This window comes from Pseudorca crassidens, chromosome 13 (assembly GCF_039906515.1).
Source record: "Pseudorca crassidens isolate mPseCra1 chromosome 13, mPseCra1.hap1, whole genome shotgun sequence".
Lineage (NCBI taxonomy): Eukaryota > Metazoa > Chordata > Mammalia > Artiodactyla > Delphinidae > Pseudorca > Pseudorca crassidens.
Window position 1 is genome coordinate 1,276,587 of NC_090308.1, and position 243,793 is coordinate 1,520,379.

General features: G+C 49.3%; 1 protein-coding gene and 5 long non-coding RNA genes across 10 annotated transcripts; 3 read left to right on the plus strand and 3 right to left on the minus strand.

The window, feature by feature from the left end:
* The first annotated feature begins 35,617 nt into the window (after window positions 1-35,617).
* Window positions 35,618-45,105, plus strand: LOC137204327 (uncharacterized). 2 transcript variants are annotated; one of them, XR_010933531.1, is made up of 5 exons: window positions 35,618-35,715; window positions 35,883-36,229; window positions 36,604-36,686; window positions 37,477-37,629; window positions 44,111-44,347. It is a non-coding gene; the product is annotated as an uncharacterized lncRNA (long non-coding RNA). The 2 variants fall into 2 exon arrangements; XR_010933530.1 differs by lacking the exon at window positions 35,618-35,715 and adding an exon at window positions 44,526-45,105 and having other exon boundaries at window positions 35,796-36,229; window positions 44,111-44,331.
* A 10,789-nt stretch (window positions 45,106-55,894) lies between these two features.
* LOC137204328 (uncharacterized) lies at window positions 55,895-61,373 on the minus strand. Of its 3 annotated transcripts, XR_010933534.1 has the most exons (4): window positions 59,691-60,464; window positions 58,632-58,825; window positions 56,878-56,986; window positions 55,895-56,490 (listed from the first exon to the last, which is right to left on the minus strand). It is a non-coding gene; the product is annotated as an uncharacterized lncRNA (long non-coding RNA). The 3 variants fall into 3 exon arrangements; XR_010933533.1 differs by lacking the exon at window positions 59,691-60,464 and adding an exon at window positions 60,484-61,373 and having other exon boundaries at window positions 56,878-58,825; XR_010933532.1 differs by having other exon boundaries at window positions 56,878-58,825.
* Window positions 61,374-61,961: 588 nt separating this feature from the next.
* On the plus strand, window positions 61,962-67,022 carry LOC137204329 (uncharacterized). The gene is made up of 3 exons (XR_010933535.1): window positions 61,962-62,732; window positions 62,929-64,713; window positions 65,565-67,022. It is a non-coding gene; the product is annotated as an uncharacterized lncRNA (long non-coding RNA).
* A 6,840-nt stretch (window positions 67,023-73,862) lies between these two features.
* LOC137204331 (uncharacterized) lies at window positions 73,863-99,780 on the plus strand. The gene is made up of 2 exons (XR_010933536.1): window positions 73,863-76,002; window positions 93,199-99,780. It is a non-coding gene; the product is annotated as an uncharacterized lncRNA (long non-coding RNA).
* On the minus strand, window positions 86,572-241,928 carry SMOC2 (SPARC related modular calcium binding 2). Of its 2 annotated transcripts, none has more exons than XM_067701518.1 (13): window positions 241,612-241,928; window positions 196,277-196,448; window positions 185,904-186,010; window positions 184,834-184,933; window positions 170,253-170,300; window positions 167,314-167,397; window positions 166,004-166,078; window positions 137,115-137,301; window positions 130,297-130,379; window positions 98,927-99,026; window positions 96,866-97,140; window positions 90,524-90,561; window positions 86,572-88,115 (listed from the first exon to the last, which is right to left on the minus strand). In XM_067701518.1, the coding sequence occupies exons 1-13, from the start codon at window positions 241,693-241,695 to the stop codon at window positions 88,098-88,100; spliced, it is 1,371 nt and encodes a 456-aa protein (XP_067557619.1). In that variant the 5' UTR covers window positions 241,696-241,928; the 3' UTR covers window positions 86,572-88,097. The 2 variants fall into 2 exon arrangements, with proteins under 2 accessions (XP_067557619.1, XP_067557620.1); XM_067701519.1 differs by having other exon boundaries at window positions 167,314-167,364; window positions 241,612-241,926.
* On the minus strand, window positions 111,389-130,287 carry LOC137204332 (uncharacterized). Its single transcript, XR_010933537.1, has 2 exons — window positions 130,172-130,287; window positions 111,389-112,537 (listed from the first exon to the last, which is right to left on the minus strand). It is a non-coding gene; the product is annotated as an uncharacterized lncRNA (long non-coding RNA).
* Window positions 241,929-243,793: the final 1,865 nt, after the last annotated feature.

The following is a 243,793-nucleotide window of genomic DNA, read 5'->3' on the forward strand; positions in this document are numbered from 1 at the left end:
GGATTTGGAGCTGAAACCCAGGTGTATCACTCATACCAGTTGGCCTCCCTTTCTCATATTATTAACAGAAAGTAAATGATTTCAATCTCAGCTTGTTCATAATTTCATAACTTGCTGACTCCTGGATGTAGATAAAGAATAAATACTGTTTTTCTTCTTTAAAAATGCATGACAAAAAAATAAAGAGTTTTCTATTTCGATACACACATGAATCAACATCACTAGGAATTGGCACAGTTCATAAAACGTGCTTCACTGTTTTTCTCTTCTCCAAGGAGAATTGGTATATAAACTGAAAACCTATCTTAAAATGTATCTACAAATAAAGCTGAAGTGGAAAATTGAGTCATTTGGTCAATTATCTATTCCAAAACAACTGCTGTGTCAGGGAAAGGAGAAGTATAGCTGGTGTTTGCAAAAGTATCTCAATGGGTCACGGAACAAGGGGACTCCCACCTTTCTGCCCGATCCCCCCACCCCTGGATGAATGGATTTAATTCTTCTCCGAAAAGTCTGGCTTCACCCAGCAGGACGTGATGACCTTGGGGGAGCAGAAATCGAGCCATTTGCGGCCCCTCCGAAGTCGGTGGTGCTGTCCCAGGGCCTGGGCTCTTGGCAGGTGGTGTTCATTTTCTGGGCTTCCTGCCTCGTTTCTTAGTCTCTTAGTCTCCGCTCACACTAATATCTTGGATGACTTTCCTCGTCCGTATAGCCTCCTTGTAGCCGTTACTCATATTCATCCCAGATATGACTCAACACACCCAGGTGTGGGTCCCCTTCTGATAAACCCATCACGATGTATTTCTCCCCTGTAACTTCTGTTTCCCGTGCCCCACCACCTCTCAGCTACCCAGTGAACTATCCTTTCTCGAAGCAAGAATTATTGAAGCACGAGCTGCTTGTACAAGCAGTTCATGCAGCTCAATAACAAAAAAAAACAAACAACCCAATCCTAAAATGGGCAGAAGACCTAAATAGATACTTCTCCAAAGAAGATGTACAGCTTGCCAACAAACACATGAACGGATGCTCAACATCACTAATCATTACAGAAATGCAAATCAAAACTACAATGAGGTTATCACCTCACACCAGTCAGAATGGCCATCATCAAAAACTCTACAAACAATAAATGCTGGAGAGGGTGTGGAGAGAAGGGAACACTCTTGCGCTGTTGGTGGGAACGTAAATTGATACAGTCAATATGGAGAATGGTATGGAGGTTCTTAAAAAACTACAGATAGAACTACCATACGACCCAGCAATCCCACTACTGGGCATATACCCTGAGAAAACCATAACTCAAAAAGAGTCATGTACCAAAATGTTCATTGCAGCTCTATTTACAATAGTCAGGACATGGAAGCAACCTAAGTGTCCACCAACAGATGAGTGGATAAAGAAGATGTGGCACATATATACAATGGAATATTACTCAGCCATAAAAAGAAATGAAATTGAATTATTTGTAGTGAGGTGGATGGACCTAGAGTCTGTCATACAGAGTGAAGTAAGTCAGAAAGAGAAAAACAAATACTGTATGCTAACACATATATATGGAATCAAAGGGGGAAAAAATGTCATGAAGAACCTAGGGGTAAGACAGGAATAAAGATACAGACCTACTAGAGAACGGACTTGAGGACATGGGGAGGGGGAAGGGTAAGCTGGGACAAAGTGAGAGAGTGGCATGGACATATATACACTACCAAACGTAAGGTAGATAGCTAGTGGGAAGCAGCCGCATAGCACAGGGAGATCAGCTCGATGCTTTGTGACCACCTAGAGGGGTGGGATAGGGAGGGTGGGAGGGAGGGAGACGCAAGAGGGAGGAGATATGGGGACATATGTATATGTATAACTGATTCACTTTGTTATAAAGCAGAAACTAACACACCATTGTAAAGCAATTATACTCCAATATAGATGTTAAAAAGAAAAAAAAAAATTATTGAAGCAGCATAACAAGGAAACTGTCAAGTCTTGACATTTGCATTTCAAAAGCTGGATCTGCAAAGTAGGCCTCAGAAGAAGAAGAAAAGTCAGAGCAGTTTCGTTTGCGCCTCTTGACTTGCTACAGTTCCCAGAGAATATGGGAGAAAAGGAGGGAAACCCAGAGTAAGTAAGAGAACTAAATGCTGACATGCATCCCTAAGAAGGGCCCTGGGACCCCAGGCCCAGCCTCTCCTGGTGCCATTTCTGATCAAAGAACCAGAGTCCCGGGTGGATGGAAGAGTCTGGAGACAGAACCCCTGAGCTCCCACCGCTGATTCACAGTCACCAAGAGGGACAAAGGTGATGTCCGCGGGGACGCGGTGTGACCAGAGCCTCAGAGTCGGTGGTGACCCCGCGCAGAGAGCTTCTGTGAGCTGAGAGCAGGCAGACACACAACGGCTGAGCGGGAGCAGGGCCAGCCCCGCGGTGATGCTCCTGGCCAGGCGGGCCTCTCCGCAGCCTGGCACCCTGTGGGCAGGTGCATCCCGTGCAGATCATGGGCAACCGGCCATAAACTCAGACCTCGTTTCTACCGCCCTGAAACGTGTGTTCGAAATGAATTAAATTACAAAGGTTAATAAAATTAGGTTTCTTTTGTAACAAATCTGTGGCCTGAGTGTCCTAACCACCAGACTATTCCTGCCAGGAAGGTCATACTCTCGTGAGCAGACCCCAAACGTCGCCAAATCCGCTCACCCTGAACCCCTGTGAGGGCTGTTGACTGCCACCCATTCCCCATTTGTGATAGAATCTGGTCTGGTTTTCAACGTTGGATGTTGATCTGTCCAAACCACAATGTGCTAATTAAACTGAAGGTATTTCAGGTTTACAGCTCCAGTCCCTGCCCTCCCCCAGACCCAGAAGGGAAATAAGAGTTGGGATTGACACGTGTGCCAATGATTCTGCAAAGTGCGGCCTAGAGAAGCCGAGTCAGGTCTCCTCTTCTGTGTGCCAGCTGCAGCCCAGCACCGGGGGTGCACGAGGGGGAACAGATGGCCAAGCCCTGAGTGGCGATGCCTCGGTGGGTTCGATCAGCTTTGGCCACCACGTTAGTAGGAAAAGTGAGTCGTCCCATTCAGGTAATACGTGGTCTTAACCCAACATACCCTCTTCAAGAGGACTCTTAAACAGCAGAATTAACTCCGCAGATGACCCAGAGATGGCTCCGGACGACATTCTTATCAGAGCCGTTTCCCATAAAGCGGTCAGCGGTGCTGCGGGTAGGACCAGCCCCACCTGTGCCCAGCCCTCCGGCCGCCTGTGCAGCAGTAGCAGAGGTGGGGTGCCGTCCCTCAGCACAGCCTGGCCTTCAGACGCTGGCCCTGTGTTCAACAGTCAGTATATACTTTTTAGAAAGAGTTCCAGCCTCTCGTTATTGACATACTTAAGATTGTTTGATTCCTAACCACAGCCCAAATATTTTCTTTTAAAATCTCTGTAAGTATCAAGACCTAGTCCACAGAAAGCGCAGTGTGTTCTGCCTGCAAACAGTTGCACTGAAAAATACCTGCCTTGTTTTTGATAAAAACACTTAAATCATTTCTTGAGGTCCAGCCGTCGGCGCATTTAGGTAGAAGATGCTTTCTGAAGAAGCAGTCCTTGTTAAATGGGTTTTTTAGAAAAATATGGTGCCTTTGCTAGGTATTTAGAAATTCCTCCTGCGGTGAAGTTATACGAGCCCTTCCAAAAACCATCTCGGGTGAAAATGATTAATTATCCCTAATAGACTCTTTTAGGGCCATGTTTATTCTGCCATGTGCAACACAGCAGGAGCCCAGAAATCGCTTCCAAATCCCCGAGCTTCTTCCAAGAAAATGGACGAGAAACGTTGGCCGGCACCCAGGTTGGTCCTCTGCAAGTCACTCCTAGCAATCTGTTTGCTCCAGGAGCCCAGAGAATTCGCAGTCCCGACGTCCACACAGCTCTGCATCTGTCCCTCTCTCGCTTCTGCCACTGCGCACGTGTCTGACAGAGAAATCAAATTCCGATGGGAACCCGAGGGCCGTTCAGGGGGCAAGCAGGCGCTGCAGGGCCAGGGTACCTGGGATCAGAGATTGGCGGTACCCGGCCCACCGCAGGTGTCCTGCCAGCCAGGAGACACAGATGGGCTCTGTTTGGTGACCTCTGGCCAGGGCTGGCCGTGTGGGTTTGCACAGACTTTGGCTTGGCAGTCTCTATCACCGGTCCCTAAATCCTCCAGCTCAGCCCCAGCTCTTACATTTTGCTCTTGGCTTGGGGGATACTCTCTTTCTCTGGGTAATTTAAGACCCTGGGGGTGTATGTGGTGTTATTTCTCTCGTTTTGTCACCACATGCAATTTTCTGGGAGAGGCTCATAAACTAAGATGACAGCAAATCCACATAGAAACTTTAATTCTTTAATTTTCCTTTCTGGAGATCCTGTCATTTATTTCACTTTGTTCTAGAACCACAGGCCTGTGTAAGATAGAACTCGGGGTGGAAGGACGCTCTGAGACAGACAAGGCTTCCAGGTGAAACCTAAGCCATTAAAGGCAGAAATTTCTAGAAGTCTCTCATTGTGTCAATAATCCGTAAGAACAAGGAAAAGAGAAGCTTTTCTTGGTACAATGTTTTATCTTAAGAAGGAGAAACAGAAATGTTAAGGAAAACAGAAAAGTAAAAAGAGTTCTTACTGCATGAAAAACAAAAAGTCCTAGCTGCTGCTGAGTTGGTACCAAAAATTCTACCAAATTTTCCTAACTGCACTGTGTTTTATCAATTTTCCAAGTTAACAGATGAAGACTTTCATGTTGATCGTAACAAAGACTGGATGTTTGCTGGAGGAACGGGAGGCTTGCTGGGTGACTCTGGGGTGCTGATGTGAAGTCCCATCACTCGGAAGCCTCTCGTGCAGGAGGAGGTCAGGGCTCCCACCAGGGCTGTCTCTCGGGTCATCAGTGATCCCCTGCTTGGTGGGAGGTCTTAATCCTACCTTCCTGGGTCAACCATCTCGGTTCCTCCTGCGATGATCTGAAAATAGTATTTACTGTCATTCCAAAGTTTCTAGGAGAGCCGCACAAAGCAGACCCTTGAAATGACATTCAGAATAAGAATCAGTTTAAGCAGGATGCCTGGTTCACACTTCTCAGTGTCCCACATGTGATTCCAAAGTACAGCTGAGGTTAAGAACTGCAAGTCCCAGGCCTAATGACTCCAGAGTTACTGGGGGAGAGCAGAAACATGTACACGCACGTGTTTGGCATCAGAAACCATGATTCAGACCCACGTTGTTACTGGTCATGTGGCTCCTGGCAAATCACTAAACAGTCTGACACTGGAAATTAAGTAAAGAGAGAAGAACGAGATTTTCTTCACTGATTCACTGTGAATAGCAAAAAGGTCACAGGTATAAAACGGCTTCCACTGTGTGTGACAAATGTTAGAGGCTGCGGCCTGTGTGGCATCATGGACTGTCCCCGGCTCTAAACCCGCCTCTGCGGCTGCCCTGTCTTCACTCCTGACCCTGGCCTCCTAGTTGAAACTCTCCTGTGATCCAGGCTGGCGTGAATAATGTTTTAAAAGATATTTCTCTAAATCATGATTCTGATTAAATGTCTACCCTTTCAGAAAGATTTATATAACATTGTAAGTTAGTGAGTCTTCCACCTGTCCATTTACTTGTGCAATTAGTATTTACCGAATGTATACATTAGCCGGACAGTGATGTCACAGTAAAGAATAAAACGGAAATAGACAATGAGTGAGTCAACGAACGTGTAAGTAAAACAGTAACACATTGATGAATGTGTAGTTGAAAAATTAAACCCAGGCCTGAGAGAAAGGGTGTGAGAAGAGTCTGCCGTGGAGAAGAGGGGAGGGGAGGTCCTCGGGGAGAAGGAAGACGTCCTCCCCGAAGCTGAGGCTTGGAATTCACCCCACAACACAGTGGCTTGAAGCAACATTTATGATCTCACAGCTGCTGGGGGCCGGGAGTCTCCACGTGGCTGTGCTGAGGCCTCTGGGTCGGGGTTTCTCACAAAGCTCTCATCAAAGCGGAGCCTGGGTCTGAGGTCCCCATGGCATCTGTGGGTGGGACGGGGTCGGCTCCGACCCCAAGCTCGCCCATGTGATCGCCTGAGGATCCTGCTTTGCCAGGACCATTGCCCGGAACCTGCCATCAGTTCCTGGCCTGTGGGTCTCTCTCAGGACAATTCCCTAAAGCAGCTGTTTTTATCAGAGGGAGCCAGTCAGCAAAGCTACAGAGAACCAGGATGGAAGTCCTGTGACTTATGGCTCTGTCACCTTCACACTCTGTCCATAAAAAGAAATGAAATTGAGTTATTTGTAGTGAGGTGGATGGACCTATAGTCTGTCATACAGAGTGAAGTAAGTCAGAAAGAGAAAAACAAATACCGTATGCTAACACATATATATGGAATCAAAAAAAAAAGGGTTCTGATGAACCTAGGGTCAAGACAGGAATAAAGACACAGACCTACTAGAGAACGGACTTGAGGACATGGGGAGGGGGAAGGGTAAGCTGGGACAAAGTGAGAGAGTGGCATGGACATATACCCACTACCAAACGTAAGGTAGATAGCTAGTGGGAAGCAGCCGCATAGCACAGGGAGATCAGCTCGGTGCTTTGTGACCGCCTGGAGGGGTGGGATAGGGAGGGTGGGAGGGAGGGAGACGCAAGAGGGAGGAGATATGGGAACATATGTATATGTATAACTGATTCACTTTGTTATAAAGCAGAAACTAACATACCATTGTAAAGCAATTATACTCCAATAAACATGTTTAAAAAAAAAGAAAGCAAAAGAAATCAATAAAATAAAATTTATTTTAAAATTTAAAAAAAAGCAGGGCTCCAGTTTCAACCCACACTCACATGGGCATGAGGCCAGGGGGCGGGGGGATGATTTAACAGGCAAGGAGGCTGAGTGGGGTAGGATGTCAGGGCAGGGAAGGACGGCAAGTCAGCTCTGACAGTTTCAGAGGGAAACCCTTGCTGCTGGTCATTTGATGATGATGGATACGGAAATGGAGACTAGGAGAGAATGTCTGACCCTGGAGAAGAGATCATCAACTGAAACCTTCTTTTCCCCTGACAATCCTACTTTTTTTTTTTTTTTTTGTAGTACGTGAGCCTCTCACCGCTGTGGCCTCTCCCGCCACAGAGCACAGGCTCCGGACGCGCAGGCTCAGCGGCCATGGCTCACGGGCCCAGCCGTTCCGCGGCATGTGGGATCTTCCCGGACCAGGGCACGAACCCATGTCCCCTGCATCGGCAGGCGGACTCTCAACCACTGCGCCACCAGGGAAGCCCTCTACTTTTTTTTTTTTTTTTCTATTTGTTTTGGAGAACTGTGTTTTGACCCATTAATTCACTACTCCTAAAAACACCTGCTCTAAAGCTGTAACCCAAGATGCGTTAAATAGAGTTGATATTTGTTTAGCACTTCATAAACCCTTCATCATTTCATAACTGTTTATTAACTTTGCAGTTTTAGAGTTTACAGACTCATATACGTAAAAGAGCTGTGTGGGTTTTTGTGTGTGTGTGTGCTTTTTTCAGAACCATTAATAGCTAGCAGACACTCTGTTCAAACTCCACTTTTGAAATTCCCTTTCGTGTACAATTCTATAACCTTCAACAAGTGAATAGAAGTGCGTCACCACCGCTGTAGTCAGGATACGAAACAGAAACTTCACACTTTAAGAGTGGCTTTAGTCACAGATCCACTGAACTGTTGAAAACAACTATATAAACAGCTCTTATAATAACTATAAAGCACAGCTGTTATAAAAGCTTCCACATGAAACGCATAATACTATGTATGAGATAAAACAAGGAAACAGAACTTAAGTAATGGATGCATGTTGTAATGACTAAGGTCAGATAATCTACAGCATTACTACTTCTGAAGGCACACTTCTTGCTCTAAAATAATTTAGCAAGCCCTAATTCTAAAGATGTGGGATATTTCAAGTGAACAGCATTGAGCGGTTGATAATGACCCAAGCTCACACACATCCTGATAGCTCTTCACTGTATTCCCTCTGTTACTGTAAATGGAAGAGGTCTTTCTGAACTTGGTCGAGAGAAAGTGCCTGGAGCTCCCTTGGGTGAGTCTGAGGAAGGATGCTGTGGGCAGACGCAGAGCGATTCACCAGGAGGCAAGACGCTGTGTGGCCCCGGAGCCGCGGACACAGCGGCCGAGCTCAGGACAGGAGAGCGCGCGGGTCTGGCGCTCACTCTCCTGGTGCAACGTGCCGAGTGTGCTCTGGAGTCGTGGGATGCTGGCTCTGCAGCAAATATGGACAGACTCAGAGGCCTGACAACATGCAGAAGGCGCCTTCCTGAGCAGCGGACGGCCTGGGGCAGGTTGAGCCCCCTCCCCAGGGACAGGATTCAGAGGAGAGCGAAGGGCAGAGGGCCAGTGAGGGGCCACCGTCCTGGGCATTTCATCCCAGGCCAGGCCTGTCTCTCGATCTGTGCTTGGTGCTGGGAGGCCCCATTGCTTCCCTCCTTGCTTTCATGTTGACGGAAACGTTCCATGAGGGAATTCACATTTTATATGCCCTCAGTTGAACATCCCCCGCCTCGGAGCCTCTCAAACATCAGGACGGATGTACACCCACTTATAATGTCCACCAAGAACTGGAGAATTGCTTAGTATGAGAAGGGAAATTTTAAATTTACTTAACATTTAAATTTACTTAAAAATAAATAAAAATGAAGACACAACATAACAAAGCTTATGAGACTCAGGAAAAGCAGTGCACCTGAGGAAATTCATAGCCACTATTAAAAAAGAAGAAAGATCTCAAACCAATAACCTAAACTTCCACCATAAGACACTGGACAAAATAGAGCAAACTAAACCTAAACTAAACATAAAACATGCAGAAACAGGAAATAATGATCAGGGTGGAAATAAATGAAATAGAGAATAGGAAAACAATAGAGAAAAATCAATAAAACTAAAAGTTTGTGCTTTAAAAAAATTAATAAAATTGACAAACCTGTAGCTAGACTAAGAAAAAGAAAAAAGAGAAAGTCTTGAATTGCTAAAATCATGAATGAATGAGGCAATCTAGCAACCCTACAAAATAAAAGGAAAACAAGGGGGTACTATGAACATGTGACACAAACAAATCAGATAACTTAGATGAAATAACCAAGTATCTAAAGAGATACAAACTGCAGAGACTTACTCAAGAAGAAACACAAAGTCTGAATAATCCTAACACAGAGATTAAATCAGTAATAAGAATTTTTTAAAAACTACCCAGAAAGAATAGCTCAGGCTCAGATGGCCTCACCACTGACCTCTACTGAACATTTAAAGAAGAATTAACACAAACTCTTCACAAACTCTTCCAGAAAATAAGAGAGGAGGGAGTACTTCTTGGGTTCTTCTTAAGGCCAATATTACCCTGAAATCAAAACCAGACAAAGACATCACAACAAAAGAAAACTACTGGCCAGTATCCTTTATGAATATGAATGCAAAAACGCACACACAAAAAGTACTAAAAAATTGAATTCAGCAATATGTAAGAATTATATACCATGACCAAGTGGCATCAGTTACGGGAATACAAGGTTAGTTCAACATCTGAAAGTTAATTGATGTAATGCATCATATCAATAGAATAAAAAACAAAAACCACATGATCATGGCAATAGATGCAGAAAAAGCATTTGACAAAAATCCAACACTCTTTCATGACTTAAACAAATAAAAACCACTCAAAATGCAGGGGATAGTATGAAACAACCTCAGCCTCATTAAGGGCATCCATGAAAGCCCCACAGGTAACAACATACTTAGTGGTGGAAGTCTGGATGCTTTCACCCCAAGACCAGGAACATGACAGGTATGTCTGATGCACCACTTCTGTTTTGTGCTAGAGGTTCCAGCCAGAACAATTAAACAAAGTTTAGTGGTTGTTTAGTCCTGCAGAAACATGTAAGGGAGCGGAAAAGGAAGATGATAGCTGTAGAACCCGTGGTTTCCTTCTGTAATGAAAAGAAAGTTCTAAAACTGACTGGAATGGTCACACAACTCTTTGAATGTAGTGAAAAACATTGAACTGTATACTTTAATTGGATGAATTGTATGACATGTGAGTTATATCTCAATAAACTATTTAAAAGTTCGTATGAATCCTCACAGATTTCAACAGCCCGACTAAAGCGAATTCATGTGGTGCTATTCCCATAAAAGATGTGGATCAGAGCACTGATGTGAACAGGTGGTGGGAGGCACCCTCTACAATTAACCTCCATCACGGCATGGTTCTCTCTCCCCGTCTCATTGCCCTTGCTCCTTCATCTGCACTTCCTGGGGCCACATCTCACATAAATTACTGTACCCAAGTATTGTCTTGCCATTGTGCCTTGCACATAGTAGGTGTTTATCAATATTTGTTGGACAGAGGGATGGAGCAGGACAGCATTTCTGATGTTCTTACAGCCTCAGGGGCTCTAGCAGGAAGCACCTTGGAACCAGCCATATTTAGCCTCAACCTAATACTGCACCATGTGACGATTCATGTATTTTTTTGTTTCTATTCTGCTATGACCAGCTGACTCTGATTTCAAACTTGCTTCTGATTAGTTCTTGTGTCTGTTGACTGACAAAAAAATGCACAACATAAGTTGAGAGTTATGTTTTATTTGGCAGACTTTCTCAGAACTTCAAGCCCAGAAGACAGCTCTGAGGGACGGCTGAGAAGAGGCAACGGGGGGGCCAGGATATAGAGGACATTTTGTAACAAAGACCAGGTAGTCAGAACATCAAAGGATTACTGTTAATTAGAGAAAACCAAACATCTCAAGTTACGGAATGTAGCGCTTTTCTATGTATGGGAAGATGCAAGAGTTTGGGCTCATTGAAATCGTTCCTTTGATATGCACCTCAGCTACCTGGGGCAAATATCCTGTGTTTTCTCATCCTGAGTTCCCCCAGGGCCGACTGTCAGGTGCTATAACGTGACGGCTTGATGGCTGCGACATCCTTAGTTTACTGATACGGCAGGTGACATTTTAGTTCTCAGGTCTATCCCCAAACGGTTTCTGCTTACTGTCTTCTGTGTATGTCTCCCCTGTACTGCTGACTCTTGATAGGTTCTTTCACTCAAAAGTCCTGAAAAAGAAGGATGGGTGAACCTCCCCACTGTGCAGATTGAGCACCGCTGTGTGTAGAGTTCTGTCATCAAGACATTGCATGGGCCACTGGTCAAACCCGACCCCAGGCAAAGCAGCTGTGGTCAGGTGAGGGGTCAGGGGAGAGGTATGTGGATATATTGATCAGGATCGCCTAGAGAAGTGTTTTAGTCCCAGTAGCTGTTCTGAGGCAGGATCTTGCCTGCACTTGGCAGAAATCCTGATAATACATCTAGGATGGAAACGGGTTAGATGTGGGGTAGATCACACACACTACTGGGAAACACCGCAGTCTCGCTAAGTCTCACGTACTCCATCTACCAGCACAGTAAAATCTATTGGTCTGGATGAAGCGCCTTTGGAGGTTCTAAATGCATTCAATTAACTTGTGTTTCTTTTCCTTCCTGCCCTTCTGGAGCCCATCAGTGAGTGAACTAGAAGCAGAGAATGTCAAGGGCTCAGCCTCTTGCCATTCACATCTTATCTAGAGACAGAAACTACTAGAAGTCTTATAAAATATCCTCCAGATTTCTAATTTTCTGCATTTTCACAGGAGACTTGGATAACAGCCGATATTTAGAATGCATATATGGCCAAATACCTGTTAATATTCATCCCAGACTTGACATGAAGAGGATGTACAAGCGAGCATAATATCTGAGGTCAAATATCAGTGCTTTCAACATAGCCAGATGTTCATATAAACCATGTCTTCAGGGTATTATTTAGATTTGGTTTATAATAATACATCCTCTAATTTATATATGATTAATCATATTAATTTGTTAAGAACTATTTTGATGTGTCATGTTGTATTTCTTTCACTTTCACACTTGTTCTAACAAAAGAACTGAATTCTAAAGTCAGTGGCCAACTGTTATGATTTATGCTTACAGAAGAAACTTCAAGAAGTAGATTCGAAGAAAATATCATATGAACATTTTCTCAGGTCTTTTCTCTAAACGTGAGTGTTGAATATCAGTTTGCTTTCTTCCTCTGGGAGTAGGATCCAAGCATCTTTCAAAATAAAATGCCACCCTGGGACATGCCGCTCCCAACCTTCTCACAGTGTCACAGCTGCATCACGTGCGAAGCAGCATCGTGAAGAAGACCAGTGCTTCACAAACTTTAATGTGTGATGAGTTTTGAAGCTCAGAGTCTCATGACGTAGTCTGGAGCGGGTGCGCAGATTCTGTATCTAACAAGCTCCCAGGAGCCACTGGTCCCCCGTCGTACTTCGAGTACAAGATTCTAGAGGGCAAGTTGTGTTCTGGTCTGCAGTTGGTCCTGATTCTGCAGAAGGACACCCGCTGGCGCTGTCGGCCCAAGTTCTGCCATCTTCAGGGAAAACGATTTTAGGGCTTTATCTCACGGAGAAAAACACACCTATATGTAGCAAAGCTTGTTTGGATTATAGACACCATACTCACCGTTGGCCAGACAACTGGAACATTCCAGATCGTCCAGTCATTAGGGCTTTGTGCCCCTAGAAAACTCCAACCATTCCCATAAGGACTGGTTCTCACAGTGATTCTCTACAAGCCATGGTGACAGTGATCGGTTCCTGAGGGGTGGGGAAGGAAGCCATCCCACACACAGGGAAGCATCTGGCCAGTAAGAACGAATAAAAATCAGTTATTGGAAAAACAGAGAGCTGAGAGCAAGCTTTCTGCTCATCACGTGAACTGTGGTGTGCCTCGCCTTCCTGCTCTCCTGGTGGCATCTCTCCACTTCAGCCGTCAAAACCAGCGAAGGCTCTGGCTTGTGTTCTGGGAGCAACGCTGTGAAGGCAGGCTCATGCCTTTGCTACCCGATGCGAGAGTAGCTGGCTTTAAAGAACTATTACAGTTCTGCAGAGTCTCATGCCTATCTGACTAGACCCAGCTGTTCACGTATGGAAGTACATACAGCACATTCTCAGAACCCCTGTTAGCCACTTGTCTGCCAGATAATCCCACTAAAAGTGGAATTTTCTGGAGGCACACAGCTGGTAATATTAGGACCGTGATCTAGATCCTTTTTGAAATGGGTGAAAGTATACATACACTCATAAGTTCGGGGGTAACTAGCTTTCACCATAAAATGCTTTTACTCTACCTATATTTTAAAGGTTTCATCCCTTTAAAAAACTCAACAGGTACCAGTAATTTAGGGCAGAATCTGTCCATTTTGACCACAGGATTATCTTCGTCTTCTTATTTTACATAAAAGTGTAAGAGTCTAATGGGAAAGCAGAGCACACACACACACGAGCTGGGCTTTTACCACATAAATAAAAGTCATTATAATTATAAAAACGTGGTCAATGTACTTAATCCATCTGTTGAAGAACTTGTATTATTTTGCTCTCACTGGGCAGTCAGCTCCTTTTCCTCAGAAATCACCAAAATGCAGCTCAAGGCTGGCGTTCCGCTAACACTAATCACTGAAGGAAAGAATTGCATAGTTAAGAGTTCTGTTTACTCCAATAATTCATAGATGCCTGAAATTACATAAATGTGCAGCCTCATCTCGTCAGGCCTCTGACAAGAAAGAGCAGGCTTACAGGCCAGCTACACCGGGGCGAAGACGGCGGAGAAGGAAAGCTCCTCGGTGACTTTCCGCCACGCAGTGTTGATCTGCCCCTTATTCTCTTACAGATCAGGTCCTACATTCGCTCAGTTTTTTCTTATAGGTACTGACTTTGCATTCTTCAAATAACTTGTCAGCTCCCACGGATGTCTGATAAGTTCTAGCAGAGAGGGGTGTTCGTATCTCAGCTCGGTGAACCTGGGCCCAATCGCATCTTATTACGTCTCCCAGCCCTTCAAACGTTTTGTACTCAGACCCTGGCGGAGCATCTTCTCCCCTGACGAGTGAGCCCCTGTGTGTTCTACAGAAAACGCAATCCATGTGCTTCCCACACATTTACACTGGGCTCATCAAATTGTTTTCTTCGGGCTCTTTGACATCTAAGAAGTCACTTCGGCCTTTCTTCTTAGCCCTCTGGTCCCCACCAACAGCAGTAGCAAAAGGCTCTGAGTCTGATTTTCATCTCAGAAACCACATATGGTCTTAAGGAGCTTCAAATCCAAAAGGGGAAAAGAAACCTCTCCTCTTAATATTGGAAATTCTTGTACCCAGTTTTAGGAAAGGGTGTGGAAACCATGTGAAAAAAAATGCTGTATATTCAAGTATTTGGTTTGATCAAGTGCTCCTTTACATTGGATGGTTTATTCAGACTAAATATCAAACGGTATTAAGTAATTTTTTAAAGTGAAAACACAAAATATCAAAAGTTTTCAGAAACAAAATGAACATGAGGAATATCTTGGTGGATATCAAGAGAGATGAAATTATAAAAACATACCCAAAAGAAAGTGGTCAACTCTGAGTCATGTAAACAGAGCGAGTTCCGTTGCATCCTCTCCAGTTCAACCCTGGCCAGGGCTTTGTGTCCACCCATGGGTGTTAGGTGTGAAGCGCCGTCCAAACCTACAGCGAAAGTATTGACATTTATCTAAGGCCAAGGCAAGCACTTGACAAATTCAGCCAAGTTCAACCTCATTTCTGTGCTGGGCATTTGGGTAGTTTAATTGTCAAGTTCAAGATGTTTTAGCTGTTTCCAGCATCCTTCTGGAAATGGAACACTGAGCTGGGTGATGGACACAGAGACGGCAGGATCCCTGAGGGAGCCGACCCCCCATTCCCCAGGCCCCTGTGTGAGCATCATGGGAGGACATGGGCCCTGAATCCCCTTCTCCTCCCAGGAACACTCCAGGCACCGCGCATCAACAGAGGGATACTTCCAAATAAGCTTTTCGGTGTGATCTCAGCTCCACGAGGACCAGGCGTGGCCTCCCCAGGCCAGAGGACTCATTCGGACTGTTGGCCCCCTGAGCTTTTAACTTTTAAATGTCCTAGGAAAATGCATAACAGGTTCACAAAACCACATTTCACTTTTTTCCTGAATAACCATCTTGTCGCATGAAGGGATTTAAATTTAACTCATTGAAGAACTGTGGAGGCAAGAAGACAGATTATTTTTTTCTTTCATTGCTAATTATTCCCCTAAAATATGTGTCTATAGCTGCTACATTTCTTCTGAGTTTTGATGGTCAAGAGAAATGACCTTTGTCTTGGAAAATGTTTTCTTATTAGTGAATCACACTAAGTCATGCTCCATCCTGTGAAACACTTCAAAATGCAGCCTGGAATAAATATTCCGACATCCCGGCGTTCCAGAGACGGGAGCCTTTCAAAAGGGATGCTAGCTGTATTCAGTTTAAACTCTGCATTTAAAAAGAGTCAGGTTTTGCACTTGTTGTTAAGAGCTTTTATAATTTGTCCCAAACGTGCCATGTGTGTAAACTGTGTTTCTAGTGCAGTCAGAGTCGTTGAGATCTGGACCGTGTCCTCCAAGACTGAAGGGCAGGAGTGGTTGCCGGCCATTCCCCTGCCAGAAAGCACCTCCACCAGAAGTGTGTCCCCGCAGGCGGGACTGGCCCAGAGGGACCTTCCCCAGAGGCCCTCCCTCCCCAGCAGTCCCCAGCCTGTCCCGCCACCATCCGGATGCCCTGGCATCCCGGGCCACCTGCACCAGGCTGCTGGCCGTTGGATCACAGTGTCCCTGCACTTGCCACAAAGCCTCCTGCGTTTCCTCTGCAATGAGTCAGTGGCAAACCTGGTCTTGAGAATAACCTGTGGCCCTTGCTGAGGTGGCCTACGTGCTCCGGGATACTTCTTCTAGGAGCATTGACAGCTCAACAGAGGAATTCTATCATTTATTTTGTTCTGATTATGAAATAGATACATATTTATCACACAAATTAGTCCATTAAGTTTGAGGAGAAAATTTCCTTCCATCTCAGCCCCTGTGATCCGTCTTAGTGCCATGTGTGTATTACACATGCATTTATATAAAATGTGCGTCTACATTTTACATGCATACAGCTCTGCCTTCTTTCTGCAGCTTGAAGGATACTATAGCTGAAGGAGCTCCCAGCCAGGGTCCTGGGTTGTCAGCTTGTCACTCCCCATCACCCCGTCTGCCGTTGGCCTTGACACGGAGGCTGGAATCAAGAAGGAGAACACGGTGGGAAGTGAGGCCTGGGACTGTCCTTCCCACACCAAGCCCTCTAAGTACCCAGGATGAAGGGATCAGAGGGAAGGAAAAGTCCCCCTACCCATAGAGGCTGAGGGACAGAGAAGCAGCAGGCTGCCTCCTTCAAGCTAGAGAGAATCCTCATTAGACCTGGGGCACTGTGCTAGGCGGAAGGCCAGGATTCATTCATATGTTTTCTATTCTCTTGGGACACTATATATATATATATATATATATATATATATATATATATATTTATACCAAGGAGGGAAATTGTTGAGTCATATGGTAAATCTATGCTTAATTTCTGAGCAACTGTCCAACTGTCTTAAATAGAGACTGCATCAGCAACGTATGAGCTCCAATTTCTCCACATCCTTGCCAACCCTCGTTATTTTTCTTCTTCTTTAATTATAGCCATCCTAGTGGTGTAAGTAATATCTTACAGTGATTTTGATTTGCATTTAATGACTAATGATGTTGAGTTTCTTTTCATGAGCTTATTGGCCATTTGTGTATGTTTTTTGAAGCAATATCTATTCAAGTCCTTTGAACTATTTTCATTGGATCTCTTTATTTTTATTGTTGACTTGAAAGAGTTTTTCTCATATATTCTGGATACTAGACCCTCATCAGATAGGTGAATAGCAAATATTTTCTCCCACTGTGTGGGTTATCTTTTCATTTTCTTGATATTGTCCTTTGAAGCACAACATTTTTAATTTTGATGGGGTCCAATTTATTTCTTTGTTGCTTGTGCTTTTGATATCATATCTGAGAAACTGTTGCCTAATCCAAGATTTTAAAAATACATCTCCAAGTTTTCTTCCAAGAGTTTTATAATTTTAGCTCTTACATTTAGGTCTTTGATCAATTTTGAGTTAACTTTATATATGGTGTGAAAAGTGGCCCAACTTCATTCATTTGCACATGGATATTCAATTACCTCAGCACATTTGTTGAAAAGACTATTTTCCGCCAATGAACAGTCTTGACATTGATGTTGAAAATCAATTTGCCTTAGATATATGGGTTTATTTCTGGACTCTTGACTCTATTCTATTGATCTATATGTCTAAGTTCATGCAGGTACCACACTGTCTTGATTATTTTAGCTTTATAATAAGTTTTGGAATTGGGAAGTGTGAGTACTCTGAGTTAGTTCTTTTTTAATATTGTTTTGGCTATTCTGGGTCTCTTTAATTTCCACATTAAATTTATAATTGACTTGTACACTTCTGTAAAAAAAAAAAGGCAGTTGGAATTTTGATATGTATTGCATTGAATCTATAGATCAGTTTGGGGATTGTTATCTTCTTAAAAAGATTAAGCCTTCCAATCCATGAACATGGGATGTCTTTTCATTTAAGTTTTAAACTTTTCTTTCAAAAATGTTTTGTAGAATTCAATATACAAGTCTTGCACTCCTTTGGTTAAATATGTTCCTAAGTCTTTTATTCTTTTTAATGCTATTTTAAATATAACTGTTCTCTTAATTTCACAATTCTGGTTTATCATTTCTAGTATATACAAATACAACCAACATATATATTTCTCTTGTATCCTGTCACTTTGCTGAACTTATTAGCTCTCATAGTGTGTGTGTGTGTGTGTGTGTGTGTGTGTAGGGTTTTCCATATACAAACTGATGTCACCTGCAAGTAGAGACAGGTTTACATCTTCCCTTCCAATCTGGATGCTTTTTTACTCTGCCTAATTGTCCTGGCAACAACCTCAAGTATAATGTTTAATAGAGGTGACAAGTGTAGACAGCTTTGTTTTGTTTCTAATCTTAGGAAGAAAACATCCAGTTTTTCACCATTAACTATGATGTAAGCTGTGGGTGTTTCATAGATGCTCTTTATCAGGTTGAGGAAGTTTGTTTTATTCCTAGTTATGTGAGTTCTTTTATCATGAAAATGTGTAGCGTTTTGTTAAATACGTTTTCTGCATGCATTGAGGTAATTATGTAGTTTTATTTCTTTATTCTATTAATATAATGTGTAATACTGATACATTTTTAGATGTCAAGCTTGCATTCCTGGGATGAATCCCAGTTGGTCATGGTGTTTAATTCTTTCTTGAGTATTGCTGGATTTGGTTTGCTAGTATTTTATTGAGGATTTCATATTCATAATTGTTATTGGTCTGTAGATTTCTTTTCTTGTTATATCTTTGCCTCATTTGGGATCTAGGTAATACTGGGCTCATAGAATGAGACCTCTTCTATTTTTTGGAAGAATTTATAAAAGATTTCTGTTTATTCTTCTAAAACATTTTGTAGACCTCACCATTAGAGCCATTTGGCTGTAATGAGATCTAATCTCTAATTTGGATTTTCTTTGTGGGAAATTTTCTGATTATAAAATTAATCTCTTACTTTTTAAAAATCTATTCAGATTTTCTATTTCTTCTTGAGTGACTTATGGTAGTTTGTGTCTGCTCTAATCTTTATTATTTCCTTCTTGAAGCTTGCTTTGTGTTTTTCTAGTTTCTTAAGGTAGGTGTTAGGTTATTTATTTGGGATCTTTCTGCTTTGTAACAAAATTTGTTTAGCTTCTTGCATGTGTTAATGTTTTTAATCAAATTAATCAAGTTTAACTTATCAAATTAATGTTTGTCATCAAATTTGGGAGATTTTCAGCTATCATTTCTTCAAATATTGTTACTGGTGAGAAATTTGTTTCATCCTTGTCTCACTCCCCTGTACATATTCTTTCTCTGCTACTAAGACTTTCTCTTTTTAACTGGTCTTGAGAAATTTGATTATGATGTACCTCAGTGTAGTTTTCTTCATATTTTTTGTGCTTGGGATTTGTTGAACGTCTTTGATCTGTGGGTGTATAATTTCCATTAAATTTGGAAAATTTTCAGACGTTATTTACTTAAATACTTTTTCTGCCCCCAAGCCATCTTCTTTTTTGATGACTCCAATTACATTTCTGTTAGTGTGCTTGCAGATGTCTCACAGTTCCCTTATGATCTTTCCATTTTTATTTATTATTCTTTTTTCTCTGTGTGTGTGTTTATTTTTTGGAGGGGAAAAGCAGTTTCTAACTCTTCAAGCTTACTAAATCTTTTACATTTCAATGTCTAATCTGCCATTAATCTGATCTAGTGTATTTTTCACTTCAGACATTGTATTTACCAATTCTTAAAATTTGACTTTTGTCTTTTTTATATCTTTTATGCTTCTTATTAGATTCTTGAATATTTGAATTTTATTACAGTAATTGTTTCAATGTCCTTCTCTGATAATTCTACCATCTGTGCCCATTACTGGTTAGATTTAATTGATTAATAATTTCATTCATCATAAATCTTGTCTTTCTGTTTCTTTGCAGGCTTGGTAATCTTTGACTTGATATCAAACATTGTGTTTTTTACCTTATCGGGAGTTAGATTCTTTTTAATTCTTGTAAATATTCTTGAGCTTTGTTCTGGGTTGCAGTTAATTTACTTGCAAGCAGTTTGAGCCTTTCTACTCTCACTTTTATGATTCATTAGGTGAGTCTGAGGCAGTGTTTATTCTAAGAATAATTATTACCCACTATTAAAACAAGACTTCCCTGACTACTTTAACAACTGTCTCATGAATTATGAGTTTTTCCAGTGTGGCTGGTGGGAATAGGCACAATTTCTAGCCATGTGTGTCTTTCAACCAACTGTTTCCTCCAATCCCTTTGGATGGTTCACTCTTAACCTTGTGCGTATGTACTAACTAGTCCTCTGAGGAATGCTCAAGCGGGGCCTCTGCAGATCTCTGGATTCTCTCTGCATATGTTGACTGTGTGTCTCCAGCACTGAGTCTTGTGCACTCTGGTTGCCTTGGTCTCACCAAACTGTCAACCTTTTCTCCTCAACTCAGGGGTCTTTCAGGTTTTGCCTGTTTTTTTGTTCCTGTGACACAACTTAGAAACTCTCCCACGACAGAATTGCCTTGTTTTCAAAACATTGCCCGTTGTTTTGAAAATCATTTTTTATGTAGTTTGTCTGTCTGAATTTTTAATGGCTGTTTCAGGCAAAAGGGTAAATCCTGACCCTGTTACTCAACTCTGGCTGAAATCAGTCTAGTGATACCAATCTTAAAAAAAAATATTTCAGGAAGTAGAGTAGGAGAGAATACTTCTCAACTTGTTTTATGAGGTTATCATTATCCTGATATCAAAACTAGGTGAAGATAATACAGAGAAAGAGAGAGAGGAAACTACAGACTAATTGTATTCAGGAACATAAATGTGAAAAATTTTAACAAAATATCAGACAGTTAAATCCCATAGTATCTAAAATAGATAATACATCATGACCAAGTAGAGTTCATCCCAGTGAAATGCATACAAATATACACACTTGTGTAATCATCACCAAGATCAATGTATACATTTCTATTAAACCAGACGTTTCCTTGTGCCCACTTCCGGTCAAGTACACCTCCAATGTAAACAAGTTTTATGATTTCTGTACAGATGAGTTTGCTCTTGAGCTGCTCAAGTCTGCTCTTGAGCTTCATATTAGCTCAGTAGTTACTCTTTTATGTCTGGATTCTTTTAATTAAACATATGATTATCTCAATAGATTCATAGAATGCATTTGACAAAATTCAATCTATTCATGACAAAAATCTCTCAATGAAATAAAAATCGTCAATGAGAAACCTACAATCTAACATTCTTTATTATGATTATTGTTAAAGAATAACTTTTATACAGTAATATTTACTCTGTGTATCATTCTGTGTTTTGGCAAATGATTATTGTCATCCTGCCACTATCAGAATCAAAACATCTAACAACTCCAGCACCAACGATTTATTATTAAATTATAAGTTCAATAATATAAATGTGTTGCTTATAAAAATCTCAGCACACACAAACTTGAAATACAGGAAAACAATGCCAATATTATATATAAAATCAACAGGAAACCTACAACTCTTATTACGTATATTTTGTAATGGATACACTACACCATTGTATGTAATGATGAGATACTGAGTGTCTTCCTCTTAGGATCTGGGAGACAAGGATATCCTTTCTCATCATTTTTATTCAACATTATTCTGAAAACTCTTCCTATTGAAATAAGGCAGTGAAAAAAGTTAAAAGCACAAAAATTAAAAAAGAAGCAGAAAAACTTTTATTTGAAGAAGATAACACTTTACGTAGAAAATGCTAAGAATAAAATACTTAATAAAATAATAAAATACCAAGAAATCAGCAAAACAGTTACTAGAATGAAACAACTTCTAAGGGGCACAATACAATTATATTTTTAATATATTAACAGTGAAACTTTTGAAATATAAAATGAAATTAATCCCATTTACAGAGAATTTTTAAACATTGTTGAAAGAAATTAGAAGAGAACTAAATAAATGGACAGACATACCACATTCATGGATTTTCAGACTCAATATTTTTAAGATCTCAACTGTCTACAAATTGATCCATAGATTTAACACAATCCCTGGAAAATTCTAATAGACTTTTTCAGAAATTGATAAGTTGATTCTCAATCTTATTTAGCAATTCAAAGGACATAAAATTGCCAGAGCAAACTTCAAAAAGAACAAAGTGGGGAGAGTCACACTATGTGATTTCATGACTTACTACAAAGGTGCTATATTTGAGACAATGACCGTTAAAGTAGCTCGAAGGAGAAGGGGATCCATTCAACAAATTGTGTTTCACCATCTGGATGAACATGGAAAAAATTAAGCACAATGCCATCTTTAGATCCCTACAAACATGAATTCAAGATGAGTCATAAAAGCTGAAACTAAAGTTTCCAGAAGAAAAGAGAGAAATATATTTTTATCCCTCAAAGTAGTGAAGGTTCCTTAGAGCAAACTCAAAAAGCACTACACATAAAAGTAAAAGTTGGTAGACTGGACTTCATTGAAACAAAAAACTCCTGTGCATTAAATGGCATAATTAAGAAAATGAAAAAGCAAATCAAAGACTGGGAGAAAATATTTGCAAGGCATGTATCTGACAAATGTTTCATATTTAGAACATATATTGAGCTTCCAAAATAAATAATAAAAAGACCAAGAACCTTAATAAAAATGGGCAAAGGACTTGGACACTTCTCAAAGGAAGATGCAAAATTTGCCAATAAACACTTGAAAAGGGGTTCAACATCACTCATCATCAGAGAAAAACCAATTAAAATTACCATGAGATACCATTCTACTAACCTCAGTACGGCTAAAATTTAAGTCTGGCAATACCAAATGCTGACAAGGTTGTGGGGCAACTGGAATTCTTACGCACTGCTGATGGATGTCTACAATGGTTGTACCACTTTGGAAAACTGGCAGAAATTTCACTCTTATCTTTTTTACCCAAATGAAATAAAAACATCCATCCACAAATAAAACTTACACAAAATGGGGTTCATAATAGCCCCAAACTAGAAATAGCCCTAACATCCATGAAATAGATAAGCAGGTTGTGGTATATTACACAATGAAACATGACTCAGCAATAAAAAGAATGAACTGATTCCCATAACTTCTTGTTTGAATCTCTAAAATATTATATTGAGTGGAAAAAGGCAGACACAGAAGAGTTCATACTGGACACTTCCATTTGTATGAAGTTCAAGAGCAAGGAGACCTAATCTACAATGACAGCAGTCTGGATTGTGGATGACCATGGAGGATGGAGATGGACTTAAATTTAGGAATAAGGAATTTTCTGGGGTGATTGACAGGTTCTATATGTTGATTGGAGTAATGATTACACTGGTGTATTTGTTTGTCAAGTCCTCACTTCCCTGTATGCAAGTTTTATCTCAAAAGATAAGCTGAAGAATACAACTAAAATTGACAGAACATTACTATTTAAATTGAAGAAACACTCCTATAGTGATCTGAAGTAGAAAATGTAATGGAAAAACACCACACAAAGAAATATGACCTAGTAGAAAAAGAAGGAAAACGTTCAAGATTTTTCAGAACAACTTGGGAAACTTATTTTGTAGGAAAAAATCATACTGTGGTGATTCATGACTTCATTTTTAGAAATTTAGATGTTACTGCCACGTTGAACATTACAGGAAGAATAACATCTTAATGGAGACAAAACGTCCACTGTATGCAGCTGACCCCACGGAATGGCCACAAACCATTGGGGTGGTTTGACCTTGGATGGTGTAGTTGACATGAAGTGCCCGTCAGGGTTTATGAACAAACCCACAGGTATGAGGCTCTCCACTTCCTCAGTTCTGTAATTTGATTGTCCTATTCAATTGTATCAGCCTCTTTCCACACTCCAAAAAGGAGTTTATTGTGTCTGTCTGCTGATATTCAAACCCCACTGGTTCCTGAGTCTTTTCTACACAAACAAGGGGCCCGTCAGCCACGGTCCCACCACTAAATGGGATAACTTAATCTGACACATTTATTGCTAAGTTGTGCCCTCATTGCAAGGCATTTTCTTAACACTGATTCCCACCCAGCATCATGTCGGCTCAGTCCCGTTGGAGTCTGGAACCTAACGTTAAGCCTTCACCCAAATGATGCGGACTTTACTTGCTGCCCGCCTGTCTAGACAGGTAGACAACTGAGTTCTGCTCCTTCTGTTCCCCAGTGATGGACCTCCATCCTACGGTGAATGGGTTTCAGCCTCAGCCTCAGGCCCCTGACCTGAACTATTACCTGAACCCTCCCACTCAGATCATCTTTGATGCCATGTCCTGATGTGTCTGGGCCTTGACTCTCTCCCTGTGGATGGTATTCACAGCTACTCTTTTCCTCCCTTCTAACTCTTTCCATGCTTGGGCTACAACGAGTTGAAATTTCCACTTCTGGTTTCTTCCCAGGTGTGGTTTTCCCCCTTCCGCATAAAACTGGGAAACTAAAGTCCATGACCTTATTAGGCCTGAGGCTGCCTGAACCATAAATGTGCCACCCACATCCCAGTAGGTGACTCAAAGGAGCCGTAGGAGAGGGGGAAGCAGAGTCTGGTTTTTCCATCCACTGTCAAAAACATCCTCAGGTTCACATCTATACCATCAACCCCAAAAGGTCCTGAATACGGGAAAAGGTGGGTGCGACCAACCTTCCTCCATCTCACTGTCTGCCTTTTGTGATTCTTTCCAAGTCTGACTAGAATTTTCTTGAAGACAAGAGATGAGGGAGAACCAGACTACTTTGCAAATCTTCATGACAGAAGATGTTGGAGAATTCCTTAAACCTTTAAGATGCTGTGGTGGTTAATTGAGATTTTGTTTATCTACTTTTAAACACAATCCCATCTGTAGACATCATGCTGTGATCAATGGCACAATATTTATTTCCCTCATAAAGGGAGATTTATTAAGACATCTATTCCTGGATAACTTGAAAAGTCCAGCTAGGGACTTCCCTGGTGGTCCAGTGGTAAAGGATCTGCCTATAATGCAAGGGACACGGGTTCGATCCCTGGTCAGGGAACTAAGATGCCACAGGGCAACTAAGCTCGCACACCACAACTACTGAGCTCCTGCACCTCAACTAAAGCCTGTGTGCCTCAAACTACAGAGCCCACACACTCTAGAACCCGCGCTCCACAACTGCAAAGCCCACGCGCCCTGGAGCCTCACGCCACAGTGAAGAGCCTGCATGCCGCAACTAAGACCCGACACAGCCAAAAATAAGTTAAATGAATAAATAAAAAATAAATCTTAAAAAAATGTCCAGGGCTTCCCTGGTGGCGCAGTGGTTGAGAGTCCGCCTGCCAATGCAGGGGGCGCAGGTTTACGCCCCGGTCCGGGAAGATCCCACGTGCCATGGAGCGGCTGGGCCCGTGAGCCATGGCCGCTGAGTCTGTGCGTCCAGAGCCTGTGCTCTGCAATGGGAGAGGCCACGACAGTGAGAGGCCCGCAAAAAAAAAGACACTGCACATCATGGCTGCATGAATGGACTCAAGGAACCAGAGCAATGACCATGATGTAAATACCCAGCCCGTGTAACTATCTTGATATTTTCAGTTACATAAGACCAAGCAGCTCAGAAGGAGAAGTAGGCCTCCAAGACACAGCAGACAAGACATCACCACCACTTTCACTGCAATTCTCTCTTGTGCTTGGCTTTCCCTCTGCAGCTCTGCTAAGCCTCATGGCTTGGAGTCCAGCCCAACCCCAGAGATATCTACACCACAGCGCTCAGCCCTGGATCAGCTCACCCACCCAGGTGTCCAGACTTCCTACTGGGATCAGCCCGGCAAGCAACTGATGCGCAGACACGACGGATCCAGAAAGAAGACCGAGATGGTAACCTGACATCCTTTACACCAACCTGACAGTGAAGAGAGAACTAGATTACCAAGGAAAGAAAGGAACACAGTCACAATCTTGGCCACGTACAGGATTGACGGATAAGAACCCAGTCCTCTGCCGTGCTGTCCAACGTGGTGGTCATGCACCACATGTGTATTTCACTTAAGTAAAATTAAATACAATTTAAAATTCAGCTTCTCAGGTATACTGGGCACATTTCAGATGCTCAGTATGTCAGCTGTGGAGCATCTCTACCGTCCCAAAAGGGCTGCCGTACAATCCTGCCTCAGGGCTTCACAGAAGCCAGAGGCAACCGTTTCTGGCACATGTGGCTAACGTCCTAATCAAGAAGGATAAACTCAGGATTTCTGGAGGGTTTCCTAGTTCCTGCAACAGGAGACGTTTTGAGAACGCTTCCTCCCTTTTCTGGTTGACCCTACGTACAATAAACAAGCCCTTGGTGAACGCTCCACGCGGGGATGGCCACAGAACATCACGTGTAGCCAGTGCAGTATTCCCAAGAGCTACAACCTCAGGTTTGTTTTTTAAAAAGGAACTTTATTTTCTTTTAAATCTGAGGGTGCTTTTCAACTGAGTCACAGAATCTCTTGTGGCAGAAAATCTAACCTACTCACTTCCAAGTAAAAACTACCAAGTCATTGAACCCTGAGTCATTTCCAGTTTGAACTTAGCTGATTCAGAGACTGGCTCCTGTTTTTCCTCCCAGGGTGTGGTCTGTATGTTCCAAAGGGGCTTGTATATCTTCTGTGTGCCTTCAGTGGGGAGAAATGTCCGGTTTGCTACCATCCTGGAGCCACTGAGAGGAATTCTCACTCTGGTTTTGGTCATCTGTCTCCATTTCTGCCAAAGCTGTGAACTGTCCTGGGGATTCTCCGTTGTCTCCCTCTGAGGGCCACTGCAGTAGGACCATCTCAGCTCTTCTGCCTAGACCCTGGTGTGGTCACTTCTTTGCTGTGGTCACCACACCAAGGGGGCAGAGGCGTCTCTTCTAAGGCTTGCTTCCCGCTGCCCTGTGCTAGACGGTTTCCACCCCCCCCGCCGCCTCTCTAAGGCAGGGCTCCTCTATCTAGAGTGCCATGGGGCTGGAGGTTAGACAGGGCAGGCAGGGCCACCGCTCAGGGACTCACCTGTCCCGAGCCCTCTTCCTGCCCCCAGGCCCCTCCTTCCCACTCTGGGAAGACACCTGTCCAGTGTGTGATAGCAGGATAACCTGGCTTTGCAACCTGTACAACCTACGCTCTGTGCTGAGCTTTATTCCTGGATTCACTGATGGAGTCTCAGAATGTAAAGCTCTTGCAAATTCAAGCCTGGGACTTCAGAGTCATTGCCCTACCACAGTTTTCAGAAGCTTATGTTGGAGCTCAAAGGGAAGAATTTGAATTCACAGCAGCCAAGACGTGGAAACAACCTAAATGCCCATCAACAGATGAATGGATAAAGAAGATGTGTTACATATGTGTGATGGAATATTATTCAGCCATAAAAAAGAATGAAATAATGCCATTTGCAGCAACAGGGACGGACCTGGAGATAATCACACTAAGTGAAGTAATTCAGACAGAGAAAGACAAATATCATATGATATTGCTTGTATGTGGAATCTAAAATATGACATAAATGAACCTATCTATGAAACAGAAATAGACACGCAGACATAGAGATCAGACTTGCTGAGGGGGAAGGTGGGTGGGGGAGGGATGGATTAGGAGTTTGGGTCAGCAGATGCAAGCTATTACATATATAGATGGATAAACAACAAGGTCCTACTGTACAGCACAGGGAACTCTATTCCGTAACCTGTGATAAACCATAATGGAAAAGAATATATATATATATATATATATATATATGTATATGTATAAAACTGAATCGCCTTGCTGCACAGCAGAAATTAACAACATTGTAAATCAACTACACTTCAAAAAACAAAGTAATAATTCGACTCAATTTTATAGTTGAGTTATACTGTGCCCTCAGTGGATGCTTCCTGAGACCCTCAGTGAAGCCCAGGGACCCACTGAGAGAAAAGGCAATGGACGGAGAAGAGAATTCTAGGGAGTGAGTCACAGCTGGAATGTGAGCTTCATCAGCCTTCGCGCTGCTCCCTCTTGGGCACAGATGCCAGCTTTTGTTATCGATCTCTTTGGAAGCAGATTTGTACGATAATTCTTTGCCCTGTGGCCTATGGAATGACCTGCACAGTTTGTAATTCTCCTGGATTGAGGGGTCTCTGATGGCTCCTCTGTCCTGGCCTGGAAACTCTCCTAACAGCTGGGTGATCGACTCTGCTTTTCTTTGGGTAGTTCTGCAATTTAGGCTAGAAAAGAAATTTCAGATGAGATTCAAGATATAAGGTAATTATGGGTTGAAGAGATTTAACAAGGTGAATTATTATTAACACCTTAATATGGGTTTCAAATCATACATAACAGCATTATGTTGTACTCTACACATTCTCCTCAACTTCACCAGTCGTTTTCTCTACTGAAAGTCTAGTTTAGCAACTTTAAAAATGCTGACAGATCAATTTGAGTGCAAGAACTGAAAATATATAGATTCGTATATATCCATGTCTACAAAAATAGAAATATTCTGATTTCTTTCACGATGAACTGCTACCAAAGTCATAATCAATGCCTATCAAATGTCAACCTTGTTTTTGCTATATATCTTTCCAACTTGACTTTATTCAATATAAACAAGGATTCTTGCTCAGATGACTTCTCAGAAATTTCAGACTCGGTAGAAACGACAACATGACTAAAATATTAGAAATGTATTTGCACAGAGTGAGAAAACTCTTTTTGAGTAAAGACTGTCACTTGTTCCTTGTGTGAGCAGCATAGAGAAGTGAATTATTGTACACATTTTGGTTCTGGGCTGTGGGAAAAGAGGAAAAAAAAGTAAAGTGAGCCTTCTTTAATAACTAACTGGCATAAATTTCACAGTTTCCAAAAGCAATATAACTGATGCATAAATATTTTCAAAATAGGGCTTTCTGTGTTTGTTTCCAGCAGTGTAATGCAAAACATTGGGCAAGGACCATACCATCCTCTCCTACACAGCCGAGTGAAATTAAGACACCGTTAAGGCAGACTTACTAGTCACTCTTGCTTTCCTCAAAATAAACATGAAATTCTTAGTTTTATCTCCTCATTTCAGTGGTAAAATCACTAAGTCCTTGTTCAGATGCTCTCCTTTACAAGAATTAAAAAGGAAAAATATGATAAAAAACATTTAAAGATTCTTGAGTATACCCATTTCCTATTTTTATTATTAAAATACCACTAAAAGCAGCAAAAGTGGATGTAAAATGATCAAATGCTCTTACCATCTCCAAAGCTATGAACACATGCTTTTTCAAGTTGATGTAATTAGGACATATATTAACTGTATTTTGATGACAGAGATAGTTTTCTTTCTCTTCTCAGCCTGTATTTAGTGGATCATAAATTACCTGTTCTTTCTTCTTTGGATGAGAGTAAACCATTGTTATAACTTGCTTCATTTCTTTTGGATTTACATATGTTAGAGGTCAAACCATGACCTTCTAAAACATGACCTAAGGTGCTAAGGGGGCCTGTGGAGATTTTAAATGGACTCCAGTATAAATGAAGATACAATTAAATTCCATTTTACCCACGTGTCAACAAATAAAGGCTCTCATCTATGTTCTCTTTAAATTTCTATGCACGTTTCACCTTTATAGTACTTTCCTCTTTTGTGCTAAGTTTTAGGAATTTGGAAACTGGCATTTCAAAAAGACATAAAGAAAATGTGTTAGTAAAATGCCTTCAGTCAACAAGGGGAACCTCATTTCATATAGTCGGTAGCTCTATTCTACACACCTAGCAGATTCGTTCTGATTTCAGGTACATAACGGACCATGCGGCTAAATCACTGGGAATTTCACCATCACTATTTGTGATACATGAAGAAACAATGTCCTCTAGGACATGTAGGGCCATTCGTACAAGAGCAGAAGATTGCATTTGGGACCACACAAATCCTAAGTATTATAGACACATTTTTCAGGCTGAACTAGTTAACAATGAACTAATGTTAAGCCTTGATTTCATCCCAGGATGTTAATAAGTTTCAATTGAGAAATGCCGTGATTCTCACGTAAGTTAGAGAATGAAGCAGTTGGTGCCATGATCATTTTTAAATAAGCTTCCAAGTCCCCCTGGCTTTCAGAAGTATACAGGCAATTTCTTCAGCCATCCCGATTATATTTCATCATTCACCTTACAATGTTTTCGTTTGTTGGTCATCGCCACAGATGATGAACCAGAGGGGATAAAAAAAGAAGCAACCGAGTCGTTTATTTGCCTCAAAATCAAACCAAATATTTGCTTGAGGTTCCAAATATTTAGATAATTTGCCCACTAATTTTTATTTTACTTCATGTTTTGCACATCCTTTTCCAGAGCCAAAATGCCCTTTCTTCCACTTTATTTGTTGATTTAAATGTCTTATGCAAAAGTAAACAGTAACAGATGATTTTCTTTTTAATGAGAACACTTTGGTTCATATGTGTTTAGTGAAAAACTTTATTTTTCTCACTTTTCAAATATTTTCCTGTATGTTTAATTTTCAGCATCCCAAGTAGGTTGCATCTAGGCACGGTTTTCTTTGAGTTTATTCTGTTTGTAGTTCACTGAATTTTTGAATATATAAATTTTTGTCTTGAACCATATTTGGGAAGGTTTTAGCCATTATTCCTTCAAATAATTTTTCTCCAAGCATCACTCTTTCTGTCCCCACTCTGGCACTCCAGTGTTGTGAGTGTGAGACTTTTGATATTATTCCACAGCTTCCTAAAGCTGTGTTAATTTTTTCAATTGTTTTCTTCCTTTGTGTCATTCAGATTGAATGATTTCTATTGATCGATATTTAAGTTCTCTGACTTTTCAATCTACCATCTACATTCCACTAGCAAGCCCATCCAGGGATTTTTCAATTTTATTATATTGCATTTCTTCGTTCTAAAATTTCCATTTTGTTTTTTTTCATAGTTTCTCATTCTCTCCTGAGAACTTCACTTTTATTCATTTCAAGAGTGTTTACCTTGATCTCAAAGGGCATAGTTATGGTAGCTGACCTGAAGACCTGAATTGACCTGAATTGAAGATGAAGACCTGAAGTCTTTGTCTGACAATTCCAACATATGTGTCACATTGAGATGGGCATCTGTTGATTGTCTTTTCCTTTGAGTATTGGCCTTAATTTTCTGGTTTATTGTATGCCAAATGTTCTTGGATTGTATCCTGGACATTTTAAAATATTATGTTATGAAATTCTGGCTCCCATTAAAATCTTCTGGAAAATACTAAATTTTGCTGTCGTTGTCATCACTTTTAACAAGCAATCAACTCAGTTATGTTGGAAGTGTCTTACCTTTATGGGCAGTATCCCAGTTTCACTATCATGCCACCTTGCTACCCGGGACATGGGCTGTGGTTTACGTCATGGTTTGATGCCCAAAGTCTGGTGCTTTGTTAAGATGCTTTGGGTCTTCTCTGCACATGTTCAGTCTAGAGATGAGCCTAGGATTTGTGTCACTTCACACACAGAATTGGAGGGCTCCCTTCCCTGAGATCCTTCCCAGTTCCCAGGGCCGCACTGTGTTTTCCCTCGGGGTTGGAGGTGCCTGTGAAGGACCACTTGGTGTGCCAGAGGCAAGAGAAGGAAAAATAAATAATGAGTATTTTTCATACTCTTAAACTACTAGGTCCTTTTTATCAAGTTTATTTCCTTTGGCCAGAAAGACAAGTTTTCTCTTAAGTTTTTAGGTTCTCACGGAGCCCTGGGACTTCAACTACCAAAAGAACAGGGTCAGGAGAGAGAAGAGATAACCAAAAAAAGAAAAAAAAAGAAAAGGGATTTTTCTCCCACACTCTTAGTCTTGCAGGAGATCCTCTTCCTGGTCCTCAGACGGATAGATGGAGTTTGTCTAAAAATGCACTGTTTATGTCAGCTGGGCAGTTCCTAGCCTGGGCAGCCTTCAGGTCAAAGCCAGGAGCTAAAAGAGGAAACTCAGCCAGCAGGAGGCTTCTTAAACTATGACTTCCCTCCTTAATGCAGCAGCTCTGGCTAAGTTCAGAGTCCTTGGTTTTAGCTGGTGTTTTTATGGTAATTGGTAGGAGAGGTTACTCCCTGGACAGCCGCAGGGGCAAAGTTTTCTCACATTTCAAACCTCTCATATAAAGACTGGGTAGTGATTATGAACTACAGTTAGGCTATGGGGTGCGGGGGGAGAGAGACACACAGAAAGAGAGGAGGGGAAGGGAGGAAAGAAGAAGAAGGAGAAGAAGGAGAGGGAGAGGGAGAAGAAGAAGTGGAGGAGGAAAGGGAGAAGCAAGGGAAGGAGAGAAAGAAAGGAAGGGAGAGGGAAGGAGAGAGGAAGGAAGGAAGGAAGGAAGGGAGGGAGGAAGGAAGGGAGGGAGGAAGGAAGGAAGGCAGGAAGGGAGGAAAGAAGGGAGGGAGGAAGGGAGGGAGGAAGGAAGGGAGAGAGGGAGGAAGGAAGGGAGGAAGGGAGGGAGGGAGGAAGGGAGGAAGGAAGGAAGGGATGGAGGAAGGAAGGAAGGGATGGAGGAAGGAAGGAAGGGAGGGAGGGAGGAAGGAAGGGAGGAAGGAAGGAAGGAAGGGAGGGAGAGAGGAAGGAAGGAAGGGAGGGAGGGAGGAAGGGAGGAAGGGAGGAAGGAAGGGAGGAAGGAAGGAAGGGAGGAAGGAAGGAAGAGAGGGAGGAAGGAAGGGAGGAAGGGAGGGAGGGAGGAAGGGAGGAAGGAAGGAAGGGATGGAGGAAGGAAGGAAGGGATGGAGGAAGGAAGGAAGGGAGGGAGGGAGGAAGGAAGGGAGGAAGGGAGGGAGGGAGGAAGGGAGGAAGGAAGGAAGGGATGGAGGAAGGAAGGAAGGGATGGAGGAAGGAAGGAAGGGAGGGAGGGAGGAAGGAAGGGAGGAAGGGAGGGAGGGAGGAAGAGAACACAGCATGTGCAGCTCTGGGGTAGAAGGACATGTACCCTGTCTATTCCTCTGGGCATAGGAAAGCAGGCACAGAGTCCTGTCACCCTGAAGGAAGAAGTAAAACCAAGCAAAACTGGAGTTTCTTCTTCTCGTATAAAAATAATGGGGAAAAAAACCATCAGTGTGTATGAGACACCTTCTCGGACGCTCAGTCTGTGCTGTCCTGAACCCGGAGCCTGGCCGTGGATTTGCCAGTTCCCACCAGAGGCCTGGGGCACCACGTGTCCCCTCAGAAGGTCTGTTTGCTCCTTGGTAGGACGATGATGATAAAACAACCCTCCTACTGACAGCCTGGTTGTGAGAATCGATCAAGATGCTCTTTGCCCCGCAACATGGGGTACAGAGAAGTGAGATCAGGAGTCGTGGGAATGCGCCCCGCGCAGTGGAGGGCGTGTAAATAGATGGAATGCCTCATCGCAAAGTCACGGATGGCTTCGTGAAGAAGCCTTTGCCTGCGCAGGCTGGGGGACAAAGTTTCCTCCTGCTACAATTATTAAGGTGCCTCACAGCAACATTTCCAAGGACTGAGCCTCCAGCAGAGTCCTCAGCTGGTGCCAGGAAGGGTTATTTCCTGTCTTCCTTCCATTTACAGTTAAAAGGGAGCTAATTGGAGAATGCCTACAAAACTGCAAGATGAGAGGGTGTAGCTTGCATTCCAAAAACGTGGATTCTTCACGCTCCTCACAGAGCCACTGCAGTGCTTTGCTGAAGGGATTTTCATTGCGAGTCTAAGCACCGGGAGAGACAGAGAAATGCCAAGCTCAGGCGCCAAATGAAGATCAGAGCAGGCAGTTCTTAAACTCCTTTCTGGGAAGATAAGGTTACCCAACACAAAACTGATAGTAACAACAGCTGCCTGCCCCCGCGGGAGTGTGCTGAATCCGGGCCCTTCACCTCCTTTGCGTTTGCTGTTTCTTCTGTGTGTCCAGTGGGCCCAATGTGTAGCTCTCCTGGCACCTTGGAGCTGGGAGGTGATGAGCCACAGACAGTCAAGTAGTAAAACGCTTTACTTCACTTGTCACCGTGGGACGCCACACAGATGTGCCTTTGCTGCTTTTGACATTACACCATGACTTGTTTTCACAGAAGATCTGCCTTTTTGAAAAACTAGAGTTAATGATATTTACAAGACCTCCCCCCCCCATGTTCTTTGCATAGTGAAACAAAACATCTGCCCTATGTTGATTTGGTTACTGGAAAAAATACTGCTTTGTTTTATTTTTATTTCATTTTATTTGCTGGTGAATTTTAAATGTTACTGTTCCCAGAAGATTAAAAGTGTTTGCATAATTAAATAGAAAACTTAGAGACACTATACCGCCCAAGTGAAACAGTATGCTTAATTCTGATATCAGGAAGCATATACCATCCTTCCTTTTCGATGGACTATTGACATTTATGATTAAATAATTTGTTTATTATTATACCGATTATCATTCTGTGGGTCTGCTTAAGACTGATACGTGTCTTAATTAAATAAATATCCATTCCATTTAATTAAAATTCAAACTCAAAGCAGCTATTCTACCTCATTTAAAGAGTATCTATGAAGCTTGAATTCAATTCCCAGATGTAGATAACAGTACCTATGTTTTTATGAAGCAATCACTCAAAAATCTGAGGAAAGAAGCAGATCATTTGATTTAGGGTTGAATAAAAAGCCAGAGAAAAGTATAAGAGGCTTCAAAACTATGGGGAGATGAGAAAATTGCGCTTCTCTTCAGATCATATAAAAATGAAAAGCTTCTAACAAACTTTGTAAACATTTGTCGTAACGAAACAATACCAACAAGAATTTTTCTTTTATCAAAATGTAAAACGATTGCATTTTATAATAGGAGAGAAAGATTAAACAGATCACTACTTAAAATTATAAATTCTATTTTGATTCCTAACACAGGAGGAACACCTCTTGGTCTGTCTCACAGCTGGTTTGGGGAAGAGCAGATATTATGGAATCATGTAGTGAACAGCTCCACGATATTCGTTATGAGGGCCGTGCTCTGTGGCACATGGGCCACCCTGATAGACAAGAGCGAAGGAGGAGGGAAATGACATTTTCTGAAGACCTACCAAGTGCTGATCACGCAGACATACCTTTCTTCAATTGATTTTCAAACCAAATCTGCGAGGCAAAATAAAACCCAGAGACACGCGTGTCACATAGTAACGTACCTTAGTTCATACTGGGTACTAAACGGTGGAGCCAGGATTTACAATCAATATCGCAAGTTCAAATTCAGTGACTTGAACAAATAGGTGCTATTTTAATTGGTCTGTGACAAAATGAAGGCAAGAAATGCTAAATCTATTCAATGTAAAAGGTTACCATTAATGTTTAGAATCCATTCCTTTTGCTTTTGCCTTAAAAAAATGAGACAAAGATGATGATAGTAGATTGTAGTAAAAATTTCTTTATAAAGTTCACTTGGCAAATACATAGAAACGTGGACTCGTATGTTGCCAATTTCAAATTTATTCGAAAATTCTGAGTCTGTGAAATCCCTGTATTCTAACAGTATAACCTATTTCAAACTAAGGTCTGTCTCAGTCGGCAATATATCATCTTAGTTAGCAAAATGCAAATGTTATAATTATTATTTCCACTGCGTTCTGTGAACGAAAAAAAATGACTAGACATACATGCTTTTATACTATGATTCGGACATTTAAAAACGCAGCCCCATTCCTACATTCCTGGAACGATCTTCAAACTCTCCAGAGGAAGAGCTCCAAATCACTGCACTGGCTTTGAATCACGACCATGTTTTCCAGAAAAGTATTTTTAGCATCCTCCAAAAGATAATCACAACTTTCTTGGTAGAACCAACTTCTCCACTTACAAGAACGCCACGTAACCACTAAAATTCCTAATCAGAAGATCAAACTCTTAAATCCATTTACCCATTTCTGACGGGATTATGGATTCATTAAAAAATCCTTACAATGACCTAGTTTTTTCTAAAAGGCAATTTTGATGAGTCCCTGAATCGGCATGTTATTGGATTTGTAATCTTGGCTTTTCCCCTATTTCCTTAAAGTATGAAGAAACTGCAGAGTCTCTCTTCACAGTGACAAAGCCCCATTTTACAGGGTCACCTGCAGCAGGACAGACTCCTGACCTGGCCTGGGCGCTGGTGCCATGGCCCCGAGATGGGCCGTGCATGTGGCACCCAGACGCACGGGTAAGGCCAGTCTGGGTCCCATGATTCCCTGGCTCCACGCAGACTTTGCATTAGTCATGTTGTTACTTTTTAAATCCATAGAAAAACTAATAAAGGCACTGAGAAAATTTTGGGACTCTGAATGAAAGGGACGTTTTAGAATGACTCACAGTATATTTTAACTTCAGATGGAGTCTGTAAGGGCTGATCGCTGATCGCAAGCCTGCTGCCTGTGAGAACTGCACAGCTGACAAAGCGACCCCTGGCAGGCGGGCTGTGATTTCTGAGGGCCGGGGTGGCATCTGGGGAGCCTGCTCACTCTGGAGGTTGTTTCTGTGACCGCTAGGCTGGACTTCGATCTTTGCAACTTGCCGAAAGTTGTATCTCCCACGTATCTCGAGGCCTTCGAGTTTTCAAAGGATGCACTCATAGAACTTTCTGGTGTAAAAATGGAGAAATAAATTTAATTTTTTTTTTCCAAAACTTGCTCGTCTTCATTCAGCGACATCAGTTTGCTTTTGGTCTCCCGTGGAATGTAGGTTGAACTGGAAAATATTTGTGGTTAAGACAAATATGATTTTATTGGCGTAATAAACAAGCAGTCCTTCAGGAATGCTTTGGAACCATAAATGTTTAAACTGTTCTTCACTTGGCTTTTACCTACTTGAAGTTTTATCTTCCTCCTCACCCCCCTCCTCACGCCCATTATGCTGGAAGCCCTAGACTCCTTTCCATATGGTACAATTTCTCTATTCTTTGCAATAGGCGTTTGCTCGTTTAGATTAGACAGCTGGATGGCGAGCTGGATGTATATGTTATCTTAAAGAACATACTAGCGGAATGATTTTCCTGTGTAGGGTGTCTTTCCGTTGCAGTGCAAAATGTGCAGTATCTTTCCTCTTCTCACAGATGGAGTGGACTCCCAGCATCCCTTCGTGGACGAGAGCCGTGTTCAGGTGCACGCAGATCTGGATGGTGTTTTGGTGGAGAAGGTGGGTCTGTAAGGGGTTCTGAGTGTGTGTGGACATTCCTGTGTGAGGAGAAAGCGAGAATGCATTGCCCTTGGGGGTTGGGGTGTGAGGTGAGAAGGGGAGAATGAAGCCAAGGAAAGGAGGAATTTGCATCGTTCTTGATACAACTACTTCCTGCCCCTGCTTGAAACTGACGATGATATTCGTAACCTGCAGGAGGTTGGACAGGAAGATTTATTAATTGGGTACAAAGCAGGAGGACGGCCCAGCTTCACACCGGGGTTTGATAGACAGTGTGGCTGGAGAGAGAACGTGGGTGCCCAAGGCCCCGGGCCACCGCAGCCTGTGAAACTGGTGGTCGGAGCCAATTTCCCTCTGGTTCTGAGGGGCTGAAAGGGTGCGGTGAAGCTGTGGTTGTTGACCGACAGGACAGCAGTAGCCGGTGGCTCCCACGAGGCCGGATCTTCCCGTCAAGGTGGTCCTCTCATCAGAGGCTGCAGTCCTTCCTGCATTTGTGCCGCTCTAGGGCCAGCCCCTCCAGGGGAGCCGGTGGTCCCTCAGGGTCCGGGAGGCGCTTTGCTTTTCTCCCTAAGCTGACTCCCCGCGTTGACGGTAGAAGCTGCTGGGGATCAGTGAACTAACACATCAAGGCTCTGACATGTTGTGGATTGAATTATGCTCCCAAAAGCCATGTTCAGGTTCTAACCCCCAGGACCTGCGACGGTGGCCTTACCTGGAAGTAGGGTCTTTGCAGATGCAAGATGAAGTCGTTGGGGCGAGCAATCAACTGGTACAACTGGTGTCTTCGTAGGAAGAGGAGATTAGGACACAGACAGGCACAGAGGGACGACAGCTGTGTGAAGACCAGGCAGACACTGGAGTGAAGGGGCCCCTGGCCGAGGGATGCCTGGGGCCACCAGAAGCTGGAAGAGGCAGGAAGTAGCTTTCCCTGGAGCCTTCGGAGGTAACGTGACACCTTAATTTCACGTCTCTCACCTCCTGAACTGCGAAGGAACAAACTTCTGTTGCTCTAAACCACCCAGTTTATGGTATTTTGTTATGGCAGCCCCAGGAAGCTAACACAGGATATAAACATTATGTAGAGGATTGTAAGGAACAGAAGTGCTCTGTTTTCCTCTTCACTAACCCGCAGAACACAATTTCCACGCTCCATACAGAGTCATTGTACTCATCCTGAAAAATTTTCAAATAGTGAAGTAATTGGTAGTTTGCTATACATATATTCACTTTTTTTTTTTTTTTTTTTTTTTTGCGGTACGCGGGCCTCTCACTGCTGTGGCCTCTCCCGTTGCGGAGCACAGGCTCCGGACGCGCAGGCTCAGCGGCCATGGCTCACGGGCCCAGCCGCTCCGCGGCATGTGGGATCTTCCTGGACTGGGGCACAAACCCGTGTCCCCTGCATCGGCAGGCGGACCCTCAACCACTGCGCCACCAGGGAAGCCCCATATATTAACTTTTTATTCTAAATGTGCATTAAAAAGTATGTGGATTTTTCCCCACTTGATTGAATAAAATATATTGTTCTAAGAGCATTCCAGATGGCTAAAAGAAATTCTTCTTATCACTCTTTATGATGCGTCATGTAATGGTCAACCAAGGGATTTTTTTTTTAAAACAAATTGCTAGAAATGTTTATTGAACTAGTAGAGGTTGGGGTTCTTTTGGTCCACACGTGGAGTACTTTTTGATAGGATTGGCAATTTAAGCCACCCTCCACCCTCCACCCTCCACCCCTGCCCCAGTGAAGTCAGTGAAACTGAGGATTTCTTGACTGACAGCCTCTGGGCTCCAGTGTACATGTGAGTTAAACGATTAGGAAGTTGTTTTCCCCTTAGTGTTAACACTAAAGCCTAAATCAGTGTTTCTCGCTGATGAACGTGTATTTGAGGCTATGCAAGGCATATTTCTCTTTTGAGTACATGTATCTGATGGAGATTTCTAGAATACCATGTTGTGGGGTGGATCAGCAGTGGCTGAGTTAGGATGATGTCTGGTTTCCAGTTCCAGCAGTGATCAGCGGGAAAAGGTTAACTTCTCCGCCTCTTCTTGAAATCAGTAAAATACTAACCATGAAATCTCTCCTCTTTCTCATCTCAAGACATCTCTGTACAATATATATAGCGAGTTCCCATCTCCATTAAACTCCTAAAACCCTTGGAAATGATAGAGGAGTCCTGGGATCCCACCACAGAGACAGATGAGAATTGAGCTGTCACTCAAGCTCAGCAAAGGTTGGACCAGTGCGGGCTCTGGGCCAGGCGCCCTGAGACCCACACGCGGACAAAGCTCAGCGAAGGTCCAGCCTGAGCCGCGGGCGGGTGAGCGATGGACGGAGCTGGCTCTGAGCCCAGCAGGCCCGGTGAGGACCAGTGGCCAAGGGGAAGTGGTGAGCGCAGGATTTCTTGGCAATGGAGTGTGACCGAAATGCTCCTCCAGCTGGAGCCCCGGGTGGGGCGGGCGCTGTCCTCCTGCACCTGCAGCACGGCCACACAGCGAGCTTGGTCGGAGCCGCTGACTCACGGCCTCCCAGATGGGAAACTCCTCGGGGCCGTGAAGACATGTGGCTTCTGTCTCCCGAGCGGCCTGTGCTGAGGTTTCTATCTGAAGAGAGGTGTCTCTGCCCCAACAGAGAGTCTGGGTCTCCCTCCATCTCCTCCCGCCAGATTCTCTTCTCTTTCCGTTTCCTACCAACATGGTGGCACGCGATGGCCTTTTGCTTCTAAGAATTGGGGAATGTGTCTTCTTTTTTTATACCCTTTGAGATAACTGTAAAATTATCTTGTCAGACCTAAGCAATTCCAGAGGTTATTTCAAAATATTCTACCGTATTTTATCTCATGTTTTCCTAAGACTGACGAGAGACAAAAGTAGCTACGCTCATCCAAACACCCCGGGAAGCAGTTCATTTCCTGCTGAGTTTCTAGGCACCGAGTTTGCGTTCTGTGAGTGTTTGAAGCACTCCTCCCCCTTTTTCTCCCCGCTTTTCAACACATCTTTCTGATAACTGCCTGCTGTGTCACAACGGACAGAGTCAAGACCCAGTGTCACAAAAGCTGTAGTCGTAAAGGATGGCCCAGGGCAGAGCTCCACAGGGGCTCCTGATTTTTCAGGCAGAGATTCTCAAAGGATAAGGCGCCTAAACGTATCTGAAGGTTTTTAACATGCCTGGCGGTCCGAGGCAGGAGGAAAGAACTCGCGGGTCCGGCCCCAGGTGGCCTCTCAGAGCGGCAGCCAGACCAGACTGGCTGCCCCGTCACCTCGGGGCCGACGCGCCCCGCTGACTCGGAACAGACGGCGCGGTGACCACAGGTCATCCGTAGTTACAGCTTTCAGGAGTAGACAGGCCTCAGTACAAGCACCTGGGTGCTGGAGGCTCAGCACGGTGTGATCCTTTCTGGAAATGCAGGAGGACAGGAACTGCTACCTCTCTCCACCCCTCCTATAGTCAGTCGTCACTCACCACTCTTTACACACGCCTGGAGGAAAGAAATGTCCTCGTGGTTGGAGAGAGAGACAAGTAGAGATAAAGGGCAAAGGAAATCACAGGAGCTGGAATTAGCGTCGCTTCTGTAAACTGATAAACATCACTGCACAACGGTGTTTCAGCCTGTTGGCTCAATGGCCGCTTCTGGCAGAGCCTCATCGTGTCCCGAAGAACTACCCGTGCATCCCCTTCCCTCCCCGCCTGGACGGGCGTGAGGACGTGCTGACCAGGCTCCCCCCTGGGTCCCTTCCAGGTGGAGCCAGGGCCTCGGAGCGCCAGCACCCTCCTTCCTGGGGAAATCCAGTGCAGGGCCCTTCCTGGCGCAGCAGCTGCAGTACCCCCAGCCCTCCTCAGGGGGCGGCCCTGACCGCCCACCGCCCTTCCCCATAGGCGGCCACACACCCTCCTCCCCAACCTCTTCTATTTAATACAAGCTCATCCCATAGCCCCAGCTCCGGGTCAGCCCCTCGGAAGCCTCTGAGCACACGCAGGGTGCATGGGCTCCTGGACCCCATTTCAGGGGCCCGGCACACCTATTCTTGTGTGAAGTGAGAAAATACACTTTCTCAGCACGCCCTGTAACTCTCTTCTCCACGTGATCTTCCCTAGAGATACCGCTCCCACCCCAGGCCTTCACTCCTCCGAGAGGCGGGAGTGACCATCCGTCAGGGACAAACCTCGTGACCTTCGCAAGGTCACCCAGCCTCACCAAGGCCAGGGTCTCCCTTGGTGAGCCGGGAAGGGGCCGGGCCATCCACTCAAGATGAGACCAGGCGCCAGACTCTCTCTGATGTTTATTTTTTAACAAGTTGCAGTGACCCCATTTGATGGGATAATTCTGTTTAAATGACAGATACTTGCTACTTGCAGTGTTGATTTAAAGGGAGAAGAGCCGGGAATCTGCTCTCCACGAAGCATCCGTGTGGTGCCCCCACTTCTCAGTTCAGAGCCGTTCCCTCCGGGAATGGGTCCCCCAGGGCCCCCCCCCGCCCACCCAGCCTCTCCCAGGACCCCAGGTGCACTGGACCTCAACGCTCACTCACAAGCTACAGCCGGCCTTCACGGACTGTAAGTGAAAGAAGAAATATTAAGGGAGAGGAGAGAAAAGGGCTGACCACAAGGGATGTGTTTGCTTTTTCCCATTTAAATCACGTCGGGTTGAGAAAGGGCAATTATGGAAAACAGCAGGGAAAGGAGCTTTTCTTGTAGCTGTTCCCATGATTCTCTGAATCCCCTACAGGAAGCGGTGGTCCCCATGGAGGCACAGAAGCTGCTAAAATCCCGGGTGGTCTGAGCCCGGCCTCGTGGCCCCCAGCATTCTGAGAACGACTGCATGTGTGGCTGGTACCAGCACAATTTGGGGTTTCTGTAGTGTGGTTTAATTCACAAAAGAAAATTCCTTTAATCAGGCAACAGGAATGCTGTCCTGCACTGGGTGCCCCCGGGACCCACTCCGATGAGCCTGGCCGTGTCTGGGAGGGGGCCTGGGACCCCTGCCCAGGGCCGGACTGCGCGGGCAGGGAGGCTGCTGTGGCCACCATCCTGTCATGCCTTTGTAGCAGGCCCGCCACCTAGGGTGCGCACGAGCTTCCTGCGGGAAGCGCACCTGTATGGGGTCTCCCGGCAGGCAAAGGGGCCAGTCCCCTTCACGTGGGACTTCAGGTGGCACCTCAGCATCCCCGCTCAAGGTGCCGGGATGCAAGGGGAGGTCTGCCCCGGGCCAGCACAGTGTGGGGCTCCAGCCCTAACCCCCGGGGTGCCCAGTGACGGCAGACCCCAGGCCACAGGAGCAGCGGTCACTGTCAGGTGTCCCCCGAGAACTTTATCAGGTCGCTGGTGCCAGTTTTAGACACGCCCAGGTGGAGGAAGGTTCCCCTGGCATCTGGGCTCTGACACTACGATTATCGGCATTTCAGCTGGCCGGCTCTGAAATGGGACATCTGATTAATTTAGTCGCAGGTGATGGTGTCAGGTAGGTGCTGCGCCCTTGCGTGTTCTCAGAGGGGCCGACCTCATGCCCTCCAGAGGGAAGGCTGCCCGCACGGTCCTGGAAAGTAACTCCAGTCTGCAGGAGGCGGGCAACGCATGGCTCCTGACGATTCTCTGTCGCTCTGACGGAGGAAATGACTTCTCCAAAACCCCTGATTGGCAGGATAGAGGCAACGACCTACTTTTCCGGTAGGAAGATAATGGTGACAACAGTACAACAGCAAAAAGGAGGAAAAGTGGTTTCAGAACCGGAATCACAGAGTTCATCTGAATGCAACGTCGGTGAGCAGTGGGAAGCGGCGTGGCGGGGAGAGCATCTGGTCGCTTTGCGTCCTTCAGGCAATGCCTCCTCTTCACAGTCCCATCTGACTGAGGGCTCGAAGGCTTGTGGACGGCTGACTTCTGGCCCCGCGGTTCACGGGAGGCGTTCCCCGGTTGTCAACGCCACAGCGATGTTGTTTAACCTCTCAAAGACGGGTTTAGGTAAAGACATTCGGAATCTGCACTGTTTTGCTTAAGAAGCTGAATTTGTAATAGAAAAGGAAACAACCCAGCTTTTTAGACTCATTCTTTTTTGGACCTACGTTGGTGATTACAGTAAGTGGCAGGAGGATGGGCAGATGCACGGACAGCACACACGAGCCTGGGCGTTCAGTGTTCCAGTCCCAGACGTGCACCTGCCCTGCAGGGGGTTGCTTTGTGCTCTCGATGGGCTCCCTGGTCGGAATACTTTGGGCCAAAACAAGCATCCCGTGGACGAGGCACGTGGTCCTTTGGTTCCCACTCCCTGTGGCCCCAGAGCTCGCTGTGCCGAGCGTCCTCCCACAAGAGCGTGAGTCCGTGCGCCATCGCTGCTGTCAGTGCCCTTTGCCTGCCCAACAGGGGGCTTGGGACCGGCGGGTGTTTTGTTTTCAGCTTGTCTCTCAGTCGTGGACCCTTGGAAATCGATTGCATACCCAGCAGGGTCTGGGATGGGTATTCGTGAAAGGAGGGTTTTCAAAGGTGTGCTGGTGGCGGGCAAGGCTGCTTGCGTGCCCATGGGAGATGAGCCAGCAGCTGCAGACACCCCGGAGGGGTAAGGCTGAGAGGGCAGATCGGGCCACAACCAGGACCTGTCCCCCGCCCTCGGGTCTCGGCGCCCGACAGCCAGGCTGGCATGGGGAGGGCCCGGGGCACCCTGTGCCGCCCTCGGAGAGCTCAGCTGGTGCAGAGCCAGCTGGGGGGCAGCCCCGTCTCTAAACACACCCACGTTCTGAGGTTCCGGGGGTGAGGGCTCTGGCGGGATGGGACACACAGCCCACGGAGCAGGCGCTGTTCCACGGCCCAGGTGAGGCCTCTGCGCTCAGGGTGTTCAGGTGGAGTCCATGGCTGACGCAGCTTGAGTAACGAACACTGTGGTGTCAGTGTTGCTGCAGGACCTACTGCTTCTAGAAGCTATGGGCTGAGTGTGTTTGCCCGTGTGCACAGAGCCAGCTCCGACCCCAGTGCATCCAGCCTCGGTGTCTGCGTTTCGTTCTCTAAAGCAGGCAGCTGCCTCGTAGGCTGCTCCGGGGGAGGGATTTCGCTGCTCCAGCCAAGGAAGGGTGGATGGACGAGCGAATGGGGCCCTTTGACGTCCGGGCCTCTGCAGCGGAGGGAGCCGTCCGCGAGGGGCGGAGACCCTCCCCGGCGGCCCAGCCTCGTCTGGGGGCGCGCGGCGGCTCCTGCGGGGCCTGAAGTCACCTGTGCTCGTGCTGCCGGGGTGCCCTGACGACCCCCTGCACGACTGCAGACGCCCACAGACGTGTGAGGCCGCGACGGACCCGGGGCTGGGCCGGAACGCGCGCGCGCGCCCGTCCGTCTCAGGGCCGCGGGGTGGGGGGCTGGGAGGACCCCCCAAGGGCCCCGCAAACACCCGCCGGGGGGCTGCCAGCGATAACAGCGGCAACAGCAGCAATAACAATAATTGCAGGTGGAGAGGTGCTTCCCCCTCCTTGAGAAAAAGTTGAAGAGGAAAGGAAGTACCCGGTAAGCCACTTCTTCCGGGACCTCCCACCCAACCTGGAGTACTCGTGCCGCAAACCGAGTGTGGGCTTGGTGGTCTAACTGGCGGCCGGAACAGCAGGAGGAGGGTCCTCGGGTTGAGTTCTGGGCCCGGACTGGACGCGGGAGCCTCCGGGGAGGCTGCGCGAGGTGGAGAGGGGGAGGGGGAGGGGAGGGGGGAGGGAGGGGAGGGGAGGGGGGAGGGAGGGGAGGGGAGGGGAGGGGGAGGGAGGGGAGGGGGAGGGGAGGGGGAGGGGGCCTTACCCCTGCTGCAGGGACCCAGAGTCGCAGCCCGAGGGCACCTGCTCTGGACCTTTCCTTCCGTCCTTCTCCCCCCGCACAAGGTTCACCTGCCGAACTCCCGCTCTCGGAGGGGCAGCCATGCAGCCGTGAGCCCGGTGAGCCCGTGGCCCTGAGACAGCTGACCTGTCCGCACCTGGAATCCCGTGTCAGTCCAGCTGCAGGGCATGGGCCTCCGGGTCGGGGTCCACCCCAGATCACGGAAGGACCCCAGCAGGGCGGCAGTGGCTGAGGACTGTGGACCGTGGAGCCGGTGGCCCCAGCAGGTGGACCTGTCAGCGTGAGCGGCTCAGCGACGGGGACAGGCGGGCGCTCCATCGCCCTTCTCAGCAGAAAGAGTAAAGTCACCACAGGCCTCGACCTCCGATTGGGGCGCAGACAGGCCAGTCTCCCGGTCCCTGAGGTGGGACAGGAGGACTCGGAACATAATGGCAGGGAGATAAACACACCTGCCCTCCCGGCCCGCCCCGCCCCTGCGGGATCCACGGCAAGATGGACGGACGCTGGGTCTGTGGGTCTGATGTTTGTTTCACTGGGAGCCGAGAATCCTTCCTTCTCCGTCTTTGCCATGCTTGTCACTGAGCAGAACTGGAATTTATCAGAATAAAGAACCGTGTGATTCTAGCCGAGGTAGCTGCCCTTGGTAACTACAGGAAGACGTTTCCATCTCGCTGGGTCACTCCTTTCTCAGCTGACAGCCCGGAGGTCTCCACAGCGTCCTGCACGTGCTGGGGACGCTTCCCTCCTGTGAGCCTAGGTGTGTGCGCTCCTGCCGGACACGCTCTGGGGGGGACACACCCTGGGGACGCTCCGGTGCCCTCTCTCCCCCCGTGTAACCCTGGAGGGCCAGCGTCGAGCCTCTCCTGTCTGTGTCGAAGGGGTCTGAGGACTGTTTTGGAAACATGACTGAATGCATTTTCCCCTGAAGCTTCTGAGTGACGTTCATGCCCAGAGAAGGACCAGGCCTCGCAGCTCACCTGCTGCCTCAGAGCCTCCACAGTCCCAGGCAGGTCCTGGGGGTAGCAGGCCGTGCTAAGTGTCAGAGAGGATAAATGCCCCTCCCTCCAGGGACTGGGATCCAGGAAGTGGCAGGGCTTTGCTGCACTAGGGTTTGGGGTGGTAAGCAAGGACCACGAACCGGGGGCCCGAGGCCGAGGTGTCCGACCCTGTAGTTTCCGCCCTCACCTCCTCCGCTTTGGGTGCTCCAGCAGCCCCGGTGCCCGCAGGGGACGCCTGACCCCAGTCTCTGCCTGTCTTCACGTGGCTTCTCCCTGGGCCTGCGTCCACATCTCCCTGGTTTACAAGGACACCAGTCGTTTTGGGTTAGGGCCGCTCTAACAACATCGCCTGCGCTTGATTCTCTCTGCAAAGGCCCCATTTCCAAACAAGGCCGGTTCCCAGGCTCCGAGGTTCCCACCTCAGCACACCTTTCTGGGGGATGCCCAGAAGATGCCCCGATGGTCCTGCGTTCCAGCCACGATCCTAGCGAGCCTCCCGAGTCCTGCCCACGGCTCTCCCAGAGACGCCTGAACTTAAATTAAAAACAAGGAAAAATAGCACAGAAGAAAGCAGCTTTTTTTCTATAACGTTTTACCTCTAATAAACTACAAAATTGTGCAAAGTAGCTGAAATGTTCACTTTAGCAGCAATTTGTGTGAGACGTTGCCATGAGTCCAAACTCTTGTGCAAGAACCTCATATTTGTGACCTTTGACCCCGTAACACTTTTAGGATTTCAAGAAAATAACCATCGAGTCAGGCAGGGGCACACAGGGCTTTGCCACAGCATTCCTTGTAGTATTAAAAAATTAGGAACTTACAAGTTCAGCAGAGGAATGGGCCGCATTATTATGGGGTAACCACACTTTGGACTACATTGCTCACAATGTAATAGTGAAAAACAGAGTCTCAAAGTGTATATACAGAATTATCTCCAGTGTGTAAATATATGCACGTAAAGCCTGAAAGAAAAACATCAAGATGCTAACAGGAGTTCTCTCTGGGTGGCAGAAATACAAGTCATCTAAATTCCTTCTGTATACTCTCCTGTATTTTCTACAGTAAATAGAAATTACATTTACATAGAACAAAAAGGCAGGAACATTATTTCAAAATAAATACGGGTTATTTTCTGACAGCCACAAAACAATGGGGAACCAGTTAGAACAATTTTGGCTTTTGAGGGCTTTTCATGACACGCATGTTCTGTGACTGCCCAGGGACTGCTGGGCTCCGAACCCACGCAACTTGAGAAAAATCAGTGGAGAAAAGGACTCTGGGGCCATCTTGAAACACTTATCTGTTACGTTTCAAACGTTGCTTGAGCGATGTGAGCCTTGGGGATGTGAGTGACAATGATGCCTCCTACGGAAGATGTGACAATGCCGGGCAAGGGTCCCTCTCCCCTTCTCCGTGCGTTTCAGGAACCCACATCCCAAGGCCAGCATTGCAGCCCAGCCTGCGGGTGTTACGATGTGTGAGAGTTTATCCCATGCACACGGAGAAGGCAGAGCAATGTGGGAGTGTGGACCCTGTGCAGAGGTCCGGATGAGCAGCCTGGGGTCGTGTGAGGTGCGTGAGAAGCAGGTGTGGACAGACCGAGGGGGTGCACGCTCCCTCTGTCCACACTGGCTCTCCTCTCCCTGTGACCCTGTCCGACTCCAGGGTAACACACCTGCTTCACGCGAAGCCAGAACTTCCCCGTGAGCTCAGAGCCTGACGTCCGTCTCGGAGCACCCGGGGGGATCATCAGTCCGCAAGGGACCCCATTTACCTCTCCAGCCTTGACATCTGTGGGGTTTGGTCATTTTCCCTTTGAAGGGCTCTCCCCTCTGAACCTTTCCCTCCTATTAAAACCCTTTGTAACAGGAAAATTTTGCTATTCCTGCTTTTATGAGCTTGTCACCCCTTTACCTCTGCAGGTATGAGATGTCTTCTCCTGTAAAAGTGAACGGTGAACAGTTTGGGGGTTTCTTAGAGACATTGTTCAATCTGTCCAAAGGGTCCAATGGTCATAACACACCTGTCAGTAGAGCACCAGGTCACTCCTTGCAGCACCTGTGGGCCTCGTAGACCCAGGACGCTGAGACCAGAGCCGGCTGAGTCTGGGGGAGCTGGAGGGGGTGAAAAGGGAAGCTTTTGTCAGTGGATCGAGATCTACACGGTGGCGAAACCCTCACCACCTCACTCCATAAAGAAGAAAAATTCAAACTCTGATCCCTTTCATGGTGGCCACTTACCGCTATAGAAAAGGATTATAGATACAAATAGACAAACTATTTTTTAAATGTGAACCAATAAATCTCAGTTATTTCGAATTTTGGACTTGTTCTTAGGCTTCAGTAAGAGAAAGGTGGTTTTCTGAGATTTGAGGACTGAGAGTTGTGTGTCTAGGGCCAGGGGCCAGGGGCTTTTTCTTCAGGAGAAACCTGTCTTTGGTCTTTTTCTACCAAAATGTATTCTCCGTTCACATTTTTTTTTTTTTTAGCTTGGCCCGTTATTATTTAGAAGCATTCTCAATCACCTCTACACCAATAGGGTTAAAAAATCAAAACCTCAAAGTGAAAACTAGGGTCCTCAGTTTTAAAAATAGAATTTTATGTGCCTTCATTTTCAACATTTGATTTAAAATCGTGATCTCATACAAGGGAGTTACAAAGTCTGAAACCACAGCCAGCTAGCGCTTGGCTTCTCCAGGCTCTGCTCGTGGGCACAGCTCTCTGCAGGTCTGCAGCAGCTGGCGTCGGGGACGCCGTCCCGGGGCCCCTCCGAGCGGTCCCGCCTTTGCGGCCTCCTCGTCCTCATCGCCAGCATCACCAGCACCATCATCGTAGCGCACGTCGACTGGCTGCCCAACAAGGGCCACCACTTATTAACTAAGCCCTGCAAAGTTCTGTACAAACACTGAAGCTTAAGTAACGTGCTGAGGTTCTGTGGCTACTAAGTCCTGGACTGTCCCTCTCTGTAACCTAGAGCTGAACCGCTCCACGTCCGGCCATCTTGCAGAACGTTGCCCACAGTTGGAGGTGGAAGCCTCCTCTTTCCTTGCTGCCCAACTGTGTTTTGTGAGCACAGGGACGTATCCAAGGAAGCAAACCCCTCCTTGTGGTGGTGATTTTGTGTAGACACACAGTCACTTGGCAAGGCTGCAGTTATAGAGACGGTCTAGCGCCGGCTTGAACGTTAAACTGAGCAGTAGTTGCAAACCTTGCTTTTCCAAATCCTGGGGCCTCCCTGGGGCCACGACGGAGCTGGGGTGTTCGGGTTGGGGGGCATCCAGACCCACTCCCGTCTTCCGGTATTGCAGTCCAAGGGTGATACGTGTCTTCACTCCGGGCTTTCTCACTAAACTGAGTCTGGAGAAGGGATAGCATGGCTAGGATGTTTGAAAAACACTGGGACTGATGGTTTTTAAGGTTGTTTTTTAATTTGGAGATTTGATAATTTTGTAGTTCGTTTCTTAGATATTCAACGGCAAGAATGTATCATTTTGCCAACCACAAATATTTATGCCAGTTTTTAGTTGGCTAAGTGGCTATGAAGGGTCAGCCATGGGCACGGCTCTGACCTACGAGACCCGGCGAGAGGGCTCAGCGGCAGAGTGGACATACCTGGCAGGTGACCTCATGGGTGACCAGGTGAGGACAGGCTGAGGCTTTAGTCATCTGGAGTAAACCTAGAGGGTAGAAATAAACATTTCCCTCTAGAGAAACTGTGCAGAGAGAAAATGTAAAGCTTTGATAGCCTTTGAAATAAAAAGGTATATTTTGCGATGAAATGAGAATAAGAAGTGCAAATTTCAGAGGGAGACTAGAAACCGGTAGGAAACCACGACTCTGTGGACTCGGGCTCTTTGCTGCTCCTGGGATGGGAGACGGTTTTCCTCCAGCAGCTTGGTCGGTGAGCTGAGAGCTTTCCTCTTCCTGCTTCAGAGGGCAAGCTATTCACTAAGTGTTCCTTGGCCCTGCGGTCTCTTTCACCCGAATCTCTCCCCTCCCTGGGGACGTTGTACCGTCCCCACCTGTATGTGAACCTCCCTCTACTGACGTGACAGCTTCTACAACGAGCAGGGGTCTGTGTTCCTCGCCTCCCTGAATGCGCCCGGTGGATGCTACGAGCTGAGCTTGACAACAACTGAACATAAATGAGGAAGGAGGTCTGTCCTCCCTACCAGGAGCTGACTGGAAAGCCTTCCGGATGTCAAGTCCCCCGAGGGCCCTGAGGCCGTCTGTGACAGCTGGCTCTGGGGGTGGGTTTCCTCCCGAGGTCACAACCGTGTCTGTCTGCGTGCGTGTCCCGCAGTAACATGGCGTTTTGCTCTCAAACTCTTACCTGGAAAGACAGATGCGTACAGCAGGAGTCCAGGCGTCCACTAGGACAGATCGGAATCCCACTCTGCCTTGACCATGATCAGGTCACCTTGTCTCTGCGACTCACTGGCCCCAGGTGTGCTGCCCCGCCTCCTGCCCCCAGCCCCGCTGAGGCTGCCAGGAGCGCAGCTGCCCACGCGGGGAAGAAGCTGCCAGGAGATATTGCACATTAAACTCCCCGTCCCTTCGTAGTTCAGATTCCTCAGGATACTTCTAACAACATCACACAGCTCCACGAAGCCTTGCTGTTTGCAAACACTGGAAGGGCATTTGGAATGGAGATATTTATCTATACTGAAATTTCAGAACATATTTATCCAAAATCTGGTGTCTTCAAGATCTCATTTCCGCGAGAAGATGAAAGCACTGGACCTCGCCCACCACTCTCCCCCAGCACACTGTGTCCCCACGTGGTGCTCCCTCACGGAGAGGCGGACGGGGACCGCAGGCCTGAGGCATCTAGGGGACCGAGCAGGTGGGAAGGGTGTGGACCTCTGACCGATGTCCTGGGGGGGGACCATTTCCTCCTCCCAGAAAACCACCACTGTCCGGTTGCTAAAGCCAGAACCTTCCAGAGTTTCATCTTCACTAGAGGCCCCGAGGCCCGGGTCCCTTTCTGGGTCAGTGCCTCCTCTCTCACCCCTGCTTCTACCTCGGCCAGTCCTCCTGCAGACAAGGCACTGCCTGCAAACCTGTCCCTCTGCTTAAGCACTGCTCACCACCCCTCGCTGACAGAGACCTCGAGGTCCCCCCGAGGCACCACCTTGGGGCTCCATCCCCTCCCTCACTGCTTGTCAGCCACGCTGGGCTGCTCGCTGCTTCCCAAGGGAGCCAGGCTTGCCCTGCCCCAGGGCCTTTGCATGAGCGGTCCCTGTGCCTGGCGCATGTCTCCCCAGGAGCTGCAGGAAGTTGGATGTCGCCGCCTGGGGCGGGGATGCCGCCCTGGGCTTGTATAAAATAGCACCCTGCCCCCCACTTCCCTGACCGCTCCCCGTGGTTCTTACCAGCACTGCTGTATTTTGTGTGCCTTGGCTGATTGTCCTTTATTACTAGCATTTAAGGTCCCGAGGGGAGGGGAGACGAGCTCTACCCGCCCCCCCGCCCGCCCCCCCCAACACAGGGCAGGCATGGCAAGTGCAGGCGCGGAATTAGGCAACTCAGCAACTCAGCAGAATGCTGACGCTCTCATTTTGGTTTCCTGTGGAGCAGAAGCATTTCTTCCCACTGCATATTAACTTACAGAAGAGGGGCAGGGAGAGAGAAGTTCCTAGAACTTAAAGGCACTTGATACTTTTATTATCAATAACGAGTCTAAAGTTTTCACTGTAAAAGTAAAATGTTTAAAAATGAAAGAATCCGTGTTGCAGACGGAGGGACGGCCCGTGGTAGAGGCACAAGACGGGCAGGAGGTGCAGACACTGGTGTCCGAGCCTCACAGTCTTTGAGGAAAGGGGTGATTTATTTTTTTAATGTCAAACGATCCCACGGATCTTGGTCAAAGCTGTAATTCAACATCTGACCTTTGGAGGGTCTGAAATATTCAGAAGGACACTGTTTTTCTGTACCAGCCTCTTCTCCAAGTTTATTTTTATTTCAAAATTTTAAATTATTAAAAACAATTTAATTGCTAGATTTAATGTCTCATCTAAGCAAGTTTACTAAATTGGAGACTAACCTCTTCCAGCCCCCCAACCGGTTAGTTTTAAAGCACATTTGGCGCCTCTGGAGAGACATGAATTTTTCCTAGACAAGGTTTTTATGGCTTCATTTTGTAACATTTAACTACACGCTTGATGAAGAAACCACAAAACCTCATGAACCTACACGCAGTAATGTCAGATGAAATCGCTGGTTTTGCTCTGGGCTTCAGTACTGCCAGATGACTTCAGTCAAAACCATGCAAATTAAGACAAAAACTAACCCGGGGACCAAATGAAGGGTTTGGAGACCCCACCAGCCGGTGGGTCATCTGAGTGCGGCCCGGGACCCCAGGGTGACACGGCTGCTGCTGGCACTGCCCTCTCTAGAGAGGGGCCCATCCCCAGGCTGCCCTGTGGCCCATCAGGGTGGCAGGCCGTGCTGTGAGATTAACGAAAATCATGGTTTCATAAATATTCCGAGAAGCAGGAAAACCCAGCAGGCATCATTCCCAGGCCCAGCCAGAGTCTCCCACCCGACACGGCCCCTCCGAGACTCGCCCAGATCCCCGGGGGGTGAGGGACGCCAGCCCCACCAGCTACAGCGGAGAAGATGCCTCGACATTGTTCTCAGATACTCGGTGGACACTTTCCAAATGCCGCAGCTTCCTTGGAAAGGTCACCTTTGATTATTAAAGCTTAGTTTACCCATTCTTGTGAGGAAATGGAACTTGGATCAAAATCTGGTCTCCAAACATTTCAGCCAGACGGATTTCTGTGCGCAAAACCTCAGACACCCAGCTCGGGGGCTGTTATTAAAGCAGTAGCCCTGAAAGGACTCCTGTCCCAGAGCAAGAAGGCTGAATGCAGACACGTATCGCCTGATTGAACAGAGCGTGGAAGGTCCAGGCAGGGACGCGGTCTGGCTATGGGAGGAGGGGCTCCCACCTGTGTGCTGGGGCTCTGGCCTCGATGCCCCTCGCGCCCCTCCCCCAGCTCCCCTCCCACCTCCGTCCCCGCCGAAGCCCCAGGAAGATTTCCCGAAACCTCACTTTCTTGCAAGATTCAAACTTCTCCATGAGAATCATCGTCTGTCAGCTTTGCTCTCTCTCCCTGAGCTCAAAACCAAGCTCCTTAATGCCTGGACCTTTCCCAGGGCTCCCCAAAGCCCCCCCCCCCCCCCCCCCGCTGGCTGTCCTGGCTTCCCATCTGTGATCTGGGGGTCCAGGAAGCACATCCTTCTCACATCCAGGAAGGCGGCAGGAGGGAGAGGCCGGGGGAGGGAAGGGCGAGGGGAGTGAGACAACTGATCTGAACGTGGCTGGACAGGGGAGTCATGCGGTGTGTCCTCCTTTGCATACGGGTGGTCGGCTGTTTGTCTCTCAGATTTGGGGGGCTTGGGGGGCACCGTAAACCCTCCGCCTGTGCTGGGACCTGGGCCTTCAACACACGAACAATCAGGACACAACTGTCAGCCCAAATGCAAAGTCTATGGCCAGCTGAGCCCCGGCTGGAGAAGAAGGCAGGTTGTGGGCGACTCACTTAGGGGGGACAGGGAAACCGGGACTCAGAGGGACCCCAGAAGGCACCACAGGGGGAAAGCCCTCCTGGAGGTCGGGCCAGATGATGGTGGGCAGAGGTCGGAGGGTGAAGGTGGGGCGATGGCTTATCCTCCCAGTGAGTCAACCTGCCCGCTGACAGACGGTGGAGGCCTGAGTGCTAGCCAGAGCGCAGGGCTCCCATCCCCACCTGGAGGCCTCGTCCCCTCAGGTCATCAGTGTCGGTTTCCATCGCATCTTCTCAGCCCTGCCGGAGCACCCGGCCGGTGTTCAGCCATCCTGACAGTTCCTTGCAGAGCCATGGTGGCCGTGTCCTGAGCACACACAGCATCACACGGGGTGAGGACCTTCTACTGTCCTTTCGGAAGCCCTGGGATCTGCATTCAGTGATGGGAAAGCTGTCGGGTATCACACACACACATGCATGCACACGCACACGCACACACGCACGCACACACACGCACACATGCGCGCGCACACAGACCCAGTGCTCAGCAGGGCAGCCCCGACGCCGCCCACTTCTGCATCTCTCCGCAGTGCTGCGCGACCCCTTCCTCAACCTCTGTTTTCCAGGAAAATACCTGGTCCCAATAGCATTCGCCGCGGGCCCACCAGCCCCTCCACGTTCACCTCCTGTCTCAGTCCGTTCACCGCCAGAGCAGGATACCACACACTGGGGGGCTTGTCTGCAGCAGACACTGGTTTCTCACAGTCCTGCAGGCTGGACGGGAGATTCAGGGTCTGGTGAGGAAGTGGGAGCCCACCTCCTGGTTCACAGACCCACATCTTCCCGCCATGTCCTCGGGTGCTGGAAGGGGCCAGGGGCTGTGTGGGGTCCCCTTGAAAGGACACTGATCTCATTCTCGGGGGGCTTTACCCTCTTGACCTCATCACCTCCCGCATTAACCGTCACCTTGGGGTTAGGGCTTCAGCACACAGGTTGTGGGGAGGGGCACAGACACTGAAACCACAGCACCTCCTTCCCTTATTCTGCCACCTACATGTTCCCCCTAAGATTTCAGCCTGGAGCTGAGTCATTACAGTGACTCATTGCTCTTGTCAGTGCCAACCTTTTTCTCCACACTTTACATCGTCACAACATTTCAGCTTTTCTCCGTGGAGCCACGATTTGCTTTCTGATTTTGAACTGATTGTGCTGTGTTTTCTTGAAATAGCAGTTGTATTTATTTATGACACGAAATGATAAGCCTAGACTTTCAAAATAATGACGTCAAACCCGTCCTAATAAGTGTCAAAAAAGAAAATGCAGAGAACAAAACACACAGTAATTTCATTTCATAATTGCCAAAGTGCTGCGGAGGTTCTGGTCTGAAAGTAATGTAACAGTCAGCCTCCCTGACCTGTGTTTATCATAAACACCGGTTTTTAGAGCTCCTCTCATGGCCCTCGATTGACCAGCATGGCTTCTTTCCCATAACAGAAATATCAAATCATAAACATAATTCCAGAGAGACATGTGGTAGATAAAAAAAAAGGTCGTAGCAAGTGAAAGTAGGGGATGATTTAATGAACTGATATTATGATGAATTTTTAAATGATGGGTATAGTTAAGGAAGTGTTCTTGCTAAATTTATAACTAGATTATGTTAATATTCTAGACATTGTCAATAAAAATTGAAAAAATATTGAATGTGTACTTTAATTTTTTTCCAATTCAGATTTTACTTTTTTATGTTGAAGTATAGTTGACCTACAATATTATATAAGTTACAGGTGTACAATATAGTGATTCACAATTTTTCAAGGTTATGCTCCATTTATAGTTACCATAAAATATTGGCTGTATTCCCTGTGTTGTACAATATATCTTTGTAGCTTATTTTACACATAATAGTTTGTACCTCTTAATCCCCAACCCTTCTATTGACCCTGCTCCCTTGCCTCTCCCCACTGGTGACCATTAGTTTGCTCTCTATATGCAAGAGACTGTTTCTTTTTTGTTATATTCACTAGTTTGTTGTATTTTTTAGATTCCACATGTAAGTGATATCATACAGTATTTGTCTTTCTCTCTGACTTATTTCACTTAGCATAATACCCTCCATGTGCATCCACGTTGTTGCAAATGGCATTATTTCACTCTTTTTTATGGCTGAGTAATATTCCATTATATATATATATATATATATATATATATATATATATATATATATATATATATATATACATATACACACCACATCTTTATCCTTTCATCTGTTGATGGACACTTAGATTGCTTCCATATCTTGGCTATTGTGAATAGTGCTGCTATGAACATTGGGACGCATGTATCTTTTTGAATTAGTGTTTTTGTTTCTTTCAGGTATGTATCCAAGAGTGGAATTCTTGGATCATATGGTAGTTCCATTTTTAGTTTTTTGAGAGACCTCCGTACTGTTCTCCACAGTGGCTGCACCAATTCACATTCCCACCAACAGTGCATGAGTGTTCCCTTTTCTCCACATCCAGGCTGACATTTGTTATTTATTGTCTTTTTGATAATAGTCATACTCACAGGTGTGAGGTGACATCTCGGTGTGATTTTGATCTGCATTTCTCTGATGCCTAGTCACGTGGAGAATCTTTTCACGTGCCTCTTGGCCATTTGTATGGCTTCTTTGGAAAAATGTCTATTCAGGTCTTCTGTCCATTTTTTATTTTTTATTTTTTTGATGTTGAGTTGTATGTGCTGTTTATCCATTTTGGATATTAACCCCTTATTTGTCATATCATTTGCAAATATTTTCTACATACACTCCAATTTTTATAAATCGATATTTTAAACTACAACCATAATAACTAACATTGATTGATACACTTAAACTGTGTCAGATATTCTTCTGAGTTTTACGAACGATTCAGTCTTTATTAAAATTTTAATATTACATTCTTAATTTTTAGTTGTATTTATTAACAATTTAATCTTTACATAAGCTTATGAAGCAGGCTCTGTTATGTGAAATGAACTCAGCTTCACTGGAGATATAAATTTGCTAGTGAGTTTTTTTTGGCTGAATCACTATTGTATCCTTGTACTCCATACCTAACAGCAAATAGTCTCCAATTCCCACTTTTTCCTCACAGTGCCCCGAGACCCTTCCAGCATTTAGTTACTGAGTCACAATGTGACAAACAAAAAGGAAATTTCCAGAAAAGCTCATAGCATAAAATGTGTTTATTTTAATTATTTCCTTAATTTTGTTAAAATTATGATGCCACTGTAGTCATTTTACTACTGAGAAGTACCCTCCCCCAAATTCATTCCCGACAGAGAAGCTATACATATACTTTATTATCCAGCAAGCTTCATTGTGAAAGGAACCTTGTCCTGGAAACAGGCAGGGCCTTTGAAACCAGTCTCATGTTTCTGTGCCTCGGTTCCTTTTGATCTCCTCCCATCATATTTTGCAATGACTTGAGGGTGAGCTTAGAAACAAATTTCCTGCAACAAAGGATGGTGTTTAAATGTCTTCTTGCACCTGTCTGCCTTACTTCTAGTTAAGTCATCTTCTTGGGATCAAGATGGGATCCTGTCCAGAAAGATTCTGAAGCAGCAGCTTCCTGTAGGCACGTGTGCTCAGACACACAGGCCAGCGGGGAAATCTCACTTCTACCCCAGAGGACAAATATATTTTTGTTTCTAAAATGGTTGCCTTGGAGGGTAAGAAAGGGTTAAAATCTGCATCCTACTTCCAGGAATTCAAGGTGGAGGAGGTTTTATTTCATCTGAGTAAAGACAAATGAGAAGGCTCTAAACACAATCTTGCAAGTCCATGACCCTCTGAGGGACTCTCGCATTCCACGGTAATCTCGCATCTCCCCCACTCACCTGTTTGAAGATAATGGATAAGCTTGTGAGATCATTGAAACCACTTATATCACGACTAAGGAGCACGGACTCTTCCCATGGAAACTTTAACGAACACCTTTGCGACAATCTGTACATATATAAAAACAATGTTATCCATCTCAATTCTGCAATTTTGGATCTTTCTTTAAATGACAAATCCAGAATTCCCTTTATATTTATAACGTTCTGTATGCAAATGAAACTGGAGAAAACTTGCAAGTTACCAAGATCTAATGAAAGCCCTTAATGAAATTACCACTTCATGTCTCAGAAAGTAAACAGCAGCTTCTAATATAAACTCTGTTCATCATAAGCCATCAGAAAATTCTTGCCCACAGCAAGCAGCGAAACATAGGAATGTAAGTTCAAACAGACGCATAAATCACTCTAGACATATTCGCTTTCACTGTGTCTGCAAAGAGTTATTCCAGATTTGGGCTTGAAGGTCCCAGGATGCAAGGACAGACTTGGCAGGAGAAGGGCCCTCTTGAAGGAAAAGCTGCCCGAGCTGTTCCCATCAAGGGTAATTGGGGGCCCTGACATCCAGGGGACTGAGGTGGGGTGTGCACAGGACTGGGGCCCCCATCCTGGCCTGGAGAGATGATTCCAGACCCTGAACATTTGTGACAAGCCGGCTCTGTGCCATGATCTGAAGAACGTGGATCCTTGGACCTGCTGGTGCTCATGAAGGAACACTCTTTGCCTCATGGAAGTGCCCAGAACATGCCGACAGGGAACATTCCTGAACTATCGTCCTGGGTGTCTTCGTTCTCAACACACTGGTCAGGATGGAAGGAGGGTACAGGCCATTCAACGGGTCTGAGAACATATTTTGGGAGGAATTAGACCACGAGTTTGATAGATTTCTCCCCGTAGGACACACCCCTCCACGTCTCCAGGAGCATCCTGCTGGGTCACCTTGGCTGAGGTCTCAAGACTGACCTTGACCTTTGCATCCAAAGCAACTGAGAATTTACAAAACAACAAGACTGCGCTTTAGCTCTTAACTCAACTCAACTCATTGTTTACTGCTAGGGTCAGTCTTTGCCGAGGCTCTAGGACAGATTAGATGAGTGAATATCCTCCACACAAAAATCAGAGGCATAGAGAGCGTTTTATGAAATCCCAAGTACCCACGAGCCCCGGAACACTGACCGTTCCTCAAGCAGGGAAGCGTCCGCAGAACAATCGCCCAAAATACAAACCCCGGCTCATTCCCCAGCCCCTGTGCTATAGGCTCGCGCCCTCCTGTCCTGTCATCCTCCCAACAGCTCTGTGATGTTCACACTTTATGGATCCGGAAGTCCAGGTCTAGAAATGCTGAGAAACCGTCCCAGGGCCCCTGGGGGGCGATAAAAGCCAAGCGTCAACCCCAAGCTGGTCCTTCTAAGGGTTCTTGGCACAGAACTAGCTGCCTGCTCTGGTGACTGTCTTCAATGGGCCGTGAGAATCCCCGCGACCATCTGGTGATGCTATTTTTTGTTTGCTTGTTAATCTGTACCTTTTCAAAACTAACCACGGTCAGAATAAATCAGTCCTTTTCTTAGCGGCATCATGCTGGAGCAGCCCGATTATGCTTAAAATGTCCAGTTTGCAATGAGGGGAAGGTCCTCCAGGGGCAAAGGAGTGCAAAGGAGAAGTGGCTTTGAGGTCCGGTCCCTTGCATTTGGTTATTGGGACCATTTACCTGCCTTGGGGAATGATATAAATTTACATTTCTTATAGATTCTTACAGTTTTCTCATCGGCAAAACACAGACAATCATATTCATTTCTGCCCCCTCTTCAGAGGCCTCGAGGCCCTTCCCCTTGCTGGGGCTCCGGTTGCCGTCCTTAGCTGCCCTCAGGGATTCCTGCAGCAGGAGAGAATCTGTCATCCTTGCTTTTTTCTCTGTTCTTGCCCCGGGTGATGGCTATTGGCAGAGGTTCTGAAATGGAGTTGAGTGGGGAGACAGGAGGTCATAATGCTGGGGTGCAGGTAGGCAGTTTGGACAAAACGTGTTAATTTGGACCAAGAAATCCCAGAGGACAATGGACTGAGTAGGGTCTGGAGTCCAGATTATTGAGAACTGGCGCTGGCTATACTTTTCCTCCAGAACACACAAGAACAAAGTGTTTCCTCTTTCTTGGCCAACCTCATCTCTGCCCCCCAGGGTCACCACCCAGCCTGACGTCCACCTGGCTTTCCCTCCAGTGGCCATGTGGTCCCCAGGTTACCCCTCCCTCTAAACAGAAAATAGTACATGTTTGTCGTGGGTCTCGGAGACCACTAGGCAAAGTGCTCTGCGTGCCGAGTGCTGCGTGGGGGTGGGGGGATGGGGGAGGGGCAGGTGCCTTAACAGAGGAGCCCATCAGGGGGTCTGGAAGAGGTCCCTGAAGGGCCTTCGGCAAAAGAATGCCTGACTGAGGGAATACTTGACTCCAGTTTCCTTCCTTCTAAATATCACTGCTGGGCTCACGGGGATCATGTATGTGGGGCCACAGGGCAGCTTCGTGGGCTCTTGCGCTGAGACCTAAGAAGAGCCATGGCCCAGCACAGAGGCTCCCTAACGCCGCTCTCTGGACGTGCGTCCTTCCTGCCGCCTCCCCAGCACCCGGGGCCCAGCTCCTGACACCACGGACCGCGGGGTCTCCAGAGGGCCTGGTCAGAGGGTGCCAGGTGGTCCCTCACACAGCAGAGCGTCCCGGCCCGAGAGGGGGGCCCAGGCACGCCCACGCCCACATGCTACTGACCCCAGCCCACACCTGCACGGACAGCTGGGCGGGGGAGAAACCAGGCAGGGATGCCCTTACCTGCAAACGTGCCGAGTGATGGCTCTAAAAATTCAGTGAGAGTGAGGAAGACCTGGAGTGCCCGGTCCCTGACCAGCTCAGACCAGCCAACCAGGAGAAGTTCAGAAATGTGGGACTCAGCTGAAGCCGTGTTGGTGGCTTGGTGCCGACCACGGTGGGACTATTTACAGACTTCAGTAGATGCTGAAAGCTTTTGTGTGGTGTACGGGCGTGAGGGTGCCGACCGGCCCCCCACTGCTCCTGGCCCAGGTCACGGCTGCCAGGTCATGGCCGCCTGGCCAGTCACCTGGCCCCAGGTCACTGCCGTTGCGCACCGTCGCGGAAGGTCCCCGTGCCCACCCTGGGCTCCGGCACCTTCGAGGCTCAGAGGGGGTGTTGAGATACCGGTTTGCAGACTGAAGGCTACTGCCTCGTGCTTCATCACCCAAGTACTTTAGAAATAAAAAGGTATCCCAAATTACTCTACCCTAGAGCCAAACGTCCATGTTCACTGTGGACGGAGGCGCGGGGAGTGAGCCTGCTGGTGGGTCCAGCCCCAGCACACGCGCTCAGCAGGGTGGGTCCTGGTAGGTGGGCTGAGTCACCCCTGGGGTGTTGCTGCTTCACCACACACCTTGCCGGTACCCCCCTCGGGAGCGAAAACGTCCACCGTGGCTGGCGCCGGGCTCCACAGCTGCCTCTGCAGCCAAGGCCGTGTTAGCAGATGCAGCACAGCAGAGGTTTGAGATGCACCTGCTCACCCGTCTGTCCTCCTCCTGTCCGGATGGGGACACGACCTGTGGGGCCCGCTCACCTGCCGGGGCCGGGAGCCCACGCTCTGCTCGTCCTGTCGGGGGAAGCCCTCCTTCATCCCACAGCCCGACAGCCCGATGGGGAGCACGTCCCGCCAGCTGCCCCACGAGCCTGGGCGGTCATTCCCGTGGTCCAGTGTCACCGAGTCGTGGTTGTATTTCTAGGGGCCGTGGGCGGCTTACACTGTGGGACTTTGCACAGCCTTCAGTGCTGATTAAAGCCCACCCAGTGCTTTGACCATTTTTAAAGATGATGCTGACTTTTTAAAAATAGCTGCATAAATTGGGTTATCTCATGCTTATTCCCACGATGCCTTGGCTTCCCATACTGGAGCCATCCTAAAAATAATCGCTTCACTTCCCATCTGCTTCTCTCCTCCCTGCATCACAATTTGTCTCTTTCTTACTCTTTTTGCTCTTATTCTGTTAACTTTAGTTGAATTATTTTTGCTTCTTTTTTTACCTTTCCCCCAGGGTAGCCTGCTTCTCGGTCCCCCGCCTACATCCCAGGAGCACCCACGCACCACCACCTCCGTGTCTGGACTCTGTGAAGGCCGCAGGCTCCCTCTGCACTGAGCCTTTGTCTGCTTGGCCTGGGAGCCAGCATCTGTTCCTTCTGATTTCTATTCTCAGGAAGAAAACCCTACATAAATCTCATCCCGTACCCGAACCCGCCTCTTCAGTGAGAAAAATAACACTCGCACTAAAGTGCTGTTTGCAGCAAATACCAATCACACCGGGGAACCTGTAGGAGGCCTGGAAGGGCCGAGGGTCTCATCCGATCACTCAGTCCACAGTCACTTCAGATCAGAGCCAAAGGGATGAGAGATTCAATCCACAGTCACTTCAGATCAGAGCCAAAAGGATGAGAGATTAAGTGCCGTATGGAAGTTGCTCCTACCTCGTAAATGAGAGCACAGCTCTGCCATCTGTGCAGCCCCATTACAGAGGCGCAAAGGTAGACGCCAGCGTCCGACATGAAGCACGACTCCAGGTGAAGGTCACTCCCAGGCCAAGCAGACAAAGAAGCCCTTGGGAAGGGGTGACAAGCTCAGGCCTCCTTTGGTGACTTCAGATGCACAGCAAGCCGGTTTTGTATGTGAGAGCAGAGAATAAAAACCCAAAAAGGGGAAGTAACTGACCAGTGTGAGAACTAGTTTTCCACCAGACTCTTCATCGAAAGCCCGTAGGTTCTCAAATAATTGGGTGAGTTTTAATTTCTTTCTCTAAAAAAAATTTAGGTAGAATTCTCTCAGCTGGTTGTCAGTGGTACAGGCTGAGTAATGTTTATTTGTGGGGGTGGATGATGAATAGTTTAATCAACACAAAATATATTCAAGAAGAAGAAAAGTACTTGCAAAAATCAGAGACTGCAAAGCCACGTGGAGTTGGCATTGCACCCACATGGGTGATCAATGCCACATGCGCTTTCCCACATCACAGGGGTGCATTACACACCGTCAGACTTAGAGAGGTCAGGGGGTCTTCTAGCATGTTGCAGAGTCTTAAATATTCACTACTGTCTCTCAATGCTTCAAAACTTGAACATTTTCAAATATTTTTACAGGTTGAAATACTAAGCTTGTTCACTTGGCACCTACAACAATATAAAAATAGATGAGAATTTCTAGTCAGTAACCTGACCAATTCTGGTGAAGACCTGCAACGATTCTCAATCGACAGATCCCTTGATTTTCCAAGGCAGGCCCTCCACCTTCACTCCCCAGACTCTCATTCTCTAAAAGCAAATAAAGAAGCAAACCTCAGCCTCAGAAGCTTTGACGCTGGAACAAGTCACTCAGCCTAGATTTTCACGAGGTCTCTGCTGCCCCCAGGCTCAGGAGCTGCCAGCTCTTCCCCGCGTGCAAAGAATGTTGTGGGATCCAAGTAGCAATGCTCAGTCTGCTAAGAAATATTACAGTTTTACCGCGTCTGGAAACAGATGGCGAAAAGTGGTGGATTCCGCTGGACGCGGCGGGGCTGACGGGCTGCAGGGAGCCGGCCCCTTGGACCGAGGCAGCGTGTTCGTTGGCTAAACAGCAGCAGAGAACTCGTGCTTCAGTGTCCAGAGCAGAGACTTTCAGGTCACATTCAAAACGCAGGTCCCTCCGTGAAGTGAGGCACCAACCTCTGCGTTTGTGTGTCGCAGAAGTTCGTGGAGTTTGTCTCATTTACTCATCCGATGAGAGCCGCCCTTGGTGAGGGGCTATAAGCTGGGTAATCGCATCAGGTAACAGGATTCATTGAAAAGGTAGACTAGTTATGTTGTCGAGGTTTATTAAGTCCTAAAAATATTTTTTCAGCAATCTCTTTTATCTTTTGAAACTTCTTAAATGGAATTGTATCTTAAAAAAAAAAGAAGTTGAGAATCCATAAACAAAGTATTTTACCCATAAGCAAAGCATATTGTTTTCAGAAAGATGATCTGTGTTTTGATTTCTCATCAGCAGGTCATGTTAGTCAGCTGTGAACAATCTGAGGAAACTCATACCAAGATCAAGAAATAACTATGCTCAACGTTAAAGAAACAAATTTACAAGAAGGACTGAAAGCTCGTGTAAATATGTCTGCTCAGCTCACAAACTCACATCTTTGGAATTCGAAGGAAAGGAAGGAACTTTTGTTTGCCAGGGAGAAAACGAAGGGAAAAAAGTAGTTTTTAAGTTCCAAAATGAAATGAAACATGTTTTGATTGAGGAGTTTAGAACCTATCAATTCGTAGAGCATAGAAAATCTAAGAAAATGTACTAACATAAAGATGGAGAAAGGATGTGCGAAACCTTAAGAGATGGCTTGAAAGTTTTGGATTCCTGGTTCTATTAAGAGCCATACTTGAAATCAGATCAATGAGTGACTGATTCCCTTTGCCTTTTATTACTATTATTATTATTTTGTTAGGGTATAGTTGCTCTACAATGTTGTGTCAGTTTCCACGGCGCAGTGAAGTAGATCCGCTATATGGATTCATATATCCCCTCTTTTTTGGATTTCCTTCCCATTTGGGTCACCACAAATGGTCTATTTCCAGACCATCTCATGACTAAACTCAACAAGGTTCATTAGAATCCGCAGGGAGGAGGCCCCACCTGTCCCCAACCTGAGGACAGGGGACCACGTGAAGCATGGGGAGGACGGGTCATCGCTGCTCGCGAAGCAGGCGACCAGCCAGCCAGCCACCCGTCCCCTGCGCTTGTCAGCCGGGGGAGAAGCTGCTTCCCCTTGAGCCGCTGGCCTCCTCCTCTGAGACGCTGCGTGGACTCTTTGCTGCTTTGCCGGCCACACTATCCCTGCCGTCCCGGGACCTCGACAGTTGCGGTGGACAAGGTGCCCGGAGGAACCTGCCTTCCCCCTCCCCTCTCCTGGCTCCCCAATCCCACCTCCTTGTCTCACCGGCCCTGTCTGCCTTCCCTCTGCCTTTTGCTCAAAACACACTTTTCTGTCGTGTTCCTCTGGGTCCAGCATCCTCTGAAGGATGCTGCCCATAGCAGGAATGGAAAAACTAACAGTGTGCCCACAAAGGCACCCTGGGAAAACAAAAGTATTCCCACCCTCCTTCTAGATACACGTATAGAGGGAATACACACACACACACGCAAAATGAGGGTTTTGGAACCAAAACATGAGGTAGGCATTCTCATTCAGCCACACGGAAGTTGAAATAAAATCATAACTAACTTGTAAATGTAAAACGTACCCAGTGTGAGTGTAGATTTGAGCTACACTGAACGCACTTTCCTGGCCCACGCCTGTCAGGGAGGGACCCCTCTCACCAGGAGGACTGCTCGGCTCAGAGCGAGATGCCCGCGACCCGTCTCCACCGCTGCCGGGCATCGACCCTGACTCTGATCACTCCCGGACCAAGGCCTGGACGTGACATCGTCTCTCGCTCTACAGCAGGACCGTATCATGGTTTTCATGGATTCGGAGCCTGTATATTTGATTTCTCCACTTTTAAGTGTGTCTTGAAGACCAGCTGAATTGATCTGAAGCCCTTAAAATGCTGTTAAAACCGATCTGGACCCTCTGTCGGTGGTGGCCTGAGCTGGAGCACTTCATCAGTTATGTACCTGACTGATTAGTAACCTGACTGATTACCGGGAATACACATTTGAAAAAGACACAGGCCCTGCCTTCAAGGAATTTGTCTTCTGGGGGAGACAGATCTCTATCTGGACCACAAAGAGAACCGAAGTGCTCTCACCCAGACCTGCAGAGCAGACAGCAACACCGAGGTGGGTACAATTCATTGTTTTATAGCACATTGGAGGATAGATTTATAGTTCCCATTAAAAACTGAAAATAAATGGCATTTTAATTTCTCATTTTATATGAATTTTAAAAATACTAAACATTTTTTAAATCGCAATGAAAGGAACGAGCAAAATATTCTGCCGTAGCTCCTAATAAAACCCTCTCCTTGAAAACCAAGGAGCACAGTGAGGGCAAGGTCCCCAGGGTCTCCGAAAGCCAAGAGCAGAACAAAAAGATGCATTTATTCGAGCTCAGCGCCTGCTGCATGTCCAGGGAGGCCACCTGCAGCAGAGCCCCCAGAGCCTCATACACAGATGCTGAGTGTACGTCAAGTGCTTTCACATTCTTGGGAAATTGTCAAGGGCTGATTGAGCTGCGAGTCCCCATACTTCTAACCCAAGAGAAACACTGAGCCTGTATTCACCTCCCGTGTGCAAACGCACAGCCGTGGCAAATCACACCTACCGAGGGTGTGGGAGTTCTTTTCCCGAATTAAAAGAAAAGAGGGGACCAAAACTTATCGTGAACTGGCCACCTATTGAATATTTAGTGCCCTTTGCTATTTTTATAAAGTAACTGCCTTTGTGAATACTCCCTTTGAATAGAAAAGAAACATAGCTTTCTTTACCATCTTGTTTGCTTCGCATCAGTCCGTCTGCTGGGCAACTGTGTGGCTTAACTGTGTCATCTTCCTCTGGGGGAGGCGCAGAGACTCTGGGCAGTTTGCTCTGGCTGCCTCCGGAGAAGCGCGGGGGACCTTCCAGGGTAGCCCCAGTCACCAGCGCAAGGTCTGGGTCCCCTCCTGGGTATTCTGACCCCACGTCTCCTTCAGGTCAGGGCTCCGATTCCCTGGATGGAGAAGCATGACCAGTGAGGCTGCCAGATATCACTGGAAACAGGTTTGAGGATGCGATAACCTCTCCGCAAAAGGTCCTTATTCTGGAAGCGTTGTTCCCTTGATCCTGCATTGATCCTGGAATTCGGAGTCTGAGCCGCTGCTGGCTCCCTGTGTGGCTACAGGAACCGTTTTCTGATGGAAGGGATTCTATCTGTTACACTGCAGCCTCCGTGTGATGCCACCCGCAGGGTCATCACTGGGTCATGTTCTCTAGAGAAGAGTCCGGTGCCATCAGTAACACACGGATAAGTGATGCTGGGCGGGGGTTGGAGAGTGTCTTTGGAAAATTGAGGCTAGGAAGTGCTCTGTGTGAACTAGAGGAAAAGACACTCTGGTTCCCAGCTGACTACTATGAATAGACGTTGCTCTAGGAGCATCCGTATTCCTCATCTTCTTTCAGTACAATAGTTCTGACTGCGGCGTTGTGATTTGCGAAAATGCCCACTTTACTGCAAGATATTGGCTTAAGGAGGAGAAATCTCTTGCTCAAAATCACACGAATGGCAAGTGACAGGTCTCAGGTTTCCACGTGGATGGTGACGTTAAAAATAAACGTGAACGTTTTTATCTGAAAATTGTAACGCTGAACTTACCAACTAAATCATTTTAGGTCTCTTCATTCTGCCGCTATCATGTATCTGGCGAGTATCTACCTGGATCAACAAGGCGAGCTGACTCCTTTGGGAGACACAGATTTCCTCTGAAGAAGCAGGGTATATTTTAGGGAATGTCGTCAGGAAGAAAAGTTATTTAGATGGGGGCCCCTAAGAAGGTCCTGTGGACAGTGAATTCCTACAAGATGCGCAAATCCAGTCTGCTGGCTTAGGGCCCTTTTAGCCATATTGACCCAGACTGGCACCCGAAAGAAAGGATTGGACAGTTAGGCCTCCTACCCATAGTCTGAGAGGTCAGTGTGCAGACAACAGTGTATGAAGTCTTCTGAGTACGTTGAACTAACGCTACTTGGTGTAACATACCCAGCGGTGGCTCTTCCCCCTTTCCTCATTAGTGTTGAAGTGTTTTACAGCCCACCCTATAATTCTATGAATTTACATAGAGCACAGAAGTCTTAAGCAAAACAAAGGAAAGAAAATGCATACAAAGATCTTTGGAGCGAAAGACTAAGTGAGTTAGTAGCGTTAATGGTTAATGCGTCTATTGAATCGCTCATTCTTTTGAACTAAGCTTTCTTGAAACAATGAGAAAGGAAATATCTTTACTGAGACAGGTGGCAATGCATGAAAGACAGACAGGAAATGCTTCCTCATTGTGAAGCCAACCTCACGCTCCTGCTTGCACCTCCAGTAGGTTTCAGTATTATTTTAATTAATGAAAACATGTAATATTAATAGTTATTATTTTTTGGTGCTGATGGTTGACAGTTATTCCATATTTCCCTCACTTTATGGAAGAGTTAATGGAAGAACATTTCTAAAACCAGAGGACAAAAGGGGTTAATGTTACTGTAAAATTACTTTATAGATATGTGTGTGTGTGTATATATGTACACATACACACACATTATATGTACATTACATATATTATATACATATACCATTATCCCCTTCTGAGTGCAAAGATGTTCATTCTTCTAAAAATGTAAAAAAAAAAAAAATCCCCTTTCTTCCCCTCAAGTCCACTTTTGTGCTCCAGAAAATTTTCTATTAAAAAGCACAAAGACTCCCCTGCATTTTCCCTCTGGTGAAGTGATCGGTTCCATCCTGGGAGAGGAAGGCATCACGCTCTGTGCCCAGGAGACAGCAGGTTACGGGGCTGCTATTTTTGTAGATGTGACTTTCAGAGAACCTACCTAGACGTGTTTCCAATACTCAGGAACTCTAGATGACACAGAAAAATATACTGAACACGGTCTCACTCACGACCGACATTCATATCCCCCCATGGACTGGCCGAGTTCTCCGCCCCCCATGGGCTGTGGGACCGGGAGCTACAGGGACTCAGGGGTCCAGCAAGGCGATGATCTGAAACAGGGGCTCAGGAAGGAGGCTCCACCTGAAGGCTGAGAGAAGCAGCACCTGGGGAGGGAAGCAAAGGGTCTCCAGAGACAGCAGACACGGCTCAGCAACCAGAAGGCAGCACAGACCCAAGGAGGCTGACACGGCAACATCCCGCAGGGATGACGGTCCTCCGACCACGATACAAGCCTGTGGACAAAGGAGGGGAGGGAGGGAGGGAGGGAGGGAGGGACTCCGGAGAGGTGAGACGCGACAGAATCTCAAAATGCAGACCCCCAATAACACCATGAAGGTCAACTTGAAAAAAAACTAACTATTCACTAGGAAGTTTATAAACAAAATTTTTTGTAACCAATCTGAAAAGGATTTAAAACTATGTATGTTTAAGATCTTCAAAGAGGCCTGGTAGGAAGTGCGTAGCCTAGAACACACACGAGGTCCCCAGACGAGGGGACACATTAGTGTCTGAGTGTCTGTCCCTCACTTGAAGAAGTAAATGTTGGCAGGAGGCTGGGGAGCCATGTTTGCACCAGAAGGATGCGTCCAGCCTAGAATTTTATACCCACCTAAAGGTCCACGTATCCCCATGTCATAAGGACACCCGTCACACTTCATTTTAACCTGATTACCTCTGTTAAACACTTATGTCCAAATTATACAATATTTGAAAATAATAAAAAGAAAATATTTCCACTTTCTGAGGTATTGGGGTTAGGATTTCAGCATCTCATTTTGGGGAGGACACAGTTCAACCCATCGCACCCTCTTTGTCTGCTTCTTGATTTTGCTTATATTCTACTTAACATTATTATTGCTGTATCACAGTCTCGTTATAGTTTTCCTTCCTCTTAGTTTCAAATTATTTTGTGTTTCTTTATCTTATTAATGTCCCATGTCCCTCATGAACCACCTAAAGCTGCATTTTCCATTCAAATTTTATAAAGACGTAATTCAATTTTTCAAAACGCTTCTCTGCGTCGTAGAGGTAAGACAGCTCCATTTATATTTGTTGGGGTTACTGGTGCAATTAGAGAAATCTTATTTTACATTTTACACTTGCCTCCTTTCTCCTCCTTCTGGCCCGTGCCGGGATGGAGGGTTCCTTTCTCCAGACACTACTGACAAAGTACCACGTCTCCCTCTTTGCCTTGGTTGCTAGAAAGACCACGTTTATAGCTGTTTTCCCACCAAGATGGTCCACTCTGTGTGTGTTTGGTTCAACAACTTCGTCTGAAGCTTTAATTTTATTTCTTTTAAAAGTATATTCTGTTTGCACTGATATTCTAATGTATCCATTTTTTCCTCATATAATAGATGTATTTTGTAAGCTGTGAAACAGTTTTATATTGGACTGCCTTTACTGAGGAAAAAAATGAGCCTTTGACAGAAGGAAAAGTACCCCATAAATATTTATTAAATCTAAATTAGCCACACTAATTTGTCAGGGAATGATAAAAGAGCCTGCCACGTTATTTTTCATTCTTTAGCTATCAGCACCTTTAATCACTAACTCTGAGACTCTGAATATAACTTTTCTAACTGGAAATCTGAAAAGTCGTGTAAAGGTAGCACAAATCAGATTTTCATGGTTCATTTTGGCCCGAGTTAAGTAACACTGAGTCATGAATAACTTGTAAGAACTCTCTAAACACGGCTCTATTTGCATGGCCTAAACGGCGTTGAGAAAATGCAGTAACTATTTTCCTCCCTAAATGTCTTCGTTATGTTTTAAATATTCTGGATTTACTAAGTCCTTGAACACATTTGGTTAATCAGTATCTCTCTGCCCCTTAATCTTTAAATGAAAGTGGGGTTTAAAGGAAATTATGACTCATATGTTTCTAATTCCTTTAGTCTTACTGAAACTTATCTAAACGTTGCTTTGTAATACTTATCTGATGTTCAAGAGTTTTTGAACTTTTAACTGTTTTCCCAAAGTCAAGATCTTATGTTTGTAAAAACAATTAGCTCGAAACCCTACATATTTCAAATCTGAACTCATAAGGTTTGAAATGACTTTTATACATGAGCAAGTGTTATTCTCGACAAATGGCTGGGGATTAAATCATTGAATTCCATTTTCCCTGTGGCAGTAGGTAAGGACCAAGGAGATTTGTGGGAGCAGAAGGGATGGCAGCTTTGTGCTGAGACTTTGGGACAGCATTTGAGGAGACACGACTGTGAAACTGGCACCCCTCCACCCGGCCTCTCCGGGCCCTGGATTGGTGGCCGGTGGGGTCCAGGCGGTGCTGGGCCTGGGAGCGGCCCGGACTGGTGTTTGGACTGGATCTCTGCAGGGTGACGGCCCTTCCAAATGTCTTCGTGCTGGGTTTGGAGGAGAGATGCTGTTTTTCTGGAAGTGAGAGGTCAGGGTCGACAAAGACTTGCGGAGAATTATGAAGACTGAGGGTGTTTCCTCCCCTTACAGGAGACGGCATGTTACTAGTTTCTTCCCAAATGTGAAGAAGGAAAGCAAGCTCAGGGGCTGGAAGTACTTCAAAGGCTTTTTCTCTTCAGTTGCCCTTAAACTAGAATTCCTCAGGGATACCTGGGTTTAGAAGCAGAAAATTAATGTAATAAATAATGTAGATAAAGGTGACCCGCATGGAGAGAGGAGCTTTTTCTCTTCCTCTTTATCTCTTTCACACAAAAGAATCTTTTACTTCAAATAAAGAATCTGGCCAGGTTATCTCTCCGATCCCCGCAGGGGGTCTTGCTAGCACTGTGTCTGTCTCCACGGCAAACTGTCCTTAATGATACCTCCTTCCAGGTGGGCTGCCGAGGAGCTCCGTCCACAAAGGTGGAGACGGCGGATGGAGACCCAGCCTCCCAGGCTGCTGTGTCTGTGTCACCCTGGACACCCAGAGGCAGAGGGTGTCAGGAAAGACGACTTGGGTTTGAGTCCTAGATCCCACGATGTGTAACTCTGTGACCTTGGGCAAACAAATCAAACTTACAAGCCCTGCCTCTCCTCGTTTGAAATATGCAAATAATAATACTTACCTGGTCTGTTTCAGGATTGACTTTGATGAGTATTTGCAAAAGGAAGTCATAGACTCAAGGGCTCCGCCAGTGCCAAGGGATGCGTCGTTTTTGTCATCCGTGTGCACCACTCCCACGGCCCTGCCCCCGCCCACCTGCCCGCCCACATAATCCCATTGGTCTGGATGGGGGTAGAGGTCATCTCTGCGGCTCCAAAGGGTGCTTTGCGTCAGAGCTGCCATGAGGGCACGTGGTACCACGTCTGTAGGTGGAGCGTCCACTCATCCATTGATCCAGTTAAACTCATTGATTTTTGAAAATGTACTGGTCAGAGGCAGCGTTGAGTCTTCCCCACCAGAATCTGACTGGGGTGCTTAGAAGCGGAAGTACTAGTGCAGCTGTAGACAAAGGCCCTGTGTATGGGGCCCCGAGCGCCACTGTCGCTGAGCCAGCTGCTACTCCCCTTCCTGCACAGCACACTCTTTCCTGGACCCCAAGGACAGGGACAGCTGGACGCCCCTCCCCCAGCAGAGTCACGAGCGCAAACGCCGCACAGGACATGCTCTGTGCTTCCTTAAGACACAACCTGTAAGGTGATCACGAGAGACCAGATCGGGGAGGTCAACCAGAAGTTTCAATCAAGATAGTGTCACAGAGGCTTCCCTGGTGGCGCAGTGGTTGGGAGTCCGCCTGCCGATGCAGGGGACGCGTGTTCGTGCGCCGGTCCGGGAGGATCCCACATGCCGCGGAGCGGCTGGGCCCGTGAGCCATGGCTGCTGAGCCTGCGCGTCCGGAGCCTGTGCTCCGCAACGGGAGAGGCCACAACAGTGAGAGGCCCACGTACCAAAAAAAAAAAAAAAAGATAGTGTCACAGCCCAGCCAATTCTCAGAGGAGTAATACAGAATGTGACGCAGCACTACACTTCGATGTTTCAGATACGACTGAATTTCCAAGGCATAATTAGAATTCTCTGAATGAACAAGCATGGCCAGCCAGCTTCACACCTGGACCTGGGGGGGAAGGAACAACCAGCACTTCTCTTCACGGAGTAGAGGACCCACTGCCTGCTGGACCGAGTTCATAAGTGTTTACTTCAGTTCCCCCCAAACCCCTCCCCAGCCATAAACTCTGGGCAGCCTTCAGTGCTTTTAAAGAAGATCTGAAGACGCAGCAGCATCGAAAATGGGAACATCCTGAGCAGTTTGAGTGAAAGTCTCACTGTGGAGGAAGGCTTGGGACCGCACACACGGGGTTAGGAGCCTGACCGGCATTAATGCAGCGGGTGGGCCAGCCCTGGGGCGAGGTCACCTTGTGGAAGACGTGTGGCGCCCACAGCTAAACAGTCACCAAAACCACGGCAGCCGGAGTCGAGAAGCTTCCAGCTGTGAGGCTCACACGTCAGTCCCAGAAGCAATCGTGAATGACGGCGCACTTTAGGGTCACTACGTGTTTTCTTTTTTCCTTAAGTTTCTACGTTCAGCTGGAAATAAATCCCTCAAGCAGTGTTCCTCACATGCTGGTGCCTCACCCACAGAGGGGTTGCGTGTGACTGTGCAAAACGCTGGAAGTACCTTTGGGTTAAAAGTCATTTCCCTCTACAGTGGCCTTAAAGGGGGTTTGGAGAAGAAAAGGGCGAAAGAGAGAGAGTTTGGACTTGTTTCCCTGGAGGCTGCATCTCCTTCCCGTTGTGCTCCCACGCCATCCGGAGACCACCGCTCCCTGTGAAGATGGGCCGTCGGAGCCCAGAGACGGCAGGGGGATGATGGGTCGACGAGCCCAGAGTTGTCCCTGAGCTGCGAGTGTCGCTCGTGTTGGCCGGGAGCCGCCAGCTCCCCGCTTCAAGGCAGAGGAAGCCGCAGGTGCCACCTGGGCCCCAAATGGCCCACCTTGGATTTCTTCAGTGACCCGGGGGTCTGAGGGGTGTGTGGGCTGCGAGTCTGAACGCGGGGACCGGGTCCAGGTGCCCAGACCCACAGGGCACAGCCAATCAATCATAAACTCACCCTCGAGATGCAGTAAGTGTGCACCACACCCTGCCAGGGTTCCCTTACAGCCGCCTCCTGGTGGAAGAGCCCAGGACAGTGGTGCAAGTGTGGAATGCCTGAGAACCATCTTCCTCTCTGGGCGCGGGGCGCCTGGGCTTCCATGAGGGATCGCAGACTACGAGCGCGCAGCTCGGGCAGGGCACGCACCCTGGCTGGACGGACACAAAGCCACCGTTTTCCCTGGCTCTCAGCTCCGTGGCCCCATTGCCATTCCTGGTCACGTCAGTGCAGTGGGTGCCTTTAGCTGGGAGAAGCCGAATGAGCGTGCTTTTTGGCAAAGCCAGTCCCTCTGTTTCCTGATGGAGCTCAATGTGGTGAGGGCTCAGTGCCTGGTCAATGGGTAAAAGGGTGTGAGGTGGATTTCATGTGTCAGGTTGGCCAGGCCATGTTACCCAATTTTGGGTCAAACAGGAGCCGAGATGTCGATGTGAAGGTATTTTTAGATGAGACTAACATTTAAGCCAGTTGACTTTGATAAAGCAGACGACCCTATAAGGTGGGTGGGCCGCATCCAAGCAGTTGAAGACACTAAGAGAAAAGACGGACGTTCCCTAAAGCGGAAGGAATTCTGCCAGCAGACGGCCTTCAGACGCTCAGTTCTTCCCCGAGTCTCCAGCTACTCACACACACACACACACACACTAGGTCTGTTTCTCTGGAGAACGGTGACTGATACAATGAGTAAGAAATCAGTTAAAATCTCCACCGAGGGGAAGATGGCTCCGGCCTGACCAGCCACAGGCCCGCTCGCTGGCGTCGATCGTGACCTGTACACAGCAGAGACTTGAGGTACATTTGTTGACTGAACGAGAGGACAAAGTGCAGATCCCGCAGCCTTCATCTGTGGTCCTCGAAGCAGACCAAGGAGGAAGGATGTGGGGCAGGTAATCAACTTGAGGAGGCAGCATTTAGTTCCAAGGACCCTCTGAGGGATCTTGTAAAATGTTCCTCAAAATCACTCCGCTTTGAGTCGTGGAAGGTGGGCGTTGATCCAGCCACCTCTGCCCTTCCCGGCTCCGGGGTTACCCCACCGCAGCCTTGGTCTGCCTCTCGAGGGGCCGGGCATTATCGTGGACCGTGAGGCCGGCCTGTGGCAGAGAAGCAGGAGGCCCCTCACTGGTGGGAAGCCGGGAGCTTGAAGGGTCCCAGCCCTGCTCGGACGAGCTCAGCTGTGGGCCAGGGGGACACGGGACACGATCAACAGCGGCTGCTTCACTGACCCCCGCGAGCCCGGTGTCCACGGCAACTCCCTGCTTTGAAATGTGGAAGAACATGACACAAAAGTGTAGAAATATAGAGGAGTGCCAACCTTCCTACACTCATGAAGACCTTCGAAAGTTATTCCATCACTTCATTTCTGAGCACAGTTTTCTGATTGAATACGTAATTTAGCTCTACGTAACCGTACATAGCATTTAACCTCATACATCCTAAGCCTGGCTCAGGTACATGACAGGTCCAGACAGTCTTTATGGGTAAACAGCACAACAACAGACGAAAGGGCAAAATTACCTAATAGGCCCTTTCCATCACCAATTCCTTTCATCTCTTTAAAAGAAACGGATCGCCACCTCGACTCTTGCCATCTGATGGGAATTCCGTATCCCAAGCGTGTGGAGTCTGTACGAGAAACCAGTTAAAAAGTGAAACCTTTTAGCTTTGTTTGCCGTCAGCCTAGCTAACGTGTCTGGCTCCAAGCTTTTTGCAAGACTTGTCATGCCTTCCACGTAAATGTTTCAATAAAATGTCAAGGCAACAGAGAGGCCATTATTATTATTTCACCTCTGGATCTATAGCAGGGCATGAGAGCATTTGAACATGAAAATAGACCTAAGAAAAATATACATTAACGCTCATGTGATAATTTGAGCCGTATGCTGCGTGTTTTACGTATACGATTGATGCTAACCCAAGGCAAAGTTCCGTTTAAAACAGTCACAGCTGTCAATGGGCCCTCATTTCACATTTGCATGTTTTAAAGGATTCCAGGGCAGTGAAATATGGAACTCATTGTCTTGTAACCATTTTCTCTTGTGATCCCAGAATGCTCTTAGCGTTTGAAATAACCCACAAGAGTGAGTGTGCCTTGGGATGACTCACCCTGGCCTTCAGGCTTGCATTCAACGGGCTGTTTTCGTTGGGGTATTTCTGAGTCACAATGGAATTACATGAATTGTATCTGGGGAAGCCTCCCGGGACCACGAGAAAGTCAGAGCCCGAGACCGATTATTATCTCCAGAGCGGAGAGGAGGGAAGACCGTTACGAATCTGCGATGAGCTGATACCCTTGATGGGTCGCCCCGTTTAACCAGAGACAGACGGCGTCGCTCGAGTCAGCTCAGGATGGGGGGCACCATCCACGCGGGATGCTGGGGGCCTCGCAGATCCTGAGGGCCTTGCGGGTCCTGGGACGGCTGAGGGCTTCTGGCCTCGCGTGGCCTCGGAGGTGCAGGGACCCAGAGGGCCGTGCCCCCGGGCACAGGACCCAGGCATAGAGGGGACCCGGACACGCACGTCCCCAGGGACACACGGCTCCTGGATTGACCAGAGATACGTGCCTCTCTGATCGTCTCCTTGGAAACCGGGCCACACTCAGCTGGGAAAAGTCGTGCCTGTCTTTGCTTCTGTGCCCAGAATTCTGCCAGCTGACCTCTGATGTGGCTTCCCAGCCCGGCACAGTGATGACACAAGAAACACCCATGTTCCTCAGCTGAAATGAAATAATACACAGAGGGAGGGAACCGGAGTTTCATTAGGAAATGCTTTTGTGTTTTGCTAGGAAATATGAATAATTCACAATGGTTGAAAGACGAATGAGAGACTAGGAACTGCAGGGGCAACAGTTGGGGTCAGATGTGTGTGAAGGAAACTGAGCAAGAAGGCCGTGGCGGTCGTGGCTGAGCAGTGAGTCCTTTCCTGCAGAACGGTTTTCTGATGCAAACACAGACCTCTGTCATCCTGAATTGTCCTGTTGCAGTGACAGGACAGGCACCTGGGCGCGAGGGGGGACGGGATGGTGGGCAGGCCACCTCCCGCCCTCGTACTCAGCTCGGGCCAGGACTCACGGGACTGTTGTCCTGCACGCGGTGCTGGCTGCGGTGTGGCCTTGTCTACAGCGGACGCGGGCAGGGCCTAGGGGCCTCAGGGTGAGCGAGACAGAAAAACCGAGACAGGTCCAGGCCAAGGAAAGAAAGGAGACAGTGCCTCCCCTCCCAGGAGGGCCCAGGCCGGGGTCTCCAGAAAAAGACGCCACTCTGGGGTCCGCTTGAACAAGCAGGGTCCTAGGAGATTTCCAAGGAGAACACGGCCTCTGCACCTGTGGGAAGCCGGGAAACCAGGGGAGGCAAGAGAGACTCGCGCACCCAGAGGTGAGACCCTGCAGGAGAGCAGATGCTCGGCCGGCATCTCTCACCTGTTTCTGCCTCGGTTTCCCCTACTGCTCGATTCCACGGCGTCCGAAGGCTTCTTGCATCTCTCGCTTCTTCTGGGCCGTCCCCTCCTCTCTTCCTCTGCAGTCTGAGCCCGCTCCTTCCTTCTTCCTTCCTTGGTTTATTTTCTATTTGGGAAACTAAGATTTTCCCAGGACCACAGGCCATTTGCACTGCCGGGGGGGTGGACGCTGCTCCACCTTTTCCCGAGTTGGTCGAACCCCGTCTGGTCTCCTGGGAATGGCCCTGCAGTTCAGGTGACCACATTGGAGGTAGTGGCCTGGGGCAGCTGAGTCCTGATTAGCAGGGCACATCCCCAGCTCCGGGTAAGCCCTCCCTGTGTGAGTTTGTGGACGCCACAGTCCCTGAGTTCATTGGTCCCCTGAGGCCTCAAAGGCTTTGCACTGCAAGTTTATTGTGAGCATTTGGACAATGTATAATCTAAGAGTGAAAAATGGTGAGCCAGCTGCAGGTGTAATTCACAGTAGCCGTTTTTAATGGAGTAGTTAGTCGGTGCCTGTTGTTTCACTAAATGCTGTATATATATCACATCCCACTGAATCACCCAGAACCCCCCTGATCTTGGCTCAGTTTCCAGATGCAGAAACTGAAGCTCAGACTCAGAACAGTGTGATTCCAGAAAAGGACGGAGCCTCTCAGGCTTCAGTGTCTGAGCTTTGGTGTTGACTCTGAAGGAAGGCAGGGATTCGAATGGGCAGAGGAAAGAAGATTAGGGAAAAATTATCAACACAGGTAACATCTTGCTCTTGCAGTTCCCAAGACTCTCAGGTATCGGGCATCTCAAGCACGGTAGGGTGTTGGTAATACGGCCGTTCAATTCCAACAAGGCTCCAGTAGAAAGGACCTCTAATGGGATGTCTTCGACAAAAATGAGTTATGCAGGAACTTCTGCTTTTAAGAAATAATTATTTTTTTTAACTACGACAGACCAAAGACTTCTGGGAACCACCAAAAAAAGTTAAATAAACACTTGGCTATTTCCATCATCATCAATAGGTTTACAAAACAAATAAATAAAATTACTCTATCAGCCAAACATTCAAAAGATCTATTGTTATAGGAAATGGAATTTAAAAATATATTATGGAATTAGGTTTTGCTTAAACCCTTAGTATATAAAACTTACAAAGAGAAATTCACATCTGCTGTGGTTCAGATCCCCTCATCCTGCTGGAATCTGCTGTTGACTTTTTGCAAATATACGTTGGTGTCTCCTTTAGCTTTTCATATTGAACTTTACCTATCCTGCACGTGTACATCATGGGAGCTGGGAGCTGGCCTTCAATGTAAATGGTTTGTCCCTGTGGAGGGCAAGAGTCAAGGTAGGTTAGTTGAGGAGGGTCTTGAATCCTTAGGGCTGTGTGACAGGCAGTGGGCGGGGTTCAATGCAGGCGCCGGTTCTGGTCACACACTCGACCTCGCGTAGTTTGCCGTCCATCCTTCTCCTGTCTGCTCCCCCTCCAGGATTCCCCACTGGCCCTCTCATCCATCATTGTCACTCTGTGCAAACCCCGCTCACCTGCCTGCTTCAGTTTATATCTGCTTCTTCTGCAACATTTCACCCAAGGGTTTCACCTGCCCCCCCACAAGTTTACTTACGTCTCTCATTGCTTGGTGAGTTGACATACAAACAGTCCATTTAGAGAATCTGTCATGGATTGAATGTTCGTGCCCACCCCACCCCCCCAGTTTCCTATGTTGAAGCCCTAACCCCCAGTGTGAGAGTATCGGGAGGTCTCAGCTAACTGCAGGTAGTGTCAGACCTGAACTGAACTGTAGGACACCCAGGCGGGTCCAGAGTACTGAAGCCTTTGTTAGTGTTGGTAAAACAGCACATGCTTGGTGTCAGAAGTGTTGTGAGTAGTAACAGCACAGAACCAGATATGTATTTTCTATTTGTTTTGTATTTTCCCATATCATCTATGATAATACAAGGATGCACGAAAAAGAACAGGCCAGAGAGGAGAAGAGGAACAGTCAAGGGCTAAAACCGGGGTGTAGGTGATCAGACTGCCCCAGACAGCTGCAGAAATAGAGACCCCTGTGCGTAAGTTGTGGGGCGATGGGGGCGGGTATGGATTTTCTTTGTAAGGACAGAGATGCTCATCTCAGGATAAGAGAACCGAGTGGACAAGGAAATAGTGTTGTGTGATAAGGACGATTTTTCACAGTAATGTTTGGGCTGCACAGGCACTATGCTCACCCACTCAACCAGCCAAGCAAGTGAACAGGTCCCAGACACCCCAAAACATTCACCCAGTGCCCACCACATGCCAGCCTCTGCGTCTGGAGCTGGAAACTCATGAGCGAGACGGGGGGAAGCTCTGCCCTCCTGGACTTCTGGACGGGCGTCGGAAGAGGACAAAAGGAATAAACAAATGAGTTGGCACATGTACGCCCCGTCCGGAAGAGGGTGCACCTCCAGGGCCCACGATGCTGGAAATGGGAGGGTCACTGGATCAAGGGGTTAAAAATGTCTGCTCCTGGAGGAGATGGCCGTTCACAACACCTGATGCCTCTGAAGGACCGAGGTGACTCCGGGGGGACGATGTCAATGGCAGGAGAAGTGGCCACAGGGAAGTCCCCGCCCAGAGTCGGTGTGACAGCTGGACCGGAGTGGCTTCACCCAGGATGGGAGTCTCTGCATGGAGTGTTTGGGTTTGGAATCGAAGCCACGGGACCTGCTGGCAGAGTGTGTGAGGGCTTGTTTCTCAGGCCTGGCCTCAGGAGGTTTGGACTGTGCTCAGGGCTGGAGGAAATGAAGCTCACAGAAAAAGGCAGGCCAGTCCCGGGCCACACAAACACAGCCGACACTGAGAAAATGGTGTTTCCTGGGTTCCATTCTGATTCTGCCATGGAGGCCCAGGGAGAGAGAAAGGGACACCCATGGGGGCTGGGAGGGCAGAAAGCACTCCGGCCACCAGCTGGGGCCTCAGGCCAGAGAGACTCGCCAGACACACCGCCCTCCTCAGCCCGTCCCCCTGTCCTGCCGGAGCGTGACTGACAGCAGCCCCGCCTCTGAGTCGAGAGGTCTGTTCACAAGGACTTGCCCAGGAGAGGATCAAGAGAGGCTTTTTTCAGCTGGGAGACCTGAGAGCAGAATGAGAAGAGGGCCCACCATGAGAGGAGGAAGCCAGGTGACAGGTGTGGAGGGAGGGACGGCCCCCGAGCAGGCGAGGGCGCCACCCACCGGGGGAGGAGGGGGCCAGCCCACCCCACAGAGCGGGGAGAAGGACATCAACCCGGAGATCTGAGCGATGGAGGACAGGAAGTCTCCCAGCCACAGCCTTGAAGGGAGGAAGTGCCCTGCCCGAGGCGCACAGGAAGCGCTGGGGGGCGGGGAAGGAGCGGGGAAGGTGGACCCAGAAAAAGGTGTAAAATCATCCTGGAGGAGATGCGACGCAGAGTTGAGTCGGAACAGTCCAGTGTCATCAGAGGACGATGCTACGCGGAGTGATTTTCTGACTCTTCCCCGGCCATGCCTCGCCGCCTGGGTATCAGGGCGCAGGTACAGCACATCTGGGTTTGCTCGGCACTGGGGCTCTGCCTGGCTGGTTCACAGAGGATGCTGCAAAGGGTGAGGACATTTGCAAAGGGGCAGTTCTAAGGACAAGCCAGAGACTCTGCCCTGAGCAGAGAGGAAAGCTAAGGTCCAAATGGGGACACGCCGAATGAGTCCGGACAGGCTGGGCAGGATCTTCACATGGGATTGGAAGGGTTCCCTCGATTTGGAAGGAGCAGAAGCTGTGGGAGTGGGCACGTGGATTTAGGGATGTGGAAGCAAGCCGTCTGTAGGCACAGCAGGTCTATGGAAGAGGACGAGCAGAGACGTTCGTGGCAGAAAATACCCAACGAGAACCCAGGCGTGGAGGGAACTGGCTGCAGGGAAGACGGTGGGCCCGAGGCTAAAACGGTCAAGGAAGGCACGGGGTGACCAGGAAGAGGCTGTCCACTGGGGGATGCGGAGGGGGGACCAGATGGTAGAATCCTCAGGGCTTCCTTGCTAAGGGGGTTGAGTGGAAGGCTGTGGACATGTCGTGGAGAACAACACTGGCCTTCCATGGGAGAGGGTCGTCTGTAACACCGTGGGACAGACATTAATGTTCTCCTTCTCCAGGGAGGACACGGAAATTCAGAGAGGCTAGAAATTCTGCCCAAGATCACAAACTACTAGAGCAAATGCAGGTTAAACAGCCCCCTCCCAGGCCAGCGGTCCGCCTGCAGGAAGGGGTCAGACTTCCACGGCCTTCTTTTAGAGAAGGGCAGTATTCACTCAGTAGCCCTTGACACACATGAACAGAGCCTTCCGTGCCATCTCGCGATACTAGAAATGCTTCAAAGAAGAAAATGTTACGACTGATGAGAGAAAGGCAGAGGCTGGGGCACACCCAGTCCTGGGGCGCTCACAGGAGCCCTGGGAGCAGCCCTGGGATCCGGAGGCCGTATGACTGGGATCCACCTCGCTCTCAGCATGTGTGGATCTGTCTCAGAAGAGAAAGTGTCCAAACCGAACACATTTTAATTGATTTAAAACGCATCTAATTTATAATCAAATAAGGGCCCTTTGGGCCCGCTGCCCTAGGATAGCCATCTATGGGGCGTTTCAGCACCCTAGAGGTAACCAGCTGGGATTGGTGGAAGGTCTCCTTTCCAAGTTTTATTTACGTGAACGATTTTCTTTTTAATAGTCAACGTGCGTTTCATCAACAAGATGGAATACAGCCTCCAAGCCTCACTCTGCAAAGGGGAAACTCTGGAAAATCTGTATGTTTAGCATTTAACAAAAAGATAAGTTGTTGTACATGTTTTTCAGGCATGAAATACTAAATAACATGAAAAATAGCGAGCCCACTGCAAATGTATTAAATAGCATTTTGTGCCTCAGGAAGAATATGAAAAACAGAAAAATCAAAAGAAAACAATTGCTGTTAACTAAGAGAAGGTAAGTGAAGATAACGGAAACAAACTTACTGAGAAGAAAATATTCATTTAATCATGAAGCAGGTCTTGATTTGATGTGAACTGCGACCTGCTGTTAACTAAGAGAAGATAAGTGAAGATAACGGAAACAAACATACTGAGAAGAGAATATTCATTTAATCATGAAGCAGGTCTTGATTTGATGTGAACTGCGACCTACAGACAATTCTTTGCTGAATCTGAGGTTTTCAAAACAGTGGGCATCGTGACCTGATTTAATGACGTAACTGATGTTGTTACAAACATGATCTGTGGTATCTAGAACTATATTCTTCAGTTGGCACATGGATTTTCAAACTTAAAGGGAGAAATAACAGACGGATGTATTCATCTCAAAATTTGCAGGTAAAGGAATTCTCGACAGCCCTGAGGGAGCTACAGTGAATTACAACTCAGCTCTCCCAGTACAAAAACAGCACGCTTTGGAATGAATGTTTCGGGTATGGGGGAAAGAGTGAAATTGTTCACATTTGGGTGACAAAGTAGTCAAACTGACTGACCAACGTGGAGAACCGTCTCCGAGATCAGCCTTTATGCCACAACCTGCGGAACCTGTGACAGAGATGGCTGGTCTGAGTTACGGAAGCTGGAGTTACAGCGACAAGCACTTCTCGCTGTGCTGGGGGTCCGCCGATCTCCGAAAAGCTTCACCACCAAAGTTGCCAACTACCTTCTGCTATTATTTTCCTTTCTCTTTCCTTTCTCTGTCTTGATAGAAGTAACGAATGAAAGGATATAACTCATTTCTCAAGATTTCTTTGGATACTCGTATCTTCCAGGCAAATATATTAGGAAAAGTAAAAAGTAACAGTAACTAAAGCTAGACAGAAAGGGATAAAATGGAAGACAGAATCTTACTATAAAATCTATTTATTATTTTAAATGTTCATGGCATAATGGGACCATTTTCATCCATCCAAAAAGTAGTTATTGAGCCTTTCATGTGATTACCACGTGCTGTGGGGAATAGAAATGTCTGAGTCAGAGGCTCTGCTTCAGGGACCTGACAACATACAAGTGCACATTTAGGGAGGATTCTATGACCAGGGTGCAGTGTTTCTGGTTTGTTGCAAACTGGGAAATGGTAAGTGCTGCGCAACCACCAGAAAGAGCAGCCTTTCGTTACAGGTTTGAACATCAGAATTGATAGGTTCTGCGTTTATTTTATTCCTCTCTCCCAAGCCAGGGGAGGACTTGAATTTAAGGTTCAGAGAGTATAGAGTCAGTGTCAGAAAGTCTAGAAGTTGTCTGCAGAAACCTCTTAGGACCACCAACCAAACCAACATCCTAAACTTATTTCAAAACACATTTAAATTATTTACTTTATCTTACTTCTAGAAATATGTTTATTTTATTATAACAGGGCTCAGTTAATAAAATTGCTTACCAAATTAGAAAGACCATTTTCTTGGATGAAAAAGCAAAGAGTTTGACATAGTCTGAGTAATAAAACTTAGCTTCTCTGTTCTGATTCTCAGAGCATCATGAATATGTAAATTTAAACTGAAACATTCAAAGTGGTTCCCCCAGGCACACTTACAAGATCTTAGGAAGCGATAAAAAGGCACCTCTCCTCTGAACTACAGCAGCCATAGAAGACTGGAAAGGCAACACGTAGGCAGGCTGGTCAGGAGTATGAAAATCCATCTTTTATTAACAAAGAAGCCATCTATTGACTGAGCATAATTTCAGCTTTAACTGAAAGAAACCAAATGTTTGTTCTAAAGGTAAAATATTAATAACAAGGTGTATGAAACCTTTCCGCTATGAAACACACGTGGATTGAGTTAACCGGCCAGCTTTATCAGAAAAGAGCAAGCGTTCAGATGCCCAGGGAAACTAGGCAGAAAGAAGACATTTATTTCACATAAAATGTAGAAGACGGAGTAAACGCCACGTGTCCTGAATGCACTGTTAAGTGGCAGAGAGTGGGCGTGTCTCATGGCAATGCCCCCTCCTGCTTCTTGGGCGGCCAGCCCTCTGTCTCACCCTGTCCTGGGCAGCAAGTGTACAGTTAAAGCTCTGAAGCTGGAGATGCAAAGAAGAGGTGTCGGTGGCCAAGGAAATTCAGCAAACACCTGCTAAATGCGGCTCAGGACAAATGAAACATGACATGTGCCACATGCCGCTGGCCTCTTGTCTTGGCCCGAGGCCCTCCACCACGTCCGGTCCCTGATGAAGACACTTGCCCCTCCAGCCAGTGCCCGGGACAAGGCCTCGCTCTAAAGACGGCAGAACAAACCCAAGGGGCCTGGGAGGCCAAGGCCCGGGATGCTGGCTGCCTCCACCCTGAGCTGACTGATTCCTGTCTGTCTGCTTCCTGAGTGAGAAAAATGGCTCTTTTGCCACTGTGACGTGGCTTCCTAATTTCTATTTCTCATAACTGAAGTCAATTCCCCAGGATAGAGGAGTCTGAATAAACTTCCATCCCTGCCATGTGTAGCGTCTCCTCCTTTACGGAAAGGCCGGCAGGCTTCATCCTGAGCTGCAGGCTTCAGGGTTTGGGATTCAAGCTTTCCCGTCCTTTGACTCTTTGAAGAGGAAGATTCAGAACCATGTGATACAGAGCTGTTCTGACACACATGTGACTCCACAATGCCACTGTGGAGTGCCTGTCTATACAGCGGGCTGCGTGCCTGACCTATGCTGGTTGCACAGCCCTGAGAGGGAGGGCTGGAAACCTCTTTCTATGGGTGGGCGGCCCAGTTCCCTCCGCTTCCCCGCATGACCCCTGCTTCCTCTCCGTCCGAGACGGCGTGCCGATGTGCACCCCTTCCTTCCATCTGCACCACCACGCGTGGAGCTCTGCTGCCCCAGGTTCAGGATGTGCTTGACTGCAGGTGGGCACGATCTCCAACACTCAATAGCGTCTACGTCCACGAGTTACCAGGGCCTCCGGGTGGGCGGTGTGTGCCTCCCTGCCCACGACCTGCTCGGAGCCCCGTGATGGTCCACAGACGTGAGCAGACAGGTTCCAAGCTGAAGCTTGAAATGCGCTCATGCAGTTGGGCGCCTCACCCTGTGCTTTAGCCACGACGACAGAGATACGCCCCAAAGGCCCGCTCGTCCAGGGCCAGGTGTGAGGCATGGGGACACGCCCAGCCAAGCCCAGACAACCCAGCCAACACACACAGGGTGACAAGAATAAACAGGGTGGTTTTAGGCAATGGAGCTTTGGGGCGGCTTGTTCACCGCTTTATAGTAAATGAAGAATGAAGCTCTTTAGAATGAAGAAATATCAAAAGTGTCTAAGTATCTAATGAGTCAAAAATCTTTACAAAGTTTGGCCCATGTAGTAGTATATGGTATTAGGGAGAAAATCATCACCACCATCACCACCACCACTCACCATCACCACCACCATCATCACCATCACCATCATTATCACCATCATCACCACCACTCACCATCACCACCACCACCATCACCATCACCATCATCACCATCACCATCATTATCACCATCATCACCATCACCACCATCACCACCACCACTCACCATCACCATCACCATCATTATCATCACCATCATCACCACCATCACCATCATTATCACCATCACCATCATCACCATCATCACAATCACCATCATCACCATCATCACCACCACCACCATCACCACCATCACCATCACCATCATTATCATCACCATCATCACCACCATCACCATCATTATCACCATCACCATCATCACCATCATCACAATCACCATCATCACCACCATCACCACCATCACCATCATTATCACCATCATCACCATCATCACAATCACCATCATCACAATCATCACCATCTTCACACTCATCATCACCACAACCATCACCATCACCATCACGACCATCATCACCATCATCATCACCATCACCACCACCACCATCATCACCATCACCACCATCACCATCATTATCACCATCATCACCATCATCACCGTCATCACCATCATCACCACCATCACCGTCATCACCATCATCACGACCATCATCATCATCACCATCATCATCCCCATCACCACCACCACCATCATCAGCATCGTCATCATTGTCATCGTCATGATTACCGCCATTTCAACTACCACCATCACCATCACCACAGACCGCTGAGCTGAGCGCTGTCTACATTCTTACTCTCTCTGCAGTAGCTCTGTTGTTTACATGATTCGGTGTCCACTTGGCAGTTTATGACTATGTCGGTCATTTCTGCACGTTGATTACAAAAATTGACACCTTTCATCTCGACAACTTAAAAAAGTTCTGGGTGTGACGTTCACGGGCACGATTTACGAGTTGGTCGGTGCACTTCTAAGTAATCTCCCACTTGGAGATTTCTGACAAGGATGCAGGAGAGCATTTTTAAACATGAGAAGGAGGCAAGGGGAGGTTTGTGGGGAGGCAACTATCCCTGAAAACAGCTACACCAGGAACGTAAGGGAAACAATTTCTGTTTCGGCTTTGAAATCTTAACACTTCGCCGTAAGAGCCACCTGCTCCGGCCCCGGCGCGCCGGCCGCTGCCTCCACGGGCTCCGTGCCCTCTCCCGTCTGCTCCAGAAGCAGTCCAACCTCCGCCCCGTCGGGAGCGCTCTCTCTTAATTCCTTTCCAGCAACATCTTGACTGCACAATTGAAATGCTAAGGTTTTACAAAGATCACACTTTTCTGAGTAGAGAAAAAAATAGTGTGGGGCACAGGGAGATTTACCAGGAAGGAATAGAGAGTCCTGGAGGAAACGAGACCAGCTAAGAAGCTGCTGCTGTGACCACACCATGACCGACCATAGTTAATGCTGCTGTTTGGTGTATTTGAAAACTACTAAGAAAGTAGATCCTAAAAGTTCCTATCACCAGGGAAAAAAAACGACTTTTTTTTTGTATCTATGTGAAGTGCTGGCTGTTATCTAAACTTATTGTGACAACCGTTTCACAGTATGTGGAAGTCAAAGCGTCATGCCGTGCACCTTACCCTGACACAGTGGCGTATGTCAATTACAGCTCAACAAAACTGAGAGAAGCAGCAGCTGCTGCAATGGTTCAGGGGAGATATAATGAGAGTCTAACCAAGGGCGGACACTGGGTCTGGAGACTGGGGCTGGGGACCAAGACGTGGCCTGACGGGGTCTCTGGCGGTGCGACTTGTGAACCGCATCAGCTTCAACCACAATAAGAACCTTTTCTGTCTCTTCCTTGGTCCACACAGCTTCCGGCAGGACGGGAAGTCCTCCCAGCCTTTGGTACCTAGTGAGTAGACGGCTGCTCCCATCACGAGGGCAAACGCTTGCACCCTCTGTGCCAGGCCCTCACCCTTTACACACATGGATACACGTAACCTTCACCCAGGGGTGCATGCCACTGTCGTCCCTGTTGATAGAGCAGAAGACTGAAGCCCCCAAAGGCTAAGTAACTTGTCCCAAGTCCCATGGCCAGAGGGGCAGAACCAGGGTTCCTTTCACTCCAGCCCAGGGCCCCTGCCTTGCTTCCCAATGGTAAACACCCTCAGAATGAAGCCAGAGGCCAAGTACGGTTTTGATAGCATATTTTATTTTAATCTAAGAAAAAGGATTAAATTCAAAGTTCAGAAATATAAAAGAGCATCCAATAAATTTAGGATCCTAACTGTTTCTTACACAATGGTGATACACACTGGAGCTGGGTTTGTGTTTCCAAAGTTTCCGTTTTGACTTTCGCACGGTTTAAATGAGACGCCTCTTGAAACGTCTTCATGCAAATTCAAGATCGTTTGACATGTGTTGGGGGGTCTGGGGCCGCGAAGATTTTTTTCCCAAACCAAAAGCTAGAGCCGAGACAGCGTCACAGCGTGTCACCCCAGCTCCGGGCCTGTCCCCTAAATGCTTCATGGAGCCCACGGGCACCTTTGCGGAAGCCGGGGTCCAGCTCTGAGACGGGGAGCCGGCTGCCCCGAGGGCCCGCCCTGATGCTCACAGGGGGGCATTCAGCTCCTCACGCGCCCCTCTCAAGTCCCATTTGGATGAATTTCCCATCGGCAAACCCTTGAGCCCTTGAGGCCTCCAGGAAAGAAGGGAAGGTGGGGGACCCACAAGCCTTTGTCTCCGGCTGCCGAGGTCAAGACCCAGGCACTGCTTCGCCTGGCTGTGCCTTCTTTAAGGGGACTCTTCATAATTTGTTCAGGGGACAGTTTTACCTTCCGGGGGGCCCCTGGGTGGGCCACGGTCGGATGGGTAGGGGCCAGGTGTAAGAGAAAAAGCAGGCTGACACACGTGTTTAGCCGGCTTGGTCAGGTCATGACGAAATTTACTTTTCTGAACGATGGACCCCTTCACGCTGCCTCAGAAAGGCAGAAAGAATTCTCTAGCATTTGCTGCATGAATGCTCTGAGCCCAAGGCAGAACTCAAACAGAAGCTTGCAATGGAAAAAGCAGGCACATCCAAAAGGGCTTGCAAAACGTTCTTTTCTACCAGGGCACTACCTGTAAAGAGGGCTTCAGTGGTTGGGTAACTCATTGCGTGAGCGAGAACTCTGGAGGGAAAACCAACAAGCTAACACGAGATCCCAAGAAACAAGAAGACCCGTGCGCTCGTTAACTGCATGACGGAGACAGCCGTTGATTACAAACTTCCACGGCGCCATGAAGCTTCCAACATGGACTCAGCGATGCTGCCAGGGCAGTCGATTTCCAACGACGCCAACCTGGCGAGGCTGTTAGTAACGGCCCTGGTGAGGAGATACGGGCCTGGAGCCAGAGCGCCTTAGGCCAAGGCTGCTGCCAGGTTAACATGCGTAGGAGAAAGAAACTAAGCTTAAATCCACTCAAAATACATCTCCACCAACTACAGATTTTGAAGGTCAAAGAAGGACACATACATTGTATGTGATTACTTTTCCGAAGCCAGCCTTTCCATTTTCACAGATTAAAGCCATCTGTTTAAATATCTCATTTCTACAAAGTGAATTTACAGTTAAAGTACAAAGTGCAATATACTATGTTTGTTTGGGGTTTTTTAATTGCTTTTTGGTGAGGGAGTCGGCCACGTGTCTAGGACCCGCCGTGGATGTGTCAGTCGTTTATCCTTGCTTCCTTGGCTGAAAAAAAGACAGAAAAGAGATGTATTTAGACATTTGCATCACTCATCTCTGAAGACGAAGACTTGCCTTTTAGGAATAAAATAAACCCAGCTGGTAACAACAAGGGAAAAAAAGCAATATTTTTAAATAGATGTGAAAGGAAGAGTGCTTTATTTGGGGTGTAAGAATTTTAAAAAATAATAAAAACATTGTGGACACTTCTCAACTTCTAGCACTTTCCTCCCACTCAATGATCAGAAATATCAGGAAAAATATGTCCGTTGAGAAAGCATTTATTTCAAGGATTGTAAGTGTGTTCAATATATTAAACATTGTGCAGAATCTCCAATCACCATGGATTGATCATATAAAAATACTTTTAATACTAATTTATGCTTCAAATTTGATAAAGGCATGTGTTTTTTTTAACAGTTTTCTTTTCATCCTTTCCATTCACTATTTGACCTCTCTAAGAAATATAACTTGAAAAGTTTTGTCTACTAAATCACTGGAATTCTGCACTGTGCCAATTAAAAATAATATAGAATGAGAAGGAGAAGCAAAGTACAATCTTCCAGGTTTATTTCTCCACGTAGACCCATTCCGACCAGTACAAGTTGGTCTATTTAAAATAATTACACTTGAACGTTCAGGAGGCTTCTGTGTTGGCTTTTATTCCCCAGATAAACATATGAACAGGGGACGAGAAGAGGGACTATATCTCCTGCATTAAGTGAATAAGAAGTTTTGTTTTAATTAGCTGAGGATAAAGATAAGCCATCAATGTATTTTACCAGCAACGAAAGCTGGTCAGACTTGCTAGGGGAGGGGTGGCACTAACGTTTTAAGCTACGTCAGCAGTCGCTGATAGCACTGCTCTGATCACTGCTGAGCCGTGATGGAACCTGGAGAAGATACCAAGAAAGACAGCTCACTTTTCGATTAAATCTAAGCTTCATGCATCCTACTTGCTGCCCTTCATTTCATAGTTCTTGGGTTTGGTTATTCATATAGTGAAAGATTTTGGTGGTTGGGACTCTGATTCTTCAAAGAAATCTGTATGGTCTTCAATCACTTTATCATGTGCCGGCCACTGCAGGACATCATCCCAGGATCACAGATTGCAGTGATAAACACCATCAAAAGAGCTGGGGAAACCGCTCTGGATTCCTTTTCTGGGAAAAAGCTGAGTGAGTCTTGTGTTTGGAACAGAGTTTATTTCAGGCTGAGGCAGCACCCATGTGGCCGTCATTGGCGTTATCTTAGGAAAACAACCGTTTGGAAGTCTTCGGAGCTCAGCCCAGGTCATTGCTTTCAGACCAGCCCTGTTCTAGAGCACAAGTGATTTGCAGTGGGATTTTAAAAGCTGAAACCATAAACACTTGCTAAACAAAGAAGACCGACCGTATCACACATCTTTCCTAATGAAATGGCTTTAAATTGCATCCAAGGTGCGCGTGGAAGGTCTCCACTTCAAGCCCACCACCAATACGGGGGCCTGCCTTAGGGACCAGAGACCTGGAATCAAGCAGGTGAAGACAAAATACATAACAAATTGACAAGTAGTCTTAAGAAAGGAGAATGTAGGGCTTCCCTGGTGGCACAGTGGTTGGGAGTTCACCTGCCGATGCAGGGGACACGGGTTCGTGCCCCGGTCCAGGAAGATCCCACATGCCGCGGAGCGGCTGGGCCCGTGAGCCATGGCCGCTGAGCCTGCGCGTCCGGAGCCTGTGCTTCGCAACGGGAGAGGCCACAACAGTGAGAGGCCCGCATACGGCAAAAAAAAAAAAAAAAAAAAAAAAAAGGAGGATGTAGCCCTGGCTTTGAGAGAGGGAGAAATGAATCGCTCGTGTTCATCTTCTGGAAAATATGCTAGACTTTGGAGAGCTTGTGGCCTGGGATGCTGCGGAGAGACACCACAATTATCTCCTTTAATTGCACAGGCAGAAATACAGATTCAGAAGCATAGAAGTATGTTTATGAGCACACACGGCAGGAAGTGAAAAATCCCTCTGGAGCTGCCAGTTGTCTCACTCGGATCCCTAGATGAAAAAAGAAGACTCCCCGTTCCTGCAATCTCCTTAACCAAGCGTAAGGAATACATTACAAATCCACAGCCTGCAGAACTATTCAAAAGTAAATATTTCCAAAAATAAGGGGACTCAGAAATTTTTCTAAAAATAATAAAATAATTGAAATTTCAAGTAGCAAGAAAATAATAATTAGGGCAAAATGTTGATGTTTCAGCAAGTTGGTAATTTCTGACAGAATTTTGCATGGCTATTTGGGGCCTCACAGGGGTGTAGACACGATAAGTTGCTTCTTTTCTTGGAAGGAACTTCACTTTACAAATTGACAGAACCTCAACTTTTATTGCCTATAATTAAAACAGTAAATGATTAAGGCTACAATGTAGACATACTCACCTGTCTATTAGAAGTGCTTTCAGCATTACCTCTAGGGGCTAACAGGGAAAGAAAAAGAAAGATTAAAAACCAAATATTCTTTATTTAGTAAAAGGTAAATAGAATGTTTCAGGAAGAAACCCACATCACTGTAGGAAAGCGTCGTCCACTGGCAGACTTGTTTACATGAGAAAATACGCATCTGCACATACGCTGAGCATAGATTATAAATAGTGGATCATAAAAGTCACGATGTAAACAGTTCCCAGCAATACAAATGCTCTGGCCCAACTTTAGAAGACGGTTCCATTTTACCGAAGACTCCAAAGGCGTGTCCACTAGCCGTGGAGACCTCCTTCCCCGAGTTTTCAAACTCTCCCAGGGAGAGAGGACCCAGGCAGCTGGAAGTCTAGGAACCAGCACCGGGTCTTTGAAATCTTTTGGTTTTATGGTTAAATCACGAGAATCATTGAACTTGTTTGGATCAAAATAACTGTCCCCAAATCCTGCTTGGTTCCGTCTGTGCCTCCTTAAAGACTGGGACCTGGGACGCCACCTGTGGAGGCACTTTCCCACCCCAAATCTCCACCTGAAATTCAGCCCTGCCCCTCCCCTCCCCCCACACCACCTGAGCTAGCATCACCCACCACACAGTGGATTTTTCTTATTTATCTCATTTCTTGCATCCACACTAAAATGTAAGCTCTAGAAAGATGTGAACTCTTGTCTGTTTTATTTACTGTGGTTTTGCCAATGTTTAGAGCAGGGAGCACCTGTAAATATCTTTCGAATGAATCAGTAGACGGAGGGCAGCATCCCTCATCCCAATGCCTTAATTGTTGACGTCTATCCATTCAGTTAAAAAAATAAAGAGCAACATTATTCTGTGTTCAAACTTCTTCTCTTGCTATATTCAAGCAAACAGAAATAGAGCAAGAAAATTTGAAACACAAACGTAGTAAGTAAATTGCAAAAATATTAAATAAATGGTGGCTAAATGGACTATCTCTTTCCATTGTAGTTTGAATGATCCAGGGATCGGGATAATTTCTGTTGCCGCTCTCCGCTTTGCCTTGCCTGAAATGACTACTTTACAGAGAAAGCAGGCTTTTGCGCCATTGGTTCACATTTAAAGAATTTTAAACTGATACTTTGAATCTAATCTAAACCAATTGCACTAGCAACAATTCCCAGATTTTTCTTGGTTTCTTTTATGGCAAACATCAGACTACTGGTCACTGGAGGTAGCTACACATTAAAGTTAGGTTACAGCAAGAAAAGTTAACGTTTTTTGGTGTTTAGAACTTTGCTATGTAGATGAAAAGAGTATAAATTTCATTAATGACACTGGATGGAATATTCCACTCAAGAAGGAGTAGGGAAAAGTTCCATTTAAAATACGTGAAGGGCAGAAAAATAATAAACTGTTAAGTAATTTGAATGAAACAGAATGTACATCATCAAAATAAATACGAAGCCATGCCACATCAATAAAAATACTTTTCGGTGAGAAAATGAGTATGTATTTCCCAGCTCCTAGCACAGAGCTCAGCGATGGGTGTGTGTGCATGGCGGGAAGGGTGGCTTCCTCGGTATCGAATGATAGTGATTGCTTCCAGGTGACACGGCAAACGGCAATTTGGCTGTAAGGCAATATGTCTGAGAGAATGTAGCTGGCATGGCAGTCTGGCTGAAAAAGATAATTTGGTCAAAAGTGACTATTTCCTAATTGCTGATTTTCTGCACAATGGTCATTTTGGAGAATCATGAGGGCATGGTATCATCTTTTGTGAACTTTTTTTCTGAATTCTTCAGAAATTTTTTTTTTCTAGGCTCTATCAGTTCTCAATAGTTTTCAGGGTTTTTTTCATTTTTGCATTTTTTGTAATGGTGAAAATTGAGACCAAGCTCCCAATAACATGTCTTAGTTGCAAAACTTTAAATGCAAAATCTTGTGTACTTGCTTAAAACAAGTGTGATTAATGAAGTATGTACATTATGACACCATTTTGTAGTGAAAATCATAGTACATAAACACGTATGTGTATGTGCATAGAAATATTTTCTGGAAAGCTATAGATCTGGTCTGATTTTGTCTCAGAATAAAAGGTCATGTGTTATTTATGTTCTTTATTTAATTTCTCATATTTTTTAGAATAAAAAATGTATTGTTAACTAGTGAGCAAAAATAAAGAAAACAAAAGAAACTGGCAGCCAATTGGATATTTAGACTGTCCCAACTAACCCCTTCCTGAATACTTAGGTTTTTCTGACTTTTCACTATTTCAAATTACACAGGGTAGTAAAAAATAAATGATAATAAAGTTGAAAAAAGGTAAGAGTTGAAAAACTCTTAGAGAAATTCTGCAAGATTAAAAGAAAAGGGTTGCAAGATCAGCTAATAATGTACCTAAATTCCCAATGCTCATTTCTGACCAAATTGCCACTTTTACCAAAGTCAGCTTCTGTGGGGGAAGAGAGGGGGTCACACGCGCTATCTTCCTGGTTACTAGCGAGACAATAAAATCCAGACACGTCGGTTTAGTCAGAGGCACGTAAAGAAGATGACTGATAACCCAAGGTTCTGCAGTCATGTAAACATTTCTACTAAATGATGATGACATCAAGGTGTTATGCTGTTATTCGCTCCCCTGATAGCAGGGTTACACACCCACCCTCTCTGTGTCCCCTTGTAGGGCTGTGCGGAGACCCTAGACCCCTCTCGGCAAGAGGACGTGGCCTGCACCCCTTCTGCGCATCCGCTCTGCCCGCAAACCTGTTCTCTGTTCCCCTCGTGCGTTCTGTCCTCTGTGAGAACGCAGCCCCGGCCCCGAGGAGAGGTGTGGAGGCGCCCCCGCTCCGCCCCCCACCCAGGGGCAGAGGGCAGCATCCTGCAGCCCGAGAGCAGCTGGGGCCGGGGGAGTGCACTTCCTCCGTGGGCACCATCTTCTCCACAGCACTGGCTCCTGATCTGTTGGACTGGCCACACCTCAAGTTTTCCATTATCTAACCAGATTAAAAAACAACCGGGCATGTGATCGGCTAAGGCCCTGGAGCCAACTCAGAGGTCCAACGCTGGTGCTGACAGGGAGCTGGGGTTTTGAGACAGTTTTGTTTACAACAGGGTAGGTGTCCAGGATCGTGACCCTGAAGGTGCTGGATTCACATCAGCTTCCTGAGGCCTCAGCGTGCGGGGTGAGAGCTGTCATGGTGTCCCCAGAGCAGAGCAAGACCGACCGACCTTCAGAGTTTCCAGGAAGACCGGCTTCCGATCCCGTTTCTCCCGCGAAGGCACCCTTGGCTGGCAGACGCCTGACCAGGAGCCCCTTCTCACGGTCCCTGGGCTCTCCGACGAGGCTGTCCTCGGGTGTCACGCAGTTACCCCTCATGCCTCGGGCTCTGACTGGGCAGTGTTGAGGCTTTGCATTGGAGATGCTCCAGGGGAGGCACCAGTGTCCCAGTGCTTGGCACAGGGGCTGGGCCGTCCCGTCCATCCTTTTGGCCCAGTGACGCTTTCCCGAGTCCTCGAGCTGGGAGCTGCCTCCTCAGGGCCCGGGCAGCAGCCTACTCACACCCACGCCTTACGCGCGGGCCGTTCTAGGGCTCTTCTATCTTCCCTACAAACTGCGGAGCTTCTGAGACTCAGCTCCCACCTCCGCCCCGTGATTCACGGCAGATCCTCGACGTTTGTGTTGAGCGAATGCATGACTAAGAGAACTGAGCGCTTCATTAGCCACAAAGTCAGAAGTCCTGTACCTGACCGAGGGCTGGGATTTGCACTCCCTTCTCAGCACGATCTGTACCTTCTGCAGAAACTCAGGACTCACCCACGAGCGCAGTGGTTCCTGACGCCCCGGAACCCGTGGGCTCAACACAGGCTACGTGGTACCAATTCACACCAAGTGCTGGTGTTTAAACAACACACCCACTCGTGGTTAACGCTTCTGGAAATGACCCACCCATCCACGCTGTGGACTGAGCCACGAAGAGTGGGGGCGGGTGGAGAGCGCGGCCTTCTCTGTAGAACAGAGGGCTGGGTCAGGCGGTGGCATCCAGGAGAGTGATTTCCCCACTGCTCAGAATTCAACTTGAAACTACTGGAGGGATCCCGTTCCATCTCAAAATGCCTCACACTCGCCGCTGCTCTGAGGCCAATTATGCTCCTGGCAAAGCCGCCACGCACTGGGCCTCCACCCCCACCCCCCACCCCAACCCCGCCCGCTCTCCCTGCCCAGCATCTCCATTTGCTGACTTCCTTTGTATTTAGTAAACACGCAGAAAGGACCGTGCCCCTGGCGAGGGACGTCCCTCAGGCACGCGGACGAGGCTCAGGGGTCTGGGTGCTCACCAAGAGGGGGATCCTTGCAAACAATGGACTGGCCTGGGCCCTTCAGAAAGGGGTGATGATTAAAGATGAAAAGAGCAGATTCTACACACTGTTGAGCCTGCACTTAATTTGCTCATTGAAACCACAAAACTGGACTCTTCCACAAGTTCAAGGCTGGGTTCTGGAACGGAGGAAGGGCCACCGCGGCCCCAAGCCAACCTGGCAACAGCTGAAACGAGTCACTGGGTCAGCGTTCATCCCCCTCCCCAGCAATCATCAGAGCCCCAGGGCCGGGGGAGCTACAGTCCCCCAGCCTCCAGCTAGCCGGCCACCGGCTCCTCGCTGGCTCCCATGGTGATCCCCTGGGCCTCAGAGACGCCGGGCTGCCAGGATGTCCTAAAACTGCAATAGGTCACTTGTCTCTTGGGACCCTATGGGGACCAAAATCGAAAAAAAAAGCATAGGGTGAGTGAGAACGTCTGTCCAGGTCCAAGAATCACAGGCAGTGTCAGACAGCGGCAGACAGCGACCCTAAGCCCCAACAAAGGAGAGCAAGGGCGGGGGCGACTGCCTGGACTGGAAACGTCCAAGGCCCCCCCGGGGGCTGCAGGGCAGGGCTGCGCGGGGTTGAGGAAACCCCGACAGAAGCTGCAGCCCAGCAGGTGCCGGTTTCCTGCAGGCGGACCCGTGCGCTTGGGCCGCTGTTCAGGGTGGACCCGCCGCACGCCTCGGGTGGCTGTAGGGCTTGGAAGCCACACGACGCTCTTGGGTTTCTCATCTGCAAGTGAGAATGAGGGCAGCCTCACCCCCATCCCCGGCCTGGCTGGGAGAAAAGAAGGAGCCACGGGGACCGTGAGGCAGGATGGTGATGGGGGCTGGTCACCCCCTGACCCGCCAGCTCGGCCCCCCACACCCCGCCTGCAGACACACAGCAGCGTGGCGAATGCTGCACACAATGTTTCCACGACGAGAGTCTTCTGAGTCTGACCCCCATCAGAGAGCAGCAAGGACCCACATCCTGCCAGGAAACGTCATCCTCACCCCACAAGGTCAGCAAAGTGGGCGGCCGCGTATTTTTACCGCTGTTTGCAGTCTGGACATGTTCGAGGCAACATGGAGTGCACTTAGCTTCCGAGACCCCATACAGAGGTCTTCAAGATAAAACTCAACTCTTCCAGGAGTAACTTCTCACAGGAAAATTAGCAAGAGTCCTTTCACAATTACAGGGATCTAGCCTGGAACCAAGTTCGGCTGAATCATGCGGAACGACTATCATGACGAGTGCTCGGGACACAGAAACTGATAACTGATAACACAGATGCAGTCCTTTCCCGAAGCCCACAGTCGGGGTCAGCGGCCAGGACTTCCGCGTCCCAGCGGAGCTGCAACTACGAGGACGTGTAAAGACCACCATCTACCGATGCTCCGGAACCTACTCTCAAACTTGCTTCATGTTTCAAATATGCTGCAAGTTTGGTAACAGAATAACAGAATCATAAATTAGCAGAGATGGGAGAGGTCTCTGCAAACCATCAAGTCCGCACACGGCCCCTGGGCTGCTGACAGCGTTTGGGTTCAAGGAAGAGATACACACATCTGGTAACGCAGCTGAAACACTGTTTCAACCATTGAAATAACTGGTTTGGAAACAGGAATTACTGAACTGCTAATAAACCGGGCTGAATGTTTGGTCGGGCTCATGCGTGGAGTTCCCGAGTTACTCCCAAGGGTGCCCAGTTTGCTGTTCAGCATCAGAAGGCGCCCCTGGAGAAGGGCACCCCCTACCCCGCGCCCCCCGGACGGAACAGTGAGACTTGTCTCCAGACACCACTCAGCTCCCACCTTTCCCACCCGGCTTCCCCTTGACCGCTTACGACGGTCTGTGAGTGCTTCCACGGACGGTGACCTACAGTCATGTGACACATCAGACTTCCCTCCACCCTCAGACTGCAAGGACAGTCTCTACATCGTAAGACTCAACAGACGCCGTCGAGAGTGGACACACGTGGGAGCAAAAGAATGAGAAAGGCTCTTACTGTGCCGTTTCCTCGTGTTAGTTTCACCTTCTTCTCTGGTCACGCCCAGGCAGCCCATCAACTCTTGCAGGGAAATGGACTTGTCGTTATTCACATCACAGTATTCAACAAACTTCTTCACGCATTTTTTGGGTTTGGACTTCTTCCGAAGGAATCTCTTGAAGGGCTTGATTTCCTTTTTGCCGATGTCCCCACTGGAGTTTTTATCCAGCAGTTTGAAATACCAGTGGACCACTCTCTCCTCCAGCGTGTGGCTGGGGTCAGGTTCCGAGAGCCTGGAAGACACACGGGTGGTCAGGGGCCCCCGGCAGCCTGGCTGCCTCCCCACCCGGCCCTGGTCCCTCCAGCGAGGGCCCCCGTGCTCTGACTTTCCTGGAAGGAGGGCCTAAGGCTGCGTGGCTTTGCCATTTGATATAATGATTTTTAAAAATAACTTAGAAATAGAAATTTGGCAAAAAACTTTCAAGTTGGTTTCAAAATGGCAAATGGCACAGTGAACTTGTGCAGGCCAATCACGCGCTGGGCGTTGGCAAGTCACGCGGACAAAGCCCCGTGGGGATGGCCCATCGGCCCACACATCGCACACCTACTCAACCTGGGACCCAGAGGATCTCTGCTCCTTTAATTGTGACTCACGGGCAGGTTGTTTATGCCACGGATAAACTAAAAGGTGCAAAACAACATACATCTTAAAGTGGTAACCAGACATCTTTCCCTGGATTAAAAAAAACAAAAGGTTGATGCTTTAAGATATAAGTAAAAAACTCTTTTGGAAGGCCTGGCTTTGAGGCTGATCTTGGAGCCATCCCAGGTGTTACACTGGGCCTTCTCACCAGGTGGAAGGTGCAGCAGGTGCTCACCTAGTCCCTGGTCCTTCCTTCCTTGTCTGGCTGTTGGTCTCTGCGTTTCCATGGGCGTAAAGAGTGAGTCAGACACCAAAAGTTCCCAGGTATTAGGGCTTTCTGATGCTATTAGTTATTTCCCAAATTTTCAGAAATGAATTTCTAGGATGGAAATTCATTTACTGCTTTCAGTTTTAGTTTTACAGAGAAGATCTATCTTTCCAAGAATATAAGAGGTCAATTTGAAAATTGGGTGATTATATATTTTTTTTGCTTCATCGTTTAATTTACTACTGGATTCACTAGCACTGCCTTTTTTTCTTCTGCAGTCTTACTCTTAAACAGAGACAGAGAGAGGCGGGCTTTGAGCTGAAGAAGACCAGGAAGCTTTAGATCATCTAGAATAGGTGACATAAGCAAGGTTTGGGGCAGGCAGGGAAGAAGGCCAGTGCTCTAAGGAAATAAAGACAGCGAGATTCCCAATCAGAAAATGTGCTTTAAAATAGAGAGATTAATTATTACTACTTAACAGGGGAGATCCAGCACTTGAAACACTATATCCATTAAACACTGCAAACGACCCTCCTAGGGACGTCACCCACAGAGACGAACGGCTTCAGGGAATTAACAGTCTCTCCGGAAGCAAAGCTCAAAGCCTCAGCCCCAGAACTGCAGAATTTCCACCAGGTACACAGAGCAAGTTTCCAGAGTTTTAGAAGTCAGATTTTGAACATTTTGTTAATGTAATTAATGACACTGAATTGCAGCCTTGAAAATGGTTGTGATGGTAAATTTTATGTCATATATATTTTACTGTAAAGAAATCCTATTTTGAGAATTTTAATTTGAACATTTTAATTCAAAGTATTTAAAATCCAGTCAATAGCTCTAAAATGTGATTCCAAAGCAGGAAGCCCTCTGGACCAGGGTCCTCCCATCCCCTCCCCTCCCCCCGCCCCACCCCCACCCCTGCCTGATGGAACCTGGGAAAATCCCAAGGTCTGGGCCTTGTCCCTGATGGCAACATCCTCCCTGGGTTGATCGCATTACAAGAGAACCTGCTAAACAAATGTCCTCCAGACAAAGGAAGTGACCTCAGGTTTGGGGAGGGGACTTCTTTCCTGCAGGCCCTGCTGTGTCTGCTAAGTGGATCAGGCCTCAGATGCCAGTGTCTGGGCTCTGCCCTCCAGCCTCCTGCTCTGCAGTTGAGCGCACGCACCTGCCCGGGGAGGAGGGGTCGGAGACGGCGTGGACCATGTCTGTGGACAGCGCGTCCAGCACACTCGTCAGAAACTCGTTCTTTTTGGCACCAGGACAGCCTGAAAAAAATCAAGTATGGACATCTTTTCATATTTCCCAGAACTCCAAGAGTACAGCAGATCTTCCTCTGTAATGGGAAGAAAGGCTTATGTAGGATTCGGAAATCAGGGTGTTGCTCCTGAGCATATACCCTGAGAAAAACCTAATTCAGAAAGAGACATGCACCCCAATGTTCACTGCAGCACTGTTTACAATAGCCGGGACGTGGAAGCAACCTAGATGCCCACTGACAGATGAACGGATAAAGAGGATGTGGTACGTATATACAGTGAATCTACTGGGCCATAAAGAAGAAGGAAATCATGCCATCTGCAGCAACATGGAGGGACCCAGAGATCACCATACTAAGTGAGGTCAGACAGAGAAAGACAAATATCATAAGTGATAGCACTTACATGTGGAATCTAAAATATGACACAAATGAACTCATCTGTGAAACAGGGACAGACTCACAGACATAGAGAACAGACTTAGGATTACCAAAGGGGAAAGGTGGGGCAGGGGGAATAAATTAAGAGTTTGGGATTAACACATACACACTACTAAATATAAAATAGGTAATCAACGAGGATCTACTGTAGAGCACAGGGAACTCTACTCAATATTCTGTAATAACCTATATGAGAAAAGAATCTGAAAAATAATAGATACATGTATATGTATAACTGAATCACTTTGCTGTACACCTGAAACTAACACAACATTGTAAATCAACTATACTCCGATATAAAATAAAAATTAAATAAACAATCAGTGTGTCGGGCGCCCTGTACCAATGAGCTCATCTGAACACTTATAAGCATGCTGCAATCCATACATGTTGATTTTAAACAGTTTCTGTGAATTACAATCGCTAAGATTTATTGAATTATTACTATGTGAGACTAAGAGATTCCCAGGCATTACCATCTCATTGGTCCCAAAGCTGCAATCCCAGTACATAGCATCACTGCCCCACATTACGTAGGAGGCCCCGGATGCTGCAAAACACCCCAAGCTCACGTGGCTGGAGAAGACACGGCCCCAGAGTCCTGTCAAGGGAGCCTGAGTCCGAAGGCAGTGGAGGGCCTTCGAGTAATTCTGTAATTGAGTTTACTGGAAGCTCAACATTCTACAGTACACTTTACCTACAAGTTAACTATCCCTAAACCCCCCTCCACCCTCCTCGCCGTTTCGGGATAAAGAGATGCAGCTTGACATGTCTTCCTGGAGTCTGGGAAGCAGGAGGAACATTCCACGCGGATCGGATGGTGGCGCTGTGTTACGACAGCCAAGTCGTTCAAAGACCAACGTGTTTATTCAGTTAGAGAACTCTGGGTTTCATAAATTTCCTTTTGACACAAGTTTTTGTTATTATTATTCAAGCACATGTTAATTGCCTAGAGCAGGAATCCATTTACACCAGTTTCCACTTCGTTAAATACACATATCAGAAAACAGATGCGAATCCCTAAGGGTCGGGGAAGGGCGAACATAGAGCTGTGTTATTCCCCTTTTCCCTTTGAACGCAACTGGAAAGGTAGATTATAATCTATAGGGAAACCCCCAGGACCACTGCAAGAATGTTACTTTTCAAGAAAAAAATAATTATCTCATTAACTATTCCGTGGGGAGGCAATGGCAGACTTGAGGCTGCAGGCGTGTCTGGGGCCGTTGGGGACCTGGGGGACTTCCTGCAGCCCTGTCAGCGCCAGCTCTGAGACAGGGCAGCGCCCTTTGCCCTTTGTCACAGTAATGAATGCTTCTGAGAGCAGCTCGCCTGACCACCAAGAGGAACAGAGAACAGCAGGCAGGCAGGCAGGGATGTGTCAGGGGGTGGGCATAACCCGCCCCGGTCCCAGCTGCCCCCGTGAAGTCCCACACCCCGGCTGGCGTCAAGATACCCCGGGAGGGCTGTGGTGCAGGTAGGAAACACGCAGGTGTCTGGGAAAAGGCTGAGCTGATGAGAAACTGCTCAGGGCTGTGAACAGCTGTAGGAAAGCGTTATGCTTGTGCTCTGTGCGGTGAGTATGACTTCAGTGGGGACGCACCCCGGTTATTCTGTTGCTGTTAATTTTATCATTTCCCCCCAAAGGAGGTAAAGCAACACAAGATTTTTAATTAGAAAGTGATGTGTATGCATCAGGAAACACAAGACTAACGGCACCTAAAGGCTTCAGAAGGCTTTAACACAACAAGCAGTTAAATTTAATCGACTTCTAACCAATATTAAATCAATCCTGCTATAGCATGTTTCTAACGTGGTATAAGCTACAGACGGCGAAGCGCACAGATCTTTCTGCTAAGGATCATATTTCGCAGTTGAGAGCTACTCTAGTCCAACAAAGAATACTTTTCATATTTATTTGCAAAGACACTGAACTTCACTTAAGTAAAGGGAAGAGAAAAACGGTTTAGGTTCAGAGAGGCAGAGCTGCTGCATCCTGAGACCAGCCTCCAGTGATGTCCGCCCCGTGCTCTGTGCACACACGAAGTCGACTTGCTGATGGGAAAGCCCGCTCGGAGCGAACACTTGTTGGGACCCAGGCGGAGGTCTGGGGTCCGGGGGTGAGCAATCTTCCCAGACCCGTCAGATCCCGGTTCTCGGGGCCGAGGTCCTCACCTGGCTTGACGGGGAGACGGAGATGGAGGGTGACCTCGCACTGTGAGAAGTGTGGTTCCTGATTTTCAGGACAACCACTCCTGAAATAGCAACAGCAGCGCCATTTCCAAGTAAGCGCGTGGATACACAGGGATGGGGCGGCACCCACAGCAACGCGCACTCCGGGAAGACAGTCCCTGCGTGTCCAGGGTCGGGCGGGGTCGACGGCCGACCGGACTGAGGACAGAGAGGTGAAAGGGCCTCGGCCTTCGCTCGCTAGCTGTACTTCAGCTCACGTGCCTTTACTCAGATATCCTGAGAGGGTGCTTCCTCGGGGGGACACGAGAGCCCCAGGCACGCTCATCCCAGTACAGTGTTTGTAAAAATGAGAAGAAATCAGAATGAAAAATTAGCACATTATTAAGAAGTGAATTCTCATTATATGAGAAATGACATAAGTACCATGAAATCCAAATTTCACCACCGTGAAATGGACCAGGCCTCCAAAAGGAGCAACGGGGCTGGCGGTGAAAGGGACGCGCCCCCCAAACCGCCGGGCTCCCTGCAAGGCACAGAGCAGCGCTCTCAGCTCCTCCACAGTCACTCCCTCGGGCCACGGTGACGACCGCGGAGATCTGGGCCCTGCCCGCAGAGCATGCTTGTGGCCACGCAGCCTCCCGTGTCCTGGGCTCAGCTCATCGAGCTGTCCCCCCGGGGACGTCAAGCGCCCAGGGACCTCCGACCTCCTCCCAGCAGCTCACCTCCCCTTCCGCCTGCACGGCCTCCATGCGGCCAGAAGCGCCCATAAATCTTGTGTCCTTGAAACCACAGCCTGCAGGCTCCGTGACAGGACACCTAGTCACTGTTTATTTGTGTCCACCCACAAGCTTGTTCCCTGCGGGAGTGGAGTAGAGCTCAGAAGGCTTGGGTCAGGGGAGACGCAGGGCAGGGGCGGCCCCGTGCCAGGAACTTCCATGGAGAACTGACAGCCAGTTAAAGAAACATTTGTAGAGAGAGGAAACCAGACTGTCCTTTTCAAAGCTGGAGGCAGAATGACTGCAGCCATTTATGTACAAATCTGAGGCAAAATAAAACAGCTCGTGCTGAAGATGCCTAGCTGATTTCATTCATCTGTGGAGTCCAAGGAAAGTACTCGGCATCCTGTTGCATTTCTGTGCAAACACTTGGGTTCTGATCCTGGTCTGTCCCCCAGTAAGCTGGCGGCCCCGTCCCAGGGCAGCCCCCCACCCGCCTGTCCCCGTCCTCAACCCCGGCTGCCTGTTAGCAATGAGCCGACTGGCTGCTGGCTCCCGAGATGCCAGGCGCCACTCGGCCCCAGGGAAACTGGGTCACATGTGGTGCCTTAAAAACTTACTTTACTTGATACCTCTTAAGATGAATGTGTTCTACACTGCCTACAAAACATCCTTATTTTAAAAAAGCAAAAGTTTTTGGTATAGAAAGGACTGATTTCAGCAAATTTACTTACACAGTTTCGTGTTTTCCCTTTTTCTTTAAAGTACAGATTGAAACATTTTCAGGACGGCTGCCTGGACCACATCATGAAACCCCACTCCATATGGTGACTAGTGAGCACTCAGGATCACCCCTAAAGGAAACCCGACACCAGAGGAAGGGAAGTCGGAGGGTGGCAACGTCCTCCTGCACGTACCGAGAGAAGGCATGAAACGGTGGCAATCCGTAATTTTGCACCCGTGTCAGCCAGCATCGGTCCCTAACCGTAGTCTGAGCATCACCCAGCAGGTGAGGTCTGTGGGCTGCTGGGCAGGGAGACCGGGAGGGGGGATCCCACTAGACGACCAGGCGACTGGGTGGGATGAAAAGTGTCACAGGACAGTGACACTAATTAATCTGGCTTTCAAGCGTCTAACAGTGGGCAGCTTAAAATCTCCATCTGGCTGGTTTATTATTTCAAATGTCTAGAAAACTGATAGGTGAGAAATAAAATGAAATGGAAACAAAAATCACACCCTTCTCTGATTTTTTTCATATCTGTCTGAGGAGCTGTGTGTGTGTGTGTGTGTGTGTGTGTGTGTGTGTGTGTGTCTGTATTATACCTGCACACTTATTAACTCCATTATAATTACCTACTTTTCTGTTTATAGGTTTAGCTCCTCAAATTTGGAAGTCAACCAATGGGGAACAAATTTCTCTAAATGTTTATCAGGTATGTGTCACGTCTGTCAAAGAACTCTGGCATGGCATCTTAGGATTCCCTGTGAGGAGGCAGTAGGGAGACACATGGATGGGGGAGGTAGGGATACAGGAGGTGAGATGCAGGAGGTGAGATGCAGGCATCCCTTCTCCCTTGGCCCATGGCTGTGACAACAGGGCCGAGCAGAAGCCTGGAAGTGTTGTATTTTTCTGGACTTGGTCAGAACTTTAATGGAGGAACTGGACATTCCCAAAGGCCTGTATAGTGTCTTCAGTGAAAAAAACCAGAGAAGAACTTGGGCAGGTAGAAAATTCTCCTTGCAACACCAAATCCCTGAAGATCAAAGTTTTATGGTAATAAAGCCAGGATTTAAAACACACATAAGGCTTGTCTTTCTCCCAAAGTTTTAAGAATGTATCATAGCAATTTTCAGGGAAGTCCAGTTTCGTGCAATTTCCCCCAGAGTAATATGAACGCATCTTACCTGTAGCGTGTGGGTCAGAATTGAGACCCACCGTTCGCTGCCTTCAGGGGTTGTGAGAAACGGGAATAAAGTTACACCCGCTCCTCTAGGAACATGAAGAAAAGCACTGATAACTGTCTCTTTGCAATGGCTTAGAGCCACTCTTGCCTGAAGACTAACACAGTCTTAAGGTTGCTAACTCTGCGTGAACTTTAGGCACCAGATTTTAAATCCCTTTATTTAATGTGCAATATTTTGAACTACATAAAAGCAGCTGGGTGGTGTGTAATTTCTTTCTCAATTACCTTTACCTGAAAGTAAGTGTAAACACAGGATGAACCGTGCTGTGCTCTTTCCCTGTGTGTAGCCAGAGGCCTGCAAAGTGCTCCAGGTGCGACCCACGCACCTCCTGGACCCTGGATACTGCCTGGATCTGCACGTGCAGACACGGTGGGTCTGTTCCCTGGTGGAAGACTCTCCTCGTGCAGCTGAGGAGGGGAAAGTGAGGCATCAAATAAAACCATCCACGGGGTTGATCGTCTCGAGAAACGGGAAATAAAACTGCTGTGACGCTCATCGTCACGTTTACAGCACAACAATCCGGTGAAGAGAAAGAAAAGCTCTACAGAACCTGCCACAAAGTCAAGGGCCTCTGAGACCCAGAGACAAAGGTGCAGAGGGACTCTCTGGCCCAGTAGCACGTGTGACCCCCGCTCTGCTCCGCGGTGGGCTCTGCCATCACTCAACTGCAGAAGCCTGCTTGACCCTGCCGACAGCCCACAAGCACGGCAGCCCTGCGTCTTCCCTCGGCCGAAACGCTGGCCTCCTTCCGAGTCCACATTCTCCTCAATTAAACACTGAGCTCGTGGGTTGTTTCCCAAGCACTGACTTCCCTTAAACACGTGCAACAGGCCCATCTCGGGCCATGGGGTCCACGCATCCCACCTGGGGCCCCCGGGGTCCACGGAGGGGGGTCCCCGCACCTGGGGTCTGCGCTATTCCACCGACTTGCATCTTCCAGCCCCCATGCTTCCGCCTCAGGACAACCTGCCAAACTGGGGATCACGGCGAGGTTCTGCCAAGGAAGGAGGAGGGGCGGGGGGAAGGGAGGGAAGGAGGCGGTCAGAGGAAGACCGAGGTTCTGGCTGAGCTGGAGAACCGGAACCCCGGGGGGGAGGGCCCTGCGTCGTCCTCACTGATCAGGAGTTCAGAGGCTGCCAGGCCGTAGTCGCTGTGTTGGGGCAGAGGGGCACAAACAGTCCAGGGCCCTGCCCTCTCCTGCGGGTGGACGGTGACATCAGACAAATTAACATCTCCCTGCTGAGGACCCGGGCCCTGAAGCGTGGAGCAAGCCCTTCTGAATAGGCAGAAGGAGAAGCTCGCCTAAAGGCCCCGGGGCTGGGGGCAAGGCGTGCTGAGGGGCTGTGAGGAAGCCCGGGCGCGTGGGACAAGACGGGAAAGGACGGCGGGAGTGAGAAGTGGGGTGCAGGCACCGCGGGGTCCCGGAGCCACAGAAAGGAGCTGGGACTTGATCTGGAGGGAAATCGCAGCCCTTGGAAGATACGGACGGGCCGCACCATGTGATTAATGAGTGGCACGGAGCCCACTCTGTGGGTTTTCGATGGACAGTGGGGTCCCCGGGAGCCCAGGTTGAGGCTGTGGCCTGTGGTCCAGGGACAAGATTGCTGAGACCAAGGTCAGAGTGGAGCCCAGAGACCTGAGAAGCGGGTTCAGGGGAAATCAGGGGTTGGAGGGGGCAGCGCTCCAGGGCTGGGGCTACGGCCAGGTCACACAGCCTCCCGAACACGACAAGGACAGAGGACATTCTCAGCAGAGGGCGCACTTGGATTCAGTCCCCAGATCCGTTCTTATAAAGTTGCTCACGCTGAGCTTCCTACGGGCACGAGTGAAAGATGACGTGTCCTGTTACTCTTTCTCTGTGAAACATTTTATGTCCCTCCCTTAATTTAATAAGTGCCTTTTTCTTAACTTTTAACTTTATATGCAGTTTAAACGTTTAAAAAAGTTAAAGAGATAATTAGAAAAGTTTCTTTGGTCACGCTTAATGTAAGATCCGTAAAATATCTGTAGCTAATAAAAGGCACATAAAGTGTATCTTCATAAATCCTCCCTGCAACTTGGAACTGTTTGAGTGTCATGGTCAAGATGACGGTGTTACAACCAGGTGGCCCCTGCATGGCAGGAAAGCACATAGTCAGGACGCCTATTCATCCTTTAAAACATCTACATGGGAGACAATGAGGAAAATTCATCCTCAAAAAACGCCCTAGGGCTTCCCTGGTGGCGCAGTGGTTGAGAGTCCGCCTGCCGATGCAGGGGACACGGGTTCGTGCACCGGTCCGGGAAGATCCCACATGCCGCGGAGCGGCTGGGCCCGTGAGCCATGGCCGCTGAGCCTGCGCGTCCGGAGCCTGTGCTCCGCAACGGGAGAGGCCACAACAGTGAGAGGCCCGCGTACCGCAAAAAAAAAAAAAAAAAAAAAAAAAAACCCTAAAGAAAAAGCACTAAACTTTCCACTCTTAAGATAAAATCAAAATCACTACTCTTATGTATTAACTCTAATTTTTTAAATCTTTTCTATATTTACATATTTTATATACTGTATTTATTTTTTCGTATTTTCAACACAGCTTTTCATCATTCTAAACAAAGAGGTTTGTAGCTTGAGGTTGTGCTTTGATTACTTAACATTTAGCAATATCGGAGTTGGGTTAAAGTCGATGCCTAAAGGGCCCCCAGAAATGATTCTCGTGGAGATGCGGTCAGAGAGAGCTGGGGCTCAGAGAATCCGCCTTCTCATTCACTAAATGCCCTGAGGTTCCCTCAGCTGTGATGTTCGAGACACTCTTTGCCGTTGATTTTATTTCTCTCTTGGGTGGGTCATCTGAGTCCAGCATGTGCACTAGGAATTCGGAATAGCTGATAAGTTAACTGTGAATATTTGTCTCAGAGACAGTGTTTATGTTTCCTGAGTCTCCCTACATTTCTCAAGGACAATATTATGTCCTTCAAACATTCGTTTGATAGCTACTTATTAACCACATGCTGGGTGGAAAGCACCTCTTGTACCCTTAAGGAGCTTATAAAGTAAAATACTGGTGACAAGAGAGGAGGGTTTATGGTGATAAAGTAAGACAGATGTCAGTTTTGTGGGAAGCACAGACTTTCTGGAGGTCTCCTGTCGGCCGAGGAACAGGAAGCATTTGAGGACACGGGTCCACGTCGTAATGAGGTGTTTTGACCAGCAGATACTGTCAGCAGTATTAGGGTTACTTCTGACCATCCCTTCAAGGCTTTCCTGAGTCAGGCGGCTTCCCTCCCTCTCACTGTCACTCAGAGCAACAAAACAACTACCTTTGCTTGGATTTTCTCCAGAGCACAATATTCTGAATGTTACCAAACCGACAGTGAAATGCTTAGGTGGTGCATCTTTAAGACCACGGAGAAGGGATAAGCGTGGACTGTCTTCTCTCGGAAGGCTGGGACACCCCGGCCCTTCGGGAAGCCATCCTCACTCTAGTAGTTGTGACCTGAGGTTGTGCAGGCACCTCCCTCAACACAACTCCGCAAAACAGAGGACGGAGCCACGAAGGGGAGAGAGCGCATCCTTATGCAGAGATGAGGCTCCTGTGGAGACACAGCCGGTCCACGTGGCGCCAAGGACCACGGGAGGAGCTCTGCCTGTGCTCAGCGTCCCAGCATCCCTCGGAAAACCGAGGTCACTGTGCCCAAGAACTGCGTGTGTGCATGTGAAACTCGGGAGAGAGCTGTGATGCTGTGCTGTGTATGGAAGCATCGCTTCCCGTTTTTGGACACGCACGTTTGTTTATTCTCTGCCCTGCGGTCCACCAATGCACCCAGCAGTGTGGGCGTGTGTTTCTGAGAGGATTTCTGAAGTATTTCCCGAGACAATGGACCACCTTCCTGTGGGAGCTGAGCCGGGCTGTCCCTGTAAGGACAGCTGCTAATTACCACGCGTTCTAGGCCTGGGAGAACAGAAACAGCAGCACGGTTCCTGCTCCAGCCCCAGGGAGGACAGCCATGCGGCCGGTGGGCATGCACGCTTGCACTGCCCACAGCACCTGCAGCCGAGGGAGCGGCCACACCTGTGCCCCGACCAGCGGGATCTAACCTGATGTCCGACGGATGGATGAGGAACATCGGATGGAATCTCGGGCTGCATAACCAGACAGAGGCCTGGCCAGGTACAGGTGAGCGGGTCCGGGCGGTGCGGGCAGCTCTCCTCTATTCCAGGAGCTCGGCGTGGGAACCCTGGTGGGCGCAGTGCCCCTCACCCTGCAGCCCAGCCTCTGCCTGGCCCGGCCGCGAGGAAAGAACAAGCAGGTGGTTTGGGCCCAGCGACGGGACCGGACGTGTCCCCCCAGCACACAGGCTGCAAGGACCAGACTCAGGCCAGGTGTTCAGACACAGGCTGGTTGCTTTCTCTCTGCTTTCCACTTCAGTGGAGAAACCTTTCTTTCCAAACTCCTAGTTCATTTACTTTTACTTTTGATAGTTTGCTCTACAATACAGGCTCTTTCATATCCTTTACGAGGAATCCAGGAAGGAACACGGGCTTAACAACCAGATAGACGGCTCAAACCACACACCTGTAAAAAGTCATTCACCTCTGTCATAAAAAAAATAAGCTTCTGCTCTACGATGTGCTTGCAAATTATACTTTATAGCACCTGCGACCTTGACTGGATTTTAAGTGAGGTTGCACTTTACTAAACTTTAAAATATTAAGAGTGAGCAAGTGTTTTTGTGGCCATCCCACGATGGGATGGGTGACCTCTGCTGCTTCCCTAACTGCCAGCCAGTACGTGAGTCACCACAGCCCCGAGACGGAGCCCTGGGCTCGGCCGCCGGCGCCCCCGGCGTCAGTGGAGGCCCCACGCCTGCCCTGTCTTCGCTCTCTTCCTCCCCCCACAACCCCCCGCCCCGTTGAGCTGGCCGCTCAGATGCCCCATCTCCAGCAAACCCTACCATGGACACGGGGAGGCGATCCCCGTTGGGAACCACATACCAACAGCAGCAACGAAACTACGTGACGGTCCCTGATGAACTAGACAAAACAGGAGGCGAGAGACAGCGCCGTTGACGGCCAGCGACCACCAGCCAATCTCTGGGGCCATCTGGGGCTTTAATCACCCCAGTGCATGCCGCAATCACCTCCTCAGAGCCCCAGACACAGAAACAAAGCCAAGGTGATGACAGAGGGGGATTCTTGTGCTGCCGCCGGGGAGGGAAATGGTCCCCATGAGCCGAGGGCTCTCCACGTGGGCTGGGGCCGCCCCCGCTCTCGTTTCCAGGGACCCCGCCCCGGGCATCAAACAGAACAGGGACCTGGGCCATCTCTTCAAGCTCTGTAATCTCATGATTTGGGGGGAATTTTAAACAGACGTGAGGGACAAGAGGTAGAAACGACACCGCCTCTGAGGAAATGGCCTCGCCAGCCTCTGTGCCGGTTAATGGCCCTGCAGACCCTCTGCTCAGCCGGGTCAGAGAGTGGACCCATCCCAGGAATTTGCTAGAATGTCTGCATCTTAGGAACAAGTCCCAATTTTAGTCAATTTTCAATGCAAAGGTTATTGTAAACCTTCACAGATAAATACAGTAAGAAACGGCTGTCTCAAGGATTTTTCTTTTTCTTCCCTGTGGAATGGAAGCAGTTACACACTTGGCAGAATTGGGGCAGATCACCGAAGGTGGGGTCTTGCAGAAGCAGAAGGTCTGGCCACATTCTGGAAGCAAAAAGTTGTTGTTTTTTTTCTCTACGTCTAGACCAGCTATGCAGAGCCAAAAATGGTGAACTCAGTTGACAATTTGATGAATGAGATGAGAAACTACGGCTGAATCTAAACAAGGAATACTCTATCCTGAAAGTGTCAACTTCTGAAACATTTCTAGGGCGATGGAGCCAACCCCAAGGTCTGCCGGGTCCAACTCCCAGTAAATGTGTATAAACAAGAGCACACAGGAGTCGTTTTCTCTTTTTCAAAAAAAAGTCTGTTTCTTCCTCATATCACTTAATCTTTGCCTAAATTTCTAATTCTTTTCTTTGTTTGAGTCACAAATAGAATGATAACAAAACAACACTGCAGACTTCAAAGTCGTTCTGATGTTGTGACCTAAACTGTTACAGACCCTACGCTTTTCCCCAGACTCATTCTCTCGCCCAACCATGCATCATCTTCCTGGCATCGTGTCAGTGAGGAGATGGGTAGCGTGCGGCTCGGGACCACATTGCTTCCAACGTGCCCTCCTGATGGAAATTCTCCACTTTCATCACCAGCCCTGCAGCTCCACAGCCGCCCTCTGCTTCATTCCTTTGCACACAGGGTCCTCTGTGCCCACCTACCCCCCCCAACACCGAAGCCTCCCTCCAGGGCTCTCCTCCCACCATGTCTGCCCAGGACCCTCCAAGCTGGAATCCCCACCCTTCCTCCAAGCTCCCAACAAAAACAAAGAAGGACTGTTACTGTAAAATAGAGCACTTGAGTACCCCTGCCACGAGAAACACTGAAAGAACGTATTTAATTCAGGTCTAACTCAGTGACAGGCACTCTTTAAAGCTATAGTCCAACAATATGGGGTTTTCTGGGGTTGACAAGGCGTGACAGAGCTGGCTTCTGGGAGTGAACACAAAGTCAAAAGAGGTCTGTGCTTATACTTCGTTTCTGTCATAAAATGCATACTAACGTCATTCAAAGGCAGCATCATTTCTCTTGGGACTAAAGCCTGTTGTCCCGTAAGTGACCACACGGAAGGTCCCGAAGGGTCCAGGGTCTCGGTCAGGTGGAATCTGGTGGAGCCGCACGCTCCTTCCGGGCAGCGGGGGCAGGGGTGTGGCTGGGAGCAGGACACCCACGCTGGGCCCTGAAACTCACCCGCGACTGCAGAGCTGATGACCCACCCTCTGGGGTTTGGTGTGGCTGCACCGGAACCATGGACCACGTGTCATGTGGACAAATTCAGCTGAGGTTTCCGGTGAGAGGCAGGCGCCCTGGCACAGACATCGTCCCGGATCTGTGTGTCCGGGCAGAGTCCACGCCCAGGGTTCCCTGCCAGCTGTCCCTTCTACGTAACACTGCTTTCAAATTAGGATACGCCTTAATTAGGGAGCAAATGTTTGTATTTATTCTCCCGTACCTCCTGGAAAGACTTGAAGCAGAAACCCTGGGCCTATCTCACCAAAAACTGTCTGTTAAACCAGTGAACATTATATGTAGAAGATTTGTGCTTTCAAAGCTGCCTTAAAACAGATGGACTCACACCACAACTACCTCCAAAAATAGAGAGAGAGAGAGTTTTAACACAAAACACTGATAAAAATGAAGGCTTACAAAATGAAATGCTGACCGGGAGGGCTGGATGGCCACACGAGGACCAAAGCACCACTGAGAGGGCGGTCCAGGGGATGCGGTGAGCTGAGGGGCTCTTTGCCCTGGAACCCCACCCAGCCCAGAACTCCAAGTCCCCACAGGCCTTGCCTCAGTACCACGCCTGCTGGCTCTGCCCAGCTTGGCGACATGTCTTCTGAGTGACCTTCTTCACCACGCAGGGCCTGGATGCCATCGGAGGAGCAGGGTAACATTCTTCATGGAGTCTGAGTACCACCTGCACCCCAGGGAAACAGCTCTGAAGGCTGGCCTGAAGGCCTTCGCGGGGCTTCTCCCCGGGGCATTGAGGGGAACCCCCCCCCGATGGCAGCTCTCTGGGGGCCGCCTTCTGGCTCCAGGGCAACTGCTCTGCCCTCCTCCACTCAGGACCTTCACTTCCCAGCCCCTGGAGCAGGCCGTGCCTCTAAGTCGCCCTCGAGTGAGCATCTGAAAAGCAGACGGCAATGGACCCCTGAGTCAAACATCACATGAAGTCATGTTGGAATAACGCTCACAGACTGACCAAGGGCCACACACACGTTTTCTAACGAGAGGAGGGAACCGGGAGGGAAGCCGACGGCATTGATGTCTCTGCTGTGCCTGAATTCAAGCAGGGGTCACACACTAAGGCCCAAGATGGCGCCCATCCCTGATGCTGTGTAAGGTGTAAATGGTACAACTGCCGCAAGGAAACTCCCCAAACGATGGGGTGCTCAGAGTTCGACCAGTCTTCAGTCTAGGAGCCTAACCCTTGAGAACCAGCTGCAAATGCTCACCTCCCATTTCAGTTACAGGCCTCTCTGAGAACCATACATTCTGAATACTTGCAAAATGATGATTCCTCGTAGATGGCTGCAGCCGCTATGGAAACAGTATGGAGGTTCCTCAAAAAATTAAGAATAGAATTACCATATGACCCAGCAATCCTACTTCTGGGTATTCAGCCAAAGAAAATGAAAACTCTAATTCGAAAAGATACCTGCACCCCAATGTTCACAGCAGCACTATTTACAAGAGCCAAGACATGGAAACAACCTAAATGTCCATCGATACATGAATGGATAAAGAAGATGTAGTGTACACACACACACACACACACACACACACGAATATTATGCAGCCATAAAAAAGAATGAAATCTTGCCATTTGCAGCAACATGGATGGAATAAGAAGGTATTATGCTTAGTGAAATAAGTCAGAAAGAGAAAGTCAAATAGCATATAATTTCACTCATATGTGGAATCTAAAAAACAAACAAAAACCGAACAAAATAAATGAACAAACAAAACAAAACAAAAACCAACACCCAGATACAGAGAACAGGTTACCAGAGGTGAAGGGAGGAAGGAGGGGAGAAACAGGTAAAGGGATCAACTGCGTGGTGACAGTTGGAAACTCACTTTTGGTGGGAGCACGAGGTCGTGTAGACAGAAGTAGAAATATAATGTTGAACACGTGAAACTTATATAACGTTATAATCCAATGGGACCCCCGAATTTGTTTCTTTAATTAAAAAAAATAAAACGAGGATTTTTTTGGTGACAGCTAAGTATTGGAGATGTCCATTACAGCCTGGGCAGTAAGTGGCGGGGTCCTGGGGTCTCCTGCCCACCTGTCAGCCTACAGGGTCCCTGAGAGAAAAGTCCCCGTGAAGGTGGCCAGCAGCTCATTTCAGCCAACGTGCAGTATTACAGGCACTGAGCCGGTGCTGAGCAAACCTACGACATGGGCTCAGCTCCACCTGCAGGAGCCCTGGGGGGCAGGTGTGCATCACCCCCTTTTCTCTGATGAGCAGACAGAGACTCAGAAGGGAGCGATTACAGGACATGCTGCTGGACAGTGGCCGCACCAGGCTCCCCAAATCCACACAGACGAGGGCAGTGTGTCTATGTCCTCTTACCCCTGGTCTATGTCACGGCACGCCCGCACCCATCACTTAACCGAGGACACCGTCCTGGGCTCACCTTCCCATCATTTCTGAGATGGGGGTGTTTGTCCCAGAAATGAAGAAATAGGGAAAATGTATTTCAAACCTCTGGGGAGGAAGCAAGTCTGATATGGTTTCTGAAGGTTTCAAATATCCAAAGGTTTCTTACATATGCATTTCTCAATGTCCACGTGATTATCTGAATATACCAAATTCCCCAAAGTTCATTTTCCAGATCATCCAGACCCCTGCTTATTCTGGGCAGAAGAAACACAAAGGAAACTATCCAGAGAAGAAGGACGAAGCTATTTTAGTTCACATTCTTAAGAGAGAAGAGGGAATTGGATTGGTCTGGTTTCTCACCCACACTTTGAACGTGAGAGAGAGGGAATGAACTCCTTGCGGTTTGGAGCAGACCCTGTTCCAAGGGGACGTGCATCCAAATGGACGGGACCTCCCAGGCTTCACCTTTGACCACCTGTTATGTCTCCTCAGACAGAGGTCAGTGGACTTGCCTCTGGTTCAAAGGCTTCAGGAACAAGGTGTTAAGTCAAAGGAATAGCAGTGATCTCTAGGGAGCTTCTTGAGGAAGGGCCGCAAGGTCCTGCCTTTGGTTTTCTCATTTTCAAAAAATCTATGCAATGTCGTGGGTGGAGAAGACTTTAATGCTCTCATATCGAGCTTGGAACGAGCACATAAATGAGGATAGACTATAATAGGCTGCAGAGCAGAAGTTGAAAAATCATGATTCAAGACGATCATGGCGGCTGTATGTTGAACCACTATCAAGATGAAATATAACCAAGGAAGTTGGAGTCCCGCACTTCGAATGTGCAAGTTCAGGATGTACAGTGTTTTACACAACAGATAATCACTGGTTTTTAACATCCAGCAAGAGACAAGTGCCTGGACAATCTGATCTGCTATGCAGCATGGAAGAACCTTCGGATCCAGCAAGAAACAAAGGGAAAGGGTAAGGAATGAGTGATTGTTTCCATGCTTGGTTTTGGTTTGGTACCTTTAAAAACAATGTCTCACAAATAAGTTGTCAAGAAATAGAAAAGTTATTGACGTCTGGCATAAGTATATTGTGAAAAATCTGTCCTAGTACTGTGTAAGGCTAGAAATAGATTTTGGAAATTCAAAGGTAACATATTATGGAAAAAACCAGAACGAACCTTCTGGCGGCCCAATAATTAAGGACACACGGGCTATTGGTGTGGAATATTAATATGGGATGTTACTTCTTTTGTTCCTGAGTTAAATCATTAACTATTAACCAACCAACCCAGTTAACATTAATCAACTGGGTGTTAAATAGCCTCCTGTCATTTGAAAGGTTCAAATGAAGATGTCTTTAAGATTCTGGAATTATTCCATTTCATGCTTACAAAGCATCAAGTCTGGAAATGCTAGATGAGGGGAACGGCGGTCGTTCGTGGCCGTTACGATGGACATTGATCTCCTACAACTACGTTTGCAACCCAGGTTCCATTTTGCTAACTGGTTAAACAGACAGCAGCTCTCTCCTTCTCCTGTTCTGTCAGCATCGCCCAGACCATAAACGAGTATGCGCCTGACCCAGGAAGCCATGGCTCCAGTGTAGGGTTTCAGGTAAAGGGCAGGATCCTTGAAGAAAAGACGACATATTTGCTTTTCACTTGGATCTACGATCGATGACTGGAACTGGAAATCCTATCCTCTTTGGAAAAATATAACGATATGATTCGATGTGAAAACAAAACCGAAGAAACAGCATCCCCCTCCTCCTGGAATCTAAGCTCTTCCCAACATGCTCTTAGGTTTATTAATCGCATAGCTCTTACCTCTGCTTTATGCCCAAGTGTTTATTACACCTGAAACGTCATCCATTCTCTGCCCTCTTGTATCTTTCTCATTCTTAATAAATTAGCTCAAAGCCCACTTCCTCCAGGACCACCCACTGCCTAGCCCAGCAGGCATGGACCCTCTTCTCCTCCGACATCCCGACACCACCAGCAACCTCATACTTCCCGGACCCGAGCTCAGTGCCAGATGCTTTCCATGGGTCACCTCCAAGGCTACAGAGGTCAGTTTTGTTAGCACAGGTTTTTGTCGAGTTTAGGGAATCAGACCAAGCTGTGTATATTTCGTCTTTCTACCCTACAGATCTTTGACTAGGACGGCTATTGAAGGGAAGAGAGCCCTGAGCTGGAGAGGAATAAGACAGTGCAGCTGGCGAGAGGTTTACCCGGCTCCCTGACCCGGGGGCCCTGAGCAGTGAGGTTTCGCTGCAGAACAAGCACAGGAGTCCTACCTTCTCATAGCGTAATTATTGTTTCCCAAAAGTCGACCTCTGCCGGGTCACTTGCCCGTTTCAAGCAAGCGAGTAAAAGCTTTGAAAGGACCAGCAAGTCAGCCGCATAAGCACTGGGAACACCTGCTCTTCAGCAGGGCTTTAAAAATTACTGACATCAAACTACGGGAACGACGATGGACATTCAAGCACGTGACACGACACACACGAAAGAAAGCTTCTGGACCTACTTTGTCTTCCACAGCTCCACCTACTCCTCCGTTCACACGTCCAGCTGCCCACTCGGCAGTGCATCTGTTTAACAAAAGGTCTGAACAATCGACTGACCTTGATGACGCTCAGGTGCCCAGGGTTGTAACACAGAGCAGTGCTGTTAACCCTAAAAGCGGGTGTATAGGTAAAGGCACCCCTTCTTGTGGAAAGTCTGGCCGAATGATTTGTGTACCATGAGCCAGGCTGGACAAAACGCCAATTTAATTATATCCTCAGAAAGCAGGGCTCAGGTAGTCCACGCCTCCCAGATCAGCCCAAACCCTCTGAGGACACGACGTCCAGCAATCATATGGCCACCCGAGTGCAGAGGCACTGACAGCAACGGATGCTGGGAAGAAAGTGATCCAGGGGCGTCTCCAGGTGTCCGGCTCCTGCCTGGTTTTTACAGGGGAAGAACCAAGAGAAAGCATGTGTGGGCGACCAGAGGGATAGCAGAAAGCAGGAAGTGAGGGCTTAAGCTAAGCCTGGGTGAGAGGCTCCCCCCACTGTGCCTGTTCCCAGAGTATGAACGAGATCAGACACTGAGTACACGAAGCTCGAGGGACGCCCGGCGAGCCGCACGCTGCTCTAGGAACTGAGGACACTCCTTTCACGGCAGCGAGCTGGGCTGTGAGAAGACGTTTACCGTGGAAAAAGGGGGTACAGAGATGGTCCAACGCCCTTCCCCGTCCCCTGGCCCAGGCTGGGACAGACATCCCTGCACGGGGCTTGTCCTGGGCCCTCGCTGACCTTCACCTCAGGGATGGACCTGCTTCCCTCCCACCTACCCTGATCGGCCACAGGAGGTCAGGAGGCTGCCCTCCCCCGAGGAGCAGGCTGCCCAGAGGTGCAGCCCTGGATGGACCAGCCACGATGGGGAAGCAGTGCCCACGAGCCCCATCGCAGATTCCAGAGGCATCTGTGACCTGCAGGTGACCCCAGTCAGCCTGACCCCGTTCGGAGCTCTGCTCGTAGCTCAGTGATCTGTCCGCAAACCCTCTGGAAACCCCACCAAGTGAACACCCAGGGGTGAGGAAACTCAGATGACAAGGAGGAACGTGGCCCGCCATCCTGGGAACACCACTGGTCTCACGTGTCCAGACTCAGACCCACTTCTCTAAACTATACACTCGATTTCTTTCTGAACATTGCATCTGGGTTTATTATCTCCTACAGATGTTCTGCAGGCCCAGCCCGCTCCCGAGACTGTTTAAACAGCTTGTCACAGACTGTCACTGACATGGAGAAACAGACATCCAGTGTCACTCTGGAATGGAATGCTTTGACTCAACGTTTCAATGTCTATTTATAGTTTTTCAGGTTCTATGAAGGCAGAAATATTTTCTACAAACCAATGTTTTTACTGGGGAGACGGCCACAGAACAGCTAACTGTCCTCCAGGGGGTCACAGGATCGTGTTGTTCTCTTTCTAAGAACTTCTGTGTCCTCAGCACGACGGTGCCGAGGCCGGAACAGGCCCTGCAACACGCCCCCTCTGGCGTTGGGCTAATCACACCCCGTCTCCGCTGGGGGTACGACGGAGCCTGCCGCGCCCCCCACCCCACTAGAACACAGGCTCTCAGGAGCTGGAGGGTCTTTGAACCTGGACAGGACCAAGAAATTTAAATCTCCTGCTTCTTGGGATTTGGTCACAGAGCAACCACCAGTGTCACTGGCTTCTGTATGTGCCAGTCGCCTTGTCAGGAAGAAACACGTTTTTCCTTCTCAGTGTCCTGCCCACAAATTGTGACACAACCAACCACCCTTGGTGAAGCCTGTCTTCCTTGTGACTTCACTGTGGCCTCAGCCTACACTCTGCACGTCTTCACTGGTAAACGTGCAGATTCAGCAGAGAGCAGTCGTGCTTTCTAGGTGCCGTGCAGACGCGAGTATTTACTTAACTCCAGGAGGACGGCAAAGTACGTGCCTGCTTCAGAATAAAGTTAAATTTAATAAACGGGAAGGATATCGACACTGAGACAAAATAAGGGTAAAGACAGTGGAGCGTGAGGGTGAGGTTAAACTCAACGCGCCCTTGGTGTAGACGGCCCTCGTGTTTGCGGGGAGGGGAAGCCCATCGAAAGAAAAGCACCGAGTGGACTGAACTGGACAGAGATAAGGGCCACTTCTTGATCCTGAAACAAGAGAGAACCCGTCCTCGTGGCCCTAACCGCAGCTGTGCAGGTGGGCCGACAGTACACGCACCTGTATCTTGGCAAACAACAGTCTGCAGGGGGCTAATTTTATAAGATACGTCCAGTGTAGGCCTGCGGCACAGCCCTGAAGTGGACGGAATCACTCAGTAGAGGAGAGGCCGGTGGTCTGTATACTCTCACCTCCAGCTAACCCAAAGAGAAGGCGCTAGAAGACCAAGAGTGGGGGGCAATTCTTTCATGCAAATCGTCTACGCTTTTCTCAGATTTTGATAAAAATTGAGCTCCTCCCAGACACTGGGGGCCTGGAGTGTATTTCTTTCTCTGAAGCTGGTGACACGAGGAGCTGTTGGCCTTGAGAATCACATGAAATAAGACGCCTAATCATAAGACACCGGATAGAAGGATGTCCCCTTTTTACAGAGATGGCGGGCCGGGGCTCTCCTCAAGAAGCAGTTGCCTCCACTCAAGCACACAGAGAACTCGGCAAGAAGGTCCTGAGTCTCCACAACCATATTTCCGGCCTAACAGTTTTAAGCGGGTGTAACCAAACGCCTCCTTCAGCCGCCGCCTCCGAGGCTAGGAGGGACCCCTGATTCCAAGCGACGCGGCCTCCCCGTGGACCCTCCACGGTAAGCAGGTTGGAAAACACGTGCCTAGGCACCAGATGGAGTAAGTTTCTCTGTAGGTTTGCTAACTATACACCAGTAAATGATCACGTTGAGCTGTCGGAGGATTGACCCAGAGCCCGTCTCTGGAGGCAGTATTTAGAGAGCAGGGACATTGTCTTCTATGGCCAAGAGATGCAAGACTGTGGTAGAACGTTGCAGCCAACAGAGGTGAGACCCAAGTGGCCGCAGGCATGCTGCGGGGATATCATGGCTAAGCTCCCCCGTTAACTGTGTCAACACTGACGCTTTACTAGAACACACATAAAAGGGCAGCTCCCTCCTAGACTGTTCCTGGCCATCTCAAGTCATCTGAGCTTTGTCTGCGGAAATCTTGCACACGTGGCCAATCCTTTCCAAAGAGGAAACACCTCAGGGGCCAAAAGAAGGATTCAGAGGGCTCCGTCTCCAGCACCCCGAGCTGCAGTGGCCTTGCCTCCACACCTGAGGCAGAAATGGCGAGTCCGGTCCAGGCCCCTGAGCAGAGCATCGTGCTGTGTGGGGCGGCCTAGACCGAGCTGGCGGTAGGCTCGTATCACCTACGCTTAAGGAGAATAACTGCTTATGGGATCCAGATTCCTTTCTAACCAGTGGAGGGACCCCGCTTCTTTAATGCACCAGGATCTCTCCATGTCATATACTCAGAACCTGACCCTGGTCGGGCTGACAGGCTTCTGCAATCACCAAAGCCGCAGACTGATGATTTTTCGTTTTCTTTGTCAGGCAGCTCTTATCTCAGCAGTTACCTGGCTCACACGGACATGAAAGCCAGATCGGTGTCTTCACTGTGGCGTCTGGGAAGGTGTGTGACAGGCTGTAAACACAGACTCACTCCCTCCTTCAGTGATGAGAAAGTCCAAAGACCTCCGTTTGTCTTCTCTGGGCCGCGAGCTGCTTTCCTGACGGCGGGACTGCACTGGGCACTCCGCACGGGGCAGGCAGACACGCAAGGCCACGTCCATCTGCCAGGCCCAGGAGTCCTAGATGACCCGCCCCTTGCCCGCCCGCCTTTGCTGCGAAGACACCCTCGCAGCGTCCAGGATGAAAATCACTCTTTCCAGGAGAGGGTGCACAAAAGCTAATGGCCAACTTAGAACAAGGTAACTGCCTCCTAGACTTGAACCTATCCTACTTATTCTTGATAGGAGGAAAGCGCGTGAAAAATAGAACCCCCAGAGCCCAAGGCCGAGATGGAAGAAACAACGCCTAAGAACACCGGTGTGAGAGCAGGACCGACTTGTAGTCCAAAATCCCACACTGGCTGCCGCCTCGTGCAGACCCTCCCTTCAGGGTGCAGAGTGGGGTCTGTTCCCCAGCCCACCCTCGGCTCCAGCCCCTCACGTTCTAGTTCCTGTCTCTGTCGGTCTGGTGAGGCCGCCTGGAGAATCCCCTTCTAGTATCATCCCTCCCTACGTGTCCTCATCCTAAGCGCCGTCCCAGACACCTGAGCCAGACCGAGGGGGAACCAGGTCAGACCCCTTTGCATCTCCCATGGCCAGGGGCGCAGGCATCCGGGGGCCTCCAGGAGCAAACCCTGTGCAGGGACCTCTGGAAGAAAAGCAAGAGCCCAGCTTCACAGATCTAAGGAACGAGGTGGGGTGGAGAGAGATTCCACTCATTTCTATTAGTTTTGGTAAATTAAGCCTCATTCAGACTGGACACAAAGGGTGTCTGTGGTGGGTGGGTGTGTCTGTGTGCATATGTGTGTGTCTCTGTCTGTGTTCCACGAGGAAGCACAACAACTTTATAACAAGTTTCTTCTGGTTCCTTTAACACTAAATCACAGAGGCGTTCAATACAGTCCACCTTATAACGAGAGCCATACTATAGAGAATTTGGGTCCAATAAGATTCATGTAAATGTGTGTGTGTGTGTGTGTGTGTGTGTGTGTGTGTGTGTGTGACTCTGATTGGCATCAACATGATTTCTCTAGCTTAAATAGGTGTCACCTATGTAATTTAGGTATCACTGTGGTGATACCTCAATGATATAGACCTGGTCTATTTAATATCAACATGCTCATCTATAGAGCCCAGAGAAAATAACCCTTCCTCAGAGCTGCAGTGAAGATTAACTGTAATACTGTGTGTAAAGGTTCAAGACCAATACCTTGTAAGTTCTCAATAAATCCTTGCCAGTGCGAACGCTGCTGTGGTTCTCGGTGCAACTGCTGGTTTGTCCTGGGCACTTCTGACCCGTCAACCACAAACCTGTCAGTGGCTTTTTAAAATAAAAAATGAATTCTCCACCTCTCAGGCAACACTGCTGCAGGATATAGTCCACACTCCTTAATGGGTATGGTCTCAAACTCACCGAGCCTCCAGCCTGTCTTAGCTTATTGTACGATGACCTCGGTTTGCAGCATGAGTCTCTACTGGCCTCTTTGGTTTCATATATTTAAAGAATTTCTATAGAAATGCTCTGGAGGGTAGAGCTAGAAGATAATCAAAGAGATCATTTCATCCATATTCATTTATGTGAAAATAGAGCGAAGTGACTGTCCGATAGATGCACTATGAATTTAAACCTTCTCCCTAGAGAGGGGCTTCCAAAAAAGATGGCTCTCCAGCGTTTGCTGAGGTGACTGCCAGGAAGCTCAGGCACACAACTCTGCTTGGTCAGAGGTGAAGGGAGCACGTCATGGGCGCTTCCCATGTCACATCCTCACCACTTCCTCGCCTAGGGTATAAAAGCAACCCACTTCTGCCCTAAGGCATTTTGTATCTCAGCTTCTCCTTAGCGGAGAAGACTCTCTGCAGAGTTGTTGACATGAGAAACAGCGTCACACGGTGGAAGGGGCTTTGGATTAGTGGTGGGAAGACAAGCATAGCAGCCACTCCGGGACACAGGGCAACCTCCTCACCTCTACTGAGTTAGGTGTTAAGTGGTCAATCAGATATCATGCAGAAGTGGACTCTAGTCCACTGGTGCATTCTGGGGAAACAGGATGGGCAAAAAGAGTTGGTTCACTCAACAATAAAGAGTGAGGTCAACAAACGACATGGCACAACTAGGAAAAAGGGAGGGTACCGGGAATGGGGGCATGCACAGCTATCCCTTTGTATTTCTGGTATCTATTTTGCTCCTTTCTTTTCTTCAAAACTTTTTTTCCATTAGAGAAATTACAAAGATAAAATTCCTATTCTGCTGCATTTGAATAAGCAAATTTATCCTTCTGTAAGATAACAAGTGGGGATCATTTAACAGGGCAAAGTATTCAACAAAACCTTGACTTCAACCACACTTTCTAGAGCCTGTCAAGAGGTGCTCCCCAAAGTGCTGTTTCATGACAGACGACACATGTTTCTCAGGAGATTTTTTAAAAATCAGAAATCTGACACTTCCTGAATTTAAGGAATCTCTGATGACAATACCGTTCTGCATCAATTGTCAGGTTCTGGGATGTCTGACTCTGAACAGAGGGAGGGGCCTCGGGTTCTCTGTAAATAAGGACAATATGCATCTTAAATAAGTTAACTAATTCAATAAGCAAAAGCACAGAGAAAAGACGGATAAGTGGGATGAGAGCTCATAACCCCAAACTCTTCTGCTGGAAATCACTCTTGAACAGTTTGTCTCAGGAATTTCTAAAAGTTAATTAACAGCCAAAGCGCAGTCAATTTATCTTTTTCCCTCAGAGGGAGAAACCCTTGACTTTTCTGAAAAATTGTTCTCGATTTGACAAGTCAGAAGAGAGCGAAGAAAAAAATTAAATCATCCTGTCAGTGAAAACATTCTAGAAGTTTCCATGGACTGCTGGTATTCATTATAAACCAGGTTTTGAGGAGTTTCCACCATCATTGGTCACTGGGGAGTGTCCAACAGCCCAACACACGGCTTATGTATTCGAGCCCTGTGGTCTTGGCTGGTCCAATTAAATTCACAGGGAATTAAGTTATCAGGAAGAATAGAACTCAATTTCTACCATCACTGGGCCATTTTCGTTAGACCTGCGTCTATTCTAAGAGTAATAACCCCAGTGCTCTGGCCAATATCCAACCCGGATAATGGGATTTTGCCTGTCTCCACTCCCTTCAGAATTTCTGCAGGAGTGATTGTTAACTCTCACTCCCCAGGACTGTGCAGCGTTGGGGTGACCGCAGACGGCCAAGAGAGTCCTAACCCAAAAAGTGCTATCCAGGGGGCGGGCAAGTAGTCCTGACGTTGGCACAAAATCTGGAAAAGAGGTTTAAGAATGATAACATGACGTTTTCAGATAGAAGGGGAAACTTTCGTTAGGCACCAGTCTCCATCTCCCTGATTTTTCTAACTGTCACAGCGTTGCTGTCTTGTTTAAGAGCACCAGTCCTGGGATCATAAAACTGCGATCTTCTCCTCCGGAGGGGATTGGCACTGGGTTTTGAGGAGCTCTGCGTCCCCCAAAGCATCTGGCCTTGGGCCAGCTGCTCCATAGGCTTGAGTTTATAAAGAAGGAATCCTAAGTTAACAACAGGAAGATACAACAGAGAAGGTAAGTGCGGTTGCAGGGTTCAGACCAGTTCTGGATTTACAACACGGCATAACCAGGAGGATAATGGGACCGATGAGAATGATTCAGCAAAGGGCTGGAGTACAGACAGCACGAGGGCAACAGACGGGGTCTGAACCGCTTCGTTCGGTGATGAGGAGGGACCAGGGAACACTTTCTTTCGGGCCCGTGTGCCCACCGGGCCTGGGGGGTCTGCAGATCGCGGGCTGTAACCTCGGAGCCCACAGCCTATCCAAGATCAAGGCCAAATCAGGAATGGTTACGTGTGCTGAGAAAAGGCTCGGAAGACAGCGCATCTACAGTGAAGGGAACAAAGATGCAGAAAACGTAAAGAACTTTCCAACAAGGCCGACGGTTATGAAGGGCCAGTCACTGAGAGAGAACTGGGCCTCTGGACGCACGCATCCCTTTTCTGGAGCAGACGAGCGGCTGGGCTGAGATGTGGGTTCCACGGTGGGGAGAAGAGGCAAGGGGTGAGGGTGAAGCGCGACGGCCTCATCCAAGCTTCGACTTCATCTGGCAGCGACGGCCGTTACCGTCAGGATGGACGCCCGCCGGCCCGCGCCTCCTAAGAGGCTTCTGCTGCGGTTGTGGATGAGGGATCAGAAATCCGCTCAGCGCCTGTCTGGGAACTTCGCTGGAGGGAGTCAGCGCCGCCGGCAACAAAGAGAGAGAATACGAAGCTGAAAAGAGCAGGCTGCCCACCAGCTGTGGGCACAGGACAAGTGCGTAAATTGTTTTTAGTGAATTCGAGTTGTAGATTTCACTTGAGAGAGTATGAAGGAAACAGATGGTCTCTCCCTTCTCCTGCCCCTTTTAAAGCACATTTCTACCTAATACCGAAGACTTCCATGAGTTTAGACTTCTCAGCTCCCCGTGCAGGTACATCCTAAAGGGTAAGGATGCTCCTCTTGGGCTCATTCAGAAAACTCAAGAAATAACCTCAACACTCCCTTTTCTCCATTCAGCTCAGCCTTAATAAATGGAAGAAGCGCCCGACGCCTTTTTGTAAGTCACTTAACATTTTCAGTTGACCTTTATTTTTCTTTCCTCTTCATGTTAAGAAAAAAAATAGCCTTTGTTTCCTCAACTTGCCTTTATTTGTTCTTACTTTATTGCGAATGAGTAATTCCCATGATCTCCTCCAAGCCTTCTCCAATTTCTCCTATTCTCTTAAAAATGGAGAAAAATATCAACGGAACTAAATATTCTAATAAAAACCTAAGGCTTCTGCCAAGTACAACGGTTACGTTTTAGTTCTCGTCTTCTGGATGCCTCTGCACATCCTAGCATCTTATCGACTTTTTTTTTTTTTTAAAGAAACAGCTAAGTACCAAATAAAGGATTTGTTTCACACATGTTCCCTCGTGTCTGATCAGGCTTGTCCCAGCTCCTTGTGAGTGATTCTCTGTGACATCTGAGATAGAGCCCGCGTCTCAGGACACCCCTGCAGGATACTGCATGTTCCCAAGCCCTGGAGTCCCCTGGCTTCCCTTGTTCCTGGATCCCTGTCTTATGGGTCTCTAGGATGGAAATTACACATGTGCTTTTAACTGAGTTTCTACTTGTAACATCCTGTCCTCGGGGAAACTGGATTTAACGGTCCCTTTCTTTGTCGTGCTTTCTACAAAATGCAGTTTTCTTCTAGAGGATTAGTCATCTTATTCAGGTACAGATTTATAGTTTAAATTTCACACTTAATCACCAAGCTCACCAGTCAAAAAATAAAATAACGGAGCTCAGTCCCTGTCCCAAGCACTGCAGAACAGTCCCTTCCACGCCGGAATCCAACCCACACTTGGACACCGAGTGAACCAGCAATGATGTTTAGCTAAAAAGTCATCAGACAGCTCTTAAGAGCAAAACGCTGTTTAAAACCCTCTCCTACACACAGCACACCTGTCCTCACCTCCGCGAGGCTTTGTGCTGGGAGACAGGTACCAGGAAGGCTCTCCCAGCTGGGGGTGTGAGGAGCTCGCTGCGGGTGCAGAGCACATGGAGGGTCCCCAGCGAGCGTGCTCCCAGCCCAGCTCAAAGCATTACTGTCTGTGAAGCCAGTACCTGATGTGACACGGAACCACAGACGCTGACACTTCTAACGGGTGAAATACTGACATCTCCTATTATCTTTGAAAGCGCCTCAAAGGCCCAGGCCACTTTGGAGGAGAGTAAACACCGGTCCCTGAGTGCCATGCAGTCCTCGGCACAGATGCCAGGTTCAGGGTCTAATTACCTCTGGGAAAGTATCTTCGGGCAACGTAAGGATCATTTTATGCTGCCTCAGGAAATCATAATTAATTCTGAAAACATTTAGAGTTGTGCTAAAATATTGCTTGGAAAATCCGGGAGGCGCTCTGAGGGCTTCTAATGGAATCAAAGACCCTACTGTGCCTGCAATCACTAAGGCCCTGAGAAAAGAGATTTTCATGGCTGTTGACTTCAAAGGGCTCTGTGTGGTGGCTTAACTCTCCCTCAGAGGGGCTTTTAGGTTAGGGAGGGGCCTTTGACCGCTGTTGATTGCTGTGAGGTCCACAGAGCTGCTGGAGATGCTATGGGCGGGGCTGTTTAATCAAAATAAACACACGTGGCAGATCTGGGTGTCAGCATGCAGGAGAGTTGTGGGGCAGGGGACAGTCGATGGCTCTGGTTTGGGGGATGAAGCAGTAAAGTAAGGAGGCCATTTTCTGGTACCAGAAAACCTCAGACACTTTTCACCACCCTCTTGTTGGTCCTGGGGCTATACCACTAACACTCTGAAGCCCCAGGAGGACATCAGAGCTTCCCCCAAAATTGATGGAGGAAAGAAGGGCTAGGAGTAGGGAATGAGGTTTCTCCCTGTGGACTCACCTGCTCTCAGAACTCTTTCTACCTGCCCTCCTATCTTTGGGTTCTTCCTTATCAAATGCCTACAAGTATTTGATTGTGTTGCACTGTAACTGATGACTGATAACTAACAAAACCAGTGACTGCTCCATCAGAAGAGATTAAATGAAGCAAAAGCCCAGAGGAGACTGAAAGCCTGTTGATCCTGCTAAAATCGCACCCCAGAATGACAATCGGACAAAAAAATGTATTTAAGTGTAAAGACACAAATCATCTGATCGGTACAGGTTAGAGGAGGTCATAAACTCTAAGCCATAAAGCTTACTTATTTTGACTTTACTTGTAATAATCCTTCCCTCATCAATCTTTCCCACCAGCTCCCTCCAGAACCAGTTCCTCTATGGGGATGGGAGACCCAGGTCTGCGGATGGGCTGCTCTCTGGGCGCCAAGTGCAGGCACATCTCCATCCGCCGTGGCCTCTGCCTGCATCTCATCTCTGCAACGGTCACATGTGTGGCCTCCCGTGGCCTTTAGCTGCCACACGTGGGTGTGCAAGGCTCTCCACCAAGGAGAGAGAACAGGGTGGGCTCTCCCTCCTTCTCCTGGTCAGAGAGCACCCTGACGTCAAATCAGAACAATGAACTCTGTCTATCAGGTCACCCTCTTCCCACACAGAAATCCCACTCGTTGAAGAGTCATGCTCTGTGCCCTTTAAGTCAGGAAAACCACTAGGTAAATCTAAGTCTACCAGTTATCACTCAATACAGAAGAGTCAGAACAGGAAAAGAAACCCCGCCTAGTGCCCTTCACTTGCAACCTCTTTTCCAGGCGTCCAGCGCCTCCTGTGTGCCCCTTGCTGTGCTGGCTGGTGCGCGTCCCAGGGGTCAGCCCATCTCTCAGGAGAACCACGGGGCACACAGGGTGGAGCTTGTAACTCAACACCTGCAAAGCAGCATCAGGTACCCTGGATGCAGTGGGAGCACACACGGTTGGCGACAGCCAGGGGTAGCCTCCCCAAGAAGCCGGGTCCTGCAGGGTGCACAGAGGACCGGGGAAGGTGCAGAAGGGGGTGATGGGCAAGGTCCTGGCGACGGAGACTCCCCGTAGCCGTGAGGAGCCCTGCAGCTGAGACAAGAGAAGGCGGAAGGGGATGAAGGAAGTGACGGGCAGGCCTGGGAGCAGGGCACATAGGTTGGTTCAAAAGCCGCTGAGATTAAGAGATGCCAGTGCAAAATGAGGCAGGGCAGGTTTGCAGAGGGAGAAAGTGTGGTCTGACGCCTTGGTATGAGTCTTGTGTGGAAAGTTACAGAAGAAACGAAGAATCTTCGAGAGCCAAAATCATGACCCATTTCTCAGGAAGCGACCCCTCAGGCTGGGGCTTGATCTGTCCATGGGGTAAAAGGTTAAATGCTTTTTAATGCCTCCGAAGATTAAATGCTCATTTTCCCTCAGTTAGTGTGAGCCGGGGAATCGCGCACTCTCCTATACTGCACGTAGATAAACATCTGGCAATCAACAAAGCCCCGAAAAGGTGAATTGTGTGTGAGGATGTTACCAGCCTGGCTTGAAAAATAAAGGACCCTTATTGGCCGAAACTTAGAAAAACTGCTTAAAATGAAAACCATCCCTTTTTAGAAGAAAACTCATTGGCACGTGACTTAACAAGTGTCTGCCTACCCACCACGGTGCTGTGTTATCCTGGAAATTGTTTTCTCCTCTCCATAAGAACAGCCTCGATCCAGGAGTTATTTTAAGACCTACTTGTTTTTCCCTAATAAGGATAATTATCTCCAAAAAAGCAAAATGATTAAGTGGTCATGAACGGTACACTCCCAAACATCTACAATTGCAAAACAAGCTGACCTTTACCGAGCTTGTGGAAGATGGTTTTCGTGCCTGGGGACTTGGGCTTCTCTGAAGGTGGGGGAAGGAAAGGGCACCTTTGTGCTCAGCCTAACCGACCTCCTCTCCGACGGGGTGCGGTTTCTGTAGCTCTGAGGTGCACCTCTTCACACGGTGTTCCCTGAAGTGCTAGAGGCTCTTTCTCTAGATGGCCCATCTGACTCCCAGACGAGCCAGGAGTGATGTCGCATGGTACTTCTCAATATCCAGGGTCAGCGCTTCCCAGAAGATGAGTGACCACTGCAGCCTTCAAATCCAGAGTCCCAGCCCAGGGTTCCATGTGCTGGATTCCACCATGAACGCACATTCCTTCCTAGCCAAGCACACCCACGAAGCGGAGATGGGATGGGCTGTGTTCTGTCTGTCGTAGCATCTCTAACTAGTGACGAGCAGAGCCTGACCACACATTCATTAATGACATTCATGTTATATGTGCAAAAACCACATGCAGCTCAATTTAGAAGTAATGCAGTTTTGGATTATCAAAAAAAAAAAAAAAATTGAGGGAACAGTGGTTGACTTCGCCTTCCAATGCAGGGGGTGCAGGTTCGACCCCTGGTCAGGGAGCTAAGATCCCACATGCCTCGTGGCCAAAAAACCAAAACAGAAAACAGAAGCAATAGTGTAACAAATTCAATAAAGACTTTTAAAATGGTTCACATCAAAAACATCTTAAAAAAAAAAAATCGAGAGTCTTGGAACCTCAGAGACAAAGAACAGATTGCCTGAAGTTTCTGTGGCACGGCTAAGACTAGCTAAAAGGAGCAAACATTCACTGGGGTCTTGCCATGGACCAAGCATATGCTAAATTCATTCTTCCCTGTTAAGAAAACTATTGTCCACCGGTGTTAAAACCTGACTGCAGAGGCAAGAGATTGTACCAGACAAGGGAGGGAGAGAGCGCCCTTCTGACTGGAGGACACCACTCGGGGAGCTCCAGGATCCAGAAAGCAGCCTGATGCATGAACGTAAACCCCACTGACCACGCACACAGAGAGACATCGTGCGATGATCACAATCATGTCAGAGATTCCTCCACCTGCGTCGAAAGGAAGGTGTGGAGAGGGGAAACAGCGGAAGACCCACGACAAATGTCTCAGAACAAGCATGGGGCAGCAGAGTGGTTTTGACAGCATGGCTGTGCTCTGCTCCCCCCGCCCCCAGACCAGGTCCTGCCTTCTCCGCTCCTTCTGTGTCCAGTGCCTTCGTTCCAGGTATGGCTGGGGGGATACGGAGGTGGATGGGTGACCCTCTAGTCTTCTCTACCTCTGCTCACAGCAGAGAAACATCTTTACCTTTCGGACTGTAAAACCCTCTTTATCATTGACAGTACAAATCATGCAAGGACCACAGAACTTTTCTAAACAGGAAATTATCCAGACTCTGTGTAAGACCAAGATCCACCACTCGCGCTAGAAGAAAGACGTTAGAGAATGGCTTTCATGGTCTCTGAGGCTGTGGCTACGTGGACACAATCTGGAGGCATTTAAAGGAAAGAAAGAGGACGGAAATGCAACCAAATAGCCACCAGCTCTGCCGCATCCCACCGATGCCGCTGAAACCGCCATGATGCAGGAGTCACGTCCCTACCCTGCGATCTCATCAGATAACTGCAAGCTTTGCCGCCTCCCACCAATGCCGCTGAAACCGCCACGATGCGGGAGTCACGTCCCTACCCTGCGATCTCATCAGATAACTGCAAGCTTTGCCGCCTCCCACCGATGCCGCTGAAACCGCCATGATGCAGGAGTCACGTCCCTACCCTGCGATCTCATCAGATAACTGCAACCCGGCGGGGGTCGGCCGGCGCGGGGCTCACACCACACGACCAAGTTCAACCTCACATAAATTCCTGGAAGACGCTGGGTCCAGGCGGGGCTTGAGGTTTAACTGTTGGAATCATCATTTTTGGTGTATCACAAACACTTACGGGCTTTCTGATGAAAGAGAACATCCATAAAACATTTCTGGGAATGTATTTTCGATAATCATAAGGTTAAACTCACTGCCTCTGTTACTTTGAAATCATTCTTTGCAACTAAATTCGCTTGAGATCCTTCCTCATCCTGAATCTGCAAGAAAACTCGAAGCGGCCGCTGGCGCGTCCGACCGAACCCGTCGCTCCACTCACCCTGCAGCTGGCGGCCCCTGTACAAATCCCTTGTTTTGGTCGGATGAGCCCTGGCCGTGTTGTCACATTTCGGCTGCTCGTACCTAGGAGGAGGGGAAGGGAAGAGAGAAGAGCCAGTTAGAGACATCGAGATGGGCGCTGCCTTCCACACCCGAGTGTTCACACCGCAGGCTTCCTCGGTCCCCGGGACACACGGGCATCTCTTCCTCACGTTACAGTGCTCGGGATGGAGGACTTTTGGTGACCTTTGTGGCAATTTAGTACGTTCTTCACAGTCAGTAGGAAGAAGCAGGAGGCACAGGGCTCTGTCCCTCCATCCAGTTTCTGAAACACAACCTGTAGAGTGGCTGCCGGACGCCCCTGCCTAGGACGGGATCTTGATACGGTTCAGCGTGGCGGGAGGGGCTGAGGAGGGGAAATGCAAGCACAAGCAGTGCGTGAGGGCAGGGTCACAGCCCCCGGGAAAGAGCGCGAAGTCTCAGAGAGGACCTCAGAATTCTGGACTGCTACATTACTCAAAGACCAACGAATTCAAAATCTAGCTCCCGAAGCTACAAAAGGTTGTCTCAGGGTTCAAAGAATAGAGAGTATGTTCTGAGGGGCTTCCCTGGTGGCGCAGTGGTTGGGAGTCCGCCTGCCGATGCGGGGGACGCGGGTTCGTGGCCCGGTCCGGGAAGATCCCACGTGCCGCGGAGCGGCTGGGCCCGTGAGCCATGGCCGCTGGGCCTGCGCGTCCGGAGCCTGCGCTCCGCAACGGGAGAGGCCACAACAGCGAGAGGCCCGCGAACCGCAAAAAAATAAAATAAAATAAAATAAAGAGTATGTTCTGGGCCCGCGGAGTCAACAGGAACAGGGTGGCCCTTGGTACCTGAGTAGGCGGGGCCGGGTGCCTGCGGCTACTTCACTTCGGGGATACCAGTATTGACAGCAATTCTGGATGGATCTGCCGGCTGGGCTCCAGATCCAGGCCCAGGTGGACAGCTTGCCCAGCAGAGCCTCCTTCAAGGCTCTTTATAAAGCCCCTTGGGCGGGATACGTGGAGAGACTCCCAGCACCTGCCCCTCTGCTGGGAGACACAGGGAGATGCACATCCCCTGGGGGCAAGCGCCCAGTCTTACGGGGACGTCGACAATTCAGTAGCGGGCCTGGCAGCTGTGAGAACCTGCCCTTAGGGCTCTTAATGCAGTCTCAGGGGTCAGGAAGGATTCTTGGCAAATGGGAACGACAGTCAGAGCCGGTCGGGGGCGGCGCAGGAGGGACGGTCAGGCCCGGGGGCTGCTGATTCCCAGGATATGAACGACGTCCCCTCGAGGCCTCACCCTCTCTCGCTGCCCGTTTCCTTTTCACTCTCTCAGAAAGAGATACGAGATCAGGTTTACTGCATAGGGATCGTTTCTGATTCTTATTTTTCATTATTTCTTGCTTTCCCACCCGAGAAAATAGAAGAATGAAATTCCTCGCTGAAGGGATCCTTTCTCAGCATCCCTCCCTGGCGCCCGGGGAGCCGGGGCCGGTCTTGGAGGGTCGGGTCCAGCGCGGTTGAAACACAGCCAGGGCACCACGAGCTCCTCCAGCCACTCACATCCTGAATAGCCTCTTTGATACCAGAAAACTTAACACCCCACTCACACAAACTTAATATGCCTTTTTGAAACGTTGTTTTTGAAATTAAAGGGTCCCTGACACACTCCGGCTAACAGTTAAGCTATCACATTTTCGCCAAAAGCCATTAACTCATATCCTTTTGAAATGCAGTGGGGTTCAGTGCAGATGGCATTGGAACCACGGTCACAGGAATGAACGGGGGTGAAGGGACCTCTTACCCACCTGGTGTCTCCTCTCCCACCTGGGACTGAGACAGGTAGGTAAGGAGCCAGAAATTCCCTAGGGGAACATTCGGGAGAGAAGCCAGGTAACGGAGAGACGGCTAAGAGCTCGTTGCTACTCACGCTTGTTAAATCTGGGGAAACGGAGCACATGCTCAGGACTGAAAACTCCTCGTTTCAGACTCTAGATCAGCGTCCGTGGGGCTGGGGAGGTTGGAAATGGTACCCACGCTACAGCTGACACCTTCACAGCCAGCAGCCCGTGAAATGTGAGCTGTGAAAGAACAAGCGAAGTCCCAGGTCCTAAGCAAGCAGGTACAGCTAGGGACGGGGCTCCCGGGGAGGCCGGACGGCCCAGCCACCCCTGGGATGCTTGATCTGTGAGAACGTCAGCCACCGGCTGTTCTGTCATGGTAAGAAGTTGGACCGTTAGTATGAGCTCTGTGTACAGCCTGTCAAAGGCGTGGAGTCAACGCCGGTACCCCCACGTGGTGATGAGACACCACAGAACTGCCAACCCCATCCTGAATCTGCGAAGCCGCCTGGAAATTAACCTTACTGCGTGATCATCCCGGTTTTGCTCCATATCTGGGCTGTAGATGTCTCAAGAATCCCAGCACTGACGTTGATACAAAAATGTATGTTTAAATGGCAGCATTCTGCTCCTTGTAAGGAATACTGTGACTTGCGGAAATGACAATCTCGAGAAACAGAATCAGTGCCTTTGAAGATAAAGCCGTTTAAATTGTGCTGACATCTGTCAGCATCCTTTCCAATAGTGTTTATTTTAACTTATTTGTATAAGATAAAAAAGCACATCTCTTAATCATCTGGTTGCCCATCAGATACCAGGCTCTCTGCCAGGGAGAAATTCGATTTCATGCTCACACGGCCAGCAAGCCGCGTGGGCTCCACACGCTGGGAACGGGATCCTCGTGCCAGGTCAGAGCAGCCTGCAGCCTGGTGGCAGGTGGACAAACCCTCATTGGCCAACAAGAAAGTGAAAGAGAAATCCCTCCGTTCTGGGCGGTAATGTAGCAGCTGGCGGTCAGCCTGATCCACGCTTAACCCGATAGCTCACGCCAGCTCTCCCCTCTATGAATCAGCGACCAGGCTGGAACCTGCCCCCCTCCTCCCAGGTCCTGTCCCACCACGCGTGGCCTGGGCTCCGGCCTGCAGGGGCTCTGAATACCTTGGCTAAGATGTCAGTTTTGACTCAAAAAGGCAGGGAGACCAGCAGATGCATCAGCACGCGGTCCAACTCATGTTTCTACCTGACGACCAGCCCACCTAGAAATTCTGCCCCGTAGCTGCTCTCTGCCTCTGTGCGTTTATTGTCTTTGGCACAAGCCTGTATCAAAACGTGTGCTTTGTAATTACCTTTCCTGATGACACAGGAAAGGAGGACTAGCTTCTAATGAGGATGCTTTTATATTTATGTCATCTCACTGTTCTTGGATTTTTAAATTATGCTTCCCCATCAGAAAATATAGAGAACGATTGTGGGGGGGACTTGAACTGTCTACCCAAATATAAATCAAAACTATAAAGCATCTCCCTGGAACAGCTTATTTCAGAAAAATCGCAAGAAAATAGCATTTATGCACCAGAAAGTATGTAAGCAATAATGCAGAAGACTTTCTGTGACGTTGCTACTCAGTCACAGCAGAAGCAGGGGTAAGTGAGGGCTGGTGACGCCGGCCAGCGTCTCATAAGATATGCCTTAAACTTGACGATTTTGACTGATTTCCCAGTATCCACGTAGAAATCTGTTTAAACCAATTCCATTTTTCTTGCCAGTGATGGGTTTAGCTGTAGTCATATGATCCAATTACGGCCAATAATCCATGACTTAAGTCAGCTAGGGGACTTTTAGGAAAGGTTGTTTGGTTCCTAAGAAAGAGAGAGATGGGCTGTGTGTCCTCTGAGCATGTGGTGTCTGAATGAGATGCCCGGATCCCTGAAGCCATCTTGTGACCATGAGGGGAGTCTGTCCAAGGGCAAAGGCAACACATGAGGATGTCAGAGGAAAGACTTGGGAGACCCTATGTCCTCAGTGACATCACCAAGTCACAGCATCCACTGAAAGGGAACTCCTTCCATCTCTGCACCCCTTCCTTAGGTTACATAGTCCCTCCCTGTTTATGCCCATTTTTCAGGTTTACCACTAACAGAAGTGAAGAGTTTCCTAATCGATACATCCTCCCTTTTGACCAAAACATAACTAGATTCTAGCTCTGGGACCTACGCTGTCGGGGGCCACATTCCCCCCTCCATCTGGACTGCCCCCTGCAGACATCATCGGCTTGCTCCCCAGATCCTTCTGGACCTGCATCCGACCTCAGCATTTTGGGAGCCCCCGGCCATCCAGCTGAAGCTGCCCCTCCGTTCCCTATTTCCTGTGTGTCGTCCTCCAGTGCAGCTATCACAAGCCGGCGTATGACCTCACGTTCAGCTTTTCTGCTTCTGCGGTTTGCTCTGTGTCCCTTTCCCCCCACGGAACATAAGCTCCATGGAGACACAGGGTTCTGTCCGCTTTGTTCCCTGAATACCCCCAACCCCTAGAGCGGCACCTTCAACATTGAGGGATTTCAAACGTTTAGTGAATAAAAAGGGAACCTCTGGGTGGCAGGGAGGGGAGTGTTTCTCGGAGCTTTAAGAGATCGTATCCCTTCTGTGTAAACTCTGCCACACGTAGAACCTGCTCCGTGTGGCCTCGGGGGCCCAGGGGTGGCCCCGTCCATGCCTGGGTGCTGAATGATGGGGCCCAGGGCCCTCCCTGACGGGAGGTAGCCTGGTCGGAGGGTGACATTCTGGCCAGTTAGAGCGAAGGGAGGCCCACCGAGGGTCCATGGGGAAGGCCTTTCTTGCTGTCAGAAAAGCCATATTATGTCGTCACGGCCGTGTGGTGCTTCTAGAAGCCAGGACAGGAATCAGGCCAGAGCATGCTTGTGTGCTGAAGATGCAGAGCAGGGAGAACAATAACGGCTCATGAAAAGCACGTCCATTAACCGCGGAAATAATCGGAGTCTCTGTCCCCGAGAGCACTGGGTGCGGCCACGTTTAAGACTGGTGGGCCGTAAGGACAGCTCAGCCTCGATGGACGGAGCCCTGAGGGAAACGTGCGGGTTCTGACACCCCCCTCGCTACTAGCCTCAGTTCTGATGGTGTCGGGGTCATGACAGTCAGCATCGGAGAGGATGAACAGAGGAATGAACGAATGAGAGAAAAGTACAGCTCGAGTCTGAGGGGTCTCCTCCCCTGGGTCTAATTTAAGTCTGTTTCTTGAAACTCAAAGAAGACGGAGTCCCTCCCTCCTATACAAAAAATAGGGAAAATGAGAACTTGGTACTCTGTTCCAAAAAAGTCTGGACAGAATGAAATCAGGACGGACAGGAGGGAGGAGGGCTTCTTGTGTTTCTCGTCTGACTGTAAGATAAAAATGTCTATAGGTTCTACAGGGACAACGTGATAAAGCGGATCTCAGCATCTGAGCCAGTCTGCGGAGCCTGGCTCTGACAGCGTGAGGACTTTTGCTGGCCGGAGCTATGAGATCGTTCTGAGCGCCCCTGCAGCTGGGCCTGGGGTCCACAAGCCTGAGTTTGAAGTAATGGAAATGTCATTTCCCAAGAAAGGTTTATTAGAAAAGATCACTCCCTACATACAGATGCATTCAGGAATGAGCAAAGCAATTTCTCACACAAAACCCTGGGAAGATTTATGTTCTCTTTATGTTTGAAACAATCTCCTACGACCACCCACAGAGGGAACCTCAGTCTCTGGCCTGGACACCCCGTCGAGGTCCAGGGCGGCCGGGGCCTGGGGTTCCCATCCCCAAGGAGCCTGGTCTCCCAAATGAGCCTGGTCTCCCAAATGAGCCAGATGGGGCGTGGCTGGACTTTCTCATGAGGAAAAGTCAGCTGGTTACCTGTCCTTCCAGCTCCCAGAATCTCCATGGGTGCATTTCCCCTTCTACACGCACCATGGTCACCCTTGAGAAATTGGGGAAAGGATCTTAGGAGGCATCAAGGTGCTCATGCCTCAGTGCTGCAGCGGGAACCAGGGCTTAAACTGGATCACATGTGAGAGGTAATGGTGTCCTTCACCTGTAAACTACTTTTATACCAATCTCTGAAAAACCAAAGGTCAATTCACATGACCAAGAGTCGCAAAAACATCCTTTTACTTGTTCACACTATTTCCAGGAACAAATATCAGGTCTTCTCCCAGTGCTATTATAAAATGACTTGCTTTGGGCTTCCCTGGTGGCGCAGTGGTTGAGAGTCCGCCTGCCGATGCAGGGGACACGGGTTCGTGCCCCGGTCCGGGAGGATCCCACATGCCGCAGAGCGGCTGGGCCCGTGAGCCATGGCCGCTGAGCCTGTGCGTCCGGAGCCTGTGCTCCGCAACGGGAGAGGCCACAGCAGTGAGAGGCCCATGTACGCAAAAAAAAAAAAAAAAAAAAAAAGACTTTCTTTGCTCGGACTCGCACAAAACATGAATGAATAGGTTGGTTTGTATTTCAGACCCTGAGTAACTACTGTTGCCCCTGACCGCAGTACTCTCTTTCTTTTTCAGTGGCAATTTCAGGAGACAGGTATCTCTGGACTACAGAGAGTTGTCCTGGGCAATCGGTTCCTGTGAAATGCGAGGTTCCCTTTGCCAACACCGGGGACAAAAGAAGCTGAGGTGATAGATGATACATTCTAGGTGCCCACCCCAGCCTGGATACCAGAGCCATTTTTCAAACTTCCAGCCTGCGTGAATACAGATAGGAGCAAAATTGCCTAAAAAGTCTGTCTTCAACACCCTCGTGCCATCGCTGGCATCGCCAGCTCCTGGTGACGTCAGGGAGATGGGCTCCTGCCGGCACCGGCGTTAACTCCGCACTGAGAAGTGGGGTGAGGTCCGGGGCACGGGCATCGCATCTGCAGCGGGTGGGAACCATGGGGGCTCTGCGTTCCGGGGTCTCCCGGCCCCACGGAGACTTACCTGGTGGACGTGCCCGGGATGGGGCGGCCGGTGTCCACCAGGACGCACCAGCAGTAGCCCGTGGAGGGGTGGCACTGCACCGGCTTGTAGAGGCCGCCGTGGGCGCACTCGGGGATGACCACGTTGTCGTTCTTGGGTTGTCTGGCCTCCTCCAGGGCTGACTGCTGCTCCTGGTCACACGAGGACACTGCAGCGAGAAAGAGACACGCGTGAGGCCGCGGCGGGTCACCCGGGGAGCCTACAGGGGATGAGACTGAACAGGAAACGGAGGGGCCGGAGAGGAGGGTCAGGGCGGGCGGTCAGCGTCCACAGGTGGATCTGACGCCCCGTGGATGCCCGGAGGCCACAGGTGGGACCCAGGCCCCAGGGACAGCCACGGTCCTCTGCTCTGGGTCCCCGTCAGGGGCCCGGGCCAGCAGGCACGTGGTCCAGTCCCAGTGAGTCCTGGCGGCCCCTCCCGCTGCAGCCGCGATGTGCTGACACCACTACCCACACCCCCCAGGAGGGTCCTGGAAGAGCAGCCCCCCACTCGCCCCGAGGGCTGACTGAGGCTGAGTCTGGAAATCCCAGCTGCAGTATTTCCGAAACAGCCTGCGTTTCTGGAAATTAGTCAAGAAGAAGACGAGGGGCTTTTTTTTTTAAAGCTGTGTCCAGGGCTTAGCGCTGAAACTCATCCACACGAAAACTAAGCGATCACTTAAAAAACTTCCAGGGCCGGGTATTTCCATGTATAAAGCCTTATGTCTTTTTATGTTAATAAATTCAGTTTCTTTTTTGCATTTGGACATGAGCTTACTTAGATCCACCTTCTGCCCCAAAGAGACCGAGAATGCCTTAGAACCATATAAACGAGTCCATCCTACTCAGTGATCCTCAGATGGTAATGAATTTGAGTCAAATGAAGGTGAAGACCACTTTATCCCTCACTAGAGATTCACAAGAGCTTCAAAATATAATCCAGAAAACATTGGGCACAGAATATTCAAATGTTCCTGTTCTGCATCCTTCCAGCCCAAATACATGGCATTAAAAATTCACAGCAGCGAACTAAACCTCCTCCTCACCCGTGTTAAAGAATTCCAGGGGCTTCCCTGGTGGCGCAGCGGTTGGGAGTCCGCCTGCCGATGCAGGGGACGCGGGTTCGTGCCCCGGTCCGAGAAGATCCCACATGCCACGGAGCGGCTGGGCCCGTGAGCCATGGCCGCTGAGCCTGCACGTCCGGAGCCTGTGCTCCGCAACGGGAGAGGCCACAACAGTGAGAGGCCCGCGTACAGCAAAAAAAAAAAAAAAGAATTCCAAATGTGGGCGCTTGTTTCCAGTTTCCGCCCTTGGAGTGGGGTTTCTCTGGCTTGGCCTCTGCACCGAATCAGAGCCAGCGCGAACAAACAGCCCACCGCAAGACCTCTCACCCTCGGACAGGGCTGTCTCAGAACAGGCTCTCCCTCACCTGAGCTGTCTTTTGGGATCTAAAGATTCTTTTGTTTTCATATTTCCCCGTAAAAGGGAAAAGAAAACAGACAACATATTGGACGAATATATTTTAAATAAAATCTTTAGAGCAATTTCCTGCTTAGAAAGTAATTTTCCACAAATTACGTTTTAGCCTGCTTTGAAACGAACTAACTACAGTTTACAGGGAGGTTATAACTGTAGATGTGACACCGCACAGGTGGGGAACCCCCGAAAGCTGGGAAGGGGTGTGCTTCTGTGTCAGTGCCGCTGTGGCTGGCGATGGGGGTATGGTACTTAGGAGTTAGGCACCTGACGCAGGTGACAACGCAGGTGACCAGACTGAAGGAGGCTCCCCATGCAGTGTGTCACAGAAACCGTGTTTCATAAGGGTTAGCTCTCATTTTCATTATTTTTCCAGCACTGAAAAAATGCCTGAAAATAATTTTTTTTAAATGGCTGGCACCCCAATAAAGAGGTTAAAAACAAATAAATTTAAAAAAGAAAAAATAAGGCCTGGCATATCACAGGCGCTCAATAAACCTGTTTTGAGATAACTCACAGTCCTGGCATTCACAGTTACAAAACCACCTAGATTGTCTTTCCCTAGTAATTCCATTTGCAATCTGAGGATAGTCACATGTACATTTAATGCTGTGATGAGTTCATCTACTGACTGTATTATCAGATGCTGCTATCGTGTGAGCATAGCATCCCTGCACACGTCCTGGAAGAACACAAAGGGACGGGGCGCCTGGGATTCTCGCCTCACTCCGACTCAGAAGACACTCACAGTGCTTCCTCCTTGGCTGACCTCAGCCTCCTGAAAGTGGACGAGGAGGGTGGAAGCTGTAATGCTGTGTGTCCAGACTGGCGCCTTGTAGGGTAATCTCGAAGCCCAGGTTGGTTCAAATCTCACCGTCATTCTACATTGTTTAATGAACACGAGAGAAGAAGGAAGAAATGGCCCTTGAGCCACGCCATGCGGTTCTGCTCCCAACAGTGAGGACCCTGGTCCCCGCTACAGAGACAGCCCTGCACCCTCAGCTTCCGCCCCCTTTAGGAAGGAATGTGGTCTGTGAGCATGCGGACCAGGTCCCGAGCCCACTCCGGGACCCTGAGCTGTCTGAGCTGCCCTCTGCTCTCCGAGGCATCCGTGCAATTCCATTAAATTCCCTGTGGCTTTCATTTCCAGAAGTGCATCTTTTCTGGGGGGGTCGGGGCCGTCTGCAAGTTAAGAATTTTAAATAGCAAAGTCATGATTCTAAATCAGCCCAACCTCCGGATCGGGCACTTGGTTTCCACCAGTAGTCACAGTGTACTGACTGGTGCACTCAACAAACACTGCACCAGGCACTGCTCTGGGCGCCAACAGGGTACCCGGGTACGGGCTTTCTAATACACGGCTCATCTCTAATACACACAAAAAATGGATGGCGCTGCATTTCTTATGAAAGCACCACCCAAGTTTTTAAAAATTCATACTGATCGTTTCCTTTAAGTTCTGTACTTTTCTGAGCACTCTAGATTTTGCTCAGCAAATAGGCAGATACATAAATCAAACTGACCCCCTGTGTTACAGGGTTAATTTAATGAGCATTTCGCTCCAACTGTGACTAGGAAACTGGCTTGGAATCAAAATGACAATGACTCACGTTTCTTTCTGAAGTGACCCATTCGTTACTTTAGATCATGGGGGCAACCTAAGGAGGACGGAGGCTGGGCTACACGGCTTCAGAGGCAACTGGTTCCTGTCTTTTGAAACCCTCAAAGTAGCTGGTCCGTCCCTCACTGGAGTTCCACATGCAGGCGGCTCAGCTGATGGCGGGACCTGCTCCAGGAAGCTCTCCTGGAGACACATTGCTTACTTTCCTGTGCACTTGGCCCTTTTTCAGAAGCTTTACTAGTGAACAGAATTTATGGTGTGATTATCTGGGCACAAAATGCTTTCCATGCTCTATCCAAGAACATACTGATCTATAGAAATAGTTCTGGAAAATTCCTGAAATGGCCCTTTTGAGGATTGTACATCATATTTGAAGGCTCACCATAAGCAAGGTAGTATTGATTAAGTCAACCACCTCTTAAAATTTGCTGAGAATGTTGTAAAATATGGCAGACATCGTTGCCAAGTCAGAAGAGATTCCGTGTTTGTTTATATAAACATCCTGGCTGAAGTTAGAGCCGTTCACTTATGCAATTTTATTTGGTAAACCTGGCTCCGTGTGGGGAATTCAGTTTCTCTTACGGGAGAAATGCAATTACATTTTACATTTTAGGGCCATATGGAAGGAAGTGGATCTTCTTTAAACAAATTCATGATGGTCCAGGGGAACAGAGGCTAAGGGGCTGTCCCATCTGTCTAACAGTCACCCTCCTGAGACAGCTGAGCTCTGCCCCATCCCGCCGGGGCCAAAACGAGATGGCTGAGGGGAAAAGCTCCTGGAGCGGGATTATCTCCAGCAAAGACTCCCCTGCTCTGTGCAGGATGTTAATCGCGCCTGGAAAAGGAGATGAACGGCAACAACTCGCATTTCATCGCACTGGAAACTCACCCCATCACTGAGACACACGGGAACGGGACTCCAAAAAGACAAGTCCCAACCACGTTTTAGAAAAATGTCAGTGAGATCTCATCACATGGTGGGAAAGAGCACAGAAAAAGGGACTCTTGAAAGAAAGTAAAAATGGAGAGGGCCAAACAACGATGGTGGAAATAGGCGAGAGGGAAGGAGGGACGGTTGGAAGGCGCTTGTGAAGTTCTGGTCAGGACTGGCTGAGGACCAGGTGAAAGTGTGTGTGCCAGTGGAGACGCCTGCAGCTGGCTGGTGGGTCAGCGTCGCAAAGGGTACCAAAGCTGGAGTTTTACAGTAACTATCTCACGAAAAGTTAGGTTTGAAACCATTCCAAAAGGATGTCCTCCAATGGATAAATATGAAGTTTGGGATTCTGGAAATAATTCAGCATGAAAATAAAATAACTAATGCTCACAAAATTCAAATTATACCGCCCACTCTCATAGGTCAGATGAAAATACTTACGTTTTCTTTCCTATTCAGACGAGATCAGGCACGTGCAGGGTGGTGCGAGCGACCATGACTTCCTTCCTATTCAGAAGGGCTTTAACCACATAATTTTCTCTTATACTGAATGCTGGGGAGTTAATGTGTGAAAGAAGAAGAATTGAAAGAGAAAAAATGAACAGAAGGAATTTTAAAGTGAGGGCGTCCAAAGGAAGGTGAGCTGTGTCGAAAGAAGCCACTGAATTTGTCCAAGAAAAACCACCCAAAGACAGTCCCCACTTGAGGAATACGTTGCGGGCAAAGGAAACGTTGAGAGATGATTTAGAATTGATGATTGGGTTGACTAACTGGGTTGAATAAAGCCTGAAGCATTTTTATAGGCAGCAATCACAAATCGTGTCCATTCTAAAAACATGGTCTGCAGACTTGGCCGCATTTCAGAAGGATGCCCATGGCAGCTGTCAGTTTTGTGGTCAGCTCTCCTTCTGAAGGGCTTCCCATGAATACTGGGGGTTTACGGCAGACACAGAAAACCCTACCCACAAAATGAAAAATCTGGTAACCTGGATGCTATTAATACATTTTAGAACTTACACTCACCAAAAGACACTATTGAGAAAGTGAAAAGGCGAGCCCCAGACGGGGAGAAAATGTTCGTAACACACACACCTGACAAAGATTCAGGTTATGTCAATAACCCCTACGAATCAATAAAAAGGACAAATAATCTAATTTAAATTGGGCAAAGATTTGGGCAGACAGTTCAAAATGAAAGGTATGTGACTCCACAATAAGCAGTGAGAAAACCGCCGGGCGTCCCCAGTCCCCAGGGAAATGCAAAGCAAACCCACAGGAGGTGCCTCCGTGGGCCTGCGGGAGGGGCCCTGAGGACCCACACCAGAGGCCCCCGAGGCTGGCGACGATGTGGTGCAGTGCGGACCCGCCTGCGTTCCTCACACAAGTGTGACGTCTACACCAGGTGTTTACCCAAGAGTAATTAGAACACACACCCACAGAGCGATGTGTGCAGAATGCACAGAGCAGCTTTGCTCATCACAGCCCCCAGACGGAGACAACTAGAAGAGCCATTTACTGGGAAACGCCCAGATCGCGGTATACGCCTACAATGTACAATTGTGCACATAAACTAGAGAATAAATGGGAAACAAATAAGACCAACAAGAGTGAATCTACAAACTGTCATAATGGGTGAAAAAGGCAGAAACCAGGACTTATATGATGCCAGCATTCCACTTATACAAAACTCTAGCCCAGGTAAAAGGATCGTCGAGTGATGGAAACCTAAGCGGAGGTGGCCTCCGAGCACCCTGGCCCGGGAGAGCCTGAGAGCATCGGCGGTGGTGAAGACCTCCTGCCCTGGGGGACACACGCTGCAGCCCACCTCACTGTGCACACGTTCCTGATAGACAATCGACACCTAAATGACGCGTAAAAAGTTCTCTTAATAAAAATAAAATAGGGATCCTAAGATATGAGAAAATAGCGACCACAGTTTAATGGGCAATATATTTATTTGCCTTTTTGGTCTATCTGAAGATGGACAGTATCTCGGATTCAGTGATAAACCAAATACACGTGCGAGTCCATCGCTGGCTCCCGGGAACAGTACTTAACAAATGCTTAGTCTTTCCTTTCTTTTTGTCCAACAGGATGTGGTGCTCCATTACCCACTAAACAAACACAGCAAGCTTGACGTTACACCAGTATGGCCAGCCTTGTTCATAAGAAGGCTCTTGGTAAATGAGGACATTGGGATTGACATATACACATCACTACATATAAGACAGATAACCAATGAGGACCTACTGTAGAGCACAGGGAACTCTACTCGATGTTCTGTAATCACCTATATGGGAAAAGAATCTGAACTGGAAGGGATAGATGTATATGTATAACTGATCCACTCTGTAGTGCACTGGAAACTAACACAACATTGTAAATCGACTGGACTCCAATGATGATGATAGTAGTAATAATAATAAGGCCCTCGGGCCTCTAAGTACTGACTTAATTGGGTGAGGACAGTTTTTGCTATGAGAACATGCAGAATCTGCTCAGGTCCCATGTCCAGTGGGCATGAGTCTGCTCTGCAGGAACATCTAAGCTACGGGCAGTTTTCACATCCAGCGGAATCTGCTGCAGAAATGACCAGATGAGTCCATCTGTCCCCCTGCTCTCCTCCCAGCTTTCTGGGTGCAGTCCCTGTGTTCTGCCTCAGTGTCCTCTGCTGGCCGGGATCCTGTTGCTCTGGCCACCCTGCTGCACTGCCAGGACCTGCGTGGACTAGTTTGTTTATCTTCGAAGGCCTTGGCCAAGTCCAGTTGCCATGGCAGCCACCAGCTGGACGTCTCGGAAACGCATCGTTTCCCCATCCAACACTCACGGCCATCCGGACGGCGCTCTGCTGGGCCCTCAATCCCCACCCCCTCAGCTTCTCTCACTCTGGATGATTATGTACTGATTTCCAGGAATAAGTGATGACACGTTGGCCCAATCCGTCTTCTCTCCCCATCACAAGGGGTTTTGCGGCTCCCCCAGACACTGGCAGGGTGTCTCCCCTGTCCTGTGACATTGGGCTCAGACGTGGGAACTACATTGCTCGTGGGGTGTCTGCAGGCTGGGGCTGGACACCTGTATGCGTGTGGGCCACTCTCCTGCCCTTAGGTGTTGCCAGGAGCAGGGCATCCTCCGGCCTCCTCACTCACATCCTCCTCACTCCTCACTCACTCAGAGGAGAGATGTATGGGACAGACCCAGACCCACATGCAGCCTGGAGCCTCCCAGCAGAGCCCAGCCATGATTAGCAGATGCATGAGAAATGAACACTTGTCGCTGATCACAGCTAACATCCTGGGGCTATTTGTTATGAAGCAGTAGCTGTCAGGTACAATAGGCATTCTGGTGTCAGCTTCAGAGGGCAAAAATCAGCATCTTCTATTTTCTTTGCATTTCCTTATAGTATTTTCAGAATTCTCTCAAAAACTACACCTAGTTAAACCACGAAATATCTTGCTTCTCCTGGCATTTTGCCACTTGCCCTTATCAGTACACGGCCCCTGCCTTTCACATGCATAAGGACAATGGCACATTAACATGTGCTCAGCAAATACGGTGGATGCGGGGCTGGTCTTCCCACAAGGAAGCAGGGTTTCAGAGGGAGGGTCCACGGCAAGCGGTGGGCTGCCGGGCAGCAGGAGCCAGAGTGGGGGCTCTGGAGCAGGTAAAGCGATTTCCACAAGCAGCGGAAAGCATTGTAAGGAGGAGTGCCAGGATCATATTTGTGCTTTAAAACCCTGCTGGCAAAGCTTGCAGACAAAAGACCAGTTCAAGGCTGTCTTTAGTCCCTACAAGGGATAACGAGGGCTTAATCCGAGGCTACCAGACACACATGATAGAAAATAACAAATCCTGGAACGTTAGTAAGCGCAGATTGAAATGCACAGGTAACTCGGCACAAAGCAATGATGAGTACCAAATTAAAGGCGGGACCACCATGCCCCTGTGGACCAAGGATGCCGTCACCTCCAGAGGCCCTCACATGGACGTGCATACTAACCTCATCAGGACACTGAATCAGCAGGAAGACTCTCACCCTCGCTCTACTTGTCTTAAAATGTATATGACTGCTCTTGGGGCTCATAAGGTGGACATTATTTTCTTTAATACAGATACCTAACTGCTGTGTGTGATTATACATTGCTTAGCTGGTGGATACTAAAAGCTTAACTGCTACATAGAATGGAAGTCTGTGAAGTATTCTGAGGTTTACAAAGGACTTCACATATAAAAATATTTCGGGGATAAAATAATAAACAATCTGTCCAGTAGGATTCACTTATAAAATGCATATGAGGGACTTTCCCGGTGGTCCAGTGGTTGAGACTTCACCTTCCAATGCAGGGGGTGCAGGTTCGATCCTTGGTCGGGGAGCTGGGATCCCGCATGCCTTACAGCCAAAAGGCCAAAGCACGGAACGGGGGCAGTGTTGTAATGAATTCAATAAAGACGTTAAAAATGGTCCACATCAAAGAAATCTTTGAAAAGAAAAAGAAAGCATAGGAGTTTCACACACAGCAGAGATCGGAGAGTGATACTCGATAACGTTTAGTGGGTTCTTATGACTACCTGCTTTTCAGGTATAAATTTGCTTGATCACACCATAATGGAAAAGAATGTATAAAAAAAATATGTATAACTGAATCACTTTGCTATAATTCTGTGAGGTGGGATTATTGTTATCATTTTGCAAGTTCTGTGATTGAATCAGAGAAGGTAAAGACAGAGTGTCAGAGACAGGGTTTAAACTGAGCCATCCTGGCCTCGAAGTCCTGGTCTGAGGCCAGGCCCGCTCTCTTAGAATCCATTACTTAATTTTTACATATGTTGTCTTCATCAGTCATGGAATTGTCTGTGGTTTTCTTTTTAATTGCACAACACAGATGATCAAAGAAGGAAGAAAAAAAGAGAGTTGCCCCTGTAGAATTTGATTTTCTAGAAATGGCAGAGTGGGTGGGGGGAGACCTTGAAACTTACAGTTTTGATGGAATATAATTACTCACATGTCCACTTTCAGTAAAATATCAAACTGGGATTCATGGTGCTAAGGCTTTGCGCATAAGTGACACATGTTTACGATCAATTGTATAATTTAATGCCAAAGGAAGAGTTTTAAGATTAGCTTTTAAATCCAGGATTGTTGCCATAACATTTACAGGCATGGTGGGCAGGGAACCCAGCTATAGGCATATTCTCCTTTAATCCTGGTAATAACAGACCGAGGTATACGTATTACCATGTGTATTTTACCAGTGAGGAAACACGGGCTCTGAAAAGTTTTGTATCTCACTCAGGATGGCAGAGTCAGGCGAAGCTGGGTGAGAATTCACACTCACACCAAGGCAAACACGCCACATCCCACACACGGCACCCCTGCCCCCCTGCCCTTGGAAGCCACATACCCATCCTGTCTAGAAACATCCCCAAAATGGTATAAACAGGTAACACGGGAAGCCCACAGTCAAACGTATATTTCCAAAAAAATAAAGATCTGGATGTAATTCACAGATACAGTTTCTTTGGAAAGAAAAAAGTGACCCCGGGTGTCCATTCTAATTGCTTTCTTCCCATGTTTATTCCTGTAGCAACAGACCTAAGTAACCGTTTCCAGCCTGAACCTGAGTCCCAGACAGGGGAGGGAAGCGACCCAGCGCCGTGAGCCCCGGCGAGGACCACCCACCCCAGAAGGACCTCAGAGCCCCTGACAGAGAATGGCCCAAAACACACCCGCTTCCATCCTAACCTCTCTCTGCATCTTCTAGATTGTTTTATCAGTGACAGTCTCACCGACATCACTCTTGAAAACCTGAATCCAGGTCCCTTTTATTCCGCTCTTTCCTCCGCATGGACCCTAATTCTCCAGGGTGCTCCCTGGACCCCTGACCTGTCCCCACCCTCACCGCATTGGCCTCAGCGAGTCTCACCAAGGTCTCCACCGCGGGAGCCTCTCCTGCCACTGCTCAAGGACCCCGAGACCTGGGTCAGCCCTAGCACGGCACCCCTCTCTCTCCAGGACAACAGACAGCTGCCGCGTCCTTCTCTCACTCACAGAGCTGTGGGCAGTCAGCGAGGGGTAAACACATCACTGCACCGAAAATGTGCCCTAGAAATGTTGCCTGTTTTTCCCTTTAAGTTCTGTAGAGTCAGGAGACGTGACAAAAGGAAGGTAAGAAAAGCAGGATGATTTTATATTTGGATGCCTTACAAAAGAAATCAGAATATTTCCCATTGTCCAGAAGGTCTCACATTAAGACCAGTGGTTTAAGCTAACGCAGCTGATTGCAACCTATTTTAAAAAACACTGTGTCCACTCAGGCTAGTATCCAGAGGTGGCCACATTTCTCCAAACTCGTTCTCTTTGCAAGTGGACAAACAAAAGAGGGTTTTACAAAACCGAGATGAGAAAGAGAAAACACAAAGCAACATTCTGACCCAAGCGACACTGCCTCTGGTGCACTGCCCACCCTGGTGTCCTGCACACACCGTGGCCCGGGAAGGATGCCAACCCAGGCTCCAGTACTCACTCACCGAGTGTTCTGGGGGTCTCCCCATCTACAAGGTGAGGAGAACGGGGCCCATCTGCATCGCCCCGGGAGTGCTGGATTCAGCAAGGTGCACACAGTCCTGGCACACAGTGCCCCCACTCCGAGCGTGGCATCCCTTTCTCCCCGGGGGGGCAGGATTGATAAGTAAGGGCCCAGACGACTAGCGCAGCAGAGATGCCTGCTCAGAGGAGGTGACCCTGCAAACAAGCATCTTACTTCAGGATGAGGGGCCCTGCACTGGAAGATCTTTAACCCTCATAACCGGGAAGAAATGACAGGCCAACTCTTGCGAGTCAGGGTGGAAAATTAAGTGACTTTCCTAAGGCCTCACAACAGTTACAGTAGAAGCAGGACACAAGCCAGGTCTCCAACCCTGAGTCGATGCTCCAGAGCCCCGAACAGAGAAAAGCCTGATGCAGTGGGGTCAGCCGTAACCACGGCGGGTCTCCCGCGGGCAACATCCCAGCCCTGGCTCAGCTCCCAGGACACGCAGGAACCAACCCATCATGGGAGGCACCGTGCCGTCACAGCCTCACCTTTGTCCAGCCTTCGGTCAACGCCCCACCTGAAGGCGCCCGTACCTGACCCAGGGGAAGCAAGACGCTCCTGGAAAGGAACAGGGCTCCAGGCACCACTGCTGGGATGGCTGCTGGACAGCGACGCCCTCACCTCCATCAGCCACTGGGGATCTTAGCGAGGCCGGTCCCGCGGGTAAGTGTTTCCCCCGGGACTGCCCACAGCGAGGAATTCTGATACTCTCCAGTTCCTCTCCATCTAATCACTGGACCCGAAATACCCATCCCAAAGGAAACCAGAACCATCAGGCATAATCGGGGTGGGAGGGAAAGAGAGAAGGTCATGAGTCCAAGTTCCGGCAAACCCTGGAACTGGGAGCACAGAGACCTCACGCACGATAAGTGCCCCGACCGAAGTTCGGCCTTAAGACTTTTCTTTGATGAAATGTGGGCAGATTTCAATGGGCAAACAGCCATTTGAAACCCACGAGTGTCTCCAAGGACAGAGCGGCGTGAGTTCACCTTCTGGGGGGGGGGGGGGGGTCTTTCTTCTAAGGAAACCTTCAGAAAGGATGCTTCATGCCCCACATAGCGTGAACTTCCACACTTGCTTTGGGAGAAGAATCTGCATCACCTGGAGGTCGACGTCTGGGGCTGGGCAGCAAAGTGTTCCGATTAGGGATGGAAGTCCTCGTGCTGTCTGGATCCAAGACGGGTCTCGGGCTGGAGAGGCCTGACCACAAAACGTCCGCCCCCATCTGCAGTGACACTTCCCCATCGGTCCACCAGCAAGGGGTTCACGCTGCTGTCGAATCTCCACGGCCCTCGTTTGTCCCTTTATTTCTCAGCCGTCCTGGATGGCTCTGCAGAGCTGGGGCTTCCCTCTTTGCTCTGAGGCGTCTGTCTTGTTGGCACTCCGACCAGTGGTCCTCAGAGGACGGCCCCAGGACCCCTTCCCAGGAGGCCCCCGAGGTCAGAACTATTTCTGTAAATACTGAGGTGCCCTTTGTCTTCTCAGGCTCACGAGGGACTCATGATGACACCTAAGGGAGCGTGTATTAAAAGTTCCCAGTTTTGATACTAAGCATAAATACTGATGAATATAAACCATGTTTAAAAAGCCCTTCGGGGGCCTCAGCAAGTTCTAGGAGCATAAAGGGAGTCTTAGACCAGAAGGTTTGAGAGCTGCCGACGTAGACCATAAACTTGAATTATTTGAGCCTAAGAACCTTGTGCTATACGTTCATTTTCTAAGGGAGCACGTGGTAGGCCCTCCTGATGGCAGCAGACCCGCGTAAGGCCCCGTCTGCACACGGCTCTGCCCGTCGGACAGCTGAGGAAAGAAACGTCAGGAAGACAACGCCCCGACCCCAAGCAGGCCGGCCGGGGAGGAGCCCGGTCTAGGGCCTGCAGGACCGGCTGCCTCGGCTGTGTGGCCAACAGATGTGGACAGCCCGACTTAGCACTGGGCAGCTGTGAGAGCCTTGAAATCCGGGAAATTTCATGCTCAGGGAGGATCTGACCTCACAGATGAGTGACGCGGAGAAGAGAGACCGCCCACCCCCAGGGGTGGGGACACCCGGAGGGGGCATCTGAGGAGCCGCTGAACTGGCAGAGCTGAGCGTCCTCGAAGGAGAACCAGGCAGGGGGGCTGGTCCCAGGCCCGGGGCAGTTTCCTGCAGCTGCCGTGATGGTTTCACACTGTTTGGGGGAGTTTAGTTTCAGATGTTTGCAGCTGGCTCAAACGGTTCTGTTTGTGTTTTCTTTCCTCAGTCAAGCCAGACCCTTGGCGTACCGCGCCTCCTTCAAGAAGACGCCCACACCTGTGCGGGACTTTCCATCTTCCGCCAAGACACAAAGAGCAAAGGGAGGCTTCCCTCTGTCTCCGAGCGCCTCGTCCCGGCCGCTGGCGGGATCCCCACGCCCTGGTCAGGGGGCTCTGTGCCCACCGCCGTGCAGTGAAGGACGAAGTGTACGTCTCCCAGCAGGACGCGAATAGGATGCTGGACGGAACTCTAAGGAGGGCAGGTCTTACTGAAGTGTGTCGTGCCCATTTCATAATCTGGGTGTTAAGTCCCACGATAACCGTATTTAAACGTGCAGCCGTGAGAAGCAGTAGCTGAGTGGAGAGCGGTCCCCGTGACGACGGGCCCTGGGTTCCGGACGGTTCCGGACGGTTCCGGACACCACGCTGCCCGGAGCTTCGCCTCATCCCGCTGGTGGCCCTGATGGCCAAACATTCCCCAGAAGCCCTTCCTTTCTCAAGGGAGGAAATCTGAAGACACGTTTTGGCAGAAGTGTTCAAACAGAGCAGGTCACCAGCCAAGCCCCAGCCAACAGCGCGCCTGGTACCACGTTACCTACTAAGGCCACGTTTGGGCCCAGTGTACGCAGAGGGCCTCCTGCCATCCCACAGGCTGAGAGCCTGCAGTACCTGCAAGAGAAGAGCCCTCCGGCTGTCGGGACCAAGTGGGGGACAGAGTGTGACCTCCACAGAGGTCAGCAAGGCCAGACCCAGGTCGGCAGTGAAGAGAAAAGCCGCTCTGTCACATGGCACACACGCCGGACGCCTGACCTCAGCCCAGATGGCTGCCCGCAAGATTGAAGCAGAAAACAGGTGCTCCAGATGCCAGCTGACTCCCCAGGGAAAGGTGTGCTCCCCTGCCCCCACCCCACCCCACGCAGGCCCCGCTCCGAGCCACCCTTTCCTGGACCTCCTCCATCCTGCGAGGCTCCGGGCTCCCAGGTTCATGGTGACCTCCGGCCTGTGACACAGGGTCCAGGCTCAGGGCACCTCGTCTTCACACCGCAAGGCCCCACGGACCAGCTCGTCTTCCCTCCCTGCCACACCTTCTGTGTCACTGGGGCCTGGACACCCCACGTAACCAACCTTCATCCCCCCACCGACCCCAGCACGGACACTCCCAGCACCAGGCAACCCCCAGCATCCTCCACCCATTTCCTGCCCTCCTTCTGCTGTTCTGAGGGCCAGGCACAAAGCCCGCCCACAAAGTGGGGTGTTCAGCCACAGAAGCCGTGTCCCTGGAGGAGAGGGCCGTGGGGACACCGGCTAGAGGCTGGCTCGGCTGTCTTTCCCAGGCACTTGGACAAGAGGAAGGGATGAAAAGTGAAAGGAAGAAAAAGTTTCATAAAATATGCTGCCAAAAATAAATAAATAAAGCAGAAATAAATGCAACGAAGGATTAGAGATGTTCCCACCAATAATACCTGTCTTACACTTTCCATCCACAGAAGAGCATTTAAAATACACTTCTTAGTAATTAAAATTATGTTATCTTGAATTCTTCCCAATACCCAAGTTTTCTTTTCAAATATCTCCCAAGTCCCAGGGAGCCTTTCTCCCAGGCTCGTGAATGCTCCGAGTGTCTTGTCGGAAACATGTTATTTCACGCTCTCGTCTCCCAGAACGTCTTTCAGCAGCTCTGTTCAAAGGGGCAGCAACAGGGCCCACGGGCGGCCTCGAGCACAGGGAGAGATGCTTCCTTCTGGCTGAGACTGAGGGTGAAGGTCCACGGCAAAGACCTGGGTCACGGAGACGGGGAAGCAGCCCCCGAGTGAGACCAGCTCTGACAGCTGTCAAGGCTCCCCTGGGTGTTCCCAGAAAGACTTGGCCGAGAACCTGCATCTTTTCCGTATCTTCCTGTACAACATCTAAACTCTCATTTCTTTGCTTTTAGACCTTATTTCTGGTCTCTATTAATTCTATTCCCAGTCATCGAGCCATCCACAGCCAATTACTGAATATTTTTAAGTCTTAACACTGTTTCAGAGCCATAAATAGACCCACACAAATATAATTAGCTGATCTTTGACAAAGGAGCAAAGACATTTCAGTGGTATAAGGATAATCTTCTCAACAAATGGTGCTGGAGCAAGAGGACATCCAAGTGCCAAAAAACGAATCTAGACACAGACATCACACCCGTCACAAAAATTAACTCATAATGGATTATAGGCCTAAATGGTGAATGCAAAACTATAAAACTTCTAGAAGGTAGTATAGGAGAAAATCTAGGTGAACTTGGGTTTAGTGATGACTTTCTAGATACAACACCGAAGGCAATGATCCATGAAAAAATAATTGATAAGTTGGACTTTATCAAAATAGAAAACTTATATTCTGCAAAAGACACTGTTAATAGAATGAAAAGATAAGCCCCTGACAGGAAGAGGATATCTGCAAAACACATGTCTGCAAAAGACTTACAAAAATACACAAAGAGCAGTTAAAATTCAAAAATAAGAAAACAATGCAAGGGAAAAATAGAAGACCTTCACCAAAGGAGACTCACAGATGTCAAGTAAGTACGTGAAAAGATACTCAGTATAATATGTCACTAGGAGACTTCAAATAAAAGCAATAATGAGCTACCACTACACACCCATTAGCGTGGATAAAATCCAAAAAAAACCACCCAAAAACGGACAACACCAAACGCTGGTGAGGATGTAGAGCAACAGGAACTCTCACACGTTGCTGACGGGGGTGCAGACGGCATGGCCACTCTGGAAAACAGTGTGGCAAGTTTGTTACAAACCTCAACATGCCCTCACCATATGAGCCAGCAATCACACTCCTTGGTATTTACCCAAGTGAGTTCCCTATGCTCGCGGGAACTCGGTGCTTTCTGTAAACCTGAAAGCACTGTAAAAATAAAGTATGTTAAACATAAAATAATTAAAATACTGTTCCACATCTGAAAAGATGTGAGTGTGAAATTCTAACAACAGAAACTGACTCCCCCACAGTCTTTGAGCGGCTTCTCACTTATGCCCACGGGACTGGTCCCCGACACAATCAAGACCCCCAGTCATTCTGGGTCCTCACTACCATCTTATTGGCTCAAAACTCTAATCTCCACCTTATGTCACATCTAAAATGTTACAAGTCACATAGGAAATTCACAGGCATTCAGTACTGACTTAATCATCTATTAGACGTCCACTGTGGCCTTACAAATTATAAAAAGGCACAACAAGGAAATAGCAGGCAGTAATTTTTAAACAGAGGCAAGACATGAAACAAGGAGAAATATCCTCAATAATTTATTAACATCTGCTTCAACCCGTAAGTCCTCTTCTTCCTAGGCAGTTTGGTCATAACATGTTGTTATTTCAAAAGTTAAAGCAATGGCTTTAGATAAAACAGTCCAGTGATCACGAGAACACATAATGATTGGAAAACACTTAAAATGTTTTTTAAAAACTCTTCAGTTAATGAAAACTCTCTTCCCAAGCAGAATTTTAGAGGAATTTTTCTTTCTTTTCCTCTCTTTTAGTTTTAAAAACTGACTTCTAAAATGAAGAAAGAACCCATCTTTCTCTCGATCCAGAATCACACCAAAACAGAAAAACAAAGTATTTCCAAGTGTCCAACGAAAGAAAGCATGCCTTTCAGCTGAGGCTAATGTTGGACAATGTGTTTCTCAAGTTAAGTTCCAAAAGTCATGAGCAATATGAACAGGGGGTCAGAGGGAGTGCTTCTTGGCATTCCTAGTCAAGGGAGCAGCTGTAGATAAAGACGCTGGACCACCCCCCTTGGCCGGTGTGCTGTCCAGGCTTCTCTACACATCTTCCCAGCTACTCATCTAATATGTGTGCGTCCTCCAGCACAACCGAATGTGCCACACACTGTGATCTGCAAAATCTGCTCTATGAAGTCCACAGGCATACAAAGTAAGGCAATCGTCCATTACAAGAGTCTATAAAGCCTTGCACGTTGCGTTTATAATATCCATTACGGCATGAAGATCACGTATTTCTTAAGAACCTGCACAGCTGTGTGAACACTCGGGGTGGCCTCAGAGGGCACAGAGAATATTGGAAACAAACATCCCTGCTGGCAGGAGCGGCAGACACTGAGGTGGCCTCATAAAATACAGGACACTTCTTCTTAGTTAATGTAAAGCTGTACTCGGCTGGTTTTCAAAAAAATAGTAAAAAAGCATCACAATGAAGAAGCATCACCCGTTTTATGCAAATCAAAACTACAATGAGACATCACCTCACACTAGTCAGAGTGGCCATCGTTAAAAAATCTGCAAATAACAAATGCCGGAGAGGCTGTGGAGAAAAGGGAGCCCCTCCTACACTGTGGGTAGCAATGTAAATTGGTGCAGTCACTGTGAAGAACAGTACGCAGGTTCCTTAGAAAACTAAAAATAGAATTGCCGTATGACCCAGCAATCCCACTCCTAGGCATATATCTAGAGAAAACCATAATTCAAAAAGGTGAATGCACCTCTATGTTCACAGCAGCACTATTTGGGGACTTCCCGGTGGTCCAGTGGTTAAGACTCTGCGCTTCCATCACAGGGGGCATGGGTTTGATCCCTCATCAGGGAATTAAGATCCCACGGAAAAAAAAAAAGGTCATAGCAGTGCTATTCACAATAGCCAAGACATGGAAACAGCCTAAATGTCTATCAACAGATGAATGGATAAAGAAGATGTGGTACATATATACAATGGAATATTACTCAGCCATAAAGAGTGCAATCACGCCATTTGCAGCAACATGGATGGGCCTAGAGATGATGATACTAAGTGAAGTAAGTCAGACAGAGAAATATAAATACCATATGATATCACTTATATGTGGACTCTAAAACACAACACAAATGAACTTATCTATGAAACAGAAACAGACTCACAGACATAGAGAACAGACTTGTGGTTGCCAAGTTGGGGGGGGGGGACAGGTGGGGGAGGGATGGATTGGGAGTTTGGGATGAGCAGATGCAAACTATTACATATAGGATGGGTAAACAGCAAGGTCCTACTGTACAGCACAGGGAACTATATTCAGTCTCCTGGGATAAACCGTAAGGGCAAAGAATATATATATATATATGTATAATGTGTATAATCATATAATATATATGTGTATAATATGTATCTATATATGTCTAATCACTTTGTTGTATAGCAGAAATTAAACACAACATTGTAAATCAACTCGGCCTCAATAAAAATGTTCAAACAGAAGAATGTCCACTTGATATAAGATATTTGTGGCCATTGAAGCCATACTGAGTTTGGAGGAAATTCTCAATTTTGTCTTCAGCCAACATTTGATACACTGGAATAAATTTCAATCTAGTGAAACATGGAAACTTTTATCAAAGGTTGATGAGAAATTACCCAGATAGCGTTCATGAGTATTACACTTCTTTAACCAAATACAAAATCATTCCTGTTGTAAGGGGACTTTTCAAGAGAAAGATCCCTGGAGCCCAGGGTGACTGCAGAAAAGAAGGATGCAGAAGGGGGCTGGAGATGTACATAAAGGGGGCACACCAACAGCCCCTTTACCTCCACGCTGAGCCGTTTTCCTGATAGGTTTTGCTTTCAGTGCAAACACCCAAATCCAAGCACAGTAAAATCACTCTGTTCTGTATGTTACGGACTGAACTGTTTGCCTCCAAAACCCACAGGGTAAAGCCCTAACTAACCCTCAATATGCCTGTATTTGCAGACAGGGCTCTTAAGAAGGTGATTAAGGTTAAATGTGGTCATAAAGGTCATGGGACCCAAGTCCTTACAAGAGGAAGCACAGACACCAGGACTGCGAGAGCCCGTAGCAGAGGCCATGTGAGGACACAGAGAAGACACAGCTGTCTGCAGGCCAGGAAGAGCCTTCTCACCAGGACCCATCCTGCTGGCACCTCTGCTCGGACTCCCAGCCTCCAGGACCAGAAATAAACAGCTCCCCGCCCCAGTCTGTGGTGTTTTGTTAAGACAGCCCTAGCAGACGAATACATTGTACGAAAACTCGATTTTTTGAAGAAAGCCCAAGGAACCTTTCTCTGCTGAAGATTAGCCCAAGAGAGGTTGAAAACAGGGAAGTGTGTTCATTGACAGGCAGGGTTGCCAGGCAAAATACAGGATACCAGGTGAAATGAGAATTTCAGATAAACGAAGAATAGTTTTAGTATAAGTATATCCCATGCAAGTTTTATACTTTTTTCTTTTATAACATTTTCTCCTATCCCTTCCCCACTCAGACCTGCTGTTGCTGTAACTGTTGGCCAACTTCACCAGCTGAAAGAAGAAAATTCAAGTTAGAGGGAGGAAATTTTCCAGCAGGATTAACACCAAATTCCACCCTCAAAGTTCAGGCTAGTCTATGGAAGAGGACGGTATAAGGGCATGTTTTTGCAAAGCAGGGAGACTGCTGGCTTTGGGGGCACGAAGGCCTCTGTGAGGCTCTGTGGGCGGCAGCGGCAGCTCCCTGTCCTACCCAAAAGGGGGTCTCAACTCTGGGCGACAGAGGGAGACCTTGGTTAGGCAACAAAAGCATGAGCAACAAAAGAGAAATAGATAAATTGGATTTCATCAAAATTAAAACCCCTTGTGATTCAAAGGGCATTATCAAAAAAGTGAAAAGGTAACACACAGGACGGAACAGAATACTTGCAAATCACATACTGGATAAGGGATCTGTCTCTAGCATACGCAAAGTCTAACAACTCCAGAACTAAAGGCAGATAACCAAACAATAAAATGTGCACAGGATTTGAACAGACATGCCTCCAAAGAAGATTTACAAGTAAGCGCCTGAAAAGGTGCTAAACATCCTTAGTCATCAGGGAGACGCAAGGCAAAACCACAAGGAGACTCGACTCCACACTTCCCAGAATGACTGTGATCCAAAAAATGGAAAATGACAAGTGCTGGAGAGGATGTGGAGAAATCGGCATCCTTGTGCGTTGCTGATGAGGACGCAAAATGGTACCTCCACTTTGGAAAACAGTTTGTCAGCCCCTAAACATGTTAAATGTCGAGTTACGATGTGACCCAGCAATTCAACTGCTGGGGCAGTTATGAACCCAAGAGAAAGCGTATGTCCGCACAAAAACGTGTGGGAATGTTCATAGCAGCACTATATAGCTGACAAGTGGAAACGACCCAGATGTCCATCAGCTGATGAACAGATAAATAAAATGTGGTCCATACATACAAGGGGAAGTTACTGAGGCGTAAAAAGGGATGAGGTCCTGAGACGCACGCTGCCACAAGGATGACCCGCGTGAGCTTAATGGTAAGTGAGAGAAACCAGACACCAAGACGCCATGTGGTAAGATTCTACACACCTGAAATGACGGAACAAGTCCATCTAAGAGCCTGAAGCAGATCTGCGGTCACCAAGGGCTGGGGGTTGCCAGTGGGGACCGATGGCTAATGAACATGGGGCTTGGGGTTTCTGGAGAGATGAAATGTTCTAAAACTAGGTTGTGGTGATATCGCACAACTCTGTAACTTTACCAAAACTTCTGACTTGCACACTTCAAACTGGTCAATTGTACGGTACGTGAATCCCATCTCAGTAAAGCTGCTTAAAGAAAACACACAGCATGGAGTGTGGATGGGCAGAGGTGGCTTAAGAGGTTGCAGAATGGGCGGCCACCTGGAGGCCACCAGAGGCCCTAGAAGGCACCCGGCCTTATGGTGAGGTGACCCAGGAGGCCGCTGCAGAGCTCTGAACAGAGACGTGGCTCTTGCTTTAAAAGCTCAGTGTCGAGAAAGCTGCAGTGGGGAGAAGGACCGAAGCAGAAACACAGATGGGGAGGCCTGGAGACCCTCAGAACCCAAGCGGTGACCCAAGCCAAGCGAAGCCCGGATGCCTCAGTGGGCCCGGCGCTGCGGGCCTGGAGGGAAGTGGACGACGTGACACACCTCAAAGGCAGGACAGAATGGAGGTGTGAAAGGAAGGGGCACACAGCATGAGGACAACTGATATCTGTGTGGCCTTGGCCTAGTCCTCCGATGCCTTCCAGAAACAGTGCTTTGTGTCACATACATGTGTAATTACAAGAAAACACTTAAAGATGGCCAAAACCCTGCTGATAATAGTTAACACGTGTTTGCAGTGGGACCCAAATGTTCACATAAATGAAAATCACCAGAGAAGCTGCTTAAAAGGCAGCTTCAGAGCCCCACCCCAGAGGCTCCAGTGTTCTGATCGAGGGTGAGACAAGGAATGTGCATTTTAATCAGGATTCTAGGTCTGGTGGCACAAGTTTCAACAGGCAGCACCGTGCTGTGGGAAGCACAGGCAACCAGCAAGTACAAAGCAGCACTGAGCTTCCCGGGGCGTGAGCACAGGGCTGGGGAGACGGGACCCAAGCACACACCCATCTGCAGCAGAACGGAAACGTATGTATACGTAACATGAATACACACTCACAGGGGTGTGTGTGTGTGTGTGTGTGTGTGCAACCATACGAATGATGCAAAAGGAAACATAAACTAACCAGTGAGACAATCACAGGACTAATCACGCAGGGAAGCTATATCATATTTACTGTTTTCCTAGAGGCTGTATCCAGGGCTCAACCAGCGCCTGACACGCAGAGACCTTGGACAAGAGACCGGCTTCCGGCAGCAGGATGGAGGGAGCAGAGGCGGCAGGTCCAAGGCCAGGCTGGACCTGCAGGAGGGGTCTCTGCCCTCCGTGTGGCTCTCCCCTTCCTGAAACTGATCCACGGATGAGGCCACAGAGCCCAGGAGAGAAGGCCCCTGGGTCCCCGCACGGCCGCAGACAGGGGCTCCCCCGGGATGGTCCCCAGAGCAAGGGTGAACCTGTGAGCGTCCTGTCTAGACACGGAATTGCGGGTGCACTTCTTCCAACATTTAAACCTACCCTTCCTGATAAACCCCGGTGTGTCATTTAGAGACCTGTGCCCCCATGATGATCATACAAAGGAAACCGGAACGTTAGGCGAATCACCTGGATTTGCTGCTTAGGTAAATTTTTGCACTTTTTGTATGTCTGGGGTAAGATAGGCTGGTACAAAAGATCTAAGTAGTTTGAGAAACTACTAATATCTTCAGGTCTACGTCTTAGTACACAGAACCGTAATATTACTTAGATAGTCTGTGTTTTGATGCAGATGTTTTATTAAATATATAACTTAAACAAGATCTTTTTTAACAGGCAGATCCTTGGTCTGCTTTTTCATCTGAAACACAATAGCCTGACGTATGCTGGCTTTAGCCACTAATGTGATTTTCAGGCAAAACCAGAGGAACGCTTCCAGACCAGGGCTTATCTGAGAGAGAAACTCAGGATGCAAGCAAAGAGGAGAAAGATGATAACTATGAAGATGAATGAAGGTAAGGGGAAAGGTTGCATCTGTTAAAAAACAAAGGTAATTTTTTGATAGAAAATAAGTACTTAATACATGCCTGATCGTATACAGACACTTGCACACACCACACCATTCCCGGGACCGAATCAAAATCCTTAACAACTGATTAACGTTTTCCAAACTCGCCGGCCGCACAGCCAGGTCACGCAGGTCCTTGTCACCGGCCATGCACCATGCTTGGGCAAGAGCCGGGCATCAGTCAGCAGTCTAAACGGCAAGGATGACAAGACAGGGCCCATTGAGAAGAGGCGGCCATCGGCGGAATAGCCTTCCACTGCCCTCGCGGGCGAAGCAGGAATTCTAGTCTGGGTTTCACCATGTGAGTCGTTTCCAAAAAGACCCTCCACTGTTTATGAGCCGCATCAGTCCCGATTTAATCTCTAATCCAGCTGATGGGAAGACCACAGAAAGAGGGCCACGGCGATACCTGGTCTATTAACGTTCTGCTCACACGTGTGAAGAGCAAAGAAGAGACGTCTCGTCTGGTTCACGCAGCAAAGCAGCCCAGTACAGGACACAAGCCTACGAGCCTCACCGCCACAGAGAAACCTTTCCTCAGCACTGCCAGTCCCATCATACACTTTCTAGAACCTGAATTCTCCAAAGCAGGTATCCAGTAACCTCTGTAGTGAACACACACACGCGCGAGTGACAGAGATTCTCAAGAAACGTCCTCTTGTTATCTGCAAAGTCCAGGCCTGAGCTCGCATGTGAACAAGTGGATATTAACCCCAGTCCTATTTACACACTGGACTCTGATGGCCCCGCTGGACGCCAGGGCTCCCTGGGACACGCCCCGATTCCCGGGAGGTCAGCTCACCGTTGCCGTGGAGATGAGGTGCTGAACTGGTGCTCAGAGAGGCTGATCGGGGCCGCCGTGCCGTGTGGGAGCCCAGCTCAGCCCCTGCCCTTCCCGAGGCCCCAGGGGCTCCGAGCTGTAGCAGCCATAACTCTAGTCAGAAGGAAGCCTGAGCTAGACCCAGGGGCTCGGGGAAAGGGACGGCTGGGCCCACAGCAGCTCAGCTCACTCTGTCCCGCGCCGTGAGCGGTCCATCTGGCCCCCGCCCCGGTCCCCTGTGCTCCATCCCACGTGAAGAGGGGCTTCGTGTGCGGCGCCCCTTCTGCCTGCCTGGGAGCAGTTCTGCCCAGGGTCACCTCCCATCACGTCCCTTCTGGAGCCACCGCCCTCCCCAGAGGACAGCCTGGCCAGGCGAGAACTGCCAGAACCCATCCCGGTGCTTCCGGGGCGAGGCGGGCTCCTCCCATCCAGGTGCTTCCGGGGCGAGGCGGGCTCCTAACCCACCGTCAACAACAGAGGCACCTCCGGAAACTTGGACCAAAGTCACATCACAGCAAGGTGGTTGGCTTTGAAAGGGATGCGAGTCTGACGTGCAGTCACAGATCCGGGCTAGACCCCTGCCAGCCACCTGGAGATTCTGAAAGGTGTTCTCACCCACAGGACGGGGAGAAGTGGGCTATGTTACGCATTAAATCACAGAGGGCTCTGCCTGATGCAAAGTAAGCGTTCCACGACTTGTAGGCTGTGGCTCCACAAAGGGCACTGTTTAACCTCAGTAACTCAACGATGGGCTGAATCTCATTCATCCAGAGGATAAAGAGGTCGAACGCCCTTTTTGTTTTCACACGGTGAGGGTACAGGTGTCTGTGTGTACAGAGGCTGGTGTGTGCCTTCAAGCAGCTCAGATACAATTTGCTTACTTGCGTTACTTTTTCTGTACTTCTGCTGAAATGCTGCATCCTGATGATCTAACCAGAGTTTGGATACTGAAATCTAAGAATTAAATAAGATTGGAATTAAAACTCCCTTTTATAGTCAGGAAACTTGGATAAATTGTCTTGTACATTTTTAGGTAGCTTCATTAATATCGGTAAACAACACACTTTTACAGTGCCCGTTTAAAAGGAGCTATTTGATTTATTTTAATCTCTTCAAGGGACCAACACTTTATAAGAATGTAGTTGGCACCTTGATGTTTTGTAATGTCATGTTTGGAGAATGGAATAGAAAGGGAAATGAGGAACTAATACTTTAAGGCTTTAAAAGGAAGAAAGAAAATAGAACTGGTGTTCTGCTCCCCCAGGGAGTGCAATTTACCATGATTTAGAGCAGAATCAAAAGACAATCATCTTTTGGCAATAAGTTTAATATGTGCAATAAAACAAAACTATCAATCCCGAATAAAACAGAAAAATGTTTCCACTGAGGGGGTCCCATAAAATTGTGGAACATCCTGAGATACAGAACATCTCTTGGATATAAAACAGAGCTATTTTTAATGGTTTAGGGAGGAAAACATATTTTTCTTCCAAGTGGGAGGAGGGTTTCAGAGATGGCAAAACCGGGGCCTCTACGTTTTCTCCAGTTCACATGCAAACCTTAAAAAGACCGCAAACCGGAAGACCACTAAAGCCAGGGGCTTGTTTATCAGAGCCGGCTGAGCGGCTTGCGTGTGCCCTGGGTCTGCAGCCATCCGCAGCGCCTTGGAACTCAGGGCCCACCTCTGGAGGCCTCCGAGGGCCCATCTCCTTGGCTCGACCACAGGCAGAGAGAGAAAGCAGACATGCTCCCCTGCCAGCTTGGGATCTGAATAAGTAATGAAACCAAACGCCCGATGATGCCCCAGTTCGCGCTCTTGGTCTTCAGGAAGCACCACCCGCTCTGAAGCCGCTGGGAGCGGGCGCTAGTGCCCCCCGCCAGTGCCCACCTCCTAGCTGGCCAGGCTGGGCCTTGCGGAGGCACCGTGACCCCAGATGGTGACAGTGGCCGGAGTAGGGTGGGGAAGACCCTCAGCCTTCCCAAACTGCAGATTCCTAAAGCAAATGGACGAGGGGGTTCCCATGCATCACGGCTGAGGCCAACAAGGGTGTTTCCAAGGGGGACTGTCACACAGCACACGTCAAAGGACAACCCACTCCGGGACCTTAGAGCTCACGTTTCCGGGGGCAACCGTTGGAGGTGTGGGGCAAAGCCAGAACGCATCTCTTTCCCCAGAGCAGGGCAGAGACGCCGATGCAGGACCCATCTTGCACGCTGCCCGCCCGTGGACCCCAGCGAAGCCCTGGGTCCCCGCAGAGCCCTGCACGCCTGGTGCACTGCAGTGTCTGCACTGGAGCCCACTCAGCGGATAAATTGTTTATGTGAAATAAACAATGAGACAACAGAGAGCCCTCCGTGCTCTCCTGATGGAAAAGATAAACAGAGTCCGCCTGCCCATGCCACGCCCCACGGGCCGTCATGGGGGCCCCTCCTGCTGGGTGAGCAAGCCGAAGGGTGGAGGGGAACCCCCTTTACTCAAAGTCACCCATCTAAACGGCGCTCTCTTCTACAAAATGCCTTCACGGGAACATCTGTGCTTGACCGAGAGACTGGGGGCCACGGCTCGGCCGGTGACGCGCAGTCGGGACCTGCTGGATGGGTTATTGACCCAGCTCATGAAGAGCTAGCGAGCCGGGGAAACGGACTGCACGGGAGCCTCCGTCCCAAGTCTAGAAGGGATAGCTCCCTGGAACGCGGCCCCTCCACTCCCTGAAGGGCTGAGGGAGGAGCCCCCCGCCCTGCCCTGGGGACCTGCGGGCGTGGACTGCACGCTTGGGCTCTGTGTGCTGGGTCCCGTCACGAGGGCGGAGCTAAGCGTGCAAAACGAGCCCGGAGCAGACGGGAGGAGTGACACTGAGCGTGCGCGCAGAGGGAGGGCGTCGGGGGGCGCGTGCAGGTGGGTGTGCGCAGAGGGCCGAGACGAGGCCGTCTGCGCGCCAGGAGCTGGGCCCCCAGCAGACCCAGCAGTGACCGAGAGTTGAGAATATTTGAAAAGCAAAGTGTGCCTTCCCAGGAGCAGGGATAGGAAATAAGAATGTAGGTAAGACAGTGCGCCGTTTGCTCGGGGAACAGTCTGAGGTCTGAGGACGAGGGCCAGGAAGAAGGGTCTTCGGGGAAATGAGAAAGGGGACGAGCGGCAGGGTCAGGCTGGAAGACACAAGAGGGTCCATCCGCATCGCTCGTCCGCAGCCACCGTGGGAAACGCCCTTGTGTCCCCACTCCTCCAGCTTTCTCTGCCCCGTCCCCTCAGTGTGATGAAGGATTCGAACTGAAGGTTTAACGGCTGACAATGGCTGTAGGCAGCACAGGTGCATTTTAACAGGGGCCCGGCTGCGTCACCAGGTGAGCACGGACAGCGATGCCAGGCGCCCCCATGTCTCAGTGGGGCAGAGGAGGTCCCCTCTCTGAAGGACAGTGGTGAGGATCACGGCCGGGGTCGGGTGGTCAGGTGGCATTGCAGTTCCCATCCTCAGAGACCCTGCCCATGCCGTCTGGGCTTGGCTGTAACTGCCTTCTCCTCCTCTGAGATTCGGGGATGGGAAGTGCAGCAGCCCCACTGGCTTGCTGTGTCGGCGGAGCAGGACAGAGGGGCAACGAGGCATGTGAGGTACCAGCACGTCGTAAGCACGAGAAACGTTAGCCGCTCTATTATCACTGTTGCTCCAACTAACAAAGAAAGTGCATTCTTTAGTATTCCAGATTGGTTTAAAGGAAATCAGGCAGAAATCTAGAAGGTACTTAACGTACCGCAGGGCAAGAGGATCAGTTTAATAAACAGATATAAATTAATCTGATATAATTAAACTGTCACAAAATCTCTTATCTGGTAAAATCTCGTGATCAATTTTTATAACTTCCATAAATGGAATGATAAAGTTGAATATAATAAGATGATGCAAGAACATAAAGAAATAGACACTGTCAATTATATATTAATAGAAAAAAACCGAGTCACGCATTCTTAAGTAAAACGCAGTTTTAGGTTTTGGTCACTCACTCAATGTATATTGAACCATATAATGAAAATGATGCTTTTCCTGCATAATGAACCAACAGAAGAATATTCCATTTATATTTATATTGAACTTCAGTTACTAAAAGTCTAGCAGTGAAACTGTCATGGTATGTACATTAGATCAAACTTTTAGTTATTTATGTATTTATTCTTTGTTTCATTTAGTTTGCTTTAGATAAGAATGCAGTGATACCATCAAAGTGGCCGTGGAACACATGGAATAAATTAAACAGGTATTGAGTGCCTAGCACGTGTAAATTTTCATAGACTCGGATTATTTTGTTTCCTTTACAGGGAGGTCCCTTCTGAAAACGGCTATCACTTTATGCTCCAAAGTACATTTGCCCATATACGCACACGGCCTCCCTCACTACGCATGGCAATCATACTCCCCAAGTTTGGTCACGTAAGTAATATTATGTTATCTTAGTGCAAACTTGGGGGGGGGGGTACGGGGGATAGGACTTTTAACTGATATGAAGAAACACCAGAGAAAAAAAGCAATGCATTCTCAGTTTGGCTTCTTCTATAAAGGAACATGAAAGCGTACCAACAAACAAGGTAAATTTTTAAAAACACAGAATAACAAAAAGTCACAACTTATTTATGTTTTGTTAAATAAATGTGTCTACTTCTACCAAAAAAGATTATTACTAAAAGTATCTTTTAAAAATAAAAATTAAGTACAAAGGAAACTCTTCCGACATTGAAATCTCAGTGACGATGGTGGTCATTCCGTAAAATCTATGATTGTTTGCCATTTTATCACTAAACTTAATAAAGTAAATACTATATTTAACATCTTAAAATACTCACTAGGGCTGACTTTCTTTGGACCCTCAGAAAGAGCATGTATCTGAACAACTGGCATTAAATAGAGATATAACCTCATAATTTCATGCCCCATGTCCTCAAGTCAACTCAATGTCACCTTTTTGTGTTCTACACATGTAGGCTGATTTAAATCAAATTACAGTGTAGGGTAACTTACGTAAACTGGAATTTCCTGAAGCGTTATTTTCAGTCCCACTAAGTACTGCAAGTCTGCACTGTTTTTATTAGTTAATTATAATTGACAGGTCATGTAAGGCCTGAAAATCTGGTAACAGAAAGTAATGGGTGAAATACAGACGTACTTGTTCTGTGAACTTATACGGAACTAACTCTGTCAAACCCTGAATAGCTTCCTACTGACAATTAGAACTGCTTTTTAAAACAATGTACATTTCCAATGACATTTTTACAATAATTTTATATTTGTTTCTCAAATTAACTTGGAGTACTGCCACACTGATGTTCCCCTGGGCATCAGTGAAATCCCCTGAATTTCAAGGTCCCCCAATAAATCTGAAACATTCAATGTTTGAACCAGTTTCCCATGTACTAGTCTATATGGTACAGAAGCAAACCAAATTAGGCAAGTTTTGGAAATACGGTGACAAGACGGAACAAAACTAACTTGGTTTCTAAAGTTCATAAGAGAAATGTACAGGTTAATGTCTCTATGCAAGAGGAAAACGTATCCATAATGATAATTTCTGAGCAAAAGATGTTAACTATTCTATAATATGTTCTATAACTTACCATATTTAATAAAACACTCAGATTTGAACTGTATTCTGGTGGGCAAGCCACGGCATTAGTTGCGTGACTCATTGGTAGCCAGGGAAAAAGATGTGCTCTGCACGTAACTTCCAGAAAACAAGACCACTTTCCAGGTCCATTAACTAAGTCACACTGGGCTCCTTTTTACCTGAATTCTTATTGGTTTTGTTCTGTCGACTTTTAACTTGTTCAGTCCAAAGCGTGGGGTATCGTGATGCAATATCTAATGAACCAAGATAAAATGATGATTATTTTAATTCATCATGAAAACACACAGTCTCTGAATTAAAGATTTCAGCAGGCAGTCGAAAAGCCCCCAAAATCAATACAATCAGTAAACACACATTGTAGAGATTTTTTTAAAATAATAAAATGATTATGTGCAGGAAACAAAAGGGAATGACAACATACATTTTTAAAAACTTTAGCATATGCCTTTTTCTTTCTTTCTTCATCCAAAAGTATAAATAAAAGTGATATGAGTCCAGACAGGCTCCACTGGAAAGAACAGGTTTTGGCAAAAAGTCCCAAAGTATAGAAACATACCCTTGTGTGGTAAAGATGGATATTCATGTAACACACAGGGTCGTCACTCAGTTGAAAGATTCAACACAAAGTGCAGTATGTACAGCGTAACTTTTGCCTACAGCATTCTGGGAACAGATCTTTGGCAGTAATATTAACAAATGTAACTGAATATTTACGGTGCGATCAGTACACCACGTGCCCGAGAGCCACACTGAGGCCGACCGGCTGGTCACACGTGCCTTTGTCCCCTATCGGCTTTGTGACGTCGGACACGCTCTCATCTGTGATACGACGTCCTGAGGGCTCAGTGGGCTCAAGCAACAGAGTCCATGGCATTTAGTACCAAGCAAAAGTTAGTTCTCATGATTATCCTTGTTATTATTATTTTCAAGGCACGATGTCATCCTACCCTCTGATCTTTATTTATTATGTGCACTCCTTACACTTGGTCTTCAAACCTGACCCCCCTTTCGACCCGAGAATTGGTCATACAGTGGCAAATACCTACAACAATGTATTAAAAGGCTAAGAGTAGGCAATCCATCCTTCTCGTAACCACAAAATTCAGTAAGCCTCTGAAACATCTCTATACATGTGACTTCGCAAAACTGGTCTTTGTAAGGGTGGTGATCACATGACATGAAGAGTGAGCGGGGGAAATGGCATATGCTAGCGCACCCTCTGGAAATAGATATTTCATGTTATCCAGATAAAATCTCAACTCAGAGACTTGTACTTAAAGAGAGGCCTCTGCGTGTGCTGTGTGAAAGCACCGCGGCAACACTCAGGGGCCCTCAGGAGGGACGGCGGGGCCTCATAAAGGTGGAAGAGGCCAACCCAGCCTGTCCTGAGCACAGTCCTCGCAAGAGGACGTGGCTGCACACCCAGGCCCGCGCCCCACCCCCAACACAACTCCCCACCGACACTCACCTTCCTCATCTCCTTGAGGCTGAGTCTCCAACGCTGGAGCTGAGGCATCATCTGAATTCAGAACGGAAAAGATTTGCAAGGAGACTACAATTATGAGAGTAAGTGAAGTAAGTGTGCATACAGGATGGACCCTAAGGCTTGCATACACCCCCACGATCCACCAAACCACAACCCAGCACTCAGCAAACCCTACAGAGGCTCAAAGCTCCAAACAGACCCCACGGGGACGGGGTAGGTGTGACGCAAAGCACCGGAGCCAAGCGGACGGATGAGGGAGGGTCCGCAGGAACGGGGGGCTGGGGGGCTGGGGGGCTGGCCTCCCTGCTGTGCCCCTGCTTTCCAGAGTGGAAGGCAGGGATGGAGACTCAGGCCCTGGGCTGTGCCCCGTGGGTCTCTCGACCCCTCAGCCCTCCTGTGTCGACACGTGAGAGGCTGGTGGGGAACCCGGTGAGAGCGTCAGAGGACAGAGGGACGAGTGTGGAGTAGAAAGCTCTACGCCATTTCACTGAAAACATTATTCCAAGGACACAGTCTTTATTGAATTAGTTGAAAAACACTCGTTGGCTCCCTGGTAAGCAAGCCTCTAGAAGCCCCCCAGGCAAGGGGGCCCCAGCCAGGGACGCTGTTACAAGGCACACTGCGGGGGGCTCTCGAGAACCAGCCTAGTGTTTTTATTCATGTGATTTTTTTTTTTTTTTTAACAATTTCGGGATCAAAATACAGCAAGCAGTGGTAGAGGGAAGGGGCAGCCACATGGCTTATGTAGTTAACTGTGACCCATTACTATCCCAGCTCTCTGAAGAATAAAAATGAAGTTCTTTTCAGGGGAAAACGAAAAACAATATTTTTTAAATTCTTGAACATTTAACCATCTCCAGAAAAGAAGCTTGTTATCTGTCAAAATACTGACAAAACGTAGCATCATTTATCTGAAATAGGCAAGTCTAATAGTGATAGTAGCAATAAACCGGAAGTATTTCGCTATCGAATATTCTATCATCTTCTTCCAAGAATGAAACGGGGAACATATTTAAAACATATCTGAAAGTCTTAACAGAACACACTGAGAAAAGTCTTAGCATATTTAAACACCTTTGGAATGACAAGCAGAAAGTGCACGGTTAACGCTGCACGTTTCTGCTGAGGCCTGAGCAGGCCACCGCGCTGGCGCCAGCAGCCCCCGTCGGACCCCTGCGTCCAGGCCAGTCTGAGTTCTCAGCCGAGCTAACCAGGGCGAGAGGTGACGGCGGGCGGGGGGCGTCCCTGAGGGACAATGAAGGTGCCGGCCCCCACTCCTGTCCCTCCCCCGCCCCTAACGCCAGCACCAGGGGCCCCTACGTTCCTGCCTTGGCCACAGGTCCCTGGGCAGCGTGATCCTCCTAACCCACCACCAGGCTCTGGCCCCCGGAGAGTCTGTCCCGGTGCAACTAGCCCACTGGCACCTACTGGGCTCAGCCTCAGAAAATGAAGCCAAACCACGGGCAGCTGGGTGCCTTTCACTTTCCCTCCGGGGAGTTTGTTAAATGTCTCTTTTTCCCGGTCACCCAGCTTCGTTACTTATTCTCAGGTATTTCCTCTGACAGGCACGTCTGGAGATCAAGGGGCTTCAGTAGAAGGAATGTGTTCTTCCCTTAAATCCACTTCTGAGCCCACGTGCCAATTCCCTGGGGATGTTTTAAAACTTTTTCCCGTGGATTCGACCTGTATCACCATGAACAGGATTGGGTGCGGGCGCCTGAAAGAGTGTTTCCCTCCGTCTCCCTTTCAGCCTTTGACTCCTGTTTCTCACCACGAACATGTATACTTCCTCTCCTCTAAAACGTACCAGAATGCTCACCCCATCTTCATCTCCCCCTTCCCAAACGGAAACCCTCATCCGAGCCAGGGTCCTGACCCCACCTGCCGGTCCCTCTCTCGCCTACAAACTGGGCTCTTCTCCCCACCTGGGAGGGTCTCTGCCCAGGTCACACCTGTGCCAGCTTTCACGCCCACCGTGCTCCACTCACCTCCTCCTCTGTGAAACCGCTCCAATTCTGCCCTCGTCTGCGCCCGCCCTGCGTGCTGTCTACACAGCTGACATTTACTCGTGTGCCAATCTGTGTGGAGCTCATGGATTTATCTTAATGATACACAGACTCTACAGTCTTTCCAGGGCAAGGACAGTGGCCACCGTGACTTCAGTGCACACTTGAAAGACCTGGGCTGAATAAAACTGGGGTCTTTTGACTCCGTATCACTTTTCTCTATTACTGGTTCATATACTATAACCTACCTCAGGGAAAAAAAGTACTTAAGATGTTGGTACATTATTTTTATTTCATCTTAAAAATAAATTCTGACTTCACGGGTTGATAGAAAGACAGAAAATGTGTCATTGGGACCAACGGGTGACAGCTGAGGAAAGGGCAAAGGGGTCACGGTGGGCTTGCGGTGGCCAGCGGAGATGCTCCAGGAGCTGTGGGATGATTTCCAAAGGAAATGCTCCCTGCTCCGTCAGGTCCCTGTGGGTACTGGTCCCAGAAGGAGTGACTGTCATAGATGGAAACAGCCGCCTCTTTCTCATGAGGGGAGCTCCATTAGTGACCTCCGACAACTGCTATGCTAGAGGCTCGTGCCAGCCCTGGAGTCCCCTGCACAGATATGGACCCGGGATGAGCCTAACACCGTCCACAGGCGGTCCCAACACAAGCCACGTCTAAGAAGCCCTGACGCGGACACGAGTGGGTTACCCAGCAGGTCACGTGCCCGGCACCTGCCTGGTCCCAACAACCCTAAGGGTCGAATAAACGTTTGCTGAATGAATAAATAATTAACAAAGAGCTTCCGCTCTCATTACCATCACTGATATACATTGACATTTTAACTTGAGAAGTTATTTTAAGGCATAGATTGGATTAGCTGTAGTAATATATCAAGGAAGTTCATTTTAAGATAGTTACCTGTTTTTCCTGTGCCTTCCCGTTGGGGTAACTTTTCATTTACGGAACCTAAAAGAGGAAAATAAGGGATAAAATTATTCTTGGCTCCCAAATGGTCATCACTAATTGTTACACAAACATTTTATTCCATTTTGACTAATTCACAGGGCTTTGTCACTTTCTAGTTAAATTACACAAGCTACCTAGTGCCCTGGGGTGACTCTGTCATCTGAAATCACAAGCCCAAAACTAGGAAATGTAAGATTAACTCCCATTTCTCTGGCCGCCTGGCCTGTGACGTACATGAGAGCCTCTAGGGTACAAAATATAGCGGTTTCTCCGCATGAAAAATATGATACTAACCTTTTAAACGTACATCACTATGTGGGGATACTTGAGTGAATTAGATTTTTTTTAAACTTTTAAAATGTTTTAAACTTTTTAAAAAGTAATAAAAAGTTATTCAACTAAAGATAAATAAAAATCCTGGTTTCAGCTGAATTCTGACTTATGGAAAACTGAGGAACCATCTTTTTGTAAGGGGAGTACAGCAAATACGCTAAGGTTAACTCATCTATAATAAAATTTTAACAATTATATTACACTGAAAGGTTTATATTACAAACAGGAGGCACTGCTCTGCCTTCCCCATAGACTGAAACCGTCATGGCAGCAACATTTTCCTCACCGTTATCACACCTACTCAAAGGAATCAGCAAATTCTGTTCAGCATTAATCTGGAGTTTATCTGCCCGTCCAGTTCAGAATATTCCATCCAGGATTCATTTAGAATTCCCCTAGTCATATGCTAGCAAGACTCCACAGCTAAAACATCTCATGAAATAAAACTTGAAATTCATTGCTTGTTTTTTCAATTTCGAATATCACATTGAAATACAGACTTGTATTTATACTAAAGATATAAACTTTAGGACAGTTTGAGAATGTTTATCTTGTCTTGGAAATATCACGGTTCTAGAGCAGGAAATGTACGAGCAGATCGTTGTAGACTCAATCCTGAAGGACGGGGCAGACAGCGTAAGTCAGGGATGCTGTGCATACTCTCCAAGTGTTGACAGTAATGATGCTGAGGGCGTGGGTTCCCCTACACGCAGCCCAGGGGTTACAGGAAGGAGCAAGATACAACAGTAAACCCTAGGTGGCCCGAGCGCGGTTCTGCAGAAGACACAGCCTGTCCTCCCCGCCAGCTGTTGTCTGAAATACCTGAATCATAGGCATCTGGACATGCAGTTCGGTCAATAGATAAAAAGGACCAGATTTTCCTGGTGCATCTATTTGCACAATATTTGAGGTGCTCCCCAAAGCAGCTATTGGTTATTTCCCAGCTGTGGCCGGTACCATGCAGTGAAATGCTACGTGCTTTCCAGCGTCAAAACACAGGGTTTTACTTCTGGTGAGAATTCCCAGGGATATAAAGGGAGCTCGTTGTGTGGCCTTCTGACAAAGCTTTCAGGATCCTACTTTGCTCATTTCTCCCTTTGTAGCATCTCTCTACAAATCCAGATTTCTTAAAGGGCTTAAGTTTCTTAGTCATCGGTTTATTTTTATCATGTGTTTCTGCAGTGAGTCAAAAAATGTTTTCTATTTTGACTGGGAAATGACAATATTTCAGTAATATTTCTGAATACGACTATGTAGGTTTTAGTCTTCTGAGCTAAATGCAAACATCCCAAATAAAAATTAGAAGCCCCCACCCCAAGAGAGCTTCTCAACTGAATCAAGATAATATTTTGTAACCTAGGGCCTGAAGTCTGCAAGCTGCTGGTTCACGCTTTGATTAGCGGCTGAGGTCTGAAGACAACGTTTAGAAAGCATCTATGTACTCCCTTGGCTCCCTTTCTGCCTCTGAACCAACCAATGTCGTGGCTTGTTGCTCCTCAGCCACACCCCATCCAATCAGTGTTCACTTAAATAAACCTGCACGAAATTAATTCCATCTTGTTCCTAAGATGGAGAAATAATTTTAACATAGAACCAAGCGTCCCTGGATAACCTGCTCCAAATATTTTGCTGCACAGAACTGGCGCGGTGGGGTGGGGGGCAATCCCAACAGCGTGTGTACTTCCTCATCCAACTGCCTCTGGACCAGAAGCCCCTCCATGCCTTCCTGCCCCAGCCTCCCCCAGCACCCTGTCCTCAAGGGCTCGGGAGACAGGTAAGCATCACTTTCCACACAGCAGTGCCACTGGGCCAAGTAGAATCCAGGAACCCAGAACCACGACGCCACTCTTGTTCTTTCATTACGTCTTTCTGGAGGTAAGAATTCGCTGAAGAACTCCCAAGAGTTGGAGCAGGTGAGATTCCAGGATGTAAGTGCAGAAAGGGAGCCTAGAAATAGGAGTGTGGACGGCAGCAAACAGCTCTGCAGACCATGGGCTGGTTGGCTGAAGCTTCAGACAGGCACACTCTGCCCCTCAGATTCCTATTTCAAAGGACACATTTGAATTCCTTCCATTTGTGAGATCTCATCCCATTTAAACGCTACTCTAAAAGGGTGGCTTTTTTAGCAATTAAGGTATGCATTTCTGGTGGAGGAAACCACAGAAAGACAATGTGAGGAGACCGTCTACAGTCAAGGGGAAGAATAATGAGCCCTGTAGTCCTGAGTCCTTGGTTCAAATCCAGCTACACTCACAACGCCAGCTTGCTGCCAGAACAGCGCCAAGCAGGGTGCAGCGTTTGCTGAAAGGGTAGGTGGTCTAAGAGGGGCCCTTTTCACAAGCACTCGATGTACTTTAGAAATGACTGAGGGGCAGAGGGGCTGCAACGTGTGCAGCCAGAGGGGTCAGCTCACCGCAGGCAGGCGCCTGCTTAGCAAGTACACCGGTGGTCCTTCAGAGCACAGCTAAACGAGCTGCCGTGATCCATTCCTTTCTGGAATCTCATGTCCAGGAGCAGGTTCGCAATGTCACGTGGCTTTGCTTCAGCCAGAGGGGGAGAGAGAAGGGAGGGAGGGAGGAAGGAAGGAAGGAAGGGAGAAAGAAAGAGAGGGAAAGAACGAAAGAAAGAAAGAAAGAGAGAAAGAAAAAGAAAGGAAGGAAAGAAAGAAAGGAGGGAGGGAGGGAGGGAGGAAGAAGGAGAGAAAGAGAAAGAAAAAGAAAGAAAGAGGGAAAGAAAGGAAGGAAGGAAGGAAACAAAGAAAGAGAGGGAAAGAAAGAAAGAGAGAAAAAGAAAGAGAGAGGGAAAGAAAGAACAAAAGAGAGAAAGAAAGGAAGAAAGAAAGAAAGAAAGAAAGAAGGAAGGAAAGAAAGAAAGAAGGAAGGAAAGGAAGAAAGAAGGAAGGAAAGGAAGAAAGAAAGAAGGAAAGGAAGAAAGAAAGAGAAAGAAAGAAAGAGGGAAAGAAAAGAAGAAAGGAGGAAAGAAGGAATGAAAGAAAGAAAGGAAGGAAGGAGGAAGGAGGAAGGAAAGGAGTAGAAGCAGAGAGGCTACAGTCCACCATATCTTCTGGACGAGCATTTCTCTCCCTGCTCCTTTGAGCTAGGTCACTAGACTGTTGACCCTGGGCTCTGAAAGCAGAGGTCCCACAAAGCTCCGCACCTAAACCAGGTCTCACCATCCTTCTAGGCTCTTCCTCCAGGGTGAGGACTAACCAGGTCTCACCATCCTTCTAGGCTCTTCTTCCAGGGTGAGGACTAACCAGGTCTCACCATCCTTCTAGGCTCTTCCTCCAGGGTGAGGACTAACCAGGTCTCACCATCCTTCTAGGCTCTTCCTCCAGGGTGAGGACTAACCAGGTCTCACCATCCTTCTAGGCTCTTCCTCCAGGGTGAGGACTAACCAGGTCTCACCATCCTTCTAGGCTCTTCCTCCAGGGTGAGGACTAACCAGGTCTCACCATCCTTCTAGGCTCTTCTTCCAGGGTGAGGACTAACCAGGTCTCACCATCCTTCTAGGCTCTTCCTCCAGGATAAGGACTAACCAGGTCTCACCATCCTTCTAGGCTCTTCCTCCAGGGTAAGGACTTCTGGCTTTTCTCAGGAGCTGTCTGGCTGCTCTGCCTCGTACTTTCTGGTCAGGACCATGTGTGGATGACGTGGATAAGCATGGCGACTGTGTGTTGTGCGAAGAGGGCAGAACGTGGGTGACAGAACGAACATCACTACCTACCAGCTCTGTGCCCTGGGCAGGTGCCCTCACCTGCCCAAAGCCCAGTTCCCTCATCCGGAAAATGGCAGTGTGGGGACCTCCCTCACAGGCTGGAAGAAGCCAGAGGAGAGAGCAACACATAAGAGGCCACAATGGATTTTCACTTAAAATATTTCCGGACACTCAGGTATTTGCGTGTCGTTTATTCCTCCTGTAGCCTGTCTCTTCACGTAGGTATATTTTATAGGTCAAGAGGGTAACAGCCGCTTGCAGCAAAGAGCAATGCTGTCTCCACTCAAGAGCAAATGGTTAAAATGTGCAACCACTGGCAGGACACCTGCGTGGCATCGGCCCCTCTGTGGCCACTTGCTCTCATTCATTCATTCATTCAACATGTTCACGGGTACAGCAAGAAAGAGTTCCATCTACGTTGGAGTGGTAGGCATTAAACAGAAATTATTCAAATAACTCATATTACAACTGTGTACAGAGTCTATACAGTTCCTTCTGTGTGCTGGTCATCATTCTACGCACAGCACATACATTAAAGTCATCTAATGATGGCAGCAACCCTGAAGTAGGTGCCACTATTATACCATTAGACAGATAAGGAGACTGAGACCCAGAGAGACGCGTAACAGCCCAAGGTCACTTGGCCAGTAAGTGGCAGACCCAGGGTCCATGCCTGTGCCTTTAGCCCGCAGGGGAACTAACTTGGTCTGAGCAGTCAAGGTGGCCTCCCCAAGGAGGCTGGCAGGAGGACACCCATGAGGCGGAAAGGACAGCAGAGGGGAGCCAAGAGCACAGGCTGGCAGTGAGAGGAGCACGGCAGGTCTTAGAGCACAGCCAGCGAGCAGGCTCCAGGTGTCTCTCTGTAAACACCATGTCTGTGTCCTTCTACACACATCCTCTGTCTGCAAGGACACAGGCAGGCTCTCCTCTCACCTCGGCCTCTGCAGAGACCAGTGCGTGGGGCCCGCGTGTGGAAGGCCTGGGCGTAACCTGAAGGTTAAGGCGACCCTGGCCATTCCTGACGGCATTGCTTGACTTCAGACGTGCTCACACACTCCTGGCTGTGGACAGGCCCAGGGACTACAGAGCAGAGGCAGAAACGGGCCCTGCCTGGAACACGTGCTGGGGATGCGAGGGCCAGGCGCCGAGTCCACGTTGGAGTCAGAGTTCCTGAAAACAGCCCAGGCCCAGGGCCCTTCTGTCGGTGCCGGGGGCGGCCCTACAGTTGAACCAGCGTGTACAGTGGGAGCCGTTGGGGTGACTTTTAATCAATCAGTATGGCGTTATGTCCCACAGTTGACTTCCCAAAGTTGATGCGGATGCAACTCAGTTAACGTTTGGGTCAAAGCAGTTGAAAACCTGGGAAGTCCGAGCACCACGTGGGCCATTCCATTGGCCTTCAGAACGGCACCAGGGCAGCCCCGGCCCCTCCCCAGCTGGACCCCGCTGGCCGAGTAAAGTGAGGCACCGCCCGTGACCTTGGGCGCCTCAGCCCACTTCTCAGCCACCTTCATCGTTCACTCCCATCCTCGCCAGCCTCCCCCACGGCAGAAACCTCCCACAAAGCCAGAGCTTTTTACCCAGGGCTTCCGACATAAGAGAGGGCCTTCCCTCTGCAGTCAAAACCCTTGAGGACACACTCCAGTGACCAGGCTGTGACCAGGGCCCTCCCTGGGCCGCCCTGCGAGGCCAGAGGCCGGGGGACAGGCTCCAGGAAGGTGGGCCCAGCCGGGCAGGGGGTGAGGCAGCCTGACCTACAGGGCAGCAAAGATAGGATCATCTGCATTGGGCGCCGGGGCCCCTGGTCCCTCTGCCTCCAGTGGAGCGAACGGCCCAGGGGGTGGGCAGTGGTCCCCCTGAGCTGCACGGGCATCCTCTGGGGCACAGCCGGCCGGCCCAGGAGCAAAGGCGCGTGCCTCTCCGGAGCCGACGCTGGGGCTCTCAGGCCAGGTCCCCTCCAGACTGCCCACCCAGCCCTGTGCCAGGGAGGCCTCGGGCATCCTTCCGAGACCTGGGTGCCCCGGGGGAAGCTCTGCCCACGGCCCCTGGAGGACCCCTGCGGCCACACCCACCTTCTCAGCATCCAGGCACACCTGCCGAAGTGCATCTTCCTCCACCAGATGCCCAAGGGGCTCGGACCAGACGCTCCTACTCAGCTCAGGTGACGTCCGGGTGGTGTGACCGAGCTAGGACCCCAGCCGGCTGGTCAGGCCACTTGGAGGAGAGACGGAGCCAGGCCCTGTGTCCCTCGCCCAGGGATGGCCAGGCGCTGACACCGGAGACGGGCCACCGCAGGCAGGGGCTCTCAGCCGCCCCTCTGCCCAGGAGCAGCAGCGTCCTCACTGGGAAACTTGTCAGAAAAGCGAGACCTCAGGCCTCCCTCCAGACCCATGGAATCAGAAATTCCAGGGTGGGAAGTAGGAATCTGTGTTGTCAAGCCCTTTGTGGACCAAAGTTTGGGCACCAGAGCTCTAAGGAAAAGGGCTTGGCCTGTGATCTCTGCCGTGAGTATTATTACTGTATTCTTTTCGTTATTATGAACTTGTCTATGTCTTGTCTGTCAAGCCCCAGCAGCTCCCTCAGACCCACCACGATGTCTCCTGTTTTCCTACTTTTATATTTCTGTGGGCCCAGCAACCAAACAAAGTCGGCTCGTCTGCCCGCACTGAGCCTCTGCACAACTGATGGGCTGGAAGAAGGCCCGCCCCGTCCGAAGGACAGGGGGTGTCACCTTGGGTTTACTCTCCCTGCGCCTTTTTTCTTACCTAGTGATTCTGCCTTTGGACAGCTGGGATTCCTGGCTAGACGGGCATCAGACACAAGGGATGTTCAGACTTCATTCACTCTGAGCTGAGCTCCCTGACTGTCCCACATCTGAGAAACCCCTTCTCAAGATGGTAAGAGAAGAAATAAGTAAATCACCAATTTTGCTTTAAAAAATTGAGCGATTATTTCTGGATCTACTTTCCATCAGTGTCCACTTTCATGTCTTTGTTTTATATTTTTTACTTTAATGTCTGCATGTTCACGTATTTCAATGGCCAGAGAAAACAAACATCACTATCATTCTTGCAACAGGGTCGTTCACAGTCAATAGTTTCATGAATCTTCCCAACGTTTGACCATGGCAGTTGCACATTTAAAAAGGTGCCCTAGGGCTTCCCTGGTGGCGCAGTGGTTGAGAGTCCGCCTGCCGATGCAGGGGACACGGGTTCGTGCCCCGGTCTGGGAAGATCCCACATACCGTGGAGCGGCTGGGCTCGTGAGCCATGGCCGCTGAGCCTGCGAGTCCAGAGCCTGTGCCCCGCAACAGGAGAGGCCACAGCAGCGAGAGGCCCGTGTACCGCAAAAAAAAAAAAAAAAAAAAAGGTGCCGTAAAAAATTGTTCTGTTTGTTTAAAAAAAATAAGGAAAATACATAGACTTGTTTTTAAATGCGGAGGTGTGGGATACCTCTGGAAGAGATTAGCCATTGTTATTTATATAGAGTTACATGTTCTGGGACCATTTACTTCTAAAAGACCTTTTCATTTATTCTATGAAGTTTTGTTAAATATTAGAAAATATGAGAAGAAAGCTATTTATGGCTTAAGTGTGGAAGAGAACCCTTTTAAAGTCATGAAAGATGCGGCTATAAAGCAGCCACCAAATTAAATGTATCATGGAGTACAATAACAGAGCAGATGATAATGTAAATCAACTATCAGACACCAGAAAGTACTTCTTTCCAGAAAGGAAAACGAACAACACCAAAATGTTGCCCATCAGGTAGATAAATAATTCAAAAGAAGTCCAAACTGAAAAGGAAAAGACAGACAGACAGACAGACAGCTGTGGCTCCGGGCGCAGACACGCCCCCGCACCACAGCCAGGCAAGGGCCGAGGGAGAACCTGGCTCCTGGCTGCTGCTGGTCAGACGGGGTCATCAGGGGTCCTTAACACTGATTCCAAACAGGCTTCTAAGTCTTGTTTAGCACAGTAACCGCACCTCGTGGTCTCTTCCTTGAATATTTGACTTAATTTTTAAAAATCTTTCAGTGTCAATTAAACACCTTCTGAAATTTCCACAGTGTGGAACTTTTATCAGAAATTTTACATATCCCGTGTTGGCTGTATCAAATGACTATTTTTTCTCATCATGGATGTAAAATGAATTTCCTCAATACTTCAAAAATCGTCATAACAGTAGGTGTTAGACAGTAATATAATGTATATTTTTCTCTGAAAAATCACTTCATTAGAGAAGTTTGCACTGAAGGCTGGCAGCAAAGCTGACCCGTCCCCCGGGGCTCACCTCCATCTGAAACGCGGGCTCCGTTCAGTGCGTTTTCTACGTCTTGTTACGGTTGTTTGTTTTCACATTTCCTCGCCAATAGGTACTCAAATGTTTTATTTTAACAAATACCGTTTTCAGGGAGAGAATTGTTAAGCCTGAAGAAAAAACCATTTTGACGGGAAAAAAATGTTCCCTCTGACCTGTAACCTTTCCCATCAAGCAAAAGACTCTGAACGTGCGTTTGAATAATTCTCATAAAGAGGTACTTCAGAGGCACAGCTGTGTTGCTGATTTCAATATTTGGGAATTCAGTCGTTCTGGATGTTTCTTTCAAGTTCCTCAGTTCTGGAGGACCCTTAACTTATTACCAGGGAAATTCACTGGTGAAAAAAACAGCTTCTCTTTATAAAGTGAAAATTTTCAGAAATCATAAGGATAGTCATACAAACACGGAGTTCCACCATTTCAGGTAGAGGCCAAAACTTTAGGCATGGTAGGAAAATGCAAAGATCATCGTTCAATTAATGCAAATAACATATAGAAAAGTGATTCAGTCTAATCCAAGCTTCTCTGTCATTTATAAGCAGGTCTTCCAAAACCCCAATTTAGAAGTTGGTCCAAGAAGCTGTCATCAGAATGCATGAGCTGAGTAAACTCCCAGAAATGACCACCGATTTGCTCATTCCTGCAAAGCTTTCCATCATTAAAGTCAAAGAGCAGATCGTATTCTACACTTTGAGAAGGAACTCCTCAAACACTTGATGTGGCCACGGCCGGTTGAACAAGATTTCCACTCCTTCCCCGGAAATGTTGTCCTTACGACTGGCCTTGGTTTAAAGAGGGGTGCGTGGAGGTGCGGGCAGAATCTCAAGCCGCAGTTGTGGGTGTCGCTCGTCTCTTCTATAACCCGAGGTCTGCAGCTTACTTCAAACGCATACCTCAAGCTGAGTTACATATGAAGATCCTTTGGATATCGTAATATTAAGGGTTCCTGCATGGAGGCTCGGCTTACAATGTCTTCGACTGCTTTGTACTCACGCCAGGAATGAACTCTTGGCTAGGGTACACGGTAACAGAGGGAGATGAGATTAAAACCCCGAAGCTCTTTCCAATTCATCGAGAATGGGCCAGCGACAGAAATCCTCCCTCGGAAAAAAGTCCTTTGTTTTTAAGCTCTCCTCCCGCCCCCAGCAATGTCAGTCTTCAAATCTTTAGAAAGAAGAACAAGAGAAAATCCCTGCAGAATAAATATAAATCAGCTGTGCCCGGATGGAGACCTGCGGATCCGGCCCCTCAGCAGCAAGACAGACGGAGGGAAGACCCTCCTGGGCATCCCTGGTGCAAGTGAAGAGCCCCCTCCCCGCAGCAGACCCGGGGTCTAGACCAGCAGGGCTGGGGGTATAATCTCCAGGAACGCCTGCTTTCAGGCAGGGCAGGGCTGGGAGTGGATTTAGCTCAAAGAGCAGCTGTTTGGTGCTGAATAATGTCTCAGGGCAACATGCTGCTGCTTCCCCAGAAGAGGGAAAGGCCTTCCAGCCCCTGCTCACCCCCGCACCGGACTTGCTAAAGGGAAGAGCAGACCCAGGGCCCCTTGAGACGAAGCAGTGGAAGGAGACAGTTCTGCCCTCTTCTTTGGGAACTGTCTCCTCCAGATGCCTCCCTGCGTTCTCTGGATGGTGAGTCGCCCCTCTCTGGGGGCCCGCGGCTTCCGCAGGGAACTCCCAGGTCCTCGACGGGTGTGTCCGGCTGTGGGCGCCTGGCCCGGCAAAGGTTTGGTAAGCGCTGCTGGTGGAGATGCTCGTTAGCGAGAAATGACGGGTGGGTTTCTGGGGAGGGAAGGTGAAGCAGCCACGAGGATGAGCGTCATGGGGCCTGGCCGCTGCTGCTCACTAAAGGGACGGCTTTGATCCCATTCTCAGGGTCCTCGCCATGTGGGAATGATCCCGTCACCAGGAAGCAGGGGCCAACAGGGGCCAAAGGGGCCGATTTCTGACCGAAGCTCCCTGCCCCCTAAGGCTTGAGCTCCACTGAGAGTCACGAGTCCGAGTCCGTGGCCGGAAGGACAGACAAGGCAGATCCTCCCCTCGTTGTGAAAATCTGTGCGATTACCTGTCAGCCCCCGAGCAAGTGGTCCAGGAAGTGCGCTGACTTGGTGGAAGCTGAGTAAAGCAGGTGGTGGGCTCCAGGGTCACCGAGGAGTCACTGCAGAGGGTGGGGAGTGGCGCTCCTTGTCATTCAGGCACCTCGCTGGCGCCTGGACAACACGGCCCCGTGGTCATGGAGCTCAGAGCTGGGAGCTACACATATTCCAATTCATTATTTCTTATAAATAAGGAATTCAAGGCCCATGAAGTCACATTATGGTATGTGGCAGAAAATGTGGGCAATGGAGACAAAAGCATAGATTTAAATCCCAGCCCCGTCACTTACATGCACAGGGGCCTCGGGTCAGGCTCTCACCTGTAAATAGAAGGTGAGACCACGTCTACCTCGGGGGCGTGACGCTGACACACGACAGCCCCGTGAGCGTGAGCCCGGCCACCGTCGGCCCTGACATGGGCTCCCAGCCTGCTCTCCCCGCTCGTCCCACACATCCCCTGGCAGATGCTGACCCTGACACCGGTCTTCCCCAAACCCTCCTACAGTCTCTTTCCTGCCATCCCTCCCCTGCAGGGAAGCGGCCGTCCTGACCCCACCTCCCCTTCTGCCGCTTCCTAGACATCCAACACCTTCCCTCTGTCAAAATCCTCGGGAAAGGATGTCAGATAACTTATAACCTCGGGGAGAATTTAAATCAGTGTGTTACCCCTTCCATGGGCTTTGCAACTTTAACGTTCTGAACCTGTGAAACACCACACTCACACACGACGTGCACCAACACAAACGCACAGCCCAGTGACTTTATCACACTAGGTCCAGGGAAACAGTGCCCCGGCAGGGGGAGGAGCCCCCAGGCCCCGCCCTCTCTCCCGTCACAAAGTTCTCCCCCTTCCACACCTCACCGCCGCCCTGAGAGTCTGAAGCTGAAGCTGAGTTTTGCCTGGTTTTTGAATTTTAAACGGGCTGCGGAGTTCCGGGCTCCGCCCCCTCACGCAGACACACTCGCTGGAGCCGCGTTTCGCTGCAGCAGCTCCTCTGTGTTCTCGCCGTTCCTGTCCTGCCCGTGGGCCAGGCGAGCACGTGATCTCTCCCTCAGACACCAGTGGACGCTCGTTGACTTCCAGGATCTGGTCATCACCACCAGCATGCCATGCACACTCTCTCACACGCCTCCCGCTCCAAAGCGGGCCCGTCTGCAGGGGCAAGCGGATGGCACGTCGGGGGCCCCCCGGGGTTCACCGCTGCTGCCCCTCCCCTGGGTGTCAGGGAGTCTCCCTGGGAGGCTGGTTTGCATGTCCCTGCTACCGATGAGCACAAGCGCCTCTTCCTATGTGCCCTGGTCCCTAGGATTTCCTCACTTATAAAATGCTGCCTGTTCAAGATCGTCTTTTTCTGCTAGATGGCCTCATTATCCCATTCTTCTCACTGATCCACAGGAGTGTGGTGCTTTGCGTTAATGGCTTAAAAACACGTGACTGTGAAATAAAAGAATCCTTCCCTTTGAAGGTCTTTCTGGGAGGAGTGGGCGGGGGGACGTGGATGCTGGGGCCCCCTCTGTTCCACTGAAATCAGCTGTGAGCGGACGTCCCCCGCGCTCCCCAGGGGCTGTTGCAACGTGTGTCTGCACCAGTTCATAATAAACACACACATGCATTCTAAGTGACTGTTACTGTTTATTGCTAAGTTTTAATATCTTTTTCTGATTTTCAAATTTCTATAGAATGTGCTTGTATGGTCAGCTCCGTGCGACCCAGGAGCCAAAGACCACTGCTGACTGCTGATGTTAATCATTTGTAATAAGCTAGATGGAAATCACTCCCATAGACAAAGCTATCAGCCCCAGCAGGTGTCAGCCAGGGTCCCAGGGAAGGGAGGAGGATGCCCCTGGGGGTTTGCAGATGGAAACTGACCAGCTGACATGCACGTTATCAACCACAATCTCTCCAAGGTGATGCTCATTGCCACACTCTTGCACGAGATTGGGGAGGGTGTGTCAATATCTGGGAAGAAGTTACGTTACATTGTGTTACAAAAGTCTATCATAAACACTGTGTGTGCCGTGCACTCAGTTCTCCCAACACTCTCCCTTTAAATACCAAGATTCTCTCAACAACGCCCTGCAAGCCACAGTTTCCACACGTGTTCCGAGCACAGGCACCTGCTCTCCCCCACCCATATCTCTGCAGAATAAAAGCATGAATACAGCTGGGGATTCACAGAATTTTCCCATAACTCTGGCCAAGCTGCAAAAGCAAGCCACAGGGGTGAAAAGGGAGGCACTCCTACAGGGAGCCCGGTCTCGGTCTGGGAGGGAGCCTGCCCTGCCCACACCACAAGTGTCCTCAGAGACACGCCCTCCCCACCCCCGCTGGCATTTTCCATGCAATAAACACCAGATTCTAAGCAAAGGGGAAGAATACTCTTCCTTCCATAACCCATCACTTGAAACAAAAAAATCCACATGGGCAGTGAAAAAAATGGAGCATTTCTATACAGCAAAATATTGCTGCTACCTGGTTGGAAAAAATAATGTGAGTGAACAGTGCAGTGGTTTGATTCTAGAAACGAAGTGTTACAGGGAAGTTATAAGAAATCCAGCCAACTTTGCTCATGGTTTTCTAAGAAAGTTCTTTCAGACACTACTTAATTTCTCAAAAGGTGTCACTAAAATCATGGAAATAGGTATCTCCTCTGCTGTCTCCTTCGTAAAATAAGGCTCAGATTGACTCAAAATGCTGTTACTTGGTTGAAATAAGCATTTGCAAGTAACTTTCAGAGTGAGGGACACACACAGAGGCCAACTCATTATGCTAATTTGTTTCTCTTTCATTTACTCCATGGGTTTGTAAAAGAATTATTAGGTGCAAATGTAAGCTCACTAAAAATATATTTACAGCAATTTTTAGATCTTGGATGACAAAACAGTTTTAAAAATAAGTATATTTTAATTCCACATTATGCACACCCCCTGGCTTTTAAGTGATGACCAGTCACTTAAAATTAGGTTTTGTGTTACTGCTAATTACGTACGTACATCATCATTCTGAGGCAGTTATGAGTTCTGACCTGTGCCTTGGCTCCTGGTATAAATGTCTGAATCACGAACAGAATTTCTAATTATAAGATGCCTGTTCTTGAAACAGAAAAGGGGTCTAAAAGTAAACTGTCAATACACGTTTCAATATTTTGCATGAAAATTCAGGAAGATGTTTTGTATTGTTACATAACAGTATGTTTTTCCCTAGTAAGCTTAATCTAGTGATTGTGACACAAAGATCATGAAATTTCTCCATAAATGGTCTGATAGGTCTCCCTCACCAATTAATCAAAACTCAAGCTGCAGACCATTTTCAAATAAAAATGATCTGAATCTTTTATAACATTTTTGGTAAAATATTAATGGAAAACAGACCATTTTATAGATTCTTCTCCTGCCAATATTATTACCTTCAGTACATGAGGCCCTCTTATGAGTAATAAAATAACACAAATAAACCATCTGGAAAGGGACCTGTGAGGAATGAGCCACTTTTTCTTTGCAAATATATACATACAAACGCAGAAATGTTTGCTTTTCTCGGCCAATGAAAGCATTTGGTCTTTTCCACTGATGACCACGGTCCCTGTGGTTATTTCTAACCATTAAGAGCCCCGAATTGCCATAACCTACTGTGGTTCAGACCCAGATCCTCCATTCCTAAGCTCTCTTAGAAACAAAGTTTTCGGGCTTCCCTGGTGGCTCAGTGGCTGGGAGTCCGCCTGCCGATGCAGGGGACACGGGTTCGTGCCCCAGTCCAGGAGGATCCCACATGCCGTGGAGCGGCTGGGCCCGTGAGCCATGGTCGCTGAGCCTGCGCGTCCGGAGCCTGTGCTCCACAACGGGAGAGGCCACAACAGTGAGAGGCCCGCGTACCGCAAAAAAAAAAAAAAAAAAAAGTTTTCATAATACTTTGGGCTTTGTCCAGTGACTCAAATCCATTCCCAACATTCCTCATAATTCCACCTACACTGAATTTCTTTTCAGTTATGAGCAAACATTTGTAAGATGATCAGAAAGCAGCCAATAATGTCAGCAGCAGTTTCACCTCGTAAATTCAGTTGGACCTACCGGGACACCTGGGCGTCTTGTGGGCCACGGCGGTGCCGCTGATGGGTCTCCCGTTGGGTGTGACGCACCAGCAGTACCCCGTGTAGCTGTGGCACTGGACCTGCAGGAGGGACGGCATGGGACGGGGCAGTCAGTGCGAGTGGCGCCCGCCCTCCGTGAGGCCCCCTCCACCACCTGCAGCCCAGCCTCAGTTCCAACGCAGGTCCAGGAGGCCTGGTGCTTCCTGAGTCCTTGCGTTTGAACACCCGGCAAACAACCTGGAATGCTCTGGAACCTGGGATCTTAGGGACAAAAGGGACCAGAGGTGTTGTACAGTGAACGCCGGTGGGCGCCAGCCCGTAACCGTTTAGTATCTACTCCTTCATCTTTGCGATGGGGCCCGAGCCCACATCTTAACAAGAGGGAAACCCAGTCACCCAGGAGTCAGGACAGACAGGAGACTGCGGTCCGGCTGCCGGCGGGATGTCCCTTCACTGCCCCAGCTCCCCCCACCGCCGCCAGCCAGCGTGGACACCACCCACGGCTCCAGCTTCTCTCTGTCTCTCTCTCTCCTTCCTGAGTCTTTCAAAGGTCAAATGATTGTTGTGAAAATACACAGAGCTCACATCATTATTGGATGGCTCACAGCAGATCCTGTCTTGTGTGTGGTTTTTTTTTCCTACCAAAAGCTATGTCAGTTAGCGTAGTATTTCAGGAATTTGTTTCCCTTAATAAGAAATCATAGTATTGGCAATAACAATATTGACACACTCCAGATAGAGCACTGGGTGATCAGACGCCACCACTGACTAACGAGGTGACCCCAGAAACCAGATGTGACCTTGGCGTGTTCTCCTCCGCAACTAACAGCGAATCGGAGTTGGAGGCTCAGCCGTGAGCCGGCCTAGAGGAAGCCGTGCGGTCCGTCTCCCAGCAGTGAGGGGGGACGGCACGGCCGTGACAAGAGCACGTGCGCCGGGGAAGGACTCGCCCTGTTTGTGACAGCGACCCCCTCGGGAGGAACCACTGTGAGATAGGAAGGAAGACCCCTGCCCCGTGAGAGGCCCGCCGCCCCGCCCCGGGTTGCACACCTGGCTGTAGGTGCCGTCGTCGCTGCACTCGGGGACGAACACCTGCTGCAGCTCCTTCCGGGCTTGTTCCTGGGTGTACTTCCTCTCGGCCACGCACCTGGACACGTCTGCGGGGAGGCACAGGGCGAGGGCGGCAGTCAGGCCGCGGGGTGCACTGCAGAGGCACCGCCCGCGCGAGGGGCTGGGGCCAGAGGGGCCCGGCGCGGAGGCTGGCTGCCCGGCGGGCGCCCGGCCAGCAAGCAGGATCCCCGTGGGGAGGCCGGGCCTCGGCGGGAAGGGACGCTCTTCTCCCAGAAGCCGCGACTCTGAAAGGCCACTCCGCTTGCCTGTGGAGAAATGTGGACTCTGCTTCCCAGACAATGCAAGATGGGCAGTAGCCCCGCCGGTCACAGACAGACTCTCAGATCCTAGGAGGTCCTTCGGAGCACAGGGGCCAGGCCATGCGCCAAGTGGGTACCGGGTCCAGGAGCCACGGTGAAACTCAGCACAAAGGCACCGCCCTGGAGGGAGGGGGGCAGGCGGGCACCCTGGGGGCACGTGCCTTCCTGCCCTCGGCTGCAGCCCAGGGACCCGCCCCATCTGTGGTCCACCCTTGTCCACCCGGCAGCCTCTTTCCTCTGCATCTGAGTTTCTTAGGATGTCAGAGTGATACCAGGCTCCTGCGCTCCTCACCTCAAGAGGCAAGTCCAACAGTAAATCAGATTAAAGGTCAAATACCTTTATCAGTCCTCGCGCTGAGCACAAATTTCCACCCATTCACGTGAAAATACAACATGATGATTTGATACAAAGCACGATGTTCCTACTGTTCCTTAGGAAGAGATCCCCTGGGACACCATCAACTAGTAGAGAAGGGAAAGACTGAACCAGTCAAGCCCATCTAACCCAGCTCTGGATGGCAGGAATGAGGAAACAGACACCAAGACCCACCGTGGAGACCTGCGATGGTGGGAAGGCAGGGCCTGGGAGCCGCCAGCCTGCTCCATCTGAAGCGGTACCAGAGCCTGTTCACTCCTGCTGCTTGTCTCAGGACCCGGGAGGAGTTACACAGGTGGGCCAGCCCCCGATAGGGGCCCCTCTTCTCACGACCAAAGGCCAATAAAACATGTTCTGCAGAATCTGCGTCCACCGTGGGGAAGCGCGTCCCCAGGGCTGCCACCGCTAGCCTCATGCCCTCGGGCGGCACCCCAGGCACATGCCTTAGTTCTTTAGACCCGTCATCTGATGTAGCCCCTTGGAATTTTAGAAGTTGCAAAGAATGGCTTGCCCCAGTTTTCCTAAGTGTTTCCAGATCTAAATTACAAGTTGTCTGGATTTGGAAGGCCCTCTGGACACTGAGATGCCGCTTCAAACGTGTCCACTGCCCAGCATTTTTAGATGGTGACTTTCTGATCGCTTGGTAGTAAAATGTCTTAGCGACAACGAAATGCCATCTGGGCGCGAGCTCCAGGGCTCGGGGCTGCCTGTCCTGCAGCGGCCATGTCTAAATACTGACTCTGCTGCCGGAAACCCTTATCTTGGACCCTGTGGAAGCCCCGTGGCCGCCGCCCCCCGCAAGATGGGCCTGCGCGTCAGGCGGAACGCGTCCAGGCAGGCTCAGGCCTCACGCCTTGATCTGCATTTTTGCCAGCACTCGGCAACGTGTGGTTTTAATGTAGCCTGTGTTTTAGCTGAGGAGAAATCACTGCTCTGCTGGACTTCTGTCCTCATTTTTTTAGCATAACCTGTGGTTTGACTGTGTCTAAAAGGAAAAGTGACATGAGTTCTCAGCTTGCGAGGTCCCCACGAGGGTACAGACGGGGTTACAAATTACTTCTAACATTTGAACTATTGTGGAACACGCCAAAAACGCAGACATTTCCCAGACCACCTACGGGCCCCGTTCCGGGCTCCAGTCTTCTGGAAAAGACTCCACATTTGCCACTGGCGGGAGAGCTCTCAAACCTCTCACACGGACGGCACGTTCAGGTTTACGTCTGGCACGTGGCTGAGGACTCAGCCACAGGAAACCAGGAAGACTTTGCAGCAGGAACTGCAGGGCCCGTGTCAAGCATCCCTGAGAGCAAGTCTGTAGCCGCCGACTGGGCAGGAGCGCTCTGTGCCTCACACCAACTGCCTGTTACTCCCCGATCCCGGAAAGCGTGAGTCAGGGGCAGGGCCCTCGCTCCTGAGAAGAGGTCCAAGAGCGTCCAAAACATCCATCCTACGGAAATACAGAAACACGCTAGGGAGTTCGCCCCCAATTAGTAACATCTCCTAGTGTTCTTTCTACTTTGTTTTTTATTTTATTCTGGTTAGGGCACTTAACACGAGGCTGACCCTTTCAGAAAGTTTCTGCATGTACAGCGCACTGTCGTTAACACGCCCTTGTGCTGTGTCCCCCAGCCGTGGTCCGGGACAGCTCATCCTGAGCGGCTGGAACGCTCCCCTGTGCCCTTAACATCGCTGTAAACCATATGTGGTTCACAGATACACTCTGGAGGCTAAATTCAATGCCCTTCTTTGTAGAAATCAAAATATGAAGCAGAGCCTCAGAACTATATTATTCTCAGTTTTTCCAATTTGTCCATCACTTTTAAGTGGAACAGAAAGGTTCAACAGTCTTGGAGCTGAATTTACAGGTGATACATTTCTTCCCCAATTATATTTTCTCTCTTTACGCTTCCTGTGGTGAGATTAAAAATTAAGCAGGGGGCTTCCCTGGTGGCGCAGTGGTGGAGAGTCCGCCTGCCGATGCAGGAGACACGGGTTCGTGCCCCGGTCCGGGAAGATCCCACATGCCGCGGAGCGGCTGGGCCCGTGAGCCATGGCCGCTGAGCCTGCGCGTCCGGAGACTGTGCTCCACAACGGGAGAAACCACAACGGTGAGAGGCCCGCGTACCGCAAAAAAAAAAAAAAAAATTAAGCAGGTGCTTAACTGTTCAGGGGCCTTGTTGAGATTTTACTCTGGACAATTTATTTTTAACTGTTTGAGAATTAAAGCCTCAAAACGTGGGCACGATAATTTGCCCTTACTGTGGGGCCACTACACAAAACATAAAAGTGTACAATTCAGTGGCGTTTAGTGCATCCGAAATGTTGTGTAACCACCGCTTCTACCTGGCTGCAGGACATTCTCATCTCCACAGGGAAGCCGATCGCCCTCCCTCCCCGGCGACAGCACTCTGCTCTCCGTCCCTGTGCATTTGCCTGTTTTGGACATTTCATATAAAAGGAGTCAAAGCGTGTGACAGTGTGTTTTCAATGTCCATCCACGGCGTTACCTGTGCCAGCATTTCTTTCCTCCTTAGGGCTGAGGAATGTCCATCGTACGGACACACCGCAGCGTGTGTATCTGCTCTAGTACTGATGGACATTTGGGCTCTTTCCACCTTTTGGTGATTATGAGTAACGCTGCTCCGGGCACTCACGTACAGACTTTTGTTTGAACCTCCGTTTTCAAGTCTTATGGATATATATACCTGGAGGGGAATTTCTCGGTCCTATGATAATTCTGTGTCCAATTCATAGAGAAAACACCAAACTGTTTTTCACAGTGTATGAACCATTTTACATTCCTGCCCCAAAATGGACAAGCGTTCCAATGTATCCACATTCCCACCAATAATGATTTTCTGTGTTTTTCATTTTTAATTGTGATAGCCATCCTAGTGGGTATGAAGTGGTATCACGTAACTTTTTGGTTCATAGTAATTTTTAAAGTATGACCAATTTTTACCTCATAGGAAAATCCAGCTTAACTGAAAATTATAATATTTTAATTAAATCAAAGCATTAAGCTCCTTCTAATCAAGGATTTCAATCATTTTACTAGACCAAAGAAAAACTTTTGCTTTGATGCAAATTTGATCGTATTTTTTAGAAAGTTGTTGTTATCTGAAAGAGCAGAGACTTTACAAATAATTTCTTCCCTGTGTTTAGCAAGGCATTGCTAACAACAGGTTTTTAATAAAAATTTTGGGATGAGTTTTTTGTTAGTAATAATGAGTTTTGTAAGCAATTTATTTACCTAGTTGTTAATTGTTTTCTCTCAACTGCAAAGTGAAAGAGATTCCTTTTCCAAGGGGATCACAAAACGTGTCTATGCGTCAAGATACGTCAGTCACGGAAACTATCGAGATGCACTGCTTGCTCTCAACTAGAAATAAACGGCCATGTTTTATAGTGGTTGTTTCTAATGATGGTTTTCATTTAAACAGGAAGCAAATCATTTCCTACTTTGCTAACATCACTCACAACAGGTTTAAGCAATTATTGGAAGAGACAGATTTGCTGCACATTTTATGCAGAAGAATTTTGGAGAAGAAGAGTTAAAAGGCCCCGAGGAGGCCCAGCCAGAACAAGGTCATGGAGCACTGATGTTTACAGGCGGTCCCGACCCTGACTGCCCCTGAGCCCGGGAGCTCTTCTTGTGGGGTCCTCTGTCCATCACACACAGGATGACATGGAAACATTACCCAGAAGAAAGTGGATCGCGTGTCCTTTAACTCTTCCTGTGTGAGTCCTCACCCCAGAGACAGAGCCACTCAGCAAGCTTCTTACTGAGGCAGAAACCCTTGCGGATATGGAATTATTTCAGAGTCCCATTATGAAACGTACAATAAAGGGCCACACTGGGTATTTTTCAGGTCAACAGACCTACTGACCCTGGACCTAGCAGGGCGACTACATGGTGATGGTTTTGAGCACGGTGGTGTCAACTCTCTGGGGACACAGTTCTCATTGCTGGGTCCCCGTGGCCAGCACGGGGGCTGCTCAGACAAGGCTGGGGTCTGAACAAACAAAGCTGACGAGGAAGCCAGCTCTCCCTTAGTAGTGGCTGCAGAAACGATAGCCCGAGGGCGACAGGCCTTTAGTTTTATTGGCATCGAATGAAGGCAGACCCTGTGTTTCAAAAGTTGGAATACTGTACCCACCCGTAATTTTGAAGGGCAGCCTCCGAGGAAAATGAGGAATTCTGTGCTGCAGTGTTCTTTGGCATAAATGATACAGAAGGCTGTGCTCTGATACAGGACCAGCGGGACTCCAAGGAAGGCTCCCCGTCCACCCACCTGCAGCGGCCCAGCTCAGGCAGAGCCACGGCAAGGGTCCAAACCGTCCCTTGACCAGAGGGAGCATCTTAGAGCCGAGGAGAAAGAAACTGAGTTTTCATTGTAAGTATTATCATTGTAAACGCATCAAGACAGAAACAAATTAGAACAGGAAAAGCCAGGGTACATAATCGGGGTGGCCAAGTCCTAAAGGAAAAAGAGTAAGATAAAGTACAGCTGACTGCAAGAACATATAAAAGCATTCCAACGTTTCTTACAACATTTATCCGGGGAACAACTGATCAGAAGCAGCTCTATGACAACTGATCGCCACAGCGTCATCAACGCATCCCCCCAGGTCCCCGTGCAAGCGATCCCAGGGTCCTTTTGTGTGAAGTCTGGCTACAGACCTTCACAGGGCAGACTGACTGAGGCCGCGCTGTGCCTGCCCCAGCGCCTCCGATGAACTAACCTTGGAGGATGCAGGGTTGCTAAAGAGAACAGAGAAAAGACTTTTTTCACGAACATTTCAAAAAGTTCTGTTGTGTTCCTGACCCTGGCTTGAACGTGAGAGCACTGGCGCTGCCTCTCACTGTGTCTGCTTCGGTCTATAACGAAGGCGCTTCTAACATCAGACCTGTTAGAACAGCATGAAGGAGTTAAGGTCAACAAGACTGGGGTAGGGTTTCCGCAAGGGACAAGCGCCGGCAAGGTTAAAACGTCCTGGAACCACACATGCAAAGGGCACTTCCGAGCCGGCCTGTGGGCGAAAGGAGGCTGATGAGACATGGCAGGAAGCAGGGACACAGACCCCCGAGAGGACCAGGCAGAAGACACGGGCGCGCGCACACGTGTACATAGGTACACGCACGAGACACACATACACACCCATACACGCAGGTGCGTGCCCACACACACACATGCATGTGTACCTATGCACACGTGCCACACACCCTGCATAGACTCCTCTCATGGAAACACCTGTTTCATTGAAGAAAATGATGGCAGGTTAACTGATTTCCAGCAACCAAGCCGAACCCTGGCCCTCAGCGCGCTGTGGGTTAACAAAGCCTCCAGGTGGCGCTACGTGGGAGCGTCCAGGTGCTCTGCCTCCTTCAAAGGCAGTGTCGTCCGAAGCCTGAGGAAAACGGCCAGTGACGAAGCTTCCAGCCCACCTCCTGGCTCTCCAAGTATGAGTAAAGGCTTTGCGGGGAGCACACGTTTACGATCAGAAGACTCTTCGGAGGGAAGGAACTCCTCGTGTTCATCTGACCCGACCGCCCTGTTTCAGAGGCAGGTGGAGCCCTCCTGGCCTGGCCCCTTACCGCTGGTTCCATGGTCCCCCGACCCCTGGGAGCTTGCGAGGTGCAGAGGCCAAGACCTCGCCCTCCCGACCCCATCTTTGCCCCTCGTGGAGATCCACGGCCAGCTGCCTGCCTGGCCACACCAGTAGCATCAGAGGTACTGCGGCTGGGCTGCGGGCCCCACCGCCGTCAGGTTTTACATCATGTGTTTTAATAAAATTAAAGTACACAGAGCACTTCAGAGAGGGCGGTACTGCACCGACGGGAGGTGACAAGCACCCTCCGGCCTCGCAGAAATTCTGCTTGAAAACCTCGGTACTTTCAGGGGCGACAGCCCTGCTGACCACATGTGTGGTTTACGCCTTCCTCGGAATTTCCAGAAATGCAGTGCTGGGAGCCTGAGCTCTCTCCATGCAGGGCTCAGCGGAGTGCACACCGAGCCCAGGGCAGCAGGATGCCCCCTGCAAGTGGCCTGGGTCACACACAGGGAAGAGGACGGTCACGCGGTCCTGAGGGCCAGGCCTGCCCAGAGAGCGCTAAGGTAACGCCTGGTCACAGCAGCCCAGCAGGGAGAGAGGGCCCGTAAGGCACGCCGAGGCTTCTAGGCCAGTGGTCGCTATGTGTCCAGAGTGAAAGCCCAGGGTATTCGCAGGGAGAGAACAAGGGCTCTGGAAACTCGCCATAACCGCGATATTAATAATAACCCCCGTCGAGGGGCAGGGGTCTGTCTCCTCGACATTGTGGACCCCTGTGCACTCGTATGCCGGCCACGCTGTGACCCACAGAGACCCCAACGCTGCCAGGGGGTCGCTCTGCAATGACGAGCAGGACGGTGGCCATAAGACTCGGGCTGCGAATGAGAAAGGGGACGACGGGTATCAGAAAGCACTTTGTAACCACGTTTCTTTTCTTATTCACTGGTCACTAAAAAGCCAGGTCTCGGAAATCTCCAGGAAGTTGTTTCTGTCAGATATCCTTTATAATTCTGTTTCCAGAAATCTCAAAATAGTTCCAAGAACCACCGGCATCTAGACTTTTCTTCTTCTTCTTCTTCTTTTCCGTCTTCTCCCTTTTTTTTTTTTTTTGGCTTTTTTATTCAATGTCAGAGATTTTTCTTGAAAAGAAAGGCCCAATGGTCTCAGATCAAAAGAAAAATATTAATGTGTTTGCTGAGTTCTAAAAACACAAACTCCACAAATTTCTAAGAAAATATGAGAAAAATCCATCAGTGTAAACCAGTGTACTTCCGTTCAAGGTCAATAGTTAAGAGCAGGGTTTCCCTGGTGGCACAGTGGTTGAGAGTCCGCCTGCCGATGCAGGGGACACGGGTTCGTGCCCCGGTCCGGGAAGATCCCACATGCCGCAGAGCGGCTGGGCCCGTGAGCCATGGCCGCCGAGCCTGCACATCCAGAGCCCGCAACGGGTGAGGCCCGCGTACCGCAAAAAAAATATATATATATGCAGCTTCACGCTTGCCAAGTTGATACTACGATACACCAGCCAATTTCAAAACCGGGAATAATTTAGAGCAAATGCGGATGAATATTCGTATTCCGTGCAGTGGGAGTGCCATTTCAATCTCCTTCCCCCGCTCTCACCTTCACAGCAGAAAGCTCTCGACCTGGGTGTGGTGCGGAATTAGCAGTGGTTGTGCCCTTGGGGACAGAGGGATGTAACAGCAGCACCTGCCCGGGGAGCCAGGACACCTGTCTCTGGTCCATCAGCACCAGGGTCCCCTCCCATTCACCGTGAACCCTTCCTGCCACGTGGTCCCGGGGCAGGCTGGGGGGTGTTAAATGCTGGACACAGGGGGACAGGGTGGGGAAACGAGGCAAAGTAAATCAGCTGGAATGAAGGAGCCGCCCCTGAGGAGGGTCCGCTCCCGTTCAGAGCTCGGCTCCAGGGAAAGGCTGCGTCTGTGGGAAAAGACGGTCTGCAGACCGGGAAGCCCTTCTCCGGGCAGCCCCAGCGTGGACCAGACTCACATCACCCACAGGAGAGGACTGAAAGCAGACGCTTCAGAGCTCCGACTCCCCCAAACCTACAGTGTCAGAGGTACCTGATGCCCAGTTATCTCAAACTATGTTGTACAACTAACAATGTCTCTTTAAAGTAACTTTAATATTTGCTACCCTTGGCAACCGAAGCACCAGATAACCTTGACCTCGAAGTTTACAGGTACCTTCGCATTCTTTTTATTTTAATTCTTTTGATTTAAACTAAACTTGTTTTTAGGAAATAACTTTTGTTTTTACCTACTTCTTCCTTATCACATTTTTTAAAGATTTTTTTTTGATGTGGACCATTTTTAAAGTCTTTTATTGAATTTGTTACAATATTGTTTCTGGCCTATGCCTTGGTTTTTTGGCCATGAGGCACGTGGGACCCCAGCTCCCCAACCAGGGATGGAACCTGCACCCCCTGCATTGGAAGGCGAAGTCCCAACCACTGGAACGCCAGGGAAGTCCCATCCCTTATCACACTTTTTGTGTCACAAATTTATGGTATGAAACTTCTTCAGTGAGGTGTGAGAATCCCACCCAAGGGAATTTTCCAGAAAAAAATGAGGCTGGATCCAAACACAAATAAGCTAACAGTGACATCCCCAAAAGGCCATCTGCGCTTAACTCCAGTTCACCGTCCCTGTGCAAAAGCAACCCACTGTGGACTCTGCAGAGCTCGAAGTGGGAGGCCCGGGAGAGCGACCTCAACTGTGGGACACAGAGGCCTCTGGTGTCAATGTCCACCCAGACAGATGGACGGCCTCCGGCCTCTGTCTAATGAACCCACCACAGACGCCCACGGAGACTATGGCCAACACAGAGGCTTCATATAGCGGCTTCCTCATCGTCCTCCGACAGAGTGTTTGACGGGAATTATCCTCCTAAAGGGCATTTGCGGGGGTTCTCTAAAGGAACGTCACCAAAGAGGATCGTAAAACTCAAACTTTACTGCCACCTCCACAGCACCTGTTCTCACAAGCTAAGTCAGCATAGGCCATTGTTTCTAGAAGGTTCTCTAAAAGGTGGATCACCTGATACTTGAATTCATTCTTAGGTCACTTCTCATTTCTCAGCACAGACACCCGAGGTGTGTAACAACAACCAAGGCATAAAGTTACATCCAAACTTTTCTCCGAGGGACGTGTTTAGGGCACACAAATCAGACGCGCGTGGGAGGTGAGTGCTGGGCTGCCCCGACGCCTGTGGGCAGAGCGTCCTGCGGGGTGTCAGCGGGAGTGGCGCCCACATCCAAGGACCGGCAAAACTCTGTCTTTGTCACGTAGAGCAGTGGCCCCAACCTGTTTACTTAGGATGTGTCGCATTATGAAAGGAAGAGCAAATTACTCAAAACCTGGCCAAGCACGGAGTTGAGACAGTAGCTCTTCTTCCTTTGGGCAGATTGTTGGCGCTAACAGCTAAACACCGCAGAACACTGTCTCAAGGGTGTTTTAGCCTGTGTGGCTTTTTTTCCTAGATAATAAGAAAAAGAAGGTTAAATCTCTTTCTGAAATTGACTCTATTTGTGCTTGAAACATCAGCGTGTTTTGCTGAGTCAAGCCCTTCATTAACGTGGGAAGCATTTCAATGTTTTGCTCTAAGCGTGCTTGTTAACTCCAAATCTGCTTCTTAGATCAGGAAAATTGAAAATTACAAGTGTGAAATCAGCACCCCCCCCCCAAAAAAAAAAAATCACTGAAAACAGCACAGGTGCTATTACACACTCCCCACAGGCTGAAAGGTGAAATGAGAAGGAGTTGGAAGAACCAATAAAAAAAAACTGGTGAGAATAATTTTAAGACACTTTGGAAACATTCTGTAAAACCCTTGGATAAATTTGTGTCATGATGTCATAAAACATTCTAAGAAAAGAGAGCATTCAACAAGAAAAAAATGATTCAGAAATGACTCTTCTCGCTACGTGCTCTCAACATAAACCCTTGACATTTTACGTAGAAAACCTTAGCCAAATGAAAATAAAGCACATGGGTGTACACTTCAGTGACTGATTCTTGAACAAATGATCGAAAGCAACTTACCTTTGCAGTTTCCACGGTAAGCAATCTCTAGCCGGGGGTCTTTGCACTTGGCGCGCTGAAATTCACAGCGAGACAGGAAGGTCCTCCCGTCCGAGGCGCAGAGGGGTTTCTGGGTGGGACCCCCGCAGTCCAAGCTGCAGTCCTTGTCCTTGTCTTGGTCGACTCTCAAAAACTTGGAGGAGCAAAGAAAAAAGAAGCCAGACATCTCAAAGAGTGTTCGATGGAAAGCATAAGGCTATCTAAGGCCACTTAGTGCCAGGGGATGTCCCAGACACATGTGGGAAGCTCTGAAAACTCCGACCTCCATCCGTTTCACACATCTGGATAACGGGTAACTTCTCTGCCCGGCATCTGGTGGCTGGACCCCTGAAGGCCCCACCACTGGCCTGGGACGCCGTCCAGGTCTGCACGGGGGTGCACGTGTTCTGCGTACCTTTAACACTCTGAATAGCAATGTTTTTCTTTGAGTTTGTGAATTCAGTGCCTGGTTGACTCCTGCATTCACCAGGTTTTGCGATCACCTTGGAAGTCGTGGGCATCAGAAGTGCCCTGCCGGCCTGGAACTGGGGGGCAGTCTCTCCTTGTTGGACAGTTCCACACAATCTCACCTCCGTCCCAGGACCCAGGGCTGCTGGGGTGGTGTGAGCACGGAGCCCCTGCCCCAGGGTCCCCTCCGTGCAGTCCCCGTTGACCGCTCTGGGGTCCGCATCCTCTGACGGCCCGGACACAGGGCTTCAGAGTTCGCAGCATCTCCCAGTGGGGCTTAGATCCGGCCACCTGCTCCCACACCTGTCCTCTTTGGACCGCTGATGGTGCGCCCTGCCCACCCCCCGGGCTTCCCAACCCGCCGTGCGTCCCACCCTCTGTCCTGTGTAGGCCTCCTCAACCCAGACGGAGCAACAAACACGAAGATGAATCCAATAAAGCTTCAAGCTCTGGGGAGTGGCGCCATCGCGAGCCTTTGGTCGCTGGAATGTCACCTGCCCTTCACAGCGATTTATTAAAGGAAAGAGAGAAAACCCCGAGCTGTGGCTGCTACTCAATACTCCACAGCAGTGTGTAGAGCCCTGGGCTCTGGGTGTGTCTGAACAGGTTTATTTGGCGTGTTTGCCCTGGTGATATTTACAGGGGCAGAGCTCTACTCACAGCAGCCCCTCCCCTGTCCCAGTCTGAGCTGGAGGAAGAGAGGGAATGGACTTTAGCAAAATTGCAGGGACCTCATCAACTTGTTCCCTCATCAGGAAGAGACAGAAAGGACGTTCTCAAACTCAGGGTGCTTCGCTCCTTAAAGAGATATCCACACTCTCCCCTTGCGTCTCTGAGTGTCCTAGCTGGCGATGTGGAAAGACCTACCGAAGCTGAGATGAAGCCACAGGGGGAGGAAGGCCCCATGGGGGGACAGTTGTCCAGGGAGCCACATCGCTCCCGGGGTCCAGGCGGGGTCCTCACAGCCCCACCTGGGGTCCTGGGGAGGAAGGACTGCAAGTGCACCGTGGCAGGGAGGGTGTGAGGGACAGTCCCTCGGCGTGTTTGGTTGGGAGCTGAGGTCCCTGGCCATTTCCCGGATTTCTGGAGAAAGGCTCCAGCCAGGAGGCAGGTCATGGGCGCCTGAGGGGGGACGGTTCTTTGTTCAGTGGGGCCCCGGGACACAGGACACATTCTGCAGGCTCTCATTTTTCCTAAGAAGTTCACTTGCTAAAATGATCTGTGCTTGTTTTAACCAAGAGGCAAGTGAAAACAGATCATTACCTTCCCAAGATTTCGCAGCAACAACAGAAGTGTTCCTTTACTAAAAATGGGTAAAGCAAGGCCATAAGCACGTTTGATTGAATTCTGTCACTGAGGGGTTTCAACACCTTGTTTCTCTTTCCCCGAAACTGATTCATGAGAATCAACTCTCCGGCCACGATGGTACACCCCAGGCAGCGGCAGCTCCCAGGAGACAGGAGCGCCCAGAGCACCACACCTGAGGAACTCCATCCGCGCGAAACACTGCTCCCTTACAAAGTCACTGCCTCACCTCGTTCCTCTCCTCACAAGCATTTGAGTTTTCGTAGACTTGTTCTTATGACTCGCAGCTGGCCTGGAACAGAGCGGTTTTGTGCAAGAGAAAGAAAGAGAGACAGAGACAGAGGCCACCAGGGGAGCAAACTTGACCGTGCAACATCTCAGGACTTTCGCAGGCCCAGTGCACACAGGAGCCCGCCCAGAAGCAGCTCCCTTCCACTTTAGATGACAACCTGAAATAACCTAAATCCTGCTAATTTTTGTGTTTAAGAGGTGGTCTATTTGTATTTCCTGAAACCCCAAGCGAGGAAATGCGGATGACTTAGGGAAAGACGGCGTAATTATCATTTCCTCTAAATGTAGAGACGCAGGCTCTATTTTTTTTTTTAAAAAGCTGAGCATTCAGGCGCTTGCAATGTGACCATAATTCTCAGTAATTTAATGATGTAGAACAAACAGTGGAACTGCTCCTTCTCAGAAATGAGGGGATTCACACTTTCTGCATGTTTCTCCCCCTCCCCGTTTTTAACAGCAATTACATTCCAGGTGAGACAGTGTACAGAGGAAAATGAGCTTTTAAGGGAGCTGGATTCTTTGCTAAACAAAGCCCTGGAGGGAAAATAAAATAGTCCTATTCTAAAGAATTCAGTGTTCACTAAAGAACTGGGTTGAGGGTCTTCAAACTAGTTCAGATAAAAGGCACTTTGTCAAATTTAGAAGGAAATCAATTACACCTTGAACAACACTATTAAAACAACGACCTCAGCGTCCCAGGGCCCCGTCTCCTTTGCTTTCACGAAGCAGGGCTGTCTGCACAGGTGCCTTGCGGGGGAGGGGCAGAAGGAAGCTAAGGGGGTGCATGTGCAGTGCCTGCCTGGAGGTCATGCGACTCCTGCAGTGGAAACAGTAGGTCAAGTGCAAACGGATTAAAGATGTGATCCGTCTTCTGCTAATAAATGCATGGGTTTAAGCAGGAACAAAATGAAAACATGTAAGAAATGGGTTAAAACACTCTTAATACGGATGAATTTCTTCACTGTGATACTGATATCTGATTAGAATATGGGATAACACATGGTATGGGTTCACATTAAGAAAAACACTTCTGAATTACATAATCCGGCAGCTGTAAGATTCCCCAAAGCGAGAACCTTCTAAATAATGAGCCACCGGGAAATGAACGTAGCTTCCAAGTAAGTGTGTTAGCGTGACGCGAGGACGAGGCTCATACGCTGGGGGTGAGATGGGTTAGAACCGCGAGGGCGTCTGGGGCGTGGGTGAGTCTGGGGGGTTCGAGAGAGTAAGTGATCTGTACCACGGGGGGAAGGTGGGGACACCGGGGACACGGTTATAAACACACCTGCTAAAGGGCAACTTCTCCACTTTAGAGGCTAAGCTTTCGCTGATTTCAGGAAAGAGTTCCCTGCTTTCTAGTGGAACAGAGAACCCGAACCTATGACACAAACGTGGAGATGGTGTTCTAGAGCCTCGAGCCTGAAGCTGAGACGTTTGAGTGAAACACAGCTGCTGCCCCTCATTCACCCATTCATTCACTCATTCACCCATTCATTCATTCCCTCACTCATCAATTCACTCACTCATTCATTCGTTTGCTGGAACCAACAAAAGCCAATCGTGCGTGTTTTACAAACGCTCTCCTGCAGTATTTTAATTGTCTGCCTCTTTTTCACACTCTTTAAGGACATTGTATCTCTAAGGTAGATCAAAAGTCAGGTCCAGCTTGAACTGAACTTGCTCAGTAAGCGTTGAGGGACAGCCCTCTGCCAGGCTTTTTCCTGGACTCCAGGAGGGGCGTGGGGTAGGGTTCAAAGGCGGTCCTGTCCTCACAGAGCTTAAGTTCCGGAGGGCAGCAAACACAGCGCCACAAAGCATCACGACAGCATCTGGGCCAACGAATAACTACCGTGCGGTGCGGGACGACGCACAATCACCGGGTCACACGAGGCAGAACAGTGTCCGAGAGCCCTGCGCGAGAGCCTGCTGAATCTGGTGTGGGCTGTGAAAACGCTCCTCAGAGAGATCATCTGAGAAGACTGGAAAAGCCCAGGAATGAGACGGGATGTGGCCTGGAATCCCAGGGCACAGATCACCAGAAGCAAATCAGGAACAGTGACGTCAGGCAGGTTTGCTGTGGGGTCAGTCTGGCGACGGGCCTACAGACCAACGAGCTGGGAGGCACCCTGAGGACCGGGGAGGCTCAGGGGTGCCAGGGGTCCGGGTAGCTGGTCCCCTTCCTGCCGCCAGAACTCTCCCAACCCTGTGTTCCCCTTGTTACACACAGATGACGCCAGCGGACGGAGTCTTACAGAAAGCAACCCACTTAGTACGGTTCTCCAGTCCCTTGTAATTAACTCGGCCCAATTGCAGCGTTCATGGTGCTAACTGTAAACCAATGAAAACTGGATTCTGCCGCTGCTCGATGCTACTCAGCACGTTTAGCAAACGTCAAAATTACAAGAGTGTGGTGTCGACTCGGTCTGTTCGTCTGTAAAACGGGAGCAATGATACTTTCTCTGCCGACTTTGAGGTAGCTGTGAGAATAACTAAAATAACGGGGTTTACACTGTGGAGAACAGGATGAAGACAAGCGCGGGTGGGAAGGGCGTCTGTCCCCCAAGGGAGCTGCCTCCTTTGCAAGGCAGGCGTGGCACCAGGAGGATCGGACCCCAACAGAGACGGTGGGATCGGCTCTCCCTTAGGTGCCTGTCCCCGCCCCTGCCTTCCCGACTTGAAAAACAAGCCAGCAACGTGAAGTGAAGACAACAGACTGTGGGCCTGCAAAGGGGGCTCTGTCTTAGCAAGTTTAAGACCCTGAGTGAAATAACGCAGTGAGATAGCAACGTAGTGATAACGTGTGTCACCACCATCACTTTGGGCCTCTTTGGGCCTTTTCGTTGTATTTATGGGACATCTGTAGGAATTTAAAAACCAAGGGCAAACTACTGGGATGAATTTGTTTAGGTTTTATGACTAGATTAAAGCTATAAACCCAATAAAGAGACAGAGAGTGGCCAACAGTCTGTGCTGGAAAATGCCAGTGTGTGTGGCAGGTGGTCTGCACCGCAGGGCTCAGTGGTCAAAGAAATGGCCTTGCCTTTGGAGACGGGCAGCTGGCTGTGTGACCTGGGACGGTCGTCCTTTTAGCCCAATAATCCTTGGCTTCTTCATTTGTGAAACGGAGGTGGTAGCACTGTTGCCTGTTGGGAAAGTGAAATGAAATAGTGCAGGAGAGATGCTTGGAGAAGGCACGCAGATGTCGCTTGAAATAAGCCCTCCCAAGCAGGTATTCAAACACAGGGCGAGTTCGCCCTGGTAAACCTTTACACGGCCATAAAGGTTTCGAGTCCACGGTAGGAGCATTAAGCGACCCTCCCATCTATGGTCATTTTCAAAACGAAACTTCGGAGCATGAAGTAGAAAGGGAGCTCAGTTAGGTGGTCAGGACCAAGAAGCAGGTTTTGCAGGACGATGCACAGAGCGAGGGAGGTGGGCTCCACACGCAGGGTCCATGGGAAGCGGGTGCCCGTGTCCGGAGAGGGGGCCCGGCAGACGGGCCGCAGCAAAGGCTGCAGGGACCCCACGGAGGACCGGACACAGGAGAGTCGTCCACCGCGTGTAGGGCACAAAGACAGCCCTCCCAGGACTGAGAAAACCCAGAGAAATGCAGCGCCAACAGCCTGGCAGGGAGTGACCCCCGGGGCACACAGGCCGTTGCGACTGTTTTCTTTATCTCTGGGCTGCCTTCGCATTTTGTTTGAGTGGACATGAGACTTTTTATAAGTGTTTTCAGGGAGTCCTTGCTCGCTGCGTGTCCCAGACCCAGCCTCTCTCTGGTGCTCTGGCCCCCGGTCACCGTTCGCACGGCGGCCTTTGGTTCCTGGTCCCACAACCAGGGGCAGATGCTCGGCGGTACCTCCTGCTCTGCAAACCTCGGCTCTTTCCCCCAAACTTTTCTTTTTTATTTACTTTCCTTCCCTGTCTCCACATCAATGTTAATTTCAATGATGAAAGCAGATCTTTTTTCTCCTTGTTAGTACATCTTGGAGATAATTCAAGAAACTCCTGGGTTTTGATTGCTCCGGACTTAAGTTTATCGGAGAGTCAGTAGGAACGTCGTTGTTCTAAAATTCTTCTTAATAAAATACCACGTGGATAGCGCTACCTTAGTGCAAGAATTATCTTTGATCCTCACTTGAAAATTACGTGACAACATTCAACCGTTACTTTTACAGTTCGGAGGTGATTCGTCTGCAGAAAGTGGATTCTACAAATGCCTTAAAAACTGCAGTGGAGGGCTTCCCTGGTGGCGCAGTGGTTGAGAGTCCGCCTGCCGATGCAGGGGACGCAGGTTCGTGCCCCGGTCCGGGAAGATCCCACATGCCGCGGAGCGGCTGGGCCCGTGAGCCATGGCCGCTGAGCCTGTGCGTCCGGAGCCTGTGCCCCGCAACGGCAGAGGCCACAGCGGTGAGAGGCCCGCGTACCACAAAAAAAAAAAAAAAAAAAAACTGCAGTGGAGCTGAACCTCTGCTCATACAAGCCATGCCAGTTCTGAAGGTGTCACCACCCTTTTGATGACTTGAAGATGTGTAAGGAAGGGTCACAGGACTTGGGGCAGGCACTATCTTCATGAGTTTACCTACAATTAAGTGCCCGTTCTCACCCAGGACCCCCAAAAGAACCAGGGAATAGGCAAAATGGATGTTTAACAGCTCCATGTCTTTCTCAGGCTACAGCTCTGTGAGACAACGCACATTGGGATATGGGAGAACATTACAGTGGCCCCTCGACCGACCGCGTTAGAGCACCTGGGACCACAACTCCTTCAGGGTAGAGACGGCGTGTGCTCATCCACGAGGCCTCGCGCCCCATCACCGCGTCTGGTCTACAGTCGGTGCTCAATAAATGTTCATTGTCTGAGGAGCTGTCATAACATGACCAGGTGGGACCGCTATGGAGTTACCGGGGCACGTGGCAGGGAAAAGAAGATGTTTGAACTAACAGGTGTAGGGATTCGGGACTAGTAAACAGCAGAGGCCACGACAGATATTGAAACTTCAGGACAGACATCGAAACGCTGGCATTCTCACTCTAAGTGTGTTGGGAGGGACACACCTGCCCTACCACCTGAAAGGCCCGTTCCCCATCGCCACCCCCTGCGCGGGCGCCGCTCTCAGGTCTGTTTCAAACACCCCCGGCTGAAGTACACAGAGATCATACAGACGCCCTGTCTGTGTCTAAAAACAAAAGCGTAAATCAACCAGGAAAATAAGTATTAAGCTCGTGTCTGACTCCATTTTCCAAAGCCTCCACTCTACACACTGCAGTTGGCCACGTCACCGTCGGCTGGGGGTCAGCCCCAGGGTCGCTAGTCTCCACCCCAGATACGGTGCCTGGTACATCTGTGCACACGGACAGAGTACGGGGCCCTACCGTGCTCTGCGCACCAGCCCTTGGAGAGGGGCCTGCAGGTGGCATCGCTGACACGTGGCCGGATGACAGGGAGAGAGACGCAGAGCTGGCGCCTCCGTGTGTCCGGATGTGGCCAGTCCTTTGTGTTCTGTCACGACACGTCGCTCATAAATCCCCTGACAGCCTCCCCGTCTCTGGAGCAGTGAAACGCACCGCGCGCGGTCCCCAGCCCCTCCCTGCTATCCTTCCCTTGGAAGATCAACGCGCTCCTTGATGAGGTGACGTTTCCAAAGGCATTCAGCCAGGGTGTCTTTTTTAAGGCTCCTTCTCATTTCAAAGCATTTAGAGCAAATTACACTAAAGTACATGTTAGAGAATATTAAAGAGACCTGCAAAGCAGGGGCAATTCATCCGAAAGCAGGGACACCAGATAGTTGGCTTCTCAGCCAAACCTCAGGAGACGATGAGCTACAGGGTGGAACCGTTGCCACTGAGGACAGAACGAAAGGAGTAAAGCGGGAACCAGAAGGACAAACCCCGCTGGAAACAACAGGTGAAAATGTCGCAGTGAGACGGTCTCGTCTGCTGGCCAAGCAGGTAGAGAGAAACTGCTCCCTGGGCGAGGAACCGGGACGCGCCACCCAGTCTCCAGCGCGCTCACGCCATTTCTACACTTTAAAAGTGAGAATGAACACATCGCATAAGGCCAGGGGCCTCTGATCTCCCAACAGAGACCAGGCAGAGTTCAGTTCCAAGTCTACATCCAAGCTCTGATGAGACCTGCACAGCATCCGAAACATCGTCTGCATCCTTAACCACACCCCAACCTCATCTTTCTTCCTGTGTTCGTGATCTTGCCCTTTCTGGGGTGAAACGTATACCCAAGCACGGTGTCGAAAGCAAGGATGTTTAGCTGCAGACCGGGGTCATGAGAATCAGGACGGTCACTGGTCTGGTTCCTGCAGGGTTTCCCCACGGGTCCAAGCACAAAGCAGGTTCCTAACAAGGGTCTGCTGAGTGAAGGAGCAGAAGGGAATGAGCCCTGAGAGCCCTCTGTATCTGGAGGCTGGACTACCTCACCGTCCAGCACTGAGGGACGTGCACGCTCCGTGCTGGGCCAGGCAGAGAGGGGTCCCCAGGGAACGAGGAGGCACAGAGAAGACTCTCCCTCCCCCATGTGCCCCTCCATCCGTCCACACAGCCACAGCCCCAAGGAGAAAGAAACCCATGGCAGGAAGTCTGACTCCCTTTCTCTGTGGAGATAAGAGCCGGGTGCCTTTGGTCCACACGCCCTGGGGGCAAGGGCAGAGGATGCCCCTTTAGCATGGAGTGTCGTCAGGGCACCGATAAAGACACGGAGGGTCCCAGAGGACACCAGCCCCGCTGCCTCATTTGACCAAAGAAGAGCTGGAGGCTCGCCGTGGAGGTCACCCAGCTCGTCCAGGACAAACTAAAACCAAGTCCAGGGCTTCGGGCCCGGGTCCCTGCTGTTCACTCCAGTCATGCACGGCTGTGAACACGACCCGGGGGTCAGGGCTGTGTCTTCCTGCCCCAGGGCACCCGCTCCAAAGGCTTCAACCTGCACCCACGCACAGGACCCAGTTCTGAAAAGCAGCCTTGGAAAGGCGCACGGAAGAGGGGCTGGAGGGGTGCCGTGGGCACGCCCCCTTCTGCCCTCTCGTCTCTTTCGCAGGTTTCCACCCCCTCCGGGCCTGCGGGTGGTTCACGTCAGCATCTGCACAAGTGGAAAATGGCCTATTCCCCCATCACCTCGGTTTACACGTTACAACAGATTCTTCACATTTTTAAGAGGCCCTGTTTATGTTAGGAGATAGCCAAGGCATGGGGCCTTCAAGGGGAATTCTCTTCCCAGGTTTCTGAAACGGACCATCTGCATCTCCCGATGCTGGTACATCACTGCTCAAAGCTGTCATCGTCACTGAAGTGCACGAGCACAGTCTCGGAGACTGGCAGGAACGGGCTGCCGGCGCTCCTGGGGTCCATCACCCGACGCCCTCGGCGGGTGTCTGCATCGCCCTCTCCCAGGTGCTAACGCGGGGGGGACAGCTCTCACCCTCATCTGTGTGCGTCACCCAGACACAAGGTATTTCGCTGGTAGGACTTGAAGTCCAGCGTCAGGTAGCTCACAACTTGCCCTACTTTCAGTTCAACCCGAACCTCGGAACGTGGGGCACCGTCCACGCGGAGACCGCCAGTCACACACAGCTGCTTGCCCTGAAATTAATTCAAGTGAAAAGGAATTTAAAATGTAGCTGCTAGGCCGCACTGGCTGCGTGCACGCTCTCAGCACCCCCTGGAGCCCGGCGCCGGGCAGTGTGAGCACACGCCTGTCATCACCGGCGGCTCTTAGACGCTGCTCTGGAAGCAGTGAGGAAGGGTAGTTCACTTCCTAGACCCCAATTTTTAAGTGACCAGTGGCAGAAAGACAAGTCAATATGCATTCCAGGCTACAGTATTAATGAGGCCAATACAAAATGCTGAGAAAAGAATCGTTTTTTTGAAAAAGTCATCCTGGAATTCACACCTTTAATTAGAGAGGAAAGATAAATAAGGACAGGAGGAGGAGAAACTTGGAGGGAAGAGAGAGGATTTTGAGGGACCTGAGAGGTACAAGAAGATGGTGGTAAAGAGCGGTGGGGAGGGGCGGGCCGGCAGTCGGGGGGTGGGGATGTGTGACCCTCACACAGGCCTGAGCTCCCCTCCCCCTGGGGGGACAAATTATTGCCCAGGAAAAGCCCAAACTGGGGAGGGGGTGACGGAGGGGGCAGGGGGAGGGGAAGGGTGACGTGAGAGGGGCCCTGTCCTCGGGGAGGCTGACCCCTGCCATGAATAATGGGTGCGGGGACGCCGGGGTGAGGTCGGGGATCAAGGGGGAAGAGACCACCCTCTGTCCCAGGAGGACCCTCGGCCTTTTCCAAACTGGTGTTCCCGACGGCCACCTTAGCCCATCACAAATGTCTGCACCGCTCTCCACGAGGTGCTCAAAGCATCCCATGCTTTCCAGAGAATTAAACGTTCCCAGGAGACAGGATGACAAACGGGCGGTTTTCAGAGGAGAACTCAGAGCCCTGGGAGGGACCCCAGCCATGCGCCTAGGGTCAGGTGAAGACAGCCCGGAAGGGCGAGGCCACCAGCAGATGCCAGACAGAGAAAAGGGCCTGGCTGCTTCCCCGAGGTCACTGCAGCCAAGGTCGCAGCCGTGGGCTCCCTTCCAGGGACGGGAACCTGCAGAAAGAGGGGCCAGGAAAACAGGGGGCAGCGCTGGTCCTTCCCTTCACTGCAGCATCCTGGATTCCGGGGTCCATTCAGAGCAACAGAAATCCCTCCCTGCCTGACGGGAGCCTGTGTCACACACGCAGGCCCGGCTCACACACACACACACGCCGGCTGCTGATTTGGGGGTCCCGGAACCAGTGCCCCCATTCTGGCGGGGCTGACCCCTCTCCTCCACCCCTGCTGGCTCTGTCCCGGGAAGGGCTGCTCCAGCCTGGAGCTCCACCGCCTTTGGGGGAAAGAATCACCGAACATCAGTGTCAGGAAGCTACATTTGTCCATTTATGTCTTCCCCGGGAAGATCTGTTGAGCTCTGAGCAGAACACGTCAGAGGCACTGCTAATCTCCGGTGTACTCATAAGGTTTTCCCACCTTTCTGACAGTGAGGACATGGTCACTGACCAAAAGGATTCAGATGGGTTCTCTGACCCTTGCAAAGTGCTTCAAGGAAAATCCAGAGAAATGTTCTCTAGGTGTTCAATTCAGAAAAAGAGTAGAGGGAAGAAATGAAGAGACCCACTATTTTTATGTATTTCTAAGTGAATTAGCACTCTGTACCCCGAAAATCTCCTAATTAGAACGAGAGACAGGATTACCCTGGTGCCTTACTCCCTGCTGTCCAGCTGCCCGGTTCCAGACCCCGGAGTTGACCGTTTCACAAAGAATAAATTCACTCAGAACGCTTAAGTGGAAAAGCTACTCTTAATAACATCTGGTATAACTATTGAACAAACTCGCCAAGATTTCAACCAACATGACTGGAATAAACTCAAACCAAGAAAACAATGAGGTTTATAATGGAAACAGAAACAAAACTTTAATTTAGGATTGTTCCAAAGGCATGAGAATGATTGCACACTCCTAATACTCTGAAGTTACTGAGTCCACATGCTGTTGACATGCAAAATTCCAGAAAGGGGCTACTGCACAGGATCCAATTCCTTCAGGAGTTCTCGTCAGAAAACACAGAGGGGCAAGAACCAGCGGAAACAGCAGCAGCACAAAGACAGCTTAAAACCAGAAGACACGTCTGATGAAAGAGCCGGTTGAAATAGATTTCCTTAGCTGCCGTTTAACCAGAAAAAGGAAACTAGGATTTATATATTTTTTTGAAAATAAATTATATCCACATTGGCAACTTGCTCATCTAAAGCTAACTTTAATGAGCCAGGATTTAATATACCTGGAAATTTGATATTAATATATCAAACTATTATCAGTTTAAATTGTAACACTAATACAGGACCAAATCTTATCATAACGGGGTCCATGCGACAGATACCTTGGCCTTCATATTTTGAATGCCATTTTCTGAACAGGACTTTTCCTTTGGTTCTGGAAACCTGTCACTTACTTTCAAGTTTGTACACCATTCACCAAACATTTCCCTCCGTCACTGTGCAAAGCTACACGACTTCTTGCACGAGGTAAGATTATGAAGTAAAGGGAATTGGATTTTTAACAAATCTGTACCAATAAGGATGAAAGTTCAAGCCCGTTGTCCTTCAAAGAGGTCACTTCTGAGCACATCCAAATCTCCCACTGGTTTAGTTTTTGTTCAAATCTGTGAAGTCTTCCTTCAAAACTACCTTCACGCAAAGTTATGAAGGACTCAGGAAGATTTCATGCCAAAACACAGAGAATTTTCTCCTAAATAATCTCATTGGAAACTAACAAGCCCTCAACAAGCAAATCAAGAAACCTCCCCTCACTGTGCAGGTGGCGACACTGAACCAGAGAAAGATGATGCCGTTAGGACACTGTTTCGTGTAGGGAGGAGGGAAGGTCAGAACACACGGCTGCCTCTCGCACTGTCCACGTTTTGTCCTACGAGACAATGTTATCCCTCAAAGTGTCACTGACCCCACAGCCACCATGGTCACCTCGTAACCAAGAGAGAAGTTCATTTAGATAAACCAACTTTGCTGTTTAGTAACATCATCCCACACTGCGGTTACAATGAAACGTGTAACTGATGTCCAGGCTTGCACTTCAGCCATGTGGTTTCATCCCCATCAGTGGCCTGTGTCACGGGCTTGACAACCCAGAAGGGGGAACATGCCAGGTTCGGATTAACCGCATTTGATGGGCCAGTCGCTGGAGAACCTGACCACTGGCGCCGCTGCTGGTCGTGGGGATGAGGGTCTCCCTTGACGTCTCTGATAGTTCTTGCCTCTAAAATATAAGGTGAACTAAAGGGGATGCAGAGTAGGGAAAATGAAAGTCTTGTGAATTAAAAATAAACATCACGCACGCACGCGCATGCGGGTGCGTGTGTGTGTGTGTGTGTGTGTGTGTGTACCTTTAAGAGGATTGGCTCCAGGCCAAGAGTATTCTCCCCTGAACAGCAGATTGAAGCTTTCATTTTAAGTACAGTTGAGTTTTTCGGGTTAGATAGGGAAGGCTCCTTATTTTTGCCTCTGCAAGAAATGTTCTCTTCAAATACAACCTGTCATTTTTCACGTGCAAGTAAAAAAATGGGGGAGACATTATTTTGTTTAAATAAATTCACTGGTAATTCCAGAAGCAAATTCAAAACTAATTAAAATTCAAAGAGATTGATTAATTAAAAGGTATTCAATAAATTAGAAGACTCGCTTCTAAAGTGAGGAAATTAGGTTCATCAAAGAAAGAGAACTGAGGGAGGATGAGTGGGCGGCCCTAAAATGGTTAAAAGCAGTGTCTCAATTTCCTAACAAAATAAAATTACAATTAAGTCAATGCAAACAGCTCTTCTGCATCTATGTCCATCTGATAAGATTAAAACATTCCTGCAGCTCCTATGTGCAGATAGTTTAATGCAAGTACAGAATTAATGTTTTGGCTTAAGTTTTCATTAAGCATTTTATTGTTATTAGTAATAATAATGTTGATCTTTAGATAGTCACTTGGACCTCGGCCTGACTCTGGCGGAAGTCGTCCGTGAGTGTTTTAGGGTTAACTGACCTTGTTTTGAAAGACAGGTGCTGTGGACGATCTCATCACAAGACTCTAAACCAGAGGAGCCTCCACCTTCCAGAACCTTCTCAGCCTGTCCGGGTCTCAGGAGCATCCTTTCCCAGTTCTCGCCCTTTACTCTCATCCCACCCTTCAAACATTCTGGAAATAGCTTTTCTACATTATCTGGGCATCCATAACTTCACGTGCACAAGTTCACTTGTGATTTTAATAAAGTCAATTTTCTGTCCAGTATTGTCTGTCTCTGGCCTCTTTGGAATTCAGACTCATCCAGCTTCAACTGGACTCAGATGAAAAGCCCTGCATTACGCAGAAACACGATAAGGATGGCCTGATAGGAGAAAGAGATGTGATGGATTGGGCCGACCCACTGTAAATTATACACGATGATCCAGAAATATGTCCTGTTGTCAGAGGTCAACTGCCCAGAATCACACAGGGTCACCCTTCATAAGGGAAGGCGTGCTCCCCACTCTAAGTGGCCCGTGAACATGCCCAAGCCGAGGCAGCAGGCTCCCCACCATGTCCCACCTACTCAGTCTGAGCAGGGAGTTCAAATCCCAAATACAGCCTCAGCCCAGACCCTGCTGCCACGGTCACAGTGAAGCCGTGGCCACAACACATGGCACTGAGAACCGTGGATGTGGGGTGAAGTGAGGCAGGACCAGCCCTGTACAGCCTGGCATCCGTGCTTACCGACCTGCAGTCTCAAAGCTCCCGGGCCAGTGCCTGGTGACCCAGGTGACAGTTCTCCCTAATTCAAAGCTGATTTCAGCTTTTATAAAATGGGGGCTTGCATCGAGTGATTTCTCGGGTTCCATCAAGTTCACCAGAGTGCCCCCCCCCATGAACCGTAGAGGAGGTGGCATGAAGGAAGCTCTCTGCGGGGCATCAGCCCTGGAAAGGGGTCACCCTCCACCCTGGAGCCCATCTCCTTCTGGTCCACAGCAGTTACCTCTATACACGTTACCATGGCCTTCAAAGGAAGCTCTCCTGGTTCCCGGCGCCACCCCCCAATATTTTTTACTCTAAAACAGAGTTTTACTGGGAGGGGCTGGGATGACTTGGTTGAGAACCTTATTTCCTCCCCCTACAAGACATTCAGAAAGCTAAGACTGTCGCCTCGGCAAGGCTGAGAGTTTGAAAGCTGAGGGAAGGGAGTACGTGGTGTCGGTATTATTGTGGATTGAAAGGTGCCCCCCCAAAAATATGTTCAATCTGAACCCCTAGTACCTGTGAATATGACCTTGTTTGGAAACAAGGGTTTTGCACATAGAATCAATTTAAGATGAGGTTATACTCAATGAGAGTGGACCTCAAACCCACTGACACTGTAGGTTGAATTGTGTTCCCCGGAAAATTTATATGTGAGATGCTAATTCCCATCCCCTCAAGATACGACCTTATTTGGAAATAAGGTCATTCCAGATGCAATCAGCTAAGTTAAATTGAGTCACGCTGAAGGAAGATGAATGAGCCTTTAATCCAGTATGACTGGTGTCCTTATAAAATGGGGAAATTTGGACACAGACATGAGCACGGGGAGATGCCATATAAAGATGGAGGCAGAGATGGGGTGATACACCTACAGGCCTGAGAAGATCAAAGATGCCAATGAACCACCAGAGCCGGAGGGAGACCTGGGTCAGATTCTCCCTCATGGCCACCGAAGGAACGAACCCTGCAGACACCTTGATCTCAGACTGCTCCACCGGCAGGAAAGGAAAAGGCAGAGACAAATGGCAATGAGTCTGCTACGCGTGGCAGAAATCAGTGAGCAGCTGAGGTGGAGAGAAGGGCAGGCGTGCCCAGGAGAGGGGACAGGATGCATCCGGGACAGAGACTGCTGCTCAGGGACAAGGCGGATGCCACCTACAGTCTCCTCACAGCCCAGCACAAGCATGATGCCTCCTGCAGGGGGAACGTGCCCACACGGCGGGGGCAGCAGCGGCAGGGAGTTGTCTAAGGGCCCCATGCCCTGGCCGGCAGCGTCCTCTGACCTTCTCAGCCCCCAGCCCCAGCTGCCCACCTTCTATCTGCTCCTATGTGGTACAAAAAGGGTAAACCAAAAATGAATGAATGAATGAATGAGTGACCTAAACACTAAAAAGACAAACACTCACTCTCCAGTACCTGCACCTCCCTGGCCTGGTCACAGCCACATCCAAAGCTGGCCAGGACCTCAGGGCACAGAGCCGCCCTGGACGAGGCCCTACACACACGGACGCACCCTGCAGGGTGGTGGAATCAATGCCTTTGTTTATGCTTCTTTTCCAGGAAAAGGCAGCTCTGTGTAGGCTGAGGTCTCACCCTGGACCTTGACTCTGTAATGAAATGTTACAAGCTGTGGATTTGGATGGCAGAGAGTTGGAACCAGGACTGTTGTTTTTGTAAAACAGTGCAGAACCACAATAGAATCTGAACGAGCTCAACAGGGAATCAGATAGGTTTTCATGGATCAGCCTCCAAAACGCTGTTCCTGATTCATGGTGAATCACGATGGGTTTGGATGTGCTCGCAGCCAATACCGCTCTGGGGAAGGAAGCCACGGGCGCAACTCGGGGATGAACTTGATAGAGAACAGCCCTTTAAGCCTAACAGTATGCCAATCAAACTGTGATCTCAGCGACACTGCTCACTGCTCGTCTTTGAATAAGGAGCAAAGACACAGTGCAGTCCTTTTCCTTAAGTTGTCTTTTTTTCCCCCCTCTCTTTTGCTCCATGGCACAGAGACTGGGGGACTGCAGGCCTCCCATCACACAGAACACAAACAGAAGGTGACGGGGCGTAAAATCTATGAATCCTGTCCCATGCGGTTGAGGATCAAGACACCGGATGCTTGAGTTCTGCAATTCGGTTGGTTTCAGGGACTTTGGGAATGAAACCCTTTCACTCATTGGATGAGTCCAGTCCACAGTGAGTGAGCCAGAAACGGCTGGACCAGAGCTGCCAAAACAATAGCACCCACAGGAAGAAGTAAGGAGATCAAGGGGAGGGGATAAATTAGGAGGTTGGGATTAGCAGATACACACTACCATACGTAAAACAGATAATCAACAAGGACCTACTGTATAGCACAGGGAACTCTACTCAGTGTTCTGTAATAACCTATCAGGGAAAAGAATCTAAAAACGAATAGATATACGGGGCTTCCCTGGTGGCGCAGTGGTTGAGAGTCCACCTGCCGATGCGGGGGACGTGGGTTCGTGCCCTGGTCCGGGAGGATCCCACATGCCGCGGAGCGGCTGGGCCCGTGAGCCGTGGCCACTGAGCCTGCGGGTCCGGAGGCTGTGCTCCGCAACGGGAGAGGCCACAGGAGGGAGAGGTCCGTGTACCGCAAGAAAAATAAATAATAATAATAGATATATGTGTATGTGTATGTGTATATATATATATATATATATATATACCTGAATCACTTTGCTGTACACCTAAAACTAACACAACATTGTAAATCAACTGTACTTCAATTTAAAAGAAAAAGAAAGAACTACAGGCACATAGAGAAAGGAAGAAGTAAGAAGGTCAGTTATGATAACATCCGAGGCAGGAGCCGCCCAGAATAATCAGGAAGGAGCTTCCTCACTCTTGCCCCAACTGTCCACGTGTTCTGGGGCTCAGTCGTGTGGGCTTCGGATCGCTCAGAATATTAGAAAATCATTCTATTATGCGGAGTACTCTTGAATTTGATGAAGAGTCGCATTGCCTTTCGAACTTTATTGCTAATACACGGAAACCACGAGCACTTTTAATTTATTGACTCTTCACCCTATGGAAGAGAGGTGTCTTAAAATGCAGTCTATAAATACATTTTAATACGTCTATAAATGATCAGCTATACATAATAGTATTGCCAGGACTCGCAAATATAAATCAAGTATTGTATCTTAAACTGCAAATTAATGGCAACACCATTTATAAACCAGGGCTGCTCAAAACCAGACACTGCACTTCCTCAGATGCTCCTGACACCCGTCTCTGGGCTCAGATGGACAGAGACACGCTCAACATGGCAGCACCTGAAACTCCAGTGTGGGGGGTGTCGAGGAAAAGCTCTCTGCCTCAGGTGAACCCCCTTCCCCGTCTGCCTTGCCAGTCGCAGCACCGGACTAGGAGACCCCATTCAGCACATGGCCCTCGACCCTCCTTCAGAAACACTCATTTTAAAACCACTTTCCCACCACGTCACGATGCCATGCTGGCCGCTTCTGCAAGGGAAGATCCTGCGCTTCTCTGGGGACTCACTCAGACTCAGGCTACCCTAGCCACGGTCACGTCCCCAGCTACAATATCCTTTATCCCACACAACCCATCTCTCCAGCACATCGGTACAACTGGTGCTCTGGCCTCTACCCTTGTCCCTGTGCTCCCAACTGGCCTGAACCCCGGAGGCCAGGAACTGTGGTGGGTGACTCTTGGACGTCACCCCAATATCCGTCAATGGGTGGGCATGCGGCCGCTGTCGAGGGCCCCACTTTGCTTCGCAGGTCTTACAGGCCATCAGAGGCATGGCAGGCCTGAGATCCACTCAGCAAAGACTCACGCGTTCCCACGTGCTCAGTTATTCTGGGGAGAAAATGGGAGAAGCTGGAGCAGTAACACATGGTCACTGCGTCCTGAGAAGGTCCACCTGGGGTGGGGCGCGTTGCAGAACATGCAGTGCTGGAGACTGTCAGGTAGCTCTGGTGTGTGTTCTGGGTTTCATTGGGAGTAGATCCCAAAAAGGCAAGTATATTTGGAGATAAGTCTTTAGAACAACACAAGAAAGTACTTTCCCCGAGTTCCCTCCCAACACCTTCACACACACACACACTTCCACCAGCTGCCACCCAACCTCAAACAGCCAGGACTCACAGACAATATGCAAAACCACTCTTCATCACTTCTTGTCCCATCACCTTCTTCCTTTCGGGCCTCGAGGTATCCCAGAAGAAAGCCCAAAGCTTCCAAACGTGCTTGTCCGTTCTCGCAGCAGAAAAAGGAAGTTAGAAAAATACCAACTGGTCAAACTTTCCAGGGGAGAGAAACAGATGACTGGAAGTCCAGCTAAGCACACGTCTAATAATAAGGATCGTGTGACAAGCCCAAAGTATGCATTTCCAGGCTCCGCAAATTGGAAAGGTGACGAGCAGTGACTTGGAGGCTTGGCGGGGGAAGGGCAGGGTGGGCTGTGGTCGGTGATCTCAGAGGCGGTCACACATGTGCTTGAGGTCTGGCCATCGAGCCGAGCGATTCCGTTCCGCCGTGGAGCTGGAGCGTCCACAGGAAAGACGGTCCTTCCAGGATCTGGGCTCATCTGCTCCTAGGCCACACGAGGATTCGAAAAGTGCAGAATCACAGGAAAATGAAACTGCCGAGCCCGGAGCCTTTAAAGTGAACCAACCTTAACTGAGACTCGACACGCATCTAATTTAATGCAACTCTGGTTAAAGGTCTGGAGTCATCAGTGTTATTGCAAACAGAAGTCTATAATGAACATAGATTCTTAGATCAAAACCGAGGGAAATCAAGCTGCTGATTCCGAACTTTCAGGAGTGCTTTGCTTCGGTCCGGCCCATCGGTGCCAAACGTTCCATCTCACAGAAACCCTGGCTAGTTCTACGCTCTGTATTAGAGACCTTTACAATCCTGAAGCCCAGGAATCCCACATCCAAAGTATATGTGATGCAAAACACCAGAAGAGCACAGAATTATGCATGCACCGCACTGCTCACTGCAATACTATTTTAATAGCAAAATAAATCGGAAGGAAATGAAATATTCAACGATAGAGGTTTGGATAAACAAGTTACTCTAAATCCATACAACAGAAATGTGTTAATCCATTAAAAATCATATAAAAGAGGTAGAACATATTTTTAAACAAAATTATTTAAAATGGAAATGTAGAACACGATCCCACGTTTACATACACACACACATATACATATATACCATATCCAGCACACACACACACACACACACACACACACACACACACAGCCTAGAGGAAAGATTGCAAAATGTCAGTACTGCAAAGTTGTATCACTGTTTAATTTCTAGGCAACAGTATTACAGGAAACTGGTACTTTGCTCATGTGCTCTTTTATTTTCAAATTTCTATAGTGGACCTGAGCTACATTTTAAAAAATTACGTTTTATGTATTTTATTTTTAACTTATAAAACACTTAAAACCTACTGAAAATGTATAACTATATGCCCATCACCCAAATAGACACGTCAATAGTAAAGAAAGAAAAAAGAATGAATTATGAAAAACAATAGCAGAAAGTAAATACCCCAAACACCTAACAAGACACAGAAAACGTGTTCTATGCCCCTCGGACAAGCTTAGATGTCACTTTCTCGTCTAATGAGTGACTGATCACATATAACGAAAACCGGGGATCGAAAACAAATTTCCACCGTGACTATCACCACCGTGTCTGTGTTGACTCCCCCGATTCTGAAATGTAGTCAAGACTCTCATGTACTTCCAGCTGCCCTCTGCACAGTTTAGGACAGCTAAAAACAAAATAAAACAGTTTGGATCAGAAATACTTAAATTCCTGGACTTCCCACCTGTGTGTCTTGCATCCATAAAACTGAAACAACAATCCCTTCTCCAGGGCACTGGCAGGAGGTTTAAGGACACCAAACCTGTGAAGGGTCAATGTGCACGGTCACTCAGCAGACAACAGTCATCACATCCTGACACCTCAAGGTCACCCTGTCCCAAACCTCCCCTCCTCCCACCTGTCCACCTGGTCAAGGGCCCCAGCCCCACCATGGATGACCTCTACGTGCCTGGAGGGACCAACGCCCCAACCCCTTTGCCCCCACCCTCTCCAAGCCCACCCCCCCTCTCTCCTGCCTGCGCCTCACCCCTCTGGTTGGTACAGGCAGACTGTGGTTTACTGTGCCGTGTGGATGCCGCAATTTTGATAAATTGAGGGTTTGAGGAAACCCTGCATCAGGAAAGGCTATCAGCGCCATTCTTCCAACAACATTTTCTCACTTTGTGTCTCTGCGTCAGTTTGGTAATTCTCGAAATATTTCAAACTTTGTCGTCAGCATCATATTTGTTGTGTTTCTGTGATCAGTGATCGTTGATGCTGCTACTGCAACTCCCTGAAGGCTCAGACGATGGTTCGTATTTTTTTAGCAATAAAGTATTTTCATGAGAGTGCACATGTTGCCTTTTTAGATGTACTACTTCACACTTAATAGGCTACAGTGTAGGGTAAACATCACTTCTATATGTGCCTCACTTTGTCGTGATATTCGCCTTATTGTGGTGGCCTGGACCTGAACTGCAGCACCTCTGAGGTGTATCTTCACCTCCTCCCGGCCCGGCCACTGTCCTTCCCGCGCCGAGCCTCCCAGCCCGGGTGGCTGTGTGCGGCGGGTCTGGGAGCCTCCCGGGGTTCTCCCCGCCCCCCACGTAACCTCAGCCTCCTGCCCATCCCCTTCCCAGCAGGCTCCTCGTCTCCTCTCCCCAAGGCTTCCCTGGATCTCTTACAGGACTGGCCACTGGTTTGCACATCCGACTGGTGGGTGGGACAGCGGGCACTCCCCTGAGAGTCACAGGCTGGAGCCGGATGGGCAGAGCCTATCCATCCGGCAATTCTGCGTGCGCTGGGCACGTGGCAGTCGTTTCACAGACGTCTCAGGAATAAACAAGTAAACGAGTGACCGTCATCCACGTCTGGAGGGGCGAAAAGGCTTTCCCGGGGGCCATCCCTGGAGCTTCCCCGGAACCTGCCCAGAGCAGCATCGCGTTCACGGTGCTGACCAAGAGCTGAAGAGGCTAACAGGCCAAAGTCACCCAGCGACAGAGCCAGGATGTGACCTTTCTGATTCCAGTCTCTCTGGGGTTTCTTACACGGGAAACTATCGGATGAAATTCTGTACCATGAGTGTCGACTCAACATAAAGTAAGCGAATCTGAAATTACAGTTACATCTATCCTACATTCTCTTTTCTTTAAAGATGTATCTGAATCCTTAGTCCTATGGCTAGAAGCTAGTTTTCTATCATTTAAAAGTAACACTTTAATACATCCCAGCAACTTAAGAAGCCGCACTCCACAGCCTGAGCCTCTTCAGATGCAACCATGCCTAAGTGCTGAGAGTTAAGATGCCCCGGAGCTGAGCTGCGTAGCTGATACCCGGTCACTTGCTCCACGTTTTCTAAATCCAACAACGGCGCCAATAACTAATACTTTCTGGGCCGTGACCCCAGGCTGGTCACATGCTTTGTCACACGTACGCATGACGCCCGCAGACTTGTGCAGTGCGCAGCCTGTGTGACTGTGCACGGCGGCCTCAGCCACGCAGAGACCAGGGAGACAGTGGGACTACGTCTGGAATTTGGCTGGACAGAGACACTTGGAAACACCTGGAGTGCAGGTGGTATTAAACGGCACGTGTGGTGCGGCTTTACCAGGAGGGAGGGTGTGGGGAGGCCAGAGGGCCCCGCCCAGCACCAGGCAGACAGACAGAGAGAGCTCAGCACAGGAGGGGAGGACACAAAAGACCAGGCAGAGCTGGGACACAATCCAGGAGCGGGTGGCGGCCACGGCGGCCAGCAGGATGTTTGGTGACAAGGAAGCTGTGCGCTCATCCAAGGCGCCCCAAAGCCCCCCTAACTCAGGACCGGGGCCCAGGGGGCCGTTAGCATCACCCTCCCCTGGGCACAGATGCACAGAGCCAACGCTCAGGAAGGGCGGCACAGTGGCCCAGCCGGGCCGCCCTCCTCCCGGCCACCTGCCGCCCCTCCCCATGCTGCTAAGCACCCGTGCGTGGGAAGGAGGCCTCAGCCAATCCAGGGGTGTGGACGTGGTGCGGGGGGCACACGCGGCACCCCGATCCTGACGAGGCCTGGGCTGTAAGTGTGTGTGGTGCTCAGACACAGACACACACACTCACTGGGGTGCACTCACCCCGTTACAGGACACTCCCTACCTACAGCATGAACTGATGAAGGACCATCAGCCGGGCACGGCCCCCACCGCCCAGTTCCCAGGGGGCGGGGCTGGACACGCCACACCCACCTCCCAGCTGCCCTGCTGTCCCCTGAGCGCCAGGGTCCTGGGCCCGCCACGTGGCCCCTACCGCACAGCTCCGCGAACTTCCAAAGGTTGCGCAATCCAGCCAGCCGGCGTCTGGGGGCCGCTTCAGGGAGACTCGGGGTCTACGTAGCATTCTCCTTCGAGAGAAGCGCGAGAGGCCTAGGCCGTCCTCTCCACCTGGGAGAGGAGGCGGGAAGGGTCGGTGCTGAGCCCCCAGACTCACTAAAGGGACCCAAATATCAAGAAGGGCCGTGATGCAGGACAGGAGCCCAGCCGGTCAGCAAGGAATCACATCGCTGTGACTGTGGGCCCTGACCTCTGAACCCGCGATCTCACTGTCCAGGTGAGAGCGCAGGACTTCACATCTCGGACACCGCCCCCCCCCCCCCGGCACCTGCTCAGCAGGCCGCCATCCTTGGCCCCTGCCCCGCCCCCCAGAACCTGGCAGCACCTGGACTATAGTCACGTTGAGGTGTCGAGATTGGACTGACAACCCCACACGCCAAAGCACGTTTCCGCCAGAAGACAGAGAGTCCTGCCGTCTTGGGCAAGAGCCGGGGGGGAGTTGAAGCCTGTCTGGGTGCACGAGTCACTGCCTGCCCAGGTGCCCTGAGGTCACCCGCCCGCCTGCCCGTGATGCTCACAGGACAGAGGAGACCGTCCGGGGCAGAGCAGAGGCGAGGGAACCGCTTCCCAACACACAACACACACTCCGGTCCTGGCCTTCTGAATAAGCTGTGAGGACTTCTCCACTGACCCTACAGTAGCTGTGAAAAAATGGAATGTGGAAAAATGGCTTTGTTCCTAGGACAGTGACCTCCTTTTGCAGCCTGGCCTCATTCAAACCTTGGAGGGCAGGATGCCTGTATGTCTGCTGTCTCATGAGCGACGAGATCTATGATGATATCTGTTTGGCAAAAGGCTTATACTGTTAGTAGCAAATCAAGATGCCCGAAGGCAAAATCACCTTGATGTGGAAACTTCCTTGCCCACAAACAGGAGGCAGGGTTACCCTGAACAGCCCACACCCAGGATCCAAGGTGGGAGTCTGTGGTCCACCCTACAACATGCATCACATATCTTCAAGGTTTTTAAGGATGATTTGTAAAGTGGAAATCACAGTATTATTATAAAATAAAGTAGATACAACAGAATGTATATATGATGAACTCTCAGCATCTCACATTTGGTATTTTTCTTTTTTGATATTTTGGTAAAAATTATCCCGGAAGTGCCTCAAACGGCCACGGAAGAGAAAATTCAGACTTCTCGCTAATTTTCAGGGTCTTGGCCTCTGTGTCCTCAGATGCAACAACTATGGCTTCATTAAGAAATAAAAGGTCAGAGAAACACTTTATCGGATACTGGAATAGAAACATCTTTCCAAGTTTGGCCATCCCTGTTCAACGTAAAATAAAGTCATGCCACAGGTGGCCAAGTTTAAAAATCGGATTTTTTTTAAACAATAAACTATACAGATATGGCAAAACAGGTTAACAGGCAGATCATTTTTCTTGAAAAAGAAAAGATGCCATACATCTAGAAGACTTTCCACAGAACTAATGTAAGTCGGTGATTCTCAAACTTTGGTGGCCTTAAGGATCATTGGAGATTCTGCTTCAAACAGAGCATGTCTCTACCCTGCAGACCTTCACTCGGGACCGAGAGTGGGTGCAAACCCACAGTTCTGCCTGGCACAGTGGGTGGTCAGCCTTGACTCGCACTATGAGAGATTCTGCACGAAATCACACACACGGTCACTGAGAAAGGCCAATTTTGAGAAAATGAATATATTTAAAATTCCGTATGTATTTCCTATGAACAGATCAAGCGCAGAGAAAATTATTGTTTCTAATTTAGTCCTCCATCCCAAAGACAAGGAGAAGAGACATAAGCACAATTTCATTGAATGAACTGGAAATTTCCATTCAATTTTCTTGAAGAGATGAGAAAGCATTTCTAATGAGACTGCAAATTGGGAATCTTGGCAACATTCAAATGTGGTAAACGGGCTTTGTCTTTGAAATGTCATCTGCAGTGACCAGCGAAGCCAGTAGGGACCAAACGCCCTGCTTATTTTTACCACAAAGGCATGCGATTTGGCTTTTGGTACCGGTCTGAACTTGCGCATGCTCTGAATTGCTAGTTTATTGATTTCAGGACACGGTTTACAAAAAGAAAGGTCTAGAAAATTGCTTCTGTATTCAAATCCTGACCCTTAGAATCCTACTGCTCTTCTACGCTCAACCAACCAAATCTTCATGTTTATATAAACTAGTGACCCAGGACCTGTTTACAAAACACGCTCAATTACCCCTCGCAAAACCTGCCTGCTGTCGGTCTTGCCAAATGTGCCTCACTGGGGAATGCACTGCTCTGGGATTTCTGAGAGAATAAGGCAGGGCGTAAGCAGAGACCAACCCTGGAAGACACAGCTCTTACCCCGGGATAAGATCCTTCTAGCAGTCGGCCGCAGAAGAGCCAGCCCACAGTTAGGGAGAGGAAGCGCGGCCCCTGGGAGGCCTGGGGGCTGCCCTGGCCCTGCTCTGGTCCTGGAGCAGCGGAAGCCCGAGCCCAGGGATGAGCAGGGCCACCGGGAAGGGCAGCCGGACCTGCATCATGCAATCAGCACAAAACGCTAACTTCTAAGACTTGATTGTTACAGCTCTCTATTGACGACGGTTTCCTTCTGAGACACGGGAGAGCAGAATCATCAATAAAACTGCTTGACTTGTTAAAATATTAATACAGCGCTTGGGAAACATGTAGCCTGTGATGCAGACATGAGCTTTGCGGTTAGAAAACTCCATTATCAGCACCAACGCTCAGTGATTTTAGTGGCGTCCCTCCCTGCAGGACCTCGGCTCCCAGAATCACTCACGGCAGGACCCTCAGGGCCCTGACCTCACACGTTCCGTATCTGCTCTCAGCCCCTGGGACGTGAAAGCCCCAGAGCTTCTCATTTATCTGCCTGGAGACAAACACGGGTCAGTATTCCAAGCACTTTGTTTCCAGCTCCTCATTTTCTTCTGTGTTGTTGATACTGATTCAGGGAGTGTCTTAGTTAAGCCAGGGAATGTCAAAGGCTGCAAACCTACCAGCTTCCTGGAGTGGTTTTCAGGAATAATTACCAATGAAATGCATCCATTAAACGACAAAAAAACATAATTAGTGGCGCTTCGTCAGAAACACAGACTAGCTTACAACCTTCTGCCGTAGTTTCATCACAGACACAGTAAACCCTTTCACATAACAGGCGTCACATTGAATTTAAGCAAAGTCTAAATAAGAATAATACCATGCTCAGCAGATCAAAAGGAAAAGCAGCCCTGGTCCACAGGAAAGGTCCGGATAAACTCAGGAGGGGGGCATCTGACAGTAAGACTCAACTGTTCACAACAAGGTGAGCTAAGCCTAGTTCACCTGCCATGAGACGCGCGGACGAGACATAAGTCCTATTCGGTTTGAACCTTTGGCTCAGGACGGAAGGCTGCAGCCGCAGGGGGTTGTAGGAGCCTCACCCACACAGGGGTGAACAGGGCATGTGCGCCCGCATCCAGGGGTGAAGAGTCCATCCTTGGGACAACGGCCGGAAGCACACGCAGGGCGTGTGCACAGGACCCGAAAACGTGCTTTCTCCTCCAGACCTTGGTTCCCTGACTCTGAATGAGAAAAGTGGCCTCCTGGTTCACAGATCCAGCAGGTGGCAACCCAGCCACGGTCACGTTCACCCTTCCCTCCAACGCTGCCCAGAGGTCCTTTCAGCCCCTCCCCACCAACACCACAGGCCCCGAATTCAGCCCAGGCGGCTGGCTTCGGGGGACACCCCACTTTCCCAAGGACCCCAACTTCATCTCATTTCATATCAGGCTTCACAAAACATGTCCTTTGAACAGAGAATGTCGAGGTGAGAAACGAGTGCGGTTTTTACAGCTCACAGAGCCATGAGGTCACCGGTCCACCGGCAGCCGAGTGACCCTCTGCCCCAGGTGGCACTGACCACAAACCCTCTTTCAGCTGACGGCCCAGCAGCGTCTGCACCTTGACAACTGGAGCACATCTCTCCACGGGGAGCCCAGCACTTCTGCGGGGGGACTCAGAAGTGTCCGGAAGTTAAGAGCAAGCTGGCCTTCGGTCTGGAACCAAAAGAATTTTTTAACAAAGACTCTGCAAAGTGAGAGCTGCCGGATTTATGCCCGCTTGTTCCTGAGTAGAAAGTATATAAACCCATGGGGAAAATCATTTTTATTAAAAATAGAAAAGAATGAGCATGTTGAAGCTTTGGCAAATAGCTTACTTTTTTGCAGAATAAATGAAGCGGCAAGACACTGGCAAGCTAGTGGGTTCCCTTCCTGTGATGGGGGTGGGCAGCTAGCGCTGATAAATGCAGTGATGGGGAGGGCATCTTCCAGACATAAGCAGCCCACGCTTCGGGCCGGGCTTTCCTGTGGGCTGGGGAGCCCTCGCCCTCCTCAGAGCACTGGTCCCGTCTATGCAGATCATAGCACCCTTGGGGTCCGGGTGACCTGACCGCACGACGGCAGCTAATCCACCTTGGGATTAGCTTGAAGGGACTTCAGGCTTCTGGGCAGCTTATCTGCAATTTCACTCTCTGGTACTTTCATGCTCTTTATTCTTTTCCCAAACGATTTTCTTTAACACAAAGTTATCCCAGAGATACCTTTTCTATGATGGTAGAATAAAGTTAACTAGTACGGTCCGGAGGGAAATCTGGAAACCTGCAACATATGACTACTTACAAGTTCAATAATCAACGTGTAACAGTCTGTTACACATTGGATACAGGATATCTGCAGGGCCGTCTACTTGTGGCTGGTGGGTACATCGTGCCAGTGGTATCTGGCACTTGGGTTTCTGAACCTTACATGGAACAGGTAGGTTAGAAAACAGTGGGAACGGAATATTCACAGAACTGATTATGTCTGAGCCAGTCACGTGCTAATCACCCCCAAGTGTTGGTTTCCTTCTTGGAGAACCTGTCTATTGCTCCACAATGACAATAACACACCCAGACGGCCCCGGACAGCGGCCCTGTGGGTGGATTTTGGACATATGACAGTTAATTGTCTAGGAAGGAATTAACTGCAGGGCCAGCTCCCAGAGCTGTTATCAACGTGAAGCAGATTTTAAACACCAGGGATAAACTGCCGCACGGCAGAGCCCAATCCCAGCTCTGTTTCGCCGGCCCCACCAGGGGAAGTCTCCGTCCCCACCCTCGTGCCACCCCGTCGGGTGATGCCATCTGAGCACACGCCCTGGGGCCCCGCCTGGCCCTCTGCCGTGTCCTGAGGTCGTCTGAAAAGTGTTAGGAAAGACAAAAGTTTTCAGCTCGGTGCTTTCCCAGAGTGCAGGGTATTACCCAGCAGGACATGAATCTTCTTCGTGCCTGTCCAGACGCCTCACTTCATTTCATCAGATTTACCTCCTTCTGGGGCCACGTTCCTTCCCCAAGTCCTCACGTCCCTTCATATTCTGATATCAGATGCCTTTAACCCTCTACGTGCATCAAATGGAAAAATCAAACTACCGGACTTTAGGAACCTCTCAACCACTCGAAATCACGGCTTTTCCCTTTAGATCACTAGGGAACACTCTTCCCGTCTGCTAGAACGCAGAACGGTCAACAGACCGCCACCGCAACCACTGACCCTGTTTCACTCTGCCGAGAACTGCAAAAGCACCTCAGCTTGATGTCTTCACGACGAACGTGTCCACGTGCTAAGATGAGATTATCCTTACGGTAAATATAGGGGGAGAAAAGGGGCGCGTTATTTAATATTATGCAGGTCATTTCCCCCTGCATTTTGATATTTTCTGTTTTCTGGTTTGGGTCAGTGGAGTATTTTAAGGCAGAGAACCTGAGGCCTGGGTAGACGGGGAGGGCGGTGGTGACCCCCTGAGGACACAAGGACTCAGAAGCACATGTCCCTGGGGTCCCACGTCTGTTTTCCGCAGGAATGGGACTCAAAGAGCACCCTCAGATGAACATGGGGACCTTTGTACCAGCGGCTTTGTACTATTACAGGTAACCTGCAACGAGGTCATCTGAATCAGGCTACTGCAGGAAGATCAGTTTCTCCTACTTCCCCATCACCCACCTGGCCCTTCTCCAAGGGTACTTCCTGTTCTCAGTGCCTCGCAGTGTCAGGACACCACAGCCTGAGTGCACAAGACAGCCGGGGAGCACCTGAGCTCAGGTCTGTCCCACACTGGTGCCTCTTCAGTGAGCCTTTTCCCCCCATGTCCTCTGAGCCCACCGTGCACTCCTCTCCCCTACCATCCCTGGTGGGCACTGGAGTCGGTCATCAGAGCCCCAGTGGGAGCCTCATGTGTGTCCAGCACCATGACTGGACGGGGCAGGCGAGGCCTGGGCCACGACGGACCCGCTGGGAGGGAGGACAGGGCCCAGCCCTAGCTTGAGGAGCCCCAAACCTTCAAACCAAGGCCACCTGGGCAAGGCCTGGGACAGAGGGAGCACGTCTCGCAGAGGAAGGACCGTTCAATCCGCAGACATCGGTGCGTTCCTGACTCACGGCAAAGCCAAGCTTCCCCGAGGACAACCTATCGTAGGTCGATCGGCACGAACTTCATTACACTTCAGGGCACTGGATCCCTAGGTTACCCAAGAAGCAGGCTACCCTGATGGGCTCTGGGGACCCGTGTCACTCAGGCCTACAGTGAAGGGGGGAATCAGAGGATGAGTGGGTGTGGGCAGGGCACAGCTCAGGCCTCTTGGGCAGCTGGACAAAACCTGCCATGGGACCGCCTGTAAGGGAAGCCGTGCCCAGGCGAGAGAAAGCAGGGGTGGGTGGTGGCCAACGGGACCACCCTTCTGAGAAACCAATGTGTCACCTCAATGCCTATCACGTCCTGGACCTGGAACATCACAGCTTCAAGTACCAGCACCTAGAAAACAGCAGGACGGCCTGAGCACCCTATACACATGCGGAGAGCCGACGTCATGGGAGGGGGCGTGTTTCCAACACCTCTTGCCAAGCTTCCCATTGGACGTGTCTATTATTTGCTAATTTAACGATGAGAACTGTAGGTCTCCATGTAAAGATGGATTCTGTGGAATTAAAGGTGCAGATTCTACTGCATGAAAGGTGCTACTACAGCAAAGATTTTAGTTAACATCCAAAATGCTTTCAGTTGCACCGAAACTCAACATCAGGTTCTTACTAAATATCGAAAGGAAGCATTAGACGTGGAGCACAACAGCCAAATGAAAAGCCACCAGATCAACCCTTCCTTTGCCTCCAGTGAAGGGGAGACACACCCGCAAGTTACCCTGCATACCTTGCTCTTAGGTCTTCTCTAAAAAGCGCCTAAGATCTTACAAGAAATTCTTTGAAATTCACAGTGGGCTCAACACCATCGGGGATGCAATTAGGTTTTCCTTATCCTTTCAACCACACACCGCGTAAGGCATCTTGGGGACACGTGCAGGGCTCGTAGAGTCGGAACCAGGGTCCGAGGGGCTCCTCCAGCCCCTCCTTACGTCCTCCAGGGCACAGGTCACTACTTTGTCACGTACCCAACGTTTCTCCAAAGAAGAGCCACAATGACATTCACAAAATCTTGCATCTGTTAATTTCAAGCAGTAGTGTCACTGTCTATTACCACGTTTCCACCAAAATCAGTTCTTTATAATAATGAATGTAGGACACGAGGAAGATTTAGATGCTGAAATCATTTTTGTTAAAATCTGGCATTAAGTTTCACGTTAAACATTCAGCCAGCAGAGGCGGGTGTCAGAAATCGGGGGACGCGGAGTCCAGACACCTGGGCTGCACACCTGGCTGCCCCCAGCCGCCAGGGGCCTCAGGGCTCTCCTTATAAAAGGAAGGGGCTGATGAACAGATCCCCAGAAGCTCCCTCTAATTCCCCAGTCTCCTGAGAAGGAGATCCCGTCATTTCTTCCTAAGAAACTGCTTGGGGGACTGGAGTTTAGGGGTTATTCCATTTGAGGAGCCCTAGGGTGTTTCACTGTACGCGTCTCAAGCACGCACCGCATGGGTGTAGCCTTGTAAGTATGAGGCACGTTAAGTGCACCTGAGAAAATCTTCTGTGCTATCAGTAAACCAGAGTGAATTTTATCTTATTTACAATTAATTAAAAGGTATCTTCAAAGGGTCTCTAAACAGTTTAAAATCTCAGTGAGAGAAACATGGATCAATCAGGACAATAAAAGCCAAACACCTGCTATTTGAAAGCTACGTGTGACTCAGACACCAGGAAACGAAAGGACTGGGAGGAACAGCCCGGGAGACTCGGGGCTGCTCCCGCCAGGACACCCCCTAGGCAAACACCCAGACAGCAAACACCCCGACCCAGGGCCCAGCCACGGGTCCACGGCGCCCACGGCCCTCCCTGGGGTCGTCCGACATGTGACTAATTCCAAGAACTTATCTTCCAAGGATCCCTTTGGGGAATGTTCCCTGCAGACGCCGCAGCAAGCTTCCCACCCATGACCCAGAGTCCTCGTCCGAGGACCCAGTGGAATCAGCCACACACACTCTGGCCGTGGCTGGCCAGGCTCAAGCCTCTGGCCTGAGTGCCTCACTCAACAGAACCTGAGCTGAGAGCACCGTCTTACATGAGCCCTCGTGCCAGGAGCCAACCCGGCCCAGGCAGGTTGGCTTAATCACCCGTGTCCCAAGTTCCTTATCTGCAAAATGGGGCACGGGGCAGGGGGGTGTCACTGCGAACGAGGTCTTGGACGCAGGAAACGTCACCTCCACCCTGACCTCCACGCTACCAACCACAGCAGCGGGAGCCCTTCACAAGCTCCCTAAGTTAAACTGCTGCATCGTGCTGACCCCCAAGCTACACCCAACAAATGAGCTCTTAGTTATAAGAGGAGAAGGGTAATAAGAATACACAACAGTTGTATATTGGGGAATGCATACAATACACAACACTGTATACACAGTTGTATATTGTGTATGGGGAATGCATACAATATACAACATTGTATACACAATATACAACTGAAGACCCCTAGCTTTCTGCTCCTGCATGTGGAGTTGGCCTGACCCACCACAGGGTCAGGAAGGCCTCCTGGGGAAAGAGCTGGTGTTTGTGGAGAGCGAGGGGCAGAAGGGAGCAAAGGCCCGCAAAGCACAGGCTCGCTGCAGGCGTCAGGCGAGGCTGCAGCAGAAGGGACGGCACGCAGTACCTCCACGCCGAGAAGAGCCAGGCGGGGGAGGGCTCCTGGGGGTGCTGGTCCAGCCCGGGGCCTTGCTTCCCTCCCAGGAGCCGGACTCTCTGCCAGAGCCCCAGGGGGGACAAGGTGACCAGGGCAGCCTGGGTCACCCATGTGGTGACAGAAAAGGACAGTCCTCCTCCTGCAGCACTGGAGGCTGAGCCTGTGGTTCACCCAACGCTCCAGAATCCGCAAATCCAGGAACCACAGCCGGAGTGGTGGCCCCTGAGCCCCAGACCCCCAGGATGGGTGGGCACCGTGAGACCACCGCCCCCTGGGGAGGCCGGCCAAGTCCTCCTGCCGTGACCACTAGTCACCTCTGAGGACCAGAGACGGGGCCGCAGCGAGGCGTCCTCCTGCACCAGAGCCACGACGTCCTTGTCTTTGGGACACACATGCAGGATCTCATCATCACAAGGTCCCTCCAGTCTTTTCCAAACAAGTCCTAGAGGCCCGAGTTGTCCTAAATCCCACATCCGAGTGTGTCTCATGACAGGACCTACAGTGTCTACAGAGAAGGACAGCAAACCCGAGGCAAGGGAGCCAGGAACAGCTACAATGAGAGACGAAACAGATCAGGGATGCTCCTCTTAGACTAAAGGGAAGAGAAGGAGAGAGCTTCTGGAAAACCAAAGCTTCTGGAAAAGCCAGCGCCTTCCCTCCGCCGGGCCTACTGTCCAGACGGAGTCCCGGCAAGGCCCTGAGGGAATTCGGGCTCCGGGAGCAGAGGCCAGACTGCCATCCCACCCCCCGTCCCGCAGGGCTCTCCGAGGCGGCTGGGAGACGTGTCCTCGGCCACCGCAATGCTGTGAGAGGATGATTTCAACCACATACGTGAGACTGGAATCCAGCATCCTGCATCTCTACAAACGGTGTCTCCGGGTCACTTCATAATTCAGAGGCAAACACAGGGAATGAATCACTGTCATTTAGCGAGTCCCACAGGAGGGCCACTGTCACCGCCTGTCATGGTCCCCAGGCCTCCAGGCTCACCCAGGACGCGGCTTCCCTGAAAGACAGGCCGTGGAGCGGCGGCCACGCGGTGGCTGCGTTTGCTCTGAGGTTTTGTTTCCTGGGATGCAGTTAACCCGAAGCCTCGCGTGCTTTGGTTCAAAGTACTTAAGCATCTACCCCCCTCGACAGCCCACGGGAGAGCCCAGGTTACCACAGCTCGCAAGTGGGGCTGAGCGACGGGAAACCTCAGGAGACCGAGGCCGTCCAGGAGGGGCACCACTCTTCCGAATTTCATACCGTTTGCCCAGATGAAACAATTCCAGCATGACGTGGAGAAGTAGCCACGTTACGTTCACGTGCGTAATCGTGCCCCTGGCCAGGTCTTCTTACAAGTCCTGTTGCCTCAGTTTCACTTTTATTTCCCTGAGCGCACATCTTGCAGGCACAACTGTGAAGACAGCGCTCGTTAACCTGACCTCGTGATGAGCTCCCTGCCTGGTCCCCACGTGGGCTGTTAAAGCCCCCTCTGCTTCTCGCCAGCTCCTCCCCAGGGCCCAGCCGTTCCCACCACTCTCAGGGGACCTAATCTCTGCTCTTCTCCCAGGAGAAGAAGCCTCACCCCTCCTCTGACCAACTGCACCTGTCGCCCGAGACTCCAAGGCACTGTCCTGAAAAGGTGATGGGGCTTCTCTCCCATCTCACCTTGATCTGGCACCAGGCTGCACGGCTTTGCTGCCAGTTCAAACGAGGCCAACCCGACGGAGGTCAGCACAAGGAGGACGTCACCGGGAGGAAGCACGGCCACTGCCCTGGGTCCCTCCGCTGGGTGGGACGCCCGTCGGACCTTCCAGGGCTGACAGACTCCCGGCACTGCCACTCCTTCTCAGGGGGAGACTGCCGCCTGTCACAAAGTTCGCCGTGTACTTCTTTCACATTTTAAGGAAAACTCACATTCCAGCCCCAAGCCAGCTGCCCCGTTCCCGTCCAGGGTGTGGGTGGAGGAGAGAACATGGCCTTGCAGTGAAGACGAGTCAGCGGAACAGCTGGAAAGGCCGAGGGCCTCCTCACCCAGCATCACACCTGCACCACCAGCCTGGCCCCCGCCCAGCATCAGGGCTGCTCCAGGAGCCTGCCTGCACCTCTGCTCTGACACCTGGGAAGCCTCCTCTTGGCTGCCCAGCCCTCCTCAGGGCCCTTCATGCTCCGCTCACCCCCTGCATCCTTCCAGGGCCCCAAATGAGGCCCCCACCCGTCTGCTGGGTGGTCCTCTGCACAGGATGCTCCCAGCCCCCTCCCACACCACTGGCTGCCTCCCAGACCCTCAGGGCTCAGCTGAGAGCCACCTTCTGGGCCACATTTCTGACAGTGACATCTGGACATTGGCCCCAACCCTTGTCCATTGCTGTGTCTGCTGGACAAAAGGCCGCATGACGCTGGACAGTGACCTGTTTGCCAGCGACGGGCACCCAGCTGAGAGGTCAGGTCCATCACTCCTCCAAGCACGTCCAGACACAGCCCGAGTGCCATTCGATGATTTTACTTACACGTTTCACGGTGCTCTTGCTTACCTTTTCTCCATCAAAGCCCCTCCACTCCCCAGGATGTGCGTTAAGGGAATCCCAAAAGCAAACTGATGGAGCGCTGGGCTGAAGGATGAGTCAGTTACCTGCACCCGACCTCAGGCACAGCTGGGTGCCCCACTGGCAGACCTCCAACCCCCGTCCCCTGCTCTACCTTGGGAGTTCCGAGACAGCGAGGGATGCTGAGTCCTACGAGCTTGGATCTCACTGCTGCAAAGGTACAGAGGGCTGTTCTTAGCGCTCAGTGAAACTGGAAAACCCAGAAAGTAGTATTAAAGGAGAAAAAGTGAAAAGAGAAAAAGAAAGTGAAAAGAGAAAAAGTGTAATTTTTTTTTAAAAAGTTAGAATTTGGTTTTGAGTCAAGTTCTGGGTTAATTTACATATTTTCTCAGACCCTCCACTTCACTGAGCCCCAGTCCTCGGGCCTGTCTGTCCTCCCTGCCCTGACCGGAGAGCCGAGCTCCCTGGTGTGGGCAGGAGGCAGCCTGGCAGGGTCACAGCGCGGACGAAGGGCGAGGCCAGCTGGGAGTGACCACGTGCACACAGTGCAAGACTGCAGAAAGCCCGAGGGCTGGAGAGAGACAGAGAGAGACAGAGACACACAGAGAAGGAGGGACACAGAGGTTAACTAACTCTCTACCATGTCTTGGCCAATGAAATTCTTGTACCCTTTTGTGTTAAATTAGGGGGTTGGATAAGAAGAGCACCAGGGCTGACGTGGCAACAGTCCCCAGGAAGAAAGGCCTGAGGGGGCCCCTCCCCAGGCCTAAGCCCACAGCCCACTTCCTGACCTCAGCACTCGGGGGACACTGCACGTGTGCCCACACCGAGGATTCCACACTCAGGGACAGGACAGAGCGTCCAGGGCGTGTCCACGCCACTGCGCTGCCATCTGGGGGCAGAGGGGCGATGCCGGGCGTCCAGGCCCCCCGGAGTCTCAGGAAGCCTCTGGGACCCAGCATCACCTGCCGGCTCCCCGAGTCCCCCTCATAGACACGGGGACCACGGCGAGGCCGGGCTGAGCCTGGAAATAAGCCAGGTTCTGAAAAGGTCACAGCTGCGAAGGGACCTCAGAACACGGGCATGGCCCCTCCGCCCAACGTCTGCGGTACGACCTGCAGCCGCGGCTGCAGGCAGTGAGGCTGGCCTTCCTCTGTCATGTAAAAAACGAACAAGGGAGGAAAACGGCGGCAGAAAGGAGGCAAGGGCAGGGAACGTTGGTGAGAATTTGAATGGGGCCAATTAGGACTTTTTAAACCACCTTCAGATCTTTGGATGCAAAGAAGTGTAACTGGTTTCTGGCCAGAGGTTGGTAAGAAAGTGTCTGAGGGAAGCGGGGGCCGGGGCGCGCCTCCCCTGAGCCTCCCCCAACAAAGCGAGTTTGCAGATTTTACTGGGAAAAGGCGCGGCTGGAAGACAGGCTTTGAAAGCCTGAGCACAGACTGTTGATTTTCTGCAGTTAATGTTCTTTCGGGTTAAAATCCATCATAAAATGGACATGTCTGAGAACGTCCACCCCCAAAGAACGCTGAAATACAATATTAATTTAGCCTGCAAGTAAGGGAAGCCACTGCTCTAAATAAAATCCATTCACTAAGTGACCAGATCTTGCGGCAGAAAGGAAACTGCATCTGCCGGCAGCCGGGCCCAGCAGACAGCCCACTGGGGCATCTCTCCTGGCTTCATTTATTAAAGCCCAAATCCTGCCTCGGGTACACAGCACTCTTACCTGGTATTTGAGTAATCGCCCTGAATTTAACCTGCATATCCCAGACTTCCAAAGAAAGTTGCTGGAAACCTCAAATAAAAACGTCCCTTGGTTGTTAATTCCCTAATTTAGTGTCCCTGCATCATGAGTCAAACCTCTAAAACTGTAAAGTTGAACGTGGCGCCTGAACCCAGGCTAGGTGACGACCCAAGTCGCCAAGTGGCAGAAGCTTTGCGGGGGGTGGAGCCCGAGCCCACCCGCGGACCCCTGCCCGCCCGCCCCGGCGGAGCAGGCTGCTCTCGGGCGCCCTCGTGTGGCCGGCGACGGAACAGTACGAAGAGGCGCTTCCCCTGGAGCCGCACCTGCGTCTCAAGCCGGGTGTAAACGGCGGAGAGATGCCACGGGCGCAGAGAAAGGGATTCGTGACTCCACCTGGATTATATCTCCGAGTGAAAAGAAAGATCTCGCTTTGGCAACTCCCTCCAAAAGATAAACCTCTGAAGAATGAAGACCTGATGAGCACGAGCCCATCATGTGTGTATCCTGCAAAGCTACAAGCTTAGTCGACGTGTACGTTCAGGTCAGAGCTGTTACTCACTTTCCTTGCCCTGAGGTGTTTGCAAAAATTTAAAACACACGCACCCACGAAAGGAACAGGGCGGCTTGGCAGGGCTGTTAGCAGCACCGGAAACCGGCTCTCTCTACTTTACAAGAGAAAAGTGCAGGCTGTAAAGACCGTTTACTGCGTTACACTGAAGTTTCGGTCCGCGTGCGGGATGTTCTCACGCCGGTGCTGGGAGAGCAAGTCGGTGTGCCCAGGAGACGGCAGCCCTGCGCGGTGCAGCACGGGTGGAGACCAGCACTGCCTGAGTACTCGCAGCGGGTCCAACACCTTCCTTCACAAAGTGTCCATACCGGGCCTGAGTAAGAGTCACAGGACGCGTACTTGGGAGTCCAAGTTAGTGTTTGATGATTTTTAAGTCACCGATTCTTTCCGGAGCACGTACCCAAATCCCCTGGGGATATTTCCTGGTGCAGGGAATCTTCGCAGCAGAGACAAAAGGCCCTGGGTCTCATCTCCTGGGAGTGAGTCCCAGCCCCTCCCTCAATGTCCCCAGGCCAACCCATTTACAGGAAGGTGGAGGAGTGCTCAGCAGATTTACGAGAGCCTGAGGGCCAGTTCCAACCTGGTAACGGGGTCAGGACGCAAATCTAGTTTTAACAGGAATAATGTATACACCACTTACGGGTTCAAAACATTCAAAGAAACAGTGCTGCGGGGGTGGGGGGGGGAACTGGCTTAACGGAACCTCAGATTCAGAAAGTGACTTGGGCAAGTGGGCCAACCACACCCCAGTGTCATCAAGCAAGGTTATGCTCCTCTGTTGAGATCTCGTGTCTCATCCTGAGGGCTCGTCAAAGGGTGTGGACCAACCAGGGCTCAGAGCGGAGCTTGGTTCAGAAAGCAGAGGGGGAACCTGCGGGGATGCCTTAGAAGGGAGGGTGGGAAGTGGGAGCAGGTGGGCATGGATGTCCGTAACGCACCTCACTTTCCGAGTCCCTCCAACACGGGAAGACGGAACCGGGCCTGGGAGGAAAGGGTCGGGACAGGAAGATACAGAAGAGGCACAGAGGGCATCTGGGCTTCAAAGACCTAGTGATCTTCCTTAAATACCTAAGTACGTGGCCCAAGGAAAGCAGATGATGTGAACTGTTGATTCATCAGTAGATGACAATTTTAAAGATTATGTGCTTCTCAGCCTGTATTAAAAGCAAGGTCCTCCAGGGTACCCAGGTCCAAGGAGAACCTCCCGATGACAGGTTTTATTCCATAGTCAACGGCATTAGTGCAGGGCACCAGAATTTCTCCTTATCTCTCTTTTTAATGTTTAAAACTTTCCACGTATCTGTTTCCCAAGGACAAAGGTCTTCCTGGCCTAGACTTTCCTTGGCGAGGGCCCTGATGTCACGGTCAGTTTGGTGCCACGGGAGAAACGGACCTTCCTCTCCTCCTCCTCTGACACAAGCACGTGCAACGCAACAGCCACAGTGGCCTGGCCGACAGCTCCTGGCCCTCTGGCACAGACGGGCCCGGCCCTGAGAGCAGAGCCCTGACCAGCGGTGGACACGACAGGAACTGAGCCCCGTCTGTCTGCCCCCGACTCGGCCACCTCCCTGTGAAGAAGGTGACAGTCCCTTAAAACAGGGGCAGCAAACACTTAAGTGGCTGATCTCTGAGAAGGAGTGAGGGAAACCTTCACATGTATCTCCTGCTGTATAAAGCTGATGTCACGTCACAGGAAGGGCTCCGGGCGCCATGCTGCCCAGAACCCTGACCCCAAGGCTGGCCATGAAATTCCCAAATGCCACTCACTCGGCCGTCTTAAGCCTGCAGCCACCACAAAACCGCAGGACAGTCACTTCTGTCTTTCAAAGGTCAAGTTTTTAAATTAATTTTAAATGTACTTTTTTTTTTAAGTCTTGATGACACAGACCCAAGTCCTCTGCGGAATGAATTGATAGACAACTGAAAACAGAGAATGCGCTAGATTCCACTAGATACCTTCGTTCAGACCTCTTGAATTGTTTTTTAAAATGATAAGCATAAACGGAATTATTTTATTTTGTACTCTCTGCTCCATACTTAAGAGTGTTTCTCATCAATGGCGTGACTGTATCTTATGACGTCTCTTTATGTGACTCTGATGTGTAATGTAGGGAACGACCCCACAGTGACGTCCGAAACTGAGGAAGTGACCCAGAGCGGCTCTGTGATGTGTCTTTGCATTTGTCTCTTTTTCTCAACGTTATAAGAAAAATTATCGTAGCGCAAGGAAAGTGCAATTATGTGGATGCAGTTCATGTGAAGAGAGATGAACGTGTGCCTGAGTTAGTTATGTGAGTAACCAGAAACAGTTAACCAGATACGAGGAGGAAAAGGCAAGTCTACGCCAGGTTCTTCAGAAGATGAAGTTGGGCCCCAGAAGCACTTAGACATGAGCAAAGAAAGGGAGAAAAGAGCAATTACACGTCAAAACCTCAACACTAGGGTTCAGTCGTGAGTTATGCGTCAGAGCGACAACACCTAACACGCTCAGAGTTGTCACGAGACGGGTCAGCCACGCCAGAGGTAACCATGGCAACCACACATCTCACCGTCCTCAACGGACAAGGTGCCCTAAGAAATTAAAATCAACAGTCTTCCCACTGGGCAATGTACTTTTTCATCATTCCTCAGAGTAATAAAAAAACATTTCTTATGCACTTTTCATTGAAACGGAGAAATGTGTCTCCCTGGCAGGAGTAAGGCGTCCACTGCCCAGCAGTCAGCACTCACGTCTGGATCAGACAAGAGCCAGTGCCACCCTCTTCCGAGGCCCCGAGGCCCCGAGGCCCCACCTCACAAGCCACCGTGGCCTGGGCTAGGGAAGGGTCTGTCTTTTTCAGTCCGCTGGGGGCTGGTATGGGATAGACCTGACCAGGACAGGCAAAGCCATGGGAAATGAGACAGATTTTCTTAATCCCAGGAAGGAAATCTCGTGTCTGCCATGCTGTCATCTCGTAGGTAGGCTGGACCCATTTGCTCCTGGAGCCTTGATTATACGGAACAGAGTCAAAGATAAATACACAAAACAACCCACCTCGGGCAAGCTCCACCTCTAGACTAGAGCATTTGGGGGCTAACAAGGTGACGAACTTGTTCTTTCAGCTGTGACTAAAACCCAACAGATGTGAGAACATCCCAAATGAAATGGACCTAATAGATTCTGCCGTGCATCCTGAAGTGTTCTGGACCAGGGACCAAACACCACAGACGACCGTGTGTATCTAAACTCGTCATGCTTTCTGGGACTTCACTATTATTGGAAGACTCTTTGCCAGCAACCTCAAATGCTAAGAGTTGGCTTACCCCCCGACGAAAACATTTTAAAACTCTGCCGTCGGCGTGGGCTTGCTGATGGACAGGGCCGGTAACACGATGCTGGGGATAAAGTGACTGCAGTGGCCTGCCCACAGCACCAGGCCGGAGCGCGGTAGAGGGGCCTACAGATGCTCTTAGGGGCAAGCGTATGAGGGGAAGAAACTAGAAAACCTCTTACGGATCTCAGCTAGCGCTAAAAAAGAAACAGTAACATTAATGGTCACAGGAGAAGCAAAGGGAGTTCATTGTAATTTGGGCAGAGGCCTAAAAGATAAAGAAAAAAGATGACCAGGGAAAAGAAGAAAGTAAAAAGAGGGAAGATACGTGTTGAAGGAAGAAAAAGTTCACTTACTGTACTGACATTGCACCTTCCCTTAACTGCCAGTTTAATTGGTTAATATCCCACATTATGCCATACGTAATAAAAACCTGAATATAATTACAGTGTTACTAGACATCCCGAGAGGGCCTCCCTGTTGAGAATTCTGATGAAATCTGGACAGCTAGTACAAGTTTGCGGTTATAATTTCTTGTTTCTCAATCACGACAATATAAATGTGAGGGACCATTTCACTGGCCTCTTTATTTGCGTCTTATTACAAATCCTTGCTCTTTGGTCTTCGGCCTGGGACTACAGAACCACACAAGAATGCCTATGATTATCCCTTTAGAATAACTTCTTCTTAGCCCGTATGAAACTAAGATTTCATTTTCTGAAACCTTTCCTCTCTGGGGTTTCAGTTAAATACTCAATATACTAAGTGTTACTTAAGCTCTAGAGAGAGACAGATATTAATAGGGGGATCTTGTGCCATGACCAACACCATCAACTGGGGAAACATAAAGGTGACCGTTCTAGTTTCCTATAAATGAACTCAGAAAATTATCTCTTAATTTTTCTTCTCCAATTCCAAAATCTACCTGGAAGTTCATCACTCTGCGTCTATGACTCGTATGTGCGGAATAGTGTACCTTTTAATTCAAACATATGAAACGTTACCCTTGCCCTCTAAGCCAGTGTTCCACTGCCAGTCTTAATAACAGCCTCATTCTAAATTCCTAGACTCTCAGGAAGGCTTATTTTGATATAGAATTACTTAGAAATCTGCTCTGTTCTGAACCATCGCGACCTGTGTTGGTTAGATCAATACCCGTTTACTGCACAGTCTTGTTATAGCCTGAAGTTGCTTATACTTTTATTTATGGTCTTGATTTCAAATCAAAATTAAAGTTACTCCTCCAGATGTTTGGGTTTGTAGTCGCCATGTAAATGGGCTTCTAGGTTGGAAAATTTTGATGATGTTTAGTTTCCTTTTCCTTAACCACCTCCGTGGTCCGTCTTCTGCTGATGAATGAAACGCAGCCTTCCCAGAGCAGCAAATGTACTCAGCGCATTTGCAGTGGGAGAAGAAAGAAACCATAATCGTTCCCTGAGAGCCTGGGCAGTGAGTGAGAACAGCGTCAAGCAGGATGGTCCACAGTCGCCCGGAGCTGGCGGGGCCACGCCAACATCCCAGCAGCATCAACATTAGACCCTCTCGTGCCAATAATGACACACTGTCACATGTATATGGGAGCAAATCCTGCCTTCCCAACTCCTTCCTTCTCTTTCAAAGCAAACAGATACACACAGGGGTGGAAAACAGCCACTTCAACTCTGTCGGTACACGTCTCCCCGACCGACAAGTCCTTTGCCCTCGCCGTGTGCTGGAGGCCAGCCAGGCTGGGAGGGAAGGGGCAGGGTCGAGCTGGACCATTCTCACAGGAGACCCAGCAGCAAACAGTGCAGGGAAGCCCTCCACCCTGCCTAGGGAAGAAAAACAACCTCGGGTTGAATTTCTAAGCATCTGGATCAGGGCAGTGTCCGGGGCTCCAACAGGGCCTCTGGAATATGGACACGGCAGAGCCCTGCTGGTTAGGTTGCTGGGAGATCAACGAGAAAACACACACAATGTGCCCTGGGAGCAAAGAAAGCTCAGTGGTGGACAGGAACCGGGGGAGCATCGACACGGTGGCCAGAAGCCACATGAGAAGGGGGGCCGTCGGCCTCTGCGCTCTCAGTGTGGGCAGAGTTCCCCTCAGGCAGCTCTAAAATCAATCCACTTGCCCCCCGCAAACACTCCGGGGAAGGGGTCACGGGGCACATTGTGCCTCACAGCCCGGAAGGAAACACCCAGGGCCGGGGTTACTGGCTGTCTAAGTCCGTATAACCGCCCCTATGATGCGATCATCTTTGAGGAGTAGAATGATGTGTAACCAGACCACTTACACTGGCAGGTATTCCCTAGTCTCGGCCATGAGCAGAAATTTTTTAAAAAGTCAACCATTCTCATGAAAAAATGGACATGATCCGGCCTTAGAAGAAGAAGGAAGAAACAGAGGGGGACCAAGATTCGGGAAGGGTCGATACACTTCACAGCACCGTCTGCTGATTGGAAACAACACGGGGCTCACGGATGACCAGGCGATTAGGCAAACCCTCAGAAAGTCCTAGGAAAACACACAAAGGTGCCATTTCTGAAGAATAACTTTGGTGGGAAAAAAAGACAATTATCAAGCAAAGCAGATTCTCTTAGTCTTAAACAGCAAGTAGCAGAGGTGATCAAACCCACTGACACATCCGGCAGCACTGTCCCCAAACTAAGACCTTTCACTATAGGGAGAGGAAAACAAAGGCGTCATGCAGGGGAGCCAGCAACAAGCTTCTAACCCCCAGAGGCAGTGCCTCTTCCTGCCTCTACGTGAGAAGAAAGGGTGGTACAGAAGGGGGCAGACGGGCGAGTTTCCTCACTTGCCCGTCCACGCGGACACCATCCACCTCAGTAAAGCTCGTATTCACCCAGAGCAAAGCCCTGTGCTCTACACACACGCCCCTGACAGACAGAACCCCCGTGAGGCCAGTGTCCCCACACCTGAGTGACACAGACACCTGTGAAAACTATGGCATCGGGCCCAGCGGCATGGCTGCTGTCAGGAATAAGGTGAATTACAGAGCAGACACAGGCCGGGTACGTGCACAAACGCCTTACCTTTAATCCCGGCAACGCGCTCAACGCAGGGTATCGCTTCATCCCCACTTTACAGATAGGAACACTGAAAATGAAGAAAGCTAAGTGACTCGCCTCGGGCCACACGTCCAGACGACTTCTAGTGGTCACTCCCAGTCTCCCAGGGACGGGCACTGTCTCTCTGATTTATTAAAGATCAGATGTAAATCTTGCAGAGAGAAAGCCATTGCTCTGGAAACAAGAGATCCCCCAATACTGGGAAACGATCTGAAAAGAGATGAGCACCACAGAAAATCCAGCACCTCCGACATTCCCTCACGGCCCATCAGCAAAACTTCTTGATGTCTTAGATAGCGGGGGGCGGGGGGAGTTTGCCAAAATATGTCGTGGCTTTAAGCTTTTCTCCTGGGCGCGAAGGCAGCACAGCGCTTTATCTGCAAAAGCAGTTGTAAGGCAAAAGGTTTCCTCAGGAAGTACAGTCAAAGCGGGCCACATATGTACCATTTCTGCACAAGAATCCCACCTGTAGCTGGCATCACTGCCACCCGGGAACTCCTGAGAGCAGCCTTGGGAAGGCAAAGTACGAGGGGCTTAAAGTAAATGCTTAACGAAGAAGAGTGGAGGGCAGAAAAGAGAAGAAAACCTGTAGAGATTTCAGTTATTCCAATAACTAACGCCCTATTCTGCTTTTCCAACCCAGGAGGTTCCCCCAGGGGAGCACCCAGATGACGTGTACCCTGGGCACTTTCAGGAAATCTGTGGCCACCATGGACAACCTGCTGCTTCATCTCTGGAAGAAACGTGGGGTCTCATTTTGAGACTTGGTCTGTTTCTCTGCGGCCTTGCATGCGCTATGGCGGGGGAGGGCGTCTAAGCGCCTGTGTGTGTATAGATGGATAGACACACGGATACATCGAGCAAGGCTTGCTCCACCGCCCCTCTGCGGAGATAAAGGCTCTACAGGGAAAGCTGAGCGTGTGAAAACTTCCTTCAAGCTCCAGTTAGCAGTTTCTAATCTACAAGTCATTTGTGAGACACAAGGCAGGGACCCCAGAAGAATTTTAGGTATGAACCGTGAACTCACTAACTCCCTCCTGGTACTGCTCGAAAGGAAAGAAAAAAAAAAATGAAAAAGAGACTCGGGGGTTGCTTGAGCGTTGCTGAAAAGCAGAACCCGACTGCAGCCCATCTCACCCGTCGGTATTTTCGATACAATAAACGCCTTCAGGACGAGTCCCCGGCCACTTAAAAGCATCTCCCCACCAGAGGTGTTCTCTCTCCCTTCGTGTTTTCTCAAGCACTTGTTCAAAAACACATTTAAGTGGAATGTTTTCGTTTCTGCAGATTGCATTAATTATGGGTTTGCAAACACTGCAAGCCCACGAGGTCTGCCCGAGCCGGGGGCTGGGACACCAGGGACCAGCCGGCGGCCGGCGGCTTGGCTCGGCCCCTGCGCGGAGCTCCGCGCTTGGCACTGCGCGCCGGGCGGCCGGGCCCCGCCGAGAAGTCGCAGCTAAGAAAGCAAAAGCCGCCGCGGTCGGCGCGGTGACCCTGGCGCTCGGTACACCCGGCGCGGGGCCCCGGGGCCGGGGAGCGCAGGACGCGGAGCCCCCGGGGGCCCCCAATTTCTGCCTGCTCTAAGCAGGAAGGAAGACAATGTTCACTTGTCGTGTCATCTGCTTCCTCCAAGTTCACGTAGGGAGGGTCTCCGGGAGGGTCAGGCGAAACTTGCGGGGCCCACGAGCAGGGCCCCCTCGGCAGGCAAGCGCCACGCGGTCCGCGCGGCCGCGCGCCGAGAGCCGAGCCCGGGACACACCGGGCCGGGTGGGTGCCGAGGCCCCGCTGGGGCCGCCCTCGGACAATCCGCCGGGCGGCGCCCTCGTCCCGAGACCTGGTTTCCGCGCGAGGCCCTGCCCACCCCCCGTGGCTGGGGCGGCACGGGATCCCCGATCGCACCCCCGGCCCGTCACCCGTGCCGGGGGGACCCCAGCAGCCCCGCGCGCGCACACGCCGCCGAACCGCCCAGGCCCCACCTGTTTCGGCCGCGCGGGCGGAAGGAGGCGCCACCTCCCCGAGGGTCACCTGCTCCCCGTGCCTGGGCGCTTCGGCCTGAGGGGACCGCGGGGACCCCGCCGGATCCCGGCAGGAGGCGGCACGGCGCCACCGCCAGGTCCCCGTGGGCTGGGACTCACCGTCAGCGCCGAGAACTTCTGCGCGGGCGCCTGCGGGAGCAGCCCCGCGAGCAGCGGCAGCCAGCAGAGCCGGGGGAGCAGCATGGTGACCGGGCGCGGGGCCGGCGGGGCTCTCGGCCCCGGAGGGCGAGGGCGGCGCTCGGAGCAGCGGCCGCGCCCTGCGCGCTGGCACGGCGGCCGGGGAGCCGGCGGAGGGGCTGCTCGGGGTCCTCTTCCCCAGCGCTCCGGGAGGCCCGGACTCAACCAGCTGCCCTCCCGGCACCCGGCGGTCCTCCGCGTCCTCTGCGGCTTCCCTGGCTCCTGTCAAATAACTGCCGAGCTTCCCGGATCCTCCTCCCGCCCGCCCGCCCGCCCTCCTCCCTCCCCCCCGCCCCCCAGCCCCACCCCCCGCGCCCGCCGCCGCGCCCCGCTCGCTGAGGTTGGACGCCCGCTCTGCCGAGGGGCCGCCCCGGCGCGGGTCTGCGGCAGCAGGAGATGGAGAGGGGGCCCCCAGGGCTGTGCTGTATCCCGCGGGTGCTGCGTGCGCCTGCCTCCTTCCCTGCACGCGCGCACACACACACGCACACGCGTGTACACACGCACACAAATGCACACACGCGGACGCGCGCACCCTGGGAGGATCCCCGGCACGACCACAAGATGCGCATCGCCCTCCTCCCATCCCAGGGCCCTGACCCGGTCCGCGCAAGAACGGCTCTAGTGACCGGTGCATCCCACAGAGTTAACTCGAAGCCTAGGTCAGTCCCCAGCCATCCTCGGTCTCCTGGAACTCTGGGCTCTCATGCTACCTCGTCCAGCCCAGGTTGTCGCCTCTCAAATTTGCTGAGTGATTAGCTGGCTCTCCAGTAAGGGCAGCTGTCAGCACAACACGCAACACCACCCAAAAGGTTCAAGGAGAGTGGCGCACCTACAGCATTTTTCTGCAAGTGAATCCACTCGGGGGCTTTTAGGGACCTAAAGATCTCGGGTCTGACTTGCACGTAGCAGTGACCTGGGGCAAGTGTGGCTGGCGGGAACGTGCCTGCTTTGAAAGCGTTTCAGGTGTTTCTGAAGCAAGCACGGGGGGTGTAGAGGTTGCAGACTCGTCGGTGGAGACTGGTAGGAAACCAAGAGAATTCTGCGCTCTGGACAGCATCCATTGCAGACAACATTGCTGAAATAGTTTCTCCTTGGCTTACGGCTTTACAGGAAAGAGCCCTAATTCTAGCTCCCACAGAAAACCAGAGGAGTGAAGATTTGCAAGAACAATGCTTCAATTGACTTGTCAGGGGCACTGAGAAAAAGAACAAAACAGAAAATCCAAATCGGATTTTTTAACCCCATGTTTAATCCGAAGCTTTGGCAATGAGTTGGGGGGTGGGCAGGGCTGTATCTGCAGATTTGGGGCCTGGCTGTTGAGACAAAGGCAGGGCTGTTCCAACCCCTGGGTCCCACACAGGGGAGGGAGGTAGAGATCTTGGTATTTTCAGGAGGAAAGCGACACACATAGAGCCATGGAAAGATGGGGAAGGAAAGTATCTCCTCTTGAGAGAGGGCGGCTCTGTGAATTCTCCTTCAAATTCCAGAGCCCAGAAGATCTATTAAGTACTTAAACACATTCCTCCTGGCTTGAGAAGGAAATTATAATAAAACTGGGACTGCTCTTGGGTCTGAGAAACAGGTGAGCAGAGCAGCTGTAAATGGCAAAGTAACCAAGGAACACTGGTAGGAAACGTTCATCAAAAATCGAGGTAAAAATACAAAGGAAATACTGCATACCGCTAATTCTAAGATCATCCAAAGAGGAAAATTTGCATGTGAAACCTTTCAAAGCATTCGCCGCTAAAATTTTGTTTTTCCTTTCTGCTTTATTGAGAGAACTACAAGCCGATGGCTGAAATACTTATTTGCTATTGTGCACTTTTCTATAGAAGTCAGAAGATTGAACGCATGTTCATTCATTCACCCTCACAACTTCAAGATGAAGAACAAAGCAAAGGAGGGCAAATGTCTTAGCCAGAGCACATGAGCAACAAAGGCAGGACCAGACCCCAGATGCCAAAACTTGCCATTCTGGCTTTTCTACTGCACCTCCTTTGAGGTAGGGAGAAGCAGGGGAGGGGGCAGAGGAAACCCCCATGGCTCTCTAGGTTTTGATTCAAGAAGCTCAACACATGTCTCACGTATTCACAACAAAACCTCA

Excerpts from the sequence above, each read along its gene's own strand:
- SMOC2 (XM_067701518.1), bottom strand. The coding sequence starts at position 241,695 with ATGCTGCTCCCCCGGCTCTGCTGGCTGCCGCTGCTCGCGGGGCTGCTC. Across the intron at positions 186,011-196,276 it reads TTACCGTGGAAACTGCAAAG|ACGTGTCCAGGTGCGTGGCC; the intron begins GTAAGTTGCTTT and ends GCCTCCCCGCAG. Across the intron at positions 184,934-185,903 it reads ACGACGGCACCTACAGCCAG|GTCCAGTGCCACAGCTACAC; the intron begins GTGTGCAACCCG and ends TCCCTCCTGCAG.